The 288,358-nt window shown below is 35.1% G+C and overlaps 18 protein-coding genes, 1 long non-coding RNA gene and 2 other non-coding genes across 40 annotated transcripts in view; 17 read left to right on the forward strand and 4 right to left on the reverse strand.

Moving 5' to 3' along the window:
* The first annotated feature begins 13,830 nt into the window (after positions 1–13,830).
* On the forward strand, positions 13,831–55,201 carry LOC129791812 (glutamate receptor 1-like). Of its 2 annotated transcripts, XM_055830349.1 has the most exons (13): positions 13,831–14,565; positions 17,051–17,203; positions 31,064–31,191; positions 36,518–36,647; positions 37,047–37,300; positions 38,651–38,815; positions 40,899–41,156; positions 47,043–47,654; positions 49,704–49,797; positions 50,247–50,581; positions 51,887–52,131; positions 54,204–54,516; positions 54,753–55,201. In XM_055830349.1, exons 1-13 carry the CDS (start codon positions 14,466–14,468, stop codon positions 54,831–54,833), a joined length of 2,868 nt encoding a protein of 955 aa, XP_055686324.1. In that variant the 5' UTR covers positions 13,831–14,465; the 3' UTR covers positions 54,834–55,201. The 2 variants fall into 2 exon arrangements, with proteins under 2 accessions (XP_055686324.1, XP_055686325.1); XM_055830350.1 differs by lacking the exon at positions 17,051–17,203 and having other exon boundaries at positions 13,967–14,565.
* A 2,154-nt stretch (positions 55,202–57,355) lies between these two features.
* LOC129791860 (uncharacterized) lies at positions 57,356–62,596 on the forward strand. The gene is made up of 2 exons (XM_055830448.1): positions 57,356–57,999; positions 58,060–62,596. Exons 1-2 carry the CDS (start codon positions 57,852–57,854, stop codon positions 59,694–59,696), a joined length of 1,785 nt encoding a protein of 594 aa, XP_055686423.1. The 5' UTR covers positions 57,356–57,851; the 3' UTR covers positions 59,697–62,596.
* Positions 59,813–62,170, forward strand: LOC129794319 (uncharacterized protein K02A2.6-like). Its single transcript, XM_055835117.1, has one exon. The coding sequence runs from the start codon at positions 59,813–59,815 to the stop codon at positions 62,168–62,170; it is 2,358 nt and encodes a 785-aa protein (XP_055691092.1).
* A 3,752-nt stretch (positions 62,597–66,348) lies between the features above and the next one.
* LOC129791869 (gamma-aminobutyric acid receptor subunit beta) lies at positions 66,349–108,251 on the forward strand. 7 transcript variants are annotated; one of them, XM_055830470.1, is made up of 11 exons: positions 66,349–66,881; positions 68,167–69,157; positions 72,913–73,010; positions 76,790–76,857; positions 87,187–87,413; positions 87,533–87,615; positions 94,095–94,232; positions 96,446–96,730; positions 99,263–99,480; positions 99,565–99,762; positions 100,647–108,251. In XM_055830470.1, the coding sequence occupies exons 2-11, from the start codon at positions 69,042–69,044 to the stop codon at positions 100,809–100,811; spliced, it is 1,596 nt and encodes a 531-aa protein (XP_055686445.1). In that variant the 5' UTR covers positions 66,349–66,881; positions 68,167–69,041; the 3' UTR covers positions 100,812–108,251. The 7 variants fall into 7 exon arrangements, with proteins under 7 accessions (XP_055686445.1, XP_055686446.1, XP_055686447.1 ...); XM_055830471.1 differs by having other exon boundaries at positions 99,568–99,762; XM_055830472.1 differs by lacking the exon at positions 76,790–76,857 and adding an exon at positions 79,104–79,171 and having other exon boundaries at positions 66,349–69,157; positions 99,568–99,762.
* Positions 108,252–112,174: 3,923 nt separating this feature from the next.
* LOC129791788 (BTB/POZ domain-containing protein 8) lies at positions 112,175–121,102 on the forward strand. The gene is made up of 6 exons (XM_055830285.1): positions 112,175–112,455; positions 112,565–113,569; positions 115,726–116,616; positions 116,762–116,887; positions 116,951–117,543; positions 118,803–121,102. The coding sequence occupies exons 2-6, from the start codon at positions 112,573–112,575 to the stop codon at positions 120,342–120,344; spliced, it is 4,149 nt and encodes a 1,382-aa protein (XP_055686260.1). The 5' UTR covers positions 112,175–112,455; positions 112,565–112,572; the 3' UTR covers positions 120,345–121,102.
* A 2,325-nt stretch (positions 121,103–123,427) lies between these two features.
* On the forward strand, positions 123,428–137,606 carry LOC129791856 (protein SCAI). 2 transcript variants are annotated; one of them, XM_055830443.1, is made up of 10 exons: positions 123,428–124,253; positions 126,691–126,815; positions 126,889–127,071; positions 127,137–127,227; positions 127,289–127,551; positions 134,244–134,512; positions 135,278–135,662; positions 135,730–135,791; positions 136,345–136,545; positions 136,632–137,606. In XM_055830443.1, the coding sequence occupies exons 2-10, from the start codon at positions 126,718–126,720 to the stop codon at positions 136,874–136,876; spliced, it is 1,797 nt and encodes a 598-aa protein (XP_055686418.1). In that variant the 5' UTR covers positions 123,428–124,253; positions 126,691–126,717; the 3' UTR covers positions 136,877–137,606. The 2 variants fall into 2 exon arrangements, with proteins under 2 accessions (XP_055686418.1, XP_055686419.1); XM_055830444.1 differs by having other exon boundaries at positions 123,447–124,253; positions 134,259–134,512.
* LOC129791787 (uncharacterized protein K02A2.6-like) lies at positions 128,106–132,888 on the forward strand. The gene is made up of 2 exons (XM_055830284.1): positions 128,106–128,340; positions 128,405–132,888. Exon 2 carries the CDS (start codon positions 128,533–128,535, stop codon positions 132,742–132,744), a length of 4,212 nt encoding a protein of 1,403 aa, XP_055686259.1. The 5' UTR covers positions 128,106–128,340; positions 128,405–128,532; the 3' UTR covers positions 132,745–132,888.
* Positions 137,607–140,832: 3,226 nt separating the features above from the next.
* On the forward strand, positions 140,833–142,652 carry LOC129792037 (uncharacterized). Its single transcript, XR_008750768.1, has 2 exons — positions 140,833–140,931; positions 142,569–142,652. It is a non-coding gene; the product is annotated as an uncharacterized LOC129792037 (long non-coding RNA).
* Positions 142,653–146,751: 4,099 nt separating this feature from the next.
* On the forward strand, positions 146,752–180,893 carry LOC129791918 (DNA-binding protein D-ETS-3). Of its 4 annotated transcripts, XM_055830546.1 has the most exons (9): positions 146,752–147,657; positions 147,733–147,929; positions 153,261–153,323; positions 161,236–161,286; positions 166,494–166,571; positions 172,094–172,141; positions 173,952–174,141; positions 176,389–176,597; positions 178,781–180,893. In XM_055830546.1, the coding sequence occupies exons 1-9, from the start codon at positions 147,446–147,448 to the stop codon at positions 178,915–178,917; spliced, it is 1,185 nt and encodes a 394-aa protein (XP_055686521.1). In that variant the 5' UTR covers positions 146,752–147,445; the 3' UTR covers positions 178,918–180,893. The 4 variants fall into 4 exon arrangements, with proteins under 4 accessions (XP_055686521.1, XP_055686522.1, XP_055686523.1 ...); XM_055830547.1 differs by lacking the exon at positions 166,494–166,571; XM_055830548.1 differs by lacking the exons at positions 146,752–147,657; positions 147,733–147,929; positions 153,261–153,323 and adding an exon at positions 160,045–160,935.
* Trnag-ccc (transfer RNA glycine (anticodon CCC)) lies at positions 161,041–161,111 on the forward strand. The gene has a single exon. It is a non-coding gene; the product is annotated as a tRNA-Gly (tRNA).
* A 3,008-nt stretch (positions 180,894–183,901) lies between the features above and the next one.
* Positions 183,902–184,858, reverse strand: LOC129791993 (protein SGT1 homolog). Its single transcript, XM_055830704.1, has 2 exons — positions 184,436–184,858; positions 183,902–184,356 (listed from the first exon to the last, which is right to left on the reverse strand). Exons 1-2 carry the CDS (start codon positions 184,775–184,777, stop codon positions 184,165–184,167), a joined length of 534 nt encoding a protein of 177 aa, XP_055686679.1. The 5' UTR covers positions 184,778–184,858; the 3' UTR covers positions 183,902–184,164.
* A 111-nt stretch (positions 184,859–184,969) lies between these two features.
* LOC129791831 (ribosome biogenesis protein BOP1 homolog) lies at positions 184,970–193,285 on the forward strand. Its single transcript, XM_055830384.1, has 3 exons — positions 184,970–185,308; positions 185,371–187,376; positions 193,099–193,285. The coding sequence occupies exons 1-3, from the start codon at positions 185,216–185,218 to the stop codon at positions 193,250–193,252; spliced, it is 2,253 nt and encodes a 750-aa protein (XP_055686359.1). The 5' UTR covers positions 184,970–185,215; the 3' UTR covers positions 193,253–193,285.
* Positions 193,286–193,605: 320 nt separating this feature from the next.
* On the forward strand, positions 193,606–213,877 carry LOC129791965 (regulator of G-protein signaling 17). 2 transcript variants are annotated; one of them, XM_055830653.1, is made up of 9 exons: positions 193,612–194,403; positions 199,024–199,173; positions 199,258–199,455; positions 200,159–200,167; positions 205,616–205,696; positions 205,815–205,876; positions 206,475–206,641; positions 208,101–208,222; positions 208,309–213,877. In XM_055830653.1, exons 3-9 carry the CDS (start codon positions 199,259–199,261, stop codon positions 208,394–208,396), a joined length of 726 nt encoding a protein of 241 aa, XP_055686628.1. In that variant the 5' UTR covers positions 193,612–194,403; positions 199,024–199,173; position 199,258; the 3' UTR covers positions 208,397–213,877. The 2 variants fall into 2 exon arrangements, with proteins under 2 accessions (XP_055686627.1, XP_055686628.1); XM_055830652.1 differs by lacking the exon at positions 200,159–200,167 and having other exon boundaries at positions 193,606–194,403.
* A 1,821-nt stretch (positions 213,878–215,698) lies between these two features.
* Positions 215,699–237,264, forward strand: LOC129791964 (ubiquitin-conjugating enzyme E2 R2). Its single transcript, XM_055830651.1, has 6 exons — positions 215,699–216,342; positions 220,531–220,617; positions 227,982–228,214; positions 228,375–228,489; positions 234,994–235,183; positions 235,291–237,264. The coding sequence occupies exons 1-5, from the start codon at positions 216,160–216,162 to the stop codon at positions 235,111–235,113; spliced, it is 738 nt and encodes a 245-aa protein (XP_055686626.1). The 5' UTR covers positions 215,699–216,159; the 3' UTR covers positions 235,114–235,183; positions 235,291–237,264.
* A 5,448-nt stretch (positions 237,265–242,712) lies between these two features.
* LOC129791791 (RING finger protein nhl-1) lies at positions 242,713–260,925 on the forward strand. 4 transcript variants are annotated; one of them, XM_055830293.1, is made up of 11 exons: positions 242,715–243,042; positions 243,686–243,836; positions 251,479–251,797; positions 251,883–252,025; positions 252,093–253,325; positions 253,684–254,402; positions 256,111–256,365; positions 256,583–256,689; positions 256,759–257,462; positions 260,035–260,252; positions 260,326–260,925. In XM_055830293.1, the coding sequence occupies exons 3-11, from the start codon at positions 251,527–251,529 to the stop codon at positions 260,537–260,539; spliced, it is 3,864 nt and encodes a 1,287-aa protein (XP_055686268.1). In that variant the 5' UTR covers positions 242,715–243,042; positions 243,686–243,836; positions 251,479–251,526; the 3' UTR covers positions 260,540–260,925. The 4 variants fall into 4 exon arrangements, with proteins under 4 accessions (XP_055686270.1, XP_055686268.1, XP_055686269.1 ...); XM_055830295.1 differs by lacking the exon at positions 256,111–256,365 and having other exon boundaries at positions 242,713–243,042; XM_055830294.1 differs by lacking the exons at positions 242,715–243,042; positions 243,686–243,836 and adding an exon at positions 249,030–249,371 and having other exon boundaries at positions 251,481–251,797.
* Positions 260,821–265,342, reverse strand: LOC129791820 (origin recognition complex subunit 1). The gene is made up of 3 exons (XM_055830362.1): positions 265,108–265,342; positions 263,585–265,030; positions 260,821–261,964 (listed from the first exon to the last, which is right to left on the reverse strand). The coding sequence occupies exons 1-3, from the start codon at positions 265,206–265,208 to the stop codon at positions 260,974–260,976; spliced, it is 2,538 nt and encodes an 845-aa protein (XP_055686337.1). The 5' UTR covers positions 265,209–265,342; the 3' UTR covers positions 260,821–260,973.
* Positions 265,343–266,777: 1,435 nt separating this feature from the next.
* On the reverse strand, positions 266,778–270,359 carry LOC129791878 (probable cytochrome P450 12b2, mitochondrial). The gene is made up of 7 exons (XM_055830484.1): positions 270,227–270,359; positions 269,794–270,158; positions 269,441–269,714; positions 269,262–269,377; positions 268,799–268,952; positions 267,280–267,528; positions 266,778–267,214 (listed from the first exon to the last, which is right to left on the reverse strand). The coding sequence occupies exons 1-7, from the start codon at positions 270,293–270,295 to the stop codon at positions 266,876–266,878; spliced, it is 1,566 nt and encodes a 521-aa protein (XP_055686459.1). The 5' UTR covers positions 270,296–270,359; the 3' UTR covers positions 266,778–266,875.
* Positions 270,360–271,863: 1,504 nt separating this feature from the next.
* Trnaa-ugc (transfer RNA alanine (anticodon UGC)) lies at positions 271,864–271,936 on the reverse strand. Its single transcript has one exon. It is a non-coding gene; the product is annotated as a tRNA-Ala (tRNA).
* A 250-nt stretch (positions 271,937–272,186) lies between these two features.
* LOC129791952 (syndecan) lies at positions 272,187–282,474 on the forward strand. Of its 4 annotated transcripts, none has more exons than XR_008750750.1 (6): positions 272,187–272,759; positions 275,650–275,760; positions 277,087–277,357; positions 278,918–279,121; positions 279,215–280,080; positions 280,141–282,474. XR_008750750.1 is itself a non-coding variant. In XM_055830634.1 (5 exons), the coding sequence occupies exons 1-5, from the start codon at positions 272,667–272,669 to the stop codon at positions 279,385–279,387; spliced, it is 852 nt and encodes a 283-aa protein (XP_055686609.1). In that variant the 5' UTR covers positions 272,214–272,666; the 3' UTR covers positions 279,388–282,474. The 4 variants fall into 4 exon arrangements, 1 of the variants encoding a protein (XP_055686609.1); XR_008750751.1 differs by having other exon boundaries at positions 272,211–272,759; positions 277,087–277,249; XR_008750752.1 differs by lacking the exon at positions 272,187–272,759 and adding an exon at positions 273,173–275,097.
* A 1,380-nt stretch (positions 282,475–283,854) lies between these two features.
* Positions 283,855–286,040, forward strand: LOC129791884 (medium-chain specific acyl-CoA dehydrogenase, mitochondrial). Its single transcript, XM_055830496.1, has 4 exons — positions 283,855–284,133; positions 284,585–285,250; positions 285,328–285,658; positions 285,725–286,040. Exons 1-4 carry the CDS (start codon positions 284,113–284,115, stop codon positions 285,952–285,954), a joined length of 1,248 nt encoding a protein of 415 aa, XP_055686471.1. The 5' UTR covers positions 283,855–284,112; the 3' UTR covers positions 285,955–286,040.
* A 1,947-nt stretch (positions 286,041–287,987) lies between these two features.
* LOC129791844 (nuclear hormone receptor FTZ-F1) overlaps positions 287,988–288,358 on the forward strand; it is an 82,972-nt gene continuing 82,601 nt past the window's right edge. Inside the window, exon 1 of one of the 2 annotated variants that reach the window (XM_055830424.1) lies at positions 287,988–288,358. This exon is cut by the window's right edge and continues 846 nt beyond it. The gene's annotated coding sequence lies outside the window, so the exon portion shown is untranslated. The other variant, XM_055830423.1, reaches the window with a different exon arrangement.

A 288,358-nucleotide genomic window follows, 5' to 3' on the forward strand; every position in this document is an offset into this window, starting at 1 on the left:
CGCTGAGTGATCTTTATATGAAAAGCTTTTTTTTTAATGATTAAGCTGATTATATGGAATTTTGCATATATAATTTGTAAAGTTATATAGGTATCATTTTTTACCCCCAACCACCCCACATCCCTTTTGAAAATGATTTCAATGCATTTTGCATTATGGAAATGCAATTGAAATGAGAATTAATGAAGGTACAGCATCCCAATGGGACCGTCCCCGGGATTTCCTATCTGTTTTGCATATAAATCAATTAAATCTTTGCAAATGACCCAACATGTTGCTTAAATCTATTTAGTTTAATCACACTTGTGTACTGTAAATTGCAGTTTTGTAATTAGCCGTTAATATGAGCCTCTGTGTGGGGACCCCACTAACCCATTCTATGCTAGTTCATTTATATTAACATAGCACACACATGCCACTGTTTGGGGATGTGATGTGTAAACATAATTCTTTTTTTTTTAGTTAGTCATGCATCTAAAGCATGAGGGGTGGAATATGTAATTAAAACGAGGGTTGATTTACAAAAAAAAAAAATGTTTTCTCATTTTAAGATTCATATAAAATCTCATTAAATTTATTTAACGTATAATAGCATAAAAAATTACCCAACTTTTCATGTTATTTATAAATATAGTTTTTGCACAATTTTATGCTCAATATTTAACACAATACAAGTAGAAAATTAATTTTCACAAATTCCGAGTGAGGAGAAAATTCTTTAAATGGCTTTAATTTTTTGTTCCTTTCTATCGCATTATTACACACATTTTAATTTGAAAAGTTTTCTCATTCAAATTTATTTAAATATAATTAGGTGTTTTCCGTTGAATGGGGCTAATTTGAGGAGTGATTTGAAAGAGAAAGGTCAAAGGTTCAAAATATTGGAGAGTGCGAAACACAAAACGTCTTTTATTATTTTTCTATTTTTTATTCATCGAAGCTTCATACCCCAGAAAACAGATAAATCTGTACGAAAAAATATCTTAAAAAAACCATTCAAATAATCAACTCACTTTGAAAAAGTTTTTCATGAGATTTTCCTTCTTTTTCTTGCATCAGAAAGGAAACACATATAGGAAAATTTTTCCAAATAAATGGCACAACATACAAATCCCCGGAAGATCATACAAATAACAAAGCAGATGTAGCTTCACAACTGCATGTTGTACGCCGAGGAATCGATTATGAAGTTGTTTGTCAGTCCGATTGTTATTGTGGAAGAAAATGTGCAACAAAGTTATATTTTCCAAAACAAGATATTGCTCCCGGAGGAGTTATGAAAGGCTCCTTCTCTTCGTTTCATAAATGGAGAAAATATAAACTACAATATAGCTTCAGGTATGGACAATTCAAGTTTTAGCAGGGAGAGACAATAAATCTGACTCATCTGACTAGATATTGATGGATGTCCAGCTGGTACTAACTTCTGTGTGTAGAAGTTTGTGATACACAGAAGATACAGGGGGTGGTTTTTGGGTATGGTCTTTCTCTATAAGATTTTCCGAATAAACTTTATTCGGTTTGTGGGGCCCAATCGAAGGAAGGAGTTGATGAACACTTGAGGGCAAAAGCCGAAAACTCTCCAAATCCGAATTTGGCTTCTTAATAATCCTCATAGCAGGATGGTTATTTAAACTTACTCCGGGAAAGTTGATTAAATTTTCTCACGATTGAACACAAATGCACACGCTGGGATGCCTGTGATAGAGCAGACGCCATTGCAATTAAAATTCTTATCGGACTCTTCATAAGCAGACCAATACGGGGGTGGGTACGAAAGCTACGGAGGAATGCTTCAAGCTATCGTCTTCATTGCGAAAAGTAGCTGAGGGTGCGGACAAACCACTACAAAAATTAATGTTTTGACGGAGGGTGGTTTGTGGAGAAGGAGGGAGAGACTAACATAGAACAGAGGGTGGAGCATTTCAAGTGGGATACGAAACTGCATTGCAGATGATGCCCAATTATATGGGGTGTGGATTCAAAGGGAAGGGCCGATTAAACTTGCAACATAATATTCGTGTGTGGTAAATGTAGATTGTAACCAACAATGGTTATGCAAAGAGTTCGTAGGGAGCTCTAGAAAAGAATTTTTCTTTTTATTATCCTTTAGAGCTTTATTATTTTAGGAAATTTATTGGGAAATTGGTAATTAGGTCAAAATCATCAACAAGTCTGATTTTATTCATTTTTTTTTAAACCAAGGTCAGACTTTTAAGGTTTTAGAGTTTATGTAAGGCTAAATAAGGACTGAATCTATTATTGAATTATTTTTACGAACTGCAATATCCGATGAATTAACCAAAAATACAGTTAGCTCCAATTCAGTCTTACTTCAAGTCAGTACCTTAAAAATCTGAACTTAAAGGAAACAAAAGTCTAGTTCAAAAAAACTTGGGCCTGACTTAAAAAGCTAAACTGAAAGAAAATTAGGTCTGATTCGAGAAAATTTAAGCCTAGTCTAAAAAGCTTGGGCCTAGTCTAAAAAACTTAGACCTAGCTTTAAAGTTTATGTCTGACATAAGACAATTTGGGTCAATCTTTAAAAGCTTAAGCCTTTTACTTTATCTTATCTCAATGAACTTTATCCTATACTAAAGCACTTACACCTAGCCTAAGCAGCTTAGACATAGCCGAATAATGTTTTTGTTGCTGTTCACATTAGAATCCAACCACCGATTCTCTCTAGAAAATTTATTTTCTAATTCAAAATTTCATCAACCAATTTAGACTTTATGGGACGATTTAGTTCCTCTATGAAGCGCTTAAATTAAATGAAAAATGTACTGGTAAGCTGACCAAGCTTACGAGAGCTGTGTTTCTTTCAGTGTACCAATTTTGTGAGAGCAAACTATAACGCAAATTCATTTAAATACGCGCAAAGTCCGAAAAAGTTGAAAAGTCATCCCCCAAGAAATCTTTAAAACGTCATATCTCGGGAACGGCTCCATAGATTTTCGAGTTTGAGCTATCGTTGGAAAGGTCTTAACCTCAACTATAATATATTAAAATATGAAGTAAATCGATAATGGCATTTTCGAAATATTCGAGTTCGAAATTTTCGAAAATTTTGATTTTGACTTTAGCGCCTCTCGCGGTCATTTTTCGAAGTTGCAATGTTCTAGACATTTGTAGGGCTTCACGAAACCTTTCATTTGCACTTGAGTTGATCAAAATCAGACTTGTAGAACCCGAGATATGACATGCCAACTTTGGAAGGCTATATCTCGAGAACGGCGACATAGATTTTCTTCATTTTTGGCATGGAGCTAGATAATATGGTCAGCTATAACATATCAAAATGTACTGGTAAGCTGACCAAGCTTACGGGAGCTGTGTTTCTTTCAGTGTACCAATTTTGTGAGAGCAAACTAGAACGCGAATTCATTTAAATACGCGCAAAGTCGGGAAAAGTTGAAAAGTCATACCCTAAGAAATCTTTAGAAGGCCATATCTCGAGAACGGATCCATAGATTTTCATAAATTTTTTTTTGTTTGAAAGGTCTTGAAGTCAGCTATAACATATCGAAAAATGAATAAAATTTATGTCGCCATTTTCGAAAAATTCGAGTTCGAAATTTTCGAAAACTTTGTTTTCGATTTTAGCGCCTCTTGCGGTCATTTCTCGAAGTCGAAATGTTCTAGACATTTGTAGGGTTTCACGAAACCTTTTATTTGCGCTTGAGTTGATCAAGATCGGACTTGTAGAACCCGAGATATGACATGCCAACTTTGGAAGGCTATATCTCGAGAACGGATCCATAGATTTTCTTCATTTTTGGCATGGAGCTAGATAATATGGTCAGCTATAAGATATCAAAAAATGAAAAAAATTTATGTCGCCGTTTTCGAGATATTCATCGAAAACTAATCGAAAATTTTGTTTTCGATTTTTGGCCCCCTAGCGGTCACTTTTGGAACTTCGGATGTTTTAGAGAGTTGTAGGGTTTCTTAAGGTCTTTCATTTGACCCCGGGTTGATCAAAATCGGTCAAGCCGTTTTCGAGTTATGGTCGATTTTCGATGAAAAATTGTGGCGGCCATATTGACTAAACGGATTGACCGATTTTCGAAAATGAGGTATCGTTGGAAAGGTATTGATGTCCCCTACAACATATAAAAATTTCAGATTTTTAGCTAATACAGGGGCTGAGATATAGCGAAAACAAAATTTTGAGGTTATTCAAAATGGCGGACGGGGGGGTGGGGGGGTGGATTTGACCTCATAATCGGATTTCTTCAGGTCGATATTTAAACTTTGCCGTTTACCGCAAGTCTCTATCTATCACCGTTCTCTTGCAATTTAAGTTTGGAATCCGGACGGCCGGACGGCCGGACGGCCGGCCGGAAAAAACTTATTTTTGGCGCATACGTTTTTTGGAATGTGGGGACCCTAATTCGTGCTCATCCCAAGTTTGAGCCCGATCTGACGACTTTCGATTTTGCTCGGTACACAAAAGCTGTGTCTGAAAGAAACACAGCTAAAATGAAGCAAATCGATAATGGCTTTTTCGAGATATTAATCGAAAACTCATCGAAAATTTTGTTTTTGATTTTTGGCCCCCTAGCGGTCACTTTTGAAACTTCGGATGTTCTAGAGAGTTGTAGGGTTTGTTGAGATCTTTTATTTGACCCCGGGTTGATCAAAATCGGTCAAGCCGTTTTCGAGTTATGGTCGATTTTCAATGAAAAATTGTGGCAGCCATATTGGCTAAACGGCTTGACCGATTTTCGAAAATGAGATATCGTTGGAAAGCTCTTGATGGCCCCTACAACATATCAAAATTTCAGATTTTTAGCTATTACAGGGGCTGAGATATAGCGAAAACAAAATTTTGAGGTTATTCAAAATGGCGGACGGGGGGGTGGGGGGGTGGATTTGACCTCATAATCGGATTTCTTCCGGTCGATATTTAAACTTTGCCGTTTACCGCAAGTTTCTATCTATTACCGTTCTCTTGCAATTTAAGTTTATAATCCGGACGGCCGGCCGGCCGGACAATTTTTTTTTTGGCGCATACGTTTTTTGGAATGTAGGGACCCTAATTCGTGCTCATCCCAAGTTTGAGCCCGATCTGACGACTTTCGATTTTGCTCGGTACACAAAAGCTGTGTCTGAAAGAAACACAGCTAACATTCACACGAATTTTCTGATCCACCAATGTACAAAATGCGCGTATTTGTTGATGCTATGACACTTTTGTGCAATGTATCCCAATGAAATTAATGATGTTCAAATAATACAATATGAATGCACTCAATTTTGCAATTTGTTTATATTATTCAACAGAAAATACAAACCTCTGTTTTACATACTCCACGTTTTATTCATATGGAAGATTACCATTTTCAGGGGGGAGTTGTAACAAAAATGTTTTTAATCAAATAAATGTGGCGCACTCTGAAAAATGGGGAAGAGGGTGAAGCATTTGAAAAATTTCTGTGGGAGGTGAGGTGGAAAATTTGGTGTTAAGAATTACAATAAAAGCAAAAGGGGTGGGTAAATGGTAAAACAATAGGATGGTACAAATAGCAGCGCTAGGTCCCTAGATAGAAGAGTGTACAGAGCTCTGGTTGGAGCGAATGAATGTGCGGTGGGATAATAGCACGCTCTCGTGTTAAAAGTGCGGGGGTGGTGTATTATTGAATTTAATCTGTGAGAAAGTTGCTCACTCATCGTTGGGAGGAAAAAAAAAGGCGATGAAATGAAAATTCAATGGGTGAGCTGGTTTTTCCTCCCATCCAACGTCGTCAGGCTGAGTATAGGAAAAAACAAAAGGGAACCCCGTCAAAGTCTTCGACACATTCATACATAGAATTCAGTTCTCTCCTGAAGGAACTTTTCCATTCGCTGAATTACAATGTTGAGTTTGTTTCAAAGTTTTCATCTTTCACAAAAGTTTCACACACACACATTCACCCCCATATTTACCGTCACTGCGGGATAGGAGGAGGGAGGGCAGGGTAGGTTGTGCGAGAATTGAGAAGACGAAGACAGAATATAGCCAGGGAAGCCACCCTTATTTACCAGATTACAGGCAGAGAGACTTTCTATCTGCAGCATGATTGTTATGATACTCACTACTTTATACTCTTGTGTGTGCAGAATGATAGAAGAGATAAAGTTCAGCTTGACTGACATACAGAGAATATACAAAAGCTATATGTTATATATACATATTATATACAGGGAAGGGACGAGAGAGAGTGCGAAGTGAGTGAGAACCTCAGGCGGGGAATGTATAAGAAATTCATCATATAAAACCCTCGCCCAAATAGATTTTATATCCCATGGAAGGCATCCTGAGTGAGTATACCCCCCCGCATCCACCCCAAAAGCACATTATTGCTTTTATTGCTATCAAATTGGCAGCCTCTCCATGATTTAATTGATTTTCTTCTTAATTTTTCCACGCCAGAATGCTTCTTCATTTCCTCGCATCATCGAGGCGACCCTATTTCGTACATAGCATCATCCCCCAAATGCCCTTGTGTGGCTTCCCCAATTTTATATGTCCTCCTCCTCTTACAATCTCACGCCAATCTCTCACCCCTCCCCCATCTTGGAGGCTGTATGGTCCTCTCGGCAAAATCTCCATTATCGTGAAATTTATTCTCTTGTTAAACAAATAAAAATCAAATTTCACCTTCCAAGAGCACCATTTCACGATATGACTTCACGACAACCTCTTAAAGTTTGCTCAAGTGGAAATTCTTTTTCACCCAATCTTATACCCCAATTTTTTTCCACAACACCCCCACAGCTACAGCCTCCTCCACCCCAAACCATATAAATGGAAAAGATATAAGCGGGAGAATGGAAAAGGTCACAAAATTTTCCTCGTGACAAAATAAGAAGTAATGTGCTTTTCAAGTTCCTCGACTTTGGCAATATTCGCCACCAGTAAGTTGTAAAAGTCTAGGTGAAAACTTGCCCCCCCAGTATGAGCATTTGTGGGTGGAATGGTGGATTTTGTCACAGAGAGATGAGTCGACAGGGCAAAATATAAAAGTTAGTTTCTAAATAAAAGTTCCCACCAACAACTATCATCCAATAGTTAATACAGAAAATATATATCAATGTACTAAAGTTGGCGAGAACAATACAAGAATAACCTTTGTACTTTATGTGAACAACATTGGGGGTAGGTTGGGGGTTGATTGGGGGTGGTTATTGCTACAGAAGAAATTAGAAAAATGATTGACTTTTTCATGACGATATGTTAGTTTTCTTGAAAAATAAAAATATTGAAAATTTAAAGGCAAGAAGTTCGAATATTTAGGAAAATTTCTTTGGCAGGATTCTCATATGAAAATAAATTTTTCTCTACCATTTTTTTTTTTACAAATTCTTTAATTGTATAATTGTGAACACTCCCGGACGCAAACTCAAACAAAACGCATAATAGTGCTTTCAAAAAGGTACAAAAATGTAGAGATTTTCTCACTAAAATTGTAAAGAAATGTTGAGTTGCACATTGGAATTTAACCACTTACATTTTGTTTAATGAATTTTGCATATATTCGTAAAATCAGAAAATATTGAGATTATTCATTTAATTTTTATTTGCTATTTCTCAAATTATTTAAAGAAAATCAATGAAAGTCAAAGAAAGAAAAGCTCCCGTCTGAGCTTTCTCGTATATTTACCTACGCATATATATTTTCTTACAATGTTTCCCCTTCTGTTATTAATTACACACCAAAATGAAGGTACTTAAATGCAGCTGATGATTTAATAAATCATTTACAATGCTAAATGGCTAAATTCCTTTCTCTCTCTATTTTATTTACCTATTAGTTTCTCTCTGCAATCAACCCAGCTAGCCTCTTGTGGCTGTGGCTCCTGTGGCTGCTACGGGGATCCACAGTAGCGCCACCAGACAGTCCCAATTCGTGGCTCTTTCAGTTTTTGCCGTGACCGAAATTGGCGGCCACAGGGGACCCACGAATGGTTGCAAATTGTGACCATGCAGAATTCAATGAATCTTGAAAATCGTATTTCACGTATTTAACACCAATTTAATGTAACAGAAACTTTATAATTTCAAATAGAGATTACTTAAAAATCGATATCAATCGGAAAAGTATAGAATTTTAAGAGAATTAAACATTTTTGTAAAAACGGCCACGAGAGGGTCCCAGAGCAGCCACAGCGGGGACGAGACGTTTACAATTTATGTGGAATATTAGCAGTTTTTTAGCTTTTTCTTGAAAATAAAATATCTGGGCATCTTTAGTATGTTGATAACAACTGATAAATATCATTTTATCTAAAATATAAAGAAAAAAATTTTTTTTTAATCAGCCACAAATGTATAGTCACAGGGGGTCCCCTTTTTTTTGGTTCGTGGCCGCCCTGTGGCTCCTACTTTGGGAAATTTCCCAAAATAATTTTTTGAGCCACCACCGCGGCGCTAGTTATGTTGAGATATTTCTGTGTGAAAGAGAAGCACGTAAACGTCATATTCCTATACTCTTCTTACACATTAGAGAAGATTACTTGGTGACAGACCCAAAACGCATTAGGGAGACAAGGATAGAAAAGTGAAAGAAATATATATCCGCAAGCGGTGCGCGACCCACGTGGACGGCCACTACGCGGTCACCACACGGCCACAGCGATCCTAAGAAGTGCATGACGTCACAGCGATGCTTCTCACTCACAAGATCAATGATTCTCCGGGAGATCAATGCCAAATGAGTTTAAAATAAAAATATTAGAAATAAAATATTTTTATATTTTTGAATAAAAATATGCTTTTACATTAATTTAAATAATTAAAAATTATCCGAAGATACTTTATTAAATTTTTCGCGTTTTTAATTCCATTTTATCAATGCTCTCACTAATTACTAATTATATTTTTTGTGATCGTTCAAACCAAAAATCATAGTTATTCATTTTTTTGTCAGAAAATAAATTATTTTTAAAAAATATAAACCACTATATCGATATTTGAGTACGTTCAAGAGAGAAAATAATGTTTTACCGCACCTGCTAAATATCACGTTAAACAGAATTTTCAATCTTAATCTTAGGTATGAATTTAGGTAAAAATTTTGACACAAATATTACTGTAAGTATTTTCCTTTAGTTGAGACAATTGCAGGTAATAAATGGGGTTTTTATGGTATTGTACTGCCGAAAGGCTTAGTAAGGAAAACTAAAAGATAATGCTCCAGGTAGCAATTCGAGCAGCACTTGGGCATCAATGCATATGTTAATATTGGAAATACCCAAATGTTTTGCAAAAAAACTCTTAAACTTTCCAGACGCACAGTAAAATATATGAATTCATTTTGTTTGCAGGAAATTCATATTATTTAAAGTCTCGAAAACAGCGTATTTTCAGTTTTTAGTCTTTGCAATAGCTATCTATTTTACGTAAGCCTACGAGAATAATGTTTGCAATGGTTCCCTATTTAGCCCATATGAAGCACGTGGAAAAATATCATTACAAATAATCTCATTTTCTTTATAATCCTGGACATTTATTGGCATAAAACAATGTCAGGACCCTTCAAAAAGGGTTTAGTTTAGGTTTTGATCAATTTTTTGCAATTTTATTATTTTACCCCAAAAATCATCAATTTTAATTCATTTAATTAATAAAATTACATTTAGGACCCGCATTTTGAGATTATTCATTAAATTTCAAGACGTAAAGTGGATATCGCATTTATTTCTGAATGGTTGATACCCCGAAAATCTGATTACAAAGTTATGATAATTCTTTGACATATTATTGTATATTTCATGAGGGAATATACCATCGCCATGCCCTCTATGTATGTTGTAGAAATATATTTTGAAAGAATATTTTTGGGATATTTTTGTGGGAAATTTTTCTGGATGCTTGCGCCGTAGCCACGAGCCATCCACAGAGGGGACGTCACAGTGACCGGTCACGATTTATTCCCCATTTGTATGTCACCTGACCGTGTGGTGGCTGTCTGGTGGCGCCAAAGGGGCCACCCATGACCGCCACGGACCGCGTGGTGGCTGCTGAAGGTGTGCTGGGAAATTAAAAGAATAGGTGAATTGAATTCTCAGCTGATTATTGTGTGTATACTGAGATATTATTCTTGCACAATACGACAATCATTAATGCTGTATGCGGTTGCTTTTATTGAATGAAGTCTGAGCAAAATGGCCATAAAAGTCGTACAGCGCGTGCCTTTGGAATTGCAAAGAAACGTGCAATTCCAACGTAAATTGCGAAGCATCCTGCTTTGGTCTCCATTTGCTGTGCATGCACAGAGCACACGATATATGTCGCATTGGCATGCAAGGGAAAGGGGTTTATCAGTCGTGGGTGGAAGGATGGGGATTTTTTCTACCATTAAAAATTCATAGAGTCCCCACCAATCAATTCAGAGGAATGGAGGATTTTTTTTTTGGTTTTTCTTTTGAATTTTGAATTTTCTAAGAAAACTCAGTGTTTTTGCATTTTGGGTAAAGAATAAAAGATTGAGGCATGTGCGGGGTGGCGTAGGGAGGGATGAAGTCTGTGAAAGTTTAATTGCGGAACTTTTGGGACAAAATCAACAAACCCCTCTCGCAGTGTGATTAAGTCGATGAATCTCTATGGAGCGGGGGAGGGTTGTGGGTGAAACCCTCACCCAATCATCTTTCCGGGTGAATAGATTCGATGGTTGGGGAGGGGGGGGGGCGGGAAGCAGGATGGGAATGTGCTGAAGAGGGATGGATTCCTCAATTAGATGCACCTGCAACCTTTCACATCGACTTACAACTGCTCTTTCAGCTATATAGTCTGTCCACCCCCCCACCTTATTGAGACATATTGGGTTCGTGGCGCAACCCCTTCATGCCCATAAAATCATCCAATGGAGCATACAGAGCATTAGATTGTGTGACCCGCAAACGTGATGGTGCGAACTAAATGATGTGCTCAAATTGTGTCAACGTTGGGGGAGATACAAAAGCTCCGGAAGAAGGATTACTTGTGCGCTCCGAAATTAGTATATAATCACACAATGGCTATATTCTTTGACATAGGAAAACGAACTCACACACACACACAGCCCGCCAAACATCTGCCCATAAATTGATTGATTATCCAAATGATTGCGCAAATAGTCTGAACGGTCTTTCCACAGCCTTCAATTCACTCTGCGGAAGGGTGGAAAGGGGTATGGAATCAATAATTTTTCTCCCTGATGGAAATGAGAATTTTATTTGTTTTGAACCTCCCTCCCTGGTGTTCCCAGGAAGTTGCGGGGGTGGGTGGTAAACATTCACACAGATGAAAATAATTTATGGAGAAAAAAATTGTACAAAAAAAAACTCCACCATAATTGAGTGAGTTCAACAAAGGGATATTGCCACCACAGCGAGCTTCCCCTCCATTTAATTCTGTATAGAAGTGGTGTGAAAATTTTCCAATAACATTTTTCCACGGTGCTTTTACAGCCACATATCAGTGTATGATAAATACGATTGGGTAGTTTGAATCGCAACGAGAGAGATTATAAAACTGTTGATAAAAGTAATTAAAAGGAAAATCGCAGCTAAAAATGCATCTAAAATTCAATTTGTTAAACAATTATAATTAAAAGTTCCATAAAGCATAAAATGAAAATTTCTAATGAATAAAATTGGGAATAGGTGAATTTTTGCAAAGCTTAACAGGAAGATGAGGTAAAGTCCGTAAAGTTTGATTAAACATAATTGTATTACTCTAATTATCTCAATGAGGAAATATTCAATTTTGAATTTTTCGATAAGAAATTAATTTCTTTTCCTAATGGAATAAATTCTTATTGGAATTAAATTAATTCCTCTTGAAAAGTTCTTGCTGAAAGATTTATTTCTCAATTATCAACTATCCTTAATTTTCATAAAACTTAAGAACTTTTATATTTAACTTGTTCAAAGAATAGTTTAAAATTTTGCATTTACACTTTTTAAAGTTTTAAATACAATCCATAATTGATTATTTTAAAATAATTCAAAGAATATGCAGAAGAACTCTCGAAAAGAGAGGAAAAAAACTTTAAGAAAAGTACTTAAAGATTAATATTAGTTTCAACAGAAAAATTTTTCAAAAAGAAAAAGCTTTCAAAGTTTGAAAGTTATCTTGGAAATAATTATCTTTAAAATGTTCTTACTCAATTTAAGATGATTTCTATTATAAATGTTGAAAAGTTGGCAGAAATAGTTGAAAATATAAAATCTTAAATTGCTTTCTACAACCACAACTTCTGCCATCAACCCCACCAACACCTTTCCAACCAACTAAAACCAACAAAACACCTTTTCTTCCAAACATCAAAGAAGAAACCCACAAAAAGGTTAAACTTTTGACTTTATGTAAGACCTTTAAACTTGAACCCCTGAAATAGCTTTGAAATCAATTATTATACAAGTTATAGAACTTTTAAGGGTGTATGTGAAAAAGGAATCACGTATATGGATTTCACAAAGAATCCTTAAAATCTCACAACCAATAATTCTCACTTTATAACCCCCTCAAGGGTATTACGTATGGAAATTTGATTTCTACATGTGAGGATGGGGTGCTCCTGTGCCTTTTCAAAGCCAACGGGGCGAGTTGCAAAAGTTTAATTTACGAACATATTCTCTGTGAAGCCCAAACCCCGGTTGTGCATGAGTTGAGAGCTAAAAGTGGGAGTCAGAGTTTTCGGGAGGGTGTTTGAGAAAAGTTTCAAGAATTTTTCAGCATTATTTGTGCCATGAGTTTCCGGGGGGGAAAGTCATGTGGCAGGAGTGGAATGGAACTGCTGATGGCGATTAGCTGCCAAAAACTTGTTGTATGTGAAGAATGTGTTTATCACGATAATTGGGGGAAACTATTAGTGGTCAGGAAAAAAATCTTAAGGGTCCAAAATTGAGTGGAATTTGATGAATAAGTATTCAATGGGATAGCAGATGGTGAAGAAACGATTAAGGGTGGATATTTCTTAGGGCTTTCAACGTCTTTTACGAGATTTCCTTGGTGCGGTTGAGTTTATTTTATACGGTTAATGGTTACATCCGCATAATCCCTTTAAATCTTACATACAGCGGATGATGTTTCATTTTATTCTTTTTCTGGTGGAAAAGGAGGAAATTCAATTAAAATAGGTTAATTTTGCTGATGGACTACAAACAGTTGCAGCAGCTTCCACACACTCCAACACCATTTATTTTCTCAACCCGTGGATATAAGGGCTAGAGCATGGTTAAAATAGGGCTTACCATTGAGATAATTTGAGCAATATTTCGTGTAATTCCATACACGAGGAATGCGCTCTATGTAGCGAGTTCCGGGGGTGCGATATGAATAAATTATGGGTGAGGGAGAATAGTTAAATGATAGAGCATTATTGCGAATAATTTTGCACTTTTGGGGGATGCAACGGGTGTATACCAGTGAGGGTAAAATTCTCATTTGATTTGTGTGAATTTTCTCTTAATAACAATTTAATACCCCTCTCTTGTAAATCCACTGCGCGATCTTCTCCCTCACTCTCTCTCTCACACATCTCTGTGTGCCCTCCGTAACTTCTTATCAATTGTCCTTATATTCTCTTCCCTATGGGGAGGAGAGCTTCGAGAGCAGGGAGCTTTTGGTCCACACTAGATGGGGAAATAAAACCCAGGGAGCAACAAAAGTGAGAGACTGCGCATCTGCTGAAGGAGAGAATTTGTGGATTTTCGCACGAAAATGAGCGAGATGTGTCTGGGGTGAAAATTTCTCCAACAGCATTTTCAAGCTGGGGTTGATATTGGTACATATAGTCAAAAAGAGACTAAAGGGCTCCAACGCGGGGATTGCAAATCTTTTTAGTACTCTGGAGCATCTCGTTCGGTTCGGTCATGCTACGTGGCTGTGCGCGAAAGTCTGTGTCGTCCGTAAACGCATACTGCCGTGAATACCTTACAAGGATTAATCTTGAGGAAAATTCACCAATTTATCACCCTCAAACAAGTCATTCTGAGTGGATTTAGAGATGTTTCCATTCGGGGTGGGAGTGCAAGTGATTTGATTGATTTACCTTCCACAAATGTGAATGAGAAAAAAAGAATCCCCTTTAACCACTGTTCGTTCAAGCTACTCTATACCTACCAAGAAAAAAAAACATTTTGTGTATGTGCTTCTAAAGTTCTCAAGTTGTGGGAGGGTTGAAAGAAAACCAATAACAAAAAAACAGGGGTAAAATAGAAGAAAAGTAAAAGGGAAAAGAAGAAAAAAAATTTAATACCCAAATTCTGATGGATTTCCCACCATCGAACTGCGATTGATGAGATCTATGGTGTGGCAAGGCAGTTGAGGCTGGAAGAAAAATGTGTGACACGACAAGGATTTCCTCGTTGCAACGAGGAAATTTGTGAAATTCCCACCAACCCAGAGAAATACAACACACAGCGAGGAAGAAGGGATTAATAAATCATTTTGGGGGAAGACGGCATTTTTGTCTGAACCACACAACGTAAAAATGACTCTCACCGCAAGAGCATCAATCTCACTAATCATTGTGGCTATAGCCGCAATGGGTAGTGGATTAGCACAGATATCTACGGAAAAAATACCCCTTGGTTAGTTTTTTTTTTGTCTTACCACAAAACTCATTCCAAATTGTATCCCTTTTGCCAATTCTCACGAGGGTGCTTTTCCCGCCAAGCTGGAAATCATTTTGCCCACTCAAAAGTAAACACACAGCCAACAAACCGTCAGGATCGGAGAACTCACACAGAGTCCCCGATCCTTCTCCGAAAAATCCCCAACATCCCGAAGCCATTAATTACGAAAACATCAACATGACTAATAAATCTGTGAGTTTGAACTTTTTCACATCTCCCCTTGACACGCCTACGAGGCAAAAGCAAAGTTCCCATCACTCGGAAAATGCCTTCCTCTCTGCCCTCCCTTTTGGCATGATGGCGCGGAGAAAAGGAGTCAAATGGCAGCCTCGGGCTTCTTCTTTGATATCTCACCTCAAACTCCGCGTGACAAGCTTATTTGCGACAAAGGGAACTCGCGGGATATTTCTATTTCATAAAGCTAGAAGATATATTCACAACAAATACACAGATAAGACATTCAAAGAAATTGGCTTCTGATCTCACAACCTTACAAGTTGCCCAGGAAAATTATAGAAAAAGAAATTTTCTTCTAGTTTTCAAATAAAATAATTTTGCAGTGAGAAATTTTCCTCAAAGAAATGTAAAAAAATAAATAACTACATTATATATAATTTGTATTATATAGAATACAAATTAACTGTTAAACTATACAAAGAAGAGTTAGATGGATAGCCAAAAAACCCAAACCCAGAGTGAAAAAGTAGATTTTAAAGTGGAGTTTTCATGAAGAAGAAAAGCAATAAATTATGTTGAAATTAACTGTAAAATTTATCTAACAGACATACAACCTCTTGAGCTTTTATAGTCAACATATGTATGGGGGTGGTATACACATTAAGAACATTAAGCCATTAAAGACTTATATACTTTGTATTGCTTACATATCTTATATTGTGTTGGCTTTTCTTGGTGGGTAGTACTTATTTTATTTAAATCAGCTCTAAAGCTTTGTCTTGAGGACAACCAGCAGAGGATGAAAGTAAATATTAGAGCTTTTCAAAAGCTTTCATTTCACAATGGATTTTCATTTGTGAATTATTCTATTTCTTTTATTTACAAACTTTTAAGCTTAATATATGCAGTAAAAATATAGAAGAGCTAGAGCAGAAGATTTTATGCTGTGAAATTTTATAGAAAAAAAACACTACTTCTCTGCCAAATAGCGACGTTTTGACATTTTTTAGTGTCTTTTACAGCTTGTCTTAATTGGTAAATGACTTAAATGGCAAATTTTATTTATAAAAAAAAAGCCAAAATTATTCAGAAAATGTATTGAAATGATTTTTTTTAAAATTATTCATTCATTCATTTTAACTACATTTAATCATTTCAAGAATGATTCAAAATCGGTTTTTTTTGCAAATGAATTTGCTTTAATAAATCAATAAATTCGAGATTGAAAGATTTTTTTTTTCATAAGAAAGGCCTAAAAGTTTATAAATAGATAAATATTTCCAATCAAAAAAATCTCTCCTCCCTCTTGAAAATTTTTTTCTGTGAAATAAAAAGCGCCTAAAAGGTCTAATTTAGGTCATATACCCCTACTCATTTCTAAATTTAAAATGTCTCAATCAAACGATCCCAAATCACAGCACGAAAACATGAAAACATACCATCATGAATGAAAATCTCTTTGGGAAACTGGGATAAGTTCACAGTCAAACTCTCATTTGAGTTTTGGACGTCTGTAGCAAGCAATACATACATATAATGCTATATATAATGAACAAACAACTTTGCATACCGGCGATGAGACGCTTTAAGCAGTGCCAGTGTCGGTAATTAAACTTTTTGGTATAGGAAAAGCTCCCGCAGTGTTCTACTCACAGAATGTGTCCCCCAAACTCTCTGGCCCATCCATCCGGAGAGACTTTTCAATCTAAATCCACCCCGGCAGTGCGGTGTAACCCCCCTTCCTCGCAGCTTCCAGGTCCAATGAGAATGATAAATGAAAATAGTAATTATCAAATAATTAACAAGTACTTCGGCAAGACACGACGTCTACCACCCGTACCCACATTGACACCCTAAAATCATCAACTCCCTGAGTCCGTAGATCCTGAATGGTGGTTGCAATGGGACTGCGGGGGTGGGTTGGTATGAAAATTAAAGGGTGAAGGAAAATGGTAAAAAAAGAACCCTCTGGCGACACTTTTTCTACTCAAAGAGTGTGAGGGTACTTCCACTCACAGTAGCGGCTAAATTGGGGCAATTGAGGGGCATTTTTGCCCATTCTCAATCAATTAAGCAACCTCGTGGTACACGGAAAAGCACCCCCTCCTCCCTCTGTGTTCTCTACATCCTCTTGAATAAAAAAAAAGATTTCATGGGATGAGAGAAAATTACATTTTCACTTTATTGGGAAATCAAACGAAAGTGTGTGTATGTGTGTTTAAGGGGGTTTAACACTGTGCTTAAATTGATGGTGCATTTTCAGGTGCAATTTTCGAACAGGGAACGGACGAAGTGCAGAGTGCTTTCAAATTTGCAGTCCTCAACCACAATTTGAACATTTCAGCCCGGAGATTTGAGCTGCAAGCTTATGTGGATGTTATAAATACAGCGGATGCATTTAAACTTTCCCGCCTCAGTGAGTAACTTGTATAGTAAATTTCTGTTGCATTACATGTAAAAAGCATAGTACACCCCCCTCCCTTATACACCCCTCCCCACCCGCAATACTCCCTGATGGTACATAATAAAACGATAAATCACAAAACACCACCACTGGCATTACACAGTGAAATATGTCCGGATTGTGTCGACTTTGGTACGTGAGACTTTCCAGTTGGGGAAACTTCCCACCACACTACCTCCCCCCCAGGAAAATACTCACGTTGACCACACTCAAAAGCTCTCGTCACGGAGAATGAGTGCTCAGACTATAAACTTAATGTATCGTTGATTCGAAAGATTAGAGAGTTGAAGTGTATGGTATTTTGTACCATGATTCCGCAAAAACCACAAAGTTATTTTTTTCTTCTTCTGAATTTTGCCTGAAAGAAGCTTTTATTTTTTACTCCGTTCATTTAATTATAATTTTGTGAAAGCTCTCGCAAATGACAATATTCACAAAATTAGGAGAATAAATCGCATGATATTAAAAGTATTTTTAATTAAAAGCCACATAATATTATTTCTCAAAAAAAACTAATTTTTAATTAAATATGTCAAAGAAAATGAAATTTCAATTATTATTTTATTCAAAAATCGTCGTTTTTTAAATGAAATTTAATTGAACTTTTTGTAGAAATGTTTAATCAGAGAGCTTATTTATATACCTATTTAATACTATGTAGGGGAGACCGGGGTTAAAAAAGTCACTTAAGGGTTTAAAAAAAGATGAAAATATCATATTTCCCAAATAGATAAAGTGAAATGTATATCTCATTTCTTTAGGAAATTTTCTGCCCTAAAACTCTTTCTCAGATCATTTTGTTCTATCTAGCTAGGAAATATAATATTTTAGCCTTTTTCCAAATCCTTAAGTGACTTTATTAGCCCCGCCCTCCCCTACATTATATAAATATATTTTTTTCTTTGAGGAAGAAATTAATAGTCTTTCTGAATTAAGAGATATAGTCAAAAGAAAATTAATAGTCATAGAAAATAGAGCATGTTTCAGCACAATATTTTCATGCTTTTATATATTTGTTTTCCATCTATTTATACTGAAAATTATTAAGTTCAAAATAGAAAAAAAAAAACTGAGAAAAATTCAAAAGTGATAAATTAGAAAAAAAAACTTTGAAGCGTAAAAAATTGCTTGCTTGTTCTTCTTTTTAATCATTCCTTTTTAATCAATATTTTTCTCATAAAATTCCTTCACTGCATGAGAAAATATTTACGGCGATAATAATTGCGAAATAGTTTATTAGTTTACAAATATTTACACAAGAAAAATTAATAAAGAAAAATTTTCCAAGGAAGGAAATCGTGATGAAAAATATTATGAAAATTATGAAAATCATCATCGCCTAGATATTTTTTTAATCAAACAAATTGTTTATTTATCTTAAAAGGAAAATCAGGAATACATAGAAAAACTTAATAGGAAACATGATATAATCAGTCAAATTTATTCATAAAAAAAATATTAGAAAAAATAGTAAAAGTTTCTCAACATATTTTCCATAAAATAATTCAATAAAAAAAATCTATGGAACAAGAAGAAAATAAAAATGGAACTTGTTTGCATTTAACATAAAATTTCTCTCAAATTCTGCTTTACATTTGTGCACCAATTCTCCTTGTTCCACAAAGCGGAAACTTCGGGGAAGAATATATGTATACATAAAAATGCCAAAAGCTCTCTTAATTTTTGTTATTTTCTTTCTACAATCGTAAATAACATTTATATACGATTTTAGTTTAATTTGAAAATGAAAAAAAATCCAAAAAGAAAATCTCTTTAATTCTTTTATTTTTTTAAATTCTCTTTTATCGTTTTGCCTTGTCGAGAAAAGTTTTATGAAATAAACTCTCGTTTTTCTTGCCAAAAGCGACAATTTTGCAAAGCAATTCATTGAAAATGTCGTATATGTATATTTATTTGGAAGATATGGGTATGGGAAAATAAACAGAAAATTGTACATTCTGCTCGATAAATATTTTTCTTTTGTACTTCCTCGGCCCGAAAAAAATCGGTGTGTGTACGTTGAAATATTTTTCAGGCGCGTAATACCCGTAAGCGGGAGGCACAAGGGGCCGAGGAAAAAAAAAGCATGAATTTGCCACTTTAGGGGGTACACGGAATGTAATTTGATATCAATTGAGATAAAGCTGCATGAAAAATTGAATTGAAATACCCGAGAATTTTCCATCATGAGTGAAATTGATATTTAATTTTGTCATGACTGAAATAAAACACCCCGTCGGGATTTTTTGCTGTTGTCCTGTCCCTCTCACACATGTGAGCGAGAAGCTTGCATTCCCCAGGGAAATGCTGTGTATAAAGAATTTAATAAGCTCCACATGGCACCCCCTATCCATCCCCTACATCTTCCGGAAGTTCATTGAAAATAATTCTCCAAATAGTTCTTTTGCTGTGTAAGTTTTTTTCCTCCCAAGAACACACACCTTCCATGCAACACTATCAAATTACACTCAATTGCTTAAGGGCTGCTGGTGTGAAGGGGCTGGGGATGGGAGAATACCTCTCTGATACCTTTCTGCATTGGTTGAAAGTTTCATCAATAGCATTGCGCAATTTAACGCAGGAGGTGAGCTAAGAAGAGGAGAAAAAAAGCTAAGCTCCTGTTGAAAATACTTCGTCTGTTCTATATTGGCGATAACTTTTTAGATATAAACATTCCTTCTACCTCTTTAAAAAGCTATAAATTTTCACTGTGCAGTGAGGAAGAGTGAAATTACGAGGAAAAAGCGATAAATCATTTTTCTGATAATATTGAATTGAGCGAGTTTGGATGAAGAAGTGGTACACCGTGCTGTGGTTTTGGTGTCCCTCCTTGCTTGGATGCTGCAATGGGGGCTTTTACTAGGCCTGACTTTAAATTCTTTAAGAAAAATTATCAAGCAAAAGATTATTTCAATGAAAGAAAAATTAAAACAAAACAACAAATTCTTTTAAGAAAATTAACTAGAAAAATTTAATTCTTTTCAAAGCTTAATTTTCCTCAATATGAATTTATTATCAACCAATTATCCACCTTAATTTTGAATACTCTCAAAGAAAATTCCCCAATTTATATTTTATGCACCTAAATTGACGCACCCTGTGTAGGAATGAAATTCCTTAAATCAAAAATATTACCCAATTTTATTTATTCACCATTCTTGTGTGTAGTTTTTTTTGGGTGGGTGGGGGTGGATTTTTGAATTCCATTTTATGTGTATTTTTCCCTCCCCCCCCCAAACTACCCTAACCTTTGTTGGAAAAACATTTTCTTCACTGGTGAGCAAACAAAATTGAAAAATTCCTCGCAATATTTGCATTTTTTAAATGGAACAGATATTTTATTTCCAACTGAATTGAAGCTTTTCATCCCTCCCCATCGTGGTGCCCTCTTGACATATTCGGTGCTCGTGTAAAAGCTCCAGCACGAAAGTCTTGTGTAATTAGAGCGACATTTGTGGAGTAATTTGTATAAATTTTGTATGTATTTTGGGTTGAAAGGTATTTATGTATGTTGGAGCAAAAGTGAAACATCGAAAACAAACTTTTGAGGAATTTTGCACAACTGTAACATACATAACTAATTCGAGAGCTTTTCACAAAATAACGTTTAGCGACATGTAATTAAGCAATAGATGACCAAACAATTTGTTGTAATTTTCCACATGAAATTCACGAGAACTCGTTGGATCTTTGCGTGCAGGAAGAAAAAATCCATCGTAGGGATAGTAAATCAAATAAAATTCCCATTGGGACAAAAATGTAGAAATAACAATGAGAGATATATCTGTGAAAGAGGAAGAAATATATCATGTTGAGGCGAATGGAAAAAAAGCCAGCATGTATCCAATATTAAAGATTCCCGATATGTCGTGCTGTGTTGCAGATACACCAAGTCGATAAGTAAAGAAAGAAATTTCACGTCAAGACGTGAAACTAGGAGGGATGAGGGTTGTGTGTGTAAAAAGTGAAAGCTCATAAAAATTCTCGCATAAAAATTGTGGATGCAAAAACGGAAGAAGTGGAGGCGGCATCAAAGTGAAAAAAAAGTCTCAATTGTTGTGGAGGGAAGAAGAACTTTTAGCATTTCCTCGCAAGTCTTTTTGCTATTGCATTCGAAGAGTTTTCCTCCCTTTCATACACACCATATAACCTATTGCAAGAGACAAGTACCCCTAAAGGGCAGACGTGCTCTAATATTTTGTACATTCCTCTACTGATGTTGCATTTCCTCCTCCTCCACTGCCCGGGGGCTTACATCTTTCTACATAAACAAGGAGAATCTGTAAAGGAAAATTTGTTAGAATAATTTTTGGCTTGACAGACAATCTTCTTGAGGAAGAGAGCTTTTTGTTTAGAGCTTTTTATTACGAATATGTACTTTTATTCTATCCTCTCTTGAATTATTTAATTCCAGCAATGAATCTTCTGTACAAAAATTAATATATCAAAAAGAGCCTGAAAGGTTAATCAAAACGTATGATTTTCAATGAATAATAATGATGTTATGCAAATTAGTACCTATGCCTATATCAATTGAAAATTATGTACCATATCACACTTTTCAATCGCAATTAAATGAATTTATCACCGAATTTGTGACACAGTTAGCTCACAATAAAACATGAGAGTTATGAACATAATCCATAAAAGCTCCACCCTTGCAAAATACAATAAAGAACATAGAGATTACGACATAATAGTAAGTAGAGACAATTTTCTCGAAATCATTGCGATTTCCTCACAATATGCGCCAATTCTTCTCCCAAAGGGAACTTCCGAATGTGCTGGGGAGAGAATTAAAAAATTTATTGCAAAAACGCGTCACGGCGACAGTCGACGCTGAAGTGACATTTAATGATCACGAGAATATTTTGCGGCCGATAAAAATTCACCCCCTCTAAGGGAGGCAAAAAAAAGAAGTACCCGTCACTTCCAACCTCCCGCCCCGCAAATTGGGGGCACGCGAGGATTTGGTGAAATTTCTATTTGATATTCACCCCTTGTTCTTTCTCCACTCACCAAATAAAGTGTGGAGCATAATATCAGATATATCGATTACGGATGTGTTTGCATATGTGGTGTATTAAGCATTGTAAAATACCCCCGTTTCACCCCACACTCATCATATATAGGTACACCATACTAGGAAGCCTGGGGGTTGCGCAATGGGCGGCAGAGGGTGGATCCTTTATACATATCGAGGGCTGCATTGTAAAACCGGCTAAGTCGGTTCGGATCTCATACCGACTTAGCCGGTTTTACAATGCAGCCCTCGATATATTTCGTACACAACCCGCACACCTTTTGACGCTCCGGTGGTACATATAGCCCAGGAGATGGCATCATCAAAAAGGGATCGAAATCCATTTCCCTCTTTGCCCTGAATAGAAATCGTGTTTTTATTCCTCTCCCCTGCGGTTATAGATCAATCGTTTTGTGCGATGAAGACGACGTCGGAGTATAATCATATACCTATATATAAGACGGGGTGAGTTTGGAAGTTCACAGGAGAAAAAAAAATCTCGCAAAAGGGGCTGACAAGGGGTTGCCATTCCGTGGAAATTTGTACCAATATGGGAAAGAAAAAAGTCTAGAAACTTGGAAACAAAGATAATCTGAGAAAAAAAAGAAGGAATAGAGAGTAAATCATGAGGAAAAAAAAAATCACCAATTTTTGTACGAGAAAAAATCTAAATAAAATTTGCATTTCAAATTATATATAAAGTTCTATCTGAGAAAAGGGGGGATATTATTCAAATTGTAACTCAGCCAAGGTAGAGGAAGAAAAGAATCATTACTGGTTGACTACCGAGAAATCTTGTCATTTGACATTGCGGCGTAATTTTGGCGGTTGATGATGGATTTTAAACAACATAAAATGAGTTGAAAGGGACGAGATTCTAGCCAAGATTTAATTTTATTGCAAAGTATGGAATTCATTATGTATGTAGGTAATTAATTTATGCAAAATATTATAAACATTATTTAGTATCTTAACAAGTGTTGGAAAAGCTTCAAAATAATTGGGACAAATACGTTCTATTTGTGGAACAAGATATTGATGAGATTCATCTTCAATTTATAAAGTAAAATATCTTAACAATTGATAATTTTGAAGGAATTTTATTTTTATTTCTTTATATTAAAAGCTTTCTTTTATAAAGTCTCAGGAGTTATATATGTATATGAGAAAGAAAAGCTTAAAAAGCTTTTAGCATTTGAAGGTAGTGCAATAATCCCGTGAAATACTTAAAATTGTGAACATTCAGACTCCATAACATTGAATTACTCTCTGATTTATCTTTCAATTTCTTACAAATTTTACTTTATCTGAAAGCTCATTGTAAGCTTAAAAGTTTTGCATAAAATTTAATTAAAAATTTACAACATATTTTCATTAAACGCCCTTCACAAAAGTTTTTCCATTACAATATAAATTCCAACTATATCCCTTTTAGCTACTATATTTAATAGTAGTTCTAGATTTAATCCAAAATGATACACATACCTGCTCTGAAATTTAATATTTCATTCACCTGGAATGTTTTTCGTTTAATTCAACTTCTCGAAAATCCTGATAAGAGAAATGGTGCATAACAATTAAACTTGTATTTGTAGATAAGCGCGAGAGAGAAATATATTTGTAAAATAGTTCTATGAAACTTTTTCTTTCGCGGAGAGGGAAATTTTATGCTTCGATGGGAAAAATTCAATATATTTATACATTTCGAAACATGTTGGAAATTCTGAAGGGGAAAAAAGGAAATCTTTCTTTTATTTCAAAGCTTTTGATTTCAAAAAGTGTCTAAAGAGTTTCTAAATGAATTTTGGAAAAATATTTTTGTGACTAAACAAAGAAACGTTCTGTCAAAATCTTGCAATATTTTTCAAGAACCCTAAAATCTCATAACACAAAAATTGTAAGAAAATAAAAGATTTCCTATAGAATCGACCCCTCTTGTTGGCAATTAGATCATAATCTTATATAAAATACTTTAGTAAGATGAGTGTTTATGGATTTATTCCTTACCACTAACCAATTTTCCGCTCAATTAGTTGCCCCTCGTTTGTGTATGTGGTGTGGTTTTCTTCACTCTACACCATCACATTGGATTGTGAAAGCTTTCGTCTGATTGATAACTAGCTGGCATTTCAATCAGCCATCATCGTCACTTCAAAGCTCTCCGCATCCACCCCAAACCAACCGCCCCCGCCTCGCTCTCCCGGTGGGACTTACACCTTGTCAAAAGCAGCCCCTGAGGGCTAAAGGAATGATGAAGGCACATGAAGAAGAAGAAAAAGGCAAGAAACACTGAAGAATTGCGCTTTGGCACACGGACGCGGGGGGTGGGTGGAGGAAGAGGGTTCTTGGAAAAAAATTGACTCTTGTCAGTGTGCTGGAAAGTCTCTACGGGAATTTATGGGCTAATGGAGGGGATGAGGGGCAGAGGTGGGTGGTGGCAAAAGTTGCAGAAATAAATCGTCCCCGGGTGAGGCAATTTGAGCACACACCATTTACACAACTATCAAGAATTCATTTGTTGGGGATTAAGATGGGAGAATTGAGGAAATGGCTCAGGAAGAAGTGGAATACAAATTTTCTAAGATACTCTCCATGCCTTGGGAGAATTAACAGCAATATTTCCATTACTTGTTGGAAAACAAAATACACTTCCACCCCCCTTCCCAGCTACACATACACTTGAGCCTGGAAGTTTTGAGCACAACGCGCGCGTACTCTTGGTAAAAGTCTTATTACGTCTCCACTTATTTATGGAATAAATTCTAATTATCTTGTTAAGGAGTGGAGTCTATTAAAAGCTATATATCACCAAAGGTACATACATATATTTGTGTGTATTTTGCACCAAAAAGCTCAGAGAAAGCTCAACCTAGACTATTTTGTATGCGAAACATTTAACATACCCTGCGCTTCTCAAGATACCCATGAGAAGAACTTTTTGGTATAGAAACTTTATGCAACACCTCCTCCTCCCCCCATCTCCCTAGTGGGACACTGTCAGATACGCCGTGAGCATTTTAGTTTACTTACCGAAAATGTTTAAAAAAAAAAAAAAGACGAGAAAGGCTACAAACTGCAATATATTTACATCAGAATACAGCATGTAAAACACATCATGGGGGCTTGTGTTGGGTAGTGAAGAAGAAGGAAAAAACTACCGCCCACGTGGAATTTTTCTATTCTGTGAATATTTCCATAATTCATTAAATGCATCGTGTTTGTTCAACCTCCTTTTCATGTCCATCCTCATTGCGCCCGAGAGATATTTCCGCCGTACAGTCTGGGGGGAAGTTGTCGAAGCTCAGGAATCGCTTAATCGGATTAGCGTGTGTAGTGGATTTGCTGCTATATGTGCACACGAATACAACTGAGGGATACACTCTTCAGCATTCAATTGAGGATTTGTTTATTTATTTCATTTGTATTCATTTTTAAATTCCAATACAAACCCTCTGTGAGTATCGACGTGACGTGTTAATTTAAAAAAACCCTTTTCTGGGATTTTTTTTGTTGATTTTTAGTGATTTATCAAAAGGAAATTTTACTGGAAGGAGTTTATTCTGTTCTGTTTGAGAAAATTCTGAAAAAACTCTTCTTTTCAAGAGGTAATCAGGCCACGTGTTTGCTTAATGTTAAAAGAAGTTAGAGCAAAATAACATTTTTGTGACGTCCTTGTTGGCATTTTCAAACAAAAGCTTTATCGATATATTTCTGTTTTCAGCCAGTAGATTCCTCAGAGGAAAATTCGGATTCTCTTTTCGAATATTTTTCGATACTCTGAAGAATTACACGCTTGTTTCGATTTTTTTTCTCGAATTATGGATGTTTTTAATACAAAACGAATAAAATCCTTTCTGTTTGGTTTCAATTTCAATACGATTCATCTATTAAGTAATTTCTCCACCTTTGGCTTTTAAATAGATTTGTGATGATCCTACAATATTTAAGAACTTTCGTGACTTATGAGAGCTTTATCAGAAGCTTTTATTCCCAAAAATATTTCAAAAGAATTCATTCTTCGAATTCAAATCCGTTTAGTGTGTTTAGAAATGTAAAATTCGAACAATTTTCGACCTTCCGCCCACTGCTGTGAGAATATTCTCCACACACAGCAAAGAGCACAAGAGAATGTTGGAATATTAATTAAAATGCAAAATTATAGTAAATAATTCAAGCACAAAAGGGGGTGGCAGAAAACAAAATTTCATGCTGCTTATTTTGTATTATATTTGCTGCTGCTACCCCCACAGTGCGAGTGTGTCCATGACACAACGAATGCCACCCAGTCTGGCGATGCAATTTAGTATATCTCGCTTTTTGTGTGTCACAAAATGTTCGATTTTACTCCAATTAATGCCATTTTTCATGTTCCAACATGAAATCTTTCAGGAGTTGGTGAATTTTAATTCCCACTATGCCAATTTTTTCGATGGACACATTAATCATTTTGCGGCGGAGGGGGTTTGAGGGGAAATTGCATTAAAATATACCAAAATTTGATAAAATGCACAAAATGTTGATTTTTGCTGAAACAAAGCGCAGTGAATTGGCGTAAAATTATTGTAATTGAGAGTGACAAATTAATTAGGGGAAATTCGGTCAAAATTCTAATGAGGGAAACAAATACAAAATGTATATAGGTAATTTGGCATTTAAAATTAAATGAACTTTCGTCAATCACAGGTGGTGTACAAAATGTACTACTTCCAATATAAAATTGATTTATTGGTATATTTTGTGTTTACGCAACAACAATGCTACTCAATCACGTCTTAAATATCCAATTAAGCTCGCGTTTCATGCAATAAAGTGAAATCTATCTCATGTTCCAGCGCGGAGCTTTTATTTATTAAATGTACATAGCATACCCTCTGTGAAATTTTATTATTTATGAAAATACGAAACAGGGTGGAAACGTATTTTTTCACTCGAATTTTTGTTGTTGGCTTTAATTGGGAATTTCCCGGAAATTCGAGGATTGTGTGAAGATTACAAGGAATTTATTTTATTCTATAATATTTAATATTTAAAATATTGATTGTTTGAATTTCTTGGAAAATTTCAATAAGGATTTTTTGTTTTCTTGAGCTTTTAAATCGAATATCCAGCTTCCTTGATGAAAAAGATTAATCAACAGTAGATCCTCAACATAATATCCTTTTAATTAAAAATGTAAAAGAATTACATCCACTTTTTGTTGGATGCCTGCAAATAAAGCGCATATCAAAGAGCTTGAAGCATTGCTCCCTTAAGAAATTCACTTTGTACACGACGACAAAGCCCCCCGAGGATACGTTCCATAAAACTGTTTGACTTACACACAGTGTGTGATAGTTGCAAAGAGAAGATTCACAGAATGGAAGAGAATAATTCATCTTTTGCCTTTTCTCCCCACCACCGACGTCATCTCTGGATGCCATTTCTTTGGGATAACCATAAGTACCCCCCGCCCTCCCCACTCTGGTGATATGTACTTTATACAATTTTATTGTATAGTTCGTTTATACATATAAAGAGAGTGCTTGAAAGCTGACCCATTTACATTAAAGAAAATTTCACCCATCCGCCGAAGCAAACGAGCATAAAAAGTGCCACGAAAGTTGCCAAAAAAGCTCAGCGACAGAAATTAAATACAATGGGAGCTGACATAATTTAATCACTTAAATAAATCGACGCTCCCGAAGATTATGAACCATACTCCTGTGTTAAAAGATAGGAATATGGTTCATAATCTTCGGGCACGTCGAAATATAAACGCAACAAATTCCCAAAAATGTTCCCTTCGAAATTACCAACAATTAGACGAGGTCAATTTTACTGGGGTGTAGGGGGTGGAAAAATCATACTCCCTACTCACTCACAGCATGAAAGAGGGAGTAGAAAGTTTTAATTTCCAAAGAAGCACTCTCGCGGAAAAAATCACCCCCTTGTTGCTCTTGCTTTTGTTCCAATTTCCACTCTTGTGGGACAAATAAATCATAAAATTGATTAACAATTTCTCAATGCTTATTTCTTCATTTCCCGCGCGTTGTTTTTGTTGCGGGAATCCAATTAAAAACTCTATTTCGCATTTCAGTATACACAAACTTTTGAATGTTACTCTTTTGCAAATTTCCGCAGAGCTTTTGTGCTTTCGGGATCCATCTTTTTTGCAATATAAGTTTTAAATAAAATCTTCTATAAACTACACACAAAAAAGCACATTGATCAATACTTTCAATCACTTGCTATGTAGTATAGCTCATATATAATTTCACAAGATAAACTTTGGAGAAAATTTAAATTTCAAATGACTTTTCTTTCATGTTTCTGAGAAATTTTGACTTGATGCGGTACAATTTTATCAAAAAATGTGTGTCAAGATATTCAGGATTTTTTTTTGTTTTCAATGGAAGCTCTATCGAATTTAACAAACTCCATAAAAATCCCCACACCGCAGACTTTTTAGCATGAGAGGAAAATGTTTTTGAGCTTTTTTGGTGAAGTTTCTTCTGGGAAAATTTGGGAATAAAAATCTCAGTTTTTTTTTATCGCAATTTAACATTTTTTCCAAAGTTCAAAAGAAATATTTTCATTCATTTTTCTTCTTTAAAATGCGATCCTTTTGTATGCTAAACTATCGTTAAATTATCAATGAAAATGGTGAAGTTTTTTTGAAGATTTTCTCAGAGAGCTTTTTCTTCAAACAATTTGACCTGAAACGAGAATTTGAGGGGCTTTCATGCATTTCTTCATCATTTTGATGTACCCATCATTTGGGTAGACTGTTAAATTTCTTCGTCACCAATCTAACATGTAACATATTGTACCATGAAGACTTCCGAGGCCAAATCTTCCTTTAATTATTCAGACAACGCCTACAAAGTTTGCCTTTCCCGTCAAATAAGCTCCCAGAGTGAGCTTCTTGTAACATTCCTCCGAAGCTTTTCTCCTTTTCCGTACACGAAGACAATCCGTATGATGGGGAAAGACGATAAAAAGTCTTCCTCTGTGCAAGTACTCTGTGTGACTTTGTTGGTCAAAATAGATGAAGAAGAGAAATTTCAGTTGGGAGATAATACTCAAACTTTCCCCGTCATAGAATACCCATACCAAGTATGTATGTAATTGATTTTCTTATATCAATACAACCCCCATTTGCAACTACCAGTCTTTTTCACGTAGATTTCCGGTATATAGGGGCGGATGAAAAAAAAGTTAGAATTTTGTCCCAAATGAGTTGCATTTTCCTATTGAAAAAGATTTTCTATTTATCCATTAGTTGCAACTGGAATCCACCATGTAAATTCATTAAGGATTCAAATGCATTGAGAACAAAAGTAGCGGAAATGAAAGCAATTAAAAGTACAAATGGGAAAAATAGGGGAGGACATTGCAAAATTTCTTCCTTTCGAAGCTCCTTTTAACCATCTTCACATACACAAAGAACCCGGGAGAGAGAGAGAGAGCTTTTTTTTCCCTTCAATTGCAATTTTCCTGCGGAGATGGAGAATAATGATGGGAACACGTTTGCTAGAGGATTTAAAAGGAGTTTGAGGAGGAGTGGTGAAAAAAATGTATATGTGCAGAAAAAGTTCTCAAACAAATTCCCCATGGGACGTTTGGAAGAGAAAGAACCATGCGGATGAGAAGGATCGCGCGCAATCATTTTAAGTATTCTAATTTATTTCACAGCTTTCATTTCTTCATGAAGTTAAAATGAGGAATTTCCCTTTTTAAGACGCGAGTGGTATGCGCCATTCAATATTAATACATTCAGCATATATATATTTAACGGATACACGTGAAAGCACAAAAAGCTCCATACAAATATTGATTTTTAAACATGAATGTTATTGGGAGCTCGTTAAGAATTTCATGGAATTTTTGTGTATAAAAATCATAAAATGAAATATTTCCCTCCTCCCGTCTTTCTTGCCAAAAGATGCTGTGGATGGATAATCTCCAAACCAAACCACGCATATAATACCATTTTATTTATTCTCTCTCTTGTTTGTCGGGCTTCTTTTCTTTCCTTAATCTGTTTTAGTTATGGGAAAGAATTGAAAAATTGATCTCTTTGGGGTTCTTTTGGTGCTTTGAAGTTGATTATTTTTGCCTTAAAGGAGCTTTCAAAGGGAAAGCTTTCTCTATTTATTTAATTTAAATTTATGTATAGAATGAGATAGCTGAATTGCTTGTAAAGAGATAGCTTTGTTTAATTTTTCCATCGACGTTTCGATTTCAAGAAACTTAATTCTCAAGGAAATTGAATAAATTCATAACAAGACTATACATTATCTTTCTCTTTGATTTCAATTACAAACACTAAGCTGCAATTTAGAACTTTTTAAGTATCAAATTTAAGTTTTAAACTACAAAAGTAAATAATTTTGAGCACTTAATAACTGAATAACTGAATTCTCAAGCAAGGAATAAAATCTTTCATGAAGTTCTCATTAAAAATTGCAGTTTACTGAAGAGAAGTTTTGCACATTAAAAAAAAAGGAAAATTCAAAAAGTTTTATTGTGCACAAAAACCATCACACTGCAACGTTCGCGCACTGCATGATAAATTATTCTCAATTTAAAGCAAAACTGTTGGGTGACACTGAGATAACGAATTGCTATGCTTAATGGGAAAGAATTTTTAAGGGGCGAGAGAGATCTTTTGGGGTGATGTGCCAAAAAAAAGGGAAAAGGAAGGAAGGAGTCATGATTTTGAAAGACCTCCTGCCTTTTGTCTCTGTGTGACTGCAGCAAAAGGCAAATTAAATAACGATGAACTTTTCTTTTCTTTTTTTTTTCAGTCTGCAATCAATTCTCAAGGGGTGTCTTCTCAATGCTCGGTGCCGTGTCACCGGATTCCTTCGACACACTGCACTCCTACTGCAATACATTCCAGATGCCATTCATCACACCATGGTTCCCGGAAAAGGTAAAAGAAAACTCCCCACATCCCCCTATTTGATTTCATTTTATCTCATGCTGCGGGAAGGGGGAAATGTGAATTTTCATTATAACACCGTTTTTTTTTTTTGTTCTTACTTCCTCATCTCAACTCACAGCCTCACACCGCGTCAATTTAATAACGTCATTTATCATACAACTTTTCTGATATTTCACTTTTTTTCTGCACCCATTTCGATGCCTCCTCCACCCACGCGTAGGATGGTGGTGTCCAAATGGGGAAGGGGGTTCTTGATGCTCTTGCTGAGGAGGGTTGGGGGTTTATATTTAATGTTTTGTGGATATAAAGACGAAGAAGGTGGAAAGGGGCATAGAGCGAGGAGCAAAAGTTCCACCAAAGTGGTTGAAGGGTGTTGATAATGAAAATTTAATGAGTCAGATACGTTGGATGGTTCATTGAAAAAAGAACTTTCCACCATAAAGGTCTCGAGAATGGATCTTCAAACCACCCCCCACCGCTTTTCCATCAGACTGTACAACACACTTTATATTTTTGGACAAAACATGATGTGATTATTCGTGGAAACAAATTAATAATGGGCTCAAGATTGATGATGTTGTTATGTTTCGGATGAGTTGCCATCGAGATTGTGTGTGTGTATGGCTTAAAAAGAAAGTTGAATGTTATTTTAATGGATAGAATTTTCCATCAAATACCCACAATGTTGGGAGATTGTGAGAAAAGTCCCCCATTTCGATGTATTTTATAGAAAATCAGTGAGACGATGCGTACAGAAGGGGGTGGATTGGTGCGGAGGTACTCAATAGAAGGAGATTTTATGATGAAAATCATCTTCGGGGGCTTTTATTCGATGAATATATACATCAATAGGGGTGTGAGGTATGCGTAAAGAGCTTCCCTCACTGTGTATGGTAATAGAATTATGCCATCGAGTACTTCACACAACTCCTCAACATTACGCAGCCCCTTCTTCTCCCCTTGGTGGCTGCGATATGGCAGAGAAGAGACCGAAAAACCTCCCGGAAATATCAACCCCTAATAATTTTGTCACATTTTCCACACCTTCGCACGCTTTAGCTTCATCACACACCTCCACCCCCCGCCCCAGAAAAGCTCTCACCTTGGCAATAAAAATGAATTCCCACAGCAACAATTAAACCACCCTCCCCTCAATGTCGCCAGGAGAGAAATCTTACCGGCACAGCAGTACTTCCGTCGTATGGAGTGTCATAAATTTTTCTTGTTTGTCAAACTCACTTCATGCAATCGTGGCAGAAATGTAATCATTCCGCAATCAATTCCTGTCGGATGTATCTATCACACTTTCTGTCGCTTTTAGCACACTTTCACCGCATGAAAAGGAGCTTTTCTAACTAATATATATCCACTCTGACTGCTCCAAATAGCTCCCGAGTTCCTCTGCACACAAACACACACACACACCTCGTATAAACTTGACTATATTTTGAGAGTTTTCACCCCCATTTTGAAGGGGGTAGAGAAGCTTTACAAGTAATAAACCCATAAATGCAACCTGCTTAATTTCAAATTCAAATTCACATGTACATATGGTTTAAGCTTTCAAGCAATCAGTGCCCGCAAGAGAGCACAAAAGAGCTTACGATGCCTTGATAGTTTCTCTATTTAGTGTGAATCATGATTATGTTCATTAAAATTCAAAATAGTACGTACTCATGTGAATATTGAATTAATGGAAAAGTTTGAGAGGATATATATTCCTTAAGAAGGTTGCATGAAAAAAGGATTTTAGGTGGAATATATTTAGAAACTTGAGGAATTTTCTGATCTATTTTTGAGTCATTTTTTACATTAAAATAAGCTAAAAGTTTAGAAATTATTTAATGGGAAGCAAATGGGTTAAATGTGTGTTATATATTGAAAATTTTAGCTGTGTTGAATACATAATATAATTGAATAAATAATTGAAGGAGCGAAGAAGAGAAAAGTGAATGATGCCAAGTAGAGCTTTCGATATTTTCTTTAATATTTAAACAATAAATAAGCAAATAGTTTGAATCTTAACGAATTTGATATTTAATTCAATAAAGTAATTTACTAAAGAGAGATATTTTCGACATTTTAATGAAAACTAAAAGAAAAAATCAAGATTTTCTTAACAAATTATTTCCTTTTTATATGAATTTTATTTGGTTTTCCTTAATATGAAATTATTGAAATAAATTCATTTAATTTTATTTCATTTAGTTGGTATCTCTTTTTATTTTAATTAAAAGGATTTCCATGGAATTATATTCGATGAAAATGCATTTGGAAAATGGAAAACAAATGAGTGTAATAAATTTAACCCATATGTTAGTCTGCGTGTAAAAACCCCCATAATCCTGCAGATATCAATTTTTATAAATAAATTCAACAATTGTAATGCAAAAAATACAAATATATGGGAAACAAAGAGAGAGGATACATCATTTTGCCTCTCTATTTACGGTAGAAGTTTTGGCATTTCCATTTTAATTACAATGCAACACTTTAGCCAATATATTATTGGCAAAATTGCAAATATCATCCCTTTGCATTATAAGGGAATCCTTATGGTAGAATAAACTTATCACACCCAATATAAGCTCATTCATCAAATTTTATCGCATATTAAATTTATTGCTCTTGACTTGGAGGAGATATCATCATCAAATCTTTGTGAAAATTTCCAAATCTCAACGCATTACTCCCTTAATAATGAGCACAAGCAATAAATTTTGCAAGATAATTGAGAGGTCTTATATGGAATAAACCGCATGTGAGATTTTCCATGCAGCTCACACGAAACAGAATATATTTCCCATGAGACATGAAGATTTATCCGCCCCTTTTTCATTCGACCCTCCGCACAAAAAGCTCCTGCAAAAGGAGCTTCCGCGAATGAGCGCATTTCCTCCATTTTCCAACTGATTTGCCCCAAATTGGCAATTTTCATTCGTGAGAGATCCTCTTCTGCGCCAGAAACGAACCAGAAAGCATCAGTGGTTGGGAATTAAGTACATCAATTTTTACCGTGAAAAAAATCTTATTAAAGTCATAAAATTAAATGTCGGGAGATATCCGCGATAAAGAAAGCAACTTATATTCTTTACCATAAAATTAATGAGCAAAACGAACATGGGGTGTTAAAATGAGGTTAAAAGCTGTTGGTTTTGCTACACCCCCATCCACCCCGCCTTATGTCTCGCTATGAACCCACCATCTGATATTAATGCTAAGAAGCGTGTTTCATCTTTAAAGTTGAACGAGTTTTGTGGTATTTTTTCATCCTGCCGAGGGGTTGAGGGGTTGCTATTTTAAGTATGATTTCTTACACAAGTGCACTCACTGGATTTTCTCTCGGTTCTCTTTATAAAATTAATAAACTAACCTACGGCGTAAGGAAGGTCCTTCTGTGGGGTTTATTTGTGTTGTAAGAAAAAAAACTGCGGAACATTAAGTATTAAAGTTGCTGTAATAAAATTCACCCCCTAAATACCTCATTAGAGAGCCCCCTTTCAATATTACATAGACATAGAGGGAGTGAAAGGAGAGATGTCTTGTGTAAATAAATAATAGCAGCATAGGAAAAGTAAAACCTCTTACACTGTGTAGTTAAACATTAAAATTTCATTGGAAAATATTTAACAAGGCGATATAATATTTACTTAGCTACAGGGGAGACTTATATACATTCCAAAATGAGCGTCAAGTAGAAATCTTTTGTGTGTTAAAAAATCTTTTTGTTATATAATGTTCCACGCGAAAGATGGTGAAATGTGGATGAGAAAAATGTCCGGGAGTTTTTCATTGTTGGAATTAATTCAGCTTTCCGTGGGATGGAAAAATTTTGGGCTTTTGTCATACAAGTCAAGTGTTTATTGTTCTATCATCTCTGCTTGAGGAAATTCTACACGCAGAGAAATGAGAATTTAATAAATATACGCTGAGATTATGTACCGTACAAATAATTCTGAATATTTCCACAAAACATTTTCATTTTGTTGCAATGGGAGATAATAATGAAAAAGAGATTTATACGTAAAAGATAAATTTTGGAAAATTCTCTCAAAAGGAAGGAAATACAAAATATATGTACATTGAGACATTTGAAGTACCTATTTAAATTCAAATCCGATATAAATTTTTGATGTTTGTGTGCCAATCAATGAAGATGGAAAGGAGTCCCACTTAATACTTCATTTTTGTCTTTTGTATTGCAAAATTGATGAATAATTAAGAATTTCAAAATGGGTTCAGAGGCGTGTTCGGAAGCTTTTGTATTATAATTCCTTTCTCATGGAGCAAATACCGTAAAATGGGGTGAATTGGAAAAGATCAGGTTAAAATGTTTTGTGTGTGAGAAGGCTTTTCTTTTTAATAAAAAGCTCAAAAAGTTTAAAATAAGAAAGAAAATATCAATCAAATTTTATATAATATTTTTACTAAAAAGTTCTATTTGAAAATTTATTCAAAATATTTTTTTCTTAAATATTCTGAACTCATCACAACTTTTGCAATATTTTCAGAATTCTTTATTGAACCTATAAATATCAAACTTGTAGACGAAATAATGTGTAGAATCTTCTTTGATTTTAAATATATTTTAATTATTCATCGCCAATAAAAACATCTAATACTTCTTCTTTTGATAAACTTTTTTCCTTCTTTATTTTTGCTTTGAAAAAAGTTCTTTCTCTTATTTTTTTCAAATACAAACTTAAAGAACTTTCCACAAAACGAGGTCAATTTAGTGAGACAAAATTCCTTCGTGTGAAAAGTTTTTAGTGGCAAAAGCTGAAAGTTTTGATAATATTCATCGCGAACAACAAGCAACTTTTTACTTTTTACCATGCGAGTATTTCTTTAATGAATCTACGACTTTGACGTACATTTTCTTCGCCACAAATTACTACCAAGAAGAAAGGTTCATTGCCATGGTTATGAATACCTTCTTTTTGGGACGTGGAGGTGGGTAGAATAAGAGAGAAAATTGAGTTAATGTGGGAAGCAAAATAACCCTTATATAGGTACCTTATAAAATCCATGTGGCCAATATGAGAGGAGCTTTTTGCGTAGGAGAGAAATTAAGGGTCCAAAAATCTCATCAACGTCTCATATTGCGCCATTCTTTGAACATTCACGACTCGCGAGTGATTTTGGCTTTTAATGAAAACTCATCATTCCTCCCGTTTTTTTTGATGTCATATCAGCTTTCCAAGAGCTGCTAAAAATTGAATTTTTGCACCCCTCGTTCATTTTTCGGTGGGACATTTTTTGTGTGTGTGAATTCTCCGTGATGAAAAATTGCCTATTCGTCGTATAATTCTAGGTGCAGAGTCCATCATCGGGCTTCCTGGATTTTGCCATCAGCATGCGCCCCAATTACCATGAAGCCATAATCGACACAATCCGCTTCTATGGATGGAAAAAAATTATCTACGTGTACGATTCGCACGATGGTAAGAAAATCAAATTAAATATTCTAACAAAATTTTTCCGAGGCTAATCAATTTTATTTTAATGCAATAAATGTTTATTTTACGGAGAGAATTTTCACAACCGCAAAATCTCTTGCGGATACCCTGTAGATACACATTTAGGATTATAATGCTAACACGCATAATAATCTCTCCCATAATATGACTTTTTCTCTGTGTGTAAATGCGAGAAAATATGCGTGTATGGGGCGTGTACGGTGGGGCAGAAAGGAAGGGGCGCATATTATGTGTATTGTGAAAAAGCTCTGGGGGTTTGGGAAAAGGACAAAATCCCAACGACGACGACCTTTTTCCCACTCCCCTCACAAAGGAAAAAAAATATCTATATGGTATGTGTGTGGCTTCCTTCCCTCCCCGCAGGACTTTTACGACTCCAACAAATATACCAAGGCCTCCAGCCGGGCAATCAAACATTTCAAGTGGAAACTGTAAAACGCATATCGAACGCCTCGGAAGCGATAGAATTCCTGCGAGTGCTGGAGAACGTGGACCGCTGGTCCAGGAAGTACATCGTGCTCGATTGCTCAACTGATATGGCTAAGGAGATTATCGTGAATCACGTTAGAGACATTTCTCTTGGCCGTAGAACTTATCACTACTTGCTGAGTGGTCTTGTAAGTATTTTATTTTCCATCCGTCATAAATTGTGTGCCTTTTATATCCAATCCCCACCCCTGTACACAACACACCCTTTTCTCATCCATGGCTTTCTTCAGCTTGTTCTTCAACCACCCACCCACCCTCCCTCCCTTTGGCATCTTTCAATGTTGCGCGAGGAATGGGGGGAGGGCAATACCCGACCCTCGTGGACGTTGGAGGAGAAGGAGATGAAAAAAAATCATGTTACAAGTCCTTCGAGCTTCGGCAGGCACCCCCAAGGGTACATAAATCCTTCTCCTTAGGGCTCACACACACAGGACGGGAAATCTCGTGAACTTTTGGGAGATTTTCGCCTTTTGTCGATGGAGGAAATTCCAAGAATTAATGATCTCCTTTTTTTCTCCATGGATCCTCTAAATTCTTTTGACGGTCGCTCCTTCTTTGAATAATCCTCAATCTTTCACGCTCTCACTGACACCATGCCCGTACATTCCCTCAATTCAATTGATATTCACTGAGTTATATGCTCTTTCGGGTACAGAAGAGATCTTTTTCCATCAGTTTAAGACTTTTTAGCGCTTCTTCTTGGTCCTCGTTAAAATTGAAAAGTTCAAAGAGGAATTTGTGAAAAATTTGTGGTTTTTGTGTTATTTAAATTGTAATTTGATCAAGATTTATCCAAGGGAAAAACTCTTTTTATCGACTTTCTTTTTGTTTAAGGGGTAAACAAATAAATAAGCTTTTTTGTTTTAGTTATTTGGTCTAAAATTGAAACAAATATTGTGAATTTTTCTGCAAAATTTGCAGTTTTTTCTTGCCAATTTGAGGCTCTATTTCAGCATGTTTTTCTCTTTCAAAATATTTGCCAATTTCCGTGCTATTTTCATTCCTACTTTCGGTAATTTTTATCAAGGGGTTTTATTTAACTTTTAACAAATTCTTCTCTTAAATTTATTTTAAAGAAAAATCAAAAGAATTAGAAGCGTCCTAAACAAAAGAAGTAAAAAAAGAATGAAAATATATCATTTGCTCGATGTATTTTTAAGTCCCTTCGTGTTGTTGAATTTAAAAAGAATCAACCCCCTCCCACCCCGCACGTCTTTCCATGAGCAAGGAGCTTTACAGCGTCGGTATATATCCTAAATTTGGGAGATAGGAATCAAGTGAAATTGGACTCTTGGGGGTATATGTATAGCATAGAGAGGAAGGGATATGGAAATGGGGTAGTAGCGCACACAAACCCCCAAATTGTCACACTAAAACCCTCCGCAAAAAGAAAATGTCTCGTCCTGCAGGAGGGTGTGTGTGTGTGCATGCCTGAGGAGCGGATATTTAAGAAAATTGTAATTTATTGTAATTCACAGATCATGGATGATAGATGGGAGACCGAAGTGATAGAATATGGTGCCATCAACATAACTGGCTTCCGAATTGTGGACACGACGAGGCGCTATGTGAGGGACTTCCTCGAGGGATGGAAGAAACTCGACCCAGCCACGTCTCAAGGGGCAGGCAAAGAATCAATATCGGTAAATTACTTTTCTCGTCTTCTCTCTCATTTTTTTTCATCCTCGATGCCTTTGCAATCTCCCTCCTTCCTTCTTTTTTTTATCCATCGCCCAGATCGCTTCTTGGCAAATAAACTTTTACCACCTCCCCCAACTCCAACATAAAAGGGGACACGGATTGTGCAGAGAGGGAGCATTTTTCATATTTTATCACTCCACCAATTCACAAAACTTGATCCCTCCAACACATTGTGTTCAATACTTAATACACTTCGTCTCATACTGTGAAAACTATTTGTGATGGAGCGTGGAATGAATGATAGAGAGAGAAAAAAAAGTAGAAAAATGTGTGACGATAGTTGAGCTTTTTTTTCTCCCATTCTTCATTGTATATAATTTTCATTTATGCTCCACGAGGACATCAACAAATAAAACAGGACGCAAAAAAAGCGTGCAAAGGCGTTAGCATTTAATAGAGATGGAAGAGGGAATTAATTGCAAATTGAGTGAAACGAGGAAGAAGATTTGCACCAGGCAGCATAAACATACAACATACATACACTTCCCATAGTCATTCACGGAGGCATATTGCGGATTGAGACCAAAAATGCAATCAATCATTTCAAATTAATGGGATTTCACGGGAAATGGATTACACGTAAACAAGCCCCAGTGCTTTATTGTTATTCAGCTCAACTACCCACATTCAACCCCAAAAACCACCCCCAAACAATCCCTCTCGCATTGTAATCTCTTTCTTCGACAAACCCCATAAATTGACGCCGATGAGTTCGTTATGACAACATTATTTTCCAAAATGTACTGCAAATGCCTCCCCCAAACCCATCTCATCCCCAAATCTCTCATCCCCATCTAATTAGGGCACATTGCACGTAAAACGTACACGAAGGAGCTTTTTTCCTATCATGGCATGAAGAAAAGATATTAGAGAAAGAAAAAATATCCTTAAAGATCCTTTTTCTTTTCTTTCGGCATTTAATTCCACGTGAAAAAACATTTTTCATCTATTATAAATTCGATTGGCTAGCAAAAAAAAACACACATAACATCGAGACTTTTATTGATGGAGATTTATATTAATATTTTTCTTCTCATACAAATGCAGAGGTGGGTATGGGCTGCAAGATGGGGCTGTGGGTGGGAAATGTGAATTTATATTTGTGAAGAAATGTGAAGCTCTATGGAGTTCATGAGGATTTAGCGCTGAAAAGATGTTTTCCTTAAAATATTTTGTGAAAAGATGAAGATCACATAACAGCTTCATTGAAATTTTATATTCACGGACGCACAAATATTTTCAAGCTAAAAGAGCAAAATAGAGAAAAAAACGCAGAAGTATTTCTGGGGAATGTGAAAGGTTCTATGAGGAAGAATAAATATACGGGAAATCAAATAAATAATTATTTATTTTTAATATAGAATTGATTTTCTCTTGAAAAAGAAAATTCCTTGTTGAGATTTTTCCTGGAAATTACATAATTGTCTAATTTGTTGGAGAGAAAAGAAACTCCTCAATGGGTTTTACGGACTTGTAAGAAGGCATAATTCCCATTTAATTGAATCATACATTTTTTCATTGGAATGAAAGCAATAAAAAATCGCATATATAATTTTTTTTTCATTGCCATCAGGAAAATATGTCTTCCTCCCTAAACTTTTCCTGCAAATCTTTCTCCGAGGAAAATTTTTCCTGATAAATTCCTCTGAGAAAATTTCCCGCATGGTTCATTAAAGTCATACAGGGTGGGCTCTGGGGGGAGGGAGAGGGAGAAAATCAAGAAGTGGGAACATTGCAAAATTTCCTCGCCCTTCCACTATGCTGGTGTTCGTTTTTTTTTTCACAATTTCGGTGCATTGTAGATTAATTGAAGTGGAAAATATTTCATCTCACCCACTTTTGTACATTTACTCCATACAACCACCACACAAGCCCACCCAATATAAAGAGCGCCATGTACATCTCATCACGCCCTCGAGTAGGGTCACGAATGATGGAGAGAGAGAGAGAGAGCGAGTGCGGGGGTTATAGGGCGCGCATAGTGTTGAGTATCGCATGTATGATTTTGCTTTTGGTATTCCACAGGCACAAGCTGCACTCATGTACGATGCTGTGTTCGTTCTCGTGGAAGCTTTCAATAAGCTCCTGCAGAAAAAACCTGACCAATTCCGCAGCTACACCACAAGACGTAGTCAACCGTTTAACACCTCCTCCTATTCCACCGCCATGGCAGCTGGTGGCTCAGTTGGTGCCACAAACAATAGGGGTTTGGATTGCAACACAGCCAAAGGTTGGGTCACCCCGTGGGAGCATGGTGATAAAATTTCTCGATATCTCAGAAAGGTGAGGGCAACAAAATCAACATATATTCAAATTTTTATACTACATAATAACACCATATACGTACAAAGAATATAATACCATCACCATAATATAAAAATGGGAAAAAGACCATTTCCATGGGTCATGAAAAGTTGGGAGAGAAAGAGAGACTTTTCACGCAAATTTATTGCTGTCCCCTGTGGTATAATACAAGAAGTTGCTGGGTAAGAGCGAAAGAAATGAAGAAGCTCTCAAAAACTATATTTTTCCAATGCAATAACCTGGGGGCTTACATCTCACTTTTTATCTTAAATAAAACAATCCTTCAATTGAGTTAAGTTAGGTATGCAACTTTTCCTGAAATTTTGATTAAAAGAATTTTATTTTGAAATTGTGCCTAATTAGGGAATTCACCTAATCACGTAAAGAATGCATAAAGAATGAGTAAACAAATTAAGTAGAAGTTTTCTTAAGTAGAAAAAATAGGAAATTTAATAAAGCATAAATAATAGACGTAAGAATAAGAACAGAGAAGAATCAAAATCGAAAAAGTTTCGATTTTTCGATTCCATAACATGAGAAGCAAGAATCCACGGTATCAGCAAAATATAATTTTCTTGCTCTCGTGAACCCAGAATAAATTCCCCATGACGTAAACTCTGCGAGAAGTTTAGCAAAACTCTAAAAAAAAAATTCGCAGAATGTAAACTAAAAATTCGAAATAATTTCCATGGAAATTCGAGTATAAATTCAGCAGAATGTTAAAACTTCTGCAAAAATAGTTTCTGATCATTTTGCATTCAGCGGAATTTTTGTTCTTGAATTTCGCAAAGCATTAATTTCAATATTTTGTGAACATTTTTCTACTTTAACGAGAACGTTGAACTTTTTTTTTATTACTCGTGAAACTAAAATCCTTTTTCTTTGAAAATGGAATTCTAGAAGATTTGTTTTGAATAATGAAAAATCTAAACTTATTTGTCCTATAAATCCTATCCCTAATCTTACATATGAAGAAAATTTTCAAAGGAAATTAATACAACAAAGAAGAAGCTTCAATAATTAAAAAATACAATTTCTCAAATAAAAATGCAAATGAATTTTTCCAAGTTAATTTTCGGGGAAAGTTCTAAACCCCCGGGGTGTGCAATGTGGGTGGGCAGAGAAGTGTGAAGTGGCAAGTCACGGACGTTCACAGAATGTCCACGAGAAGGGAGGAAATGGAAGTCGAAGGACTTTTTTAGCTGTGATTCTTTCTTGAAAGAAGTTAGCTGTGATTCTTTCTTGAAAGAAGCACAGCTTCTGTGTACACTCAAAAATGCAAAGTCGTCAGATCGGGCTCAAACTTAGGATGAGCACGAATTAGGGTCCCTACATTCCAAAAAACGTATGCGCCAAAAATCTTTCCGGCCGGCCGGCCGGCCGTCCGTCCGGCCGGAATATAACACTATATTGCAAGAGAACGGTAATAGATAGAGACTTGCGGTCAACGGCAAAGTTCATATATCGGGTGGAAGACATCCGATTATGAAGTCAAATCCAACCCCCCACCCCCGCGTCCGCCATTTTGAATAACTGTCAAATTTTGTTTTCGCTATATCTCAGCCCCTATTTTAGCTAGAGGTCTGAAATTTTGATATGTTGTAGGGGCCATCAAGACCTTTCCAACGATACCTCATTTTTGAAAATCGGTCAAGCCGTTTAGTCAATATGGCCGCCACAATTTTTCATCGAAAATCGACCATAACTCGAGAACGGCTTGACCGATTTTGATCAACTCGGGCTCAAATGAAAGATATTAACGAGCCCTACAACTGCTCGGAACATCGCAAGTTCAAAAAATGACCGCAAGTGGCGCTAAAATCGAAAACAAAATTTTCGATGAGTTTTCGATGAATATCTCGAGCACCGCTTTATAGAATTGCTTCATATTTTGATATGTTATAATTGGCTATAATATCTTTCATCATGCCAAAAATGAAGAAAATCTATGTAGCCGTTCCGGAGATATCGCGTTTTAAAGTTAACATGTCATATCTTGAGTTACATAAGTCCAACGCCCCGCGCAGCGGGGCGTTTTATATATACACATATAAAATTAAATAAAATATATATAAATGCATAGATATATACATTGTATATACATATAAAAATACAAAGATAAATATATATAAACTGCAAAGATAAATATTAAATATAGCATGGATGGAACAGTATAAAGCGAAAGAACGGTAAGTAAAACTTACGGGCTGTGATTCTTTCTTTGTCAGTGAAATGTGAAATTGACTGAAAATTGAGGATGGGCAAATTTTGAGGAAGGATTTCTCGCGTACCGAATCACAGCCAACGCCCATGATTAAGGCTTTTCACAAAATTTCTGAGCGTTGGCTGTGATTCGGTGCGCGAGAAATCCTTCCTCAAAATTTGCCCATCCTCAATTTTCAGTCAATTTCACATTTCACTGACAAAGAAAGAATCACAGCCCGTAAGTTTTACTTACCGTTCTTTCGCTTTATACTGTTCCATCCATGCTATATTTAATATTTATCTTTGCAGTTTATATTTTCTGTACGGTGTGGTGTCCACCCTCAACTTAGTCGGTAGCACTTCCACCCTCCACCCGGCTGGGACTTTTGCTTTTGGGATTTCCGTCTGCAAAACCCCAAAAAGTCTCACCATTATTGTTAGCAATATTTCTCTGTCCCATCCTCTCATTTTCTTTCACTCAATCCTATGATGGAATATTCAATCAAAATGTGCGACTTTTTTATGTATTTCAGCCATTTGCATAAAGATATTTCCAAAATAGGACTTTTTCTCATTTAAACTTTCTTCTTCTTTTTTTTTCGGGGGTTAGGAGGGCCGAAGGGTGGTTATATTCCAATGATATTTGACTTTTATCTCACCCCTTGGCAAATTTTATTGAATAATTTCCAATCTTGCCCCACATAATGATTCTTTCATACTGATTTTTCTTGAGATCAGCAAAGAAGTTTCTCGCTCGGGAGAAGAATGAGAGCTTTTTCACAATATTTGATTTTTATTGCTCTATTTGTTTTATTTGTTTCAAATTCTTTTTGAAAGTTTGTTCTTTTACGAGGGTAGAAGAAAAGAATGTAAAGAGAGTGATTGATAGTAAAAGTTATTAAAGAATTTTCCGGGAAATTTATTTAAAAAGATATTTTTTTGCGTCTTCTTTATATTTAGTCAAAAAAAAGAAAGCTTTTAGAAGCTTTCAAGAAAAGCTTCTTTTATCTGTCTCTTTATTTTTATTTATTTCAAAATTAGTAATAAATATAGGAAAAACCCCAGGAAAATAACTGAAATCAAATAAAATAAATTAATGAACAACCCAAAAAGATTTTTCTCTCAATCTCGCATGTTTCAAAAATTTATTTTGTATATAATTTATGAAGAGAGATTGTCAATTATGCGGCAGCAGATGCAACGACAAGACAATTAAGCAATAATAAATTCAAATTGAAACAGTATTTTCCTCAAATTCAAGATAATTTCTTCAATATTAGTTTCTCTATTCATTTTCACCAAGCACAATGTTCCATGTTTCCCGAAATATCAATTAATCCACACAGATATATACCCCCCACAATATATATTGAATTTCATTTTGCAAATTTGTACCACATTTTGGAGATTGAATTTAGTTTTTTTACTGTCTTGTTTTTATTTCATTTCAACTCGCTTGACTAAACTAGCATATGTGTGTGTGGTTTTTGCACTATATATTACATTGGTGCACTTTGTCAATTAAAATCCACAATTGTCCATCATTGGAGAGGTGTTAGAGCTCGTCCTGTTTTTATATGAGACAATGTTTTTTTGTTGTTGTTGCTGCTATGTAGATACATAAATAAATAATGTAGGTAGCAAATATACGTCATATAGTGTAGTTATTTGACAGTTAATCGATATTGTTGCAGGACTAACTAACTGCCTCTGTATTGTGAAAGATGTAAAGGAAATGAAAATCACTGAGTGTCCGCAAACACACAGTACAATGCAAATCAGAAAAACTTTTTGATGCACAATAAACTCAATTATTTGACACATTTTCCATTGATCCAATTTCATGAGTGGCAGCTTGTTTTGCGATTAAATTCCTTCAGGATAAAAGGAATGGGTTCCTGCAAAAGGAAGAATCCTTTTCAGAGCACAAAAGATCAAAAGATATGCAAGGGGTATCACCGCATTGAGTCCGTGGCGAGAGAGAAAGCTTCATATAATGTCTCAATCTGATTATTTTAATGGTTAAACTTGGTGATTTCCATCGCAAAATTTAAGCTAGTCAAAAGACACGGAGAGAGAGTAAAATGCGGAGAGAGATTTTATTATCTGTAATTCATTTCAAGTGGTGGGACAATTTTATCACTTGACTTGTAATCACAAACGGATGGGGTAATGTTGAATCAGTCTTCTCTTGTCTTTCAGACACATTTTCTTTGGAGTATTAAATGGAATTTATTTAGAAAGAAAACAAAATATTTGATATCTCAACTGAAACTATTTAATATCCTGCTCGTACATTGAACAAAGCGTATGGAGCTTTAAATGAAAGCAAATGAAAAATTAATTCATATTAGCTTTCAAAAATATTTCCCCTAACAGCATGTTTAATGAAAAATTTCTCTCTCGTGAATGCATAATGTTCTATTTAATTTAAATTTTGCCGTAACGATGGAGGAGAGTTTTGTAGTGCAGCAGTATTCATGTGGTATGCTGTCTATGCTGTACGTTGTCTCTCACTTCCTCCAATATATATTTTTATTTACATTATATAGGTACATATGTATTTAATGGTTAACTTTTAATATAAAAATCATTTCCTGATTGCAAAAGAAAATTTAATTTTATTCATTTCCATATGAAGGGATAAATTTTCATTAGCCCACCCACACATTTTCCCACCCCCCATTTTTATTCAACCCCTTGTTAATAATTATAACCATATTTTAGGGGTTAATAGTTTGGGGTAATTTGTGGTTGGTGCAATATACAAAATGGAAATGGAGGTAAAATTTGGCAAATAAATGAACGAAATATTATTTTTTTTTGTGTTAGATTAATTTGTAACAGTGTGCATTTGATAGATGTATTTAATTGATAGGATTATTTGCTTTTATTGCTTCCATTAAATCATTTGCAATAAAAGGCAATAAATATTCTGAAAAAAAATATAAATCAATGCCTAATTAACCTGAAGGTGTTTGTAGATAAAAAAATATCAATTTTTTTATTTAATCTTAATGGTAAAATTAAATAGATAAAAAGCTGATTATTTTTGCACTTAAAAAAATAGTTGGTAACGTTGGTAAGGTTTGTATGTATGTGGTTATGCAATTTTTACCACACAGGTAAGTTTAATCATTTTAGTAAATTGGTAAAGTGAAGGATAAGCCTTTATCAGTTATTTATTTAATTTTCAAATCAACACAATTTAAAACACGATTAGTTTACCAACAATTACCAATTAATTCATATTTTTATCACTAATTTATTGATTAAATTACAGCGAAATTATAGAATTTATTTTTCATATTTTTCAACATTTTTTATTATAGATTCCAAAATCTCTACTAAAACATATAAAATCTGGTTTAATGCTATGTGTGTTTAATACATATTCAAAGTGATTTGTAAGCCCCTTTGCAAATTGCAATTTAAATTTAAAATAGTGCAGGATATACTCGTAAACATGTTTAATGCATTTTATCATCAAAGCACCAATTAAACCGGAAATACTCCACTCAAACCATAAATTAGTTATTTGTAGGAGGAAATATATGTGTATTGCATATGCTGTTAATGGGATTACAATATAATTTTCATTTTTAATATTTGTTAATTGATTTCTACTTGCCACACTCTCTTTTTGTGCTGCAATCAAAGGTGGAAATTGAAGGTTTAACTGGACAAATTCGCTTTGCATCCGATGGGCTGGCATCGAGGAAGAACTATACGTTGCATGTGGTGGAGATGACGGTGAATAGTGCAATGGTTAAGGTGGCTGAATGGTCTGATGTATTGAGATTCACACCCATTGCGGCAAAGTACATCCGCCTTCGACCACATACAGACATTGAGCACAACAGGACGTACATTGTGACCACAATTGTGGAGGAACCATATATAATGGAGAGAACAGCTGAACCTGGACAGGTGCTTGAAGGGAATGATCGTTTTGAGGGCTACTGCAAGGATCTGGCGGATATTGTGGCGAAGAAGTTGGGTATTCGCTATGAGCTGCGTGTGGTGAAGGATGGGAACTACGGGGCGGAGAATCCCGAAGTTCCTGGTGGTTGGGACGGTATGGTGGGTGAGTTGGTGCGACGAGAAGCTGACGTGGCAATAGCATCCATGACGATAACGTCGGAGCGGGAGAGAGTCATTGATTTCAGCAAACCATTCATGACGCTCGGAATTTCCATCATGATAAAGAAGCCCATGAAGCAGAAACCTGGAGTGTTCAGCTTCCTCGATCCACTATCCAAGGAGATTTGGGTAATTTTCTACTCCAAAACCACTTCAGCCAAAATTATATTTTCTCATTTTCCTTCCCACCCCACACCCCCTATACCGCATACAATCGGAGTTGAATATCTTCCGAGCGAGCAATTCGCCTCAATGGAAAATTGCTCCAGAGGATATGTCTTCTACTTTTCTCAATGCTTGTAGAGTAGCACAAGGACGAAAAAGAAACAATCGTTTTAACAATAAAAATGCTTTTTTGGAAACAAAAAAAAAGCTCGAGAATACTGATAGAAATCACGAGTTTTGGGTAGTACAAGATAGTAGTTCGATAGTTTGTGAAAAGTTAGCAAAATTCCTTCTTTAATCCTCCCCCACATTGAAAGAAGCTAAAGCAGCTGTGTTAAATTGAAGTCCTTCGGTGTGAATTTAAACGAATAATCAGCATATCGAGGGCTGCATTGTAAAACCGGCTAAGTCGGTTCGAAGCTCATACCGACTTAGCCGGTTTTACAATGCAGCCCTCGATATTCCAATACCGACTTTAAGAGCTTTGAGTTATTCAATTCTTTTTCATATAAAAAAATAAGAAATTGAGGATATTTAATTCAAATCAAACAATTACTAGCAGTGTAAAGTAACTCCATTGATTTTCCATCACACGTTTCACGTGTGTGTGATAAAGTAAGGGTGGAAGGAAAAGTTCGTCGTAGCTTGGGATTTATAAACTGTTGAATTAGCATGTAAAATGCTACAAGATCAAAATGCATTCACACACAATCCTTCCTTCCTTCCGCACATGAATTTCAAGTTACAAATTCAACCCCTTCATCAACACAGTTTTTTCGTGTGCTAACTCCTCATTCGCACCTTGCTCTTTCACATCTTTTCACACTCATTTAGCAACTCTATGTAACACCCTGTGCACTTGAGAGTAATCTTGAATTTTGAGTGCAAAAAGACTTTTCAGCGTGAAGGGAGGTGCGGGGAAATAAATGTAGAGTAAGTTTTGCAGCTTTAGTTGTAAATCAAAAGGATGCTGACACGTAGGAGCTTTTACAAAAAAAAAATTATCCTTTTAGAGATTCCGTCGTCAACAAGCTCCTTTTCAGGTCACTTAACTTCAAGAATTCCTCTTTGGAGAATTTTTAATTTGTGTTGAAAATGCACAAATATTTGTTCGAAAGGAGTTTTTCCACAAGAGATGCTCACAAGATGGAAAATTCTCTTTTTTTTTATCACAATGAAGAAAAGAAGAAGAATGGCATTCAATTTACTACTTAAGGAGAAAGTTCATTTTAATTGTTTATAGTTGAAAAAAAAATTAGCTGTGAGAGTTAATTTTAATTGTTTGTCAATTATGTTAATTAGTTAAAAGTTCTTTTTTTTCTAGAAGGCAGAAAAAAGTCTTCCGACAAATTCATCTTATACTTAAATTGAACGATTCAATTGTGAAAAAAAAATGAAAAATCATAAAATCAAAGCGTCGGAAATTTAAAAAGGAAATAAGAAAGTTGTAAAGCAAAATTTCCAACAAACAGGAAAAGTTCTAAATTTTATTCTTTTACTCTCCATATCATCCTTAATATTTCTTTATATTTTTTATGGGGATTTTTTTTTCAAAAAGAGCTGCGTTTACAGCATATAAAAAAAATGGTTATGTTCCTTTAAAATTTTCCTATGAAGAATTTTTGTTAATCAAGGGTGAAATTGAAGCATATAAAGGGGAGGAAGAATTATATCATTCGTCGAATATTAAATGGATAAATATACAATCTTTTATCGTGGTGCACGCGCTATAAAAGAAGTCACTTGTGAGTACCTACCTATATAGTCTCTCTGTGTGTGACTCCCACATCCTCTCATATCCTTTTTTTGTGGAGCAGCTATCGTTGCTATATAGCTCACGGGGGTGCGGTACTTACGTTGCACTCGAGTGAGAATGAAAATGAGAAAGTGAACAATCAGGGTGAAATGTTTTTCGGAGAATGATACGTGAAAAGCTCACAATTTTACCCCATATTACATGTAAAGCTTCACAATTTTCTCACCTGTGCGTTTTATTTATTACAAAATCCACAGGTTTGCGTGCTACTCAGCTATTTCGGTGTGAGCATTGTACTCTTTATTGTGTCCAGATTCTCTCCGTATGAATGGCGATTATTCAGTTCTACAGGTAAGTGAGAGAATGAAGAAATTTGATAAAAATGATAACCCAACATGTGCCTCATTACATCCATTTCCTTTCCTTTTTTGCATTTCATTTACCTCCCCCTCCCTTCTCATTTGTAATTGTTCCTGAAGCCCCACGCGCGATGAAAGTTTTTCCTTTTTCACGAGGGTATGAGGGTGGTGGCTCTGCGAAAGCCCGCGGGTCGAAAGAATTCTAAATGATCTCCACAACTCTCAGTCATCGTTCACGAAGAGGGGGGAGAACAAAAAATTCAATTTCTTTCCTTTGTCCCTTTCCGTGCTTTTTTTTCACGAAAGCTCTTTTTTTAAGAATAGATATATAACGTATAAAACACTTATATTCTTCGTGCTATGTGTCTCCCACACTCCACCCCCTTTTTTATACATTTTTTTCTTACCTTTTGAACATTGTGTGTGTGTGACTTTCCACAGGAGAGGAATCCCACCACCTTGAACAAATTTCCGGGGGCCAAACGTCGCACACGGTCGTAAATGAATTTAGTATTCTCAATTCATTCTGGTTCGCCTTGGGAGCTTTCATGCAGCAAGGATGTGACATATCTCCGCGCTCCATATCTGGTCGCATTGTTGGATCCGTGTGGTGGTTCTTTACTCTCATTTTAATATCATCCTACACTGCTAATTTGGCGGCGTTCCTTACGCTCGAAAGGATGGCGTCGCCCATTAATTCGCCCGAAGATTTAGCTTCGCAAACTGACATACAATATGGTACGGTCTACCATGGTGCCACGTGGGATTTCTTCAGGGTGAGTATGCTGCTATGTACATATTAGAGCATATATAGTGTCCTTTTTCAATCACATCCTATCCACACAAACAATATATGATGACGGGATGCTATGGGGGTGAAAGGAAACAGACACATGTGGTGAGAGAAGCTTTAAAAGCTCGGGGAGTGTGTTAACAATTTACTAAAGAAGATTGGAAAAACATGATGTACCTGAAAAATAATGATAAATATTGTGGAAAAATAAATTAATTGGTAAAGGGATGACCGTAAGTGATGAAAAGATTTTTTTAAAAGACGGATTTTCGGTCTCACGCTCGGCTAATTAATTTTTATTTCTGGCCAACGTTTCGGACTATTTAAGTCCTTCCTCAGGGCAATCAATTTGATTATTTCTTGACGTGGTTAATTTTGTCTATTGATTGCCCTGAGGAAGGACTTAAATAGTCCGAAATGTTGGCCAGAAATAAAAATGAATTAGCCGAGATTGAGACAGAAAATCCGTCTTTTAAAAAATAAATTAATTTATCTTCATCCACAATTGAGCTTTTATCAAGAGCTTTTTGGGAATAATTTTTTTAGACAAAATTTTCTCAATATTAAGTCAACATAATTGCTCAATTATTGGGCAATCAGATTTGAGCAAAAATTGATGAAATCCTTGGTCAATTATTGATCGATATATGTTCAATTTAACCATCCACGATTAAGCGCTCGTTGGCTCAATAAAAATATTTACTAGGATAAAATTGAGAAAACTTAAAGTTCTAACATTAAAATAAAGAATTAAAGCTCCCTGCTCTTGTAAATGAGAGTGGCAACAACAGCTCAAGCAAAAGCTCTGCAATGAATGTTTTATTAACAAAAACATGGTGATAAGAAAACATTTAATTCTCACACTATGCTTTCTTTTTTTACAACAAGGAGCATTTTCATTAATAGCTCAAATTGTAGAGAAATTCCTTTGTGCTTCTGAAAGCATTTCTTGCACACTATACATACATATGTATGTAACAGATGTTACAAAGAAGTGAATTACATTTTGTATGAAGAAAACCATTGCAAAATGAGCTTATTACTCATCTTGTGCGTCAACAAATCCAAAATCTCTGGTTCTTTGGCAAAGAAAACTCATCTCCCCTCGCGCGCATTGTCTCCCGCACACGTCCATAGTGGGGATGGAAGCACCACGCTTCTCTTTGGCATCCATCTTCAATCTTTCGTGGAATTTAACTCATTTCGCAAACATCCCCCACACTTACCACCTCAGTTAACAGCTGAAAATTCACAAGTATTATACGTTATATATACTTTATCATTCCAGAGATCCCAAATAACTCTCTACACAAAAATGTGGGAGTACATGAACTCCCGGAAGCAGGTCTTCGTGCGCTCATACGACGAGGGTGTACGACGTGTGAGAACATCCAAAGGGAAATACGCCCTTCTAATTGAATCACCCAAGAATGATTATATTAATGAACGAGAACCGTGCGACACAATGAAGGTTGGCCGTAATCTCGATGCCAAAGGCTTTGGTATTGCTACACCACTCGGATCCCCATTGAGGTGAGGCACAGATTAAGATATACATCTCTTTTGCCACCCCCTGTCCTCCCCCAACTCCAGCCCCATTTTACCAGATCAAGAACTTATAGTCCTCCCCCTCGCACGATATTTCAATTGAGGTCCCGCAATTTTAATGGGATTTACCCAAACTCAGCCATAAATTCACATGAAAATTTCATTTCAAGCGCGTGTGGATGCTTTTGGCATAAGATTGCTGAATATTAGATTTTATTGCGGAGCCACAATGCAATTTATGCAAGAGAATACCGGAAGAAATAAAGGTTTATTGCACACAATGGAAAATTCTCCTATTATATTGGAAAATAATAATCTCTTTTATCTCTGGAGATTTTTTAATTTCTAAACTTTAAAGTTTGAGAGAAAAGGAAATATTAATTCAGCATCATTTTGTAATAAAATAAAAAATTAAATTCACTTTTTCAATGCCCAAAACTTCTTGGGGAGTTAACTCAAAAATTTCTCCACGTGAAAATTCCAACAAATTGGACTTTGTGCTGAAAATGATTCGTATACGTTTTAATTAAATTCACAAAATACCTCTCATGCGAATAAATTTTCCAGGGGGTTTAATGTTTGGAAGAAAAACTTTTTGTAGCTTAAGAGAATTTACGAAAATAATTTCAGACACTCTGGCTCTTTGGAGAGGATTATATTTCAATACAATCCACCCCCACTTTATGGTGCTCTTTCTCAATTCAATTGACCACTTTTCACTGGAAATGAAATTGGCAAAGTGGCATAAATGGTCCAGTGGAGAGGAAGAAGAAGCAAATGGATGAGAATTTTACATAAATAAATTAATTGATGCTAAGCTCCTTGAATCCCTACTTACTTCACATTTCGGGTCGATTAATCTAAATTCTTGCTTTTGGGTTTTACTCTCAATGCAAAAACAAAAACCTTCCTCGAGGCATTTTCTTGCGGGACCATCTCTACATAGTAGATTAATTTCCATGTAGATTAATTGCTTCTATATAGATGAAAAATCTGTATGTTATCCTGCAGTTTATTCAATGCAAAATCATTCAGTTTTTTTCAAAGCTCACACACATGTAATCCATTTTGCCGTCAATCAAAAATAGTTATCGAAAAGTCACAAATTTGAACCAATTAATCATTTTTATGTTCCCATAGAATGCTCTTTTTTCCTGCAATCCGATGTGAATTTGATAGAGAAGTTTGGTTGTGGGAAATATGACCCAAAAATCTCTATCAAAATTTACTGAAAGAGACAGGGAAAAGGGAGGCAAAGCTCCCCAAAGAGGCTAATCATTTGCCAAAGCAATGTTTTATTTGTTTAAATTTTTACTCATGTAAAAATATTATTTAAGAAAATCTTTTTCTTTAATAAATCTTATAAAGAAGAAAGATTTGCAAGATTCTCAAAGTCTGACTTCAAAATAAATTGCATAAAGAAGTTAATTCTGAACCGAAATTCTTAAAATTTCATTCAAGAAGTTCAAAAGCTCTTCGTTTAATAGAATTCATTCTAATTTTGTGTAAAAAAATTTTTTTTTTCCATTTTAAGGTGTTCAGTCAGCAAAAAAAATTCCAGGACAACTAAATATAGAAAAGGGGCAAATCTGGGTTAAAAAATAGGGAAAGAATTAAGAAATTTACAAGGATGGTTCTAAATGAAAGTAAAAAAAATCTATTTATCTTTAAAAAATCAATTTTTAATTGATTTTTTGAGAAAATACAAATGAAATTTTTCTAACCAATAATTTTCAAAAGAATGTATCAATTCCATTTTTATGATAAACCCCTTGCAAAAGCTCTCTCAGTGTGAAAATTTGCAAGACTACAAAAGCTCCCTTCCAGTATGTATGGGGAGAAATTGTCGTACCGACATCTGTGCAAAAGCTCCCGAAACTTCCACATCGAGCTTGAAACTTTTAAGAAGCTTTCGCAAATATATAGCAAAGATTCCACATGCGAAAAAGCTCGCAAAAGTTCATTTTTTTCGCGCAGAAACTGAATTATCATGCAAAATGTAAAACATTGAATGCAGAAGACTTGATTGATGTGTTTGTGTGAATATTTCTTTGTAGGGACCCCATAAACTTGGCCGTGCTGTCGCTGAAGGAAACCGGCGAATTGACCAAGTTGATGAATAAATGGTGGTACGATCGAACAGAGTGTCGACACGATAAATTCGATACGACCCGCAATGAGTTATCACTCAGCAATGTTGCTGGCATCTTCTACATACTAATTGGGGGTCTCTTGCTGGCACTGGTTGTAGCTCTCGTTGAGTTTTGCTTCAAGAGTCGCTCGGCAAACAATCAAATGGATGCAGTGAAAACAAAGCCCAAATTAACAATTCAAATGACCGGCCGAGAGTATGACAATGGGCGTGTTGGGGTGAGTTTTCCTTTTCCCTGTTAAAGCTTCACGAGAAAATGCGGGGTGGGTGCTTGTGGGGGTGGGTTTTGTTGTTGAGGGAAGTTTTAGTTTGAATTTTGGCAGGGTGGCAAACAATACATGTATGTAGTATGTTGGGCCCTCTTTTGTGGGCAACAATTGTGGTGCCATTTCACGCTACAGCGGAACCCTTTTCTTCTTTTGCACACCAAAAAAAAATAAAACCTCAATTTCAGTACTACACACCATCGAGTCAAATGCCAGGGCATGTTGAACCACCGGACCAGATGCATGGGAACCCCCACGTACAGGTTTGACGGGAACTTGCGCAGGAGTCTCGACTATGACGACCACCCTGCGCCCCGTCAATACGCCGGATATTGGCCAACAGCCGTCAAGAAACGGAGAAAATGCTAGGCCATGACACCCTCAATCGACACCCTGTCGGGTCATCGTCATCTCCCTACCTCGAGACCTGAGCAATGGGGACCCAAACTGACGCATCGTCAGCGGGTGAAGGTGGGCCCAACGCCCACATTTCTAAATCAAATCCACTACTGAAAGTTCGTGCCGTGAACTCACTGTGTAGCTATCACTCGTGAGAGCCATACCTATATAACTTTTAGACAGAGAGAACGAGAAAATGAGAAAAGAAGAAAATCACAATAATTTATAGCCACAAAAATTCTTAAAGGTGAAGTTGAGAAAAAAAATATGAAGAAGAAGCTATCCAACTGGCAGATGGATGCTATATTGGGGTGAGATTATCTCTCATGAGTATTCTACCCCATACTATTACCCCATGAGAATACAGGAGATTTTTTGTGAGAAGAATTCCCTTTTTGTATAGAAAAAAAAGAGAAATTACTTATTTTCTAACACTTAAAAATAATCCATTTAATTCATCCGAAAAAAAAAGATTAAGCTCCTCATACAAATCTCCATTGAGATTCATCCCCATTCCACTTAATGAAGAAAAAAAGAAATTAAATCTGATTGAAAAATAAAATCAAGAATTTAAAGTCCATCCCCTCCCCTTAACTGTCTCACACACACACATTTATTAAAGAGAAAAAAACCATTAATGAAAATTCCTAGTAGTTACATAAAATGCTGTCATAGATAGTTGTTATAATCATATCCAAATTGAAATTTATTACTGTGGTACTAAAACGACGATGAACTTTAAAGAATCTTTGTACATAAAGTCTTCATTTTTGCCGGAAGAATCACATTGTCGAGTCATGGTCAGTCATGGACTTTATATTATATATATGATGATGAAAAAAATTAATCTAAATATAATATTATATATACAATAAATAAATCTCCCATGAGATACGCTTAAATTTTGAGGTGAGTTTGTAAATATTTTTTCATAATTGTTATTGAACCATTTTTAATATAAATAAATAAAAATAATTAAGTCCTTTTATGGTGAGGAAATATAATGGAATGGCGAATGAGTTGAAAAATAAAAATAAATAAATAATTAAAAGGAAAGATTCCCTTTGAAATATTTAGTCAAATGTGGGTGACATGGAAGGTTTTCTTTTGAATCTTGTAAAATAATTTTATTTTTATTGATTTCTTTGAGAAACTTTTTAAAGTAATTTTAGAGTTATTCGAATATTTTAATTTTATTCAAAATAATTATTCGAAATAATCAATAATTATTTGATTAATCGAATTATTCGGGTTAATTTATCTTTTATCCAAAGATATCTTAATTAATTTTCTGTTAATCAAACACTTCAGAAGTAATTCAAATTCAATTCAAATTGATCGAAAAAAATTGCCATTTGTTCTGATTTATTAAAAATTAAATAATACCTACATATGGATCGTTGCAGAATAATTCTCAATTATTCATTTTATTCTGGATTTATTCCTTACTTAAGAAAACTAACAAATATTCCAAAAATTGGTTTAATTTTCAGCCAAAAATTTAATTTTTCGTATAACTAAAATTAATTTTAATGGAGAGCTGAGCAATGAAGTTCTAAATATCATATTTTCTAGCTAAGTAGACAGGATAAATTGATCTGAGAAAGTGTTTTAGGACAAAAAATACCCTAAAGAAATGAGTTATTAAATATTTCGCTTTATCTGTTTGGGAAATATGATTTTTGAGCTTTTAAGCTTAAGTAACTTTTTGTCTCGTTCTCCCCTATTCTATTTATGTATAATTTTTAAAGAATTTATCCTAAATATTTCCACACGCTTTTTAATTATTTAATCAATATAATTTAACTCCGATTTTCTCATTAAGCTATATTTAGTAGGCTCGGAAAATTTGATTTGTTGACTTTGAGTGCATAAAAATAGCATAAAAAGTTTTTCCCCTACAAAATTCAAAAGAATTTGGATAAAGGAAGAGTTTTTGAATTTTTTACAAGAAATTTCTAATATTTTAGTTTCGAATTGACTTTTCTGGACAAATTCAAACTTGAAGTGAATTTCAAAAAAAAAATCCTGGACATATTAAGAGCTTTTGAAATGGTTTAAGTAATATAATTTTATTTTGAAAGAGTAAATACAGAAAGACTTGTGTGGTGATGCACCCTGTGGGGATGGACCCGAAGAGGTTCGGTATGTTTCGGAAGAGATGTCAGATGAGAGATGTGATGTGTAAAGGTGAGATGGTGGAATAAAGAGTGTTAAAAATCCAAGTGATCTTTTATTAAATAGCACACCTGGCGACAGAGGAAAATCAGAAAAAAGGTAAGGATTAGGAAAATTAAGAATTACAGTGAGAAAATAAGAAAGAGAAGGAAATTTTGCAACCATGTGCGGAAAAGTGAGGTTAGGTTATTCAACCAGCATGAAAAATTAATTTTAGTGGTATTTTTAATGTAAATTCTGACTTCTGACCCCCTAGAAGAGGATCAGGAGTGATAATTAATTGTGAATTAGAGAAATGAATACATGAATATAAAAATTTTGACAATTTTGTGCACCACGGAAAGTTTCCGGAAAGCTTGTAAGAACACAAGCTGGGCAAACAGAATGCACAAAATTGGCAGGGTTCTGTGGGAATGAACTAAAACGATACTGCCAGAGAGAGAGAAAGATTAAAAAGGCAGGATTCATTAGAAAAATGAATGAAAATGAGACTGCCAGAAGTTAAGAAAATTTAGCAACAGGATTCATGAAAGAATGAATGGAAATGAGACTGTTGGTAGAGAAATTAAGTGATAGGATTCATGAAAGAATGAATGAAATGAGACTATCAAGATTAAGAAAACGAATTGAAAGAAAAAAAAAAAGCAAAAAGTAGGGAAGAAATTAATGATTTTCTTCTCTTCTTTTACAGAAATTGACAAAGAAAAACCATGGATCATGGGAATCAATACAATGTACCGCCATTCAAACGGTCATTGTTGTCCCCAAATGAGAATCGGAAGAATTGGGAGACGTTCAAGAGGGGATTCCTCAGTGTTGCACTGGCAACAGCAGAGACAGATAAGAAGAAACTAAAAGGTGAGTTTAAAGAAAGGCCTATGAGCCGAACAAATGTTATAAGAATGACTATTATTTAAGGGATGCTGCTTGCGTATGGTGGTCCAGACCTACGAGAGGTATTCTACCAAATCCCGGGTGCAGATATACCCGGAGATGACGATAATGATCCGTACAAAATTGCGATGAAAAAGCTGGATGAGCATTTTGCACCAAAGAGACACGATTCCTATGAGAGGCAAATGTTTTGGTCTCTCATGCCAGAACCAGAAGAATCATTGGAACAGGTGATTCTGAGGGCAATGCATCAAGCCGAGAAGTGTGTCTTTGAATCGGAGAAATGCGACGCAAAAACCAGCGCAAAGATAGACAAGATCATAATGTTGTGTCCGGAAGAGTTGAAGCAGAAGATCATGGCTAAACCGAATTATGATTTGGATGTGTTGCTTCAGTATATACACGCATACCAAGCAGCTAAAGCTCAAGCAAAGGAAATGAGCAAACAGTCGAGTACGATTGGTGAAGGTTCAGGCTCGAATCTGGAGAAGAGTGACCTCAATGCGGTACAAGAGAAGAAACAGAAGTATGGAGGGAGACCGAAAGCTCAGGCAGGGCATTTCAACACAAAAGATGAATGTTCTCGTTGTGGTAGATCCGGGCATACGGCGAAAGATCCAAATTGCCCAGCCATGGAGAAAACTTGTGCCAAATGTAACATCAAAGGGCATTTTGCAAGGAAATGTCGCACTCGACGAGCACAAAATCTCAAACGGTCAAATGCAGAAGACGCATCAACTCCCAAATCGAAGATTGCAAAAGTGAATCATGTGAGTGAAGAGAATGATTCAGAAGAGGAGGAAGGAAACGATGGATTTATATTCAATGTGGGAGATGGTGATGAATACATCTGGTGCAAAGTTGGTGGCATTTTGATTGAGATGCTAATTGATTCCGGTTCCACTCACAACATTATTGGAGAGAACACGTGGAAGTACTTGAAGAAGAGTGGGATATTTGCCCAGAATATGACGAAATCTGTCACCAAACAGCTGAAGGCATATGCACAGTCGAGTCCATTGGAAATTCTGGGATCGTTTGAAGCAGAAGTGGTGATTCAGGACGTTAATCGGGAGTTGAAAAGCACAGCGACATTTTATGTCGTTAAAGGGGGATCTCAGCCACTCTTGGGCAAGGCAACAGCCAAGGCCTTGGGAGTTTTGATGTTGGGATTGCCAAGTAAGCAACATAGTGGTATTTGCGCTGTGCAAGCTCAACAGGGATCCAAACCATTTCCCAAAATCCGTGGAATTAGTCTGATGATTCCCATTGATGAAAATGTCACGCCAGTAAATCAACATGCAAGACGGCCACCCATCGCTCTTCTCAGCAAAGTTGAGGAGAAGTTAGATGAATTGCTGAAGGCGGATATAATTGAGCCAGTGGAGGGTCCCAGTGATTGGGTGTCTCCTGTGGTGGTACTCCCCAAGGATAATGGCGACATTCGATTGTGCATCGACATGAGAAAAGCCAACAAAGCTGTGAGGCGCGAGAACCACATCATGCCGACATTTGAGGATTTTTTGCCTCAATTGACGAAGGCAAAATTTTTCTCTAGGCTTGATGTGAAGAATGCATTCCATCAGATAGAGTTGAATCCTGCTTGCAGAAAGATTACAACATTCATCACCCACAAGGGAATGTTCAGGTATGAAGAGTAATATTAAATAATGGACAAGAGATTGAGGAATATTTATGAGTTGTTATTTATTTGTGAGACAGGTACAAAAGATTGATGTTTGGCATATCTTGTGCCCCGGAGATCTTCCAAAAGACGATGGAGCAAATATTGTCAGGATGTAGTAACACCCTGAATTATATTGATGACATCGTTGTCTTTGGGTCGTCGGAGGAGGAACATGATAAATCCCTACAGGAGGTTCTAAAAACACTAAAGGAACATGGAGTACTGTTGAATCAGGAGAAATGTGTTTTTAAGGTGTGCCAGTTGGAATTTTTGGGACACCAATTGTCTGAGAAGGGGATAAATCCTACTGAGAGCAAAGTTGAGGCGATTCGGAAGTTTCGATCTCCAAAGTCCAAGGAAGAACTGCGAAGCTTTCTCAGGTTGGTAACATATGTGAGTCGGTTCCTACCAGATTGCTCTACTGTCACACACACTCTGAGATTATTGCTCAATAAGGATACCTTATTTGAGTGGAAGGAGATCCACGAGAAGGCATTTCAAGCTGTGAAGGAGATGATGAGCAATGCGGAAACTCTCAGTTACTTTGACAATACATTGCTCACCAGGGTTATCGCGGACGCTTCTCCAGTTGCTCTTGGTGCTGTTTTAGTACAAATTGACAGCAGAAATGAGGATAAAATACACATTATTGCATACGCTAGCAAAAGTTTGTCGGATACAGAGCGGCGATATTGTCAGACTGAGCGTGAAGCATTGGCATTAGTATGGGCAGTTGAAAAATTCAGTGTCTATTTGATTGGACGAGTGTTTGAACTTGTAACAGATCACAAACCACTTGAGATTATTTTCAAACCGACCACCAAACCCTGCGCGAGAATTGAAAGGTGGCTTCTAAGGCTGCAATCCGTCAGGTTTAAAGTAATCTACAAGAAAGGATCCATGAACATTGCTGATTCTCTTTCACGGTTGACGGAAAGCAGGGATTCGAAAGGGTTTGATAAGGAGAATAAATTCTTTATCAGAGCAGTCATTGAATCAGCAGCCATTGACATTTCGGAGATTGAGGAAGCTTCCAGGAATGACACGGAGTTCCATGTGGTACGTCAGTGTTTGGAAACGGATCAATGGCACGCGCCTGAAGTGAAATTGTACCAACATTTCAAGATGGAACTCAGCTGCATCGGAGATATTCTCATCAGAGGAACAAAAGTTGTGGTACCTACCTCTTTGAGGCAACGTATGCTGCAACTTGCTCACGAAGGACATCCAGGAGAAACCACGATGAAACGCCGATTGAGAGATAGAGTGTGGTGGCCTGGAATGGACACAGAGGTAACTAAGTTTGTGAGGAGCTGCAAAGGATGTCTGGTGTCTACTCCGTCCAAACCGGAACCGATGGTACGCAGGCAGCTTCCACAAGGACCCTGGATTGATATAGCAGTAGATTTCATGGGACCTCTACCTACTGGAGAATATCTGTTCGTCATTGTCGACTACTTCAGTCGTTATAAAGAAGTAGAAGTTATGATGAAGATTACTGCTAAGGAAACAATCAGGCGGTTGGAGAGAATTTTCGTGAGAATGGGTTACCCTAGAACAATAACGCTGGACAATGCCAAACAATTCCTCAGTGAAGAGTTTGAGACCTTCTGCAAACAGCGAGCTATCACCGTGAACAGAACGATACCTTACTGGCCACAGCAGAATGGGGAAGTGGAACGCCAAAATAGATCGTTGGTGAAGCGCTTAAAAATCAGTCAGGCATTGAAACGTGATTGGAAGAGTGATTTGCAAGAATATCTTCTAATGTATTATACGACGCCTCATGCTACAACCGGAAAAACCCCAACAGAACTCTGTTTTGGACGTAACATTCGGGGTAAGATTCCTGCATTGAGTGATGTCTCTACGATGCCTCCCAGCTCTGACTTCAGAGACCAAGATCGAATTTCAAAAGGAAAAGGAAAGGAAAGGGAGGACAAAAAGAGAGGTGCGAGGCCAGCGGAGCTTGAGTTGGGAGATCGCGTACTCATGAGAAACCTGCTTCCCGGAAACAAACTGAGTACCACGTTTGACCCCACGGAATTCGTCGTTCTAGAAAAGAAGGGATCTGCGGTGGTCATCGAGGACCCGGAATCCGGACGGCGTCTCCAGCGAAACGTGGCACACTTGAAGAGGGTTACACCACCTGAGGAGGATGACACTGACGGAGCTGAGTCTGGATCTGTGGGGACTGGGACTCCGACATCGGTGGAATGCCATGGCAACGCCGACCAGGAGATCCCCGCTCCACAAACCCAAACAGCAACACGCAACAGACCCACCAGGAAGAAGAAGAAGCCCCAGAGATTGGAATACCGGGAGCTGGGGGGATCGCATCCCAAACATGGAAAAAAGGAGGGATGTGGTGATGCACCCTGTGGGGATGGACCCGAAGAGGTTCGGTATGTTTCGGAAGAGATGTCAGATGAGAGATGTGATGTGTAAAGGTGAGATGGTGGAATAAAGAGTGTTAAAAATCCAAGTGATCTTTTATTAAATAGCACAACTTGAATTTTGTGTTTAGAAAGTTCCTCCAAATGGAGAATTCTAAATATATATTCGTGCAAGAACTTTAACAATTTATCTCTGTACACAAAGCACCTACCTACATATATTAAGTAAATTGCCATATATGAGTGACAAGAAGTTTGGTGTCAACGGCGCAGACTTATCGCATCTCAATCATTTGCTGTGAATGGAAAACATTGCGCGTCTTTTAGTCTCTCTCCCTTATAGTTACAACTAAATGTTTCAAAGGAGAAACTTTCCTTGTTTTTCAATGAGGTGTTTTGTGAAGAAAACGGAACAACACTTCTCAACAATCAAGTCCACAATTTCTCATAAACTCTTAGCGGGTGTTTAAATGGCAAAAAGGCACAAGAAGAAAATATGGCGCGGGGGAAAAAAAGAGCAAAAGAGGTATGAGAATGAGGAAGTAGAGAAAAAAAAAGTGAAATGAAAAATAAAGAGCAAATGTTAGATGAAAATAATGTATCTTCAGCTTTACTTTTCTTTATCATTTGTATATCCACCCCCCACCCACATCCCTTCCCCAGCAGTATTTATACATATCCCCCCATACCCTAAATGAAAAAAAAAATCCTCATCCCACGCAAAAGCAGCCCCATACAGAACAGCGAGTCATTATCGCCAGTGAAATAAAACACAATAATAACCCTCGTAAAATTATTCGCATCAGCAAACATTAATATTCTCTCCTTTTGCACCAGGGAGTATTGTTTACACTTGAAATCTCATCCTCTTGTATTCCCTTGGAAAATATTTATACTGCCATAATTGCGAGTGTGAAAAAGGTGAAAAATATTGTATTTTATTAGATCAAAATTATAACAGAAAAAACTGATTTTCTATACAGATAAAGAGAGTCTTCTTGTGGACTTTTTTTTTAATGTATGTATGTTTGTAAGTTGAATGAATTTATATTAGGTAAAAAGAAAACGGAACAAAAATAAAAGAAAAATTGTTTCCCATTTTGTTGTGGATGAAGGAAAAAGGAGAAAATATGATGAAAAAAAAAAGAATATTTATGATATTTAATTGGACTGACTGGTGTACATAGAAGTTTTATTAAAATAACAACAACAACAAAAATGTATGTTTCTCAAAAGTAAATGGTGGGGAGAGGAAAATTTCGGGAGACTCACACAAGTAAAAAGAAAAAATAAAGAAAAAAAATGAATTATGTTACAGAAGAATGTCAATTTTTGCTTGTTTCTCTGTCTCCGCCCCATTTTTTTTGGAAATTTCATCCCGCAGCATCGATGGGGACGCCAGGTTGAAAAACCAGGCGTCTCCATCGTCAACTTTGACATTTTCCACCGAGCGGAGACTCCAGAATAAATAAATAAAAGCAGCCGGGAATGCTTAGCGGGTAAGCACGAGGGGGTTGTACGGGGGAACGAGTGAGGGAAAATCACCCGGGGATGGATGCCCCTTTTATAGCTTGTGTACTCATCTCATCTCATCCTCCTGCGAAACTACATCACGCTGAAAATATGCTTCTTGTCGCTAGAGCAAGAAATTGAGAAAAAGTCTTTATTCATGGACATTTTTTACGCGTATTTTGAGAGCTTTTTTTTACATTACAAGAGAATGCAGAATTTGTGAGGAAAATTTAATTAAATGTTTTTTTTTATGTTTTAAATAAATAGTCAAGTGGAGGAGAAATTTCGTTCAATAGAGATATTCTGAAAAAAATCTAATTTTTGATCCATATTCCCGTAGGTCGTGAAAGGGTTAATAGCAAACAATGTGAATACACGTAAAAGCTAAAAAAAATGTTTAAGAATAAATCTCAACCAAACATAAATTTCTGATTCTTCTTCTTATTCATGGAGATTTCAACAAAACACTTTACCTGCAATTTCATTGGGTAAGCTACTAAGCTCACGGGAAGCTTTATAAAACTATGTTGAGCTCCTTTGAGCTTTAGCGTAAAGCTCCTTTGAATAGTAGGCCAAATAGGAGTATAAATAAGGTAATTTAAATATTTTAATACCTCCAATATAACATACATATATACGTAGGGGAAACTGGGGTAATTCGGTGAATTTTTGGGAGATAATTTTTCCTGAGTTCCATGGAAATATTTGAGATTTCCCATGAGAACTATCTTATAGGAAATTTTCCGGGCTACAACTTTGTCTCAGACGATTTTCCTCTATCTCAATGGGAAAATGCTTTTTCAGGCCATTTCCCAAACCCTTCCAAATTTGCCTGTTCCAAAAATCCTGGGGTAAAACGGTTAATTGCGTTTTTTGTTCGCTAATCTTAATTTAATGAAATTATTTTAGCAAGGCACTATAACACCTACTGAGAATGAGAGATTTATGTACCAATTAAAACTTTTTTTTAATAAAAAAATACAAAAAATTAAAAAAACGTTAAATTTAAGAAATTGCCTTTTTTATTTTATTTAGTTTATAAAAATTGGTAATAGTAAGTGATTAAACATCCCAAATTGTTTATAATAGTTATACTAATTAAGGGAAATTATTTTTTCAAAAATTTAAAAAGTTATTTTAAAAAAACACCAAATTCACCATTTTGCCCCAAGCGGTACTTTTTACTATCAGTGTTTTACGGGAAAACTCGGAAAATTTTTTCGGAAAATTCAGTTTAGATTCGTGTTTAGCAATAGTTACTCTATCTAAAAATGCATTTGGATCAAAAATATTGCAGAGAATTTCGCCAAAACTGAATTTGTAGTTGAGTGGTCAGAGTATCCTTGAGGTTCGAAAAATTTGTTTTTCAAATAAAAGCCAAAATATTGGATCAATTATTATGAAACTTTCTAGGCTTAGGCAGGGGTAGGAAGTGTAACTACTGACAAAATTAGACAGATTAGCTCTCACTGCTTCTTGAGTTATTAATTTTTATTTTTTTTCAAATTCACCATTTTACCCCAGTTACCCCTATATATGTAGGTATATACCTACGTTTATTAAATACTTAATTCCAACATATATATGCGTTGATCCACTCTCCGTGTTTGCTATCAATAAATTCAAAAGTTGCAATAAAATTAAATCGAAGCGGTATACAATTTAATTTAATAGGGAAATTCAACCCCATTCCTAATCATTTGGCAAATTGCTTCTTAAGTTAGATTTATCTGAAAATGACGGCTTTTGCTAAATGAGATCCATTACTGCGGGAGACAGTGGAATGAAATTGAAGCACTATACAGGTAGCTACAGCTTTTTTTTGCCAAATAAAAAGGAAGGTGAGTAAAATCAATACGCACAGCGATTCTTGATTTATTGCTCAATGGAGACGTCAGGTGGCACCAGGCGTCCCCACTGCTGCTATTTTCTACGGTACCAAAAAATACATATGTATGGGCTGCAGCAATTTCGCGTATTTCGGCACTTTGCTCATCTACTAAGGCTCTTTGTTGCGATAAATGTGGGGGCTCAGGTAAATAAAAGAAGTGAAGAGGATGGCAAAAAAAATTCCTAGAGTTCTCTGGGTGAATTTTTGTGAAATATGTCTCTTCATCTTCTTCTCTTGTGCTGAGGAGACGCACGATGGGCTTTTTTTCCCCTCATTCTCGGTGCTGTTGGTAGCAAGAGAGAGCTCCCGGACTGGCAGGAGCTTTTTTTGTTGCCCCGATGGTGCGTGGCAGATTGAATTCTTCAATTTACCTGACCGTGGGGGTCGCCTACATTTTCTGCTGGCTCGTTGGTTTTTTTTTTGCTCTCACATTTAGGGGAGTGTGTGTGTATGGTGGGAAATGTGTGGTAGTGTATTGACGCGCACGGGGGGTAATTTTACACGACGTCACAACCACATCCATGGCGGATCCCCCGCTTTTTTTGGGGGTGCAAAAAGTCTTTTGCTCTCGCAGTTTTAGTGTGTAAATATTGCCCCACTGCCGCCCTCGAAAATATGGTTGGAGAAATCACAACTTGGGCGCGCACAAATCAATATCCCAAATACAGAGCTTTCCACAGAGATTCCCGGGGAAAACGCTTGCGCTCAGGCGGTATCCTTAGACTCTTGCACACCCAAATGCCGCCCCCGTGGCCCGTGGGAGCAGTCTAAGGGGTGCCAGAGTGAACGCAATCCTTATGACGTATGTGAGAAATTCAATTCAAGAAGTACGTTCGCGAATTTTGCTCCGTGCTGGTGCTTCGTCCAACGACGGGGTTTGTAGATCGAATTGAACTTTCATACCTTACACAACTCGGACATTTTCGCGGGTTTTCAGAGGCCAAGCCTTTTAATTTTTTGAAAAAGAACCTGTAAAAAGAAAGGCTTTTGGGACTCACCGGGGGGTGTGTGCTTTCCCAGTAGTGCGTGGACTGAAAGGAAGAAGCGAAAAAGCTCAGGCCATCCTGTTGGGCCAAAAGAAAATCGGTGAAAAGTGCGGACATTTGGTTAAGAATGTGACCCCGAAAGAGTGACTTGGTCGGACCATTTTGCCAACTGAGAGCACCATCTTCGCTTAAAAAAATGAATTTCATGTGAAATAAAAAGCTCTGCGAACTTGCAAAGCATACATAATATTCCTTCTTATTCGTATAACTACAAAAAAAAAGAAATAATTGATAGTTTTTAAATGCAAAAAAAAACCGTGCTCAATAGCTGTGATTAAAAATTTCTAAAGAAAATAAGAGAAAAAAAAGAAAAGGTGAAAAGCGACGTTACACACCCTTAAAATAAAATCCCCCATTGCATCCATTTGAGGGTATTTTCGCAAAAGAGTGTGTGAAAAGTCTCTCTCGGCATACTATATATGTGGAAAACGGGCTGTGAACGAAAAGTCGATTTGTGGAAGCATTTGTCGTTCTTTTTTTTTCGGGGGGAGATTCTGCAGGGATTTTTTTCGGCCAGGGGGTGTATGGCACGGGAAGGCGAAAAGGCGTTTTCGCTCTGTCTGCTGCTGACCCACCCAGCCATCCCCCCAATAGCACACCATTTAATTATTAAGACTCCACCGAGAGAAAGAGAGAGGGAGACACAGAGAGCGCGCGCGAGAGAATCAAGTTGAGCTTCCAAAAAGCCACCCCTGTAGGCGCACAAGAGTGAGGGGTAGTGATGGGACATTTTGAGACTTGAGAAGCAAAGAAAGCACTTTAATTGCACACGAATGTGTACCAAAAAAATCGAAAAAAAAGTCCTCGCAAATTATTTGTGTGCTTTCCTTCCCCAAGCTCTGAAAAAGCTCACACAGAGAGAATTTATATTTTTCTATGTGTTGTGTATACATATTTCTTGTAAATTTTTCGGTGTATATAGCGGTGTGGTGGTAAAAAAAAATAGTTGGGTGAAAATCTGAAGCCGGGTGCGCAGGCGTTAAATTTTCAAAACTTTACCCGATAATAGCGAGAGGATCTCCCCCCAAAATGAGCTTACACGGAGAAATTGCACGGTGGTGTGTGTGTGCTCCCCCTAAGAATTTTGTGCCTGTGTGCGTGGCAAAATTTTGCTTTTCCGTGTCCCGCCCAACATTTTTGCTAGTGCAAGGCGGAAAATTGTCTGTTACGGCTGTCGTGTTGTTCCGTGGTTTTAGAAGAAGAATTTTTATTTTAAATTCCACATCACTACCTTTTTTATTTATTTATATTTTAAAAATTCTCTCTCTCGTCGTATTTTTCCACCAAAATCCCTGAATAAAAAATGGGGTGAAAGACCACAATTCCCGTCTAAATTCAATCCTAAAAAATCAGCAGCAGTGTTAGAAAAAATGGCCATCTGGGTGGTAGAACGTCAAAAAGTGGAGCATTGGATGGAAAATATATCGTGAAAATTCTATATAATTCCGTCAGTGAAAAGCTCTTCATTCCTCAGCCCCTTTTTCACAACATAACCCTTTAAAAAATACATTTCTGTGTGCAAGAAAAATAATAAACTTATTGAGATTAAGTCAAAAGGCAAAGACAAAAAAAAACAGAAAATATTTTTAATTTTTACAGCCCACCCCGCCCCATTGTGGATTTGTGCAGAAAGTTCGGAATTAAGTCACAAAAGGAATAAAAGAGAAAAATAATCAAAAGAAAAACAAACGTAAAAGTATTTAGTGTGGGGAGATAGGAATTTTTGTACATAATATTCCTTATAATTTTGTTGTTGTAAAAACGCAAAAGAGAAAGAAAGAAAAGAGAAAAGTGAAGTACATCTCAAATGGATGCCAGTGAGGGCCATGTTGCAATGCAATTTGTGAGACTGTACCATTGAGAAGAGAAGATTTTGAGGCAAAAAATGCGGAGAAAGGGCCATTTGGTGCACCTCTGAGTCCGCCAGAGAGTGTTTTTTATTATGTGATTTTCTTGCCAAAAAAAAACGAAGGAAAACGCCCTCGACAAGAGACTGTGGTGGTTGTGTGATGATCTGGATTTGAACGGTGTGTGGGAGAGAGACCCCAAAAGCAAAAAAAAAAAAGAAAATCGAAGAAAAATGGAGTACCCGATTGACCCGTGTGCAGATCAATATATGATGCTGAACACTAATTGGGAGAAGTGTGTTCGGTGAGATGAGCTTCTCTATGAAACAATTGGGGTGACAAGAGTGCATTCAGGGGGGGCACAAGTATATATACCACCAAGGCGGGCACTTTGTCGTCATCACTGTGATTTCGAGGAGGTGGCGGCGGCAACTACAAAAAGCAAACTACAAAACTTGTAGCACCGTGTACACAGCAAAACGTCTTGTGCTAATACAAAACGCGAGCGCGGGGGCTGTTGCGAAATTTCATCCCCCAAACACGGAGACAAAAGTGGGTATCAGGAAGGAAGGCTGCTGAAGTGGATAAAGCGACATTCACACGGGAGGAGACAAGTGATTCAACATCATGCACCTATTGAAGGATACACTTCTGTCGAAAGCCCAATTCGGAGCACTATGGGTGGTTCTCACCTTTGTCATATTTGTACCCCCATCGAAAAAGTTGGCGCTTGTCGATGCCGCGTGAGTATTTTTTTCAATTTTTTTTAATTTTATTTTTAAATAATTTTTGTTGTCTTAAATATTTTTTTACTAACACAATATTTAAAAAAAAAAGTTATTTAACTATTCCAATTTAAAAAAAAAGAAGTCTTGTTTTTAATCTAGAATGTTTTTAAAAGGACTATTTTCCCGAACCTAGAATAAGGCCTAGAAAAATTCGGAGACTATGTTATACCAGAATATTTTGTGAAAATAAATTTAACAATTAATTTGTTGAACCTAATAATTTAATATTTTACAGTACCTATAATAAATTTTAATTTTTAAGACTCAATGTCAGATTCTAAAAATAAAAAAAAACTTTTAAAACTGATCCTGATTCTTTTTAAACCAAAAATATAAAATCCAGAAACTAAAAATTAAAATTTCAAAATGGAAAATTCAGATTAGGGTTTTATAATGTTTTTGATCTCTGAAAAATTCAATAAAGAACCAGATTTATTCGGAACTCAAAATCTTTAGTTGAGACATAGGTTCAGACTCTTAACCATAATTTTGAGACACTAACTGGTTTTCGATTTTAATTCAGATAAAGGTTTTGAACATAATTTTCTTGTTTAACAATAAAAAAAAAACATTTTGCAATTTATAATACCCCGAAGCTTTAAAATTAGACTTCAAAACTAAAAGTGTTGATACAGAAAACTAGGGTTTTGGAGGTTTTTTTTGGCTAAACCAATCGAAGAAAAAAATCATTTCTGATTCAACACGTTAGGATTCTTAGACCTAAACAGGAACAGAAAATTGTTTGAACAAAATTTTATTAAAAAAATACTTTTAAGATTATCGAGATTATTCTGAATTCAGAACTTATGTACAGTTTTCAAAATTTAGAATTTACCATCTAAAAGATAACGTTCTTCGTCCTGAAAATTAAGATTTCAAAAAGAAAAATGTTGGTTTTAAATATTTTTTAGCAGCAAAATTAAAAAATAACCTTATTATATTCCTAAATTGTATTTTAGGTTCATTCACAAAAAAAAAAATGTAAAGAAATTTAATAAACTAACTTAATCGACTTAAGGGAATACAAATCCTTAATTTTTATTCTTTTCTTAATTTTATTTTTCAATCTATAAATGTGTGAGCATAACCTCTTGACACGTCTCTTTCAAGTTAGAGCTTTTCAAGCAAGATATATTTCACTTCTAACCCTTCTAACAGGCCATCGTGTACTCTAAACGAAAGAAGAAAAACGAAGAATATAGATATGAGTTAGAATCTTTGCATAAGACGTGAGACATCACGTATAGGTATATGGCTCGAAAATTGCAAACATTCCTTTCAATTTTTAACAAGACCGTAAAGGTACGTTTGCTATACAAGGGTGTGGGGGGGGGGGGGTTGGGGGATGAAAATGTAACACGATACCTCCTTGGGTACACATAATCCAAAAAGTCCCGCAGAAGAACATTCTCGTCAGTGTACACAAGAACGGCAGAGAGTGCTCAAAATGTATGCATTCCCGTACGATATGGCGCACCACTTTACACCCAATATGGAACGTTGGGAGCGTGCACAAGTTGGGTTTGGGGGGTGTACGCCCCATCCCCATGGCACGGCCACCCGTCCGGAGGATAAAATCGATACGTGAGCGACACACACAGGGCAAACATTGCCATGATAAGCCAAACTGGCTGCTGGAGGAGTCTTCTGGGATAATAAGTACACTCAATGGCACCCCCGGCTGAGGCCTCCACCCCCCTCCCCCGTGTGCGGGGGTTTTTGGCGTCACAGGGCGCCAAACTCAGAAGGGATTGAGTTTGGGGGGGAGGTTTGGTGAACTAGGGGTGGCAAAAGTGCCTCTTAGTGTGTCTTATGTGAAGTGGGAAACAATTCAATTAAGAGAACAATCTTAACGAGTGCCGCACTTGTTGTTTTATTGATCCCACACAGCCTCTTCTTTTTTTTCCTCCCCTTTTGCACACTTCAAACCAACCTATTGTGTGTATGTCTACCACCCTCAGTCACCCACCTCCCTGCATATTGAATAAGAGAAGAAGCAGCAGCAACACAAAAAAAGAAAAGCTCACCCCCATCATATTGAGAACTTTTATCCATCGCACGCACATAATGCGCAAATTCATGCCAACTTGAGGTGCTTTTGAGAAGAAAACTTCTTTCATATGCTACAACACCGTATAAACACCTATTTGCAAAGAATTATTTCCAAATTCATCATACAATTCTACTATTCTCTAACACATAGAATGTTGCAATACGGCGGAACTTTCTTTAGTGTTTTGTTGAAAATCTTTGAGGATATAATGAGAAACAAATTGAAACTTTTCCTGTGGAAATACAAGAATTATTGGAAAAATTAAAAGACTAGAAATTAATTTATTTCTATATATTTCAAATTATTAAAGATTCTTGATGGGTATTATAAAGGTTTCCTAAAAGTTTACATCAATTTCCAAAATTTAGAAAAATAGAGAAAGAGAATTTATAAGTTTCAATGGAGACGCCTGGTATTCACTACTAAATACCACACTGCAAAATAAGCTAAGAAAGCTACATAGGATTAAATGATTAGCTTTATTACTTTAATTTAAGTAACTGAGCTCTATTAGAATTATGTATTTAAATCTTATTTGCTCCCTAAAAGTAAAGATTATTTATTAAATAAAATCTAATCTAATTTATTAAATTATTATCAATTAAGTACATTATATTAGTTTAAAATCTTTATCAATTGAAAATATCCTTTGATTCTGCAACTTGCTGAAAAAATATTAATCCACTTTAATAAAAACTCCTAGAATGTAGGCAGTGATCTACGTTGAAAGCCTGAGAATGACTTTAATTCTGCTAAATCCAAGGCTAAAGCTAGATTGAGGCATTATGTCAGAAAATCTTAAAGAAATGTTTTCTTTTCAATTTTTAATTTAAACTGTTCTTTAAAATAGAAAATTTAATTTAATAAATAAATAAAATAAGTAAGTAGGATCAATTGCTTCGTCGCACCATTTAGTATAGCTGATCTCTTCAGTGCTCGTTATGTGTGCGGAATTGGAAGGAGAAACTCCACAATAGGGAGCTTTTTTCCATAACACCCCACCCCGTGCCGTGCTTCGGCGTATTTTAATACGGATATTAATCATAAGTTCAAGATGGCACAGTCGCAACGTGAATGAATGCCTCGACGGTGCCACATAAATCGGAAGTGGGATGGGCCCACATTGAGGGGTGGGAGTGAAAGCTCAGGAGCGCAGCGGGGCTCTCAATGTTGTATATATGTATAAATTGTGTGGTATTTAGTTGAAAAAGGTATATAGTGTGCAAAATGAGAGGCGCGGTCGAGCTTTATTGAGGAGGGTATGGTGGATGGTCTTTTGCCTTGCATTTCTTCCCTGCGAAAGCTCCCCCACTTTTGGCTGTCAATTTATATTCTGCTGATACAGTAATTTCTCCACTTTTTGGCCAAAATTTATTACACTCGATCGACTGTATTTATCTCACGGGCCAAGGGTGGCTTTCCCACACACACTGTCGTTTTGCTAAAAAAAAATATGTATGTGGTAAAAAAGCTCACAGAGAAAGCTCTGCAGGGGAATATCTCAATTTTCCACTCTCCGCTTTCTCTGAGCAGTTTTTTTTCTTTTTCGTCTTATTCTGTATACTCACGGATACCATCTTTTCTCTTTACACGCCCGTTTCCTCCGCTTCTGCTGTGGATTTTGATTGAATGGCTGTCCTGGGCGACCCGAAAGCAGCACTGGGGGTGGAAGTATGCTAGGCGACGTCAACATATCGGCTATTCTGGATTCCTTCAGTGTTAGCTACGACAAAAGAGTAAGACCAAACTATGGAGGTAAGAATTGTCGTTTTTTTTTTTCATTCTAAACATTCAACCATTACACACCTCCTCACCACTAACCCGAGATTTGGACTCTTGCGAAATGGGGATGCTTTTGCAGATACATCTTCGCGGTTCATCGTGGGGTAGTGGTGCGGGATCTATAATGTTCACACAGAGATTCTCTTACGTAAGAGTGTCACAGTGTTTTGTGCAGAATCATGGCTAGAGTTTGGGAATCAGGGTATACATTATATACATACCTACCTACATAAATGTGTATAGGTACATATACATAATATATCTAATAAGGGTAGGAAAACCAAGCTCTCAACCACCCAATAATGCCGGGAATGGCGTTTCAATATATATTTCTGCAGAATCATCCCTCCCGCGGCGCAGGGTTGTGAATTATTATATACATAGCAGTGCGGGATTCGATGGGGGCGCCTAGTTCCCTCGTTTGTTCTATTTTTGTTGTGCAACACACAAAACACACATAAATAGCTCACAGGATATTTTACAAACACACACAAGGTATTACTTACGGATGAGAGAACATCTCTCTTTTCTCCTTTGGCGGCCCGCGGCTGCGGCAGCGGCGTCATTTGGGATTCTGTGTGTTGGAGCTGGGGAGAAGAACGTATACATTATATGTATAAGTACATTTTATGTATATATAATGAAAAATTTGCTGATGTGCGAAAATATATAATTCGCTATATAGATAAAGCTTCCCCTGACTCCGTCTTTTTGCCACACCAGACGCAATATTCCCAAAGACTCGAACTCCATTCGCCTGGCAGTATGCTTTTTTTTTTGGGAGAAATGTGTCAGTAACAAGGGCGGATCCTTTGTGCAGTATATGTATGTATAATGGAGAAAGCGAGGAGATTGTTGTATATAATGTACTAAAAGAGCTTCGGAACATTTACAATTCCTTTTTCCATATATATGGTAGACATGAGAAGAGAGTGAGAGAGAGGAATGGTTTATATATAGCATTGGGTTGATACCAAAACTCCCAGAGCTTTTGCTGGGGCTTTTGCCTCTCGTCGACATCTCACCGATCGATTTATGTTACCATGCCGACCTTTCTAGGCAACATCCCGCTGGTGTCCGTCATTTATATTCTCTTTTCAACAACACACAAGTCGCTTCATTTTCCCTGATTTCCTCCACACGTTTTCACATCTTTTTTTTTCCTTTTTTTTCTTTCTTTTCCTTACCTCCCCTTGCCACTACGCGTCATGCTCCCACTCCCGTACACACAGTCGACCCCTTTTCATTTTTATCCCCACGCGGGTACCTCATCCTCCTCCCTAGGAATCCACACCAAACTCCCCCCCCCCTCCCTTCCCCACTGTCACACTGTCTTTCCATTCACCCTGTGAGAAAAACATCCCCATCCCGATGCTATGGGGAAGATTAATTAATCAAAAGGAAGTCAGTGCGGACGAAGAAAAAATATATTCTTTTACCATTGAAGAGGAAAACATCGAAGCCACGGCAGAATGATAAATTCGTGGGTTTCTCGTGAGGTGAGATGATACGATGAGATCCATCCTGTGTAGTGCACGGCTAGGAGAAAAAAAAAGACGTGATATAGTCCCTAAAATAAATTTCAAATATAAGGGTTGGCTTCATTTTTTTTTCACATAGCTTCGAGCTATTATTCGAGAGAATTCTCTTTGAAAAAAATTGAGATGTGTTTGTGGTGAAGGGGATTTTTTTATCCTTTACAAAAACCACAATTTCCACAAATCTATAGCACTGCTGCATCAGTTAAATGCCTCCACATAAATCCCTAGGAGTGACATATGACAATTAAATAGACTACAAATGCGGTTTATTTCAAAGTTTTTTTCCACCCAAAAATACGCCAATTAAGGCATTGTTTTTAAGGGTATTTTATGGGTAAATTGTTCGTGTTAAGGGGACCTGCATATGGGGCTTGAAGGAATTGAAAGAAAGTCTTTCTTGATTACTCTCAGAAATTCTCAATGAAAAAACAGAAATTACCATTTAATTCTACAACCAACAAGATAAAAGTGAATAAACTCCTTTCTGGGAGACACTTTACTCACCCCTAATGCCCCATAATTTATTGACATCTATTAAATCAAATTTATTGTGTTTAGATAATAGGATTTTGGAAAGACGTAAACATAAAATGCATAAATTGCTTTATAATATGTTGTGTTGAAACTCAAATGGATAATTTTCATTGATTTGTTATTCAATATAGAGAGCCCTTTAAAGGCTTCGTTTAACTCAACTACCCCCAGAAGAATATATATTGGAAGAAGTTCCAGGCAATTTGAGACATTGCCAGAATTGTTTTCTTCAACTGTGACAGTTTAAATGTCTTTCAAAGTATAAAGGAAAATTATTTTCTCCCCAAAAGCTCTCTTCTATGATTTTCTTCATCAAAATATGGATTTTCTTTCTTTCCAATACTTTGTCTAAAATAAATTGGAGAAGATTTGAGATTTTTCCTAGAATGTCTATCTATTTTATTGTGAGAGAATTTCTTCAATTTTTCTTTTAATTTATTTTATAGAAAAGAAAAACCCATTGTGAATTGCATGGAATGTAGAATATATTGTATAAAGGGTGTGTCGTGAAGGTTGAAAACATACCCACAATATGGGAAGCGAATAGAGGTTACTTCAAGCCCAAATCCTTCAAAGTATTTGACGCCTGACATGTTTCCATTTAAATCGATTAATTTTATTCCTTTGAAGGCACATTCCTGACCACTTTTCACAGCACTTCTTGTTGAGCAAGGTGAAACCTCGTTGGCCATCACGTGCTTCACAAAAATCCCTTCACTCAAGCCCCCGTTTACAAGGGTCAGTTCCCCAAATGCAGTGAATGGGAATCACGTCTCTCTCTCTCTCTCTCTCTCGCCCTCCTAGATTTTCCAGCCGTGCATTACTTGTGGCACATTTATAGGGGGAGGAAGGGTGTAGAAAAAAAATCAATTATTACCTTTCCATTGAGAATCGTGTTCAATGATACTGGCAATCTCATTAAAAATCCTTCACAAGCGTCGGCAGGGGGTCAATATAAACATACATGGAGGTGTACTACTGCAAAAGGATGAGGAGAGGCTATAATTAAAATAGTTTCATGTGTGCAATTTCAAGAGAGACGTACAGGAGGGAGGTTGAAAAAAAAAAGAATGAAAGGGTGCCATATGTGAGCATATGCCAACCCCCCACCTTCTTTCAAACTAATTATAAAACTCAATTGATGTGAGATTAGAGCAGAACGCGATTAATTAGTTGTGTGTGTGTTATATACATTTTTGCAAGAAGAAAAAAGCTCATGAACCTGGAAAGCTCTTCGCGAACGAGTTTTACATGTTAATTTCCACTTAATTCTCTCTCTATAATCCCTCTATTTGTTGGATTTTTCTTTTACGTTGCTGTTATTGCTGGAAAATGATCCTCAAACCTCCCCCACCTTGAGAATGAATATATATTAATCTTTTTGAACGGCACAAAAGCTGCTCTTGCTGCGCAGTGACAAAAGCTTGGTACAAAGTAGATAGTAATATTTTTTTCTTTCAACCTTTTGACTCCTTTTCTGCCTTCACACTCTCCCCAGAAACATACACTTAGAAAGTGATTTGGGAGAGTTTTAATACGTGAAAGAAAAACATTTTTAGTGCGTAAAATGCAGAAAATTCATAATTTAAAATAGAGAAAAAAAAAGTCATTAAAAAAATTTATGCAAAAAGAAAGAGAACAATAGTTGAGTGTTTTTCCTACTAATCCGTATTTCAGGACCTCCGGTAGAAGTTGGAGTCACCATGTATGTGCTGTCCATAAGTTCGCTGTCTGAAGTCAAAATGGTACATGAAGACTTTGTACCTTTTCTTTATCTTTCTCGTTCTTTTTTTTTCTTTTCTCTTTTAAACTTCTGTTCCCTTTTCATTCCATTTTTTTGCCATTTTATACCGAGAGATATTTATTTCATTTTCTTTTCTCATCCAGAGTGATAAATTTTCCTGTGTTATTTTATTATTTAATAAGTTTTAAAAATGAAAAGCATTATACCGTTTTTTTTTTCTTCTTCTTAGAAGCTTTTCCTCCCCCATATATTGTACAAGAGAAAGCTCTTAATTTTCAATGCTCCATCCTAATTTTCTTTTCTTCTCCATTCTGCTGGTCATTTCCTTTCAACGCAATTATTTTGCAATTTTCCACGCAATTTTCTTCACTTTTCTTATTTATTATTTCTCTCAGATTATTTTTAAAGTTTTCACTCTATTTTCCAATATTTTTTATTCTTCCAAAAAGCTCCATTTAACTTTTTTTTTGCGAAATATTTATTTTCTTTCTCACCAAGTTCATCCTAAAAGTTTATCCAAACTTCTTTAGAACTAATTTGCAAAATAGAACATTATAGTTTTCTAAGTTCTTAGTTTCATCTCTCACGTTTAATTTTAAATAACAAAATAATAAGAAAAAATTTAAATAAAAACTTTTTAAATAGTCTTTTGAAAAGCTGTATATTTGAAAGTTTCTTGTCTTCGTGGTTGAATTTTTTTTGCCAATGAACTCTTGAACTTTTTGCGTGTTAATGACGTTTATTTAGAGACAAATTCATATTTTTCTTCTCTCCCTTTTTGAACTTTTTTCTACCTATACTATTTTTGTGTTTTTTGTACCCTCTTGAATCCTCTCTAACACTATACTTTTTTGTTGGTTGCTGATATGCTTCACATTTTGATTACGTTGTGTTATTTTTCGTGGAGAGAAAAGTAGTAGTAACACAAAAAAGGGCAAAAACGTAGTACAGGGTGCGCTATTTATTGCAAGCATGACGGTTTTTCTTCTCGGCAAGAGTTTCAAAGGACAATCTGGAAAATATTACATAAATCTTTCCCACCATGTAGCAAGAAAATTCGAGCAAAACAGCTTGAAAATCGGTTCTGTTTTCTATGAGAGAGACTGTAAAATACTTTTTGGACACATACGGCGCAATACATATATTTTACACAGAAATATATATAGAGAAACACTAAAAGCTCACAAAATTATCACATTCCTAAAGCATAAAGTCCAAAAGGATTTTATACTCTCACAAAGTGAATGCAATCGATATTACGTAGAGAGCATAATTCTCAACTGAATGCAGTCGAAAGCTTGCCTTTGATATGCTCTGTTTCATTCAGCAGCTGCACTATATATATTTTTCAGAATCCACTATGCGCTATAGTTGCCTGTATAGCTTTCATTCTCACTGGAAAAGCTTTCTGGAAAGGCTAATTACTTCCCTTTAAAAATAATTTTGCCATAATTTTCTCCGAAGAAAAAGCTCCCGAAGAAGAGTTTCTCAGAAAACTCTCTCGAAGTTCAAGTAAAAAGGAAAAGTAATTTTTTTATTAATAAATAAATTCATCTTGCTATAGCGCACCCTGTATAAATTGGGGGACAAAGGATGGGCGTAATTGTGATAAGAGACACCAAAATATGTTTTTGTGGTGTTCCTCCCCGAATGACCAAGAGAAAAAAAGCTCCAACTGAGAGATAAAAGTTTGATTATTAGTGAAATTAGAAAACTCACAGTCACACAACCACATACTACACACGCATTTATGTATCTAACATAATATATATATTATATTATATACCTTTTAATATATGTATAAGAGAAAATGAGTGGAATTTAATCGTATTAGGACATACACTGCGCAGGCGATGGGGACACATTGAACAAATATGTTGCAAAAAGCATATTGCAATGAGCAAAATTGAGGAAAGCGAAAATCATATAATACCACATTCTCTAAACGATCCGCTTTTTTTCCTCTTCACACATAACACACAAAAATTAGATTTTTTGTGTATATGGTGTGATTTTTTTTAAAACATCCAGCGTCTGTTGATTTGGTTTTCATTCTGTCTCCGGAGTTTTGTAAAATGTATTGAAGAGATTCACATGAAATTCTTACTTAATGTAAGAATTGGTAATGTTTTAAGCAATATGCTTATGGAAAAGAAAATTACATGAAAAATCAACTTTTTTTTAATAAGGCTTTTATCGATAAATGCAAATTATACTAGAGCTGAAGTGTCTAACCACATATTTCAGGTCCCCCCGTGGAAGTCGGCGTCACCATGTATGTCTTGAGTATCAGTTCAGTTTCGGAAGTTCTCATGGTACACAACTAAACTTCTTTTTTATATACCTCTTTGCAACTTTTTTTTTTAATTTAAATCCTTAAAGAAAGAAAATTGTATTTAAGCAAAAAAAAAAGAAAAGTTGTTTGAACCATTGCTTTTATTTTGATTTTCTCAAAATTATCTTTATTATCCAAAAGAAATTTTTTGATTTTTTTTACGTTGCCTCTACTCTTTGGTACACCCCTCCCCCCATCTGTATTTTCCTCTTTGAAGCGCTATAAAACATATTATTAGTTTTCTATTCAAAAGTATAAATCAATCAGACTTTCTACATAATACACGAGAAATCACACAGATAAACCAATTCATTTTGGCATCAGTGAGAAACAACGCATTTCAAGACAAACAATCTTTTTAGTTTTTTCAAAATTTCTTTCAGTTTAAAAACAATTTGATGACCTAAAATTTTATTTGACCTAATTTCTTCGTCTCTGTGCGCAAGAAAAATCCATAATTATGATGCTCAGATATGATATTTGAAAAAAAAAGAAACAGCATCTCTGTCTCTGTTTTATGTTGTCAGTGTCTTCCTGTCTGTATCTCTATAAATATTATTAAATTGAAATTTATTTTCCCACCGTAATTATTGTTTATTATTTTCTTTTCAAAATTCACTACTTCACATCATTAATGTGTATTTTTTTTGTTATTTTTAATTGGAATAAGAAAATATATAAAGTATATAATCATTATATTTATTTATTCTTAAATAAATAAATCCGCTGTGGCTTCAATCACTTTTACTAACACATTTCTTTATTTATTTTTACCTCAAAAAGGGGATTTTTTTTCTTTTCAAAAAAATATTTAAAATAATATTTGTTTATCAATGAGAACGAAAAACAAACTTAGAATGTCTTTTGAAATATTCTTTTTTTGTTCTTTTATGTTTTCTATTCGCTTTATCACACATTGATGTTGCATTTAAATTGGAAATATATATTTTATGTTTAATTAAAGTCACTGCCCCCACTTCAAATCCCAATTGGAGAGAATTTATATACATTATACAAATCGCCATATAATGTGAATTGATAGTCTCATACCCATATATTGAATTTTAATATTTAAAATTTATAACATTTATCAGAATTTAGGTCAACTTCTGATGGTTCATATATTTTGTTAATGCTTAGAATTATATAATTGATTGGTAATTTAGTGAGAACAGAAGAGAGATAGTATATTTTTGCTACATACACCCCCCATTTTATCCCAAAATTCCTCCCATTTATAAATCGTTGCAATGTTGTGTTCCAGAACGCACGCTGTGTGGACTATATGCCATCGTGCGTGATCCAGTCATTTCATTTTATCTTTCTTTAAAATGCTAAATAATTAATAAATCTTTTTTCCCCCCATATATAGCGAAATTCTTTCAACTGCATGGCATAGAGCGATTGCAATTTCACATATATACTTCTGGAAAGGGAAGGGGAGGGAATAAATCCACTCATTTTCACAAGGATTATCAGGGGAAAGTCTTGAAAGTAATTAACAAATCGGCTTACGATTTAATTTGTATTGGACTTGCTGGTTAAATGACATTTTTTTCCTGCTTTCTCTTAATTTTTATTTCCATTTACCCGCGAAGAACTTAATGAAAGGTTCAAGAAGAAAAAATAGCTCCCTTCCTCGTTAGAGAATTTAAGAGAAAAAAACTTAATTGAGTTCTTTTTCTCTTTTTTTTCTCTTCTTATTCTTGAATAGAGAACTCTGACGTCAAATGCACTTTGAATGCTTAGTTGGAAAGGAAGGAATACTTGTATTTAATTTAAATTTCATCCAATTATCAATTTCATGATTATCCTTCCGATGGAAGAGATGAGAGAAAATCCTCACAGATGTGTGCAAATATGCAACATCATGGCGTAGAATAACATTTAATGGTGAAACCAATAAAATTTGATTGGTAACTTGTGTATTTTCGAGCTCTATTTAATACTTTATGCTCTTCACATTGCTTGTGAAAATGTTGAATTTTTTCCTGAGGGGTGGGTGGGTAGGGGAGTGGATTTATATTAATTTCCGGAAGTGTATATGGCTTCATTCCCCGCATATATATTGCATCGCTATACGGGATGACAATTTACTGTAAAAATTTTGCAATAAAAACCCGTGTTATTGCAAAATTGGCGAGAGACGCCATAAATCCCTGCCCCTAAGTGTGACTCAATGAATACAACATGAGTTTTCTTCTCATTTACAAAAGAACATTCTCATTCTCGATGTGCTTTGATCACTCAAGGGAACATGAAAGTCATCTTTTTTGCCTCTTTCTTTTTTTTTTTTTAGAAATTCCTCTCATCACATCTTTGCGTAATATTTTTGATGTTTTATGCCCCACCCTGCCCCCTCTCTCGTCTCATTTCCAGACATGGTAAATTTTTCTTTTTCTTTTTTGGGAATGATGATGCGGGAGGAAACATTCCAAGAAAAAAAGCAAAAACTTCTTATATTATGACCATTTGAAGAATTCCAATGGCCGTTTCATAAATCATATTAATTGCATTATGTTGTATGTGGGCGATTGTGGCGAGTGGAAACCAAATCAAGATGGCAAATATGTAAAAGAAAAAAAAGAGAACAAAAAATTGTCAAAAGAAACGGATAAAAGTGAGACCATATTTGACAAAATCAAAGTCACTACAAAACGTGACCCATTGCCCGCCTGTATTCGTGTAAATATATTTATTATATATACAATACTATATATATCAGAGATTACATTATTATTAATCATGAGAGTGTTGCTATATATAGTCTCCTATACTTGGCACTGCATCCTATTCAGCGAGAGAGATATTATGTTTTTTTTTAATCTAAAGAAAAATTCAAAAAATAATATTAAATGTTAAGAAACTTTTAAAAAAGCATTCCTGTAAAAATGTAAAGCATCTTAAAATTTTTAAATTAGTAAATTCTCAAAAAATTGTTAGAATTACGTGAGCTGTAATAACCTAAAAAATATTTCTAAAATTCAACTCTCTCACTGAATGAAATATTTTTCTATAAAATCATTTTGCAGATTCACCTTCTTATGCTAATCTCTCTTCATCTTTTCTTCCTTCATTCACCCACCTTCTTCTTTCTCATATTTCACATTCAAAGGATTGAGGGAAAATTTATTTCCTAAATTGGAATATTTGAGAATTTCAAATATTTCTCTTCTATTGAATGAACTTTATAGAAGTTTATTGTTAGTTTTTTGGTTAACAAAGAATTTCTTGAAATTTATCTTCTTTGTTGAGACTTTTAAACTTTCCAAAAAATATATAGAGTTTCAATGAAATTCTCAAATGTTTCAACATTATTCATCTGCTGTATATTTCCTCTCTCTCTTTAACATCATTGATATCATTAGAAAACTAATGATTATCACGTGCAAATGAGGAATTTTCATTAATGAAAAAGCTCCTCTAACTGAGAAAGAAATCTCAAAAAATGAAAAGAATTTTTTCAAAATATTAATATGAATTCCTTACCATTTTCTTTATACATTTTGTTCTACTATATATAATGCTTTGGCTGTTGTAGGCTGCGAGGTGTAGATTTTATTCTTTCACAAAAACAACACAAAGTCAAGACATTGTTGTCATCAAAACACATTTTCACGACACTGTGTAAAATTGCATTGTCCCCATGAAAATATTTTTATCACCTGCATCACTTTTCCGTGTGCCTACACCTGCAATGGAGTGCATATAAAATGAGTATTGTACATTAAATGTTTACGTGGAGGCGAGAGATGAGCAAAGAAAAAAACTCCAATGAAAAGACATAATGGGAAAGAAAGTGCAAAATGTTACGAAAAACATTACAAAGAGGTTTATTTTCAGGAACAATGAATTGTCTATTCTTGAAATGCTTTCTTATTGTGACTTTTAATTTATTAAAAATCTAACACAGCATGACTTTTTTTTGGCATCTCAATGTTTCTGCCATTTCACCATGCTTTTCTCACACAACTATGTACAAAAAAGAGCTCTCTATATGGAAAAAAATGCTTTAGCTCTGATTACAAGAAAATGCAAAACCTTGCATGATTTTTTTTGTTTGAATGAATGATGCTTCTAAAAGCACAAACCTACGCCATTTATGTAAAACTTTCAAAAGCACCAATACGCTGAAGCTTTCTTGCATCTGTTTTTCTTTTCTAATTTTATCCCAAAGAATGGGGGAAATTTTGCAAAGAAGAAGGAAAATCTTTAAGTAAAATCTTCCACCAAAGATGCCAATTAAGACGGGGATGCAATTTAGCCTTCAAACGTGATTGGTGGAGGTGCCTGAAGGTTTTTCATGTGTGTTTGTGGTTTTAAAGTATAAAGCTCCAAAAACCCCTCAATGATGTGAGCTTATCGGGGGTTTTCCTTTGACGAAAAACAACCCACTTTTCCATTCAACCAACCTCTCATACCGCAAAATCCATTTGTTCAATTATAAAACCCAAAAAACCACCCTCGGAGGAGAAGTAAGAAAAAAAATGGGGCAAAATTGTTTTGTAGGAGAAGAGAAAATTGCTGTGTGAGAGAGTACCCTTGGAAAGTGGTGAGACTTTTCTTGAAAAACCATATTCTGGGTCAATGTTTCAAATTCAGCCTTCGAGTTATTGAAAATGGAGGTTTCGTGGCACACAAGAGAACACCCCTCAAGGGAAAATATTTGAGAGTATGACGATGAAGAAAGGCTGTGAACAAGGGGTAGAAAAAAATGCTTAAGAAATCCCATTTCTAATTTCGTTTTTCTTCACTCAAGAATAAAACAAGAAAAAAAATTGTGAATTTTCTCCATCCGGCAAACAATTTCTCCGATCCTTTTTTATCTTTTCGCCTCTATACACCACCCAAAATGGCTCTGTTCCACTTTTTTTTTTCACAGCTAAACAATTAAATAAAACGAAATTTTCATCGTGAGAACGAATCTATGCCACATGGGAGAAAAAAAAACAAAGGGAGAAACAAAAAAATAGGAGGGGCTTATCAATTATATTTAAGAAGGATATATTACTTCTTTTTTACTGCTTGGAGAAAATTTCACAAGAGAGAGAGAAAAAATATCTCTCACTCAACTAATAATAAGAAAAGTTTGTAAATGAATAAAAGTTTTCCCACAGCGGAGATCCACACAATATGTCATCGTTTATTCAATTAAATAAACTTTTAGTTTACTCTTAATGCTTCTCATTTTGTGGATAAAAAATATACAAACATTAGATCACCATTTTCTCTCTAATTTTCTCCTTATGTATAATTTCCATCAGGGAACTTTGACTTGAGTGGTTTGCCATCAGTATATGTATGTATGGTAATAGGGAGCTATGCATATTTTTGAACTTTCTATCAACCCAGATTTTCCTCAGGATTGAACTTTACGATGGGTTTGGGAGGAAAAAAAAAGGATTTGCAAAACATGAATAAAATTCAAATCTTGGGTGATTGAAGCCCGAGTAATGGCTTAGAAAATAAGGAAGCAATATATAGCTATAGGAAGAAGGGCTGAAGTGAATGCTTCTTGATTTATTGTCTTGTAGCAAGAGAGAAAATTCTTCTGGTGAAAGTAGAACAATCTAGGGAAATTTTGAAGAAAATATTCATCACAAAAATAAATTATTTTTAAAGACGTAGAATTAATTAATTGTAATATTTAGCCTCTTAGGAAAATATAAAAATCCATAAAATTTGGAAAGAATAAAAATAATTTAATGTCCATGGGTTTGTGTATTGCGGTGCCCTTTGGGAAAAATGAATGAAAAACATACGGAGAAATCATTTTCCTCAATTTCACCACTTTTGACTCTTTCAGCGTACACATGAAAAGCGTGGAGACACATTTTGCCACGAACAAACACAAATATAGCACCCTCATACTCCCCTATATATATAGTCAAGTGGGGGGTGGGAAACACTTTGCACATTAGAATATTTTCCATTCGTAAGATACACACAATTTTCTGCCTCGACATTTTTTCCCCATTCCTTTTAACCTCGCGAGTGGGTTGTGGGTTTTCCCTTCCCTCCTCCACCCCGCCACACATCCATCCGCAATTCCCCTGTAAAATTCGTTTCGGGAAAATTTACATTTTTCCAATTTTAATATTCGAATCCTGCAAAAGAGTAATATTTTATCCGACTCATAAATGTTGTTGCATGCTACCGGGGCATTGCATGTAGACATTTTTTTTAGTTCTACGAATTACATACTAGACACATATACTTGTGTAATTTTTTCCTGTACCAACCCCAGCTATATATGTAGGTAATACACTATGGGGTTGTTGGGAGAAAAATGCACAAAATAGTATTACTGCACTGTAAGTTGTTGATTTTTTTTTTGTGCTGTATGTTAATAAATAATATTCGAGAACAAAATATCCACTTCCACACACACTCTGACAAATTACAATTTGCATTAATTGGTTTCTTTTTTTTCTTTCTCCCTGATAACACGCGTGACACAGTCGAGAAAGAAATCCTTACATGAGTCATTTGGTAGAAATTGCTGCATATTTTGAATTTCTCGAGCTTTAGAATTTTCCTTCAAGAAAGAACTTTTACTTTAATAATTTTCACTAAACATAATTCAGCAATTAACACAGCTCCACTTAACATATATTACACAGAATTTTTGACCCACATTCCGTGTGTAACTAACCCCACACAATCACTCTCAACTTTTACTCACCATCCACCAAAAGAGGCAGCAGTGATGGGATTTTAAAGAGACATTATATCGCCATTTGCGGGCATTTGCAGAGAAATGTGTCTGAAAGTTCGCACTCACATAGACAGGATATTGGGCAATTCTATTTTTAAAATGGCCAGAGTTTTTTTTTTCTCTCTCTCCTATTGGCAAACTTTGCAAAGAAAAAAGAACTCATTCAAGTCTTTCTTATTTTTAACTCTGCTGGCTCTTTTCTGAACTTCCATGTTCTACCCACTTTAATCCTTCTCTGGAATTTATTGATGATTCACCTGCGAGGAATGCATTTATGCAGTATTACAGTAATGCTGGGATATTAACCCATTTATGTCCAAGTTCTCTGCAAAAGAATAAAAGAACAAAGCTTTAGAATTTTTTTTTAGAACTTTTCTTCAAAACCTTTTTTAAATGTAATTTCAGATCTTAATCTCTGTGTAAAAACGTTAGAAAATTAATCAGATTTAAGCTAGAAGAGGATGTTTAGGATGCTATGTCCTTCTGGAGGCATCTAGCCAAGAATCAGCAGTAGTGGGTCAATCTAAGCGAATCCTTACAAATATTGCCAGAGCTGTAGGAGCTTCTGTCAAAAGCTCTGGTCAAAATTGTGTAGGTTCGTTTGGGCTGATCGTTGTGATCCTCTATAGTGAAGCTTTAGGAAGAACGTAGCGTCCTATACATCCTCTCTGCAACCCTTTAATCCATTCAATGCCAGGACAACTTAAATCTTAAATCCTCTTACTATTTATTACCTTTTTCTCCTCTTATTCCTTTAAATTTCTCTAAGAAACATGTGAGTATCCTAAACTTTCTCACTAGAAAGCCCCTAAAAGTGCCCAAAAAACATTTTAAAAAGCTCCGAAAAACAATGTCCTCTCATCACTTCTCTTTGGGTTGGATTTTGCAAAAAGAAACCTATTTTGCATTTGTAAATATAAAATTAGCTTAAATGCCTTGCAAAGTAATTTTGTTATGAAGTAAAATAAATAAAATATATAAATCTCTAATGAAAATAAAGCAACTTTAAAAATTTCCCATTTTAGTTTTCCCACTTCTTTAAAAATTTTTCTCTTAAATGACCAAATGAATCCCTTTATTTTTTTCTTAAAGCTCTCTCTTCATTATTTATTACTAAAGTTTTTCTTTTTTATATAAAATTTTAAAGTGTATTTTTCTTTTAAGTTGTATTTGTGTGTGAGAAAGTTTTTATTTGTTGGAATACTGCACTGATTATATCTTCTCTTCTTTCCGCGCCAAACACGACAATTTGATGCAAATATAATGCAAAAATTTAGGACTTTACACTGGATTTCTACTTTCGCCAATTTTGGACGGATCCACGGTTGGCGTACAGAAAGCGACCCGGTGTTGAAACACTATCCGTCGGCTCCGAATTCATCAAAAATATATGGGTACCTGATACATTTTTTGTAAATGAAAAACAGTCGTACTTCCATATCGCAACAACAAGCAATGAATTTATAAGAATTCATCATTCAGGTTCCATAACTAGAAGTATTCGGTATGCTAAATAAATTCCTCTATTCTCTATATTCTTATATACAAAATTCATTTAATGTTTTTATTTATTTAAAAAAATATATTTAAAATTAAAATAATTCGTATTTCTGTAACTTGCAGTCTCACAATCACAGCATCCTGTCCAATGAATCTTCAGTATTTCCCAATGGATCGACAGCTATGTCACATAGAGATAGAGAGCTGTAAGTATCAAAATTTTCAATATTTTCCGTTTTATCTTCAATTATATTACTAAAGATAAAAACCTTGATTAGGAAAGAACGAAGAATATAATAAAAATTTCTTTCTTTGACAAGAAAATATTTAAATTTTTCTTACAAAAAAAGTAGATAAAAAAAGGAGAAAAGTGGAAGTGAAAAATTATATAATATATTGCAAAATTTTATACAAATTATATATTTTCAGGGGGTTTATTATTCGGAAAGAAAAACCCTTTAAAAAATCTGTTTTTTCTCTAAACAGATAATTCGCACAATTGATTTTTAACCAAATTCCAATTCACTTTGATGTCTAAATGTTCTTTTTGCAGAGAATTAGCATGAAAACATTATGTCTCTTGACATAGATAATTTTGCATAAATAGAAAATATTGCCCAAATTTTGAGAAATATTTTAAAAAAAAAAGTTTTTATTTTAATTCTTTAAAATTGAACAACATAATTAAACAGCCCCTGTTTGTGTTAAACGGTTATATATATTTCAATATGTATATTCACATATACAGAATAATATTTACTATTTATTTTATCTAACAATTGTGTATATTATGAGTAAATAAATATTGTTTGATATTTATTGGTTGGTTTTCGGTCGCCTTCTCTCTTATACAGCAACCGCAGAAGGTTGACTTGTTACTCTATATATAAAACATTGACTAAATAGACTACAAAATAGTCTCTCAGTGTCACCCATCCAGGTGGAAAATATTGCACTATGACGTGACAAACATATAAGAAGTTCCAATATTTGCCAATAAAACGTTCAACCCACATATAAACAAAAAAGAAAAAAAACGAAGCCAAGAGCTCAGTGAGGTAGAACACTTTTGCGGTTTTAGAAGCCAAAAGGTAGTTGATTAACAACTATTGCTGTCGTTGTTTTTTTTCGTTTATAAGAAGAGAACAAGAAAAAAAAAGATACAGAACAATAAAGAAAGGAATGTAAGCACCAAGGCTCGAGGCATTTGAATCTTCTTTTACTCTCTATCTTACCATCCTATCTCTATCTTCATTTTTTTTACATACATAAATGTCTTCTAACCTCAAGAAAAATACACATATAAATGCATTTATTATTTAGAAAGAAAAAGGAAAGACATTGTATTGGAAATATGAGAGTATATAGAAGGACATAGAAAACTCTTAAGAAGAAAATAAAAGAAGAGTCGACCCTTTTCCTTTTGCTAATGTCTCTCTCTCTCACTTTTTAATGTAATTGCTCTGTAATTTCATTTCTTTTTCCTTCTCTTCGTATTGTTTTCTACTTGTTTATTTTATCACATATTCCTCCAATACAACCCGATCGAGGATATAACGTTGTAAGAAAAATTCTTTCCCTGGAGGATCCGATTTAGAACTCCAGGAAAGCTTCGCCAGACACACTATGTCTATTCCCAAGGAGAATTCAAATGGCTTTTTTTCGCAGTAAATTTTATTACAAAAAAGAATAAAAATCTTAATAATAAACCTTATTAATAAAGAACAAAACTTTTTAACTAAACTTAATAAATAACTTTAAACGAATAATTTTTTGAAGAATAAATTAAGAAAAAAACACAAAACCTTAATGAGAAAGAAAATTGAAGGAAGTTGCATAGAATTGCCGGAAATCTCGTAATTGGTACACCGAGTCCGATTTTCTTATCATTAACTTTTTTACATAATCGCATATTTTATTATATCCATTGAATATTTTTATCCACCATGTTAATAAGAGAATACATAAATTACATTAGTAATATTTCTCTGCATGATAAAAGCTTTTTTTTTATTTTTTAGTTTTGTAATTAAGGAACCTTTGCCTTTTTCTTCCAATTTAAAAAAAGGACATTATGCACAAACTACAGAGCAATGGATTTAAATTGAAACATATTTTTTTGAGTTTAATTAAAGACTTGAGGAAAACATTTTTTTCTTCTTGAGCATTTAATCATGCTCTTACCAATGATTAAATCAATAAGTTTGTTACAATTTTTCTGAATTTGTTCTATAGTATTTTGCATAACATCCTTTTAAGTCATTTTATCAAAGTATAATTCATCAAGTTTTTTTTTAATAAAGTTTCCCAAGAATGGATCTAAAATCCTTTTAAAAACTCATCCATTTCTTAATATTTTTTGATTTCCTAAGAGAACATTCTTCATCAAAAAAACATTTTTTCACTAGTTCTCATTCGAAAAATAAAAAAAACACTATCTAGGGGTGGTTTTGCTGAATTCTGTAAAAGCTTTAAAGCTCAAATTCAATTTTTTAAACGAAAAGAGAAAGCATGAATGACGTTGTATAGTTTTTTATGATTCAGACAAACAATAAAAAAAAATATTTATCCAATTCTTAAGACATTTTTATTTATTTAAAAATTGAACATAGAAAAGATCCCACGTTGAATGAAATTTCTCAGCAAAACTTCCCTAGAATTAATTTTCTACATAGGAAACACTACATTATAGCGATTTTTGTGTATATGGTATTAGTAGCCAAAAATAAAAGAGAAAAAAATAACCAATAAGACTCTGTGGCAAAGATATAAACATATTTTTTCACATCAAAAACTTAGAGGAAAAGAAAATAAGAAAATCATTTGCATGTTTATCCGCAATCTGCATGACTTGGGTGACATTCGATTGTTAGTTCTTTACTTATATATTTTTGTCTTATTTCATGTCCTTTTTGTATTCAATTTTCAGTGTTATTTATTTTCAAAAAAAAACTGTAGTTTCTTCTCTTTTTCTTCAATCTATACTTTTCATTTTGAGTTTTCTTACGGTGTCTCTCTCTAAGTTTCTTTTTTCCTTCACCATAAGTTTTTTCGTTGTATATTTATGTTTTTTAGTTTCACATCGATTTATAATCAAACAGGAGCGCTTTAATTAAACAACATATTGTATTACTTTACTGATTAAAAAAAACGAAATGATTTTTTGAAATATTCTAAACATTTTAGAAAAATTAATTAATAGAAGCTTCATTTGAATTTTAAAACAAAGTATCTTTTTAAATATTTTTTTCATGATTTTGATCAATCGTGATCATTGAGTTGCAGAATTTCCAATTTACGTCATTTTGTCAGATTGAAGATGAATCAAAATGAATAATTTTCAAGCAAGAACAAAAGGTATGCATGAAGGAAAATCATGTATGATCCTTTTATTTAAGTGAATAACATAAATTATTGATTTTTTTTTAAATTGTATTCCGTTTGCTCGAATTATTTTATTGTAAATTCCTTAATTTTCCTGTTCATAATGAGCATTGCAAATTTTCCTTTAAATGGAAAATATGCAAATTATCCAATATTTCTTTTTTTTTTTAAAGAAAAAATAGAATTTTTTGTGGAGCAAACTGGATAGAAGTTTAGCTTGGCTATTTGTAAATTTTTATATATTTTACAAAACAGAAAAAATAATAATTTTGAGCCGAGAAGATTTTTTTCAATGATTTAAAGAACTCCAAAAGAAAGATTTTTTTTAATCATTAGAAAATGCCAAAAACAAACCTATTTAGCAGCAGCTGTAAAAGATAAAAATTATCCTTTTTACTTCTCCCATTGTTTGTTTTTATAATTGTTTCTTATTTCTAAATTTGATTTTTTGGAAGAAGAATTTATTTTTGAAAAAGAAAATCCATTTTTTTTTCAATTAAAAACTACCTATTCTCATAAATGGCTGACATGACATTGTATTTGGTGAATGATGGCATTATTTGTGTATTGTTATGGCTCTGGAGTCGGTTACACAATGCGAGATATCCGATACTTCTGGAGAGATGGCCTAAGTAGTGTTGGAATGAGCAGCGAAGTCGAACTTCCGCAATTTCGAGTTTTAGGACACAGGCAGAGGGCGACCGAAATTAACCTAACCACAGGTACCCAAAAAAACAACACGCTCTCTCAAATTTTTTTTCTTTTACAAACCCATACCTAATTTAAATTTTTTGTTTTAAATTTTTATTTCTTTCATTTCGTTCAACATCTCAGTTTTTGTCTTTTTGTCCCGGTCTCTCTCACTCTCAAACAGCAGAGAAGTGTGACAGGAACTACTTAAAACCACCTGAATGGAGTGTTGAAAACTGTGTTGTTTTAATTTTTCTTTTCTTTTTACAATTTTTTCTTTCTTTTAAAGAAAAATCACAAGTTTGTTTTATTCTTGTGTTTGCTTAACTTTGTTTCTGACTTTTTGTCTCCCTGTGTTGGACTTGCAATTGTCTTAGTCCACGTTCCTCGTAACAGACATTCTCCCATGCAGAATAATGCAAGATTGTGTTTCACGGCTTCGTGTTGAATTTATTTTAAACGCACTTTCCCGCCAACATTGAAAGCTGGTAAATTCAACATCCGTACTTGAGATGAAGAAAAAAAAGATTAAATCACCGACCCTTTAGTCTTGATTAAAGACAATTTAGTATGATTAAATTTCCGTCCAACGCATCATTAACGTACTTGGTTAGTAGTTTCCGTAGTTGGGCAAATATTGAAAATAATGTAAAGAATTATATGACAAAAAAAGAAGAAAATCTTTTAATCCTTTGAGTACTATGTTAAGCTTTTTCTAAATGATCCTTAAAATACTTTCCATGTCTAGTTTGGATCGTGCAAAAATTACTACGAGAGCTCTAAAATGAACAAACTCCTTTGGTTAAACAAAATAATTTACGAATATGGTATACAGGGTTAGATATTCTTCAACTAAAAATCCCCAATTAGGAACGTAATAAAATACGTTAGTCAATTTTTTGTTTTAAATATTTTATGAGTGGTTTTTGCAAGAGTCCCTTTTTGAGGAAGTACAAAGTCGTTAAAATGCACTAAACACATTTTAACTACATATAAAACCATTAAACTTTTTCTGCTACTACGGACTACCCTGTGGTGAACCGACCACCCCCAGTTTTTATGCCAATTTGTATCTAATTCCTTCGTGACAAGAAAATGTCCAACAGCGGAGAAAAGGCATTTCCCCTTGACTTAGTTTTCTCAATTACAAATTAATTTTAATGAACATTTAAGTACAATTTAATAAACCCAAACCCTCACACGCACGAAACACACAACACTGCATTAACTTGGAAAATAAAATTAGCATTTAATATCCTTCGATGTTTTAGAGCAATGACACATACACACACATTACACTTTAGTAAGAAGAAAAGTTTTATTTTTCTTTAACAAAAAATAAATTTTAGGAATTCTTTAGAACGTTATTAAATTTCTCTTATCAATTTTATTTCTTTTTTTTTCAATGCGACTTCCAATGAATATACATATGAGAGTAAATAATTTACCAACAATAAATTCATTTTAAAAAAATGTACATCAACTGCACCATTGAGTACTAAAGTGCAGAAAGCAAGAAGAACTTAGAATTTTATACATATTTTTATTCCTTTCAAACTAATCTCTTATCTTAATTAAAAAAAAAAAACAAAGAAAATCTCTTACTCGAAAGAGAATCAAAAAGCCAAAAGAAATACTAAGAAATGGCGCTAAATAGTAATTACATAAGTAAGAGAAAAAATAATTTGAATGGAAAATTGCCTGAGCGAATGCCCTAATGTGATAAAATGCAAGTACACTGCAAGAAAAAAATGTGGTACACTGCGCAGTGTTCGCAATGTTTTCTCAGTCTTCCATCCGTGCCACCCGCCTCCACATAGAATTCTTAAGTATACGTGAAATTACCCGAAATTTCCGTGAGAGTGGAGAAAATTGTGGCAATTACATGTATATAATACATATATTAAATATATTATATAATTTAACATGTGAAACTCCTAATGGGACCGCACAGTTCGTTGAGTATTATTGCTGCACCATTGTGTACCTATTTCTAACATTAGTACATATTGGTGCTGAATAAAATTATGCACAATTAGGCTGAAGTTGCTGATTATATTTTGGGACTCATCAAAATCACATTTGAATTAATTCTCTTGCTGGACATAAATAAAAATAGTCACGATGAGCCCATACACGCAAGTGCAAGAAAATAGCAGAATAATAACGAAAAAAATTCTGCAGTGGTGCGTGTCTTGGGTAAATTTAACGAAAGATGTCAATTTTGCAAAGAAAATCTTTTTAAAAAAAATAATTTTTCTTCCACATGTGCAAATGTGCGGGAATTGATTGAAATGATGTTCAAGTGTCCCTTTAGGAATTTCCACGAAGAGAAAATGTAGAAGCAAAATGTAGAAAAGTCACTTAACGAAAGTTCAGTAGTTGACAAAAAAAAAGAAAATTCAAAAAGATGAAAAAAGCGAATTTGTCAAGAAGATTAAAAGAAAAAATCATTGAAAGTTAATTTGTTTTGTGAAGATAGAAACAAGCGATATCACGCCGGGTATTTTTTATTTGTGTATGCTTGCATTTTTCTATCCATTATCAACTTGCGCGACCACCATCGTGTGTGCTTAAACCAACCCACCAAACCCTGCCAACCACGCTCCAGTCGGATACACAATGAGAGATATCCGATATAAGTGGAACGAAGGTCCCAATTCGGTTGGTGTCTCGAGCGAAGTGTCTCTACCCCAATTTAAGGTTTTAGGACACCGACAGAGGGCAATGGAGATCAGTCTTACCACAGGTACCTGTAGACGGTCACCGATTACAACTTTATTTTCTCAATTTTCTTTTAATTCTATTTTTAAATTAAATTCCAAACTTCTTAAAACTTTAGATTACAAATTCCATCATTTTTTGAAATTTCGTTCAATTTTTTTTTATCATTATTTTACCGAAAAAAATCTTTATTTTAATTTTTCAAAAAAACCGCCGTTTGAATATTTTATTTAGAAAAAATATTTTTTAATTTTGTTTGGCTCAATATCAGTGGACATTTTTCTGAAGATTTTTCATTTTTTTTTTTGAAAAATACAACATTTTAAATGATTAAATTTAAAAGAAATCATACTTCTTTTTTTCCCCGAAAAAAATATAGTAAAACCTATTGCTGAGATGCTATAAAAAATATTTCAAAAGAGTGATAAAAGTTTTATTAACAAAAAAATTATGAAGCAAAAAAAAGTATTTTTGAATGGCAATTAAAAGCTTTTTTGATTGAATTTTGACAAATTAGGAGTTTTTGAAGAACTTTGTGCTTGGATATTTTTTTAAACCAAAAAAATAGATTTTTGACATTTTTATTAATCAAAATAAAATATATATGCAAATTAATGGATATTTTACTGAAGACAAAGAATATCAAATTAAATTTAATTGATAGAATATATACGAATACGTTAATAAATTATTTAAAAAAAAAAAGACCAAACAAATTAATTATTGAAATTGCAATTAAAAGTCTACAGTAAAATGCGCAAAAAATTATAGATTTCTATCGCTGCAAGATTTTTTTTATTTTTGATTGATAAATAAATAAAATATATGGATGCATTTCAGAAATTTATTTTTTTTTTGAATAATTCATAAATGCTAATGGAGCTTGTCATGAAAGTTTATATATTTTGAAATTTACTTTAAATCACATTCATTTCTATATATACTTTTTTTTTAAATAATTATACTTATATATAAATACTTAATAAAGCATATAGTGTTTTGTTTTGAAATTCATTATATAAATCTAATCTCATTCTTTGCAAATATTTATCGTAGTTTATCGAAAGCATTTTGTAGATTAATATAATCAATAAGTAAATAATGTATGACCTTCATTGCTATTCTTCTTTATCTCTCCAGCTGAATTTTTTAACAATAATTTCTTGCCATATTTTATTAAAAAATATATACATAATATTAGCAATACATAAACATACATATAGTTTATCTCTTGTGTATTCCCCCTTTTTCCAATAAATTATCCCACCCGTGAGGTAGAGTTGTGCCCAGGACAAACATGAAGAAAATTATACAAAAAAATTGATAAATAATTTTAAATTTTCAATCACAAAATTCTACATACCTACTTACAAAACAAAGAAAAAATATCAGAAAAGATATGGTGCAAAAAATTGCAGTTAGTTCTTTTCCAAAATTTAATTTATGCATGAAGATAGTTTAAATATATTTTGTTTAAATAATTTATTTTTTTGAGGGTCTATAAGGTGAAAAATTAGTTTTTTTTGTTAAAAATAAATTCTCTTAAACACATTAGTACGGATTACACATTAATAAACATAATCACATTGCGCAAATTTAATTAAGAAATTTCTTTTTATTATTATTCTCTGAAGAATCAAGATAAGAAAGACACAGAACGTATTTTTTTGTATTATGTACAAAATGCCACACATTTCGTCATATATAGTTTATTGTTTTTTTTTTTTCACTTAATTTTAGTACAGACTCCCCCCGACAGATGTCCTTTTGTGTTACGCTCGTCTAAGACGGTTATTTTTCATAATTTTTTGCTTTCAACGAAAGCGCTTTATCACCTTATCTGTTTTTTCGTTTTGTGTACTCCTACGTGTGTAAGCAAAATGTTACATGTTTCTCTTTTTATTTTGAAAAAAAAAAAATATTTTTAATTTTTTTTTATTAGATTTTATGAACAAATAATCAAACCCAAAAATATTTTGTTTTAAAATATTTTACAAAAAAAAGATATCTTTGTGTACAACTTATTCCCTTTAACCCGAAAACAAATCCATTTTTTTTTACATCTCAAAATCCCAATCCTTGAAACAGCCTTTAATAAAAAAAAGGGCAAAACCCTTAAATTCCGCATCCCTTACAGCTAAAATGGAAAACCTCTTTGCATTTGAAATTTGAATGTCTTTTTTAATCTAAGAAAAAAACAAAAAACAATTCTTTTATCGCTTCTGTTGTATCTTCTAGGAAACTACTCACGACTCGCATGCGAAATCCAATTCGTACGATCGATGGGATACTATCTAATTCAGATTTACATCCCATCGGGATTAATTGTGATCATATCGTGGGTATCGTTCTGGCTCAACAGGAATGCAACGCCAGCCCGAGTTGCCCTCGGCGTAACCACTGTGTTGACAATGACAACACTCATGTCGTCTACAAATGCAGCTCTGCCGAAAATATCCTACGTTAAATCAATTGATGTTTATTTAGGAACGTGTTTCGTCATGGTTTTCGCTAGTTTATTGGGTAAAAAATAATGAATTACAAACACAAATTTAAATTTTTTAACAAAAAAAAAGCACTCTCCTTAGGGTGACCAGACGTCCATTTTATGACAGGACGCCCAATTTTATTTTTAAAAACACCCTACTACACTATTTTTTTTTTTTTTATTGCAGCTTTCTTTCTTTATTTATTTTTTTTTAATTATTCTCTTATATTTTTTGTTTATTTCTTTACGCCGCTGGTAGATCTTAGATTTGGGGAACACACGTTTGGAAAATGTAAGAGAAAGACGCAAAAAAGTTTATTCACATTGAGACTTCTTTTAGGATTAAAAATAAACAAAGCCCCTTGAAGGCAAAAATTTTGTCAAACTTTACAAAATATTTCTCTTCCTTTCAATCGCTCTTTACCTACACTCTTTACGTCTTTCATTTACATTTCTTAAGTGAGTTCCGTAACTGTGTATTTTAGACCCTGCGCTACCCTGTATATAATAAGATTATTTATAAATATATATTTTATTAGTTAGATAGGAATCTAATTTTTCAAGTAAATAGAAATTAATCTTTTTAATTTAAAAGCAGTTTAAGATCTTTTACAATCAAAGTTTTTTGTTGTAAAAATTTCATTCAAATATTCTTTTTGAGAAACAAAAACTATTAAAAATCATTTTATAAGATTTGTTAAAACTTCTAAGAATATTTCCACTATCTTGGTAAAAAAACTAGAATTTCATATTGTTTCCAAGGTTCTAACGTGAACAACTTTTGCATAATCTTCCCAATTTGGAATAACCGGCAAGAAATCCTTTTTAGACTTTTAAAAGCCTTCATTTCAATAAATTCAATATTATTTCCAAAGAATCTTCTAGAAATTACAAAATGAAAGCATTAGACTCTGTATGAGAGCTTTAAATTAAAGCTCTGATAGACAGATCCTAACTTGAATTCTTGCCTAATCCTTAACCACGTAACTTCAACTCGAAAGTCTTAGATAATTAATTTTTGTTTCAATTATTTTATTCTTCTCAAGCTTCAAAGGCTTCAAAAGCTTTCTCTCTAAAGCTTTATTTTTCTTTGAAATTATTTAGTTAGTTCCCAATTTGTTTATTTGACTGATATGAGTGATTTGTAGGAATGCTATATCGCTGTAGCGTGTAAATGCATTAACGATTCCGCAGACATGACTAAAAATTGGCACCGAAACGTCTTTGAGAACCCCTTAAAAGAAAGTCTATAGATTCTTTCAATTGCGCCCATGTGGCGTTGACAATTTATTTTCTTTTATTTTTTATTTTCTTTTCAAAATCGAGTCTTAGATTCTGATCATTTTACGTTCTTGAACGTAACATGAACAGAATGAAGGCTTCAATTTGCATGATTTATCGTCATTTTTTTATGTTTTATTTTGAATTCTTTGAGCTTTTTTTTTAAGATTGTCCCATATTATTTTGATTTTTGAAAAATATGGGCCAATCCAATACAATATTTTGTGAATAGACTCAAATTTTAGTTTAAAAAAAATTGTGAAAAAATATACGCAACAGCTTTTATAAATATTTTTAAAGAAAAGAAATTTTTTTAAGAAAAACCGACTGATGTACAAATTTTTGCGATGAAGCTGATAAAAAAAAATAAATTAATATGCACAGTCGGATGTTCTTTGCAGACTTTTTGAATACCTATATCTATTTTTTTTCTACAGAAATATACTCTAAACATTAAAAAGTCTTTTGTAAACTATTTTTTAAAGCTTTTCATTTCAACAGTCGGGTTTTATTTTTATTTATTTATTTTTTAATTATTATTTTTATTTATTTTTTGTTTCAACTGGTCACCTTAAGGGGTAAAAAGCTCTAAAATATCTATCTGTATTTGGTGTTCGCTGTCATTTTGCATTCTGTGGCGTCTGTAATCACTTTCAACGGATGTAATAATTGTGGATGGATCAAACTTTCGTTACCAGCAGCTTTTGAAAAACAATTTCCTAAAGGGAATGTCTGTATGTATGCGTGTGTGTGGTGTGTCCTTCTTTTTTAAGTTTGCCAATAATTTCTATAAAATATTTTTTAGTTTAAAAAATTTTCTTTTTTGGTCGTGGAGCGTTAGAGGAAAAGTTGGAGAATGTTTTTTTTAGAAAGTTGATGGTAACGAAAGTTTTTTCACCACATCCCAGGGCAGAAATGTAATTCTGTGTAGGAGCATGGTGTGTAAAAAACAAAAAGAACCAAAAAGAAAAAAAAAAGAATCAAAGCAAGAATTCGTATTAATTTGTGTGGTTTGGCTGAAGATCAACAGAAAAAAAGTCGAGCCCTTCGAGGCTCCTTCTGCCCAAATCCACAGGACGTCTCTCTCCAATTTTCCACTCGAAAACTTTTCGTTTTTTTTTATTAATTGTGGTATAAAAGTGCAATGTTTTCTCGTGCAAGAAATTCGCCTTTCTTTGTCACAGCCTCTGTGTTTTTTGATAAATTGCACAAAAAAAAAGACGTTCGGTACCCCCCCTGAAGAGAGGCGTACTAATGTTTGAATTTATCTGTGTGAATGTTTGCAGAATATGCCACGGTGGGCTACATGGCGAAGCGAATTCAAATGCGTAAACAACGATTTATGGCAATCCAGAAGATTGCTGAACAAAAGAAGCTGCAAGTAGACGGCGGCCAGCCGCCACCGGGCGGCGGTGGCGGCGGTGGCGGTGGCGTTGGTGGTGATCATGGACATGGCCATGGCCATGGGCATAGCCATGGGCACATCCATGCACCAAAGCAAACAGTGAGTAGCCGCCCAGCTGGTTTTTCAAGTGTGCAACCGAACGTTGGATCGCGCGGTTGCTCGATAGTGGGACCCTTGTTCCAGGAGGTGCGCTTCAAAGTCAACGATCCCAAGGCTCACTCGAAGGGTGGCACCCTCGAGAATACAATCAATGGTGGCCGCGGCGGCGGAGCTGGGCCAGGGGCCGGAGACCGCGGCGGGGGCGGTGGCGGCGGTAGCGGTAGTGGACCCGATGAGGAGGCCGGCGGGCCATCACCTCCTCATCTCATTCACCCGGGAAAGGTACAATTTTATCCTTTCACCATTGGCATATACGGAGCACTCAAAATTTTCTCTTTTTATTTTTTTGAAGAAATCTTCACAAAATCTCTATTCCGAATTATCCTTTTTTTAAAGAAAAATTCCCTCAATTTCAAGTTTTTTTTTCTTCAATAAAATTCCGCTGAAAATCTTCAAGATCAAGCCCAATTTTGGTACAAAGTACTGCAGAAGATTGCAGTGGAGGCGCCTGGTACAACTCTCTTTCGTTTATACAAAGAATTTTACTGAAATTCGTCAAAAAATTGCGATGGAGGCGCCTGGTAGAATGTTTTTATTCCCCATAAGTAGTAGATTGCAGTGGAGGCGCCTAGTTTCATCGTCATTTTATATGTCATTTTATGTACGACAGTGGGGACGCCGGGTATTAACCAATTCCTTCCCTATCGGTGCTGGAAAAGACTTCCTTGCAAATAAAGCTTTGGCAGCAATAGAGACTTCTCCTTGGGGTAAAAACTGAAAATTTCTTCTGATGCTAAAAGTTGGTTAATCAAAGCTTCAATTCATTTAAAAAATCCGAATTTTCCACGTTGATTTATTCCTTTAAAAAAATCAATTATTCAAGTCTCCGTTTTCTATTTATTTTTTGGGTTTATCCGAATTCTACATAATTCATCGGAAAGTTGTGATGGGAAAAAATATTCTAATCCACAGCATAAAATGGATTTTCCTCAACAATACCAAAACTACACACACTGCAGAATATAATCCAACATTTAGCATTTAACCTTTCCAATTTTCTACATCCACCTACCTACCTACCTATATAGTTTAAATGTGAAAATTCAGTGGGAAGGAGCAATCAATTAATTCCTGTCTCTTCCTACTTCTCTCTCTTTTTTTTGCAGGATATAAATAAGCTTCTAGGAATTACACCGTCAGATATTGACAAATACTCTCGAATAGTCTTTCCCGTGTGTTTTGTGTGCTTCAATCTTATGTACTGGATAATTTATCTGCATGTCAGCGATGTAGTGGCCGATGACTTGGTGCTCCTGGGTGAAGATAAATAGATAAGATGTAGCAAAAGAACATACCTCCACCCGCATAAACTGAAGCTCTCATCCTACACAAATAGAATTATTATTAAAAAAAAATAATGAAGAAATCAAGCAAAAAAGTCACACACACTCACACACTTTTTTATAACAAAAAAATCCATTAATGTGTCATCCCGATGTGCTTTTCAGTTAAGACTTGTACCGAATTCAAAAAAGAAAAAAAAAAACGAAGATAAGATAATGTTGAGAAGAAACATTTATCAAGTGCTCCGCTCTAAACATACAGTAGGGTTAAAGAAAAAAAATTACTTTATAATTTTGTGAACGTGTAAAAGTCTTTTAAAAAATGCGAATTAAGATATAAATGAAAAATTTTACTTTGTGTGGTGTATAAGAATTTGCTTCCAACTAAGATGCCAAAGATATTAAAAAAATGAGATTTTTTCTTAAAAATACCAAAAAAAAAATGGAACTTAATGAGAACAAACCAATGGATTTGTGTTCATTGAAAGAGTTATGCTCTTTGCGTGTAAAATTCTTAGCATTTATTGTTCTATTTAAATTAATTTTAAGTGAGCAACAATTTAAAAAAAAAAAATTAATGAAACCCGCACCAACTCGAGAATTCCGCAGCATTTTTCTTAAGGTATTTAGTCATGTAGGAGATTCTCTCTCAAATATCTATATCCTCTTATATATAGCACAGGATATATAGCACATTTCATCGCATCGGGATGTGAAAGATATATAATATCTTGCCAATATCCTTGCGGAAGGATACTCTTTTTTTGTTGTTCCTAGAGCACATTTTTAACGTTTAAATATCCAATTAAGAAAATAAATAGCAAAAAAAATGCATTGAGAGTGGTCCAACATTAAAGAATTTAATGATTTTTTAAAATGCAAATTTCATCGGAGCATAACTCGTGTGCCCTTGCTATAGATCATCATCTCTTTTCTCTAGACGCACACCTTGCCTAGCCTACAAAAGTCATGTTTTCTTAACAAAATTTATTCAACTATTTCCACTTAATTTAGAATTTTCACTTTGAAAGATTCTGAGCTATAAATTACTTTTCTGAAATGCTCCATACTTCTTCCTCTTCTATCTATGTTCTTTCTATTATAGCAAATTTCCTTTCCTCAAACCACATTTAAAAATTTTTTGAATAGAACAAATATTTTACTGTTAAACTTTGTGTATGAAAAACACTTTTCCACTTTAAAAACTTTCAATTTTCTTTCACCAAAATTATTCTTATTTTTTATTAAGCAAAAATAAACCTTCTTCTTATTTTTTTTTTATGGTGTGTGCGTGTGTGTCTAGGATTTCGCGCCAAAGTAAAAATTTCAAAAATAATGAAATTTTGCAAAGTATTTTTTTTCTATTCAATCACACCACAATATCCTCCCATTTTTTTCTTTTAAAATAGAGAGAAAAAAATCAATAAAAAATCGCGAAGAGTTTTGGGGATGATAGTAATGGTCCATGATGAAAAAAAAATCGATTGCAGGGATAAATCTCGCGAATGAGAATGAAGCAAATGGGTGGATTTTTCATCGAGTTGCACACTTTGTGATTGAATATCCAGTAAACGCTTTACCCGACGATGAAGAAATTGATGATAACATTTAAGCAAAGCTAAAATAAATAAAAAATCATAACAAGGAATCAAAAATTTTAATCAGAATAAACAAAACTAACACAGAGAGAAACTAAAAAAGAATATGTGGGCGATTAGGTATGGCATATAGATGGAGGGACATAAAATACACGGTGATAAAAAAAAGTATGTGAGGCAGCGCTTTATGGATATAGATACTCGAATACAGTCAGATTTTCACAGCCAACATAGCTATGAATTACTGGTAGATGGAACGTCCAAGAGAAAAATATTCCACATTGACACCTCATCCATTTAAGTAAAAAAAAAAATACACGTGTTTCGTTAGAGACAGTTCGTAACACAGAAAGATATATAATTCAAAAAATCCCAACCACCATCAATCAAAATATGAATATCATTGACATTTTTGCGAAATTCTTCTTTAACATTCCTCTTCTGGCACACGCGCCTTCGGACTGCAGAACCTCCATTCTGGGTTTGCTCAATTTAACACAATCATTCTTACTAATGGACTTTTTTTCTTTGGCAATATTATATTTTAGAATCATTCTCTATATGTGAGATACATACTTCCAAACTAAAAGCCAATTTCGATGGTGTTTAAAGGAAGAAAAAATGTCTTTTCTTGAGAAAAAGAAACCTGTGAGGCAGCATAAAAATGCGTTTAATAAAAATTTCCAAAAATAGAGAGAAAAAAATGATTGAAAATTGGAAATTGGTTTCATGAAAACTTTACGTGATGGTATGAAAATTAGTAGAATGTGGTAAAAGATATTGAGAAAAAAAATCCAATTAATTTTTCTTATAGGTAATGTCGTCTAATATGAGGTCGTTCATTGTTTTCTTAGTTTACTCTAAAATGGAAAATAGCCAGAAAAATTAATAGAAATTCATTTTCAAATAGTTTTTTCCCCTAAAAGTAGTTCAGTTTAAAAGTGGAACGTCTAGTTTGAAAAAAAAATAGTTTCTATATATTAGTGGACCTGACGAAGGGGGCATACGTCTCCGAGATGTTATGCTAATGAAAAGACATGAATTTCTGAAGGTTAATCCAGGATCAATCTCCTGTTCTACTCCCCCAAAATGACATAAGAGGATTGTTTCATAATGAACTTCAGACTTCAATTTTCATTCATTTCCATTCTGTGGAAAAATGGATTTTTTCTCAATATACACATAAAAAAACGAAAATAAGGTTTTGCATCTAAAAAAAAAGAACTTTTCTTTTATATATAAAGCTAAATTAGCTCAATATTCTTGTCAATTATTCTATTTCAAAAAAAATTATTTCAATGCAAAATTGTTCTCTTGCAAAATTTGGCTATAAAACTAAATTGTTTTCTTAATAAAAAAACATTTTTTTCTTATTATATGTATAATGTAAATCTATATATTTGGGGTGAGCGCAAAATAAATCGAGGGTATAAAAAATAGGAAAAAAAATTAGGCTAAAATTTTAAAAGTCAGGGTATAGAAAGAGTTGAAAATGATTTTTCAAAATCACCCGAAGATTCATCCATACTATTTTCATCACTAAAACACACAAATCAAGATTGAGCACTTGAATTTTTTTCACACAATAAATGTCTTAATTAAAAAAGAAAAAAAAAGATGATTAAAAGGAAATCTAGCGAATTCACCTCATATTAAGATCAAAACAAAAACAACACTGGTTTTAGGGTATATATGACCATCCGGTTAAAAGGAGAAAAAAGAAAAAAAAATCGAAGAAAAATAAATCCAAAAGAGTGATTAAATGCCAGAGTTAGTGCTATCTATATAAATAGTAGAAAACACATTAATTAAAAAGAAAAAAAAAGAGAAAACAATTGATAAATAAATTAAATGCACCCTAAAACACACATTACACACAGTTTATGTAAAGTTACATTGCAAGAAAAACATGTATATTACATATATAGCGATTTATTATTATTAGTAAATTTACAACACACGAAATCACACGAAAGTGACAAAAAAAAGTACTATTAAAGAACCATAAAATGCTAAAAAACACTAAATATTATATATAAAAAAGGTAAAAAGGAAGACACCTAATATGTAATCGTATATATACATTTATGTAAAAAAAAAAACAGAAAATAAACGGAATTCCATGTAGTTAAAGAAGAAAATTTTCAAAAACACGTAGCATATTGTATTCACGTTAATTTTTCAACAAAAAAGAAAACAACAAAAAACATATAAAATATGTAATATTTTTTTCCAAAAAAAATTTCAATATATCTCAGTTTCAATAACAAAAAATCATTCTTAAAAAAACTGCACACATTCATCGTAGAATTATATATAAAAATTTAAAAAGAAAATCACGCGACAACAAAACCCGAATCCTAACTAGAAAATCCAAAAAAAAATCATAAAACTCATCAAAATGTATAAATTTTATATAGATATTAAAAAAAAAGAAAAAACAGTAAAATGAAGATGAGGAAATACATTTTATCAAGTCCTTTGAATCAATGTGCAAGTTAGGGAAAAATTATTAATTACTAAAAAAAATGATGAGGAAAATATGACAGAAAAAGATATATTTAAAAGTTTAAGCAATATCTTTTCATACATAAAAAAGTGAAGAATAAGTAATTATTGAAATATGAATAATTAAAAGTAATATAAAAAAGTATTTAATGATTACTATTAAAAGTAAAAAAAAAATAATTAAGAAGGAAAGAAAAAATTAATAAGGCACGTTGATTCTGAAGCCACTTTATATTAAAAAAAAAAAAGAAAGTATTGGATATAAGCATTTTGAGGGATCTCTAACTCGGTACCTAACTTTAAGAAGAAAACATCACGTTCGGAGACAGAAACACCGCGAGCCGAAAGGAAGCGTTATTGCCTGCCTATAACCAAAAACGGATATCCGAATTTCTCCGTGTAAATGGGCGATAAAATCAACTCAACTCAGCATTTAATGAAGCGATTCAGCACCCCCTGCAACAGAAAACCAGCTGCGTGGCCGCCGGATGTTGGGACCTGAGCTAGAGATCGTTCGTTTATGTCTGCTACAAACGAAATTCTAAATTTAAATATAATATTAACATAAATATATATACATAGATATTACACACATGGAAATACACTTACAATATTGATTTACTAATTTATATATAACAAATACGGATGAGGAGGAGGAGGAGGAAAAGATGAGAGACAATTACTGAGAAAAAAAAAACTAATCTTGAATTAAATGAAAATTGTGTTATCGACGAAATGAAAAACCTTAACCACTTCCCTCCTTTAAAAAAAAACACTTCAAAGCTAGAGCGAGTAACTTGAACTGATAGCGAATTGTGACGCCGAATGGAATTTAAGAGGATTCTCACAGCTTATTTCAAATCCATTTGCTATATTTTTTCTCTTGGTAGCTTTTTTGCGTGATTTTCGGTTAAAGAAATCGCTGATTAACGTTGCTGAATATCATGTAAGAAAATTCACAAAAGAAAATTGAGTAGGTACATTGGATTCAGGTCATGCCTGGGAATTCCTCAAATCTCCATAAATTTCAAGCAAAATAATTCTTTTTTATTCATTAAAAAAAATTCTTTTACAAAGAAAATCCAAAACGAAACATCATCAAATTCACACCCATAAACCGAATCATCTTCGAATGATGACAAAAAATCGGTATGGAGGTTAAATGGCAAAACCAACATAATTAGAATTGATAAAATGAAAAAGAAAACCAAAGAGACGAAAACAACAAAATACCTAAACGTGTTCTTTTAGTTGTTTTTGTATAAAACTTTTTAATATAAAAGATAAAAATCACGAAGAAATCACTCAAAAGGACAGTTAAAGAATTTGTAAATATTAGTAAAAACAAAAAAAAAGAAATTCTCAATATAAACTCTATACTAATTTCACCCCTCCATTGAAGAAAAAAAAGTGAGAAAAAATTGTACGAAGGCAAAAATGTCTTTTGCTTTGATTTTTTCGTTTGAACTGTTCGAGAAAGTCAATTTTAATGTACTTTTAATAATAAAGGATAAAAAAAATAATAATATAAAAATAAAAATGAAATAATGAATTATAGAAATAATTAAAAAAAAAAACAAAGAAAAAAAGTAAAATCTCTTGATAATTTGCACAATTTTCTATATAATAAATGACAAAATGAAAAAAATTAGGCACATTTATTGTTTCTGTTTTGGGTTTTTTTTATTCATTCATATAAAATAGTAAAACGACTTTAAAAGGAAAGAATGAAGATGAAGAAAAAACCTAACAATGTATTAAATACACACGTAATACCCGCAATTTGAGGGAAAAAAATGAGAAATAATAAGTTACTATTCTAAAATAGATATTATTGCATAAATAAATAAATGAAAAACAAGGAGAAAGTGAAAAAGTGAGTTTAAAAAAAAAACGGGATAAAAAGAAAAAGGTGTCATTTCCTACAAAGAAAATCCAACACTTGCGACCGATAAATGACCGATAAATAACCTTTAGAAGGTACCTATATTTTCCAATTATTTTCATTTCTCTTCGTAATATGTGAGGTATTTTCGATTGTTTTACATGATATAGAATAATAAAAGAAAATGAGAAAAAAATAAAATGAAATTTTTATATACAAAAAATACACACATCAGATAAATGCATTAATTTGATGAGATATGAAATGGAAAAAAAATTAAGGAAAAAAATGAAAACATATTGGTAAAATTTATAATTATCCATATTTAATATTAATTAGATTTGTTAACGTAATATATTTTTTGTATTGAAAAGTATAACAAAAAAAAATATTATTGGTTTTAGTAAAAGAAAAAAAAGGTGAAGATCATGAAATACACTGATAAAAAATTATTAAAAGAAAACTAAATAGTAACATGAACCGTTGGAATGGTGGAAAAAAACCTAGCTACTCTAGAATAAACAACACATATTAAAAAAAGATGAATATATTCTAAAGATATAAAAAAAATAGAAAGCATTTATGGTTACCAAGAAACAAATACGATAGTTATATTTTCAAAGAAAGAAAATAAGATGATAATACTAAAACAAAATATACAAAATAATAATTTTTATTTAAATTGCACACAACAAATTTCTATAACTCGTGTACTCGAAAATAGAAGAAATAAAATAATTAAAAGATTTTATTTTCATTCACATTTTTCTTTAACCTTTGTCCATCCTAATTTAAGTGAAAGATTCCTTTCTTTCTTTAAAAAACAATTAAATACACCAAAGAAAATACTATATATAATGGAAAGAAAAAAAAAACTTCCCCCAGTCCGTTGAAACATGTGAAAGAATAAAAAAAAAAGTGATGACCACTAGAATTTTTTTCTCCTTATTTTATTTGTTAATTAAATTCTCTATTTAACGTTGCAAAACACAAAGTAAAAAAAAGGATAAAAAAAATGAAGAAAAACTTATAACGTAAAACTATATTGAAGAAAAGTCGTAAAGCGAAATAAAAAGATGAGAAAAAAACAATTATTTCATATTTAAAACTCTATTTAAACAATGACACATTATTGTACTTATCTGATTATAAATTATGATTATTGTTACTGTTGAAAAAAAAATGAAGAAGAAAAATAACAATTTATGTTTATGAAAAAGGAAAAACTATGATATAAAAAATATAGGAAAATTTTAAATGGAAAATGATAATTTTTCTATTTGAAGTGACAAAAAAAGAACTTACTAAATGAAGAGTAAAAAAAAATCAGATGAATATGAGAGAGAAAATATTGGAAATATACGAGACATAGCGCAAAATAAAACCAAAATAATTTTGTTATACAAATAAAGAAGAAAAAAAATACAAATATTCCCATTTTTTGGACTTTTATTCTCGCATTCATTGAGAATTTTTTGTCTGTACGCCATTTGAATGAATTTTGGGCATCAGTTCTGTTCAGCTGGAAAAAAAAACTTTTTCTCTCTGAAAGCTGTTTCACAGAGCTTTGTGGCGAAAGTTTCTTTTGAGTAAAAATAAATTTGATTCACCTCTTGCTTAACGACTCAAACGTTCATTGCATTGGCTAAATTTTCTTAAGAATTCTTCTGAATTCTAGAGTAGGTATGTGAAAAGTTCTAAGTTATGCAGTCTTAAATGATTTTTTAAATATATAATTTATGTAGAATAGTTTATTAAATGGGTAAAGAGGTTGATGGTACATGAGGTGATTTTTCCTTCGTCACAATTTTTACGGCTTCTCTGCACTTGTCGTCTATTCTCTCTCTGATGTTCTAACACACTCTACTACGATTTTGCATCCAAATTCTAATATTCCCACATTCGGCCATCCTACACTAATCATCCGTCCTCGGATGATCCCATCACAGTCCAGTTACGTCGCCATGTCGTCATCTTTGTAGCTCAATCCGTCTTCCCATCATTTCGTCTTGATTTTGCTGTTGACCTCCCGATAGTCAAAATACAACACTCTCGGTCCACTGCTATTTTCTGGCATCTCCTTCATGATTTCTTCTAAGACTTCCAGCTCAACAATCTCAATTCTTCTCCTGCTCGTCTCAACAACAAATTGCAATTTTCCATGATCACTCACAGCTTCCTTGGCATCTTTGTCCTCGGTGATCGCCTCATCAAATTGATCTTCGTTCATCTTTTCATCCTGATCCTCGTTAATCACATCCTTCTCTGATAACTTCACAGGGCTTGTAATCTCTTCTCCAGTCTTCTCAACACTTTCCTCCGATTCTTCTTGTTCAACTGTTTCATCAACAAATTCTTCAACTCCTTCGAGCACTTGATCATCGAACTCCTCTTTAATTTCCTCAAATTGCTCAACCTTTTCTTCACAATCATCATTTTCACCAACTTCTTCGAAGGCTTCATCATCATCATCAGATTCTCCATCTTCACAATTATTTTGAATCTCCATAACGATCTCATCTACTTTCTCACATACCTCATCATCTGATTCTTCTTCAACGTCATCGTCTTCATCCACAGAACCTTCGTCTTCATCCTCATAATCTTCATCTTCTTCGCTCTCGGTCTCATCATCCTCTTCGTCAGAATCATCATACTCTTCTTCATCGTCACTAGGCACTGCACAACTTTCCTCGCGTTTAAACTCCTCCACAAGTCCTTTCCTCAAAGCTCTCCAGTTGGTGAGGCCTCTCGTGCAACTCAAAAACATCCTTGCCGTACTCTTCATCAACTTCCGGCAGTACACAAATTTCTGTATCTCGTCCCATCGCTGCTTCTTTGCCAAGTTCTCGAACTTCTGCAGCCACTCAACAAAATTCTCATGGCGTTCACCATTAAATCTTCCCACTGTGTCTTCAATATCTTCAAATGTTAACATTTTCACCATCTTGATGCGTCTTCGTCGCGCGTGTATCCTTGGAAATCTTTTTGGGGTACAATCTCTAGAACGTCGAGCGAGATTCTACACCCAACATCTTCAGCGTCTCAGCGTCTAAGCGTCTAAAATCCTCGGAGTCTCAGCGTCACAACTTCACAGCGTCACAGCGTCTAATTCACTCACATCACCTCTATCTACCACTCAGAGCCTCTTTCCCGGACGAGCCCCCAAAATTGTAGAATAGTTTATTAAATGGGTAAAGAGGTTGATGGTACATGAGGTGATTTTTCCTTCGTCACAATTTTTACGGCTTCTCTGCACTTGTCGTCTATTCTCTCTCTGATGTTCTAACACACTCTACTACGATTTTGCATCCAAATTCTAATATTCCCACATTTATTCTATTTTTTTCTTTGAATTTCATTAGGAAAAGTCAATCATAACGCGTCCAGTTATTAGAGTTGGTATACCACAACGCGGATGGTGTTGTAATTTAATTTGTAAGTAGGATTAGTAGGCAAAGTTGATTTTTTTTATGAAATTCATCAATATGAAAGATAAAAATGCTCATATCTGAAGTTCTATAAGACCTATAGAAAATTCTTGACTAGTTTTGGAAAGGTATTAAAATAGGCTATAAATTGACATAAATTTCAATAATTTTCAAAGTCACATCTAGAACAAAAATGGCGGTTTTTTGTTTCACCAAAACAGTTTTTTGCACTTTTTGTCCTCAAGAAATGGTTCTAGAGGTTTCTGATGTTCTAGAAAGTTGTAGAGAATTGCAAAACCTTTAATTTAATACCAAGATGAGCAAAATCGGGCAAGCGGTTCAGGAGATATGGCTCTTACAACTTTTCAAATTCAAGAATTTTTCAAATGGCTATATCTTCTAAACGGCGACATAGATTTTCTTCATTTTCGGACTGGTGAAAGATATTGACTTAGGCTACAACATATCAAAATTTAAAAGAAATCGATGATGGGGATTCAGAGATATTGCCCTTTAAAGTTAGGCAATTTTTGTTTTTGATTTTAGCGCCTCTTGCGGATATTTTTGGAACTAGGAATGTTTTAGACAGTTGTAGAGCTTCTTGAAACCTTTCATTTGATACCAAGACGGTCAAAATCGGTCAAGCCGTTCTCGAGTTATATCGAAAAAACACTTTTTGCTTTAGACCGCCATATTTGCTTAACCGCTTGACCGATTTTGAAGTATGAGTTATCGATGAAAACATCTCACTGAGCACTACAACATACTAAAGTTTCAGACCTCTAGCTATAAGGAAACTGGTTGACAGTATTTCAAAATGGCGGATGGCGGCCATCTTGGATTTTGAAAATGCAAAAAAATGAAATTTTACACCCACATTTCTATAGAAAACTTCAAACCTGAAGGCTCTATCTCTCACCGTTCTCGAGATATAAGGCAAAGTTTAGAGTCCCGGACGGCAGGACGGCAGGACGGCAGGCCGGCCGGATCAAAAATTTTCCACCACCATTTTTGGAATGTGGGTTGTCTGAAACGTGCTCATACCAAGTTTGAGCCCGATCTGAGGTAGTCGGTTTTTCCGACGATTACAATACTTGGTATGCCACGATTGTGGTATACCAACTAATTACGAGAATCCTTGTAAGAACCTCAGCAAAACTACTAGATATTAAGTCTAAATTATTCGTTCTACAAATTATCAAACATTCTTTAAGGTATCACTGTAAAGGTTGCAAATAAAGAATTTATTCAGATAACAGGTCAAATTTCGGCTCCACCTTCAAGAGGCGTAAGTATGCAATTCATTAGGTCAAAAAAAAAATCTTTAAGCTATAATTTGATTTTTTTGATAATTCAATTTAACCCTTTCAGGTCCGCGATCAATCCTATCCGATAGGGTTCCTTTGAGTTCAAATAAGTCATTTTAGCAAAAAATCCTAACTTTTCGTCCTTCCTGATCCTGTGAGTCCTTATGGATATCCTTTTGTGATCTGGGATTGTAAAGACATAGTCATGTATTATTAATTTGGACTCAATATTTAAAAAATAATTATACAAAATGGAACATTTTCAAAATCAAGCCTTTGGGTCAGCGTATGACCCAATGGACCTTAAAGGATTAAATTATTTTTTTTCTCATTTCATTTTCATTCCTTTCTCTCATCTCTAGCACATCTAAGCAACTCTACCGAAATTCTTTCTCTACTATCCACACTCTATTTGTTCTATGTTGTTGCTCTAACCAGACTCTACCTATACTCTATCTAGAGCTTTGTAGCACTCAACTGTGGGAAAATTCAAAAAGGTGCCTTCCCATAAAAGTATGGTAAGATTCGAGCAGTCTGCACAGTTCGCACACCAACTACACGCATTAGCAGCAGCAACATGACAGACTTTATTGTTTGATGCGAGCGAAAGAGAGGAGATGTTATGTACAAAACAAGTGCTATATAGCATTGTGAGAGACTTTTGTGAGTTTAATTCTCTCAGCCAGCAAAATTATATTTTTTTCCCTCAAATATCTATCCTTTGAGTGGGATCGAGTGTGTGAGAAGAGAAAAATTTACGCCTTGGAGTACGTCCAAAAAGTTTATCTATCAAATGAGAAATTTAGCCGTGATCTTGAGCTAAAAAAGCTGAACAATGTAATGTTTTGAGAAAAAAAGTTTCCTCATTGCGGTGTTGAAGATTTTGTGTGTGGAAGAAAGAAGGTAGGATGTGCTGTGAAATCTGGCAGAGTATCGATTTTTTCTTCTAATTGAGCCCACACGGCATTTGGATTATTAAATAAAAATTTGCACGCTAATTCCGGGGGTACAGTTGGGCAGATGAGCGATAGCTCAAGTGAGTCACGACGTGGTATGCGGGACGATGAGCGTCCAAAGGTGCCCAATACCAAGGAAGAGAAGCAACGACAAAATGAGGAAATTGTAACACTGGAGACGTCCTCTGTGTCCTCGGAGAGTGGCTCATGGGAAATCTTCCCAACACCCACCAAGAGCAACAATGCCAGCTCCAGTTCACTCATTAAACAGCCACTCTCTCTGCAGGCTACATGCCGACAATTTCTCGATCATCAGACCGATGAAAAGGCTGAAGTGGAGACTGGGAGGGATCCACCTGCCACGGCGTGCTTCATCGATGCCTCGAGCTTAATGGATGAGACAGAGGTGGCATTTGCATCACCAGCACGGGCAAAAGGGTACGACATCAAGGACCAATATAGCTCTGATTCCGATGGGAAATGCCCATCAGGATCGGATTTTTTCACATCAGACAATCCCCCGAAGCATCATCAGGATGATGCAAAGAAGGAGTGCGAGAAGAAGCAGGGTAGTGTCGTCTTCAGGGGCGCCATACGTCAGTACTCAGGACACTTTGTGGATCCTGTGCTCGTGGATCAGGCACTGAGTGAGTGCAGCACATCGAGCCCATCAGTCACAAAGAGTGATCACAATCATCACCATGATTCCGATGAGACACCCTCGCGGAAGAGCTCCACGTCGCCGCCCATAATGTCGGGTGGGGTGTCAGTTGAGGATTTTTCCCCAAAAGTCTTCAGTAGCCCACAGACAAAGAGGCGCACCGAGATGTGCCCCATTCTATCGGGTGGTGTAAGCCACGAGGATTTTGCCTCATCCTCAAAACCCGATCTCCTGAAGCATGCAACACTGAAGCAAGCTTCCTGGGTCATTGATATGTCTCTCTCACCCAAATCCCACGAACCAGACATCATAACGTCCGAATCCCTGGACACGGACTCACTCAAGTGCAAGAGTGCCCCCATTGTGGTCAGCTGTGATACACCGCTGAAGAAATCCACAGGTAAGTGTTCTCATACCTCTTACAACACTCCCAAAAATTCAATTCAGAGATAAGAAAATTCTCAGAAGGACAAACAAGGAAGGTTTCATTTCGTCCTTGCCCAATTCTCAGGCATAAATTCCACATTGGAGTGTTCGTACACCCCGGGAAAAAAATGTTCAACGTGGAATTTACACCTGAATTTATTTAGCAAGTAATCACGAGATTAACTTAATTAAAATGAATTACGGAGAATTCTCAGTCAGTGACTAAGCCAAGTGGGATCGTCTTCGTCATTCATCATAGTTATGTATTCATAGCCATATCTAGATGTGTTTTTTTCCTACAATACCAAAAAAACCAATCAGTGTTGCGACATTGTTCAATATTGTTGGGCTGAAGAATGTTTTATGTAAAAGGTTCGCGTTGGCGATTAAAATTCATCAACAAGAGTCTTTTATGGAAGTATGTAAAAGACTATTAGATACATATACGTACATATGTGCTGCAGTATGTATGATCTACTCAGCTTATGTACAGCAAAATATGCTATGATTTAACATAAAAATTTAGACAATTCTATTTAACGAAATTCGCGAGTAATTTAAAAGTTTTTTTTATATAACAAAAATTCCTTTTCAACTGAAGTCTTTCCATTGATTTATCTATGAATTACCTATATGAGAATTATCATCTGCTATCTATACAACATACTAAAATTTAATCATTTAGCAATTACAGAATTACAGAGATATTGGAAAAATTTATGACTCTGAGTCTTAATTAAAGAGAAATCAACTTCTATACAAAGATTAGGCTATTGGAAAAGTAAAATCAACATTTCAATTAAATCAAGATTAAAATGAAATGAAAAGAAAATTAATTATTGGTGCTATTCACAAATCTCATGTCAGGAAAAAATGATCATGATATTTTTTTTTCATTCCTTTTCACTCCCACTCATGTATTTCCTAATGTTTTATCTTATTCTGTCGCATGTTCACGACATTTTTTCTTCATGACATGCATTTTTTCTTGCGCACATGTTTTTTCCATGAATTTTCTCAGCATTTGGGGATATTTTCCTTAAAGAAAACAGTGAAAAGCGGAAAGTTAGGGTCATTTATTGGCCAAATATCTGAAAATGTGTTAAGTGAAAATCCAAAACATTGATTCCTGGCCAATTTTTTTGTGACATTCTTTTGATTTTTTCACCACACAAATCACTTCCTGCAGGCTTTTTGCACCTTCCTACAGGTCATCTGCATACGGAAGGTCTGCCTGAGTTCAGGGAATTGCTTCCTGGGTGGTAGAATTCCACCTGAACGCGGAAAAATTGGTCCAGAAATGAATGTTTTACTATCCACACTTTACAGTTTTCACTTATTTGGCCAAAAACTTCCACGATTTTCCACTTTTCACGGCCATTAAAACACTTCTACAAATCGATTTTCACTTTTCCGGGGGAGAAACAATCACCATTCTTAGAGAAAATTTCAGAAAACTAAAAACTAAGGCATGAAATGATGAAAATATTGGAAGCATACGTCAGGGAAAGACGAAAGATAGGGAAATACATTAGTGGGAGTGAGAGGGAATGACAAAAAATGTGAGGAAAAAATGTCATCATTTTTTTTACATGAGATTCGTGAATAGCACCATAAGTAATGAAAAGTATATTTAAATAAAGTTGAATGAAAATCTTAATATAATTTAAGTATTTTCTATTCAATCGAATTTAAATATTAATTTCTGTGGCAAGAATTTAAAATTTTAATCATTTTAATAATCAATTTCTTTGAATTTGATCTTTAATAATAAAAAATTAGAGCAATAATTTTCTTTTTAGAGAAATAGGGGTGAGTTCTACCCCAAAGCGGTGTACTTAAAATTCAATTGATTTCATCACAACACAATATTCAATAAGTTCTATATTTAATTTACATCCTCTGTGGTTAAATTAATTTATGTGAAGAAAGCATTTCTCTCTTTCTGTCTTCGGAGTGTTACAAAAATACCCCGTCAAATCACTTTAAGTTCAGGTGAAGAGCATTATTTAGTTTGTGCTGACTGCTGAGTGAAAGATAATCATCTTGAAATAGTCTGTCTGACCTCCAAAGTACTTGAGGTATTTTTTTTTCTTTTTAATCTTATTTCCTTCCTTTCCTTCTCTGCAGGATTCTACATTCCATTGGACACGGATGAGGTGAAGGAACCCACATCCCTACCTGATCTTGGCACATCCAAGAGTGGCAGCAGCAAAAATATCTTCTCGATGTTCATTGATATTGGCGAGAAGAAGCCCGTAGCAAAGAAGGGGCCAGTTAAGTCACGTCTCACCAAGAGTCTGGCACAGTCTAAGGAAGTCGAGCAAGTTGCAACGGAGGGAAGAAATTCCGCAGAGTCCAGCAAATGCATCATGAATATTTTTGAGAGTATCCCAATACTTTCGAGCTCTTCGTGCACATCAAATGACTTTACGGCATCCAATAAGGAATCCTCAGCTTCTGAGCGTGAGAGATCCGATCGTTCCATGACATCTGAGGAGAATATCCAAAGGGAGGAAGAAGCTAATGATGAACCTGCGAGGAGTAAGAATGATGAAACATTCGTCATGCAAGCGGTGCAGGAGGCAGGGAAGCTCTCAAATACCCTTTCCCTCACATCCTTGGCCACTGATGTGGATGATAATACGCTGCAGAATGGAGAAACATCGGGATGTTCAACAGATGATCAGGAAACTCCGGGGAAAATTGGGAAGAGCGTTAAGATATCATCGGAAAAGCACACAATGGAATCCCTCAGGGCAACCATTGAGAAGCAGAAGAAACTCCTGGACACCGTGGCTGAGGGTGGCAGTGAATCCGGTGGGTTTGTGAGACTCTCAGATCTCGATAAACCCGTGAAGGCATTCCATTTGAAGCAGTCACAACACAAGAGGGTCAAATCGTACGAGAAGTGCATTTGGAACATGTCCAAATCAACGGAATTTACAAATCGAATAAACTTGGCGTCATCCTTTGAGAATTCACGGAGCCTCAGTCGGCTCTTCCCACATCTGAATTCAGGTAACAAGCAAACCAAGCAGAGACTTACTGTAGTCACTCTGCTGGGGGGTTGTAAATCAATAACTTCTCTAGACAATTCTCTCTTGGAAAACTTCCAATAAGATTTTTACTGAAGAAAAAAAAATCATTTTCTCCTCTTTTGCAGTTTTCAGCCACAGTCTCCCAAATAATGTTGGCGAGGAGACTATCTCGGAGATTCAGGACATGTTCATTTCAGACATGTCTGGGGAGTCAAGTGCCACCAGTACGACGTACAGTCGCTCCGGTTTAGGTAAATTCAAGCAAAGTTTTCGTTTGATTTTTATTAAGATTAATTTGAATTTTCTTACGTTAGAATCCGTTGATGAATCTACAATATCCAGCCGTCAGCCGCGTCGCCTTGGGGAGGATTTACTGAAGCTCTTCCTGCAGGAACTCGGCACGGATGTCACGATAGACATTGATGGACGCAAAATTGGTGCCCACAAGTGCATCCTTCGGTCTCGATGCCAATACTTTGCTGCCATTCTAGCTGGTGATTGGATTGCAACAGCAGGCAATACAATTGCCCTCCCTGGCTATTCCTATGAATCTGTGCACTTTGCTCTCTGCCACATCTACTCTGGCGCCACTCACCCACCTGAAGGAATAAGTTTGATGGAACTGGCAGCTCTGGCTGATCTCCTGGGGCTCGAAGGGCTACGCGAAATTACAGCGTACGCCCTGAAAACCAACTACTGTCACAACTTCCACAAGCCCTGCTCAAGCTGCATTGATGGGGTACTCAAAGTACTCCCCGTGGCTCTAACTCATGGGCTCGATGATCTCTACAGGAAGTGCCTCAAGTGGTGCTGCAAGCACTACATGAAAATCTGGAGCACACGGGCTTTTAGCAATCTCTCATCTGATCTACGACTGAGGCTACAGCAGCAGATCATAAATCACATTGTAAGCTCTTATGATTTACTTATTAGTTGGTGTTCCACTTCGTGGCCAACACCAAGTATTGTAATCGTCGGAAAAACCGACCCCCTCAGATCGGGCTCAAACTACGTATAAGCATTTTTTAGACATTCCACATTACGAAAATGGTGGTGGAAAATTTTTGATCCGGCCGTCCCGCCGGCCGGTGCGCCAAACTTTGCCTTATAGCTAAAGAACGGTAAGAGATAGAGACTTCCAGTTTGAAGTTTTTTATAGAAATATGGGTGTAAAATTTCATTTTCTCGCATTTTCAAAATCCAAGATGGCCGCCATCCGCCATTTTGAGCTACTATCAACTACTTCCCTTATAGCTAGAGATCTGAAATTTTAGTATGTTATAAAGCTCAGTGAGACGTTTTCATAGATAATTCATACTTGAAAATCGGTCAAGCCGTTTAGCAAATATGGCGGCCTAAAGCAAAAAGTGTTTTTTAAATATTATTCGAAAACGGCTTAACCGATTTTGACCATCTTGGTATGAAATGAAAGGTATTGAGAAGCCCTACAACTGTTCAGAACATTCCAAGTACCAAAATTGACCGCAAGAGGCGCTAAAATCAAAAACAAAAATTGCCTAACTTTAAGGCGCAATATCTCCGAATCCCCATTATCGATTTCTTTAAAATTTTGATATGTTGTAACCTGAATCAATATCTTTCATCAGTCCGAAAATGAAGAAAATCTATGTCGCCATTTAGAAGATATGGCCATTTGAGAAATTCTTGAATTTGAAAAGTTCTAAGAGTCATATCTCCTGTTCTGCTTGTCCGATTTTGCTCAATTTAGTATCAAATTAAAGGTTTTGCGATTTTCTACAACTTTCTAGAACATGAGAAATCTATAGAACTATTCCTTCAGGATAAAAATGAGAAAAACTGTTTTTGTGAAACAAAAATTTGGCATTTTCTGTTTTAGAGGTGACCTTGAAAATCACTGAGATACATATCAAATTATAGATTGTTTCAAGACCTTTCGAAAAATAGTCAAGAAATTTCTGTAGGTCTTATAGAACCATAGATATGACCATTTTTATCCATCAGATTACTGAATTTCACAAAAAAATCAACTTCGCCTTAACTAATACTGCTTACAAATTAAGTTACAACGCATAAACAAACTTCTACACGTTGTGGGATACCAACTCTTATAACTGGATGCGTTATGATTGACTTTTCCTAATAATTTTACAAGAAAGATAAAATGTTTTCTTTTCGTCCTTGCAGACAAGTGAGACTGTCTTGAATCTACATCTTGAGAGTGAAGATCTTCTAACAGTTTTAGCTCCTTGTCGATGGGCCCTCCATATCGATCACACCATCCGCAACATCCTTGATGCAACAACAACCTATGTTTCTGAACATTTCTCATCTCTCCTAGCCAGTGATTCCTTCCTATCGCTTGGGCATGATCGTAGCAGTGATATTAGTCGCCTGGAGTCCTTCCTCCTCCGTAGTGCAGCCACACTTAGTCCTGAGCAAGCCTGCAGGACGTACCAGAGGATCAATCGACTCAATATCGTCCTGACAGAGAAGAGAAACATCGACGATGCGCCGGATTCAGTGGATTGGAGTACGGATTTTATACATTTGGTAGCAGCAATCTTGTCTGCAGTTGAGCAATGCCTTGTGAGGCAATGCTCCAAAGCCATGAGGACCAATACGTGGCACAGGATGGATATTGAATTGAAGAAAAAGATCCAGAAACTTTCACGAATCCCCGAATCGCATGCCGAGAGACGATCACGTCCAATTAACAGGGAACTCCACAATCAATCACCAAGCTACCACAATCGCAATCAGAGTTTGCATCAAATTCGCCTGGCTATTCAGGCGCACTCATCGGGACGCCACATTGTCCCACCAATTGTTGCCCCCATTGGCACATACAGACCAAGTATCCACACTCAAACATCCCACGCTGTGGACCATCATGTCCCAAATATCCATCAGAAGGTGGATAAGAGTGTTCAGGCCAATCGAGATTTGTCCAAGCCAAAAGTGGAGGAAGCTAAAAATCGCAAGGATGCACCAAAGACGACAAAAGCCCCAAAAGTGGCTTCCAATAATCCCAACAATGTTTTCAATCGCCTGAGCAATACCAATGCCTTCCCCAAACGACTAAAGCCCATTAAATCCGACGGGGGTGAGGGGCAGAAGCTGCATGATGGGCAGAAGTTGCATGAAGGGCAGAAACTTTCGCGCTCGAAGAAGGACTCATCAGGAACGAATTTATCCATTGATTCCCTCGCGGAATCCGTGAAGAGTAGCCACAAATCCCAGGAATCCCTCAAGCGATGCAACACGAAGTCTGTGCAGAGTTCCTACAGCGACTTCCCCTCAATCGTCTCAACGGTCAGCAACAATGCCCGGAATCGCCCAAAGAGTGGAAGCAAAATTCCCCTTTCCACAATGCCAACCACCAATCCACCGCTAGTCCGGAAGAGTTTCCTCTCTGAGAGGTCCAGGCAAATATTGGAACGAAAGAAGGCACAGCAGGAGAAATTCATTGGAAATGATTCGAAGGATTCAAAGAGTTCCACCCCAACGAAGAAAACACCCAGAACATCCACAAAGGACACGGCCCCGAAGAAGGTTGGGAAGACGAGCAAGAAGCCGGGGAAAGTGGTGGAAAAGGAAAAATCATTTGGAGATCAGAGTGAGGATAAAATCCTCAAGGAGAGCACTAGCAAGCTCGAGCGTTCGAGTACATTTTGCAAGGAAAAATCCGACATACCTGGCTTTGATTTAAATTTCGCTGCAGATTGAGAGGCTTCAGCAGAACCAAAGGCACTTCCGTAGAGCCCCCACAGGTCCCCCCACATAGCAAGACCCCCTATATAAGTATATATAGTACATATATCCAAAAGTAGTGTGCTTCAACCAAAATGAGAAATGCGTATTTATAAAGGAAAAAAATAGTTAGTTAGAAACTAAAAAAAAAAGATAATTCAGTAACTATGTGTACGTAGTTTGTAGACAGTTGTAGGATCTATATGCTTGCAGAAGAATCCTTAAGTTGAATCCCTCCTTTTTATTATTTATTTTTTTATTTAAAATTCTTTAAGTTTCCAAATCTCAAATGCCATTCCACCATGTGATGCATCTCTCGGTGTTTAACTTAATTTTTTTTATGTGAAGTCCTCACATAATTTTGGGAACTGTAGGGCAACATACCCAACATATATGTTTCCGCATGGATTTAAAAAAATTGGGAGATCACATCTCAGTGTTTTTTTTATAAACTGCTACACGTAACTCATAGTAGAAGTCTAGCTTTAAGGGAGAGCAAAAAAAAGGAAAAAAAAGAAAAGGAAAGAAAACTCAGTGTATTCCAACACGTAAAACACCAAAAGCTAGTCATGAACGTACAAAAAATGGTATTATATTAATCCTTTTTAAATTAAGATTAAACATTAATCGCTATGCAAGAGATAAAATATTCCAACATTATGCAATTTCTGTGTCTTTTCTTTGTGATTCTTTGACACACAAAATAAATCTCATTGTGTTTATTACAAATTTTATATTGTGTTGTTATTTATTCATTTTTTTTCTCTTTATTTTCTTGCATTTCCAGGAGGAATATTTTTGGAAGAAGGGTTTTCCTTGAATTAGTATAATTCTGGGAAAATATTTTTCTTAAAATTCTAATTTTATTTTTAATTTCAGGATGGATTTTTTTTTGCAAACTTGACAAACATATTTTGTAAAACAATTATTGAATTATTCGATATTTTTAGGTAAAGATATTCGTCTTTTCCTAAATGTTCCTTATAGAAGAGAGAATTCTAAGAAAAAGCACTTCTGTAAAATTGTTTCACTATTTTGAGCTTTTTTTTCTAAATCCTTTTCTGACTTTTTTATCCCCAGATTTCATTCAATAATATTTTCCATTAGAAAACAAAGATTTAGAGAACAATTAAAAGAATTCAGACAAAATTTAGGGATTGAGGGTAACTGGGGTAAAATGGTGAATCGGAAAAAAATTAAGATTAATATCTCAAAAAGTAGTGGCTACTAATCTGTCTAATTTTGTCAGAACTTGCACTTCATTCCCCTGCCTTAGTCTACAAAGTTTCATAATAATTGATCGAATATTTTAGCTTTTATTTGAAAAACAAATTTTTTTAACCTCAAAATTACTCTGACCTCTCAACTACAAAATCAGTTTTGGCGAAATTCTCTGCAATTTTTTTTTTTATCCAAATGCATTTTTAGATAGGGTAACTATTGCTAAACACGAATCTAATGTATATTTTCCAAAAAAAAATCCGAGTTTTTCCGTAGAACACTAATAGTAAAAAGTACAGTTTGGGGCGAAATGGTGAATTTGATGTTTTTTTTAAAATAGTAACTTTTTAAATTTTTGAAAAAAATATTTTTCTTAATCAGTATAACTATTACATACAATTTAGGATGTTTGATCACTCACTATTACCAATTTTTATAAACAAAGAAAAAGAAATAAAGAAAGGCAATTTTTTTTTAATTTTATGTTTTTTTATTTTTTTATATTTTTTTATTAATAGAAAAGTTTTAACTGGTGCACAAATCTCTCATTCTCAATAGATATTACAGTGCCTTGCTAAAATAATTCCATTAAATTAAGATTAGGGAACAAAAAACTGCAATTCACCATTTTATCCCAGGGTTGGGGCAAAATGGTGAAAGTGCAAGGGTATGAAAAATGGACTGAAAATGTAGTTTCCCGTTGAGATAGAGAGAAATTGTCTGAGACAAAGTTGTAGCCCGGGATTACTTTCTATAAGATAGTTGTCATGGGAAAACTCAAATATTTCCACGGAACTCAGGAAAAATTGTCTCCAAAAAATTCACCATTTTACCCCCGCTCTCATAAAAATTAGGAAATATTCAAAAAGTTTATTTGATAAATCATCAATTTTTCCAAAATTTACTCACCGAAAAATAAAGTTAAAAACTTCTAATTAAAGTTATGCTTCATATAGCATATTCATTAGGGAAACGTGGCCCAATTCCGATCTCCTTCGACCTATTTTCAATCAGCTATTACTTAAAATCGATAAAACTTTTAATGTAGTAAGTTATGGGAATATTGCTTTTTATTTTATACCATTTTATTCTCATTCTGCGCGGACCTTTGGAGGTCGGAATTGGGCAAAGTTCCCCTAATTATTATATTATTATCTTCAACTGAGTTCTTTTACTTTGAATATAGGGGAGAGCGGGGTTAAAAAAGTCACTTAAGGGTTTAGAAAAAGCTCACAATATCATATTTCCCAAACAGATAAAGCGAAATATATAGCTCAATTCTTTAGGACATGTCTTGCCCTACAACTGTTTCTCAGATCATTTTGTTCTATCTAGCTAGGAAATATGATATTTTAAGCTTTTTCCAAACCCTTAAGTGACTTTATTAGCCCCGCCCTCCCCTAATTAACAAAAATTCAGGATAAGAAAGGATTATTGAGGATAATTTGAGTTTCAGTGCAAGATTTTGGCTTAAATTAAATTGCAAAAAGAACATTTTCAGCGGGGAAAGGAAAACTTTCATCAGACAAGGTGTAAAAACGTAAATTATCGGGGTGAAGAAAAACGGTTTTCCGGGAAAATTTGGCACAAGGTGTCGCTAATGTACAACGATGGCGGGAAAAATCGATACTTAGAACAATATGCCGGATTTTCTCACCCAAACCACCCTCCGTTGGTAGAGAAATCGCGTGGGAAAAATCCCGTCGTCCACTTCTCTCGCATGCGGCATTGTATTTTCCCTCGCACTCGGTGCGCCCGTGCTGTACTAACACCCACCGCCTGTACTGCTGAGGGGTTGCGCGGGGTACACACATAGCCCATACGTACCAGAAGACGCCATTGTGATTCGGACTTTTTACACACCACACACACAATACTAAATCTCGTCTTTTTTAGGAAAGAAGAAAATATATACTGCTTTTGCCTTACTACCAAGTAAAAAAAATTATCTCGTATTTGATTACTCATAGTTGATGAAATTCCACATAAGACGTGAATGTGTGTCGTGATTAGAATTTTTTAAAAGCGAAAAATTAAGGTGGAAGAACAGCAAAAGAGTGGAGAGATAAAAAGGCATTCGGAAGTTGGTGAACCAATCAGTGAAACCACGATGGTGTGTCGACAATTTCTCAAGTTGTGATTTTCTTTTTGGGGGAGATCTCCCAAAAAATTCCGTGGTGGCTCTTGCACAAATTTTTCCAGGCAATTTTCTTGCTTCTCTTTTAAACTTAAAGTAAAAGAAGAAAAAAAAACATTCGCGTGTTCCAAGTAGACAAGACACAAAAAAAGCAAAAGAATATAATACAAATTTCATAAATAAATATTATAGGTAGTTACACGGGCAGAAGAGCTAACAAATTGAATTTTTTTCACGGTGTGTGGAAATTATTGTTTGAAGGAAGAAAAGTCTGTGGGAGTTTACCGCACAAGACTTTCCCATACATAGCAGTGAAGTTTTTCCCTTTTCGGGGGGTGACACAGATACGCAAGGGAAGAAAAGTTTTCTTCCCATTTGAACATAACAATTTTGTGTGGTTTTGTGGAGAAAAATTTTTTTTTACAAATTTTTAACAATTTTTTTTTGGCAAAGTGTAAATTAAAGAAAAAAAGTGACAATGGGTGGATATTCCGAAAGATGCTGAGTTACCGCGAAGGGTAGGTGAGGTATGTAGCCATTAATCAATTGAGCACCATATATGTAGTATGGGTAACATTTTCCCCTCCAATTTCTCTTGCCGTATTCACCGCGAGACTCGCTGTACAAATCAACTTTGGAATAAAATGTAAAATTGTTGGATTCAAAAATAGCACAACAATCCATCCACCCCTTAATGGGGGATCGCCACCGCCTCCCCCCCCCTCCTCCCCGAAAAACGCACTCACAACCCTCCCCGGAAGACCCCCAAAAACAGGCGGAAAATGGGCTCCCTCTGTGTGTGGAAAATACAATATATGTTGTATAGTAGATTCTGTGTGTGATTTCCACCATTTGAAACATACATAAAAATCAATATAAATACACATTTACTCACCCTTGCACAAACACACCTCCACTGAACCATTGTACCCCTCACCCCCACCCCCTCATACACCACCCGTCCTGTTGGGTGCATCTTCAGGGGCGAGATTGTTGTGGGTATCATCACACACCGAAAAAAAAACGGAGGAAGAAGAAAATTATGTGGGTGGAGAATTTTGCCACCATATATACATAGAAAACATGATACGATGAGTCCGGCAATTGCTGGATAATTTTAGCTTATGGGGGTGGGATTGCGAAAAAAACCCCACAGAGTAGAAAGTTAGCTGAAAATCAATTGTGCTCCACCCCCTCCCTCCATAATTGCAACATATATATCGTGCTATCTAATACATATATTGATGGGGATGCATCTTCAATCATCTCCCACATATGTTGTTGTTATACATAGTTAGAGGAGGAGGAAGCTGATGTGGGTGAATGGCTTATAAGTTCAGTTTCATACGTTAGGCTCGTAGATATGGTTTGATTTTATTTACATATTTTACATAAATTGTCTACGCGTAGGAGTGAGTTAATTAAATTAATTAAAGAATTTGCACATTAAAATGTACATGGATTCGTAAATGAACTTTTGAGCTATTGAGATTTTTTTAGGATTGATTTTTTATTGTTTTAACTGAACAATTAATCAATTAATTTAGGTAATTAATGAATTTTGAAATTTAAGAATATTTTCTATTAAAAATAATAATTTAAAATAGATTTTTTTCAATAGTAGGTAAATGATCACAAACCTCTCATCTTAAGCTTAAATTCGTAGAGAATTTCACCCAAAGTTAACCCTTTAAGGTCCATTGGGTCATACGCTGACCCATAGGTTCGATTTTGAAAATATTTCATTTTAGTTATTTATGAATATTGAATCCAAATTAGTACAAGACTAGGTTTTTACAATCCCTGATCATTTTATGATCACAAAAGGATATCCTCAAGAACTCACAGGATCAGAAAGAACGAAAAACCGTAAATTTTTGCCAAAAATGTCTTATTTGAGCTCAAAAGAACTCATAAAAATTATTTTTAGTTCAATCAACTCGCTAGATTGATCGCAGACCTTAAAGGGATAAGAGGAAAAATTAATAAATTTATCGTTAATTTAGGTATGGGAAAATGTCCTAAATTAAATGTTTAGTTAGATCCTTAAATAAATGTTAAGTTGGATCCTTAAAAAAAAGAAAATTCATTTGAAATTAATTTCAAAATATTAGTTTTCTTTAATAAAGACTTTTAAATAAAACAAAAAATTCAAGAAATTAAGAAGACGGATTTTAAGTCGTTTTAAGGCTAATTATATTTTTGTTCTTGCCGACGTTTCGGACTGTATGAGTCCTTCTTCTGGACCTACAACATTTAAAGAAATACCTATATAAGATTCAGAAATACACTACATGACAACAATTTCTTACATAAAGTCAATTGATTGATTGTGTTTCTGAATCTTATGTATTTTTTTTAAATGTTATAGGCCCTGAGGAAGGACTCATACAGTCCAAAACGTCGGCAGGAATAAAAAAAATAATTAGCCTCAAAACGACCAAAAATCCGTCTTCTTAATTTCTTGAATAATTATTTACGGTCCATCATGGGCCTTATTCAGCGACCAAGAAACCCTTGAAATTGGCTTGAAATCTTGAAATTTCAGTACAAAATTTAAAGATTTCAAGGGTTTCTTGGTCGCTGAATTAGGCCCCATATCACAATAAAACAAAAAAATCTTTCATAAATTAGATTTTGGTCCATTACTCAATAGATCAATCAGTGTGTGTGTGCGGAAAAATATACCCCATCATTGCGGAGCAAGAAATCACTCAAAATGCTCAAAATACTGCATCATATTTTTCATCAAACAATGTGGGCGCGTGTGGGGTGTATGAAATACATAAAATATATCCAAATTTAGAAAAAAAGAAGAAGAATTGGCACAGATCTTGTACTAAATTTAAAACCTCATTTCTCCTAAACTATGCTGACTCCGCACCACTCCCGTTGTGGAAAATGCGTGTGCAATACGCCTGGTGACCATTTGATGGGAAAATGGCACGTGTTGGTTTATTAAAGGATGATTCGTGCGATTGCCAAAGCGGAATGGTGAAAATGGAATCGAGCGAGGAGCAGGATAGAAAAATTGTCTTGGAATTCTGTCATCTACTCGAGAAGTCGAAGCAACTATTCAATGGACTCAGGTATGGACAGAGTTGGGCGTTTATGTGGGGAGATTTGTGGAGGAATAATTTCTGGATGATTTCTTCCCTGCAGAGATTTGCCCCAGTATGGCCATCGGCAGTGGCAGGCGTATTTCGGTCGCACCTTTGATGTTTATACGAAATTGTGGAAGTTTCAGCAGCAGCATCGGCTCATCCTTGACTCCAAGTACGGGCTCAAGAGGTGGCAGATTGGAGAGATTGCCAGCAAGATTGGGCAACTCTACTATCACTATTAGTTAGTATTTCCTTAAATTTTATTTCTTTGGGCGAAAAAACTAATTTTTTGCATTTGCATTGAAGCTTACGGACTAGCGAGACCAATTATCTCAATGAAGCGTATCAGTTTTACGCAGCCATCAGAGGACGGGCCTACTACTCACGTGCCATCAAGGTAAATTGTAATTCAAATAATTTCCTTAAAGAATTTTAATTAATTTTCCTTTTTTTAACAGGAGGACCGACCTGATCTTATGGTAAAGAAGCTTAGATACTATGCAAGATTCATTGTGGTTTGTCTCCTGTTGAAGAAGATGAAGTTGGTGCGTGAATTGGTCGTGGAATTGGATAAGCAGATAGCTGAGTACACGACAACGTATGAACCCGAAGATCAGCTAGAGTGGTCCCTTGTTCTCGAAGAGATTAAGGGTTTCATTAAGGCTGAAGCAGCCGTTGCTGTTCTCCATGCAGACACAAATCCCATCGTTCTCTCCCACAGGTGAGAGCTACGACTTTTCCACGTCCAACAAGCCGAAAACACTTTCTTTTTTCACCTTTTTTGTATTTTTATTTTTATATAAATTTTCTCTGTAATCTCTTTGGAAGTTCTTTCAAACAAGAATACCCAACTTTTTGAAGGAATCTCCCTTAAAGCAGTGTAGTGTAGTTGAGGCCCGTGCTTTCAACAAGTATTTTGCGTTCAATAATTATTTTATGTTTCAATAATTTATATTTTATGTTTTACATAAAAGACTGTGTTTATTTTTTATATTTGTATTTAAATTTTGTTCTGAAATCTCCCTTTTTGAAGCCTTGAGGTCATCATGTCCTGCAAAGCAAACAAAGAGAGATCTCAGGATGGAATTTAAAAATAAAATCCAAACACACCTTATTTAAAAAAAAAAACTTATTATTTATTTAATAAATAGATTTCTATCGCTATACACGTTACACGTATAGAATCAGCTTCTAAATTGTGAGTGTGTTTAGAATATTTTATTTGCTGTAAATTTTTGTGTATAAATACCTCAAATTGGATTCTGTTGGATGGTAACCTTATGGGACATCCTAATATTTTCTACCCGCCATTGTCACTCTTATATTGTTCGTTCACGTGTCAAGACATGAAATGTATTGAATTCTTTTTATAATAAATTAGCAGTGAATTAAAAGTATCGAGTGTGTAAAATCTATTCTTATCGAACATCTTGTTGATCTGGACATCTTTCGGCCACCCGTACCATCGGCGACGTTGAGGGATATTAACTAATTAAATCTCATCTCGCAGGTACGTCCAGATGCAACATCTGGCGACGTTGAGGGATATTAACTAATTAAATCTCATCTCGCAGGTACGTCCAGATGCAACATCTGGCGAACGAGGACCTGGACTGATCCCTCACACTCGCCCGGATACTTTTTTCGAGAAATTTTTGCCACGTGTCGCTTTCCCGGACGCACATAACCTCACTTTGCAAAAATGTTGGGCGACCCAACTCAAGTGCAGGCGCAAATGCTTCAAACTCTCTGTGTTCTCACGGAGGAGGTGAAAAATCTCAAGGCTGGGCAATCTCACACAGCCACACCTGAAGCTTTGGTGGACAGCCTTGCGCGTTCTATCACGCCATTCACATTCAATCCGGAAAGTGGCTCGACGTTCGAATCTTGGTACAACAGATATCGCGACACATTTCTTGAAGACGGAAAAGCACTGACAGACGCTGCCCGTGTACGATTGCTCATGCGACGCCTTGATGCTTCAGCTTATGACAGATACGCTAACAATGTCCTGCCGAAGAATCCAGGAGAGATTTCGTTTGAGAATACGGTGCGGAAACTCACAAAACTTTTCAGTCGCGGAGAATCTCTTTTTTGCCGCCGACGCAAGTGTTTGCAACTGGTGAAAAATGATCTCGACGATTTCACGACGCACGCTGGTATCGTCAACAAGCACTGTGAAGAATTTCAAGTCAGATCTTGCCCGTCAGATCACTTCAAGGCACTTATCTTTGTGCTGAGTCTACAGAGTGAGAAGGATGTGTACATTCGCGAACAACTTCTGACAAAACTCGAAACGCTCCCCGCGGAACAAATCAATCTCGAATTTCTCACTGATGAGGCGCGACGCCTGGCCAATGCAAAACAGGATTCTCGACAGGGTGTCTCTGGCGCCAAAGAGATAAAAGCCATCAAAAAGGATCCTCCTGCAGCAAAAGGGAATGTGTCCAAACCCAAAAGCAAAGCTTCTGGCCAACAAGGGAAGCCGCCTCGCCCATGTTTCAAGTGCGGTGACATGCACTTCGTAGCTGACTGTCCCCACAAAAACTCTCGCTGCGACGAATGCAATCAAGTGGGCCATAAAACGTCTTATTGTCCACCTACGCGAGACGATTCATCAAAGAAACCCAAGAAATTTCAGCAAAAGAAGAAGACTGGCAACGCAAACGCAGTTTACTCTATCAATGCTGCTTCCCTCGTGGACAGGAAATTTCTTACAGTGCGTGTCAACAACAACGCAATCCAATTCCAATTTGATACCGCTGCGGATGTGACGATCATCACACGCGATACATGGAAACAGATTGGCTCGCCTTCTTTGAAGAATACTCACATTGGTCTCAAGGACGCACAGACCAACCCGATGAACATTTCCGGTGAGTTATTTTGCAATGTTTCTTTCCGTGGTCAGGAAAAGCGTATTCGCGCATTTGTATCGGAAGCCGCAAATGCAAACCTATTTGGCATTGAGTGGATCAGCGCATTCAATTTGTGGGATGTTGCACCAATGGCATTCTGCAACGCTGTCAACGCGAATTTCGACAAGGATGCTGCTGTGAAAGAGTTGCAAAACTCTTTTCCCGCTGTCTTCAATGAGGAACTTGGGATGTGTACAAAGTTCACGGCTTCTATTCATCTCAAGGAGGGTGTCACTCCAATTTTTCGTCCGAAACGAGAAGTTGCTTTTCACGCGCGCGAGCTTGTGGATGAAGAACTCCAAAGACTTCAAGCGACTGGTGTCATTTCCCCAGTTGAGTACTCACCTTGGGCTACTCCAGTTCTCGCGACTCGCAAGCCAAATGGTCGCATTCGTATCTGTGGAGACTACTCTACAGGTGTGAATGAGTCAATTGAAACGCACAATTACCCCATTCCCGGCCCAGATGAACTTTTCGCAAAATTCTCTGATACTCGCGTTTTCTCCCACATCGATCTCTCAGACGCTTATTTGCAAGTACCTGTTGACGAAGAGTCAAGCAAAATTCTGACAATTCACACCACTCGTGGCTTGTTTAGATTCAACAGACTCCCACCTGGTATTCGATGCGCCCCAGGTATTTTTCAGGAACTTGTTGAGACCATGCTGGCGGGAATAAACAACGTGATCGTTTACTTCGATGATATTTGCGTAGCGACCCAAACTGAGCAAGAGAATCTTGTCGTTGTCAAGAAGGTTCTCCAACGACTCGAAAACTTTGGATTTCACGTCAGGATGGAGAAATGCAAATTTTTTTCCTCTGAAATCAAGTTCTTGGGCATCGTCGTAGATGAATCCGGACTGCATCCAGACCCAGAGAAAGTCGCTGCTATTCGCGACATGCCAGCACCAAAAAACGCGTCCGAAGTCAAGAGTTTTTTGGGTGCCATACAGTTTTGGGGAAAATTCATCAAATCGATGGGAGATCTTCGCGCCCCTCTGGATGCTCTGCTGAAGAAAAACACACCTTTCCGTTGGACTGCGGAATGTGAGAGCGCTTTTCAGAAATTTAAAGAAATCCTCACATCTCCAATGCTTCTCACTCACTACAATCCGAAGTTGCCAATCCTCATCGCTGCCGACGCATCGTCTCACGCAATTGGTGGCGTGGCTTATCATCAGTTCCCTGACGGATCAATGAAGGCTTTTTATCACGTTGCGAGGAAACTTACGGATGCTGAGAAAACGTACTCTCAGAGCGAGAAGGAAGGTTTGGCTCTGGTCCATGCTGTGAAGAAATTTCATAAATACATTTATGGCAGACAGTTTACACTGTACACCGACCACAAGCCATTGCTCACAATTTTCGGATCAAAGAAAGGCATACCCGTTCATACAGCCAATCGATTGCAACGCTGGGCATTGGTTCTTTTGGGATATCATTTCGACATCAAATATATCTCAACGGAGAACTTTGGACACGCTGACATCCTGTCCAGATTGATTGCAAATCATCCGAGGTCTGAAGACGAGTACATCATTGCCCAACTTAAACTCGAAGAGCACCTTGACTCAACGATCATCGATGACGTCGTATCTCATTTGCCAGTGAGCTACAAGATGATTCGTTCTGCAACGGAGAAATGTCCAACACTTCAGCAAGTCTCAAAATACATTGTTGGAGGATGGCCTAGCACACCGAAACCCATCACCAATGATGAACTCAAGCGCTACTACCAGATCAGAGACTCCTTGTCTTTGAACAACAACTGTGTGCTTTATCATGAAAGGATTGTGATTCCACAGCAATACCGCGCAAAAATCCTCAAGCAGTTGCATTCATCACACCCGGGAATCACCAAAATGAAATCGCTTGCAAGGAGCTACGTTTATTGGCCTGGATTGGATGCAGATGTGCAACATGTCGTGAAAACTTGTCAGGATTGTGCGATAGCAGCGAAATCACCAATCAAATCCGAGTTGTATTCATGGCCGCTTGCTACACGTCCATGGCAACGTGTTCATATTGATTACGCTGGACCTGTCAATGGAAGTTACTACCTCTTGGTCATCGACGCACTGACCAAGTGGCCAGAAATTTTTCGCACGACAACCACTACATCAAGCTACACGATCTCCATGCTCACGGAAACCTTCGCACGCTTTGGTTTGCCTGAAGTCATCGTCACAGACAATGGAACGCAATTCACTAGCGCTCAATTCAGTGAATTTTGCAAGTCCAATGGCATCAACCATATTCGTACATGCGTGTATTCTCCAAGCAGCAACGGACAGGCAGAGAGATTCGTGGACACTCTCAAGCGCGCTTTGAAGAAAATGGACAACGACCACTCTGCTGAAGTGGCTCTACAAAAGTTTCTCACAACCTATCGCATTACTCCTAACGAGAACGTTCCTCATGGAAAATCTCCGGCTGAGATCATGTTTGGACGTCGACCGAGGACAATCTTTGATCTCCTCGCACCACCTACTGAACCGACTGACCCTGTGCGCAATCAGAAGATGGAGGAACAGTACAATGCCAAACATGGAGCAAAGAGACGTACTTTCGAAAGGAAGGAGGGAGTGTATGTGAAGAAGTATTTTCCCGGAGGAAGATTCAAATGGGTTGAAGGAGAGATCATTGAGCGAAAGGGTAATGTTATCTACACCGTACGTTTGCCCAATGGTAGCATTATTCGCGCTCACGTCAATCAAATGAGACCACGCTACGAGGATTCGCACAACTCTTCTGATGCACAGTCTCCTCCAAATCAAACATCTCAGACTGCTGACCCAGAAAATTCTGAGAGTGATGACGATTTGCCATTGTGGTTGGTTCACCAGGATACAGCTCCAACACCAGCGCAACCGGATCCTACTCCTGCTACACCTGAATCACCACCGCTACAACGCCCACCATTCGAATCAGCTCGACGTCGTTATGGGCTACGCAACCGTGATACCCTCCGACGTCCACTGCGATATTCTCCTTAGGCGGGGGAGGTGTTGGATGGTAACCTTATGGGACATCCTAATATTTTCTACCCGCCATTGTCACTCTTATATTGTTCGTTCACGTGTCAAGACATGAAATGTATTGAATTCTTTTTATAATAAATTAGCAGTGAATTAAAAGTATCGAGTGTGTAAAATCTATTCTTATCGAACATCTTGTTGATCTGGACATCTTTCGGCCACCCGTACCATCGGCGACGTTGAGGGATATTAACTAATTAAATCTCATCTCGCAGGTACGTCCAGATGCAACAGATTCTATTCTTTATTTTATGTACAAGTGGTGTGTATTCTCTATGTATGTTTTTTTTGTGAAAATTTATTATTTTAAATTAGGTTGAAAAGAGAGTTCAATGTTCGCCAAAAATTATTCAAATGATTTTTTTTATCATAAAAAAATCCAAATGTGAAAAAATTCGATTAACTTTTCTTGCCAAGAACTCTCTTTCAATCTCATAAAGAATTCATGGACACGTGATGCGATTCTGAAGTGTAACCAAATGAGCTTTGGCAAGATTTTTCTATGCAGTGTGTGAAGGAAATATATATTGCTGAATTTATTCTATTAATTTCTTAAAGATCTATCACTAATATTTATTTTCTTTTAATAATTCTCATGGCACTAATAAATGTTTTACTAAAATTTATTTCACTTTTAAGGGGAAATAAGGAGATATTTATTACACTGCAAGAAATCACTGCACTTTTTTACCCGGATACGGGGCTTTATGTTTCAATGTGCAAAGATTTGAAAACATGAGCTAAAAATTGTTTAAAAAAAATCCAAAAAAAGTAAAATTTATTTTCTCTGTGCAAAATTTAAAGAAATTCTTAGCTTCTACACTGCGCGATCGCATCACAGCTATAAACACATATAGTTTATTACTTTTTGTTCACCAAATAGCTATCTATAAATTTCTTTTATTTAATTTCCCAATTAAATGTGCTATAAATGGTTATTTGTGTTTCTTTCAGGAAACTTTTTATGCAAAAAAATGTGATCATCATGTTTTATTTTTTTTTAATGAATAATTGTGAATGAGAATATGAAAAACAAATTGGCCCGTTTAGGATGCATCCATCTCGAAAAGTTCTCATCAAATTTATCACCATTCATTTTCCGAAGTTTTGCGTAGGAGTATATCACGTTTTACCCCATCATTCGAGTGCAGCAAGAGAAAGAAAAAAAAAAAGAAAATGCCATTTTAACCCCCATTTTCCTTTCAGCCCCCGAAAAGAAGGTAGTTAGAGAAGAGGAAGGTTTATGTATGACCGTAAGTAGCCACCATGTGCCATGTTCATTTTGTAGATGACTTTCTAGAGGAGACCTATACTACTCCTACGTCTGTCCATTTTCATTAAAAACTCATTTTGATCATACACATCATGACACACAAAACATCACATTTCTTTCGAAAGCACGGGCCATTTGTGTAGTACGTTTGGGGCTACTTGGCTACACCAATTAATGTGTAAAGTGGTTCTGGTTCTAGGCTGAGTCCACTGACGACTCCACCGTGCGAGAGATCACCCCATATGACGCTCACGCTGCAGGAGATCCTTATTGTTGGCTCAACGTGTGAACAAGCTAAATTCTCTGAGCTCACAATGGATATGTTCAGGATGCTGCAGACATTGGAACGAGAACCGCAGGAGTCAGCTGCTCATCATCCACATGCCAGTCATGTTGTTCACGACGCCAGCCCAGCCGGTGGACGGAGTTACGGATGTGTTCCTGGCTCAAAAGGTATACATCTTAAAGACCGACCTAAAGTCGGTTTCTAAGTCAGTCTTAAGGTTTTAGGTCAGTTTTTTTGAGTCAGACTTAAAAATTTTAAGTTTTAAGTTCCAAAAAATGCATCTGACAATCTCTAAACATCAAAATTTGTAAAATGTTAATCTGTCTTAAAAATTGAAAGACTGGCATTAAAAAAAACTGACCTTAAGACCGAACTTACAAATTTTAAGGCCGACTTAAAATTTTAAATCAGACTTTAAAAAACTGACTTCAAACCTTAAGACCGACTTCAAATTTTAAATCAGACTTTAAAAAAACTGACTTAAAAGCTTAAGACCGAACTTACAAATTTTAAAACCGACTTAAAATTTTAAGTCAGACTTAGAAAACTGACTTAAAACTGAGTTTTATTAAGACCAAATTTAAAAATTTTAAGACCGATTTAAAATTTCAAGTCTGACTTTTTTAAACTGACTTAAAACTGATTTTTATTAAGACCAAACTTAAAAATTTTAAGACCGACTCAAAGTTTTAAGTCAAACTTAAAAAAACTGTCTTAAAACCTTAAAACCGATTTAAAAATTATAAGACCGACTTAACTTTTTAAGTCAGACTTAAAAAGAAACTGAGTTAAAACCTTAAAACCGAACTTAGAAATTTTAAGACTGACTTAAATAACGACTTAATTTTTTAAGCCCAGCTAATTAGTGAATTCCACCCATAATATCCTCAATGTTATTCTTTAAAAAAATATTTTTTTCTGCAAACTTTTAGGGTTTATTGAAAATGGCGATCGTCGTCACTATCGAGACAATCCACACAAATATCTTCTCTACAAGCCTTCAATTAGTCAACTCTTAGTGTTCTTAGCTAGTGGATTGAAAGAATTGCCACCGGGCGGAGCTCTACTACTCTACATGTCTGCCGATGGATGCTTCTCCACCACCAAGCACCCTGAGGACTATGGGTATGAGCTTGGTGGTCTGGCGACGAGCATAAAACGCGATGGGACTGATGCTGGGCTCTCGAGTCGCAGCAAATCAACTGTGTTCAAGGAGCCTCATTGCCTCTACCCGGGTGACCTCTATCCCTTCACCCGACGCCCCATGTTCATCATCATTGACTCTGACAACTCATTCGTCTTTCAGCACATCCCAAGGTTTGCAAAATCATCTTTCTTTCACTTTATTTTTGTTAATATAAAATATTCTCTCTATTCATTGCAGATACTTTGGACAGCCTCTTGTTACCCTTATGTCGCCTCAGGATATTCCGATTGCTTTCCAAGGTATGTATTGTCCTACAGTGTGTACGTACATTATATAAAAATTCGAAAAAGAAGGATTTTCTTGGCACCCAGAAGAGTGAAAAATAAGAGCCGTATATATGCACATTTTGAGGAATATCCGATGCTGTATGTCCTTCATAGAGGCCACCTATGCGGAAGGATTCTTGTTTTCTTGGACAGACGCCATATATACCGTCCACAAAGCTGGCAATCTATCCTGTAGTTCATTCACATTAAGGGGCTTTCAATGACCTCCCCGCATGGTGCTCTTGCTGCGGGGAAAAACATCCCCCAAAAGTCACATATACATATACTAACGTGTATATAGTTGCAAATGTGAACTAAATTCATCCCTTGTGTGTTATGTATAAAATTTCAATGTGGGTTAAACCCCAAAGATTGATTGTATTACTCGGTTAAGAAGACATCCCATCATCGGACACTAAAGTGCTCCTGAATTTTTCATTTTCCGCTTTTCTGGGTGCAATCATCTCGTGAATGGGAATGAAAGGAATTTTTTTTTGTGAATTTTCTTGCTTTATCTTAAAACTAGATATGCAGCACCATGGATCCCTCTTTACACTCTTCCTCCACTCTCCCCTGACCGCTATTTGCTTCGTCTGCCACGTTGGCGATGTTCCAATTCATCACTGGGAGCGATGTCAGGGATACGTGGATCGCTTCGTGACGGAAGCCTCACGCCTCGTGACGCGATGCAGAATTGATGAGATTGAGCAAGGAATTGGATATATCGGTAAGGAAGAACTCATTCTTCTTCCTTCTCTTTTTCTTAACTTTTCAACGGAATAATTTTTGAATATTTTTTGTTCTTTCTCTTAGACTCCTCCTATGTCCAATTCTTTGGTGATGACTTTCTACGGACGCTCATTCTGCGATTTGTCTTCTGTGACGTGGTCCTTCGGCTCCATCGTGGCTTCCGGGGACGTCATCAGCGGCCAAGGTGCGAACCACCGCTACCGGCAGCGGAACTCCTTGAGCACCCATCGCTTTCGCACATTGTCCTGCAGCTGGCAAGTGCATTGGATGCCAGGGGTCACTTCTCGGAGGGCTCCGAGGGTGAATGATTGCGTCATGGTTGCATTGCTCAATGCACAAATCCACCCGCTTCCTTCTTCAGCAGCAAAACACACCAAATCAGACAAATATTTACCCTGCGGAGCTATTTGATCTTCATATAGGCGCATACTCCTTGGCACTCTCCTAAATCAGATTTAGGGATGGTGAGAAGCTGGACTAGATTAACCCTTTCAGGTCCATTGGGTCATACGCTGACCCAGACACAATTTTGAGAATATTTCATTTTGTAAAGTTTTTTTTTATGAATATTGAGTCCAAATTAGTACAAGACTCAGTTGGGCTTAAAAATTTACGTCGGTTTTAAAGTTAATATTAAGGTTTTAAGTCAGTTTTTTAAGTCTGACCTAAAATTTCAAGTCTGACTTAAAATTTTGAAGGCAGTCTTATGGTTTTGAGTCAGTTTTTTTAAGTCTGGCTTAAAATTTTAAGTCGGTCTTAAAATTTGTAAATCAGTCTTGAAATTCTTAAGGCAGATTAACATCTTACAAATGTCAGATGCTCTTTTTGGAACTTAAAACTTAAAATTTTTAAGTCAGACTTGAAAAACTGACTTAAAACCTTAAGACCGACTTTAATTTTTAAGCTCGATGAAAAATTTTGAGTTAGGATTTTTTGCTAAAAATGTCTTATTTGAGCTCAAATGAACCCATAAAAACCATTTTTAGTTCAATCAACTCGCTAGATTAGTCGCGGACCTTAAAGGGATAAACCAGAGAAGATTACTAATAATTTAAAAAAAAAAATAATTATTAAAATTTTTTATTATTATAAATATATTTATTTTTTAATTTTGTAATGAATCTAATTCAAATATTTATTATTTTTTCTTAACCCTTTGAGTACTGTATAAATTTCAGAGGGCTCAATGTCCTGAAAACAATTATTGGGAACATTGATTTGAGTTTAAATAAGACTCTTTAGGGTAATTGCCAGCATCTTATCATCTCAGATCTTGTCTTTTTCTAATATTTTAATATTTATTGCAAATGAAACAATTGTAGAATTCATTTCAATAGAATAAGTACCAAAGAAAGAAAAAAATAGAGAGATCGCATACAGGTGCCAAAAGAAATCTTCTTTTCCATTTTATATCATTACCTATACCTGTTAATTTCTCCTTTCTACCGTATTCTGTCCATTCATACTTTTAAAATTAAGTTTTATAGGTAAGATCAATTAACGTTCCCAATATAGAGATGTTAAGAACAAAAAGAAAAAGAAAGAAAATCAGTATTCGTTCTTCGAACCTCTCTCTTTTTTCTCAAATACTCGATGGCATATTTCCGTCCGTCTTTGTATAAGAATATTTGTGAGAAATAGTTGAAAAGAAAATGATTAAGGAGACAAGGGTGTGGACCCCCAAAAATGAGTCTCCATTAAAAAAAAATATTCTCGTGATTCCACAAGTGATGATTTCTCTTTTGAAATTTCCTTTGGAGAACCGAAAAACAAGAATTATTAAAAATTAATTCAGTTTAAAAAAAAACTTTGTATGTCTCTTCTCTTTCCAAGTTTTTCCAATACAAAAAGACAAAAAAAAACTTTGACTCTCTGTAATTAAATTCATAAACTAACAAAAAAATAATAAATTTAAATTGAAAAAAAGACAAAAATATTAAATGGGCTTTTCCATCGTGAAAAAAAATCGCGCGTATAAACTTAAGGATGAACACACAAGATTAATAACGTAAAAATAAATTACAAATTTATAAATGAAAAAAGAAAACAAAAAAAAACATTATCACTGCCCTAAAAGAAAAAGTATATTATATACAAAAAATGCAAAGGGGTTATGTACGCGTAAATTGTACATAATAAAAAGTAAATTATATACAAAAAATGTATTATACCAACAAAGAAGCAAAAAAAATACCTTCATGGTAAATATGACAAGAAAAATAATAGAATCAATAAAAAATGTAAATATAGAGATATTTAATGAAAAAAAAGTGAAACAAGAAACTAAATATAAAACAAAATATATAGTAACTTTTAATACCTTTTTGCCATTGAAAATCAGCTTTTTCATTTCCCCTCGAAAAATAAGAAAAAAAAATACAAAAAAAATATTATTAAAAAAAACGTTTTCCCTTCAAAACACGTGAACAAAATGAAAAAAAAAATCCATGAAGAAGTTTACTGTATTATCATTTTAGCTGTTAAAGGAACAAAACCAAGACATATGTAAACTTATATAATATTGGTGCTGATTTATGTAAAAAAAAAGATATTCTCATAAATGAACAAATGGAAAAATAATTTCAAAAGGAAAAAAAATCTTTATTGACAGACATGAACGCGATGAATTGTCGATACTCAAATAAAATGCTTATGGGAGATTACATGTCTTTTTAAATGCTTTTCTAATGTTGGAGAGATTTGCTCTAATCTGTGGGTGGATTCAGATGTGAAATGAAAATTTCTCAAGCGATTTTTCTTCAAGATATTCCATACATTTTCGTGTAACGAAAACTCCTGAAAAAGGCGGAAAACTCATAAAAATAAAAGAAAACACATTCACAAGAAAAAGAAAAAACTTGTAAAAAAAATGTATATGGAATGATTACGTTTCACATGATAATCCAGCCACTGAGTGAAATTCACTAGACAGACAGTCCTAAGTTTTCTTAGGTGTCTTAAATTTTTCTGAAGATTCTTTAAGCTTTCTGAGATTCTTTAAGCTTTCTAAAGATTCTTTAAGTTTTCTTAAAAATCTCTTAAGTTTTCTTAAATTTCTTTAAGAAAAAACTTAAAGTTTCTTAGGATAAATTTAAGATTCTCAAGCTTTTTTTAAGGGAAACTTCAGATTTCTTAAATAAGTCAAGAACAATGCATATTTGTGATGATTTTTACGAATTCCAATGTCGGAAAGCGATCAGAAAAAAATCATCGAAAAATGTCTATTTAGCCCGATTCAGCCTGACTGAAGATATCATAAGTTTTGCTTAAGAAAACTTAAAAATCTTAAATGTTTCTTAGAAAATCTTAAGTTTTTTCTTAAAGAATCTTAAGAAATATCATGAAAACTTAAGGCATCTTTAAGAAAACTTAAGTCGTTCTTAAGGAATCTTAAGTCTGTCTGAATAGTGAATTTCAGCCACTGACTCTGAAAGATTTTCAAAAGAATCTCAAAATTTCTTAATAAAAAAAAAACTTATTAACGGATCTTCGAGCTTATAGAGTTTAAAAAATATGTATCTACGTTTTATGCCTAAAAAGGAAAGTTCGCAAAGCTCTAAGCATAGAGCGAGGACACCAACCCCTAAAATATACAAACATCGAAAAGCAACCCTTAAATGCCTACCTAACCTACCCTGTGAGTTTTCCTCTATGTTGCTTCTGGGATTCTTTTTTAGCAATTCGTGTCCTCAATGGGGTCTTTTTGAAATTCAGCACCCCTGAAGAAATACATATATTCATATTTCACCCCCTCTACAAGTTTGAAGTGCATGAATAATCTGCCTTCAAGAGTCCCCTATTTTTTCACCTACAACCCCATGGACTTGCAATATCCACCTAATTTATTATACCCACAATCCAACTAAGTTGACCGTCGGTCTCTCTGGCTAGATTGAATTTCTAAGATTGCTGATAAGATTGAAAATTTCAATGAAGGGGACTCTTTTTTTTTTTTCATTCCATACCAACTTAACTCCTTTTTCCACAAAACCTCGCATGCTATATATGATCTAACCACCCCCCTCCCCCCTACCCACGTGCAATTAACATACAACGAAATATTTTGTCGTTTATGTGGGACATGCTGAACATAATTGCCCCAATATTAAGTCCTCGAAAACCATTGACATTTTGCTATCGCGTAATTGTCTTTACGCAAGAGAAATCAAAAAGATTTTGTAACACTCGCCGAGGGTTCCGTGACGTCCTCCATTGTTGGTGTCTTGTTGGGCGGACAATGAGACCACCCTTCTCTTCCTACACACAGAAAAATTTTTCGCATTTTGTGTATGCGAGTGAAATGGTTCGCAGTTTCAATTGGCGAGTCTTAGGTAGACTCGCACATTACTTTTACGAATCTATGGTATATAGTTTCTTTCTCACTAACATTTGAAAGGTTTTTTTTTGACAAATTCCTTGTTTATTTTAAATTTGTCCGTTACCGTAATGTCTGATCTAAAGAACACTGGCATACGATTTTTGGAGACGTGTTATGAGACATTAAGTCCAGAAAACGTTTTTTTCTGGTTTTCCTGCAACATAAAAGCATTTTCTCACACGTATGATTTACATATAAAATATTGCGTCATTTCATATGGGATGTTACACCCTCGAATGATTAATTTCTGAAAAAAGATTTCGTGACGACATGTCATAGGATAATCCATACCTTTTCCGCTTTTCATTATTGAATAAATTCTTAATATATTTAATCATTTACAAAGTTTTTATAACTAAAAGAAAAACTCAAAATTTATTTATAGAAAATTAAATTAAGCTGTTTTACGAAATCTTACGTGGCAAAAGTTCTATTTTAAGATAATTCCAGCTACTTTTGAAGGGATTATAAAACGTTCTTTCAGAAAATTGAGCTTAGGTCTTAGGATTGTTACTTTCAGAGAATAGTCGGGGAAAAAATAATCGGAATTTCGCCCTCAAATTCTTTCGACCGCCATCTTGGATACCAAACTATTATTGACTTTTTTAATTCATATCTTTGATTCTACAAATAGGGCTATATATAACGTTTAATAAGATATATATTTTCCCAAATTGAAACAAATAAATTAATAATTAAAATAAAAAAAATTAATATTCTCATGGAAAACAAGTTTATGGTTATGGGAAATATGAGAAACATCATCCAAAAAGCGTGGTTGTAAAATAAAATATTTATTTTACATTACATTTGTTGGGAAGGGGTTCTGATAAAATGGCGGTCATTTTTTTAATTGCTTAAAAATTTTTAACGTAACCATCTTCATATTTTACCATTAGGCTTATAATACGCTTTATTATTTATGATCGGATATTTCGGAATAGGATTGTTCGTCCGATTGACTTAAATTTTATTTTATAAAGTTAGGTTAATGCCTTATGAAACATTAAGTTAAATAAGTTTTTTACGATATTTTTTTTTTTTAAATTCTTTCTAATGTAGCTCGAGTTATCTTTAAGTAACCCTGCGACGTAAGATTTTGTAACACATGTAACATAGCCTAATTTAAGGGTCTATTAATTATTTTTTGTTTTTTTTTAATTAAAAAAATACTTCAAACTTTAAAAGTCGTTATGAAATTATTCAATGACGAAAAAAACAAAAAGTATGGATTATACTACGATATGTCGTCACGAAATCCTTTTGCAGAAATTATTTTTTCTATGGTTGTGACGGTTATGACATCCTTTATAAAATATGCGAAAATTTATGTTTTTGAGAAGAAATTTTGTTCTTGTGGACCTTTACAAGAGATCAGATAATGATTTTTGGTGCTTTAATAGTTTTTCCAGATAAAAAATTAACAAAATAAAAATCATGTGTAAAATTGGTGATTCCGCACAATTTCCGCGCGGCGCTAGTGTTTGTGAAAGAAACCTTTCAAATGATTTTTTCTGCTAAAACATTTGCTTTTCTTCTCGTCAATTTTATCAATTATATTGCATTTTTTTAAATCTATTTTGGGCAAATAATGCTATTTATGGAAGAAATATTGCTTTTAGATTGGTGTAAGTGTTTGAGCAAATCAGTATTTATAGAATTCAATGTTTAATTTCGGTCCAATAAATGTGAAAATTTTCGAGAAATAGTGCGAATGAGTGCGAGTGAAATATTCGTATTTTGGCCATGCGAGTGGCCCACTCGCAAAAATTGACGATTTGACTGCCACTTCTTGTCATTTTTTTTCTGTGTGTAAATAACTTTCAAAGTGTGGCAAATCTCAGACGAAGTACAAAGGAGATACAAGAAAAGCCATCAAAAGGCGTTCCATTCAATAAACGTGGCAATGTTCTTTTATATTGTATGCGGGGATGTCGTTCTGCGTCTTAACTTCAAATTAAATGCCACAATTTTCCTATATATAATGTAGGGTGATGTTGTCTCCTATATAGGAAAATTGTTTTTTCTTTTTGTTGTATATTTTTTAATGAAAACTTAATACAGTTCAGCATAATTAATATTTCATGCTGAAAAAGTTGAAAATGAGATAAAATTCAGAACGCAAATTAAGGTTTTTAATTTATTTTGAATTTTATGCTGTTTTTTTTTTATTTTTGAAATATTTGCTTCTTCAGAAGTCGGCGAAGGACGTTAAGAAAAAAATAAAACAGAGTTTATTGAATTTTATTAGATGAATAAAATTTCACGAAAATTAAATTTCTGAGAATAAGAAAAAGCTTTTCAATTTTTCGATATTTGAAATTTAAAATTCAAGCATTACAAAATTAAAGAAAAAATCATTTAGTTTTAAAAATAAGAGAAAAATATATTTACCAAACGCTGTATGAAATGAAGAGAGAACATTTTAATGAGAATTCCCCCGCACCCGCGGCTCCTTTTAATTTATTTTATTAAACATGATTACAAATGAGATTACGCCTTCCTAACGACAATCTGACAACGTATGTTACATTTTAATGACTTCTCTATATAAATAAAAATATAAAAGCTAAAAAAAATGAAGCCAAATGACTGTTGAAAAAACGAATCAACAATGCCAGAAAATTCCATTAAAAATTCCCGTCATTTTGCATCCAGCACAGCAGAAAATGTCTCGCAAAAGACGGGGGTTGGAGGGTGTAGTTTTCACCCCTTTCTCGCATTAATTGCCACAGAGAAAATATTTGCATGTGGTAATTGTTTTTCTCCTCCCCAATAAGCGACGTGGTTTTTTTCTCTGCTTGCAACATGCCTCCCGACCGGAAAGAAGTTTGGGTATCCGGGAATGATTTATCCCATCTTAGCACTACTACATAGCTATCAAATCTGGAATCCCATCCGGAAGACACGTGACACTGTCACTTCCTACTTATAGACTGAATTCGCATGCACGCGCATCATTAAAAGAAATCCATACACGAAATATTCACATTTTTATTTATTATGGCTTCATGAATGAACAATTCTTGTTTGAATTTGTAGCCTTTTTTTCGGAGGGGGGAGGACACATCGGGGACATTTTTATGAGCATCGTTAGTTCAATGTTCCAGATTCACGATGATGATTAAAATGTCAACATTTTCTTCAATGTAAAGCTCTTTTTTCCTATATATGTAAAAAAATAAATTTTCCTGAGCACGAAAAAGGATTTTGCTGGTACAAGTGTTTCATGTTTGTGGCATTAGTGGGTGCTAATTGAACAACTACCGGGCCGGATGTCTGAATAGGCACGCAATGGCAAAACCTTATGGCCATAAGGAGCATATATGGAGGTCGCATTTTCTGTGTGACACGCTTGATTTGTGAATTTAAATATTTTACTGTCAATTTATGTCCTAACTGATGCCTATCACGAAGATCTAACATGCTGATTGTAACTCCCATGACTCAATTAACCCATCTAAATTATTACCACAAACCATGCGGAAGATTGTAGACAAGTCCTCTCACTCTCTCACCGGGAAAAGGCATGTCAAGAAGGTGGATTTTGTGGTGAGGATTTATGAGATTTTGATAAAGATATTGCAGCAGCTATGAATTATCAGTTTTCTCTCATTAAATCTTCCTCTCTAATGACTCATTGTTATAAACTTTGATTAACTTCTAGGGACACTTTAGATTTAGAAGCTAGAAGTTTTTTTTTGTCAATTTAAAGTTATTAGAAAACTTATTAAAAACACAAATTTATCTTTGAAAAAAATCTTGAAAGCTCTCATTCAAAAAAAAATAATAAAATAAAAAAATTAAATAAAGAAATAAAATAAAATAAATTAAATTAAATTAAAAAATATAAAATAAAATAAAATACAATAAAAATATTATAACGAAGTCATAGACTTATTTTTTATAAATTTCTTGCTCCCTATTGAATGCAATTTAAGGGGGGTCTCTTTAGAGAGCTGGCGAAATTAAATAATTTTATTTTTCTTGGGGTTTTTCTTAAACTTGGTTTTCCAATATTGGTTACATTTGTAGCCTAATTAATGAAGAGTCAGAAAATCACTTTCCGCCATCTTAGGTGCGACGCCATCTTGAGATATTCCTCAAAACACAAAGGTAGGTTTTTCTCAGGATCTACTGGATGGATTTTGATGGGGTAAAAAGCAAATGAAAGAGGAAATACCAATGCAGATTTTGATGTACCAGAATTTTGAATTTCTACTCTGGGGCTGAGAAAAGTGAAAAAATGTGACTTTTGTTCACAAGTTTTTGACATTTTTGCACTTTTCTCAGCCCCAGAATGGAAATTCAAAATTCTGGTACATCAAAATCTGCATTGGTATTTCCTCTTTCATTTGCTTTTTACCCCATCAAAATCCATCCAGTAGATCCTGAGAAAAACCTACCTTTGTGTTTTAGGGCAGTTCTGCGGAAAAGTCGGAGAATCACAAGATGGCGTCGCACTTAAAATGGCGAAAAGTGATTTTCTTACACTTCAATAATTAGGCTTCAAATGTAACCAACATCGGAAAACCATGTTTAAGAAAAACCCCCAAAAATGACAATATTAATAATGTGTAAATTTTAACAGTTTTCACAAGAGACCCCCCTTAAGACTTATTTTTAATCAAATCCAAGTTCTTTAATTAGAAAATCTTACAAATTTTCCTGGACAACTAAGGAAAATCCAAGTTCGACTTAAAAATTTAAAGTCAGACTTAAAAAACCTGACTTAAAATCTTAAGACCAACTTAAAAACCGACTTAAAATTTTAATCCTGACCGAGTAGTGAATTCCGCCCTTTATCCCCGGATGTGGTTAACCGATTTTCAAAAATCTACCAGTATTTAAAGCTACATTTCTCAGCTTTCCATATCTGGTAAATTTTTGAAAATCCGTTCAACGGTTACTCTTTTTAGCAGCCATTTTGGTGAACCTATGCGAAAAAGTTTTAAAGCTTTTAATGAATTATTAATTTCTGAATAAAAACGTTTTCATTAATTTTAAGAAAATGTAATTTCTTGCTCCAATACAAGACTAGGCTGACACAAAGTTTACAAATTAAATGTTTCAAAGATCTTCTTTAATCTCATTTCAAGTCTCATTCTAAATTTCCAGTCAAAAATTCTAAAACTATTCAAATAAAAGACACGCATAGTTCCATTCTAAAAATTCAAAATGGTGCCTCGTTGCAGAATTGTGTCGTTGGATGATTTGATTTAGTGTTTGTTCTTGAATTTGCACAATAATTTTTCCCTCTTCTGCATGATTTATACGGAGGAAAATTCAGTTGGAAATCACATCTCTTGGAGGGTTGGTGTGCGGGGGTGTAAATATGCGGGAGCTTCTGCATGAATAATGAATGGCAAAGGTATGAAAATTATGTTTGAATCTCGCGGTATATGGGCAAAATTCTACCATTCGGGGCTGTGATGTCCCCACCCTTTCGCTGCTGTACCTCAAACCCTCCGCACACAGGAGCTATGTACGTAATGCCATGTTTCCAATCATTTCCTACCCTCAACATCATCATCATCGCGCTCCTCGCTGTGTGTCATCATTTTATGCTGTGGCTCCGCCTTCGTGTATTGCCAACATTGTTGCCAGAAGTTCATCATCGGTCCTTGTCGCACTTAGCCTGGCAAATGGCTCTCAAATGGCAGAGAAGCCACCCCATGGTGACGCTGAGGGGTAGTGGCAAATACCCTGGCGTGTCCTGGGACCCCCTTCGTATGTTGGAGAGGTAAATAAGGCGTCTCAGATGGTGAAGAGACAAGAGCGGCCAGCATATCTTCTTCCTAGCCATTTTCCCACAAAGGGATGATCGTATTTTGCTAGTAGCGGTCGCTTTTGCAATTTTCAAGCGGATACCCAAGAACGCGTCCAAGGTTAATTTTTCGCAAGTTGACGAATCAACCTCCCTTCCGGGTCTCTCTTTCTCCAACCAAGTGTCCGCACGGGGTTCTTGCAACAGCGTGCATCGCCAACAAGTGAAGTGTACCCGCAACAGCAGTGTTTGTGATCCCATTTTCCGCTGTAAAAAGAAAAATGTTCGCACTTATAGTGAAATGAGCTATAAATTATCTCACTCAATTCACACCACTTGCCAAGAAGAAGTCAATGCAAAGTTCGGACGTTGTTGTGAGAACAAACGCTGTGTCTTTCAGCACTTTCACCCCCTCCTTTTAGGATTAAATTTATAGAGGTTTTTTTAAGGCCCATATATCCTTCACACCCCCCTGAGAGACACACGAAAATTGACCCACCGGCGTGAGTGCAAAAAAGAACGAGAGAAAAAGGAGCTAACCTACCGGATCCCATTTTTTGCTTAACATGCACATAAATTTGTACGCATTTATCGTGGAGAAAAAAGTGTCCGTTTGAAGGAAGAAAAAAAAAGAAAACAGAGCTCCCCCGCATTTGCAGGAGTTTAATTACCCGTGCTATCGTGCTTCACACGTTTGGAAGCAATTATCCCCGCCAAAGGACTCCGGCCATCATGTACGAGAGCTCGTGCTCATACCAGACAGCCCTGGATCTCAAGAGGCCCCAAGTGAAGTCCGAAGATTGCCTTGGGGTGCCACAGTGTTCACCCGATTGGGCATCCTATCGTTTCCACCAATCCACATTCGAGCAACTAAAACAGAGTGTGGAAAAGGCCAAGGCAGCCCTACAGGATCGTACCTTCCTCGGCACAACGGGAGCTTTCAGGTAAAATTTTTTTTTTTAAATTAATAAAGTGTAAAAATCCTTAAAGTGAATTCCCTACGCCGAATCTCTCTGTAGCGATATCTACGCCTCACCCAGACTTGCTGAATCCCTAGAGACGGTGGTATCTCTGGGAAATGCCGCCGGATGTAATGTCGTGGGCGTAATCAATGGCCACCGGAATGACTTAATCTCTTCCAGTACAACTACAGCTTCCTCAACATCAATGGTGGATTCCCTTAATGATGTGTCCGAAATCAGCAAGATTAGATTAGGTGAGTTTCAGTAGATCAAAAAAAAATATTAGATTTTTCCCGAATTTCTTTTTCTAAATAATTTAAATTTATTTTTCAATTTTGAAATATTGTTTTTTTTTCTTTGGTGAGAGAATAAATTAAATTCTGATTTAGAACTAAGAGCATCCATAAAAAATAAAACTTAAAAATTCAGAAGTTATTTTAAATAAGAATATTTTTGAGGATTAATTAAAATAAAGCGATGGACATTGTAAAACCGGATAACTTTGTATGAGCTCCGAACCGACTTAGCCGTTTTTACAATGTAACCCTTGATGGGACGAAATTAACTATCAATTACAGCTTAAATTTTTAACCCCGGTCCAGTTTTTCAGGCTATGTTTAAGTTTTCTTGAACAAGGCTTATATTTTTCAAACTAATCCAAAATCTTCCAAGCTAAGTCTAAATTTTTTAAGCTATACCTAAATTATTTAAGATAGGCCTAACTTCGTTAGGTTATACCTAACTTTTTTTTTTAAATTTATGGTTTTCTAAGCTAGAAATTCGACCACGATTCAATCTAGCTAACATTTAGACCTTATAAAAGCCTATAACGTAAAATCAGTTTAAGAAAATTTCAGCCTAACTTAAGAAATAGACTAAGCCTGACTTCGTTAATTTCAAGCACATTTTAGGAATATTAAACAAAAAATCTTTGAACTCTTTTTTCTTTTTCTTTTAAAAATCAGTATCAAAATATACGAAGACGAATATTAAACTGGGAGCTTTTTTCTAATTTTCTTTCCATTTTTCTAACCCACAAAATTATTATTTCTAGTAATTAAAACAATTAACAATTCCAGATAATTTTTAATATTATTCTTACAGACAATTTATTAATTTTCTTTTAATATTCTTTATATTATTTCAATTCAATTTCACCCCAATTGACGGTACATAAATTTCTATTTACTTACATTCATGTTTATCAATATAAAGTCGGTTAAAAATTTTCCCTTTAACGGACTTACAAGAGAGCATAGATAATAGCGTAGTATGTGAAGCAAACTTTAAGAATATCAATGAAAAACATAAAATTTATATGATACATCCCACCAGCTTTCAAGCCAAATGGTCTCGAGGCCATCGTCATCATGAGTAGAAGAGTTTTCTGCGTATTTAGGGGCTTTTCGTACCACTTGGTAAGGTAGAGATTAATTTGAATTCCCTCCGTTTCGGACAGAATAAACTGCCCAAAGCCACAGTAGATGAAAACTTGAAAGCACATGACGGAGAAACTGTAGTAGAAGACATAGAGTCCCGGGAAGAGGTGTATGATAAGGAGAACAATTATCATTGCACCCCCATGGAGGGTCATGTCAAAGAATAAGCAGTACGAGAAGATTTTCTCGTAAATTACGAATTTTTCATGAATCTCGAGGTGTAGTTTGTACAGAAGGAGTACTGATTCATTCTCAGGGACGTCGGTATTCTCAAACTTCTCAACGCACTCATTGAAGAGCCTGAGGATACCAATGAAGATTAATCCTGTACTGGTGAAGCAGAGAATTGGGATGCCGTAGAAGAAAATGTAGCCAAAGTGAATTGCTTGTTGCATGAATACGGTGGCTCCTTTCGAGGCGTAGGGCACCCTCATGACAAGGATGTCATTGATGGTGTACGAGATAATTGCGTAGATGAAGAAACCACACACAAAAACGATGCACATCCTGAAATGGGAGAAATACATTTCTATGCTATTTCCGTTTGAGAGAAATAAACGAGGAGGAGGTGGTGGGGGAAGAAGAAAAATTTATATACTTTATGTAAAGTTTGAGATATGGCAGAGTTCTCGCGAGATATTTGCTTTTAAATTCCGCCAAGAGTGTTGCCGAATAATCAAGGTAGAAGTTCTCAATCCAATAGAAAAGTTCCTCAATGTCTTCCTCAAAGTACGACACTGTGACGAGTTTGCAGAAAACATTTGTAACTGCTGCAATTGTTAGCATTCCAATGAAAAAGTTGAGAAGTTCATTTGCCTTCGATGTAGCTACAAGTTGATTTAAAATAAAGATAATATTGATGAAGATAATTAAGGGAGAAATTGTCCTTCGGATTATCTTATATTTAGCCGTAATTGGTGTCTTGAACGTAATTAGATGCATTGTGAAGAAAATTAATTTTGTTATATTCAGAAGACCTTCCTTCAAATGCAGCTCCACCATTTTTTTTCTTCCTTATCAATCACTTCTTCTCCCCTGAGATAATGAAATATCTGATAGCACTGAAAAACAGACTGAGGATTCTAATAGGTGGAAATTGTTAATTTATACAAAATTCTTCGCACGAGTTATAAAACTTTTCTCAAATGTTTTCTGTTGAACTTTCTAAAGTGGATGCTAATTACAGCTTAGAACTTTTAATTAGACACCCCGAGAGCTTGTTTATGCCCCAACATATTTTAGAATTAATCATATCGATTGATTTAAGGGGAAATATTTTCGTTTCTATTTACTCAAAACAACATGGTTGGGATAAAAAGTTTTTAATATGAAACAAAAAAGAATTTTTAATGATAGATGTTGAAACTTAAAGATAAAGATAATCAATTTTTAAAGATTGATTAAATTAATATTATACAGAACTTCGGGATAAAAGAAAATAATTTACAGAGAAAGAATCTAAAATAAGATCTTTTGAGAAGTAATTTTAAAACTTTTAAATTGAATGTTATTTAAATGAAAACAATTAGGGGAATTTTTCGCACATTATTCCTTAAATATCTCTTAAAAATTAATTTCTTTTTTGGTTTTTAATAACAATAATAATTCTTTATTTCATTCCTACTTCATTTTACATTATTTTCACAATTTCTATTCGCTTTAGAATTGAATTGAGTTGATTTTTTATTGCGCGTTAGTTAATGCAGCTTTTTATATTTCCTTTAATTTGCCTTAAAATCTATTATTTAGATCTAAACAAGATTAAGAAATTTAATAAAACTGTTTATTAAATTTTTTCACTATCAAATCAAATAATTCATTTCTAAAATTATTGAATTAATTAAAAAATATATTTTAAAAAATATCTCTAAGAAAGCTTTCTAAATTAAAGCATTTTGATTTTTTTTTAATTTTACCTCAATTAAAATTTCAAATCAAGAACAAAAGTACTGAATATAGCAAACATTTTGCTTTATTAAACATATTAAACGCGGTTATTTTTTATGGAAAAAGCTCTAGGGGAGACCGGGGTAAAAAAAGTCAATTTGCATAAATCCTTATCTGCAGGATTCCCCAAGGACAAGAAAATTTCCTCGATAGGTCATTCTTATAGGAAATTTCCTGGCCTACAACTTTGTCTCAGACCATTTTTCTCTATCTCCACGGGAAATATGAGTTTTCGAGCTTTTCCTAAACTCTTCCGCTTCTGACTTTTTTTAAACGCGGCGGGTAAATATAGTCACCAGTTGGCTAAATAAAGTCGGTCGAATTTTCCGACATTTCCAATGATTTTCCACCTGAGAGATTGATAGTAGTTTATAGCTAAACTTCTCACCTTTTGATCCGCGACAAGGAATTTCACTTTTATACGCACTAAAACAAAGAATTTTGCGATTTTCTCAATTTTGCAACAAATGGATAGAAAATATGTCGAAAATTTCGAACTCCCATATGATTTACATGGGTTGACCCGATCTACCCCAAGGGGTATGTTTTGATTCAAATAATTGTTCAGAAAAATCATTAAAAGTTATTGAAAAATACACCTTGGCAACGTTTTCTGCACTAACCCAGCTAGTGAGAAAAATTATCAGTCTGGAAAATTACTAAGGGAAAAGTATCGGAAAACGCGTTTTTCCCAATACGCAAAAGTTTGGGAAATGGGCCAAAAATTTATTTTCTTTTTTAACTCCCAAAGTACTGATCACATAACCTCAAAATTACTGTCAAAAATTATAGGTTGGTAGGGCTTTCCACCAGAATTTTTTCCGATTTTTCCGATTAATAACTTCGGAGAAATTGGCATTTGAAAATTCGAAAATGACTTTTTTTTACCCCGGTCTCCCCTATATATTTCCTTATGCTGCAGGTATCCCCTAAAAGCTTTCCTATATATTTTACCAGTCTTCACCGTTAATGTTGTACGAAAAGTTCTACGTGTGGGGGAGGTAGGGAATGCTAGTCTGTGAGCATAGCTCATTGCGCAAAACACCCTTCTTTGGCCCGGGAAGGGTAATTCGCATGGGGGATGGATTCAAAGATGGAGTTTCCATGGTTACAGGTGGCAATGATTTTTCAGCCACAACTCCATCATCGACCTCCTTTGCACCCCCCAGCGAATCATCATTAACATCACACATTATCTCTCGTTGTCGTTCGTTTGGCATTAACTTTTTTAAAGGATCTTCAAGGATGTTTAAGGTTCTTTGTAAGGTGCTAATTTTATTTCTAATTTTACCTCAAATTTATTTTTTGCTTTCTAAGATACATGTTCTAAGGAGAAAAAGAAGAAAAAATTGAAAAGAAAACTAATCGAATTAAATGATAAATTAACTTTGAATCACAATTTATGCTGCCAAGTCCTTAAAATAATGTTTAAGGAGATACAAAGAGTTAACATAAATCCTTTTCTAATTGAGTGCTTTTTTCAAGGACTAAATTGCCCTTTTTTTACGAGAGCTACCATTCACAGTAGATTACTGAATCATCCACTTAATTAGAGACTTTACGGTGGCACGCTTATGGGATTCGTCACACCACTCGAACGGCAAGGGAATCAGCAGCATCTCCATTAGATGCGAAATTATGTGGGAAAGAAGTACAAACATGGCATTGCTGGGATAACAATAAATAATAAATACAAAGTATCATCAGCACGAACGTTGGCTCACTCTCTCAATGGCCATACCGTCGATTGTTCTCCCGAAAAATGCTCAACCGTGCGCCACCTCGCTCACAACAATAATTTATAACGTAATCGTACACCAAACTATCAATTGCGAGGACGACGGGTTCAATGGGAATGGCGCATAGGATGAAAAGGGAGGAAGAAAATGGGAAATAAAAACTCAACCATAGCCTGGTATTGTTCGTCGGGGGTAGCGAGCAAGTAGAGAGGGAAGGGGATGAGAGAAGAGGTTTCCACTGCAATGCGCGATATATCGATGGGGTGGTGACCTTTTCAAATTGCTTAATTGGCGTGAATTGTGTACATAAATATTGGCCTTTAGTTTCCAATCTCTCTCTCTTTTTTTTCCGCACTGTCATCAACTATTCTCAATGCCTCTCAATAGGGCCAATTTTTCCAACTCTCTGCCCAAATAGATAATTTTATCTTGTTTTTCTCTCTTTCTTCCCATCTTTCAGGGCATGAGAAAAGTCTAAACCTCCCAACACAGGATGATGTGAGAAATGTTAAATGCAATACAGGTAAATTACTCTATGTATACATTATATTGATTGCTATATAACAATTTCCATAGCCGCCACCCTTTTTTCCCTCTTACCTTTAGAGTTTCAACCTTAAATCGCATTTTAATCCCTTTTCATGGGAAATTTTACTCTACGGCGGTTTATACATACTTTCACCCCTCGCTGTGAACCAAAAATTCAAAGTCAAAGAGCTATAAATCATTGCCGTGCGTGGCAATAATTATAATAAATGATTTTCCTCCAAACATTAAGAAAGTGTTTGATGAACATTAAGATGAATGATTTGAGAGTGTTCAAAATTTGATGAACTGTAATTACTCTAATTACTTTTACTTCAAAATATGTTATTTATTTGTCATTTAATATGAATGAGTTTCAATCGGAAAATTATTTGAATTTGACTTTCTATAAAATAGAGAAAATATCTTTTAAAAGAAAAGTCTGAATTTTCACAATTTTAAACGTTTTCTTCATGGCATGAGTTTTTTATTTAAAATTTATTCGTAAAAATTCATTCCTTATCACAGAATTTTTACCAAGGGGTGTTTATCTGAATAAAATTATTCGTATCTTTGGAAATATTCGGATTATTCGTTAATATTCGAATGATTTGCCAAAGAAATCAAAATATTGGTTTTTAGCCTCAAAATGGCTTAGGAGCAGAAGTCTGAAAAATATTAAATTTAAGCATTTAAAGGACTAAATTTAAACCGAGTAGTAAATTTAACCCGAAACATGCTAAATTCAAGCCTAAAAAAGGCTAAATTTAAGGATAAAAATGTTTATTTCAGACCTAAAGCGGCACAGATTGAGGAACAAAAGCTTAAAAAATATTTAATTCATGTCTAGAAAGGACAAAAAGCTGTGAATTCAAACCGATAGAGGACAAAAGGTAGTAAATTTAAGCCGAAAAGTAGTAAATTTAACCCAAAACCGTGTACATTCACCGAAAACGTGGGAAATTAAAATCTAAAAGTATTATTTGGTTTACAGCCCTAAAAAGCAGAGTCTTCAGCCTCAAAAAGCTTAAAAAACTATTCAATTAAAGCCTAAAAAGGACTAAAATTAAAGACTAGAAAGTAGTAAATTCAAGCCGAAAAGGGTTAAGTTTTTTTTATTTGGTTTTGTGTTATTTGGCTTTTATCAAAGGAATTTTATGGTGAATTAGAATATTCAGATCTTCTTAAATATTCTATTGATTCGCCATAATTACCAAAATATTCGTCAGGTAAACACCCCTTGATTTTTACGCAATACACCCCCTATTTGTATCCAAAACCGATAGGACATAATTTGATTTTTTAACAATGCCCAATCCTTGTTGAAATGAGGGTGGATTTTGTTGGAAAATACCAAAGCAGAGACACATTTTCTGCATTATCGATGACAATGCGGGGAAAAGCTTGCTAGAGGGAAGAAAATTCATGCGGAAAATTCTCATTGTACTGAAAGCTTACGCAAGAGGGCACCATCTGTGTGTAATCCCATGTGAAAATCAACCCTCCAAAAATTTTCCCTCCTCTGTTGCGCTTTTATGACTCCATTTCGGGGGATTAACAGTGCCGGCCCCTCTTCCAAATGCAAAATGCCCAATTACCGTGTTTTCCGTTCGCATTTTAGCAAAAACACACAAAAGCTCCCCTATAAGCCTCCATTAAAATGAGAAAGGGATTGTGGGTGGCTAGCCCTTCTGAAAAAGCTTCAACCCCGTGTATTTTGTAGTACTTCTGCACACAAACCCCCAAAAATCGATAAATATTCTCTCTTATCCAACAACTTCCGCCTCGCTGGTTTCGGCAATCGATATGGTAGTCATGGTAGCAACTTCGCAAGTACTTCCGGTACTGATACATACATCATATATACCCCAGTTGCAAGGAGAATGCGCGAGTCATTCCTCATAATATTCCATTTGTAAATTCCATGCCACTATGGCTACATATATGATATCAATCCCACCCACCTCTAAGTTGGGGGATACACCTCGAAAATCTTTATTGCACTGCCTCCGGCATACAATAATCCACAAATCTGACGCCTCCCCATCTCCACCCACATACATTATGACTTAGCACACAGGGGGATTAAGGCTTCATTTTTACAAATGAAAATTTCCCAGAGCTGGAAAATTTCTTTCCCTCCCAGTAAGGTGATATTTTGCCAAAATAGTATTGCAACATGAACATGCAATTTATTTTCCTCTTGTTATGCCTTCACTCGCGATTAAACAATCAAATACTTTAAAAAACAAAAACTTAATATTTTTTCACACGTGGCGACTGCACGCGTGCAGTCATTCATACGTCATTATGGGTCACGTGCAGCGACAGCAACAATATGCACATACTGCGCTCCCTGTTCTAGCAATGTAGGGGGTGCAGTGTTGATTGTCAGTATTGCACCCTCTTCCAGCCCTACCAATATATATAATTTTGCATGTTGGACCTCGTGGAAGTCACAGAGGGTCCCCTTTTAGTGGCATAGAAGTGAATAAGGCATAAATTGGCGTACGCCTGAAACCATTGAGATGTGTTGATATGAATTGCGAGGAGTGTAAAAAGTCTTGCTCACTTTTTTTTCAACATTATTCGTGCTAAAAGAACACTCAAATATTTCAAAATGGGTTTTTGGGAAATTTTGAAAATTTCAGAATTTTTCGAAAATTTCATTTCATAAAATAATTATTAGTGTGTAAAACTGAGAGAGTAAAATATGTAAAGACGTGGATAGGGGGTGAATTTGGGGGGAGAAGAAATTGAAGGAATTGAAAATTGAAAATAAAGTCTTCATGCACACCTTCATCAGGTACAGGGTTAAGGATAAACTTAACCCTTTCGCGTTTTTTGGGTCATACGCTAACCCAAACGTGAAACATTTTATTTTTCCAATTATTAATGAATTAGATTGTTTTTCCAAGTTACAAATGCATCAAATTCACGCAAAAGAGGCCGAAGAAGACGTTCTGACTGAGATAAGTCCTCTGCAGGCATCTAGACAATAAATATCGTGATAAAAAGAGCTCATGTTTCAATGTTTCACGTGGGCATTTAACAATTAATTTAACATTAATTTAATTGAAACTTTCACTGCAATAAACTTCAAAATAAATTTCATGCAAACTTCAACCCTTCACCGAGACTTTAACTGCAATCTCGGAAAGACTATGAAGTGAAACGAAAATGAATTTATTAATTTTTCTCTGTCTCAGTTGTAATTTATGCTCCCTCACCCTTAAACTTTTTTTTTAGTTTGACTCAAACACTACCTCCCTCCCTCCCTTTTTTTCTGGGAAACTACCCTCAATGGTATGATAATTTCTCTGAATAGTTATTCATATAGTGATTTTTATTGATTGTTCAATGACTCTTTTTCCGACACAATAAATATCTCGGAGGTGCAATATTTGTCACACAATTTTTTTTCTCACATCCACACCCCTTCGATAAATCAAAAAAAGCAAATTCTAGCGCAGCAACTAGTAGCAATTTTTTTTTGCTCAATGTATTTGGTTGTCCATGGGATTCTCACGGGATGGCGAGGACGCACAGTCGGGAGCCTATATAGGACCACCCATTGTCATCGATTTAGTGCCTCAATTGTTGTGCAATCGGTGCACAGAAATGGGTTGAAGCGGAGTCTGCACCGCACCCTCGCACAGAACGCGCGCAAAGGATATGCCACACACTTGAAATGCTAAAAGTTAATCCTATTTGCAATTGCTTAATATCCCAAATGTGTGTACACAGACGGATTGCGTCAGTTGGTCGTACAACCAGTCAATTGGCTTCCATCAACAAGTGTGTCTATATCGCTTGAATGTAATGCGGGATTAAGTGCGAATAATTCCACAACCCTCCTCCAGGGCTAAAAGGAAGATTCATCTCCTTTCTCTCTCTACACACAGGAGAAGAATCAAATACAAATCAGACACTCGACATATTCTATCTGTCTACGGGAAACTCACTAACGGAGAAAAATTATCAGCAGCACCCTCCGTGGTTCACTTCATTGAATATTGCTGGGAAGAAATACATACATACATATATAGTTTTCTTCGAGGGGTTCATCAATTTTATTTGAAAAATATTTTCTGTTAATTTTTTTATAGAGAAAATAAATAAATTTTGAGGGATTACCAGGCGCCTCCATTGCTGTATACTTACAGTTAAATACTAACATTTATTTTAACCAGGCGCCACTGTAATCTCAATAATAAAGTTTTTTATTCAAAAAGCTCAGACTTTCACGTATAATCCTTTGACAACCAGGCGCCTCCATCTTAATGAATATTATTTGAATGAAGAAACAAATAGGTCTTTGCACTAGAAATCCCATAAACCCCTCTCGGAATATTTTTCCTGGTTGTCCTCTTCAGCGGCCATTCATCAATTTGCCACGCGATCAGCATTAGAGGACAGAGAGAGAATACTCTCACCCTAAGCGATCAATTTTTGGCGAGGGGTTGTGAAGGCAATGATCATTTTGCAGGGAGAATAATTAAGTGTCGGCAAACGTAGAGAGATTCCATTTCTCACCCACGGGGTTCACTTACTCAAATGCACATCATGTGAAAGTGCTTGAAATAAATCACGACCATTCTTCTGGTCGACACGGCTCGGTGCCTGTACTTCCTCCACCCCATGACCCCGAAAAAAAAGGCCAAAAGTCACCATCTAGGGTGGATGGACGAAGAGCGGGCCTCAATGCGAAGATACAATAAAAGCTCAAACTGTGGGAATATGCGAACACCCAAAATATTTATATTTATTGACTTCATCCCCTCTCATTCGCACACATCGTGTATCTCCTCCAAAAATGCCAAAAGTCACCCTCGCAATTTTACACAACATTTAATTTCAGCATTTTTTGCCTCCCCAAACAACCCTCCACAGCACATCTTATTTTGCCATTTTTATACAAAATACATATAAATTCAGTGGGAGGATTTTTCTACAATAATTTGCAATTGCAAAAATAGGACCATTTCTTTCGGGATTTGCCATTGAGTTTGGAAAAATGCCTTCCAAATTGCCATCTTACATAACACAACGAACCACCCTCTTGCCGTAGAAGAAATTTTCTCAAATGGCTCAAACTTTGAATATTTTCTTCAACAATCTCCAACCCCAATCTCTGCTGTCCTTCTTTGGGGGTTTTTAGGTGGAAAGTTTGGATGTTTTTTATGGGGTTGTACTCTAACACAATGTTTTGTCAATTCCCTGCACATACATAAATAGAAGGACATGCTGAATAGGACATGCTAAAACCAAATTTTGCCTCTTTTTACGTAATTCTGAGAAATTATGAGCATTTTTGAATTTATAAATGGAAAGCTTAAGTATTTAGTGAAAAAGCTCTTAAATGTTCGAAATAAACCAAAATTCTATACGAAAGAATTTTTGGAGATTCCTCATAATTTTTACCGCAACGTCTTTAGTTATTTATGTGAAAAATTTGAACTACAAAGATTTTTTTTTATTTTTAGATGTTTTTATTCTTGACTATCCAATGACGACTTTGTAAATTGTGGAGAAAAAGTTGAAAATTATTTGAAAATTTAAATTTAAAAAAGGCCTAAACCGCATTGAAGAGAATTATTTAAAAGTTCCTCAATTGTTTTTGATAATATTCTTGATTTTCTAAGCTTGCGATTACCTTGAAAATTTTCTTTAACGATGAGCCATTTTCCCACAGATAAAGACACGCAACCTATTCTTGTGCAAGGTTCCGTGTATCCTTTTTAATTTTTTTTTAATTTGAAGAATTTATTAAATTAAAATAAATCTCAAAATTTTTAGAAAAGATTTTTTAAATAAACATTCATTGCTTAAATAATTGAGCTTTCTCGTTAAATTATGTCATTTTAATTAATAAATAAACAAATTTAGGCTTTTAATTGAAACCTTAATGAATTTATAATATTTTTCAACAACAATTGACAACGATTTTCCATTCTCTTTGCAATTTATTTTAATTTCTCATTCTCTCCCATTCTCCTCGTAATCAATTACTTCGCAGAAGACGGGGCAACAAAGTAGTTCTCTCTAACAACAAAATAATACCTACTACTCGTATTTCAAACACGAAATGTGTATCAAGATTTTCCACGGTTGTACTCAAACAAACTATTTATAAAAGAATTATCCACTCGACTTTAGAGCTTTTTGAGCCATTTGTCTCCCCCATCGACCCTTAGCTTGGTAAATAAGCAACGACACGACTCCATGTAATGCATAGAAATCCCCTAAATTGTGCTTATATCGCGCGCGGGTGGAGTGTGGAAAATATTTCAATAAATGTGTTGTACACATAGCACTGATACACAGTCGTGCAAAAAATGGAACCCTCCTGTTCAGTGGTAAAAGCTCTTCATTGCCGTTTGGGGGAGCTTTTTAACCCCCACCCCGTGGAGCCCCCTTTTGATTCTCGATACGGCACATAAGGGCAAACCCCTCGATGGGTTTTATGTATAATGTATTATACATAATACGGTATGTTGGTGCGAGAAAGGATCAGGAAATCGTGTCAAAGATATCATGCTTTGTCTATCTCTTCGAGCTCAGGGGGTGCTTTGGGAGTATCGCAACCCCCGGTTTATAACACATAAGCATCTAGAGAGCATAATGTTCCCACCTTGTATGCCGAATCCGATTGGTGGTTTGTGCAACCCTCGATTTACAGACCTCGCCCCCTTATGAGCATTTCTGACGCCCTCGACACTCTCGCGAGGACTCCACCGCAGGAAGGACGGTAGTACTTTTTTGCCAGCAGCCCTCGTACAGTCGGTGTGCTCTTGCTCGTGAACAGTGTACGCCGTCGTTTGTGGTGTATTCTTCAACACCATCAGTTTGACAAAAAATAAAAACTAACAAAAAAAATTAAGAAAATTCCAACAAAATAAATCAATTTGCTTCCAAGAAGAAAATCGAATTTGAAAAACTTGGCGAATTTTTTCTGTGAATTTTATGATAGAAAATCTCAAATCTTTGCAAAAGAAATAAATTGAAAAAGAAGAAGTTAATGAGAAAGTGAAGAAAAAAACAATAAAATAATAATAAGTGTTGCTCCCTTTGATAAAAAAAAAAAGAAAAACAAGTGGCAGCCAATAATTCCGAAGAAAAGCACGCGGAACAGGCAAACATCGTACCACATTTATTCCTCCGGAAGTTGAAGTGTCCGGTAACGGTAACCGGTTCCTATCGTCATCAGTCCTTCCCGTTCCTCTTCCTGTTCCATTCAGACTACGTGTGACCCTCTTTAAAACCCCAACACCGTCCACCATTCAGTATTTTGTGATGTTTTCTCCGCAAGTGAAAGATATTTATTAATTTAACGTTTTTTTTTTTTTTTTAATTTATAATTGTTCTGTGTCTTGAGATTTTTTCTTGTTGTTCGCAAAGAATTGGTCTTGGCCTCCGTCGGGGTAGCTTTCTTACACGAGAGGGAAGCAATTAAGTGCAATTTTTCACGCAAGAAAATAAGAGACGTTTGAAAAGGGGTGAAAGTTGAAGAAATTAAAAAAAAATTGAAATGTTGGACATCAAAAGCTCTGCCGACTATCTCAGTCGATCAGCTGGAACATTTAGCAATTTCTCCATGCTCTTTGCTGGTAATTATCGTTGAGATTTCTTTTTTTTTTTGTTTTGAAAAAAACCGTTGTCCCTATCGTTGCCCCCATTATGATAAGGTTGCGAGAGTCCGGATGTGAGACCCAGCACTGCTAGTGTAGTGGTATCACGCAAGATTCCCATTCTTGCAACCCGGGTTCGATTCCCGGGCAGTGCAACTATCCTTTTTGCACAATATTAGGACATTTTGAATCCTTAAAAATACATTCTGATCTTTAAAAAATATTTTCTTCATTAATTTATTGCTAATTTATTATTCTTTCTTCTCAATTCTCACGCAGATTCATCCTACAAATCATCATGGAGTTCCCACAGCACAACACAATCACAAGGTAAAGATTCTTTCTTATGTTTTTCTATATAAGTACATCATTTTATTTATATTTAATTATTTTGTAGAAGGGGTTAGAGGAACATTTTTTATTTAATTACTCTTAAAAGTTCTTGACTTCTTCTCAGGCAAACTGATCAAACATCAATTTTGAACACGCGAAGTAATTAGAAAAAAAACCTTTAAGGACTTTACGCGTAATATATACAATAAATAACTCCATAAAACATTTACCAGTTATTTTTTTTAAATCTATTTCTGACCAAAATAAATTTATTTAAATAATCGGATTAATTGGGATAAATTCTGCATCGTGTAGGGACGATGATTTCAAGTTCGTGTCAAGAAAATTTGAAGAAAAAAAAACGTTTTCTTTTTAAAGGAAAATTTTATAAAATTATAAAAAATTTTAAATAAAATTGTTAAGGTTTGAGGTTTTAAAGGGACAAAAAACAATCTTTAGATATTTTTTGAAAGAAATTCCGTTAGCAAGTGAAAACAATTTTCTTCAAATTAAATTCTCTAAAAAATACAAAATTGAAGATTATCAATTTTAAGTGCAAGTTCCTTCTTATAAAATTATTGTTAGTTTATTTTCTTGACTGGAAAGTCAGAGAAAATATTGAATTTTTCACAGATCTATTTCAAATGAAATAACTTAAATTTTGCAAGAAAAAATAGTCACAAAAAGCTTTTTAATTATTCACCTTTTTATTCTTAATTATTTGAAACAGATTGTATTTGTAAGCCCTTCAGTATGTTCTTAGAAATAAAAAATAAAAAATTGAAAGATATTCAATCAGAAAGGTCCATATTATATGAATTTTTCATCTATTTTTTCTAGATCATACATATTGCAAAAAGAAACTTATTAGAAAACAATTTCCCAATACTTTCATTCTAAAGGGGAAAAAAAACATTTTTCTCTGACAAAGAAAGTCTAATCCAATAGAAAGAAAATGAGAAAAAATCCCACTTTGCACCACAATAAATTGCCACCCCCTTTTTTCGAGAGACAGAGAAGATCTCATTACGAATCTGTGGCGATTTCTCTGTGCCTTTTGGTGCAGGAGAAAAAGTTTTCATTTTGGGGCGACTTTGTGTGATGATTTCGATGTCATCCTCCATGCAATATTTCGCCTTTGATTCTCCAGTTTGTTGCACAACAAAAGAACCAGCGCCCGTTGGGAAAACTAATTAAATCTTGTGGGTGAAATAATCACAAACTCTTGGATGATGGCAATCTAACTAAAAAATCGCCTCGGGCGTATACTTTAAAATGTCAGGAGTTGGTGCTACAAATTACACCCCCGAGCGTTTACGGCGACTTTTACCAAACTCACACCAACCCCTCTGACACTCTGCATGGTTGCTCCCAACACTCGGCTATATTGTGCTTCGTTGCTGCTGCTGCTGTTGGGAGTTCAAAAGCAAAATCTCTCTCATGTATTTTGTGTTACAACTGCCTCAGGCTTGGTGGCAATTTTTGTTTGCTCTTTTCACCGAAACACCAACCCCTGGATTTTTTTCTGTATGTATGTGCGGGTTGAGAGTGGGTGGTGGAATGACATGAAAAATGGGGATGGGAAGCCTGGGACAAAGAGAGGCTGAGCAGGAGAAATTTTCCCAACTTATACATTTTTACCCCCTTGATGTGTTTCTCCCGCAGACTCTTCTGTTCACCAGTTATTTTCGCACCCTCCCCATCGTCTGCAAAATCCACTCCCCCCATGTCATAGAGCTCCATCGCAACACACATGAATATGGTGCTGATGAAAATGTGCGATGACAAGAGATTTCTCAATTTTCACTTCAGTAAACTGGCGAGGAGACTGGGATAAATTCGAGTTGATTGTGATGCTTTTAGCAGCCACTGAAAACATCCCCCACATACACCCCCCCACTCAATTCAACACCAACCTCCCCTATAGTTGAGGATTTATCCAAAAACCACCCACCGAATATTGCCACAAATATGCACAACATACCCCTCCCTCTCCCCCGTACACCCTATAGAAAATCATTCTTGATGTCTGGATGGGAAAAATACCCAAGATATTCACTTGGTGACAAGATTCGCTCCATTGGATGATTTTCCATAATGTCCAATTCATACCCATCTTGTGGAAAATGCTGTAAAGGGGGCTGCGAAGATGTGGAATTGATTTGAAAATTGAAAGACACCCTTTTTTCGGAGAAGGGGTGGCACACCCACACACACATACATTGTACACCAAAAAGGCTCTTTTCCAGCAATTTTCCAGAGGACAATGGGTTTTCACTGTGAAAAGGACAAGTGCCAACTTGAAACTTTTCGATGACATTTTGTATCCAAAAAAGGGTTCACTTTTGCCATTATCCTCGACTATTTTAGGCGCTATTTTTCTTTTTTTCTCTTGTTGGAAAACAATGAAGTATTAGAAAGAAAATTTAGGAGATTTTTTAAGGTTTTAGTTGAGAAAAGGAGTTTGTTCTGTTAAAAAACCTTTTTTACAATTTATTTTTGATATTCTATGAAAAATTCTATAATATTTTGACAGTTTATTTCTTTCTTTAGGGGAGACCGGGGTAAAAATAGTCAATTTGCATAAATCCTTATCTGCAGGATTCCCCAAGGGCAAGAAAATTTCCTCGATAGGTCATTCTTATAGGAAATTTTCTGGCCTACAACTTCGTCTCAGGCCACTTTTTTCTATCTCCACGGAAAATATGAGTTTTCGAGGTTTTTCTGAACCCTTCCGCTTGTGACTTTTTTTTAAACGCGGCGGGTAAATACAGTCACCAGTAGGCTAAATAAAGTCGGTCGAATTTTCCAACATTTCCAAAGATTTTCCGCCTGAGAGATTGATAGTAGTTGATAGCTAAACTTCTCACCTTTTGATTCACGACAAGGAATTTCACTTTTATACGCACTAAAACAGAGAATTTTGCGATTTTCTCAAACACGCCATTTTGCACCAAATGAATAGAAAATATGCCAAAAATTTCGATCTCCCATATGATTTACATGGGATGACCCGATCTACCCCAAGGGGTATGTTTTGATTCAAAAAATTGTAGAGAAAAATCATTAAAAGTTAATGAAAAATACACCTTGGCAACGTTTTCTAAAGTAACCCAGCTAGTGAGAAAAATTATCAGATTGGAAAATTGCTGAAGGAAAACTTCGGAAAACGCGTTTTTCTCAATACGCAAAAGTTTGGGGAATGGGCCAAAAATCTATTTTTATTTTTAACTCCTAAAGTACTGATCGGATAACCTCCAAATTACTGTCAAAAATTATAGGTTGGTAAGGCTTTGCACCCTAATTTTTTCCGATTTTTCCGATTTATTTTTTGGGAGAAATTGGCATTTGAAAATTCGAAAATGACTATTTTTACCCCGGTCTCCCCTAATCGTATTTTTACAGGAAAATCAATTTTCCGGGGCTCTTTAATGATCTTACTGATTGTTTTCTAGAACAATAAATTGATGAATTTTAAAATATTAACTGTCAAAATCTTGCAGTCTTTTTAAAAATAAGATTTTTAACAGAATCAACCCTAAGAATTACTTTTAATATTAAGTATTTCGTTTCTTTTCCACGGCTTGGCTATTTATTGACAGTTTTCTTTAAATAAATACGATTTTGATTATTTTTAAAATATTCCAAAGGAATTTACATAGAAAGTAAATTAAATATATTTTTAATTTTTCTGGAGGGAATCTAAAATTTACAATGAAGCTAAAATTAAGCAGAAGAATCTCAATTATTAGTTTTAAAGCTTTGTAAGTTTAAACACTTACTTCCGGTATACCTATAAATTTTGACCTTTATCTTGCCTCAAAAAGCTCCCTTGTTTTAATATAAATTTCATCAAAAATATCCTTTTATAAATTCCCTGTTTCTAAGGATTTTTGCATATAAGAAAACATTGCAATATTTTTTCAACAAAATGTATCCTCTAACTTTTCAACAAACGCTTCCAAGGCTCCATAAAAATCTTTCTAATTTACATAAACTCATTGCTATGTGGAGCGTCCTTTGAAAGTTTCTCTTGTGCTTTTGCGACTCCGGTGGACTCAAGTTGTTCAAGCGTCAAAAATCATTATAAATTGCAATAAAATTCACTGACTGTGACGATGGATCTCTAGAATATAATTTGCTTTTGCAAGATATCTCAAACACAAGAGCTTAAAATGAATAATATGAAATAAAACAAAGGCAAAATAAATTAATAAAAAAATATGGTGAATTTGTAAAATGGATGCGAGACATCTTGAATTCAGAGTTAGGGGCGGAAACAACCCCTACATATATATGTACATATTTGTAGAAAGCCTTTTTGGGAAAAATCCCCAAAATAAAATGTAAATAGCTCGTACGTGTTTGGATTATCTTGTGCGCCAAGAGAGCATTAATTTTGCTAATTTCTGCGAGAGATGAAATTCATGTGAAATATAAAATAGGGAATATGAAATTAATATGTATGACATCCCTCCTAGTTTTTTGCAGGGGGTAATGTACTGAGAATAAAGTAAAAGAAATAAAAAGGCACAGATATTGTTGGGCAAACAGAAAAAACGAGAGAAAGAGACGCGAGTTAATAAGCTAAATTCGATGTTGGTTTAGGAGGGTAATTTGCGCAATTCTCTTTTGCGGGCTCGAACTTCAATCACTCTTTTATTGTTGATATTGCGAAATCGTCGCAATATATATTGGGTACAATTGGCGAGTACCAAAAAAAATCCAATTCTTTTTTTTATTTCACTATACAAAATATATTTGCACAGACAGCTCAATCAGAGCCAATTTGCGAAATCACGGAAAAAAAAGGACGCGCTCACACACTATATATACAATTCCATGCGATTGTGCCTGTTTGATCCATTAGATTTTCCAGTGTTTTTGTGTATTTTCCGCTTGGTTTCACTTACACAAATTGTCACTTTGGCTCACACAAGACACAGTGCGAGAGATCAAAGTGGTTGAAGTTTTTGGGGCGACGATGACGATGGATTCAATGTGGGAGATTTCGAGGATGTGCCAATGTGTGGGCGGGGGGGGAGTTGGGAATTTATTCTGTACGCATGAAGTAGCACGAAAACATGGTTTTACGCCACAATCTATTATGTATACATTTTCCTTTTCTCTATTGTTTGAGTAAAATTTCTAATAAGATTCTCCTCTTGTTCTCGGGCAACCCTTCGGCACGTCACCCCCGCCAGGGTACAGTTCCAACGCTCTAAGTAGCGTAGGTGTTGGAAAAACCACCATTGATCCACATTCCCACCTGCGACAACCAGGTAAAGAATTTTCCATTGTTTGCAACAAATTTTCTTATACCTTTCCCACATCCAAGCCCACCCACCCCACCATGACACCCCCACAATCACCCAACCCCTGTATGTGCTGGAGATAAAGAAATCGATTGGTGTGATTAAGAGGAATCGTGTGTTTGCGCCCAAAATGAAGGAGCGAACGACAGAAAAGGCAATCTCGAAGGATATTGGATGCTTTCCCAATACAAAACCACCATCAATCGCCACGGAAAGTGCTAAAAGCCATACCTTATTTGCTAAGACAGAGGTGGAGTTCGTCGTGTAAGAAATTTTCGCACCCCTACCCCAAACTTAATTCTCACCGCACAAAGAAGGGAGCTCCAACAATGGATGACGCAAGCAAAATTGAATTTAATCCACTATTAAAATCAAAATCAAGTAAAATCCCCCACACCCCATTAATTAAATGGCCAAAAAGGAAGTGAACGAACTACAAATTGCGGAAAGTCAGAGTCCTCCTCTGTGTGTGTATGGCATTTAATAAAATGCCATCCACTAAATATTTGGTGCAAGCAAACAAATTAAAACGCGATACCCATATGACATTGTTTTAGCGTTATAGAGGAGAGTTAAATGGACAGAGAGGACCCCCTAAGGGATATTTAATATATTACAACTATGTGCAATCAGTGGCATACGCATCAGTGATTTGCAGCCTTTGGTTTGCGGACATTTTGGCAAATAATTTTAGCTTTTTTTTTTAAATTTTTACATAGTGAGGAAATTAAAATTTTCCGAATGATTTTAAAGAAAACAAGGAATTGTTCCTCAATTTTCAATTACTTAATTCAAAGTCAGGAAAATTGTGAGAGATTTCTTTAAATTTTTACATAAAATACTAAAAGATTCTTTTTATTTTGTTTAAGAACTATTCCTCATTTGAACTTCTTAAAAGCTTCTTGTACAGTAAAAGCTTTAAAAGCCGAAAAGCTTCCAAAAATATTTCTTAAAAATCTTCCTCAATAAATCTAATATTAGATTAGATTAGATCCCAGCTAACACATAATAACTTTGACTTTACTTACTATTTATTAACGTTATAATAACGTTAGATTATCGTCAAAAATGGTCAGAATTTAGTCATTAGCTTACTAAATTCTAACGTCAGAATAACGTTATTATTTGGTAAGTAAAGTCAGTAAAAATTGAGGCATTTTTAGTCATTTTGCAGAAATCAAAGTTTTAGTCATTAAAACATTACAAATCTATTTGTAGATGATCAAAAAGCTATTAAAAGACGTTTTTGCTTTATTTACTTCATTTTTTTTGCATAAATTCAATTTTTGTGTAAACGTTGGAATATCGTCAGAAATAAGTTATTAAAGGTCAGTAAGATGAAAAATCAATCATTTTTTCTATCATCAAAAACTAATTAAAATGGCATATAAATGCATTAAAATGATTAAAATGATTGTTTGAAAGAGAGCAAATAGTTTTAGAAGCTTTTTTGGGCAGAAAAATCTCATTTATTATAAGAAAATATACTTTCAATTTCTGTATTAATGTCCAAAGAAAAATACATTTTCATTAAATAGAACTCAGGTTTTTTTTAATAAATTCTAGGTGCAATCAAGCTACTAAATAACAATTGTGGCATTTTTTTAATTTGACAATTTTTTTATAAACAATTAGTTTTCTCTTTATTTATTAATTAATTTTCCATTTTTTTTGCAATTTATCCACTTAGATTCAAAACAAAGAGCAAGAAGATGCGGAACAGAATATAAACCATAAGAGCATGCCTTCTATACAATAATTTGCTTTTTAGATAATTTTGTTATCAATTTTTCATAATTTTTTGAAAGTCATTTTCGTGTTTAACTTGAATTACTTTGTTGCCTTCTTTTTTCCTCATAAAAAGCTACCGTCTTTGATCCAAACGAACTCCACTACCCCCTTCCTCTTTAGAGTATAGTCCTCTATAAATATAGTTCTATTCTTAATAATTCTTAGAAAGAAATTTTCAAAGGACATTCTACGGATAAAACTTTATTTCTTGAAGATTCTTACGCGTTATTTTAGATGAGTCTCTTAAAGACTTTATTAGCAAACAACAATAATTTTCCGGGTTTTTTGTTGGTCAAATAGGGGTTCTCTCCCAGAAAAACTCACGTTTTCCAGAGTTTTCGGCTCCATTCGACGCCTTCTTCAGTGGCTACAGAGAGAAGGAATTTATTTACAAACATTTTCTACAAAAAAAAAAACAAGACAATTTTCCACAAACTCAAGCGTGGGGAAATTTTCCGTATCTCTGGGCGCATCTCAATTTGGCAGAACGACAAGGCATCTATAAATTAACAAAAACAGAATTTCCAAACATTTAAAACAAGAAAATACAGGAAAAAATTGTGTAAAAGCCTCCTGGACGGAGCTCCACTATAGAAAGCTCTGTAGCCCCTGAAGAAGGTTCCGAACAGAGCCGAAAGCTGGTGAGAACCCTCATTTAACCGACGAAAAACCTGGAAAATTATTGTTGTTACTGTACGTCGAAAAATCACTTCTTATTAAGTAAAGTGAGTAAAGTATAGTCATCAAGAAGAAATCCTGTAAATTATAAAATGAGAATGATGTACCTACTCAATGGACTTTTAAATGCCTTCCCTCCTTCACAGTATTTCGACCATTAAATGAGGAAATCGACTGGGTGGTACGCCTGAAAGAAAAAAACACAAAAAATGACTAAGAAGGACAAGAAAGAAAGAAAAGAAAACATGAAGAAAATGGTGGAAAAATTGTTAGTGCTCAGTGCGAGCAAAAGAGGCGCCAATAATTCTGATTCCGACATTTATCATCATTAGAAGGGATGGAGTATTTTCTTCTCATTTTTCTGGTATAAATTTAGGGTAAAACTTGCAAAAGCTCCGGCACTTAAAGTTCCACCGAGTTGCTTTCTTTGCCCATTTTCTTTCATTTCTTGTTTTTCTCACACAGTCTTCGGCATCAAGATTGAGGCATTCGTGGTCTCTTTCACACTTCCTTGGGGCTGCTGCCTCCCCGTTCTCCTCCCCCTTTATTTTGGAGTCACGCTATTTTTGTGAGTTCTTTCACATTTTCTATTTTCTATTTTTCCAAACCCACATCTTACACCCCCACCCCCTTATTGCTTGTACAGAGGTGTGTGTTTGGCTTTCTGATTCACGATGTTATATACAAGGGACCACAACACTTCGATCCACCCCGTCTCAGCGGGGGGAATGGGGAGAGCTATGCTGTGTCTCGAGGGGGTGGTGGACAGAGTGAAAGTTTTATTTAGATTTTTTTTCTCTTCATTTTCCCCGAAAAAACCAGCAGCGCCCCGCATGGCCACGACAACAGTGGCGTGGTGTATTGATTTTGTGCCCCCACAGTCCCGAAGAAAAGAAAAAAAAAATAAGAGAAAGGTTGATGGAAAGACGAGAAGTCATCGTGTAAATTTGCAGTGTGATCAGGCGAGGAATTGCTGATTGCCCATTGCATTACGAAGAGAAAGTTGACCAAAGTGTGTAAATATTGAGGGTTGACCTGCACCCAGATTCATTTTAAGCGCCTTCGACCTTCGGCCCTGGGGTTTGCCAGCAATGAGGCGTGTGCTATGCAAACACACAAAGATTTTTCACCACCTCACTGCACCAACACCCATGCCCATGAAAAAGAAATCAGTGATTTACAACCTTTATCTGCGTACGAAATCAATCCAATTTGCAGGCGGCGAATTTGCTTTTTCCACACTCAACTTGGCTTTTCTTCTTCCCACCAATTGCTAAATCTTGCGCAAATTATCGTGTATTACTCGCGTGAGCCTCACCTAGGTTTTTTTTTTAACAAAATGTAGGTATATAAGGTGCCTATATAACCTTCTGATTGATGAAGATTAATGTAATGTTTATCGGGGATTGTGGTGGAAGAAAATTTGATGTGCAAAAAGGTGGGACAAAAATAATAAAATTTTGTAATTAGGAAATTGGAAAGCAAGAGAACGTATTTTTGACGGAATTAGGTTGATTTTGATAGATTATATAGTCTTGTTTTTTAGATAGGAAAATATAAGAACTATAATCTTTATTTAATTCTTTATAGTCATAAATTACAAGATGGGGCCATTTTTTGGTTATCCATTTTTTTTTAAAGAAAATATTGTTTTTTTAAGTTATAAGCCTTTAAACTTTACCCAAGTAAATTCAAATAAACATTTAAAAAAAAATAAAAATTTGCAAAAATTTGTTATGAAAATTTGTGTAAATCAGGAAGCATTTTCACCCTTAAATTATTGAAATAGGACCACTCACAAAAACCCGTCTAACTTTTTTTCTGAGTGTTTGATTTTCAAAATTTCAAAAAACTCTGAAAGCTACATTCTTCCCCTGTCCAAAACTGTCGGGTTGATCAAAATCGGTTGAGGGGCTGATTTTTGACAGTCGTTCAAGTAGACCCATATCAAAAATGCCACTTTCTGTTCAATCTTCTACCAAAACTAAACGGATGGGCCAATTTTCGAAAATCTACCATCGTTGGAAAGGGGATGAATGTAGCTTTCCGAATCTATGCCACTTTTCAAAATCTGTCCCCCACAGCCTGAGATATTGACGATTGAAGTCAGGGGTACATTTAAAACCTATATTGGTGGTCCTATTATTTTTCTCGACACTGTATATACAAATTTTTCTGCTTATGACCCGGCGTCTCCACTGTACCCAAACTCCTAAAGAAAATTAAAGAAGTTTGAAGTACTCATTACGTGTGATTCTGATTTCATTTCTCTTCTTTGTAGTCAAAAAAATGTTTAGAAAATACCAGGCGCCTCCATCGAAAAAAGGGTTTTGGAGTAAACTATAAAAAAGAAATCCTACAAAAGTATTTCCATTGAGCCTTTTTTATAGTCTTCCATCATGTAATGATTAACAATTAAATTATTTTCTTGCATAACACAACCCCCTAAATTTTGTAACTATTACTTTCGAAAAACATAATCATCCCTAATCTAAACTATAAAAATATATACAACCCTCATTCGCTCCTTGTTCTCGTATATAAATATCAAATTATATTCCCAATAAAAACTCTTGTGGACATTTCAACTACATATTTATTGAATTGTTTTGAAGTTTTCATCGTGCAAAAGAAGGGGTTGTTGTATCCCTTCGTTGAAGTCTCCTCTCAAGCATTCATTACCACATTTAAATCACACTCAAAGAAGTATTTATTGTCCCATATAGCGCTGAAAAGAGCGAGACTTTTTGTGTCAATAGCAATGGTTCGGTGGAGGAATGATTGAGGACTCTTTGGGTGCAAACACTCCAACTATATAACACACAAAAGTTTAAAATTTTCAAGTGGTTAGGATATTGAAACATTTCAGTGGGTGCACACGCGCCCCTAAAAGCCACTTAAATGCCATGAATTGTGTGTGTATTAAATGAAAAAAATAAAAGAAGAAAAAGTGTGCGCAATAGGGTGGTAAGGAGCGCAAATTAATGTGCACATTTTGCCTTTTTCTCCCTTTTTTGCAGATCCATATCAAATGTTTGGACCAACCAGCAGTAGGTTAGCGAGTTCAGGTGAGTTTTGTCTTTATCTTCCATTTCCATCTTGCATTGGTTTATGCCGGGAAGGGAGAGTGGGGGTTGTGCGTTTTGATTCACTAAATTCCACGCAATCGCTTCTTAATTATTTGAAAAAATAAGCCACGTTTCTGCGAGGGTGTCTCCTAAATTGACCAGGTGTTCCTAATCCAGGTGTTTTGACCCCGTACTAATTAATGCTTGTTTTCACAAATACCATCAAGGGGATTAAACGGTCTATGTGGTGTGGTTGTGGAATAAAATAGGGTTAAACCTTTCATTCACAGTTCCATCGAAAAATTGAGAAAAATTCACACCCGCGCGAGGGGAAGTTCACAAATAGAAGGGAATATTTGTAAACTTGTGAGGAGAGATTCTAATCACCAACGCATTAAAAAATATATTACTTAAAGCCTAAAAGAAAATATAATAATAAAAAAAGAAGAATAGAATTACAAATCACTCCGCAATCTCCCTTTTTTTTGAACTTCTCACATAATGTGGCCATAAGTTCAATCAACTAGTAGAAAATATCCATTTAGCCACCCACTGATGCAATGCGTGTGTGGGGAAAAACATCAATCATCATCAATAATGAAATTATCGTAATTTTAATAGGCAAATCACAACATAGAGGGTTCCCTTGCTAAGGGTTTATGATGTGGCTCTCGCGCCATACATTTCCAGTTCAATCGACTGAATAATATTAGTTCACTCCCCAGGGTTTCTCAGTGCTGTAGAACTCACAATAGTTTTTATTTTCTCTTTGAAATAAAAAAATATTCTATTCTGATAGTTAAATTAATATTTTTAAATGTTAAATTCTTCCACAAGAAATTATTTCAATTTTTTTAAGAAAAAAAAATAGAATTAATCTGAATTAGAATTTATTTTTATCATCATATCAAAGTAATATTTTTATTTTTTTTTATATTTCAGAACAATTTTTACTTTGAAATTCCTATTTATTTAGGCTATGTTTAAAAATAAAAAAAAAAACTGTGGAACTTTTTTAAAAAATGACAGGAGACAATTTGACATTTGTTGAAGTTTGACGTTTATTATTCCTGTCATTTAACTGTCATTAAACTTTTTATTCAATTCCACGATAAATATTCTGAATATTTAATCCAATAAAACATTCTATCAAATAAACTTTTTAAAAAATATTAAATCCTGAAAAAATCATATTTAAAATAAAAGAAACAGTGAAACTTTAAAAAAAACTGACACGAGCATTTGACATTTGTTGAATTTTGACGTTTCTTATCTGTTTCATTTAACTGTCATAAAACATTTTATTCAATTCTACGATAAATATTCTGAATATTTAATCTAATAAGAAATTTTAGCAAATAAACTTTTAAAAGAATATTAAATCCTGAAAAAAATCATACTGACAGAATTTTATAAAAAATTTAAAAGATTCTGTGAAAAAAAAAGATTTCCCAAAATTTATCACTTTCTTTACTAAAATGATTTCAAAGAACTTCTGATAAGTACTTTCTTTGGGCGCGCGATAACCCACAACCGTCAATATATATTTTCATCCCTCATCATAACACATATTACTCAATATTTCATCATAGTTGTGTGGCAAAATGCGTTACATATGTACATAAAATCAGTTAGCGCGTAAATTCATCAAGGAGCATTTTTCATGGTATTTTGCTGACTGAACGATGAATAATAATGATGATGACGCTACTTTATTCGCAGCATAATTTTGCCCATAATTGACATTCAATTTACATACTATTCTCTTTTTCGGTCCTACAACGCATTTTGCTGTCTGCCCTACTCACAGGATCAGGACAAATTCAGCTGTGGCAATTCCTACTGGAACTCCTTAGTGATTCGGCAAATGCAGGCTGTATCACGTGGGAAGGTACCAATGGTGAATTCAAATTAACAGATCCCGATGAAGTGGCCCGAAGGTGGGGTGAGCGTAAATCGAAGCCCAACATGAACTACGATAAGCTAAGTCGAGCTTTAAGGTGAGAACGCAAAAAAATCCGTCTTTCTTCCTCTTAAATTATGTATAGGAGTCCTTTGAGAAATTTAGGCGCTTAATGAGAGAGAAATTGCTAATTGGGATGCTGGGTGAAGGAAATTGCTGCAGCATTAACAAATTGAGCATTGTTTTTATCCCCCTTTAGGCACTACATGTAACACAAATCCCCCGGCTGAAATCTCTTGCGAGAAATCACATTGAACGGGCAATCAAGGGGGAATGATGCGTTGAAATGCAGCAACGCCTTCAGACACTTAATTTCTATTCATTATTCCATTATATGGGCGATGATTTATCGATGTACCTTTTATCTCGTAGTGTTAGTCACGAGTCCACCCTCCTTTCTAGTTAACTTACTTATTATCAATGTTCACTGCACCGTAAAAAAATACAAAAAAACGAATCACAGCTAAAAGGGTAAGAGTAGCAGAAGAAATTTTAAATTATGTGTATAGATTGAATGGGATTTTTTTAAATAATAAACTAGGATTTATAATGCGCATTTTAAGTTTAAAAAAAAACATTGAAACTTTTAAATGTTTTTTTTTTTCAGTTTTGCAATTATATTTCTAAAACGTTTTTAATATTCCTGCGCTTAAATTCTCAGTCAAATAAATAGGAATATTGCTTAAATTCTAACCAGAACGTAGCTCAGTTGTTAGCACATTTAACTCTCAACGCAATTGACTTGAGTTCGAATCACAAGCTGATTTTTCGATCAATATCTTTTCCTATTTTCTTCTTTTTTTTTCTGACGTATTGATTTTATTGTTAGAGGCTTCCAGTCTTCGTCAGAAGAAAATTCCCGCTCACCCAAGGAAAAGTAGCAATTTATGCCAAAGCTTTCGAGCCTAATAGTGGCTCTTCTTCAGTGGAAGAAAAGACATATTTATTCAAAACATTGAACATAAGTTTTTTACATAAATTACATGATTTTTCCCAACAATTTTCAGAACAATAAATCTTTAAGACAACTCTCTTCCAATCACTTTTCCTTTCATTTTTTTTTAAAATTATTTTTAAATTTTATTAAATCTTCTCAAAATCGAAGACTAAGAAATATTTTTTCCCTTTCTTGCCTCTTCTTCTTTTCCTAAAAAATAAGGAAAAAAACATTGAGAGAAAAACCTCCCTCTGGGAAGCAATAAAAATTCATATGTAGGGATCACACCCTTTTCTTTTTGTGGAAAAGTTACATGTGTAAGGCAAATGCAATCTCAAATATACATCAAATTCCGGTTTGTCTGGGAGTGCAGCAGGCCCAAGTTCTTTCATTTTACGCACCACCCACCCCCAAGGAAAAATCACAAAAAAAACGATAGCATGGGGATGATTGGGAGTGAAAGGAGAAGAAGAAAAAAAAAAGCAAGTCGAACCCCTATTTCTCCTATACAACCCATATCTTACGCACGAGTGGAAATGTCGCTGATTTCGCATTGAAATTGGGATCTGTCTTTTTTTTCTCTTCATCTTCATGTGGCTCCTGGAGCCCTCATGCGCTATGGGTAGAAGATATGTGTGTTGTATGCCATTGTTGGCGTGCGTTGTACTGTATCCCGCACCATATCGTGAATTACACTTGTTACAGACACACATAATGGTTGAGGCTGCGTGGAGAGAGGGGTGAGAGCCACCCCCACGTTGGCCCATTCAATTTGAAGCCACTCTCCCGAGCATCGCATAAAATTCACAACGCCGACAATAATGGTCGCGATTAACAATGCCATTCTATGGGCTAAATTCAATGATAAGTGAGTATAATTGAAATGTACATTTTCCTCAACAATAAACGGGGCGCTCAATTCTCTCTGTGCCGCCGTCCACCCACAAATCGCGATCTGGAGTGCATTGAGAAGGAAAAAAGGGAACACATCACAGAGAATCCGCCACTTATTGACTTATGTTGCCTCATTTTCCCAACTAATTGTCCTTCTGTGTGTGTACCTTCTTTCACTGATTTTTCCTTTTTACTTCTTCGCCCTGACTGTGAGGTCTCTGTGTGCAATGAAAACTTCACCAAAAGACCAAGAGAATTGAGGGAGATAAATTGGATGAAATTGAATTTTTCCCAATGCCCAAAACCCATAAGCAATTTCTTTCTCAACCAATCTCACATTGAATTGAATTTCATCCAGTAGAGCTAAATATTTGACCCATTTGGACATTCAATCAATGTTAAATATTCTCAATTTTCTTTCCCATTTTTTTGTGTGTGGGAAAATTCTTACAGATATTACTATGATAAGAACATAATGACAAAAGTTCATGGGAAACGATATGCGTACAAGTTTGACTTCCAAGGGCTAGCAGCTGCCACGCAACCTGCAACGAGTGATCCCACGTACAAGTACCAGAGTGATTTGTTCATGGCACCATATCACCATGGAGCGAAGCTTAGTTCCTTCATGAGTCCCCACCATGGAATGACTTCCACCTCAGGTGAGTTTTATGCAACTCAACCGGATTTATTTGGTAAGATGCTACCCCCAGTTTTTCACCCATTTTGCCCTCTAAACAAATCCTTTTTGCCAATAAAAAATTCATTGAGAAGAAAAATTGATTTTTCATGAATTTTTAATTGTAAGGATTATAAAGCTTTTGGAGCTTTTATTTTATTGCTCAAAAATGTGGGTTAATGTCTTCTTTTATGATGATATTTTATGCAAAATCTATGTGAAAACTTTAATAAATTGTAGAGGGTGTGAGAAAATTACACAATACAGTCATGGAAAAAAGAATAGGACAGTTAGAATTTTTCTAAGGGGCCTTTGCTATTTTTGTGATTTTTCTATAATAATTCTTGTCCGATTTTGTTAAATATTTTTTATTCTGAAAGCTACATTCATCTTCTATGCAATAATGTCAAATTTATCAAAATCGGTTAGGGGAGAGCGGTGCTAATAAAGTCACTTAAGGGTTTGGAAAAAGCCTAAAATATCATATTTCCAAGCTAGATAGAACAAAATGATCTTAGAAAGAGTTGTAGGGCAAGAAATATCCTAAAGAATTAGACTATACATTTCGCTTTATCTGTTTGGGAAATATTATATTTTGAGCTTTTTCTAAACCCTTTAGTGACTTTTTTAACCCCGCTCTCCCCTAAACAGTTTGTTTAATAGAGCCATTCTTGTAAACTTAGTGTCATATTCAGCGTAAAAAATTTCTTTATGGTAAAAGGTCATTTTGGTATTCAGTGTAAAACATAAAAGAATTTTGTTATTCAACATAAAAAACTAGTCTCTAAACTTTTATAAGTCTCCAAAAATAAAAAAAAAATAGAATTGGTTTTTAGGGTAAAAGTTTTTATCGATTTTTTTCTTTTACGATAAAAGTGAGTTTTGGAGGTCTTTCTATGAGCATTTTAAAATATTTTTATGGTATTTGATGATGTGAAAAAATTATAAATCTGACAGTAATTGATCTCATACTCAAATTATAATAGTAAAATTTAATTTAATAATGGGTCTTATTCAGCGACCAAAAAACCCTTGAAATTCGTTTGAAATTTTGAAATTTCAGTACAAAATTCAAAAATTTCAATGGTTTCTTGGTCGCTGAATTAGGCTCAATGTTTCTGCTTAGTTTTTGCTGATTATTAACTAAAAAATTTATTTATTAAAAAATTAATTTAAAAAAATCTACCCAGCATTCGATAAATTCATCACAATTTGTGGAATAGTTTGTAACGACCATTTCTAAGATTTTACCCATTACTGATAATTTTTTTTAATTTTTTATAAAAAAATCTGTATTATGCGTAAAATTTATTTTTATGTGATAAAATATTCTTTTGACGAGTTTTCCAATAAAAGTTCATGAAATAAAAGTAAAATAGTTTTTTGGCCCTTAGGCACAAAGTCCGACTCAATTGCATGCTAAAACTTCACTGCTTTTCCGATGTTTTTAAAATCTGCTATCGATAGAAAGAGGATGAGTGTACCTTTCAGGAAAAGAAGATTTACTAAAATCGAACAAGAATTACTTTAGAAAAAAATATCACAAAAGACTTCAAATTCACAACTGTCCTATTTTTCTTTCCATGACTGTATTCCGATTTATTCTGGATTATTTTTTTGAGAAATAAATACAAAGAAAATTAATTATTCTTCTACAAATGAATTTTTAGAAAATAAATTTATCCTTAACCCTTTAATGACTTTTGAATTAATAAAATATAAAATATTTTTTCGATTGCTCAAAAAACAATTAAAGACTTTTCCTTTGATCTTTGTGTAAGCCCAAAAGCTAAGCATCTTTCCTCATTTTGCCAAAACGTACATAAACTCAAATATCCAATTGAATTGCAAAATTGAAAATTAATTGAATTGCAAAACTTTCACATTTGCGCATCACGCGATGAAAATGAGGACAAAACTCAATTTACTTATAACACATCTCTTGTACCAAATCATTTTCCATCTATGTTGATTTATGTATATCTAAATTAATTTGTGAACCTTCTACCGACACACCGGGTCCCGAATTCCAATATGAAATCAATGCTATATAAATACATACATATATGGAATTGTTATAAATGTTTAATTTTGAAAATATGTATGTGAATGTACGATGAGATTGCATTTAATAAATAATTTCATGCAACCTTCTCCCTCACGCAGCATCAATCTTCCCATCGGCGGCTTCGTGGAGCAATTGGGGCGGCCCTACGACAAATCTGTATCCCCCCCACTCGATGAGCCATGTGACGCCACCCCATGTCACCCCCCATCTGGGTACCTATCCGCACTACGCATGACCATCCCCCACCACTGGTGGATTCTAATTCACGTAGACAGTGGCGCCATTGCCAGTGGCAGTCGCACCGAAAGGATAATGGGCAGGATACCTATATTTTTTCGAATGAATCTCATACGGACGGGAGAGATAAGCAGATTAAAAACAATAAGGAATGATTTTAAAAATTTAACGAAAATTTAACGATTCGTTCAATTTTTCGTTCAGTTCCTCATTCTCTTGTCTTCTTGGTTTATTTTACGAAAGAACCATTTATGTCTCTTAAAAATATGAAATTGACCACATTATCCATTATCTTAACGAAAGAAAAAGTTTCGTTAAGTTCAAAAAAAATTCTAAAGAGATTTATCTAATTAAATTCATCATCGAAATTTTCTTTTTCCTATTCCCTCTAAACATTTTCAGATTTCGTTAAGTGTGTTTTTTGGTAATTGGACGAATTTTCAACGAAAGAATATTTTTATTTTCGTCTCGTAGAAAAAATCATTTTCAAAGTATTTTATTGGTCTTGAATGTGTTAATGAAGACTATTATTTTTTGTTTTAAATATTTAATTGAAGAATTAATATTTTTTTGTGACAACTGCATTCTAGTCCAGCTTCCTTAATTAGCTAGACGATTCTAAGTCATTCTAATTACCTTTTTTTATTATTTAATTCAAAGACGAGATTTCTTTACCAGATTATTTCCAAATTCAATAAAATTGCAAAGTAAAAAAAATATTTTCTACAATGAAAATAAATGGAAAATATATCGGAGAAGAGAAGTTAAAGAAAAACCACAAAATTTTCTAATAAATGTCCAATTTTTACAACACAAGAAACAGTCATATTTTTTTGCTCTGTATAAAAGAAACCTCAAATGGAGTCATCCAGCGAGAAGAATATTAGGTGTGTAATCAACATTTAAAGAAAAAAAATAAATATCCGTGTTAACAATTAAGGGCATAAATAAAATTGAAGAAAAAAATGAAAGCCGTATCATAAATATAAGCGCAAAAGGCTAAATTGAAGGGTTTTCTGTGTCAATTTATGTTCCTCCTATACTACAAAAAAAAGAAAGAAAAGTATGAGAATGGAAAGGTAAACAAAGTAAAACAAACCACCAAAAAATATACTGAATAAACATTTTTAAAATCATTTAAAAACATTTTTAAATCAACATTTTTTCTTCTTTAAATTCTTCTTTAAATGAGAAAAAAAACTCCTTAAGTTGTATCTCTTCAAATTGAGAGTGCCAAATGATTTTTTTGGTTTAAAAATTTATATTATTATTAAAAAAAATTATATATAAAGGAAAATAAAGAAAAAAAATGATAAAGAAAAACTTTCTAGTCCCAAAAGCAGATGCAATGTTTGTTGAAGTGAAAAAAAACTTATTAAAGAGAGAATAAATAAAAGAAAATAAATAAAACATATGAGAATCTGTGATAGTTGTAAAAAAAAAAGATAAATATAATTTAATGAAAAGAGAAACATTTTGTAAATGACTATAAAATGTGAGAGAAAAATGGTTATCTAAAAAATATTATATAGTTGCGTGTAATATAAATGTACATAAAACTAGATGACCCCGCTATGAGAATACCAAGTGGATTGTATGTAGTGATTGATTAATAAAGGTTTAGATTGTAAGAAATTTGCGGCTAAGAATAATCCAAAAGAAATCCAGCGAATTCCTAAATAAAAAAAACGCGACATTTAAAAAAAAATGTGATGGAAAAAATCTTGCAAAAGAATGAATGTTAGAAATGCCAAAACATTTTTAATTAAAATCTTTATAAAAAAATCTCTTAATTTACAAAAGAATATTTTCCCGAAAAGTTTATTTCTCACTTTTTTTTCTTTCATAAATGGGTGCAGCTCAATATTGTCACAGAAAAAGAAAATCGCTGGAAATTATTGAATAAATGTATGTAGAAATGTAATAATAAATTATTATATCAATGTATACAAATAAATGTCAGTTCAATGTATATTTTCTTTCGAGTTTATCTTCTTTTGTATCTTTTGCATAATTGAAATGTTTCTTAATTCCCATCAATTTGAAAAATTAATTAAAATTGCACTAAAGAAACGATCAGTTCTGATGATAATCAAAGATAATCGATTTAACTTTAAAGGTTTTGAAAATTTTATTCCCTAAATTTTGAGTCAAATTTTATCAAAATCGGATAAGTAGAACCAGAGTTATGCTCTGTTTTGCAATGAAAAAAAAAACAAAATGGCGCCTGGACAACCGTTATTCTTTTAAACGTCGCCCTAATTAACTCTTTCTTCTTAATTTTCAAGCGCTAAGCGTCAAAGAAATGAATATGATTCATTTTGTCTCTGGATTGTAACTCAATCTCTAAAAGAGTACCAAAAACAGGTAGAAATTGTAGCCATCTTGAAAAACATACCGCCATGTTGGAAAAAGTTAGCATCCTTGCAATTTTTTGTAGCTTATTACGGTAAAATGGGGTGTATAGCATAAACTGAGGTTAATAGAATCAGCAATCTAGGAAAATCTTTGATCTTTGAGTTTTGGGAACTCCTTTGAGCTCAAATAAAACATTCCTAACCGAAAATCTCAACTTTGAAATTTTCGGTTTTTCATCCTTTTTGATCCTTTGAGTCCTTGGGGATGTCCTTTTGTGATCTCAAAATGCGCAATGGCCATTAAGACATAGTTCTGCATTATTTCTAGCTGAATAAATAATTAACTTACCAAAATTAGGCATTTTCGAAAACGAACTATAGGACAAAAACGTTTTATCGGTCTTTAAGTGGTTAAGGGTCATCAATTTACTCAGGACCTGGCTAAACTAGTTAAAAATACATTGAATTTAACTAAAAATGAATTTTCCTACAATAATCAGTGATTTTCTTTGCAGAAATTTCAAATAACATAGGTGATACCATTCACCCCAGGGTTGGGGTGAATAGAATCAAGACTATTTTTTAAATTTAACGAAAAGGAGCAGAATGAAAAAGTAAAATATTGTCCTTAAAGTAGAAGGGAAGACCCATAATTTCGTTTTTATTTCATAGGTCTAGCTGAAACAGGTTTTTAGTTATAGCCATTCAAAGTTGAAAAATGATTCTATTTACCCGATTTTACGGTATCAAAATTGGTTTAACCGTCCGTATACTGTGACCAAAACACTTACGCGTATTACTATTGGGGTAGGTGACCGACCCCATAGAATTTTTCGCAAAAAAGCTAATTCTTTCGGTAAAATGAGCTTTAATAGACTCCTTGGTACTCCCTAAGAAGTCTTTTGTTCATTTTAGAACAAAAAATAAATTTTAGATGATTTTTTTGATGATTTTTGCAATGGTTTTATGAGGTTAGAATTGTCAAGAAAGAGACAAAGAGTGATAATGGAAGAAAACTGGAATAAATTTGACCGTTACACCAATTTTTGAATTCCCTCTTCTTACATTTTTGTTAATAACTTTTTTTCTGGTGATCGCATTGATCTCAAATTTTTACATAATCTCCTACATTAACCAAGGAACTTATTTCCAAAAAGCTTGGTTCTATACCTCTAAGAATTAAAACGCAATAATTCGAAATATAGCTCTGGGGTCGGTCACCTACCCCTCACAGTATACGGAGGGTTAAAAATTGTCTAAAGGTCTTTAAACTTTGTTTTCCTTATATTGGTTATATTTTATTTGCTAATTTATACATATTTCCCCTAAAGTAAAATCTTTTCTTCAAACTTACCCCACTGCCCCTAATTCCTCCTTTCGAATTGTTCTCAAAGGCTCTCTAGAGAGAACATTTTTTCAAGCAAAACTTTCCAAATTTAAAGTCAATCATAACGCGTCCAGTTATTAGAGTTGGTATACCACAACGCGGATGGGTCAGTCTATGCGTTGTAATTTAATTTTTAAGTAGTATTAGTAGGCAAAGTTGATTTTTTTTATGAAATTCATCAATTCGAAAGACAAAAATGGTTATATCTCAAGTTCTATTGCACATACAGAAATTTCTTGACTAGTTCTGGAAAGGTATTGAAATAAGCTATAATCTGACATATATTTCGATACATTTCAAGGTCACCTCCAGAACACAAAATGGCGGATTTTTGTTCTACCAAAACAGTTTTTTGCACTTTTTGCCCTCAAGGAATAGTTCTAGAGGTTTCTGATGTATTAGAAAGTTGTAGAGAATTGTAAAACCTTTAATTTGATACCAAGTTGAGTAAAATCGGACAATCCGTTCAAGAGATATGGCTCTTAGAACTTTTCAAATTCAAGAATTTTTCAAATGGCCATATCTTCTAAAAGGCAACATAGATTTTCTTCATTTTTGGACTGGTGAAAGATATTGAGTCAGGCGCTACAACATATCAAAATTTAAAAGATTTGCCTAATGGGGATTCGGAGATATTTCCCCTTAAAGTTAGGCAATTTTTGGTTTTGATTTTAGCGCCTCTTGCGGACATTTTTTGAACTTGGAATGTTACAGTTGTAGGGCTCGTCAATACCTTTCATTTGATACCAAGATGGTCAAAATCGGTCAAACCGTTCTCTAGATATATGAAAAAACACTTTTTGCTTTAGGCCGCCATATTTGCCAAACCGCTTGACCGATTTTCAAGTATGAATTATCGATGAAAATGTCTCACTGAGCTCTACAACATACTAAAATTTCAGACCTCTAACTATAAGGGAAGTGGTTGACAGTAGTTCAAAATGGCGGATGGCGGCCATCTTGGATTTTGAAAATGCGAAAAAATGAAATTTTACACCCACATTTCTATATAAAACTTCAAACCGGAAGTCTCTATCTGTTACCGTTCTCGAGTTATAAGGCAAAATGTGGAGTCCAGGCCGGCCGGATCAAAAATTTTCCACCACCATTTTTGGAATGTGGGTAGTCTAAAACGTGCTCATACCAAGTTTGAGCCCGATCTGAGGTGGTCGGTTTTTCCGACGATTACAATACTTGGTATGCCACGATTGTGGTATACCAACTAATAAAAATTCAGATTTTTTCAGTCAACTAATTTCTTTATTTTCTTCAAAGACTTCAAAGAAAAAAAAATGAAAATAAAATTCACACGAGAAGTATGTTTAAAATGCAAAATGAAAGGCACCTGGCATAGGATATTTTACACGTTTTTAAACATTAATTAAGTTAAGTTAGGAGCGAAAGAAATTAATTCATTCATAAAACGATAAAATCTCATGAAAAGTGCATGAAAGGATTAAAGTTGAGAGAGAATCTCTAAAGGAGATGAGAGTTCGTCAATCTACTCGTCCCATTTCTTGAATTCCGTACCATCCGGAGGCTTAACACCCACCTTCGTAGCCCCAACTTCTGTCCAATTTGTACTCAAAACGGTGCCACTGGACTCAGAGAAGGATTTATTCATTGCCTTCCGGACTTCATCGCTACTGTCCCCGTAGATTTTCTCAAAGAGTTTCTGCAGCCCCTCCTCACCCTGTGGCAGAGAGAGAAAGAAAAACATGAAGATTATTGTGGAACGTTGCATGGCAGTAAAGTCAACCGGAAGTACTCACCTTGGCCTCTTCGCTATTCTCATTTTCCTTGCAAAACTTGTCCCAGTTGGGCTTTTGTTTCACCGCCACGGGCTTCGGGGGTTCTGTCCTCTGCAAATTCTCCCATCGTTCTCCCGTGACTTTCTTCAGGGTAATTTCAATCTTACTCGGAGTGACTCTGTGACTGGACTGGTCCGGATTGATATGTTTAGCGAGGTTCAGGTGCAATTCGTAGCCATCAGCTGTAACATCCACTGTTTCTGCATCAATTTTAACACTGTAATTCTTCTCCTTGGCATTCTTTATCATCACAGACACCACCACACTTGTCTCCGATTGATACCAATCGTGACGAACGGACATTTTTGTGCAGGAAGTTCTGGATTGTCCGGGGATGCGTTTTGAATTTTCTAGAAATCACTCCTCAATGAAATTACTCGTCTAACCCTCATCGTCTAAAAATTCGACGACTTTCGATTCTCCGGAATTTTCCGAGTGTACTGTCATGAGATGCAAGATACAATTTTGTATTTGCGAAAAAGAGATGGAAACTCCATAGTGCTCTCACTCTTGCAAATATAAAATTGTTATTTTGGTTTTTTCACGAAGATTTGTTTACATTTTTCTTTACTCTAATTTTCACAATTTAAGAGTATTTAGGAGTGAAATTTCCTTAAAATTTGGTATCTTAAGTGTGCCCAAGTTCTTTCTGAAGAAACTTTTATCCTTATCGAGGGAATTCCAACGAGTTGATTGTATTTTTCATTCTAACCTCAAAGTGGTCACATCACGTGGAGCAACATGCCTCCACTAAAAAATAAATTTAAACGACATTTCGAGGAGCTCTCACTGGGAAATAGTAGAGGGAATGATGAGGAGAAACCAGAGGATGAGGTAAAGTGGAAAATTTGCTGAAATTTTGGGTAATTCATTGAAAATTTGCGTTTGTTTTGTAGATCCCCGATGAGATTCGCGTGGCTGAGGAGTCAGAATCCGAAGAAGAGGGTGAGGAGAATAACTCCTCATCTGATGATGAATCAGTGCTGAGTTTTGCTGATATGGATGGAGGTGAGAGTTCACAGGATGATACGGAAAGTCCAGGAGAGGAAGAAGAAGGAACTTCCGAAGAGGAAGAGAGTGATGAAGAAGAAGAGAAAGTTGTGAAGGATGTGGGAAAACAGGCAGCGCCACAGGTGGATGAGTATCAGGAGGATACATCAGATGAGGAGGATATTAGGAATACCGTTGGGAACATTCCAATGCATTGGTACGATGAATACAAACACATTGGCTACAATTGGGATGCCGAGAAGATCGGCAAACCCATCAAGGGTGATCAACTGGATGACTTCCTCAAGCGCATGGAGGACCCGGACTTCTGGAAGACAGTCAAGGATCCCCAGACGGGTCAGAATATCATTCTCAGCGATGAAGATATTGATTTGATTAAGAAAATTGCCCAGCAGAGAATCCCGGATGGGGAATTTGATGAATTCGCTCCATGGGTGGATTGGTTCACGTCCGAAGTGGAGAAGATGCCCATTCGGAATATTCCTGAGCACAAGCGCTCCTTCCTCCCGTCGCGGACGGAGAAGAAGAAGATCTCCCGGTATGTGCACGCCCTGAAAATGGGCTGGATGAAGACACGGGAGGAGCGTGAACGTGAAGCGGCAGAACAGCAAAAGGGCCCCAAGTTCTACATGCTCTGGGAATCGGATACAACAAAGGAGAACATGCGGAGGATTCATGATCACGTGACTGCCCCCAAGAGGCCCCTTCCTGGCCATGCGGAATCCTACAATCCTCCGCCGGAGTATCTGTTTGACAAGAAGGAAATGCGCGAGTGGAAGCGACAGGAGCAGGAGCCCCACAAGAGGAAGCTTCACTTTGTCCCGCAGAAGTTTAAGAGCTTGCGGGAAGTCCCGGCGTATGCGCGGTATGTGCATGAACGCTTCCTGCGCTGCCTGGATCTCTATCTCTGCCCACGCGCCAATAGGATGAAGTTGACAATTGAACCGGAATATCTCATCCCGAAGCTGCCATCCCCGCGAGACCTGCAGCCCTTCCCGACGCACGAAACCCTCATCTACGTCGGGCACAGCGACATTGTCCGGACAATGAGTGTTGAGCCACAAGGGGAGTTCATCGTTACGGGGTCTGATGACACCTCCATAAAGATTTGGGAAGTCTGCACGGCACGATGCATTAAAACAATTCAAATGAAGGACATTGTTCGCTACGTAGCCTGGTGCCCCAATTCCAAACTATCCCTCATTGCCGTGGCCAGTGGGCAGCGGTTGCTTCTTGTCAATCCCGAGACGGGAGATAAGTTGATTGTTGCTAAAACCGATGAACTTCTCGCAGAAGCCCCGGAGAGTGATTTGCTGGATCAGGATCGTCTCAAAACGGCCGTTCAGTGGACAGAACCCGAAGGTTTCGAGCACAAAACCGGCATCCGGGTGATCATTAATCACTTCAAGCAGATCAAACAGGTCACGTGGCATGGGAGGGGTGACTACTTGGCCACTGTAATGCCCGACGGAGCACACAGATCCGTCATCATTCATCAGCTCTCAAAGAGACGCTCGCAGTTTCCCTTCAGCAAGAGCAAAGGGCTCGTTGAGTGCGTCATCTTCCATCCGGTGAAGCCCCTTCTCTTCGTGGCCACGCAAAAGAGTATCCGGATGTACGATTTGGTGAAGCAGGAGCTCGTGAAGAAGCTAATGTCCAACAGCAATTGGATTAGCGACATTGCCGTTCATCCCAAGGGGGACAATCTCATTGTGTCGACGTACGACAAGAAGATTCTCTGGTTCGACTTGGATCTCTCCACAAAACCCTACCAGACGATGCGCCTGCACAAGGGGGCCGTCCGTGGGGTGGCTTTCCACAGGAAGTACCCACTTTTTGCTTCCGGAAGTGACGATGCGAGCGTCATTGTGTCTCACGGGATGGTCTACAAGTGAGTATCCACTAAGCAAAATTCTTTTTGAATTTTAGCTGTGTTTCTTTCAGACACAGCTTTTGTGTACCGAGCAAAATCGAAAGTCGTCAGATCGGGCTCAAACTTGGGATGAGCACGAATTAGGGTCCCCACATTCCAAAAAACGTATACGCCAAAATTTTTTTTTCCGGCCGTCCGTCCGGAGTATAACGCTAAATTACAAGAGAACGGTAATAGATAGACACTTGCGGTAAACGGCAAAGTTTAAAAGTTGACTGAAAGACGTCAGATTATGACGTCAAATTTTACCCCCCACCCCCGCGTCCGCCATTTTGAATAACCTCAAAATTTTGTTTTCGCTATATCTCAGCCGCTATTATAGCTAGAGGGCTGAAATTTTGATATGTTGTAGGGGCCATCAAGACCTTTCCAACGATACCTCATTTTCGAAAATCGGTTAAGCCGTTTAGTCAATATGGCCGCCACAATTTTTCATCGAAAATCGACCATAACTCGAAAACGGCTTAACCGATTTTGATCAACCCAAGCTCAAATGAAAGCTCTCAACAAACCCTACAACTCTCTAAAACATACGAAGTTTCAAAAGTGACCGCTAGGGGGCCAAAAATCAAAAACAAAATTTTCGATTAGTTTTCGATGAATATCTCGAAAACGGCGACATAAATTTTTTTCATTTTTTGATATGTTATAGCTGACCATATTATCTAGCTCCATGCCAAAAATGAAGAAAATCTATGGATCCGTTCTCGAGATATAGCCTTCCAAAGTTGGCATGTCATATCTCGGGTTCTACAAGTCCGATTTCGATCAACTCAAGCGCAAATGAAAGGTTTCGTGAAACCCTACAAATGTCTAGGACATTGCAACTTCGAGCAATGACCGCAAGAGGCGCTAAAGTCAAAAACAAAGTTTTCGAAAATTTCGAACTCGAATTTTTCGAAAATGGCGACATAAATTTTTTTCATTTTTCGATATGTTACTTCAAGACCTTTCAAACAAAAAAAAAATTATGAAAATCTATGGATCCGTTCTCGAGATATGGCCTTCCAAACATTTCTTAGGGTATGACTGTTCTAATTTTCCCGACTTTGCGCGTATTTGAATTAATTCGCGTTCTAGTTTGCTCTCACAAAATTGGTATACTGAAAGAAACACAGCTCCCGTAAGCTTGGTCAGCTTACCAGTACATTTTTTTTGGTAATTTATGCAAATTTCTTTATCAAGAATTCCATTTAAAAGTTCTTCTGCAAAATAACTTTGAATTCTTGAACTTTTCAATAGAAATTCTTTTTGAAAGTTTTTTTTTTCTAGAGCGTATTGAGGATCAATGAAAAAATAGAATAAGAATTTTTAAAAATTTAAGAACTAGTCAGAATTTTCAGGAGCTAGAAATTCTAGAATAGAGGGTGGCATTCACTATTCAGCTAGGCTTAAAAATTTAAGTCCGTTTTTAAGTCTATCTTAAGGTTTTAAGTCAGTTTTTTTTAAGTCTGACTTAATATTTGTAAGTTCGGTCTTAAGATTTCGAGTAAGCTTTTTTAAGTCTGACTTAAAATTTGTAAGTTCGATCTTAAGGTTTCAAGTCAGTTTTTTTTAAGTCTGACTTAAAATTTGTAAGTCAGACTAAAAAAAAACTGACTTAAAACCTTAAGACCGACTTATAAACCGACTTTAATTTTTAAGCTCAACTGAGTAGTGAATTCCGCCCATAATCTAGAAAGAGAAAAAACATTTTTAAGTTTTTAGAATGAAAATTTTCTTATAATTAAAAATAAATTTTAAATGAATTTGATTTGAAAATCTAGGAAATATTTTTGAAATATTAAAATATTCTCATGTTAAAAATAAAAATTCTTGTTAAGAATTTTGCCAAGAGAAAAAATCTTAATAAACTTAAGGTTAAAAGGTTTCGAATTAGAATTTTTTAACTAAAAGATTCTCTTAAAGATGAAATTCTGGAATTTCTGCTCATAACTTATTCAAATTCTAGCTCGATTATCCTTAAAAATTCTATTGAAGAATAATTCAAATATCTAGGCAAAAATTCTTGAACCTTTTCCCCAGAAAATCTTAAAATTAAGAATTCTGTAAATTTTGCCTTAGAAATTGTTTAAATTCTAGGTAAAAATTCATGAATCTTTTGCAAAAATTCTGCAAATTGTAGTCAGAAAATAATTCTTATTTATTTAATTTATTTAATTTTATTTCATTAGGTGCTTTTTTTCATTTCACACCGTATAATTCTTGGTCAGTTCACTGGTTGAGTTTTTTTTAATAGAGAAAGAGAATTATATACATAGAGAAATGATAATATTGTAGGGTGCCTGAAGGGCCCCCTACGCACCGAACAGCCGGAGAGCCCATTGCCAGCCTCACTCTCTTAGCCAGCCAGCAACGTGCCACTCCGTGCTGCTCATTCAACGGTCTGTCATCGACTGACTAGCTTTCGCTCGTACTGACAGCAGCACTCTCTCTTGGCACCCTGGCAATGCTAACGCCACCTAGCGGCCGATAGCCGCAGCGCCATCTAGCGGGCAATAGCCTCACCCCTCGCTCTACTGAGACTTCTGGCAATGGTGCACGTGTGGTGCTCTTACGCACCAACGAACCCCTTCCGGCTTGAACGGCAACTACGAGTTTCCCCGCAGTTCTTTGCTAACCCTCTTTTGTCTGCCTACAATATGTACAAAAAAAAATAGATTTCTTCAATAAGTTCTAGAAAAATAATTCTTAAAATTCAGTCTTTTCAAAAATTCTTTAAGTTCTAGTCTTAGGGTTACTACCTTACCTCACCTGAAATTTTTTTTTATTTAAAAAAAGTTTAAGTCGGTTTTTCTTTGTAAATTTCATTTTTTTCCCCAAACTTTTTTAGCATTAGGGATTGACTTGAGTTTTTTAAGCCAGGCTTAAGTTTACTTAAACCAGATTTCAGTTTTAATCTCAAGTTTTTTAATCGAGATCCTGCTGAGGTATTATTAAGTGCATCCTAGACCTGACCTGACTATTAGACCTAGCCTAACTAATAAAACTATAAAGCTTCAACTTAAACAATTGTAAGGTAAATTTTGTAACACCTTAGAAATGTTAGTTTTGACTTAAAACCTATGGTTTAACTTAAGAAACCAAACTAAGCCGTTTCTAAGGCCGGGTCTATTTTTCTTAGGCCAAACCTTAGCTCCTTTAGGTTAGACTTTTAGAACGCATTCAGATTCAGTTCAGCCTGATCTAACTTTGAAACCTTAAAAGCCTGACCCTAAAAAAAAAGTTTAGTCTAATCTACAACAAAAACTTTGGTTAAAAATATTAGGACTGACTTTAAAAACTTAAACTTAATTTGAAGAAAACTGTAGTCTAGCTTAAAGAAGCCTATTCTGGTTTAGAAAAACTCAGATCTGACTTAAGACGATTTTCCTTTAGCTAAAATAAATCTTAACTTATTAAATTTCAGAGTATATTCCAATTTTCGATTTTTAGCTTTCTTGTACTGCCGAATATAGAAGAAAAAAAATCAAAACCGTGACCCAGAGAAATTCATCCTAAACCCGCAGATCATACCCCAAAACTCGAAATCCGAGTGAAACCCCTAGAGGTGATAACCCCGATCTAGTCTTCAAAAAATCTTAAAGTTCTCTTGCCAGAAGTTCTTAATATTCTTCTTAAGAATTCCTCAAACTCAAAGAGAAAATCCTTGAATATATTCATTATTTCAAATCCTAGATATTTTTATTTATTTATTTCAATTATCTGATCTGAAATTCTAAAAATTTAAACCTAAATTCTTTTCAGAAATTATTCATTAAATTCTAATGAAATGTTTTTGATATTTTTTTTAAAGAAATTCTTTCATTTCTATCTCAAAAAAAATTACATAAATTCTTTCCCGAAGTCTTTGAAATTCAACTGATCTAATCAGATCTGAAGATCTGAAAATTTATTTTCAATTCTTTAAGATTTTCGAAGCTTCAAACAAATCCAAAAATACTAAATTTTGGCCTTATTCACTGACCAATAAACTCTGGAAATCTTGGAATTTTCTTAGCGAGAATTCTTCAAATTCTGTCCCAGTTATGATTAAAAAAAAAAACTTCAGAGTTTCTTCTAAGAAATTATTCAGAATTCTAGTTCCAAGTCTAGGAAATTCCTTAATTTTTTCTCAATGATTCTTTATGTTCTATTTTAAAAGATTTTCTAAAATTCTAGATTAGAATTCTTCGCAATAATTCCTCAAATTCTACTTTGAATAATTCTTTCACATTTTCTTCTAAGAAATTATTCAAAATTCTAGTTCCAAGTCTAGGAAATCCCTTAAATTTTTTCTCAATGATTATTCTATAATTTCTTCAAATAAATTATTCAAAATTCTAGTTCCAAGTCTAGGAAATTCCTTAAATTTTTTCTCAATGATTATTCTATAATTTCTTCAAATAAATTATTCAAAATTCTAGTTCCAAGTCTAGGAAATTCCTTAAATTTTTTCTCAATGATTATTCTATAATTTCTTCAAATAAATTATTCAAAATTCTAGTTCCAAGTCTAGGAAATTCCTTAAATTTTTTCTCAATGATTATTCTATAATTTCTTCAAATAAATTATTCAAAATTCTAGTTCCAAGTCTAGGAAATTCCTTAAATTTTTTCTCAATGATTATTCTATAATTTCTTCAAATAAATTATTCAAAATTCTAGTTCCAAGTCTAGGAAATTCCTTAAATTTTTTCTCAATGATTATTCTATAATTTCTTCAAATAAATTATTCAAAATTCTAGTTCCAAGTCTAGGAAATTCCTTAATTTTTTCTCAATGATTATTCTATAATTTCTTCTAAGAAATTATTGAAAATTCTAGTTCCAAGTCTAGGAAATTCCTTAAATTTTTTCTCAATGATTATTCTATAATTTCTTCAAATAAATTATTCAAAATTCTAGTTCCAAGTCTAGGAAATTCCTTAAATTTTTTCTCAATGATTATTCTATAATTTCTTCAAATAAATTATTCAAAATTCTAGTTCCAAGTCTAGGAAATTCCTTAAATTTTTTCTCAATGATTATTCTATAATTTCTTCAAATAAATTATTCAAAATTCTAGTTCCAAGTCTAGGAAATTCCTTAAATTTTTTCTCAATGATTATTCTATAATTTCTTCAAATAAATTATTCAAAATTCTAGTTCCAAGTCTAGGAAATTCCTTAAATTTTTTCTCAATGATTATTCTATAATTTCTTCAAATAAATTATTCAAAATTCTAGTTCCAAGTCTAGGAAATTCCTTAAATTTTTTCTCAATGATTATTCTATAATTTCTTCAAATAAATTATTCAAAATTCTAGTTCCAAGTCTAGGAAATTCCTTAAATTTTTTCTCAATGATTATTCTATAATTTCTTCAAATAAATTATTCAAAATTCTAGTTCCAAGTCTAGGAAATTCCTTAAATTTTTTCTCAATGATTATTCTATAATTTCTTCAAATAAATTATTCAAAATTCTAGTTCCAAGTCTAGGAAATTCCTTAAATTTATTTTTCTCTGTGATTCTTCATGTTTTATTTTAAAAGAATTTCTAATATTCTAGATTAGAATTCTTTACAATAATTCCTCAAATTGTACTTTAAAAAATTCTTCAGTTTCTTCTAAGAAATAGAGACATTCTAGAACCAAAAATTCTTAGCAAAGCTCCTAGAAATTCTAGGAATGATTTTTTTTTCATTTAAATTCTCTTTCCCAGTGATTTGCTCCAGAACCCCCTGATTGTACCCCTGAAGAAGCTCGAGACGCACGAGAAGGTGAATGATTTCGGGGTGTTTAGCGTTGTGTGGCATCCCTCGCAGCCATGGGTCTTCTCAACTGGTGGTGATAAGACAATTCGTCTCTACACGTGAGCCGCGGTGAGATAATAAAAAGAAAAAAAGAAATGAACAGAAGAATTTTTCTCTTGGGCGGGAAATTTTCCGGACATTTGCGATGTTTCTCCGGGAGGGAGGGGGGGAAACGATGATTTTCCGCAGGGAAAGTGGGATGAGATGTGAATGGAGGGGAAAACGCACACGCACTGTGGGGCCATGGCACGCAGTATCAAAGGGGAAATTCTCTACAAAGAATTTTCCGTGTGTGTCGGAAAATTGTTCTCTCTCTCTCGTGTGTGGTGGGCTCTCTTCGTTCTCCGGGAGAGCATGATAGACCTATGTACGGGATGGAGCTTATGTACTTTGGCGCCTGTGTGTTTTTCCACGACCCGCCATATTGGATTGGAATCGCCCTTATGTGGATCACCAGAGACTGTGTGAGCACGTAAGCTGTGGGTGCTCCCGGAGAATCTCAGTGCGAGGTGCGGGAAACACGGTGTGGTGTTCAGGTGCACACAGGTGCTGGGTCAGGTGCGTGGAGTGACGGTACAGCATAGAGACACACACACGGTTTGCTCTTCTTTAACCAGGCAGGACTCACAGAGAGTGCCCCCCTTTTGTCCTGGGGGAGAAAGGAAGTTTTCCACAGTGAGGGAAGGAAGAAATTTTCAGCATCGCTTTGTGCAGCCCAACGGGGGCTCCACACGAATTTCCTCCCCACCCAGCTGCCCCAAATATTGCATGAAGTGTTCTGTGGAAGAAAATTTGGGTCACGGTGTGCGTGAAAAAGTGTGAAAGCGCGGGCTCAGCTGGTGCAAAAGGGAAGTGTTGGGGGGAGAGAGAGGAAAAAAAACGGGGGCGACGTACCCGAATTTTTTTTCCTTTTCGCGTGGACTTCCTGCCGGATTTTGTGTCCTCCATTTGTGCGGATTTTCCCAGCGACGAGTGGAAAATTCGTGCGTGAGTGTGTTGGCTTTTTTTTCTGTTGGGGGCCATAATGAGCATAGTGTGGGGGTGCAAGTGAGAAGGGGCTTCGTGTGTCATACAGAAGGCATCCCCCCCCGTAAAAAAAAAGAAATTCAATCAAGGATTAAATCGTCGTGAGACTCCCTGAAAAATTGGTGCTGCAGCGAAGTTTTTTTTTCCGGGAGAGAGAGAGGATTAGAACAACACAAAAGGCAAAACAGGTGAGTCTCTCCCACCCACCTGACCATCTCCAGGGCAATCCAGCCCGTTTTTTTTTTCAAACCCATTTTTCGCCACCAAAAAAAAATCGATAAACTTTTAGCGCTCCGCTGGAGGTTCTCTTCTCTTTTTTTTTCTTTTATTTTTTGTGTGTGTTGCCTGCCCCCCATCATGTCCTGAGCTAGTGGAGCTCCTTGGCTGGAAAACTCCCCATTTGCCCACCCACTTGAAATGATGATAAAAATGTTTGTAAATCCTCGTCAATTCCCGTGCCTCTGCCACCCCCCTGCCCGTGTGTAGGGGGACGTCTTATCGGGACAGAAAGAGCTCATTTAAGTACATCCCGCAGCCAGCTGATAAGTCCCCCAAATATTTATTCAGCTTCGAGGGGCCCCATCGGAGCTTTTCCCCCTTTTTTTCTTTCTTTTCATTTCTCGTTTTTTTTGTGTTATTTTTTTCCAAATACGACCACCCTCATCCCCCGCGCACACACCAAGAAATCCTCATCCATCTTTTCTTTTCACCTCTCGCATGCTCATTTGGGCTCCCCGCCCCCGCAGCGCGTGAAAAATTCCACCCCGCCATGCGTATGTGTGTGGGAGCTTTTCCCAACCGAGGGGTGTTCCGCTCACAATTTTACTTAATACATATATAGGTATATTTTGCAGAGAGAATGAGCCCCCATCCCCCCCCCATTTAATGCGGGGGAGAGAAACCGCTGAAATTGATTTTCCGCGCGATTTTCCGATAAATGGGACATTTAGGTGGGTCCTCCATGGGAAGCGAGGTGGATGGGCGGTGGGTGATTTTGGTGAAAGTTGGCGGCTTTACAATGCAAATCCATTGAGGGGGTGGTGGAAGAGGTGTTGCAGGGAAGTGATGCAGGTCGTGAATGTTTAATTCACCACCCAAAATCCCAAAAGGGACATTCAGCGAAAGGATTTTAGTGTCCTTTTCACAAAAAATAAATAAATAAAATTATTTTTCTGTGGAAAAGTTAATTACATCCAGAATGAATTTTTAAATTATTAATTTTCAAGAAAATAAGATAAATGAAAAAAAAAAGTTTATTAAAAGGCTTGAAAATCGCAATGAAAAGCTTCCAAATGTTTAAATAGAACTTTTAATGGAAAAGCTATTAGATTTTGGAACACTATATTGACTCGAAATGAAGTTTCAGGAAAAGTTTTGGAATAGCGAATTGTTTAGTTATGTTACGTTCCTTTGCAATTAATTTCCAGGAGGATTTGCACATTCGCCAAAATACCATAGATGTATATAGCTCATCATCAGGGGGTGATTATCTGTGTCAAAACTTGTAATTTTTATTCGGAATTTATTGGGAAAATTAAAATAGGTTTTCTATTAAAAGTCAATCATAACGCGTCCAGTTATAAGAGTTGGTATACCACAACGCGGATGGGTCAGTCTATGCGTTGTAATTTAATTTTTAAGTAGTATTAGTAGGCAAAGTCGATTTTTTTGTAAAATTTAGCAATTTGACAGATTAAAATGCTTATATCTTAAGTTCTATTAGACTTACAGAAATTTCGTGATTAGTTATAGAAAGGTATTGAAATAAACTATAATCTGACATATATTTCGATACATTTCAAGGTCACCTCCAGAACACAAAATGGCGGATTTTTGTTTGACCAAAACAGTTTTTTGCACTTTTTGTCTTTAAGGAATAGTTCTAGAGGTTTCTGATGTTCCTGAAAGTTGTAGAGAATTGCAAAACCTTTAATTTGATACCAAGTTGAGCAAAATCGGACAAGCCGTTCAAGAGATATGGCTCTTAGAACTTTTCAAATTCAAGAATTTTTCAAATGGCCATATCTTCTAAACGGCGACATAGATTTTCTTCATTTTCGGACTGGTGACAGATATTGAGTCAGGCTACAACATATCAAAATTTAAAAGAAATCTATGATGGGGATTCGGAGATATTGCCCCTTAAAGTTAGGCAATTTTTGTTTTTGATTTTAGCGCCTCTTTCGGATGTTTTTGGAACTTGCAATGTTCTAGACAGCTGTAGGGCTTCTTGAAACCTTTCATTTGAACCTAAGATGGTCAAAATCGGTCAAGCCGTTCTCGAGTTATATTAAAAAAACAATTTTTGCTTTAGGCCGCCATATTTGCTAAACCGCTTGACCGATTTTCAAGTATGAATTATCGATGAAAATGTCTCACTGAGCTCTACAACATACTAAAATTTCAGACCTCTAACTATAAGGGAAGTGGTTGACGGTATTTCAAAATGGCGGATGGCGGCCATCTTGAATTTTGAAAATGCGAAAAAATGAAAATTTACACCCATATTTCTATAGAAAACTTCAAACCCGAAGTCTCTATCTGTTACCATTCTCGAGATATAAAGTAAAGTTTGGACCACCGGAAGGCCGGCCGGCCGGAGGGCCGGCCGGATCAAAATTTTTCCACCACCGTTTTCGTAATGTGGGAAGTCTAAAACGTGCTCATACCAAGTTTCAGCTCGCTCTGAGGTGGTCGGTTTTTCCGACGATTACAATACTTGGTATGCCACGATTGTGGTATACCAACTAATAAAATCAATTATCAAATAATTTCAAATATTTAGAAAACACATTGGGATTTAGTGGGGGAGAGTAGCTTGATTAGGACCTTATAAAAAGTTTTTTAATTGACTACTTTTCAAAAAAAAAACAAAGACAAAATTATATTTGTTAGCTAATCTTCTTCTCAGTATATGTATTTATCTATCCATGAAAAGGAATTTTATCCATTTTTATTAAAAGATTTTTTTCGAAAGCATTTAAATCAATATTATACGACTGATTAATATTTCTATTAATTGTATAAAATTTACTGGATTGATTTAGATGTAAATTTGTGGAAATCATCTTTAAAGAATAAAGAAAATATATAAAGTTTATTCGAATTGCATTAATTTCTTTCCATTCTTAAGCAAATTTTTTGACTTACACAGAAAAAAAAAGTTCGTTGAATTGTCCGTCAAATTTTGTGAAAGGTTCGTAAAAGGAGGTTAACCCCGTTTTACAAACCAGGAGGTGAATTTTCTCATATACATAAAAGCATTGCAGTTACGAACCTTTCACGTTTGACGAACAAATGCTACGAACTTTTTTTCTGTATAACTTAAAATTCAATCATCGATTCTTAAATATTTATTTAATCAAAGACTATGATTCCTAAAAGTTTCATTCCAATCAGTCGACACGACATGGTTCTATGAGTCTCCAAGCATGGGTTAAATGAGCATTAAACTTAAGTAAATAAAATAAAAATGAATTTTATAGTATCTCATTTTTCATTTTTTTTTTCAAATTATTCAAGATCCAATTAAATCCATTCTCCCCTAAAAATTTCAATACATTGAAAAGGAATTTACTCAAAATTAGGTGTTCTCTTAATTCCTTTAAAATTAAAAAGAATATTAAAATTATTCCGCATAAATGTTATAAATTTTCAACAGATAAATGCCCCCTACTTGCAGAATCCTTACATATACAACATAGTTGCTTTTGAGAAAACTAAATATTTATTAATCCGGCTTATCTTGGGGGTATTCTGCATGTTTTTTTTATCTCCATCGTGCACTTCTCCGTATATTTTTGACTCTTTTGTACAATCAAATAAAAATGTGGCAAACTATTTTTCTCTATTTCATGGAATTCTTTTGTTATAAATTTTTTTGAATATGTTAAAGTTTTGCCCAATATGGGCAACAATCCTTTTCATATTAAATTCTGATTTGGGAAGTTATATTTAAAGGTTTAAATTTTCTACAAAAAAAAAAACAAATAATATTTTTTTGAAGTGTTCAATTGTTTTTTTCCTTGTTTGGAAAGAAGTTAAATTATTGCGAATTTAAATTCAGTTTTTAAAATATTTCACGAAGCTTTCGAAGGCCTGATGATAGAGAAAATCTTTGCCCTCTAAATGTCACATTAAAGTACTACAGAACAAAAATTATTATGGAGAAAACAATCCTTTTTATGCTTCTCCAATGATTTCTGAAAAATTCTATTTATTTTAAATCAAACAAAGACTCAATTTACAACAACAAATTCAATAAATTCTTTATGAGATATGATAAAAATTCATCTTTATTCTAAAGTAAAATAGAAAGAAAAATTAAAATCAATTCAAAGATCATATTTAATTTTTTTATGCTGTGCAGAGTAACAAACTTTCAGCACAACCTGCTACTCTCGGTTCTTTTAGTTAAAACTCCCAACTGCAATGAAAGAATTTTATCTGTGAGATATTGCATTCTAAATTCATCTTTTGAAGACTTTTTTTTCTTCAAATAGATTGAATGCATGAATATTTTCCTCCAAGCATTCCTTTTATATGTTTTTTTTTCGAGGAAATGAGAGGAATGATGTGATTTCAAGTGGATCATTAGGAAATCATTGCAATTTAACTTTCATAACTTTTCATTGCGAATGGAGAAAAATGTGTTATTTCTATACATGAAAAATGCACTCAGAAGTTTCTCTGGGAATTGATTAAAATCTCTCGCGACTTTTGGTGGAGGGAGAAAACTTTTTTATACACAAACTGTCGCAAAAAGTTTAGCGAAGGAGCTTAATGTTGAATTTTTCTTGTCTTGTTAGGATCTCAGCGTTAGGGCTTCCCAGTGGCCAAGGTGGTGCACAGTGAGGGGCATGGCGTTTGAGGTCCATCACTGGAAGGCGACAGAGACGCCAATTGCGAAAAGACTGGATTTCTAAAAGGAGTTCCTACCCCGACAACTAAATTCTTTTGTAAGGAGAAAAATCTTTATTTTTTTTTTGGAGGGATGATTGAAACACTAATGCATACCCACACCTCATCCCTTCGCATTTTAGCATGTCCTGCAGCGTTTCAGAGCTGCCAGTGGGGTGTCGACTCCGTGGCATGGGCTCTGCAGCAACACAAGGAGGAGGAGCTCCGCTAAATTCCACACTGAGTGGGCCCCAGGAGGCACCAAATGTGGGTCCATTGCGACGGCAACCGTCACAGAAGCCGTGCTGTTTCTGTTGGTGCTGCTGCTGTTCCTGCTCCTGGTAAGGAATTTTTCCTTCTATGTACCTCCTAAATATTTTTTTTTTAATTGATCTAAAAATTACCCAAAGCCCAGGAAAAAAAATCACGTGCTTGAGAAAGGAAATGCAGAAAAAAATTAAATGGAGAAAGGAAAGTTTTGCATAGGGGTGAAAAAAAATTAAATATTCTTTTTTTAGTAAATAAATTGGCAATCAAATGAGGTAAAATTTCAACAAATCCCCCACAAAATGCTATGAAAATCCCCAAGAGCATAAAATGGTTAAATTTATGCACCACACACAACAAATCCCAAATGACATTTTAGCGAAATTTCAATGAAAATTTTAATCTATCAATAAACACAATTGTTGTGAATTAATTAAATTTACAAAATGAAGAGATAATATGAAATATTTTGCAGAGAAGTTTTCTAAATATTTTATGAGTTTTGCTACCATAATTAGTGAAGCTTTTGTGAGGCTTTGGTTTAAGAAGGGATTAAAGGCTGCGGGTAAAGTTGCATAAAATCTCAAGCAAGTGTTAGTTTGGTTATCCAATGGCTTTCTCGTGTTTCCCACCCACAATTAATGCCTCTCATGTCTCTGCACGGTCTCTCTTTTTGAATGTCAACCCTTGGCTGTGAACCACCCCCTACTGTGTCTTCCTTCTGTGTGACTTTCCATGGATATGTGGTATCCCATTCCACACACGAAAAAAAACCAGGGCCAAGTGGTGAGTCTTCTTTTATCTTAACTGTGAGAAACCTTTTTATTTAATTTTCCATTCTTCAGAGGGCTTTTATCTGCAGGCAAAAGTTCACCAAAACTCCCAGAAATTTAGCTCTCACAAATTTATTTCAATGGCTTCAATTTGAAAGAAAATTAATTACAGGATTATATTTTAATGATATTTAGGGGTTTTTAATTAATATAAAAACGTATTATGATTAATTTAAATATAAAAATGAGTTTAAAATTAATTTTTGATGAAAGAATTTGTGGAATTTATCGAATTTGTGATTTTTTTCATTCTGAGAAAAAAAAGGGAGTAGGCCAAATTAATTTTCTTTCTTTGTGATTCTTATGTTGACCATAACCTCTAAAAGGGGAATGTTATAACCAGAAAGTCAATCATAACGCGTCCAGTTATAAGAGTTGGTGTCCCACAACGTATAGAAGTTAGTTTATGCGTTATAATACGATTTGTGATCAGTATTAGTAGGCAAAGTTGATTTTTTTTTGTAAAATTCAGTAATTTGATGCATAAAAATGGTCATATCTCAAGTTCTATAAAACCTACAGAAATTTCTTGACTAGTTATGGAAAGGTATTGAAATAAGCTATAATCTGACATATGTTTCGATACATTTCAAGGTCACCACTAGAACACAAAATGGCGGATTTTTGTTTCACCAAAACAGTTTTTGGCATTTTTTATCCTGAAGGAATAGTTCTAGAGGTTTCTGATGTTCTAGAAATTTGTAGAGTTTTGCAAAACCTTTAATTTGATACCAAGTTGAGCAAAATCGGACAAGCAGTTCAGGAGATATGGCTCTTAGAACTTTTCAAATTCAAGAATTTTTCAAATGGCCATATCTTCTAAACGGCGACATAGATTTTCTTCATTTTCGGACTGGTGAAAGATATTGAGTCAGGCTACAACATATCAAAATTTAAAAGATTTGCCTAATGGGGATTCGGAGATATTGCCCCTTAAAGTTAGGCAATTTTTGTTTTTGTTTTTTGGGCCTCTTGCGGACGTTTTTGGAACTTGAAATGTTCTAGACAGTTGTAGGGCTTCGCAATACCTTTCATTTGATACCAAGATGATCAAAATCGGTCAAGCCGTTCTCGAGTTATATTGAAAAAACACTTTTTGCTTTAGGCCGCCATATTTGCTAAACCGCTTGACCGATTTTCAAGTATGAATTGTCGATGAAAACGTCTCACTGAGCTCTACAACATACTAAAATTTCAGACCCCTAGCTACAAGGGAAGTGGTTGATGGTAGTTCAAAATGGCGGATGGCGGCCATCTTGGATTTTGAAAATGCGAAAAAATGAAATTTTACACCCACATTTCTATAGAAAACTTCAAACCGGAAGTCTCTATCTGTTACCGTTCTTGAGCTATAAGGCAAAGTTTGGACCACCGGCCGGCAGGCCGGCCGGATCAAAAATTTTCCACCACCATTTTCGTAATGTGGGATGTCTAAAACGTGCTCATACCAAGTTTGAGCCCGATCTGAGGTGGTCGGTTTTTCCGACGATTACAATACTTGGTGTTGGCCACGAAGTGGAACACCAACTAATTATGTGAAGCATTTTCACTTTTCGTTTAGCAAAATGTACTTAACTTCCTATAAGACAAAAAGCCACGGAGAAGCTAATAAAGTAAATTAAAATCTCCTTAATAATTCTCTATTAATAATCAATAATAATAATCGATAATAGTCGCTTACAAATCAATTTAATAATAATAATAATAAAAATCGATTATAGTCGCTTACAAATCAATTTAATAATAATAATAATAATTAATAATTAATAATTGTCTATTAGGCGAAAGTGCTGGAAAATCACAAATTATAAATGTTAGGTTAGGAATAATAAATCACATAGCATCCATTTTTTTACACAAATTTCTGGTTTTATTTGCATTCAGCTCTTGAAGTAATCTAATTTCTTCCCTTGTCTTAATCACTTATTTGAGAAGATCATTTTAACAATAATGTTTTCAATTTAAATTGAAAAAATGATGAAATTTAATCAATAAAAAAAATCAAAAATAAATCATTTCGGCATATTGTTTAATGAACACAGAGCAATTTTGGGATTTATGAACTTTTGCATGAATTTCGAGTCAGTGTGTGTGTGTGTCCTCATTTTATATTCTCTTTTTTCCTAATCACACCTTTGCGTGCCCTCCATAAATGTTCCTTATGGTTCTGTCCCCATTCGCTTTCCCTTTTTATTTTCTTCACATGTAAAGAAGAGAAAGAAAGAAAGAAAAAAACAACAAACTTTGTATATCTTTTCGCCACCACTTTCGTCCTTCAGCGATGCTTCATTTTTTTTGCAACCAAGAGAAAGGAAAGGGGGGGAGAAAGAAGAAATGATGGGATGGAGGGTAGAGTAAAATATTTTTGGGGTGTTAGGGGGTACCCATAGAGAAATTTTGTCACCACATTTCTCCATTCGTTGAGGCAATTCACGCAAGTATGCGAGGAAAGAAAGAAACATGACGAGTCCATTCATTTCTTGACTGTGTGGCGCACACAATTGGGGGGCTATGCGAATTGTGCGAAAAACACAAATGGGGGCGCATGCGTTCAGACGAGGGGGGGAACGTTTTTGTGAAAATTCTCACAAACGAGCAATTTTCCGTCATATGCGAGGGAGAAAAGGCAAAAGAGAAGAGAGCTTTGGTTGGATTTTCTCATGGCAGGAATTGTGAGAGAATGAGAGTGGATTGTGTGCGATGAAGGTGCTATGAATTGAGATTGTGGGGCACATACATTTTAGCCCCCCCGTGTAAACAAAATCGCACATTTCGTGCTATTCCGGCCGCCGCGTGAGGCACGAACGTTCCGCAATCGTACACGGACAGTAAGCGCTAACCCGCGGTGTCCATGGGAAGTCATTCATTGTATTGGCAATTTAAAGAGTAGTCCATCTCCAGGCTAATCCATCCACAGTACTGCTGGACATTTCATTGTGACTACCCCGCGGGTGTGTGTGTGTGATACGATCACGCTAAATGCATTAGCTGCCAACGTTGTGACGATCGTACGAGCAAGAAAAAAGCCGTTTCGCGCGCGCGATTTTCATATAATTTTAAATTCTTCCTCGGAAGATTATTGCGTGCAAATTCCTCTATATGTGACTCATCTGGATCACTGGAGATTCTTTGGGGCCAAAAATTTAGCGCGTGGGCCTCGCAAGTGTTTACGTTTAGAGATGAAATTATTTGGTGCGTTTGCACCATTTATTATACAAAAGAATAAATTTCTTGAGCGTTGTGATTAATTTTGTGAAAAGCACGTATTAGTGGGGAGAGCGCAAAAAAAATTCTAAAGCCAAATTTCTCATAAAATATATTATATGGGCCACAATCTCGTATAGCCCTGATGAGGCGACAGCCTGATCCCTCCATCAGCACCTGAGCTCTGTAAATTTTGTATAGTTTTCCGCGCTTACGTCAGTAAGGCGCGCACTTTTTATCTGGAAAATATCGATCAACAAAGTGCCGCGGAGGGAACTTCAAGGGGTCCACGGGGGGAGTCCTGGTACATTTTACTTGGTGTGTAATCCAATCATTTGGGCAGGGTGAGAGACGGAGTGTATGTGTGCTCGATGGGACGGCATGGAAGTGCAAATACCGCGATGGGCATCGTCGTATGAGGAGTCAGCAAAGAACGGAGAATGGCTGAGAGATGGAGGAGTGTTGTGGCAAGGCTACGACTTGGGTAAATGCGGCTGACATTGTGATGGGGAGGGGGGGGTGGAAAAAAGCATATACACGCAGAAGAAATTCAATTCTCTTCCCCCAACTTCCCGCCCAGAATCCCACACCCCCACAATTTTCTCCCCGTAAGACACACAACCTCGACAGACAACTCCACTGTTAATTTTTCATACTGGTTTGACCATCAGAGTTGATACATAATCACCTATATTTATTAAAGATTCTTGAGATTTTTCAGAGATTGAGAAGACTTTCTAAGAGCTTCTGAATTATTCTTTTTAGAAATCTTAAGAATTGTTTTCTGTTTTGTGTAAGAACAAAGTTATTAAAATCATTCCCTTAATTGTTTTTTAAATCCTTCATTTGTGCAGTTTTAGATAATTAACCGTGTGATGATTTAATGATGATTTTATTGCTGATGCTTCGAATAAAGCCTTAATGAATTTTTTAAATGTAATTCAGGAGTCGATTCTGATAAAAATCTTTTCTTTCTTTTTTTAACAACTTAAAAGATGTTATAAGATTTTGACAGTTGAAGTTTTTTTTTTAATTGTTCTAATGTCGTTCTATAAAGGGAAAATAAAGAATTTGTTATTCGAGGAAACAAAAAGATCTCAAAAAAGCCCTGGAAAATTAATTTTACCTAAAATACCCGATTAAAAAAAAAAGAGATAAAGAAATAAAGAGTTAGATTCTGTTAAAAATCTTTTCTTTCTTTTTTAACAACTTAAAAGATGTTATATAAGATTTTAACAGTTGATGTTTTTAAATCCTTCTATTGTCATTCTATAAAATGAAAATAATGAATTTATTGTTTGAGAAACATTCCGAAATATCTTTGAAGAGGCCTAGAAAAGTAATTTTCCTTCATAAACACGATTAACCATCTGTACGCCATGACTGAAATATTCACGCCTATTGTCATGGGGTAGGTGACCGACCACATAGAATTTTTCGCAAAATAAGCAAATTCTTTCGGTCAAAGTATTTGTTTATTTTAGAGCACAAAAATAATTTTAAAATGGATTTTTTGATGATTTTTGCAATGAGTTTTTTGATGAGTGACAAAGTGAAGAGAAAAAAGAATAAATTTGACCGTTACACCAATTTTTGAATTCCCTCTTCGTACATTTTTGTTAATTACTATTTTTCTAGTGGTCGGATTGACCTGAAATTTTTACACAATCTCCTCAAATAACCAAGGAACTTATTTCCAAAAGATTGGTTCTATACCTCTAAGAACTAAAACGCAATAATTCGAAATATAGCTCTGGGGTCGGTCACCTACCCTTCATAGTATACGAAGGGTTAAAAACTCCAATTTAAAAAAAAAGAACAGAAAGAAATAAAATGTCAAAATCAAGAAAATCAAGATATCAAGATAAGATTTTGACATTTTATTTCTTTAAAGATCTTTCTAACTGCTTTCTGAAACAACAAATTCTCGATTTTTCTTGATTTCCCAGAATACCAAAAATCTTACATCTGACAAATTATATGAAATGAAAAGATTTTTTACAGAATCTACCCCTCAACCCTCGTAACATACGGTCTCTCCTATTTTCTTTCTATGAAAATGAAAAGCAAAATCTTTAATCTATAAAACACTGAATAACATTTAATCAACTCTAATGGGAAAAATTCGGGAAATTAGTGATTATCGGGAGATCTCGAATTAATATTGTACGTACATCCTCTTTGCTTTCTTTGGCAGTTTGGCAATTAAAAATGCTGAAGACAATGGACCTACGAAGAAGGATCCAGCCGGTTCAGATCTTCTATGTGATGGTGAACAGTAAGTAGTGCCATTTAAAGCTTTTTCAATAAATATCCCATCGAAATGATGGCGAAAAAATAAAACGATAAAGATTCCCAACATTTCTCACACTGTGCTACTAACCCTTCTCTTGTAGGCCAACCCTCGAGGAAATAAGAAGTTGGGGTAAAAGCTTTGATAAATTAATGAGGAGTCCCGGTAAGTGTGGGAATCATGTGGATGGGGTGTATGTGTTTGTATATAGTATACCTACCATTGAGCGCCCCATTGTCATGCATTTTTAATCCTCAGAAAATACTCACAATCGCTCAATAATCGTTTGGATATGGGCAAAAGTTTTAGCCAGGGGGTGACGAGAGCTTTCTTGCGAAGCTTTTTCTCTCCACTTTTGCTCAATATACCTGTGTGTACGCCCAATCAATTAACATTTTCCACGCGCGGGGGTGATATACTCAAGTGGATCCCATTTATTATTTCACCGGAAAAGCCACCCCCCCCCCACAAAGAAAATTCTCTCGCAAAGTGGATAAAGGCAAAATTTTAATTTAATTTTTAACACTCTTCACCACGAAGCGTTTTTCTTGTTTTATCCTCTCAAGAGAAAAAAAATCGAGAAAATTTCATAACTCTCTCTCTCTCTGCAAAATCACTTATAAAACGCGTTTTTTCTATAATGAATTTCCCAACGATCTACCCCCTGCTTCTCCGTAGTATATAGTTCATTGATTTTCCTTTCTTGTCAACGCACAAAAAGTCATGTTAATTCTCCACTTTCTTTTGTTATTTTCCTCCTCAGGTGGGCGAAAAGTATTTCGTGATTTCCTCCGATGTGAATATAGTGAAGAAAATATCCTTTTCTGGCTCGCATGCGAAGAGTTGAAGAAGGAAACCAACCCAGAAGCCATCGAAGAAAAGGCTAGATTCATATATGAAGACTATATTTCAATTTTGTCTCCAAAAGAGGTGAGTTGGAAGGCACAAAAAAATCTTTTTCTTTGTCCAAAATCTTCATTTTTGTTTTTTTTTAATAAATTTTTAATAAATTCTCCCAAAAATAGTTTTATAAAACTGACCTTTGAGGATGACGTGTGAAACGTCGAGCCGAACCCCCCCCTCCTGAAAGCGCCAGGTCAATTTTGCACCTCAAGTTCAACCCACACCCCTCCCAATATCTCGTTCCGTGTAAAACTTCCTCACGTGGAGGAATTTTCTCATTAAGATAATTTGTAATTCAAAATGATTTAATCAGAAGCTCATAAAAAGGATATTACAAGCACGACATAGTTACGATTATGGGCAATTTGTGAGGAATATATTTTCACTTTTTCCCCTCTATTGTAACCTTTAGCCTCGCAGCAAATGAAGATTATTGTTAATTTGTTTCATTTTATTATTATTAAAAGTATTATTTATTTATTTCTGCAAAATATTTGAGCTATTTGAGGCTTTTAAATGCCCGGTGTTTAGTAAATTATTGAGAAGTATGGAGTGGGTGTTTCATGGGGAATTTATGAAATAACCTGCTGACCTTTGGCATTTAGTACTTGTCGACTTTACTGAGATATTATTTACAAAAATATGTACACTACCCTCAAAAAGTTTCCTGGCAAGGATAAATGGGGTATTTTTCAAGGCACATTTCAAGTGGTTATATCTCAGGCTGTGATTACCCGATTTTCAAAAATTTATTAGTTTTGAAAAGGTACATTTCTCACCTTTCCAAATCTGGTAAATTTTTGAAAATCGCTCAACCCGTTATTTCTTGGCAGCCATTTTGGTAAACCTAGGCGAAAGTATGTTTTTCACAATTTCACAAAATTTGACTTTGACCTCTTCTATCTAGGCCTCTAGTGCACCGATTTTGACGAATATAGTATTGTTGGAAAGGTAATTTAATTCTCTTTCCAAATCCGGTAAATTTTCGAAAATCGGTAGAGCGGTTCGGTTGTGACAGTCATTGTAGTGAACCATTGTGAAAAAATACACTTTAGACTATATCTCAGCCTGTGGTTGACCGATTTGAACAAACTCGGATTCAAATTGTAGCTAATCATGTCCTCTACCTTTAAAAAAAAAATTCACATAAATTCATTAATGGGTTTTCTTGTAATGTTTTTTTTTTTGTGAATATATGCGCGATTTTTGTTTCTCAACCGTTCTATTCCCACCAATATAGTCCGAAGAAAGTGAAGAAGTTAATTTCTCGTGAATTTTTCACTTAATTCAGAGTTTTCTTTCTCTGTTGATGTTTTTTGTCTCAATTCATGACTTCCCAGGGTCAAGAAAACCCGGCGTCTCCACTGTAAATTGAAGCTTTTAACCGCAATAAAATGGAATTGAAAGATTTATTGTAAAAATTTCCAGAGAACTGATAAAACTTTTACTGAAATTCATCCTTTTCTCTAATTTTTTTGTCTTTTAGGTGTCTTTAGATTCTCGAGTACGTGAAATAGTTAATAGGAATATGGTGGAACCCACGCCTCACACTTTCGATGAAGCTCAACTACAAATCTACACATTAATGCACCGAGACTCGTATCCCAGGTATACATATATAGTAGCAATGAGAAAGCTCTTTAAATTCACAAATTGGATACTTAAAGGTCATTTATTTTGCAATTTCTTTGCAGATTTATAAATTCACCTTTATTCAAAACATTAGCGCAGATACCGGAAGGTGTTTCGGCATCGGGATCACAAACGGAGAGCCCTACTTAGGTGCAGTGCGTGTGTGGGTGGAATCGCATAAACAAGTAAGGAACCATATATATATAAATTAAAAGGTGGTGAGAGTAAATAAAAAATTTAAAAAAAAATGAAAATAAAATAGAAAATAATAGAGATAACGAAAGAATAAAATAAAATACTTCAAGAATTTTAAGAAAAGAATAAAAAAAACATCAAATTTTCAAGCACAAATTTTCCATGATTATTTTTTTGTTGTTGAAAAATTCTTACGCGAGGAAAGCTTTCCTCCCTGGTTGCTGGTTAAATTTTTTTGACTATGTTTGTTTTATTACTCGAAATGATTGAAGTACAATTACATAATTATTATTATTATTTGTTTTTTATTTAGAACACTTTTTTTTGGAGAAAAGTATGGTGAAGAAGTTGCCCCATACGAAGGCACTTTGTTTTGCCATTCCCAAATAACTAAAAAAATATGCATTTAAAACAATTTTATCGAGTAAAGAAAAATTTAAAAGCAAATAATGAAACAATGACTTTTTATATTAGAATTTTAAACGAGATTACACCTGTGTATAAAACATTATTTTAAGTGATAATAAAAAACATTTTTAAATGTTACTGATGATGAATCCAAAAAAAAAAGTTATCCCAAAGATAACTCAAACAGAAGAAAAAAATATTTAAAAAAAAAATAAACATGCGGCGTTGATAGGAAATGCAACAGATTGCGCAGAATGGGTTAAAAGAATTTTGTTGATTTTTTTTGTGCGTGGAGTGCGTGTGCGAAATGTCTCTGAGTCCGTGATTGAGCGGAAAAATAGGCCATCAATTTCATTCTCGTTACATTTAAAAAAGAAAAAAAGAAAAAATAGATAAGAGCAATAAAATGTAATTAATAGAAAGGAGAACATACACACGGCATAATACATGAAACATTGTGGGGGAAAATGCCATCAAGGCCAATTCTAACAAAGTCTTACACCGCATATGAGGGTGGTTTTACCAAGCAATGCTGGGCGTCTCTTCGTTCTTTTTTCATGTTCATTTTTAATGCAATTTTCCGTGGACTTTTCAATGCTATTTTCAAGGCAAATCCTAAATGGAAAGGATGTTTTTTTTTTTTTTTAAATTAAGATCAACTCTTTAACCCTTTCGCGTCCATTAGCTCATAGGTAGACTCAAACGAGAAACATTTTATTTTCCAAAATTTTACTTAATTTAATTGTTATTTCTTAATTTAAAAGACGTTCTAACTGAGAAGTATTTTCTGAGAGCATTCATTGAATAAATATTGCGATAAAAGGAGCGCGTTTCAATGTTTCTATGTTTCACGTGAAACATTTTATTTTCCAAAATTCAACTTAATTTAATTGTTTTTCCAACTTAGAAATGCGTTAATTTCGCGTTAATTTAGACCACAAAAGACGTTTTAACTGAGAAATGTTCTCTGAGAAAATTCATTGAATAAATATTGCGATAAAAGGAGCGCATGTTTCAATCTTTCTATGTTTCACGTGAAACAGGACACGAAAGGGTTAATGCAGGTTATTTCTTAGAAAAGAGGTTAACGAAGGGGGTTCTCAACAACAACGACATGGGTTCGATTCAGGGGAAAATCTTTATTTTTCACTTTGAATTTTACATTGAAATTTCGACTAAATAGCTCCACGAATTGTATTCCTTAAAAAAAAACTTTTTAATAAGTTAATTTTGAATAACAAGTTCTTGAAAAAAAAATATTTTTAGGATTCCTTTTCATTAAATTTTAATGTAAGAGAAAAGCCAGCAATAATATTTCTTTATGGTGTGGGAGGGCAAAGTTCACGACCTTTAGCAATTGGCTTTATTTCTTCCTCATAGCGCAGGTGAATTGAGTAGGAAAACTTTGCCCACAAAATATATTTAAACTGAATGCCAGAATGGAAAGATTAAACGATCTTTAAAGCGCATCTGACGCGACCCTAAAGATCGTTTCAAAGAACGCTTAAATATCGTTTATTTTGTCCATTCTGCATTCAGTTTAATTGTTTTTTTTTTTCAGGGCAAAGTTTTCCCGCTCAATTTACATGCCTGATGAAGAAGGAATAGAGCCTTCGAAACGTCGCATCAGACATTGTTTGTTTTTGAGGAATTGTTTAAGGTAGTGAACTGTGTCCTCCCACATATCCACAACCAGATCGAAATTCATACAAAAAAAAATTGTTTTCTAAATTCACCCTCAAAACACATTTAAAAAAAAATCTTTAAATATATTTTTAAAAAAAAAGTGAAAACAACAAGAAAGAAATGCACAAAATATTACTGTTATAGTGAACGTTAGACCTTAAAAAAAAGAAAGATGAATATGATTAAATGAAAGAGAAAAAAAACTATTTAAATATTTTAGTTAGTCAAACCGAAGTTTTTATAAAGCTTATGACTCTTTAAAGTTTTAAAACTTTACCATAACACTAATAAGTTCAATATAAAATAATTTTTATACTGAAATCATGTGGTTATTAAATGAAAAAAATATTAGAGAAAGAAAAATAATGGAAATGTGGTGGATGGAAATATTTTAAACTGTTAAGCTTTGTTTTAAATGAAAAAAAAAACGACGGTGAAATAAAATAGTAAAAAAAAGAGAATTATATTGAAAAGAAATAAAGGAAAAAAAAAGAAAAGCTAGAAAACATACAACGTACTCGAGTTAAATAAGAAAATAAATGCAACGTTATAAAAAAGTAAATATTTTTAAAAGGGCCTATTGAATTAAAACAAAAAGAAAACACATTTAAAATCGAATAAAAATGATAATAACAATTGGGTCTACATTTAAATAATATTTATTGATGAATGGCAATCGCATTATTCTCTTTAAGTTTCCTATTACCTTTTTAGCTTCTGTTTAGGAGTCAAAGAAATAATTATTTTTCTCTCTGTTTTTACAAAAGGATAAATAATATAGGTACGTTATGTTGACACTTTACTGTGTTTTATGTAATTTTTAAGATAACAAAAAATGGGGGAGTTTTATTAGAAATTATCATGTGACGACCTCGTAAAAGGACGTTAGTCAGTGACCATGTGTAATGTATTATTAGATTTGTGAACGTAGGTTTGGGATATGAGGGCACATTGAGAGCCTTTATGAGATAAAAAATTCCATTGATAGTTGAAATCTAAACCTCTCGTCGTATTTATTTTTTTCCTTAAAAAAAACTTTCCTTAATCTTTCGTTGAAAAGAAATATTAATTCAAATGAAAACTTGTGCATTTATTTACGTGACAATTTTTAAGCATTATTTTCACTTATTTTTTTTATACCTATACATCCTTACAATTTTTTATAATATAAAGAATCCTTCGTATTCTAGCTTAATTGAAGAAAAAAATCTTTTTACAAAATCCACACCAACCTTTAAGAAAAGAGAAAAAGTATAAGAAAAAAATCATTCAAAATATAGCGATTTATCTAAATAAAAAGAATAGAGGAGAATAGATAAAATTTAGACAAATTTCTTTTAATGACTTCAAAAAAAAACAAGAAATTTAGAAGTTGAGAAAATAATGAAAAATAAATTTAAAAAAAAATGGAACGTATTAATAAAAAAAATTGAGAAAAAATATAAAAATGATGAAAGATGCACCAAAAAATTAAATTTAACTTTAACTGTAAAGTCTTAAGGTTAGAAAACTGTGGGAGAAGTAACACAATTTTAAATAATGACATACAAAAAAGTAATTTAAAAAAATACGCACTAAACCAAATACACAAAGAATATTAGAAAAAAAATAATTCTTCTTTCAGTGGAATTTTGTAGTTTAGCTCTTTGACTTTTTTTGTTATTTGCTTAATTAGTTTCTAATTTGGGGCGATTTTAAGTTTTTTTTTTAATTTCTAAATACGTTTTCTTTGCAAATACGGAAGAATTTTTCTTAATTAATTCCTCTCGCTATTAATAGAAAACCCTAAAGTAATTTTTCTTACATTTTCTGTAAATTTCTGTTACCTTTTATGTTAAACTAATATTTTTTTTTATAAAAATAAATAAAATTAATTAAAAATGGTAATCAATTCCGGACACGTCAAATAGACCGAAAGCTAAACTACAAAAAAAAACACAAAAAGAAAAATATTAATGGCGAAAAGAAATTTAAGAGAATTGTTTAACGGAAATAACCAAAATAAAGAAAGATTCTTCGATGGCAAACAATTCAATTCGTAGTGAATTGTTTCGATATCTTCTCTTTTAGAATCCTTAAGAAAACTTTAAGAAAAAAAAAGGCAGCGACCATCACCCAAAAGAAGATAAAGAAAAAAATGAAAAAAAATAAAGAAAACACTTTTAGGAAGTAAGAAAATAAAAAAAAACAAAAATAAATAAAAGAGATAAAAAACGTTGTATAATTAAATGTGACGTGTGAATATAAAAATTATATAAAAGTGTGTAAAAAAAATCAGCTAAAAAGCAAATTCGGATAAACTTTCGGTTTTACATTTCTATCGATTCATTATTATTAATTTTTTCTTCCTTTTCTTTGTGAATCACGACTTTGAAGTTGAAAATTACCCTCGCTTTTGAACACATCACAAATGAAAAATCTTTTATCAAAAACCAAAAAAAAAATAAGAAACCAAAAACCAGCAGAAAATAAGAGAAAAAACAATTTAGATATAGACTAAAGGAAATGCAACTAGTTGATGAATTTAAATGTGCACAGAAATCATATTTTAAGGAAAAGAAATCAGATGGATAATCGCAAATATTTTCTAGTCACTGCACTCTCAAAGAGTGCAAAGTTTTTATTTATTTTTAGTTATACCTCGTAGTTGAACGTGTAAAAGATTAATTAAAAGAAATCCCACCTTTTCAGGCAAAAAAGCGCAAACAATTTTACCAAAACCAACCAACTAGAAGAAAAAAACATATTAAAAAAATCCACAATAAAATTTAATAAATAAAAAAATGGAATCAGTACCAAACAGTATAAAATATCAGCCACAATAAGTTTCAGCGAAACAGGAAAATAAAAATAATATACAAGAATTTTCTTCAATGCAGAACAATTTCTCAAATAAAAACCGTCTCATTATTTTCTAAGAAAAATAAATTGAAAGAAATAAAAATAGATTACAAAATGGAAATAGAAATAAAAGAGAAATAAGAAAATATCACAACAAAGAAGAAGAATTTCAGTGAAATTATTTTATGGATACGTGAAATGTCCACAAATAAAACAAATAATGTCTTTAAACGCATAATTTACTAGCAATGTTACAAAAAATCAGATTTCTGTTTTAAATTAATAAATCATTTTATTTCATAGAGAAGAAACATTATAAAAAATCTTTTGGGAGAAGAGATAAAATTTCTACTAAACTTTATAAATGAAAAAAAAATTACTTAGGCACCGAATGGTAAACAACAAGATAAAAATTTTAGAATAATAAAATATGAAATACAAATTAAATAATTCTACGAATATGATTAACAAATAAATTGCCATTTATTATACAAAAAAAAATTGTTTTCTTTTAACTCGCTGATGATGGCTTCATAAACCACTTGTTGCGCAAAATACCTTTAATTAATTACAATGAATTTTCTTTTTTCTTTCCTGTATTTTTAATAAATCAACAAAGAACATCAGAGAAGAAGAAATCGCGAAAAAATGTTAAAATTTCACCCACAAAACAGCTAAAAGAAAAATCCTCCTGTAAAAGAAAAACTTTATCTTTACGGAACTTTTGCATCGTCATTTCACCCCATCCCCCCACCAAAAAATTCCCCCAAGGGGTGAAAAAGTTCACGCAATGCTGGATGGGGGTGAAAAGTGTCTGCGGGAAAAGGGCAAAAATCTCCAGAGATTCGATGGCCTTTTCAACTGGAGAAACCCATTGATTTCAATCAAGAATTGCGCGCTCGGATGTTGTTCAACTTCCAAGTCTTTTCACGCGATGCTCCACTTTTGCAAAATAAGAAGACATCCTGCTGCATTTCAGGATGTTCCCATCTCCACTCCCGTGAGAGAGATTTCTTTGTGCCACGCTCTTTCGCACAAAAGCTCCCCATTCGCTGGGGGGTTGATGAGGGTGGCGCGAGAAAAAAATAATCAATTGTGGAATAGAAGGGCAAATACTGAAAAATTCATCATTGTTAGGTGAGTCAACTGATCGATCCAAACTCTCAATATCTCAATTAATCAATCTGAAAGGTTTCCGTGAGGCAGCTCGCGCTTTTGACCTGTTAAACCACCCCAATTCCTCGTCTGAAGCTCCATTAGCCTCATGTGGTGGATAATTGGATTTATTGAATAAGAAAATTCAGGAGAAATCACCGTAAATGCTGACAAAATGATTAACATTTGGAAATTTTGTCAAGAAACGATTCAATCTTCATATAATAAAGATCGACCAATTATTGATCAATTTTTGACCAACTATTGATCAATCGATGATCAATCAATATTGATTGAGCTTTTATTGACTCAATCATTTGTTTACGAGTATCTATTCCTACACCGTTGATCCGATCGCGATGAAATTTTATATTCATTTTTCTTTTTGAATTTGGCGCCCTTTTTGGCACTGTTTTCTCAAGAGAAAATGAGATAGATGTATTTCACCGCTATCCGGCTCCCTCACACATTCAGTTTTTAGCAATTTTCTCGCATTTTCCACCGAATTTTCCGGGAATATTGTGTTTTTTCTGACCAGGGCATGAATTCTCTAAAAGAGAAAAACTCCCGTGATAAACTCCTGAAGGCTTTAACGCTTAGAAAGATACGTGAAAACCGGGAAAATCTTACGGGAGTTTATCACGGATTTATTTTATTTCTTAGAGGATCAAGCTCACGTGAAGTTTTCCTTACTTTTTCCCTGCAAAAAGCCTTCGGGAGTTTATCACGAGAGTTTTTCACTCTTAGAAAATACAGGCCCAGGGAAAAACATTTGAATTTTTGGCATCAAAAATTCCAAGTCACGAAAATTTATTTCCGCAAAAAAAAGGATGTGTAAAATCTCCAACCGTCAAAATTACGAATTTGTATTACCAACCGTTATAAGTCATACAAAATGTTTTTTTTAATCCCGTGAATTTCACGCCCAAATTTTTACTGAAGTTCCCCGGGGCCTCCGTAAGCATTTCTCGCGAGGCCTAAGTTCCAAAAATGAGTTTTTCGCGGAAAAAAAATATTTTAAAATTTTTCCGCACAACAAACAAACATCTTATAAACTGCAAACAAGTATACAATACCGTAAGACATTACTCGTGAATACCCCTTACAATGTTTTTGCGCTATATCGTTTTCCACCGGGTTTTTTATGAAATCTCTACAGCGCTCCTTCAAAGGCACGCGGTGACTTTTGTAAGCTTCATTTGACAGCTGTTTTGTCAAAATTTAATTTTCAGTGTTGCACTTTTGCAGAAAACACGAAAAAAGCCACATCTGGGGTGGAAATAAATGTATTTGCTGTGTGAAATAATGAATTGTGATTGAATCTTGGTGCGGGGGATGCTGTGAAAAGTTCGTGCGGGAAAAGGTGGAAAGTTGGCAGACAACAAAGACTTTTCATTAAAGAATCTCTCCGCCATTGCTTACAAGAAAAACAATTATACTCTTTGTGTGGCTCTCTGGGGCACTTCCTGGGTACCTTTCCTGGATACAGTGTCTGTGTGTGCGTGTGTTTTGACCACTTGTGGCAATCCCGGAAGGGTTTTACGGCGTGAAAAAGGGGATAATTGAGCGTAGGGGGGCGTCGTCACAGCGAGTTTCCGGACGCTTTTTGTTGGATTTTGGTTTTTGCAATGGGCACGATGTCCGCCCCAACGAGTTCAGCTGTTAGGGCACTGGCGTTGGAGTACAAGAGCCTCCAGGAGGAGCCCGTGGAGGGTTTCCGCGTAAAGCTGCTCAATGAGGATAATCTCTTTGAATGGGAAGTGGCAATCTTTGGGCCCCCGGATACACTCTACCAGGGGGGCTACTTCAAAGTAAGTTGTTTTGTGTATTAGTTGGTATTGTTGTGTATTTTTGGGCATTCACGAAAATAGACCTCGATGTGGTGCCCTTGAGGAAGCTTGAAAAAAGCATATTTGTTGCAAATTAGGAAAATCCTCTCAAGCACAAGAGACCCATGCCAAATGAGACCCCGCAGCAACGTACAGAGAGAGAGTGAAAAACAACGTCGAAGCAGCTGTTCGGGCAGAAGGGGGGCGACGTGTCATTGGGGGGAGGGAGGGGGGTGGAATTGTGTTGCTAAATCACCATAAAAGTGTATTAAAAATGCTTTTGTAGGAGAGATGTAGGAAATAGTTTAATGCTGTGTGTATGGAGTGGACATCCTTCAGCAGAAATCTCAGTGGTGAGTGAGAAGGCACGACTGTTCCGTCTCTGCTGGTGTGGCCGAGAGAGAGAGGGGTCAAGGCCGGACTAATGAGGCTGCTACTACCGCCGCCGTCGTCTCAATTGAGCCTCCATCCACACACCAACAATACTTCACCTCAAAGACTATTTCCTCTACCTTCTTCTTCATCCTCCTCCTTCAAACTCTCTTTTATTCTTAACTCAATTTTAAAAGGAAAAGCTTCACAATCATTGATTTCCCGGACCCACCATAATCAATAAAATGGCTTAAAGTTGAATTTTAATTGCTGCAAAACTTGCAAATCCTATCGTGCTATCTTCTCCCAATCTCTGACATCACGATCTTGCGTTATTTTCCATTCAGAAGAATCACAACAGAGCAGCCAATGAGAGCTTAAACATTTATTTTATATTCTCTGTAATTTATACAGAAATAAATTCATAAGAAAATTTAACTTTAAAAGCTTTTCTTTTGCCCTTGATCACCTCAAAGAAAAAACTAAAAGTTCTTTCAGAAAGTTTTTTAAAAGAAATCTGATTTTGATTTTCTCTCAACATGTTTTCAATGAGATTTTACATTTGAATAAAATTAATTTAAATTGAAAATAAGAGCATAGTATTTTGCAATAACATCCGCACTATCTCTTATTCTCCTCATGCAGAGATGGTCTATTGTGTGGAGAGAGAGGGAGAAGAATTTGCGGTTCACGAGACGATTCAATTGCGTCTCTTGTTGCCTCTCAATTTTCTTGAAGCAATTTAATTTGCTCCCACAACATCACCCCCAAGTTCATGATGGGGGATGAGGAGGTGACATTCGCAATTTTGCTCTCACACATCAATATACATAAGTTTCTTAGCTATGATGGAAAGTCAGAAAGAGATAAGGAAGAATTTTTTGAGTATGTACAATACCCGTCAAAAGTTTCCGAGCAAGCAAAAATGGCGTATTTTTGAAGGTAAATTTCAAACGGTTCTATCTCCGGCTGCGGCTAACCGATTTTAATAAATCGACGAGATTTGGGAAGGGAATTAAATTACCTTTCCAACGATAGTCTATTTGTCAAAATCGGTACACTAGCAGCCGAGATGCAAGAGGTTAAATTGAAAATTAATGAAATTGGGAAAAAAAATACTCGTCTAGGTTTACCAAAATTGCTACCAAAAATCAAAGAATTGACTGATTTCCAAAAATTTACCAGCTTTGGAAAGGTGGGAAATGTACCTTTCCAAAACTGGTCGATTTTTTAAAATCGGTTAACCACAGCCGGAGATACAACTATTTAAAATTTGCCTTCAAAAATACCCAATTTTTGCTTGCCCGGAAACTGTTGACGGGTAGTGTATATTCTTCACACAAATACACGAGTTCTCTTCTTGAGCAGCAGTGTGGGGTAATTTCACAATTTCATCCCAGAAACCTCCCCAAAAAAAATCTTCCTTTTCGGAAAGAATAAAAAAAAAGCAGCATTTCGTGTAAACTTTAAATTCTATTTTCTATCAGCCAAAAAGGAAAACTTGTAAATTCTCTTTCGCGAAGAGTTATGTTGGGAAATCATGCTCAATTCCACAAGAATGCCTTCAAAGCATCAAAAGAGAGATTTTTAACAACTTTTTTCTTGGGCTCTTTTGGGGAATTTATACCCAAAAAATTCAAGAAGTAAAATGAAATGCTTGCAAGTTGTTTATTAGATTTTATCGCGATATACTTTCACTGACTTTCGTGCTATAATTTGGAAAGTAAAACTATAGGTATCTCTTCAAAAAATAACATTTTTTATATAATTTTTTATAAAAAAAAATTTTCTTGAAATTTTTATTCATTTGTAGCTTTAAAAAAAAACGAATTTAAATGCTATTCTTAGTTTGTTTAAATTTTCAAAAATTAGTAAATTTTTAAAGAGTTATGTAAGAAATTAATTTTTACAGTTAGAAATATAATGGGTGAAATTCACTAGTCAGATAGACTTAAGTTTTCTTAAGAAAGACTTTTGTCATATCGTTCATAATAATTAATAATTCATATTAATTATTAAAAAATATTTCAGTGTTAGAAAATTGTAAAAATGCAAAAATATTGTCCATAATGTAATTGCAGGCCTGATGAAGGAGAAATAAAGCTCCGAAACGTAGCAAAAATAATAAACGAGGAATTTCAAAAAAGGTCAGATCCTGCGTTTGACTCCCACAACATTGAAAATTGACCGAATCTCCAATATGACTTAAGTTTCCTTAAAATTTCTTGAGATTCCTAAAGAAAAACCTTAAGGTTCCTTAAGAAAAAATTAAGAATTATACGTTTTCTTCAGCGAAACTTAAGATTTCTTCAGTCAGGCTGAATTGGGTTAAGTGCACGTTTTTTGTTGATTTTTTCTGATCGCTTTCGGATAAAGAAATTTGTAAAAATCATTTTAAAAAATGCATTTTGCTCGATTTACTTAAGAATTAAGGGAAACTTCTTAAGTTTCCCTTAAGAAAACTTAAGAATCTCAAATTTTTCTTAAGAAATTTAAAGTTTTTTCTTCAGGAATCTTAAGAAAAATTAAGATATTCTTAAGAAAACTTTAAGAATCTTAAGAAAATTTAAGTCTTTTTCATGGAATCTTAAGTCTATCTGACTAATAAATTTCATAAAATGTTGAGATCTTCCTGTATAGTTGTGAAAAGACATTAACTTTTTTTTATTATTTATTTCTAAGTAAAGACCTTAATTTTTTTTCATTACGTCTTACTTAGAGGAATTAATCTCTCACCTGGCGATCACAGGTGAAAAGTTCATCACACAGACAATTCTAGGAATTGACAAAAATATAAAAATTGTCGAGATGAACAACGAGACGAAATTAAGAAATTTATTACACTTGGCGTAAAAAAAATTCTCAAAGACTGCAGGAGACGCAAGGACAGTTAAAGACAATGTTTAAATGAACAAATAAAATGAATAAATAACTATACTTAAAGAGTTACATCTGGGGTCACTCAGTGACCTCATAAACTCTAATGGGAAGGTTATTGAGAGTTCGTGTAATAAATCTTTTAATTGTGAGAATCATTTTACTGTTTAATATATCATTGAATTTTATTAAATTCTTTTTAAGGTAAACCTTTAAGCTCATTTCCCTCTCTTTCCACAAAAGGATAATAAATTAAAAGTAACATCATGAAGTGAAGGAATATAGTTAGGGGAACGTAGCCCAATTCGGACCTAAGATTTTAAATGTAGAAAGTCTAGAAAGTTATGGGAGTAAAAAGAGCATAAAAAGGGGTTTAAAATGGTACCAAATCTAAGAATATTGCTTTTTATTTTATACCATTTTTTCCCATTCTGCGTGGACCTTTAGAGGTCCGAATAAGGCTGCGTTTCTCTTATATTTTACGCGAAAATAAAACAAACCAAAAACACTGAAAAGTTCTGAAAAAAAAAATATTCCAAAGATCGAGTTTTATTGCCCAAAAACATGTCTTTTTTGGCATTAAAAAATTTCATTAAAAAATGCTTAAAATGTAAATTGTGTAGCATGTTTTAATTTATGTTAGGACTGTTAGAAGGATCAATTCTATATACAACCAACATGTTACTTAGCTTCCGTATTTGTTACACATTCTATAAATAGCAGCGCATTTTATTTGAGGACTTGAAATGTTCTTGAAGGGGGAAATCATTACACAATGTTCTCCTCCCAAAAAAAAAAAAGAAAGAGAAATATTAATCAATGGAAATATTTTTATTGACTGGATAATGGTCTTTTCTTGTCTTGACGTATTTAATAAATTTTTTACCTGCAAATAACATTCATTTCTCTCTCTATTTTCAGGCTCACATGAAATTTCCACCCGATTACCCGTACTCACCACCGTCTATTAGATTTTTAACTAAAGTCTGGCATCCAAATGTTTATGAGGTAAGTTTTTCTTTCTATTTTGTATGATTTTGCATTTTTTTCACCTTCATTGGGGGAAATGTTTTTGTTGCTCCTTCTAAATGCAAAATGAGAGCGTTGGCATTTTTCTTTTCTTTTCGCGGGGCAAACACAGGGTGAGACAGAAAGTACTAGGTGGGATAGAATTTAAAAAAAAATAATCAGCCAGCGACATTTCAACACTTATGTATATAGAAATATTTATTAATAGTTTGGAATGGATGTTACAAAAGCACAACATATCAAGAACGTCAGGAGAGAAGAAAAACATTTTGCGTTGTTTTATTTCTCACAAAAAAAAAAACGCACACGGAGAGAGCTTTGTTATTTTATCATCTTGAACGTCACTTTGAGAGGAGATTTCTCACTTTTAAGAGTGAAGAAAAAGACATTTTTTGTTGAACATTTTAGTGAGACTATTGCTGAGGGGGTTGGTGTGGGTGGAGGGGTTCCTTGACCTCTACTAGAGTAAATGTGATGAAAATTGATGATGGTTTGTGGAATGAGATTTCTTTTGGCGGAATGCAGAGGAGTAATTTTCTAAAGAATTTAAGGCTTGTGTTCTAAAAGAAAATTTTCCTTAATTTTCTTTTAAATAAAAAAGGAGATTCAACATGAAAAGAGACAAAATTAAAATTATAAATCTTCAATTTAATCCCATTGTTTGAAAAATTGCACCAAATATTGCATTTTCCCCACATTTCCTTATTCACCATTGAAATTCACCATCTTTCCTATCCTGTCTCGAATACGCGCCAAATTCAAATTATTTTTTTTTAAAATAATTTCTGTAACACCCATTAAATCAATTAAATCATTAGAATAATAAATCATAATTAAAATGATGTGATAAAATTCAGAGATGTGGCATAAAGTGTCAGAAATTTATTGCATTAAAAATGAATTATGAGAAGTGAAAATTTTCATTTTGGAAGAAAATGAATTTTCCTCACATTTGGATAACTCTTCTGGTGCTTTTCACTTTCATTCACTAATTTATTTATATATTTCTCAATAAACTATATATTTCTCTCGCACACGTCGTACCTCGATGCTCACAGTCGGGAGAAGGTTTGCTGTTGTGGTGAATAAAAAACGCAACAGTGTGCTATAATAAGTATGTCATCATACTGCTGTAGAATGAAGAAATCTAGTCAAGGCTAGAATGCATTTTTTTTATTTAATTTTTTTTTGCAATTAAGTAGTGAAACTCCACATTAAAGCAAAGGTGTTGGATTGTGTGGAATAGAAGCATTTTTTTGTTAAATTGAAAATAATTCCCCGACGAATAAACATGCCAGTTTAACCCTTTAAGGTCCGCGCCTAAACTGCTGGGCCGATTTTGGAAATTTTGCTATTTTCCAACTCTTTGGGCCTAATTATATGAATTTCAGTTGAAAAAAAAATTTTCCAACTTACGGATTTTCCGGAAAAGCTTTGGGTCAGCATATGACCCAATGGACCGCAAGGGATACAAAACACGGATTTTTGATATTCACAATTAAGAACACTCTGTGTCCGTGGCCGGTAATGTTACCCCCAAGACGCCTCGGAAGCACCCTGGGATGAACTACAATGAGAATCAGACCGACCAGAAGTGGTTTGGTCAGGATTTTCAGTGTCATCCCAGGTGAAGGTTCCTCTAAACACGCACCTTGCCACAGTTTTACGGTCAATTTACCACTTATTTGCCACATATTTGGATAAAACTTAACGGAACACTAAAGGGGGATACACATTCCTCCATCAGAACACATCCCAGCTAGAGATTCTGGCCAGGAAATCGCTCAAATCACCGAAATTCGTGGCTCATCCAGCCGCTTCTCCACACTGAAAACACGTACCTTGCCACGGTTTTGCGTTAAATTAACCACTTATTTACCACAAAATTGCATTAAACTTAACACAACACTAAAGGAGGATACCCATCCCTCCATCAGAACACATCCTGGCCAGAGATTCTGGCCAGGAAATCACTCAAATCACTGAAAATCCTGGCTCATCCAGCCACTTCACCGCACTGTTTATGTATGGGAAATGAGTTGTCAAAAATTCCGCGTTTTGTATCCCTTCCCGTCCATTGGGTCATATGCTGACCCAAAAAGTTTGGAAAAGCTTTTTGGAAAATTGGTTCAACTTTCAAGGTTCCCATAAAGCAAATTTTTCTTGTTATTTAGTCTATTTATAAGATTCAAGTCGATTTAGACTATCGGAAAACTATAAAATAGGAAAAAATGCCGATTTTCAAAGTGCTGAAAATTGAGCAATTTTCCCCAAGTTTGATGCAAAAAATCGACTATAAAGGAATTAATTGGACGAATCAAAAAAATATGTCTTGAAAGGTTGATCCTTTAGCTTTATACTGGCGAAGAAACCATCCAAAAATATTAACTAGAAGTATATCTAAAAAATCATTTTCGTTTTGGGTCAGGGTATGACCCAAAAAACGTTAAAGGGTTAAGCACCAATACATATTAAAGAAAATTGATTGATTGATAAATGTTGAATCGGTTGAATCTCTTAAATTGGAGGTAGTTATCACAGTGCTGTACCATAAATATTGTCTCTCTCTGTCCCTTCTCCAATACATATCTTTATTTATCTCACATATATTTTACAAATTGCAGCATTTAATGGTGAAGTAAATCGCTGAGGCTTGCCGTCTCCATATAAATCACAATAATTAGGCAATTTGTGTTATTAATTAAATGATTAAATTTATCACTAACAAGCAATGCAATGGTGATACATAGTTCGGGAATTTATTGCACAAATTAAACTCTTTTTAATTTGATCGAGCTTTCATTAAAATTTATTCAAGTTTACATATTTGCAACAAGAAGATTAAATTTTTCAATGAGCTCATACTTTTTTAGCAATGAAAACAAAGGGGGATGTATCTGCCGAATATTTTGATTTTGACTGTTTTAGCGTCTAATCACAATATTTCCAAAGTTCTGAATATTCTCATTTTCAGCTAGATTTTAATACTTCTTCAGTTTGAATTTACTACTTTTACGGTTAGAATTTACTGTTCTTTTTAAGTAGTTTTCAGGATTGAATATAGTACTTCTTAGGCTTAAATTTAGAACTTTTTCCGATTGAATACAAAACTTTTTCAGTTATTATTTACTTCATTTATGGCAAGAATTTATTATGTTTTCAACTAGATTTTAGTAGGTACTTTTATTTATTGAATTTAATTCTTAATTCTTATAACGACGCTTCCGGGTGAAAGTAAGTTTAAAAATTCAAAAAGTTAATTCTTGAGATTGAATTTTCAAAAAATACCAAAATCTCGCCGAATTTATAAATTCAAGCCGAAAAAGTACTAAATTCTAGCAGAAAACATATTAAATTTAGCCAAAAACATAGTAAATTTTGGCTAGAAAAGTATACTGAAAAAACAATGAGAAAAGTACGAAATTGAATTTCACTTCTTTGGCTAGAATTTAGTTACTCTTTAGGCTTTTCCTCTTCAGTCTCTACCAATTTAAGACTAAAAAAAACCGAAATGTTCGTCTGTTGAATATTTTTGTTTCTTTGGTGAATCATCCGAATATTTTTATTCAGATAAACACCCTTGAATGAAAGGCATTGAATTGAAGAAAAAAATGTTATCAAAAGTCTTATCACTTTTTGTATAGAAGAAATCGTGATTGATGTTGAGGTTATTGCCTTGTTGGAAATAATTCTCTTAAATTTGACAAATTATCTTTTTTCTAATTTTACAGATAAGGTGAGCAATAGTTTTATCACTTTAAAAGTAAAAAATGAAATAATGAAATGTTTTGTCAATGACCACATAAAGTTGATAATAATCACCTTGTTTGTTCATATTAATTTCCATTCAGTTCAAAATGTCTTTGTTTTAAAAGAAATAAAAGTGAATTAATATAGAAAATATTAATTAATTATGCTTTATTCGTTGTAAGAATAGGGGAAGATGGGGTAATTTAGTCATTTTGGCTCATCTTACGGTATATTAAACACACGAGAAAAATTTCTTTAGCATTGTTTTGTAGGAAATTTACTGGCCTACAACTTATCCGTGGAAAAAAATTTTATTCCTCCCCTAGAACCCATAGGTCTTCGAAAAACGATTTCATCGTAAAAATTTTTTCTATCTCGAAGTGAAATGGGTCAATTTTCCATTTTTTAAGACCCTTGCAGTAGTGACCAAATTACCCCATTTTCCCTTACACCGTATATACTTTCTCAGATATCCAAATTTTGAATTTTGTACTGAAATTTCAAGATTTCAAGCGAATTTCAAGGGTTTCTTGGTCGCTGAATAAGGCCCAATGTTGAATAGAATTCGTTATATTTTCCTTTTAACAAAATCCGGGATTTTCCAAAGCTTTCGGCCGTGTTAGGGGTATTCGTCAAAGTCTATAATGAGAGGAAAATTAAAAGAAAATTTTTAACAAAAAGAAAGAGAGATTGGTAAATAATTTCCACACGATTGAGTGCGTAGAAAATTTTCATTCTTTCTCTTTGTAAAAATTTTCTTTTTATAATTTCCCCAAGAATTCCTCTTTCTGTAGATAACTGACGGATGCTCTGAACTGCACTAAAAGTTAGGGGAAAACATTAGTTTTTCTCTGTGAGAATTTTCAGCCACGAAGAAAAAATTCAGATGTTGTAAAATAAAAGCAATACGTTGTGAAAATGAATATAGTACCTAAAGATTTAAAACATTATTTAAATTCTTTGTTCGTTTCTTTTTCAATTTTACCATAAAGACGACACTGAAAATGGAACAATAAACTGAGGAAAATCTTTAGAAGAAAATGCCAACTTTATGGGAAATTTTCATTGAGTTATTTCTGAAAATGTAACACCATGTTAAATTGAACATCCGTTTGCATTAAAATGTACTTGAAAATTCATTGTAAATTCTTCTCTGTAAGTTTACTTTTTTCGGGTGAAAAAGACACAACTTTTCTATTTTATTTTTCTTGTTTTACATACTTGTGAATTTATTATTATTACATTCCTTTCTCTTTGTTAGCCGGATATTGAGAGTGAAAAAAAAATTGTCGAGAAAAAGAGAATGAATGAGGAGAGAGAGAAAAAAACAAGTATTTCATTTTTATTTTAAAAGAAGAAAAAGAGGAGATATCTTTACTTTTTTTTACAAAGACAACGAGAAATTTTCTTGCTCACTGACATCGACAAACATAATGATGTTATGGTTTTTGAGCGACAATGCATTTAAGAATAGATGCTTGATGAATGTTTCAATATTCATTCTGTCTTTCACACTGAATGGGATTTTGAAGGAGAGATGGATAAAATGAGACAAAGTGATTTGTTTGTTTATTTTTTCCATTTTGATTATAAATAAAAGAATTTATTGGAGATTTTTTACAATGTTTGCATTTTATTTGCAATCAATTGACAACGATAGGTTGGACCTTGACCATTTCCTCATTTATATGTTTCTTTCTTGAGTAGATGTGAGTTTTAGGAAGTTTTCCTCCTTTAAATGAAAGATGATTTAACAATAAGATTAATTCTCTTGGACAAAATAATTATAAGGGACGTTTAACGATGAAATTATATCCTTAATTGGGACAATTTAAATAGAAGAAGATTAGAGGGAAAAAAAGGAAAATTTGCTGCTGTACTTGTTCGGTGTTTTCTACCAGGGATGTAGCCAGAAATTCATTCAAGAGGGTGCTGTGATATCTTTTTTATTCTAACGTTTGATGTTAATTTTTGGTGTTCGATATTCTTTTCTTGACATTTTTTACGTTTCTCATGTTTTTTAACGCTTCGTTTTCTTAACCTTTTCGCTTTTTTTGGGTCATACGCCGACCCAAAGGTGAAACATTTTCTTTTTCCAATTATTTATGAATTTAATTGTTTTTCAAAGTAACAAATGCTTCAAATTCATGCAAAAGAGGCCAAAGAAGACGTTCTGGCTGAGAAAAATCCTCTGAAAACATCTAGACAATAAATATTGTGAGAAAAAAAGCTCATGTTTCAATGTTTCACGTGGACGCGAAAGGGTAAAACACTTCGCGTCCAACGTGAAACATAAAAACATTGAAACACGCGCTCTTTTATCCCGATATCTATTCTATAATCGAACTCAGAGAGCATTTTCAGGCAAATAAATTGTTCGACTTGTTCTGTGTGAATTTCATGTATTTCTTACTAGGAAAAACAATTTAATTCATGAAAAAATAGGAAAATAAAATGTTTCATATTTGTGTCAACGTATGACCCAAAAAACGCGAAAAGTTTTGACGTTTGATATTTCTTTTCAAAGTTTGTCGTTTCTTTTCTGACACTTGACATTTTTTTTTAACGTTTGACATAGTACTTTTCAACGTGACATTTGTTTTTTTTTATGTTTGATATTTTGTTTCTATATGTTTCACGTTTCTTTTCTGACACTTGACGTTTGTTTTAACGTCTGACGCACTTTTGCTATCATTTGATATAGTATTTTTTAACGTTTGATGTTTTGTTTTCCATGTTTGATATTTCTTTTCTATATGTTTGACGTTTCTTTTATAAATGTTTGTCGTTTTTTTTCTAACGTTTAATTTTATTTTTTTACGTTTGAAAATTCTCTTTCTAAATTGTTTCAATGTAATTTTTAGCATGAAAATAACTTCTTTCACCTACTGCGGGGAAAACCATGAATTTCCTGAAATTTTAAGGGATATTTAGAGACTAAGAAAACATCCTCCCTGACTACGCCTCTGTCTTCTACACAGAGAGCAACAAGCGCGAACAGAGTCGAATATTCTGTAAATATTTTCCTCACATTATTGTTACTCCAAAAGGCGGGAGATGGGTCTGTTAACAATATAATGTTCATATAGTATGTAAATGTACTTTAGCAAATTAATATATATCCGGAGAAAATTGATGGTTGAAGAAAGAAAAGAGCGTAATCATCTGCGGAAGGAAAATCATGTTTTATGTTACAATTTACTCTATTTCTGTGTACGCAACATTTAATACTTTTTTCTTCTATTGTTTATACAATGTTGAGGAAAATAAATAACAATTTAATATAATTTTAGCATTGCATCTTTTCTCTCTCTGTTTTTTTTATGTCATCTTCATTCGTCTAAAATTAGAAAATAAAGTGTGGCAAATTGTGTGAAAAGTTGTGTTTCAAGAAGAAGAAAAAAGAGTATATAAAACAAGAGCAACGATGAAGAAAGGTCAAGTTTATAGCGTCAAAAAGCCACTTTCGAATCGATTGATTTTTATGTGAATCACCACTGCCTTCACTCTCATTTTTTGCTTTTATTATTAAAGTTGTGGAATCAAAACATTTTTTTTTCTTATTCTTTATTTATTTATTTATTTTTCGACAGAATGGAGATTTGTGTATTTCAATCCTCCATCCACCGGTAGATGATCCACAGAGTGGTGAATTGCCATGCGAAAGGTGGAATCCAACACAGAATGTCAGGACAATTTTACTGTCGGTGATTTCACTGCTTAATGAGCCAAACACATTTTCACCTGCAAATGTCGATGCGTCCGTCATGTATAGGCGATGGCGTGATTCTCAGGGGAAAGACAATGAGTACCCAAATATTATCAGGTGAGAGATTTTCCATTTCTTCTCTGGCTCATCTGCTTCAGTTCTTCCCCTTTCAAAAATTAAATTTTTTTTTCTTCGAAGTTTTTTCTCTCTCAGAAAAATTTGCATTTCATTTGCGGATTGATTAAACATTAAAATTCTTTTGTAAATTTTTCTACAGGCGACAAGCTCTAGCTGCGAAAGCTGAAGCTGAAAAGGAGGGCATTGTAGTTCCTTTAACGTTAGAGGATTACTGTATTAAGCCGAAGTTTAAACCAACAAATCCAGAACCTCAGGTGAGTTCACAAATTCATTCAAAAATCGATTTAAAAAGGATTTTTTTTAATCTTCGTTTGAACACCTTTTCTTTCATTTTCATTCTCTCCGAACATTGAAAATGAATTTTGATTTTATTCTTTATTATTTCTTCCTTTAAAAAACGTCTCAAATATATAGAATAATTTGTTGAATAAATTAAGGGAATGAAAAGGGCATTTAAGCTCTCTTTTTGGGTACCCAACCTAATCACGAAATTCCAAAACAAATCACAATTATCATTAAGAATTTCTTCTTCCCATAAGAGCAATTAAACAAACACGGTCAATTTTGCTATGTAATTGAGAAATATCTAATCACAACGTATTTTAGTTATCTCTTCTCGTGGTAATTTAAGTGATAATTGCTGCAAAAATATAAATTACGTTATAACACATACTTGCAAAAATGATTCAATTCAAGGAAAAGTTTTTTTTTTTGGTTTTAATCGTGCACTTTGAAGCATTTAATTGAGGAAGTTTATCATGAAAAGGGGGGTGACTAATACGATTTATTTCAAGGAAAATGTTTAATGTGAATTTTCTTGGAAATGTTTTGTTTTTTTTTCTTTTTAATTTGGTTTTTAGGTGTTATTTGGGTTAATTAGAACTTTTATTTGTAATATTCAGTGTGAAAGGAGTTTATGCACGGGCTAGGTAAAAACTTCCTCTATTGCAGAACAATTTCGACCAATTTCATCTTGTAGAGAATAAAAAAAAATAGAAAAATCCCGAGAAAAACTCCTTAATATCCACTAGGATCACATAGAAAAATGCAAAAAAAAAGATTGCCAGAAATTCAAAAAAAAATGTTTCAAAACTTTTTTGTAGACTTGTCGCGTATTTTCCGCAGAGGTTTTTCTTTTTTTTTTTCAAAATAATTTTAAATAATACTGTCGTCGAAGGACTTTTGTAGGTATGGCCCAGGAGTGGAGAGGGGCGCTTTAGCAACCCTAATGAGAACACGACAGGTCTTTTACTTCACAATTCACTTATTTATTTCCTTTCTACTTCAAATACACGCGCTCTCTATATGACGGTAGATGGCGTGATGGGGTCTTTCCGCGACTCGCCGTGAGCCGAAAGGGATCTCTATGGCACGGCGCTTATAGCTGCCTGGCGCCTACGAGATTGGCCTGAGAGAGGCAGCGTTGGGATCGCGCTCTTCTCAGGTGCGGCGGGGAGGTTGCATCACGGCTAGCGCTTAAAGCAGCTATTCTTCCTCTCTAATAATTCCTATTTCAGCCTCCTTCTACACGTCTGTAAATGTTGTGTTACCGAAGTTAATGGGAAACGTGTAAATTCCCACAACTATCGATTGATGCTCCCGCAGTAGTTCCGCGGAGCTATGCTTGAGACTTAGGCGTCTAGTTCGTCGGCAACAATACATAAAAGTGTCAATTTTCTTTTAATAAATGTTTATAAAATGTTTTAAATGTTTATTAATACTTTAATATGTTTTGAAACATTTTTTAGAGGACAAAAACTGCAAATGGCGTCGCAATATTTGGATTTTTTTGTAATCTTTTTTTTTTGCATTTTTCTATGTGATCCTAGTGGATATTGGGGAGTTTTCCTCGCGATTTTTCTATTTTTTCTCATTCTCTACAAGGACAAAAGGGTCAAAATTGTTCTGCGATAGAGGAAGTTTTTACATATTCCGTGCATAAACTCCTTTATTTAATTTTTACTCAAAGGAATAATTTAAAACCTCTTTCTTGAGGGATATTTTGAAATATTTCTTTGTGTTCTTTAAAAGAATTTTATGTTTTCTTATTTTCTTTTACTGTCTTGTTAAATTGTCAAAGAAGCCACCAAAGAAATAGATAATAAAATGTGTAGAGAACAATGAATTTTAACTCTAAATTACCTGTCTTAGGTTACAAAGCAATTAAGAGACGATAAAAACCAGAAGAGAACTTAAAAAAAAAGAGAACAAAACATGTTCAAAATGCTTCAAATATCTCCAACAAAATGTAGGAGAGAACGGGGTTAAAAAAGTCACTTAAGGGTTTAGAAAAAGCTCAAAATATCATATTTCCCAAACAGATAAAGCGTAATGTATAGCTCAATTCTTTAAGATATTTCTTGCCCTACAACTCTTTCTCAGATCATTTTGTTCTATCTGACTAGGAATTATGATATTTTAAGCTTTTTCCAAACCCTTAAGTGACTTTATTAACCCCGCTCTCCCGTGCTCAAAATTAGAATTAGGTGCAAAAAGAAGGTGAATTTTGCACGCCAACATAAAGATTTAACAGTAAATGGGCTTCATGGAAATTCCTTGTAGACTTGAAGAGCTTTTTTTCTTGCTGAAATACGTTAATTCTAGGTCAGAATTAGTTGGAATTTCAAGTACTTCCCCATCATTGAAGCCTTCTTTTCCACTTAAAGAAAATTTATTTATTTATTTCATATGCATTGCAAAAGGAATAAAAGAAGAGAACGGAAATACAGAAGCTTTTTGAGCTTGAAAGCTTTGGGGAGGATTGAGGGGAGAAAATAGGGCGTAACCTAGATTTTTGCAACACATCCCCACGAGGAATTGGGTCATGATGTCAAGGGTATAGTTCATCCCTGTTTATCTCTCTCTCTCGTCTCTCTCCGTGAAAATTCTCCAGAATTCCCAGGAATCTATTTATTTAAAATGATTCCCTTTTTTCTTGCTCTAAATTCACAAAAAAAAATAGAAAACTTTTCCAACCCAGATTGAATGAGAAGGGAAAGCAATGAGAGAGAGTGAGAGAAAATGGGGGATTATAGATGAATAAAAGCAACGAAAAGGGGTGGAATTGATGGGAAATTTGCTGACAAACCCTCGACAATATTATTGTGAGGGGATAATGTGACTGTTGGGAATGAGTTAATGTGCTATGTATGTATATAAATTGTCGTGATTGACGTTATATTCCTTACTTACGCAATAAATGACGATTGATGGGAGGAAATGAGTTTAGGAAATAAAATATGTTTAAAAGACAAATAAAAATAAATTAAAACATGAAAAATTCAAGCATAAAATTTTATAAAAGGTTAAAAACAATTTTTATTAGAAATCAGTATTTCAAAACTTTCAAAAAAAAATTCAGTCAAAGAGACCAATCGTTCAAACAAATATTTTCAATCACAGTATACTTCAGTCAAACTTTGGTTGTTTTTTAACCAATTTAATTAGTGAAAAATTTAGCAGAATGTAAATGTATCTTATGAATTTGACCAATTAATTTTGTGGAAGATATTTGAAAGTTTTATTGAACGAGAGAGTATTTTTCACTAATTTAATTGGTGAAATAACTTTTGCGAAAGATTAATTTGACTGAATTTAATTAATAAATTCTTGACGGAACTTTTGCAGAATGTTTTTGTAGGAGTATTTTTTTTCCTTCCAGGGGCGTCAATATATTGAATACGGGTTTAAGAGAAATGAATCTTTTCCCAAAGCTTTCGGCGTTTTACCACGCCTTCCTCAGTGGTTAGTTTGTCAATTATTTAAACCCCTGTCAACAATCCCCTTTGCTTGAAAAGGTCTAGTAAAATGCCAAGACAAGCAGAGGAGATTGTTGATAAGTGTTTAAATAGTTGACAAACTTACCACTGAGGAAGGCGTGGTGAAACGCCGAAAGCTTTGGGAAATGATTCGTTTCTTTCAAACCTGTATTCAATATATTGACGCCCCCAGAAGGAGAAAAATTGTTCTACAAAAACATAATTTGACTGAATAATTTTATTATATATCTTCCACTAATGAACTTCGATGTTTTTGACCAATTCAAACGTTCGAAGTTTTACTGTAGCCATTTCAATCTTCTATATTTTCTTTTCACTTAATAACTTTTGTGCTTTTGACTATTTGATCTTGTTATTTTAACTGAAACATTTTTGGAAAATCGACTGTTTCATACCTTTAACACTTGAAGGACAAAACTGGTACTTGCTGCCAATTTGACCTTTTTAAACCGTCATAGATTAAAATCTATCCAAGTTATCTTTATAAATTCTACATGTAAACGGATTCAAATGCTGGAAGTTCGTGAAAAGAAAATCTGGAAAAACGTTTTTTTTTTTTATAATAGAAAACGAGGTAAATTGTCGCTTCGCTCCAATTTACCTCGCCCCGCTTCGCGGGGATTTGTTGCGCTTCGCGCAAATTTTAGAGAGAAAATAAAATGTGATGGTTTAAAGGCAGATTTGGGCCACTTATCGATCCCAAAAGAAAAAATTTCCAAAGAGAAGAAATCATTTTCATACAACACTTTAGGCGCCAAATTCAAAAATTTGCAAAAACTGCATGAAATCTCTATGGGGGCTACCTGAAGGGGGACTTTGAGGGAAAAATGGATACGGCCATCTGAAACGGCCTGTTATTAGGGGCCTCTGTACCAAATTTCATCGCGATCGGACAAACGGTGTGGATTTGTATAGAAAAGTCGGAACGACGATTACCAACAAACAGGCCTTTCTTTATTATATAGATGGGAAGCTCTCATCGAACGAAAAAGAAAAAAATTGCGAAGAGAAGAAATCAATTTCATACAACACTTTAGGCGCCAAATTCAAAAATTTGCAGAAACTGCATGAAATCTCTATGGGGGCTACCTGAAGGGGGACTTTGAGGGAAAAATGGATACGGCCATCTGAAACGGCCTGTTATTAGGGGCCTCTGTACCAAATTTCATCGCGATCGGATAAACGGTGTGGATTTGTATAGAAAAGTCGGAACGACGATTACCAACAAACAGGCCTTTCTTTATTATATAGATGGGAAGCTCTCATCGAACGAAAAAGAAAAAAATTGCGAAGAGAAGAAATCAATTTCATACAACACTTTAGGCGCCAAATTCAAAAATTTGCAGAAACTGCATGAAATCTCTATGGGGGCTACCTGAAGGGGGACTTTGAGGGAAAAATGGATACGGCCATCTGAAACGGCCTGTTATTAGGGGCCTCTGTACCAAATTTCATCGCGATCGGACAAACGGTGTGGATTTGTATAGAAAAGTCGGAACGACGATTACCAACAAACAGGCCTTTCTTTATTATATAGATGGGAAGCTCTCATCGAACGAAAAAGAAAAAAATTGCGAAGAGAAGAAATCAATTTCATACAACACTTTAGGCGCCAAATTCAAAAATTTGCAGAAACTGCATGAAATCTCTATGGGGGCTACCTGAAGGGGGACTTTGAGGGAAAAATGGATACGGCCATCTGAAACGGCCTGTTATTAGGGGCCTCTGTACCAAATTTCATCGCGATCGGACAAACGGTGTGGATTTGTATAGAAAAGTCGGAACGACGATTACCAACAAACAGGCCTTTCTTTATTATATAGATGGGAAGCTCTCATCGAACGAAAAAGAAAAAAATTGCGAAGAGAAGAAATCAATTTCATACAACACTTTAGGCGCCAAATTCAAAAATTTGCAGAAACTGCATGAAATCTCTATGGGGGCTACCTGAAGGGGGACTTTGAGGGAAAAATGGATACGGCCATCTGAAACGGCCTGTTATTAGGGGCCTCTGTACCAAATTTCATCGCGATCGGATAAACGGTGTGGATTTGTATAGAAAAGTCGGAACGACGATTACCAACAAACAGGCCTTTCTTTATTATATAGATGGGAAGCTCTCATCGAACGAAAAAGAAAAAAATTGCGAAGAGAAGAAATCATTTTCATACAACACTTTAGGCGCCAAATTCAAAAATTTGCAGAAACTGCATGAAATCTCTATGGGGGCTACCTGAAGGGGGACTTTGAGGGAAAAATGGATACGGCCATCTGAAACGGCCTGTTATTAGGGGCCTCTGTACCAAATTTCATCGCGATCGGATAAACGGTGTGGATTTGTATAGAAAAGTCGGAACGACGATTACCAACAAACAGGCCTTTCTTTATTATATAGATGGGAAGCTCTCATCGAACGAAAAAGAAAAAAATTGCGAAGAGAAGAAATCATTTTCATACAACACTTTAGGCGCCAAATTCAAAAATTTGCAGAAACTGCATGAAATCTCTATGGGGGCTACCTGAAGGGGGACTTTGAGGGAAAAATGGATACGGCCATCTGAAACGGCCTGTTATAAGGAGCCTCTGTACCAAATTTCATCGCGATCGGACAAACGGTGTGGATTTGTATAGAAAAGTCGGAACGACGATTACCAACAAACAGGCCTTTCTTTATTATATAGATGAAGCTTAAATTTTGAGGTTAGAAATCCGAGAAAACCTTCGGAGTTTTTCACCAAATTAATTGACCTTTACATCTTTTCATTGAATATTCCTGTTATTTTCATCAATAAAATCGGTTATGGTTAGGTATATTAACTGATTTATTCAGTTAAAATGTCTCTTAGCTGATTAATTCAGCGATTTTAACTAAAGTATTTTTAAGAGTGTTAATAGCTCTTAAAATTCATTAGAAAAAAATATTTTTCGATAAAATTTGAAGATTTTTTTTAAGTATTTAATTTATATTTATATTTTCAGCTGGATATGACGGATTTCTACGATGATGACTACGACTTGGAGGACACGGAGGACGATGAGCAGCAATCGGGTGAATCAGACTACGCCGATGGGGACGACAGTGGCAATGGGGAGTCGTAACACAATTGGATTATTCACAGAGATGAGAGACTTGAGGCGATAAAACTCCGTCACAACGTCCACTTTTACTGTATTTTTTTTGTTTGTTAAACTTTTGAAATTTCTTTTTTATTCTTTAAAATTATCTTTGAAAATTTATTTTCTAACGGACTTTTTTGTTTTTTTGTTTCATTCCAGGACCTTTGGTCTTATCCTGAATCCCCCACTCTTAAGAGAAATATGGAAACAGCTTTTCTTCTCAGCTAATGTAAGAAAGTATATATAATCCAGAACAAGTAAGAGAGAAATAAAATTGCTAACTTTTGCTAAATTTTCCCCATGAAAAATTTCCCCCAAAAGCTCCTTTACAAAAAAATTAAGAAAAAGAAAAGAAATCAGAAAATTAAATTTGCTGAGATGAGTTTTAGGTGAAAAAAAAAAACAAGGGAGTTACATAAAAAATATACATATATAAAGAGGTAAATAAAAATAACCATGTGTGAATAGTAGCTACATATATAATATATTTTAAATAAGTAATTTACATTAAAAATTTTATTTTATGGAGGTAAAAAAAATTCAAAAATACGCGATAGAATTTAGAATAAGAGAAGAAAAAAAACAAGTTAGCTAAAAAAAATGAAATTAAAAGTCAAAATCAATTAAGGAAAATATTGTGGAAAGAAATGGCATTATATAGGTATATATTTGTTCTGAAGAGAATCCAAAAAAAAGAAGTCCTAACAAAAAAAAACATTCTCACATAAAGTATATTTAAAAAAAAAAGAAAGAATATATTGAAAACAGAAAAAGTAACTAAGAAAAATGAAATATATAAAAAAATAGAATATAAAAAAAGAGAAAATAATAAGAATTATGTGAAAACTTATTAAGCTTAAAGGTAGAACCTCTGCACTGTGCAAAGAACAATTCGAATATTTCCAATTTTTTATTAAAATTATTTTGTTTTTTTTTTTCTTTAAAATTTTTATGACTTCTGTTAGATTTTTTTAAAACTATCCTTTGTTTTTTCTTTCTTTTTTAATTAAATCTAAATTTTCTTTTAAAAGCTTTTGGAACAAACTACAAATATATGTAATTTAGGTTTAAATTAAGAGGTAATAAAAAATGTCAATTTATGTGGTAAAAATTGGATTTTTATTTTCAAATCCTGACCAAAATTTGCAAGATTAAGAAAGATTTTAAAAAATGAATAAATGATATTAGGACAGTCTAATCGTGCCAATTTATTTAATTAAAAAAGAGCTTTTTGTGGCTCTGAAATGGAATGTTTTTCAAAGCTATTTAATTCCCAGAATTGTTTTAAAAGAATTTTTTTTTACATTTTAAACATTGAAATAATAATTGAAAAATTTTCCTTAAATTAGAAGCTTTGCCATTTCTCTTTTCACGAACAAATAGAAGAGAATTTTTAACAAAAGAAAAAAAAACATTTTGAAAATTTCTTTAAAAAAAAGTTTAAAAAAAAAACCTTTGAAAAAAAAAAGTTTGGCAGGATTTTTACGTAAAGCAGTAATTTTGTAAAATAAAGGAAATAATTAATAGAAAATAAAAAAAAATAGTTCGATTTAATTTTTAGATTTAAAAGATGAAAAATATGAAGTAATTGTGAGAATGATTTAATTTGAAAAGATTTATTAATTAAATTAAAAAAAAATATTTGTGATTTTATTTTTGTAATGTGGAATCTTTTAAAGTATAATGCGTAATTTCCTCTTTTTATTTTTGTTAACAAAGTTTAGTAAATGAAATTTTTGTAGGTAGAATATTTTTCTTTTAATCGTGTTCTCAATGTAGATGCAGTATGTGAAAATATTAGGAAAAAAAAAACAAAAAAAAAGTTATTTAAGAAGTAAATTAAGGAGTAAGAAAAAAATCCACAAAGAAATGGATAAAAGAACATCATTCGTGTGTCTCTTTATTGATATAAAAGAAAACCCTAAACATTGTAATGCTTGCAATTTTCCCATCTTTTTTTTCTTTTAAAATACAGAAAGAAAGAGAGAGAGGGAGACAGAGAGAGTATATATACTAAAAATATATAATTAATTAATTTACTACCGACGTGAGCAAAGAACTTTATGGAAAGCAGTATGATGTAAATAATTTTTTTAACAGATAAGATTATATGTGGTTTCGAAAGAATAACAAGATGTTTGTTTCTTTTCTTTTCTCCTTCCTTTGAGGGTTTGATGAATTTCTTCTTTCCAGCTCCAGAAGCCTGAGGAAAGTACTAAATATCATCGAAATATTAGACTAAATAACGCGAGAAAAATCTAAGAAAAAAATTTAAAATTCATATTTTAGAATTTTCATTCTTCAAAAAAAAAAATTCTCAAACAACAAAAAATTGCAAATGGATTAATTTCCTTACATTCATCCTTAAATAATTTTCTAAACTATAAAGAAAATACTTCTTGGGGGTTGGGCCACCTACCAAGCGCGTCCCCGGGTGGTGGATAGGGGAACGGCTGCGTTGGGTTAATACCGTCCGCAGTTAGCATTAGGTATAGCTAGTAGTACGTGTTGGTGAAGTGCTCTTCACGCCCACGATAAACCTATGGTCAAACCTATGCCGCGAACCAGCCCATTTCCGTCCACGCCGGATAATGCAGGTTTAGCTTGGGGCTACCTTCCCCTTCTTGTAAAAAAACCCCTGGTGAGAATGAATTAAGGAGCCTCGGATCTGGACTGATACACCGACGACGACCAAAGCCTAGTAAACCGGACAATGATTTACGCATTTTCTCATGGAACGTGCGCTCCCTGTATAGAGCTCGCGCGGCAGCGCAACTGGCCGATACCCTGTCCCAATATAAGGCTGACATTACCGCCATCCAAGAAATGCGCTGGACAGGACAAGGTGTTCTGGAGAAGCGTGACTATAATATCTATTATAGTTGCCATCCTAAACATCATATGCTCGGCGTGGGCTTCCTGGTCAGCCGTAAAGTGAAGCCCGCGGTAATCGGCTTTAAACCGATAAGTGAGAGGCTGTGCACTCTGCGCGTGCGAGGCAAATTCCAGAACATCAGCCTCATAAATGTTCATGCCCCTACGGAGGATTCCAGCGAGTCGAAAAGGATAACCTCTACGATTTGGTGGAACAAGCCCTCAACGCCTGCCCAAGATATGATGTCAAAATCGTTCTTGGGGACATGAATGCAAAGATAGGGAGGGAACCAGTCCACAGGCGGTATACTGGTGACCATAGCTTGCATGAGAACTCCAATGACAATGGACAACGCATCATCAATCTCGCCGCTGCACACAACCTGGTGGTTGGGAGTACCCGGTTCGCGCGGAAAAACATCTACAAAGCCACTTGGGCTTCACCGGATGGAATAACCTTCAACCAGATTGACCACGTGCTGATCGACCGCCGACATCAAACGTCCCTACTGAACGTGAGAACGTTCCGTGGAGCAAACGTCGATTCTGACCACTTCCTCGTTGGGGCTGTGTTCAGAGCTCGGGTGGCCACCTTCAAAGGGGTGGCAGCAACAAAGTCGGTGAAGATCAACATAGAAGCACTGAAAAATGAGCAGCTTCGTGCAAAATATGCAGAGGAAGTTGATGCCGCCCTTGCAAATAATGCAAGTGGACCTGGAGACGGGATGCCCATCAACGACATGTGGGAGCATGTTAAGAGCGTCGTCATTGGGAAGGCCTCCACCACCCTTGGCCTCGGTCGGAAAGCAGATCGGAACGACTGGTTCGACGATGAATGCAAGCTAGCCACTGAGCAAAAGAATGCAGCATACCGAGCTATGCTGAGTTCAAGAACACGATCACGCGTGGAGTCTTATCGGGATCTCAGAAGAAAGGAGAAAAAAGTTCACCGACGGAAAAAAGAAGCTTGGGAAAAAGAACTAGTCTGTGAACTAGAAGGATACAGGAAGCAGCCGCACCAGGCGCGGAGATTTTACCAGCGTGTTCGCGGGATGAAACCGTATACACCGAAGTGTTCATCTTGCAGGGACAAACAGGGAAACCTGGTCTCCGATCAGGAGGGCATCCTGGAGCGTTGGGCTGAGCATTTTGATGAACTACTGAATGGGCAGCTCGAGGACGAGGTGACGATTCCACACCTTCAAGCCAACAATGACATGCTGGATCCACCGAGCATGGATGAGACTATGGCTGCGATTCGGCGGCTCAAGCACAATAGAGCGCCGGGGCCTGACGGAATCGCATCAGAGCTGCTCCAATGTGGGGGGGACCGTTTGCACTCAGGTCTCCATCAATTGGTGCTCAGAGTGTGGGACGAGGAGGTGATGCCAGCGGATTGGAAAATAGGCGTCATCTGTCCCATATTCAAGAAAGGAGATATCACCAAGTGCAGCCAATATAGAGGTATCACGCTGTTGAGTACCGCCTATAAGATATTCTCCTCTATCCTACTTGGTCGGATAGCCCCATACGCCCAAGCCGCAATTGGAAACTATCAGTGCGGCTTCACCCCAGGAAAATCAACAGCCGACCAAATCTTTTCCCTGAGGCAATGCATGGAGAAGATGAGAGAGTATGACCAAGTTCTCCACCATCTCTTTATCGACTTCAAGGCGGCCTACGACAGCATAGCCAGGGTGAAACTCTACGTTGCCATGAGGGAATTAGGCATCCCTGAAAAGTTGATAAGACTGACCAGAATGACCATGACCGATGTGAGGAGCAGAGTAAAGGTGGACGGATCGCTTTCAAGGGAGTTCCACGTCAAAAATGGACTCAGACAGGGGGACGGACTCTCGTGCGTTCTCTTCAACCTGGCACTTGAGAAAGCGATTCGAGACTCCGGCGTGCGCATGAGGGGGACCATACTCAATAAGTCCACGCAGCTTCTCGCGTATGCTGACGATATAGACATCATGGGGCGCAATTCCCGTGATGTCAAAGAGTCCTTCACCCAGATTGAACGCTCTGCGCAAGATTTGGGGCTGCACATCAACGAGGACAAAACAAAATATATGGTGGCATCGTCAGCAAAAACGCCAACTACGACTCCAACTTCATCTACGGAGAACATTGGTCAAGTAGAAGTCGGAAACTACAGATTTGAGGTCGTAGAATCCTTCGTCTACCTTGGGTCCACAATAACAGCCGACAACAACACCACCACCGAAGTCCGCGCGCGGCTGTTAAAAGCAAACAAGGCCTACTTCAGTCTATCAAGACTCTTCAGATCCAAACACCTGTCCATCAAGACAAAGCTCCTGCTGTACAAGGTCATGATCTTGCCAGTACTCACATACTCATCCGAGACCTGGCCACTTAGCAAAAGTGAATGCGAACTCCTGTCCGTATTCGAAAGAAGGATCCTGCGAAGGATTTTTGGCCCAGTATGTGAGGGAGGACAATTCCGCAGTCTATACAACCACGAGGTGTACGAGCGCTACCGAGAGGTAAATGTCGTCAAGCAAATACGCCTTAATAGACTGCGGTGGGCTGGTCATCTAGCACGTATGGATGAAGACGACCCAGCTCGGAAAGTCCTCTGGGGTAGAGTCTAATAGGGGTGCCGAACTGGCGGACAGTGGCGCGGGATAGGGACAGATGGAGGAGGATCCTCGATCAGGCCAAGGCTGGAGACCAGCTGTAGTGCCGGTTAAGTAAGTAAGTAGTAAAGAAAATACTTCAGAGTTTCCATTTTTCCACACAAAATAAATCAACGTAAGACAGGATGTTAGCAGAACAACAAATTCATTGATTAATGACTCTCAAAATCTATTAATAGTTTGCAAAAATTTCCATTTGCTGGCTGGTTTCAGTCATTTTTTTTCTTTGAAGATTTCACGTGAAGAAGTTCAATGAAGTTGTGTATAGGGAAGACTAGGACAGAAGTAGTCATAAAAAAGATTTAGGAGAAATTCGAAAAATTCTCTTTTAAAAATTATTTTAGGCCTATTTTTTTCAAGCTGTTCCCTAACTTTTTATTAGACTTTAGTTCTAAAAGTCACTGCTTTAGTATAAAATTCACTGCTAAGTACGGCTTAGTCCGTTTCGTTAGTCAGACTTAGGTTTTCAAAGGTTAGATCCCGGTTTTCACAACAGATCTAAATTTTTAACCTAGGCCTAAGTTTTTAAGCAATTCCTAAGTTTTATAAGTTAGACTTTAGTTTATTTAAGCTAGACTTAAGTTGTTACTCTTAAAATCCTAAAAGCTTAACCCTAAAAAACTCAGGCTTGCCTAAAATTTAAACCTGATTTAGGCCCTATGGACATGAAATTCGCGGCCGTAAAATACTAGAATTTAATAAAAAAATCTGATTTAAGAAAACTGAAACTTAAGCAAACTTAGACAGATATAAAAAAAAATTAAACCGAACTTAGAGAATTTCACCCATAATTATTAAAATCTGGGGATCAGAATGTAATGTCAGATGGATTAACCATACTTGGCCTATGTGCTGAAAGATTTGAAAGCTAGACTTAAGGTTTTTTAAGGACTAACTAAATTTAGGCCAGCGGAGATGTAAAATAACCTAAAATAAATACTGATAAAGCCAAATTTTGCACGATTTGATTCATAAAATTCTAAGCAAATTCTCATTTCAGAAGATGAGTTTTAATATTTCCATACATTTTTCACATAAGAATCCATTTTTTGAACAGGTGGCGCCGCGAGTAACCAGGATCTCAACCAAGCGTTTCGGTGGGCAATGACAATCTCACAGACGCACTTGAGACTGCTTGCCCGCCCAAAGCGTGGGGCACCACCGAAAACACACGTATTCTGGACGTACAGAGCAGATGCCAATACAAAAATAAAAAAGGTAAATATTTACTTTGCCTTAAATGTTAAATTGAACTTCTTCGTTGAACTACTCGCGGCGCCACCTGTTCAAAAAATGGATTCTTATGTGAAAAATGTATGGAAATATTAAAACTCATCTTCTGAAATGAGCACACGTTTTAGAGTATGCTTATGAACATAAAAAATGTTGCTTAGAATTTTATGAATCAAATCGTGCAAAATTTGGCTTTATCAGTATTTATTTTAGGTTTTGGGTCATTTTCCGCTAATTCTACTGACCTAATTCGGACTGAATGCAATTTTGGTTGAACGAAATTCACGAAAATTACCCAAAAAATCGATTCAGTAAGCCTGACTTTGAAAAGAACGGACAAGAATCGGACTAACCAGACATTCAATTTTCACCTACTTCCCGTCAAAAGTTCTAATGCTGAATATTCCTTCCAACGTTGATCGATGGAAAATCTATTATGTTCCTTCTTTCTAAATTAAAAAATCACAAAATACTTTATTAAAAAAACACTTCAGTGTCTTGAAAAAATCAAAATGGCTTCCTTGGCGTCCTATCACACCAACTAGCGCCACCTCTCGACCATTCCCTCTAAGATTGAAAGAATTTAAATTAGAATTCAGTGCAAAATAAAAAGAAAAACCTTCCACTGACTCATACTGATGAAAATCAACAAGATTTTTTTTTATTCAACCCACAGAGACAGACTAAAATGTAATAATCATGCGTCTTTCATCTAAGAAGATCACGCAAAACTCACGAATCCTTTCTCTCATGAGAGCCCCCCTCATGCGGTGTCTCTGTGTGGTGGTGTAATGTGTATAAAAAAAAAGCAAATGAAGAAAAGAAAATTAATGTCAGAAGCTCATCGTCTCTAAATTAACGCCACACAGAGTACGTACGGAGAGCGAGAGATTCCACCATCACACTTTGGCACCCCAGATAATATCAGCCACATTCTAACGACTTTGCCATCTCAGTACCTTAGAGGCCTTCGGGCCTTGATGACCGTCTCCGGATTAAAAGAAAGAAGAAAAAAAAAGCATTTATGTGTGAAAAGTTTCAAGGAAAAAAGAAAATTTCCCCCTTCCTTTTGTATTCTTTATGAAGGAAAATTTATGTGAGAAATTTGATTTTTGCGAAAAATTAAAAACGTTCTATAGATGTAAGTAAAGAAAAATTAAATAAAAAAAAGGAATTTTCTTCTAGTGCTCTTGTGTGTGCCTTAGTGAAAATTTATCGTGTGGGTGGTGATTGTATAATTTCCGTGTGTGTGATTAAAATGGAAAATTTGTGATAAAGTTTCCATACAAAAAAAAAGACAAGTTATAGATCTTTTAAAAAATTTCCAAATGGGCTCTCGTGAGAGAAGAAAATCATTATTGAGGAATTTTTCTTATCCTTGCTTGCCATAAATATTCCACGCGTATTTTTTTGCGCTATTTTTACGTGTGATCACTTAAATTTATGACATGACACATGCTCAAAAATTACATAATTACCCACAATATTCCTTCAGCTGCAAATTATCCATGATTTTCGGGAGAGAACTGAGCTAAACGAAATTGAGAAGAAAATTATCAACTTTTCACACACAATTTTAACTAATAATAATCATTTAATGGTGGCATTAAGAAGAAAGATCCTTGTGCGTGAAAATTTATTTGAGTGCTAATTTTCTTCAACTTTCACTCACTATGTGATCCCCTTGAAAAAAAAAACGTTATTTACCTCTTAGTGTGTGAATTTCTAATTTTCTCAAGACGTGTGTGTGTGATTAATGCTATTTTTATCGGGTTTTTTTGTAGATAGGAAGAAATAAAGTGCCAAAGGGAGCCCCTTCGGGGTGCCTCGGAGTCCAACACAAAGACAGAAAGAAACACACAGGAAGAGGCAGAAAAGAGGATCCCTTTTATTCTTCTCCCAAAGGATTAATTAAGTGAATTTTTTCCCCTCAAGGTGAGTCAAATTAAAATTCTTTCCTTCCCCTCCTTCTAATTATTATTATTTATTTCTAAAATGAGAAGAAAAATGCAAAGAAATGCGCGAGTTTCAGCGCTGAAATGTAGGCACAAATTCCCGCCAAAAATACCAAGTCAGATGAAAAGTGAGAGAAAAAGCTCTTTGTGAATTTTCCATGATCACCACATGAGTCCACCTCTGATTTTTTAGAACTTCTCGTAGTATAATAGAAGAAGAAGAAAAAAACGTACAGACGCAAGCATGTGCCAAAAATCTTGGACCTAGTCAATAGGTGCGGAGAAAATGCGCGAGATGATCGCCGCACGCGCAAAAGTTTAAAATTTTCTTCTCTCGCAAAAGAGCATGATAGAGGGGACAGAAATAGCCACGCAGCACACGGTGTCCCATTGAAATTACAAAGACACAAGAGAGAGAAAAAGGTGTATAGAATTACAAAATGAGTGTGAAAAGGAATCAATGGAAATGCGACAATTTACAATTTAACGCGTGTGGCGCTTTGTACTGCAAGAATTACATTAAATATAGAAGAAAGCTCTCCACCCACCAGGCGCCTCCACTTGCATACGATCAATGATAGATGAATGATTGAATGAAGATCAATAATTGGGAATGAAATGTGATTTGAGCTGATTAACGATTTTAGTGATCTTTGATATCTTTTGATGAGCTTAACTTTCAATTCAGCAAAAGCTGAGAATAAGAATAAGAATATTCAAATAGAGATCATTCTGTGTTATAGAAGTTTTTTCAATTAACTTTTTCTTCATCTTTTTGCAATTTCTTTTTTCAATTAATCTGTAAATCTTTAAAAATTTTTATTTAGCTGTTGAAAAGTTCCCTTACTGATACACAATTAAACGAAATGATTGTAAACTTCCAGTTAAAAAATAAATTAATTTAAATTTATTCAAATAGAGGTAGAATAGATTTTTTTTAATTTTCTAATTGGCTGAAAATTGAACTAAAAACTCTCAAAGTTTGATTAATTCAGGTAAAACTAAAATTAGACCATAAATGATCACTAAATCAAACATTTTATTCCGGATCGTACGCAAGTGGAGGCGCCTGGTGGGTGGAGAGCTTTCTTCTACTTCTTGTACTACAATATAGCCACGTGATATAACCCAATAAATATTTTGATTGGGGCAACAAGTGCTCAATCATGATTGTTCAAAGATTGATTAATAATTAATAAATAAATTGAGTTGATTAATCGATTGATCAATTAATCCATTAGTTTTCGGCCCAAGATCCCCTTGTAATTTTTGTAAATATTTTTAGATAGTTAAAGAGGATTCTTTTCCAAGATCTCAGAACTATTTTAGTAGAATTTTTTGGACTTGTCGTTCTTGAGATATTCTTTGTAGAAATTATTTAAAAATTTTCATAATTTTCCATAATTTCACTCCCGTAATTTACCACAAAAGCTCTCGGACATAAAATTTATCCAAAAAAGTGAAGAGGTTATGAAATTGCGGAAAAACGTATCCTTTTTACAAGATATCCTATTTTTTCATGATTGAATGTGAATCTAGGATAACTACATAGAATCTAAAAAGTCACACCCGGCTAGAATTTGAAAAGAATTTTATTCAGGAAAATTCAAGAAAAACTATCAATTTTTTGCTTAGAAAACTACGCCTGGGTCATTAATGGGTTAATGAGTAATTGGATTGATCAATCTCAAATCAAATGTAATTGCTCAATAATTGATTGTTTTTATGCGAACATTACATTGACTCAATGTTGACACCATTAATTTTGAGGCAATTTTTAATCAACTAATTTTTGATCAGGGATTAAATGACAAAATATTCTTCAAAATCTTCAGAATCATTGACAATTCAAAAAAAAAAAAAGCTCAATTTTTACTGAATCTCCTGTCGATCAGTTTCCATACTCAACACTATTTTTTGTCAATAGATTGATCAATAATTGACTCAATATTTAGTAAATTTTAAGGAAGAACAAAGTTCTCAGTTCCTTTGATTTCTTCACAGTCTCATAACTTTTTTTTCTCTAATTTGGATCGTAGACAAGTGGAGGCGCCTGGTTCATGGAATGTATTCTCTCAATGTTTAATAGAATAATTTATTTTCTTGAATTTCACAGAAGAATTTAAAGAATATTCAACGATAAATTCCATAGAAGAAAAAACTCTGAAGAAAGAGAAAATAAGGAAGTTTGAGATACTTTTTCAGTTAATTTTTTACTTTTGTTCAATTTTCCGTAAAATTAAGCTCGAAAACGACATGAAATGACTGTTTAGCCGGAAGTTTTGTTTAGTTTTCAAGACAAAATTGCCAAAGTTATATATTTGTTCATGCAAAAGACAGACATTTGATGATTTTATTGGTATCTACCATGAAGAAATAATTGCTGCAGTAAAGCGTTTGATGGATATATTTTGCTTAAATAAATTTACACCCACTTCAATCATAAAGACACGCATTAAAAGGACGTTATTTACAATGTATGGAGCATAATGAAACTTTTTAAAAAGTATAATATTCAACCTTATTCGATTGTTCTCTTTCTTTTTTCAAATTTCAACTGCTGATTGTAAAGGAGGCAACCCTATCAGGGAAATAAAGCAATAATTAATTTAATTTAATAAAAAAATTCTCTTTATTTTCAATCCCAGAAATTTTTTTCCTATATTCTCGATTTTAATGCTTTGGGTAGGATATAAAAATTAATCTTGAAAATCTCTTGTTTAAAAATTTCCTAATAAAAAAAATAGGGAAGACTGGTACAATATACATTCAACCAGTAAATTGGAAAAGCTCATAACAACGCATTTTCTCAGAAAATTGATCATAAAAAAGTTTGAGAGAATTTTGAAAGTCAGAAAGGATTCTAAAAATTGAAAACTTACATTTGAATTACAATTTTTATTTGCAAAATTAATCATTCAACCCCCATTTTTCCCCTTCTAAAAACAAAAAAAAATCTCTTTAAAATTCACCTTCATTTTCTAAAAAACACTGAGAACCAAATTAAGTGTTTTTCCTCTCTCTCTCTAACACAGAAAAATTAAATCATATGAATTAATTTTAATCATTGATATCATTCAGAACATTTTGCTACATCATCTCCGCATTTTTTAATAAACTTCGAGGGGACATAACATTTTAGTCAGAGTGGAGAAAATAAATATTTCCCATTGTGAATGTATTTTTCTCACGGCCATGACGACAGGGACTATTTCCGTGGCATTGACGCAAAATTTTATTGGGGAAAAATTTGTGGCTTCCACAGAGCGTGTGGGATTATGCCACGACGACGAGAGTTTGGTCTCATTGCGTTTGATCACTTCCGGTTCATCATACTCTGTGAGCTTTTCATTGAGCTTTCTTCGTAGATTTTTAGGGGGATTAGAGGGTGTTTATCTGCCGAATAATTTGATTTTTTTGAGACGAATTAGAATGTTTTCTTGCTTAACTCTTTTGCGTCTAACTTGAAATATAAAAACATCGAAACATGCGCTCTTTTATCATGATATTTATTCTGTGGATGTTTTCAGAAGATTTTTTTCAGTCATAACGTTTTCTTTGGCTTCTTTTGTGTGAATTTGATGCATTTATAACTGGGTTAAATGCATAAAAATTTGGAAAAATAAAATGTTTCACATTTGGGTCTACGTATGACTCAAAAAACGCGAAAGGGTTAAGGACCAAAGAGCTTTTTTCCTCTTAAATTTAGAGTATTTAATACGCTTAAATTAAGCACCTATTAAGCTTGAATTTAGTAGTTCTTTTTTAGTTTTAAATTAGAAACTTTCCATTCTTGAATTAAGTCCATTTTCAGTATTGAATTAGGAACCTTTACGGGGCTATCACACTTAAGCTCCAAGTGCTTGAGCATCATAACCTCTATGTGAGTACGAGAGAGACAACAATGCTGTTTTTTCTCGTTTTGTCACATGTAAAATCTTAAGCATCAAGCGCTTAGAGCTTAGGTGTGATAACTCCCTAAGACTTGAATTAACTACTTCTTAGTCTTGAATCAAGAACTTTTCAGGCTTGAATCTAGAACTTTTAGGCTTGAATTAGGCGCTTTTTAGTCTTGAATTGAGAATCTTTTAGACTCTTTCTCCTAAATCTGTGTCTAGATGAATAAAAATAAGGCGAATCATCTAAAGATTTCCAAAGCTGCGAATATTTTCATTCAGATAAACACCCCTTGAGGAAAATTGTCCGAAGAATTAGATTTTCCTTCTTATTATTAAAGACATAACAATTTGATGAGAAATAGAAGATAAAGATCCCCTTAGTCTAGATAAAGTGTCTAGAGAAGACAAAGCAAATGACTCACAATGGACGATCTTGAGTCTTGAGAATTCCTTAAATTTTCATCTATTTCAGTGAAGATTCCCTCCCCTTCTCCTCCCGTTTTTCACGCCATAAGGTGAAGAGTTCAAATGATTCTGCTATAGAGCCTAAGAATGGGAATTTATTTCTGTCCAGAGAATTTCAAGTTTAGCCGGCTTGTGTGCAATACATCCTCCTCTCAAGCAGATCGATTGACGATCACGATCGTATTCTAATTCAACTATTTTCTCTCATTTTCTTCTCCACACTAAATTTATTTTTGTGAAGTTGTTCTAAATTTGGGTGAATTTCATACATGAAGCTTCGTTGATGTTGGTTAAAATTCAATGTAAATATTTATCTGTTCAGTGATCGTGTTTTTTTCCCTCATACGCACCTTATCTATCAGGCAAAAATTTTCCTCAGAGGAAATCTTCCACGGAAAGTCCATTAATTTTCTTTTAAAGAAAAAAAGAATTGCTCAAGACTTCTCCAAAAAAAAGAAAAGAAGAAGAGCGGAGTTAATAAAAATAAAACCACTTAACTATGTCAGATATTTCTGAAGATGATGGAGTGCCATAGTGCTGAGCATTGGGGATTTCAATCACACGTCAATCACAAGATGCTCCATAAATACATAATTGTGAATTTCCCGCGTGCATTTTCCACTCAGAAGGAAGAGAGAAGCATTGAGAGAAAGTTCTTGGGGGCTTTTGTGATTCACCCTGTTGTCGTGGTGGCTTTCTTGTTGGATTTCGTTGTAAAATTTAAATTTAGAGATTGCGATTCGATGAGCTATTTCTGGTAGCGCCGGAGATATTCTCCCCAAAATGCGAAACAACCATGAAGAAGTTTTAGTCAGTCGCAAGAAGTGCTGAGTGTACGAACGTTCATTATTTTAGAACAATTTTTTTTTCTTAAGGAGAAAGAAGCTTTTTTTTTTCTACTCAACATCGTGTTTTTTCATTCTTTGTGCATTTTTTCCACCACCAAAGAAAGACATTGTGCGCGGCGTTCTTTGTGAGAGCTTCTGCGTGATCATGATCTTTGTCTTGTGATTGCTCATAATCGAGTTCAAGGAGACTTCGTATCCTTTTGTGGTGAACAAAGAGAAATTGAAGATCATCCTCCAACAAGAAAATTTACCCATTTTAGAGGAAAAGAAGGAAAAACAAGAGAAAAAAAACGGGAAAATCGTGTAAGTAAAAGCGGAAAAGAAAGCCCCGCATGTTGCGTCAATTGACGCCACTTAACCGTCGCGGCGGGTTAAAATTAAAAGCAAAAAGGAAATGTGTGGCAAAATGATAATTTTATGAAAATACCTCCTCGAACAAGTACTTGGCACACAAATTTTACAAACCAATTCACTTTTTTTTTCATCTCTCTCAACAATTTCTGCATATTTATTCGCACATTTTTAACCCAATTATGCAGAAAGCTTTTAACAAAGAGAAAGCATTTTTTTGCAACAAAATAAAATTTCCCAAAATTCCTCATTCGCACAACCAAATTGCCCCCGATCTTGATGCGGGGAAAATCGCACGAATGGGATAATTGGTAAAAAGTTCAATGTCGAGTGTTGGGAAATTCTTTTTTTTTTTCTTTTGGGAAAATCACACATGAAAGCTTAGAAATTGGCTGTGAGCCTGAGACACGATCAACACATTGTCGCGATTATTTCCTCCTTTCATACACGCAATAAATTAATTAAATAAATAATTTTTGGGGGAGAGCTCTCTTCTCTAGAATTTTACATAAAATCTTCCTCTTTTTTGCGTTAAATTACAGTGAGGTTTCGCATTGAATTCGTTATTCGTTGTATGGATTTCTTTCTCTTTTCTTTTTAAAAAAAAACTACTTTTTTAAACTATTGAAGAAATTATTTCTGTTTGAGATAACAAAAAAATCAATTTATTTCTTTAAGCCAGGAGAATTTTGCTGGCCACCGTGGCCAATTCAACATTTTCTTTTAAATCGTAAAAAAATAAAATCTATTAATTATTTCATAAAATAATTTCTATGTGTAGGAAAATTCAATTAGATCAAGTTTATGGAAAGAAAATTCAAAAAACATTTTCTTTTTGAGAGAAAATTGAGGTGAAAGATCTTATAGGTGAGAAACATCGATCCTATAATGGTTAAAAGAATTCTGAAAACCCGAGAAGGTAATGATTATCACCGAAACGTTTTTCAAATATTAATAAAAAGAAAAATGATAGATTAAAGATCAAATACGTAACATTACGTATTTAGAGAACTCTATTTAAGAATTTATTTAAAGAAAATTAAAGATTTTCTTTAATTTTTTAAAATTATATTATAATTAAAATTTAGTAAAACTCATAAAAATCCGAACATTTTGGTTTTTTTAAACCTTTTTTTTCAAATTATTTTTAAACATTTTTAAAGAAAATCAAATTTTTGGTAGTTAAACCCTTTTTGGATGTTAACGTTCTTTTTTAATCATAAAATACACAGATTAAGGAGCAAATTTCATGCCTAAACAGAATAAATTCTGTCTTAAAAAATACTAAATCAAAACGAAAAAATTATTCGGATTAAAGTCTTAAAAAGAGTCAGATTAAGAAAGGAGAGAAAGCTTAAAAACAACTAAATTCAAGCCAGAGAGTTTATCTGAAGGAAATATCCGTATTTGCTAATATTCGGATGATTTACTAAAAAATCTAAATATTCCGGAGATAAAAACTCCTTTGAAAATTTATTTACTTTCCTTAACTTTCAATTTATTAGTAAAAATAATTTTCCTAATATCAAATTCAATTTTAAATCCATTTCTGATTGTATTTAAGATGTTAAGACGTTAAATTAAAACGTTAAGTGAATTGAATCACTTTAATGCGGGGCATCACTGTAAAACCTTTTTAAGAATTTTTCCTTAATTTCCCTATTTCAATTTAATTTAATCTCTAATTTTCTAATTCTTATCGCAAATTCTGTACAAACCTTCACTATTCTTCTGGGAGCTTTGACTACAAAAAGAGCTTTTCAAACAACAAAATATATAATTAGGGAAATAATTTAAAAAATTCCTCAAAAGAAAACTTTCTTCAGTGTTAAAATTGTGCAAAAAAAATGAGAATTCTGTAAAACAGAGCGATGAGTTTCGCATGATCTTGTGTCTCTCTGTAAAAATAAATTATATTGCGATCTCCGCACCTCCCCTTTCGTCATGAGAATGGCCTCTATGGCTAGAAATAAGCATAACATTCGAGGGTCACAGACACGCAATTTTCATTTGAAATTTTCTCTCTCTCTCTCGTGAATTTTTCTTCATCTGGTACCAGAGAGATCGCAGAATCCGGCGAGAGTAAGAAAAATCCCAACACATAGAAATGGAACAATTTGAGCAACTTCTCACGTGCTGCGTGTGCCTGGATCGATATAGAAATCCCAAACTCCTGCCATGTCAGCACAGCTTCTGCATGGAGCCCTGTATGGAGGGGCTCGTGGACTACGTGAGGCGTCAGGTGAAATGCCCGGAATGTCGAGCAGAGCACCGAATACCCTATCAGGGTGTTCAGGCATTTCCCACCAATGTCACCCTTCAGCGTTTCCTGGAGCTTCACATTGAGATCACGGGAGAGCTTCCGGATCCCACATCAGGTAAACTTCCTTCTTGCGCTTAAAGATACGACGAAGGATCATTGAGAGAATTTATTCTTTTTTTTTTACTCCCATTTTCCTGCAGGACAAGTTATGGAGAGATGCAACGTGTGCTCGGAGAAGGCATACTGTGCCCCCTGTGCGCATTGCGACAAGAAGATCTGTGAAGATTGCAAGAGTGCCCACATGGATATCCTCCGGAGGGAAATTCTCAGAATAAATAGCCAGGTTAGCAAGAGAAGAAGATTTCTAAGAATAAAGAATAATTAAAAAAATAAAATGTCTTCACTTCCAGGTTCGTCGTGGTATCAACAGACTCCAAGATGCTCTGTCCATTGTGGAGAAAAATACATTGAGCCTCCAGTCAAATTGCGTTAGTGTCTCGGAGGAGGTGGATGAGATCTATAGGCGTCTCAATAAGGCCCTAAAAGATCGCTCTGATCACCTCCGGACGGAAATTGATCGATACTTGAGCACAGAGCTGAGGAACTTGACGAATCTCAAGGAGAATCTGGACATGGAGATTGGGAATATTCAAAGTAATTGCGATCTAGCTGATAAGTACATCACGGAGTCCGTGGAATGGGATGATAGTGAGCTAATGGACACAAAGGAGATCTTCCTGAAGACTGTGGAATTCCTGAGGAATTTTGAGTATGAGAACGCCGACTATAGTCGTCGCGTGCGCTTCATAATGGCCATTGATCCCAACCAGTTGGTCATCAATGTGTCCACTTTTGGGGATTTGAACATCTTCCAGCCAGCCACATCGAGTCCCAGCGGGATGCTGCAACCACCGAATGCGGGTCCGGGATTGATGCGAAGTAAATCCGATCATCGTCTCGCCACGCAATTCCGGCAGCAGGAGGAGCAACGTGGCCATGGGTATGACGATGAGCCACCACTGAGTGGCCGGAAGTTCGGTGAACGTCCACCTGGTCGCAATGCCGATCGCTATGGGGATCGCTACGGGCGTGACTACGGTGGTGACTATGAGTACGATGAACCATCCTCACGTCCGGGGAAATCTCGCTTCCGCTCACGCTTCGTACGCAGCCATCAGGGTGACAATGATTCAGACACAGAACCCAGCCGAAGTGTACGTTTCCACGAGAAGGAGAAGGAAAAGGAGCGTGATCGTGTCATCGACACCGAGGACGTTGCACGTGGTCAACTGAGTGGCATCATCCGCCTCACAGACTCACCGCGTGTCATGAAGCGCATTCAGGAGCAGAGTCGGGGGAAGAAGGAGCCCACAGTGGTGGCACCCGTTGCCGTAGGGCAGCCAAAAAACCCAGTAGCTGTGAAGAAGACACCAGCAGCGCGTCAGATGTCTGAGGATGAAATTTCGCAGATAAAGCGACAAAATAAGGATACAGCGGCATCCGGAGCAACAGCCACGGAACCCGAACGTCCCGCTTCGGAACGTGTGATGGCACTCAAGAGGACAACGGGTGCTGGAACGGCATCCGATGACAGCGATAGCTCAAGGAATTCATCGGCGCGTAAGACGCCTCCGCAGGTTGAGGTGAGTTACGAATTCGAGTTCGATGACTAAGCCAAAAAAAAAAATGTTAAATCTTCCTCCCATCCCCAAATTAAACACCAACATTGAGTACAATAGCCCAAGGGTATCCGGCGGGATTCCCATTGGAGAATCCCACCAAAATGCGACAAAAGAGAATTTTTGTTCGCATATATAAATATATTTCTTGTTAGAGATTAAGGCTGATGTGCGATCGATGATTTCAAAATTTTCACCCACCGGTAGACTCCTAAATATCAAAAAATACTCAAAAGAAAATACCTGGACAGACACCTCCTGCAATACCAGAATTAAAGTGTTCAACACACACAAAAAAATAACCCCCGTTCTGTCCGTACAGTCGACAACAAACTCCAGCACCCCCAAGGCGGCAACACCCAAGAAGACCACCCGATCTGCCAGTAGTGACTCCAGCACATCAACAGATAGTAGCAGTAGTGCCCCAGCACGGAATACAGGGGCTGCCTTTACAACGGAAGAAGTGAAACAGAAGTATCTGCAGCGAAGTAGTATTGATGCCACAGCTGATGCAGCAACACCAACACCACCACCAAGACCACGTCCCACGGAAACAACATCAAGTCCATCTGCTGCTGCCACAACAACAACAACGGAAAAGAAGCCCTTTCAGAGTCGCTTCCTCCCCAACCATCAGTCTCCAAAGCCCAAAGAGGAGTCCGAGTCCAGTACAGAAGAAGAAACCAGCACAGAAGAGGAGACAGAGGAGGAGGAGGAAGAAGAAGAGGAAGTAAAACCATCCGCGGCTGCAGCTGCTCCCGTTGTACGGACTCCACCGCGTGATTCTGCCATGAAGACCGACATAGGGCCCCTTCTCACGAGAAGCTCTCAAGCTAGGGATACAGCTGAATCGCGTCGGACACGCGACGAGCCAAAAAGCTACACAAGCACAAGCAATAGCTACAGAAACTACGAAAGGGATACAAGTCCAAAGTATGGAAGTTCCACAAGTGGATCAGGTGTGAGATCGAGAGCAAGTGCAGCTCATGTGGAGCCAGAAGATCACGGAAGGTACGGCAGTGGTGCCTCCAGTGGAAGCAGGTGGGTTTCTTTGTACTTGCTTGAAGAATTTTCCATTCTTTTGGTTAATTTTTTTTTAATTAGTAAAAGCTTCCTTGAGAAGGAGATCAGATGGTCTGTTCACAATTGATTTCTGTTTATTTTGCAAATGTTGCATCTGGACGTATCTGCGAGATTTTTTTGCCACCCTTCCACCCGAATTAGAAAGTCTGTAGTCAAAGGGAATTACTAGATTGCAGTCTTTAGGCAAGCCGGTTGCCTCATAGGAACATCCTGTTCCGTTTCAGGAAATCAGCGATTCCCATCAGCGGTCCCAATGTACCTGCGCGGCCTGCCGCGTGCCCGTTCACTTCGAAATCTCTGAGTGATCTGCCAAATCCCTTGACATTTTATGATGGCTTCCAGCCTATCTTCCATTGATATTTTGAAACTTTCCAGTGACCACCACTGGAAAGTTAAGGCCGTTAGAGCTAATAAATTGCGCCAATTTATTTGAACTTATTGAGACCGTTTGATATTATTTCAACGGAAACAGTTTATAATTATTCTAACATTAGTTATTTATCCCTCTATGTCGCCAATGGTACAGGTGGCCAATAAGATGTCCAGATCAACAAGGTGTACGATAGAATTGGTTTTACACACTCAAACATAGTTTATTTCACATGAAATTAATCTTCTTAATATATAAAGCTGAAAAGTCTGTCTGTTTGTGGCACATGAACTCCTCCTAAACGGCTGGGCCGATCTTGATGAAATTTGGTATGGGGGTAGAGGGGGTCAATACGAGTTGCAAGCGCTATATGGGATTCTGCCCCCTCCCCCCTTTATAGCGCCCCCACAGAAAAATTGATTTTTTCTATTTTCTACCTGCTGAAGGGTCAGATAACGGGAATTTTTTATTTTAAAAATTTTTCGGGGTACCGTATTATTCATCCCCCCTACTAATATACGCCCCCATTTTATAGTTTAAAATGGAGTTTGCTCACACGTGATTGGGGGCTCGGGTTGACTAGTATAAAAATAATTCACAAGATAATTCAATGCTGTCGCGAGAACGTATGACAATAGAATGAATATGGCGAGTAGAAATTATTAGGATGTCCCACAAGGTTAACATCCAACAGCAAATTATACTTATAACCTCAAATTATAATTTGGCGCGATTCATAGGCTTGGAACGCTTGGAATGTTCCAGTGTTGATCAGTGGAATATTCCAAATTTGAACTGGAAATATGACCAAAACAAACGATAAAACAGATAATATTCGAACACCATCTGTTCCCTTCCTCAGGGCTGATGCATGAGCAAGCTTTGCGCAGCTAAAACCTTAAAATCACCCCTTTTTAGTGTAACAGAATGCATTATTTTGGCTGCTCAGGCATGCCATTCATCCCTCCTGCTCTCCTTCCTTGAGCTTCTCTCCCAAAATAGGCATTTTGCTTGTGCTGCACACATTGAAGAACTAAAAACAAGCTGTATATTGGCAGGCAACAGTCGTGCATCCTCCTCTAAAGAGATCGCTTCCTGATTGTATGGGGGAAATCTCCCGAAAAATGCGTGTTTTGTGTTATTTTGCACCGCGGAGGAGCATCCACCCACACTGTAAATCCCATTTGATGGAATTGTTGAAGAATAAAGATTCCCCATCACATGTTGTTGTTCTTTCTCTCAATGTGTCTTTGTTTAAGTTTTCTTTATAACTGAAAAAAGCCCCCAACATTGCAGCTACACAAGCCGCTTTCTAAACAAGAGCAAAAGCACAGCCGTTGTGCCGCCGGATGAGGAGCGTGGTGATCTAAGTACAGCTGAGGATTCGGACAGTCGCTACGGGAGTGGACGCAGTCGCTATTTGGCACTGAAGGAGCGTCGTAATCGCCTGGCGAGGAGTCGATCATCGCACAATTTTGGCAATGATGACGACGAACTTGATGAGCCGCTTTCACCAACAACGGCATCCCCATCTGCTTATCTCGCTTCCAGGTGCGCCACATCCTCGACCCTTCTCTAACACCACTGTCTCACATATTTTCACCATCACGGGGGCCCCTTGGTGTACTCCCCACCCCCTCACGCCTTCTCAATTAACCCATGAAGAATTTTTCTTTGACTTGAAGTGCCAAAATTCACACGCTCACATGAAGATTGCTTGAAGATCATCCTTGTTTGTTGAAACTAATTCTCTTCCGGTGACTTTTAGATATGGAGCATCCTCATCACTGGCATCCCAGCCAACTGATTTGTCCCGAAGTCGTTCATCGCATGCCCTGAAGTCACGAGAAAATTCTCCAGACAGGAGTACTGGAGGTGAGAAGAAGATTCTCTTTAAATCTTTTCTTTTCTGAAACTTCTTCTTTCGATTCTTTTTTTTTGTAGGTGACAAAGACGGTGCAGCCCTGAGTTCTTGGGCACGCTACCTCAAGAATAAATACGGGAATCGCTCAACAGGCAAGGAAACCCGTGATCCCGGCCCTTCGTCCACATCAAGTGTGGGTTCATCGTCAGCATCGCGACGCCTCAGCTTGGGGTTGCCGCTGCGTCAGGCCAACGAACTGGCCAGTTCGGATGATGACTCAAAAAACGGGCTAGGCTCCCCTACCTCTCCTACGGTGGCAGCAGTCGGTATAACAGGAGCGGCAGGTATGTCCCCTAGGACGCAGTACCTGCAGAAACGCCGACAGCTCTTCCAATTGGGAGGCCGGGGGAGCGAACCCGGATGTTTTACATGGCCACGCGGTATTGCCGTCAGTCCCGACAATAATATCGTCGTGGCCGACTCCTCGAATCATCGTGTACAGATTTTCGATGCAAATGGGATCTTTATGAAGGAATTCGGGGAATATGGCAATGCTGAGGGTGAATTCGATTGCCTAGCTGGTGTGGCGGTCAATCGAATTGGGCAGTACATCATTGCCGATCGTTACAATCATCGTATTCAAGTACTCGATCCCGCCGGGCGCTTCCTACGTGCCTTTGGTAGCCAGGGAACGGCTGATGGGAAATTCAATTATCCCTGGGGCGTCACCACAGATGCCCTTGGCTTCATCTATGTGTGCGACAAGGAGAATCACAGAGTTCAGGTACGAAGGTGCTGATCGGTATTGTTAAGCTACCCGCGCCACACTTCAGACTTGAGATCAGATTTTCAATACCTTCAATCTTAATCAGCTCTGGGTCTCAAAATTTATTTATTCAATCATTTAATCTTCTTAGAATCTATTTTTCTGATATTTTTTTGCAAAGGACATTATGCACAAGACATGGACCAAGTACCTAATTCGGTAAAACGGAGATAACAATTTTTACCCACCCAGTCTTATAGGGATTCAAAAACTGATAAAGAATCGCTAAAAATATTCACCATTTTCCACTGGAGTCACAAAGAAAAATGCTAATAAAGTTTCGTATGAAATTCAAAGAAAATTGACGGCCATTTGCCGTTTTTCCTTTTCAATGCATCAATCATATGCTTCAATGCATAATATTGCATAATTACGGTACAGGGTGTGCCAAGCATATGCTTGACGCATTGAAAGGGACAAAATAGCAAATGGCCGCCAACTTTTTTCAATTTTTTACGAAACTTTTGGCTTTTTTCTTTGTCATCCTTGTATACAAGACTGGGTGGGTCAAAATTGTCATCTCCGTTTTCCCGAATTAGGTACTTGACCCATGTCTTGTGCATATTGTCCTTTACGTAGCGTCACCTCAAAGTGTTCTTCTAGCCTACTATTGGGTTGTCCAATATTTATTCGGATTTCTAACCTAACATTTTTTACATTTAATGGGGATGAATATGACAGAAAATCAAAATTGTACTGATTTTATGTAATACGAGGTAAATTGTCGCTTCGCTCCAAAGTTGTGATGGTTTAAATTTTTATTTGTATATAGTCCTATATTGTGATGTATCACAGGGATATTAAACCCAATAAAATTCAAATTCAAATGGGCCACTTATCAAACCCAAAAGAAAAAAATTGGCAAAGAGAAGAAATCATTTTCAAACAACATTCCTGGCGCGAAACATTTTCAGGCGTCAGCGTCACGGATGCATTTTTAATCGTCAAGGATACATTTTTTAGCATCACGGATTCATTTTTTGGCGTCACGGATTCATTTTTTAGCGTCACGGAAACATTTTTGTTATGTGAATATCTTAACACTCGGAGGACTTTACTGGTACTTGCTACCAATTGGAACTTAAAATCGTCACAGAATAAAATCTATTGGACTGATCTAGATGAATTTAGCATCTATGTGTAGGGAATTTTAATTACTTTAAGATAGCAGAAAGAAAATCTCGAGAAAAGTCTTTTCTTTGGAAGATAATTGAGGTCAAAGTCAGAATCCAACGTGGAGGATCAAATTGGTAATAACTACCAGTCAAAATCTCATACATTTTTGCCATAGTTTTGAGGTTATGTTTCCCCATATTTCCCAAATGAGAGTACTCTTGTTCACTTTTCCCCGGTGAAAATCATTAACGTGGACTAATTTTATTGCCGGAAATGACTAAAAAGGTACTTGAAGAATCAAAGTTTGTGATGATTTAGGCGCAATAATAAATTATGTGAAATTGTAGCTAAAAAAGTCGTTTGAATTGGAAATTTTGCATCGATTCTACGCAATTTTTTTCCAGTGACGATTTTCTAAATTAAATATTTAGTAATTCGGTGTAGGAATGCTTGAAGGAGATTAAGAATTAGTGAAACTTTCGATCCTCGTTCAATAAACTGATTAATAATTAATTATTGCGCATATTTTATCAGCTGGTACTTATTACCAATTTGATCCTCTGCGTTGTGCCAAATGTTGGGTCCTCCAAGTGTACTTTACTTTACGCTAAGTGGGGCCCGGAGACTTTCATCTCCTGTGCACTGCGGCCCATGTGGGCCTATTGTGCATCCCCTTTATTCCTACTCAATTACAATGTTTTTTGTTACAATGTAGATTTTGTAGGGGGAGAGTCCCGTCGGTGGCGACTGCACGGGAAGTTCCGCAATCATTCAGCACTAGACGCTGGGCACTGGTGTTCGTTCGGCAGGCCACACAGTGTAGATCGGTTTTTTACCAGCGTTGTCCCTCCGCCACCAGATTGCTCTGTTCATCTTTGGCTCCGTCCCATATATATAGGAAGTTCCGCAAACGCAGGCACTTACTGTATGCGGCTGCACATTATCGCTGATTGACCGGCACACGACTATGGGACTCTGTCTACTTGTTGCCCTTCCGTCTCGCAGATGGCGCTGATGCTGATGTTGGCTCCATCCCGTTGGGGGCAGCAGTCGTCCGAGCAGGAAAGGAATAGCTGTGGAGTAGAAAGGAAAGAAAGGGAAGGAAGCGCCAGGCCAGAAACGGCGAACCGCTGCGGGAATCGAACCCACAACCCCAGTGATGGGTGGTATTGAGTGGCGCTTTAGCTCTCTTTACCACTGGAGCTTCTCCTCCAAGTGTAATGGGGATGAATATGACAGAAAATCAAAATTATACTGATTTTGTGAATATCTTAAGTTAGAATTCCGTGTAAATATTGGACAAACCAATACGATGTCCCTTAATTTGAAACCGAACGAATTTAATGCAAAAGCCTACTCCGTTAACAATCAAATACGTTCAAAAAGTTAACCTTTAACGTTTCTTTCTGGGCAGGTTTTCCAATCTGATGGCACTTTTGTGGGCAAATTCGGAACATGTGGCAGCAAAGAGGGTCAACTGGAGCATCCCCACTACATTGCTGTATCCAATACCAACCGTGTGATTGTCTCAGACTCCAATAATCATCGAATTCAAATTTTTGACGTTAACGGACGCGTTCTGTCCGCATTTGGCAGTGAAGGCTGCGAAGAGGGACAATTCAAATTCCCCAGGTACGTCTTCCTTCCATTTATTTTTACGCTTTCACAGATTAAATAAGAAATCTCTCTCTGTCTTTCCCTGCAGGGGTGTTGCCGTTGACGATCAGGGATACATCTGTGTGGCAGATTCGGGAAACAATCGCATTCAGATCTTCACACCGGACGGAAGTTTTCTGCGTGCCTTCGGTTCCTGGGGATCGGCTGATTCGGAATTTAAGGGACTCGAGGGTGTTGCCATAATGTCCAATGGGAATATTCTGGTGTGCGATCGTGAAAATCACCGTGTCCAGGTGTTTTAGATACTCACCACAAGAGAGATCCCATTTTTAATCCACATTTTCATTTAATTCAAGAGGATCCTTCCCCTTGCAGCAAAACATTACTAATCCCCCCAAAAACCTTTAAATTATTTGATTTTCGCGTGTGTTTAAACAACTCATCTCTTTTTCATTTATATTCTATGAAGAATTCTCAATAAAAAAGAAAGAAATATTTTAGCTCATAACGAAGAAAATTTTTGCAAAGAGAACAATCAATTTCTTGAATGAAAAAAAATTTGATTTGTTATCTCGATCGCAAATTTAAGAGAAAATGTTATAATTTATTGTTGAAAAAAATGAATCCTACATCAATTTGTATAATTTCTTTGTAATAAATCATTTTTATCAAGTAAAAAACAAACAAACTTAAAAAGAATTAAGAATTAAGTTAAAAAAAATAAAATTCAGGCAGTTTAGGCTTTATCTTGGAGAGCGTAGTGAACATCATCGGGACTTACGTTGAGTAGGATCTTCTGGTAGATGTCGCTACTGCTATGTTGACTTATGATGAGACGACACGCCCCCAGGCGCGCACAGATCTCCAGACTCTTCGTAATTGTGGGCACAGTGTGTCCGGAAATGGATGAAAGTGTCTCAAATTGCGCATAAATTCCCATAAATGTTGTCTCCTCAACACCCGTTCGCAGGCTCTCCGCAATGACAGCCTGAAGGAAGACTTGCTCCATGCGGGAGCAAGCCCTAATGGCTTGAACCTTCGGATTTGCAATCATCTCCGCAAGGGCTTTCTCCACATGCCCCATTGAGACAGTTCCTTGCTTCTCAGCTTCGGCCACTTCCACGGCCCGGCGACAAATGTCAAGAGCCCTCCTGGCATCCCCAGACACAGCAGCAACCTTCCTCGACACCAACTGCACAGCATCCCCGTTGAAGCCGTCAAATCCCGCAAGGCGCGACGTTACAATCTCCTGCAGCTGACGAAAGGAGTATGGCTTGAATGTCAGCCGTGTAAGTCCCAGACGTGACGTCACCTTCCCCTTTAGCAGCCTCTCTGGCAGATCCATCGTATTGGCAATGGTTACAACGACCAAGCGGGCTGCCCTGTTTGCTGGCCAATCCAGGAGGTTGTACACAACATCCTGTCGTCGATTGCAGAGCATATCGAGCTCATCAACCACCAGCACTGTGACGCTCTTCTTGCCCCCCTCAGTGCGGAAGCGTCGTTCGAGGTAGTTGTAGGCCTGCTCCCATGGCACAGTCTTCCCCTGAAGTTGCCGGAAGATGTGCACATAGGCCTGACGGGGCTCCGTGAGGCGCATCCCATTGATTTCAATGTGCTGAAACTTTGGTAGCTTCAACTTTTCCGCATTAGCACGGAGATTTCGTATCACCTCCGTCACTGTGGCTGTTTTCCCCGTTCCTGGTACTCCCGAGATGTACATGCAGCTGTTTTGGAGGGGAAATTTCAACAGGTTAATAAGTACTTTGAAAATTTTTTTTGAAATTTTAAAAAATACTTAAAAAATTGCCAAAGAATTTTTAAATTAAAAGCTTTGGGAAAGAAACTCTTCCAAGGAAGCTAAATCCTTTCCGGAAACATCATAACGTGTCCAGTTATTAGAGTTGGTGTCCCACAACGTGAAAATGGTCATATTTTTTGTTCTATAAAACCTACAGAAAGGACATTATGAACTAGAAATAAATGAAGAAAACAATTTTGACCCACCCAGTCTGTTAGGGAATCAAAAACTGATAAAGAATCGCTAAAAATATTCACCATTTTCTACAAGAATGACAAAGAAAAAAGCCAATAGTTTCGTAAAAAATTCAAACAAAAAATGGCGGCCATTTACCATTTTGTCTCTTTCAATGCATGACGCATATGCATTATGATCGATTATTTTTGCCAAGCAAATGCTTGATGCATTGAAAGGGACAAAATGCCAAATGGCCGCTAATTTTTTACGAAACTATTGGCAAAAAAGAAAAAACTTTGTCATCCCTAGAAAATGGTGAATATTTTTAGCGATTATTTATCCTTTTTTTAATCCCCGGCAAGACTGGGTGAGTCAAAATTGTTTTCTTTGTTTTCTCGAATTAAGTACTTGGTCCATATCCATTGGTTTTGTAAAGGTCTCAGAATAAGCTATGATTTAAGATATATTTAGATAATTTCAAGGTCACCTTAAGAACACAAAATGGCGGATTTTTGTTTTATAAAAACAATTTTTCATATTTTTCATTCACAAGGAATGGGTTTACAACTTTCTGATGTCTTAGAAAGTTTTAGAGAATCGTAAAACCTTTAATTCGATACCAAAATGAACAAAATCGGTCAAGCCGTTCAGGAGATATGGCTCTTAGAACTTTTCAAATTCAATAATTTTTCAAATGGCTATATCTTCTAAACGGCGACATAGAATTTCTTCATTTTTGGACTGGTACAAGATTATTAGTCCTGCTACAACATATCAAAATTTAAAAGAAATCGATAATGGGGATTCGGAGATATTGTCCCTTAAAGTTAGGCAATTTTTGTTTTTGATTTTAGCGCCTCTTGTGGTCATTTTTAGAACTTGAAATGTTCTAGACAGTTGCAGGGCTTCTCAATACCTTTCATTTGATACCAAGATGGTCAAAATCGGTCAAGCCGTTCTCGAGTTATATCGCAAAAACCCTTTTTGCTTTAGGCCGCCACATTTGCTAAACGGCTTGACCGATTTTCAAGTATGAGTTATCGATGAAAACGTCTCACTGAGCCCTAGAACATACTAAAATTTCAGATCTCTAGCTACAAGGGAACTGATTGACAGTAGTTCAAAATGGCGGATGGCGGCCATATTGGATTTTTAAAATGCGAAAAAATGAAATTTTACACTCACATTTCTATAGAAAACTTTAAACCCGAAGTCTATCAGTTACCGTTCTCGAGCTATAAGGCAAAGTTTGGGCCATGTTTGTTTCCAAGTTTGTGGGATGTCTAAAACGTTCTCATACCAAGTTTGAGCCCGATCTGAGGTGGTCGGTTTTTCCGACGATTACAATACATTAACAAAATGAACTCACCCTCCGCATCCATCCTTAATTCTTCCCTCGAGAAATTGATAAATATCCCGAAATTCATTTTCCCTACAGGGTAGACTCGTGGGCACAGCAGACACGTGCAAATGATCCCTGGCGACCTCTAGGAGGGACTTTCTACCCTTTAGGGCTCCTTCGCGACTCCCCAGAGTTGGTGTGATTACCCCCTCGCGCAGGAGCTTCATCTTCTGACTCGGAGTCGTTGCCGCAGATTGCGCTTTGCCCGCGGATTTGGGTGTTGTGGGATTTCTGCCCACTCTGGCGCTTCGGGGAGTTTTGGGGATTTCCGGAGAATCATCTGCGGCATCGCAGTAAAATCCGAATGTTTGTCGTTTTGTGCAAATCCTCGAGGGACGACGTCCTGATGGGAATTCCTCAATAACATTGGACAACGTGATACTTTTCCGTGGTGTTGAGCTGTCGGCTAGCTTTGAAGCTGGCGTGCGGAGGATACTCTTCCGGACGGAAGATTTTCCCTGGGGCGTGAACAATTGACTGGCAGATGTACTCCTGCGAGTCTTTCGGGGGGATGTCTTCAATTCCTCGCCTGGAGAACGCTTCCTGGGCGATGTTGGTGTGGATTTCTTCCGTTGATTCTCCGATACACGCAGACGTACCCTCAGGGCATCACTCTCAACGTCCACAATGGAATAATTGAGCTGATCTGAATCCACGGATTGGTTGAGACTCTCATTGAGATTCCTCCTGACGGTGGAAGTGTTCAGGTTGGATTTTTTTCTGGGAGTTTGTCCTCCGGAAGTATCCTCGGAGTTCCTTCGTTTATTTGGCGACTCATTCTCTGCATCACTCGCATCACTAAGGAGGATTGGAGACTTCCTGACCGATGAGAGACGCACAACATTCCTCCCAACAATCTTTATGGGTGACACAGTGCGGATTCTCGATGTCCTTCGATTTGTATGTGGAGTTATGTGATCATTTCGTGGCTGTGGCCTTTCCTTTGACCTGGCAAGACCATCTGGATTGTCCAGAATTGGAACCAACCTGTACTGCCGCCCAATACTGCGTACAAGCTTGTAGCGACAAATGCATGTGAATGCCTCCATGAAAGCTGGATTGTTCTCCATCAATGTGGACAAGGACATGCCTTCCGGAATGTCCAAAATGCAGCACTTCCCGGAAATAGATCCCAGAGAAATATCATTCTCAAACGGACGATGATCTTCAATGACTTCTACATCACTCTCCGGCAGAGATATTCCCTTTGTGAAGAATCTCTGTGGTAGGACATCAGCCCAGGCGTACCACTGTACAATAGCGCGTGCCCTGTCGTGCTTGTACTCCTCCTCCGTCACATGGAAGATGTGAATGATCTTCGCAATGTCTCCCCTTCCGGGATTAGATTTATTCCAATTTGCCACAATCACGCACGCTTCCGGGGACAATTCGAGCTCTCCGCAAGTTGCTTTGCTACAAAAGAAGGGGATTGTGTGAGAAAATGCGAGGAATTCTGGGGAAAATTCAGAGAATTCTGAGAAAATGCTAACCTGTAAAAAGTGACCTTCCTGTTTTGAAGCTCCGGCACGTCTTTGCTTTTTAATTTGTGCCCCCATTTCACATTACTCGGACACCCATACATCTTACTCATCGTTTTGCGTGGCTTTCACACCAAATTGTCCAGGTGGGAGAGTATTTGCGGGCAGTTTTGCTGACCAAACACAATTCACAACAACACCAAAATATGTCAAGTGCACGCGTTTTGGCGCCAATATTCGTCGCATACCTTTGCGAATGTCGCATGATGCGTATGCTGCGTATGCTGCTTTGCCGATTTTCCTGAGACACTATTAGCTGTGATTCTTTCTTCAAAGAAGCACAGCTTCTGTGTACACTCCAAAATGCAAAGTCATCAGATCGGGCTCAAACTTGGGATGACCACGAATTAGGGTCCCTACATTCCAAAAAACGGTGGCGCCAAAAATCTTTCCGTCCGGCCGTCCGGCCGTCCGTCCGGCCGGCCGGCCGGAACCTTTTGCTAAATTACAAGAGAACGGTAGTAGATAGAGACTTGCGGTCAACGGCAAAGTTCATATATCGACTGGAAGACATCCGATTATGAAGTCAAATCCCACCCCCCACCCTGCCGTCCGCCATTTTGAATAACCTCAAAATTTTGTTTTCGCTATATCTCCGGTTCTATATTAGCTAGAGATCTGAAATTTTGATATGTTGTAGGAGCCATCAAGACCTTTCCAACGATACCTCATTTTCGAAAATCGGCCAAGCCGTTTAGCCAATATGGCCGTCACAACTTTTCATCGAAAATCGGCCATAATTCGAGAACGGCTTGACCGATTTTGATCAACTCGGGCTCAAATGAAAGATATTAACGAGCCCTACAACTGCTCGGAACATCGCAAGTTCAAAAAATGACCGCAAGTGGCGCTTAAATCGAAAACAAAATTTTCGATGAGTTTTCGAAGAATATCTCGAGCACCGCTTTATAGAATTGCTTCATATTTTGATATGTTATAGTTGGCTATAATATCTTTCATCATGCCAAAAATGAAGAAAATCTATGTAGCCGTTCCGGAGATATTGCGTTTTAAAGTTAACATGTTATATCTTGAGTTGCATAAGACTAATGCCCCGCGAAGCGGGGCGTTTTATATATATACATATAAAATAAAATAAAATATATATAAATGCATAGATATATACATTATATATACATATAAAAATGCAAAGATAAATATATATAAACTGTAAAGATAAAAATTAAATATAGCATGGATGGAACAGTATAAAGCGAAAGAACGGTAAGTAAAACTTACGGGCTGTGATTCTTTCTTTGTCAGTGAAATGTGAAATTGACGGAAAATTGGGGATGGGCAAATTTAGAGGAAGGCTTTCTCGCGTACCGAATCACAGCCAACGCCCACGATTAAGGCTTTTCACAAAATATCTGCGCGTTGGCTGTGATTCGGTGCGCGAGAAAGCCTTCCTCTAAATTTGCCCATCCCCAATTTTCCGTCAATTTCACATTTCACTGACAAAGAAAGAATCACAGCCCGTAAGTTTTACTTACCGTTCTTTCGCTTTATACTGTTCCATCCATGCTATATTTAATTTTTATCTTTACAGTTTATATATATTTATCTTTGCATTTTTATATGTATATTTTTTGAATTTAACGGCTTCAATGGCTTCAAACATGTTTATCAATTTTAATAAAAAATTATTTAATTAATAATTTTACATGAATAGAATAGAAAAATCATTGAAATTAAAAGAAAAGAAATCTCTCAAAAGTCCTTAAGCTCCAATTTCAGTGAAGCGGAACTTGAGCGGAGTCACCGGCATGTTAATGGCCAGGCAGGCAACTTTGGGATCCGGATGCTTCCACTCAATGTTGTAGTGTCGAACAAAACGCGACACAATGGACTCAATTTCCATTTCAGCAAAGCGTCTTCCAATGCACATCCTGGTCCCAAAGCCAAAGGGAAGATATGCAAAAGGATGCGACGAAGCATTCACAGGACATGTAATCTTGCTATTTTCCGGACGAATCCATCGCTCAGGCTGAAATTCCGATGCTCTTTGGAAATACTTTTCCTGCTGGTGGACAATCTGATTGCCCATCATGATGTCAGTCTTCAAAAGGAAAATTCTTTTAAAGCTCTTCATTTAAAAATTAAAAAAAAAAAAGAAAATCTTACGCCTTTTGGAATGTGATAGCCACTCAGGACGACATCCTGGCCAGTTGTACGGAAGTTCCCAAAGGTAACTGGCATTAAGCGGAAGGCCTCCTTAATGCAAGCCCTCAAATAGGGCAAATTGCTGGTATTTTCAACTGTAAACGGAGAATTTTTCTCAGGAAGGATCTTCAGCAATTCCTTCCTCAGTTTTTCCTGCTTTTCCGGATTCTTAGCCAAGAGGTACATGACGGAGAAGACTCCTGAGGAAGTCTGAAAAATATTAAAGGTAAGTGATATTCTTAAAGACAAAGGGATGGTTAACCGATTTTTTGTTAAGATTTTTCGGTTTAAATTAAGAAGTTTTTACTTTTTAAGCTTGAATTTTACTTTTAGGCATGAATTTAGCACGTTTAAGGCTTGAATTAAGCACTTTTCAAGCCTATATCAATCATTTTTTTAGGCTTATTGTACTTTAGTACTTTTACTAATTTAGTACTTACTAATAACTACTAATATTTGTTAATTTAGTAATTTTACTATTTCAATACTTTTCAGAATTTAAATTAATATTTTTAGTCTTAAATTTAGTACTTTTTAAGTTTAAATTTAGTACTTTTAAGGCTTCAATTAAGCCCTTTTCAGACTTGAATTTAGTACATATTTGTAAGGTTTAACACTTGGAGGACTTTACTGGTAATCGCTGCCAATTCGACTTTTTTAAACCGCCATAGATTAAAATCTATCCACCTTATCTTGATAATTTCTACATCTATGTGTAGGCGGATTCAAATACAACAAGTTCGTCAAAAGAAAATCCGGAAAAACGTTTTCTTTATAATAGAAAATTAAGCTCAAAGTTTGAGGTTAGAAATTCGAGTCCTCCAAGTGTTAAATTAAGTTTTTTTTTTTTAATTTCCTTCTCAATCTGAGAGTTCATAGGTCTAAAATCCGAAAATTTTATAGGCTTGAATTTAGGCACTTTTTGGGCATAAACATAGCACTTTTTAGGCTTAGATTAAGCATTTTTAGGCTTGGTTTTAGTACCTTTTCATTTTTAATTTAGTACTTTTTAGGTTTTAATTAAACCTTTCTAGGCTTGAATTTAGTACTAAACTTAAGCTTTTTAATATTTTTTAGACTTAAGTTTAGTACCTACTCCGTAAACTTAAATTTAATACTATTATGCTTAAATTAAATCCTTTAAAAGCTTGAGATTAGTACATATAACGCTTAAATTAGGTTTTTTAATTAAATATTTCCCTTTCAATCTCAGATTTCATAAGACTAAAGCCGAAATATTTTTTCGGCTTGAATTAAGCTTCTTTTAAGTTAAAATTCAGTTCTTTCTAAACTTAAATTTGTTACTTTTTTTAGGATTCAATTTAGTACTTCTTTCGCCTTAGTTAAGATCCTTCAAAATTTAATTCCAACAAAGATTTATTAAAAACAATTTTTAAATATTAAAATAATTAAAATAAAATAATAAAATTGCAAATTAATTTGTTTGTTTAATATTAAATTAATTACAGAGCTCACTTACCGTATCAACTCCAGCAAATAACGAATCCATCACCATAATTGTTGCCACTTTTGGATCGATTTCCAGGAGTTTCTTCAGGACTCCTTCATTTTCTATATCATCGGAATTTTCTTTGACCTTCTTGATTCCAATATTAACGTAACCTTGAATGGTACTATGGGAAAAAATTAAAAGGAACAAATTGTCTCACATTCTAACTATTCTTAAGCTTCACTTCAATTCATTCGGCATTGCAGTCGAGAGGAAAATAAAATTTTATGCTTCAGCAACGTTTCGCTAAATATATTGGCATCATCAGGCTCTAATGTACAAAGAAATTAATTTGGATATGTTTGGCGAAACGTTGCTGAAGCATAAAAGTCGCATTTTCATTTTCCTCTCGACTGCAATTCCGAATGAATTGAAGTTCAACATTATCCACAGTCGTTAAATCGAAATTCTTAAGCTTAGTTTTATAGCTTACTTTAGAAGATTATCAGTGCTTTTTGTAAGACGTCGATAGTCAGATGTTGGGAAATATTTCCAAAGAGAAGGCAAGAAGTTGAGCCTAAAACTCAGTTCGAAGAATACCTTCAGATCCTGTAAAAAATATTTCTTAATTCTGAAATCTTTGAGTTTAAATGTAAGATAAATTTCCTTTACCTTCATGACTGAATGCATATTCTCATCGGAGGTATTATCAAAAATTCCCAGCCTTGTGTCCATTGTGATGTAGGCAATGGACTCCAGGGCCCACATGTTGAGTTCATGATAAAAATCATCTGGTGCCTCATTGTTGGCATCCCTGAGACTGTGCTGCCTTTTCACAAAATCCTGCACCACCTCATCAATGGCTGAGACGTATTTTCTCGTAATTTGTGGCTTCATCATTGCTGCATTCACCTTATGCCGGAAATCCCACCAGCTTTGTCCTTGGCTGCTCATAGAAAAAAATTATAAAAATTAAATTTTGAATAAAAACGGAATTTTCCATTAAAAGAAATTTTTCAGCTCACTCAACAGCTATACCCAAAACTCCTTGATAGAAATCCTTACGAGTCTCCTGTCGATATTGAAGCATTGTATCGAATCCCCTCCTTATTGGAAAGGCACCCTGAGTCTGGAAGACTGTCTTAAAATCCTCAGGATCGTACACTAAGACAATATCCCGTTTCCCCAAAACTCCGGGAATTTTTGAAATATTCCCATATTCATCCTTGAAGCCACTAAGAAAACTCACAAAGTCCTTCTTGTAGTAACTCCCACCAGGTAGGAAGCCTGTAATTAATTTAAATGGACTCGGTCCGGGAATTTCACTAAATTGCCGCGCAGTATCCACTTCAAAGGCAACCGCATGTTGATTTTCCGTTGCAGAGGAATGCTGCAAAAATTACCAAATCACACCTGAAGAGCTTCTTAATTAGGAAAAGAACTAAAAATTAAACGTACGACTTTCTGTATCCCCCTAAATTGGGAGAATTTATGGGCACGCAAGAGGATTCTCGAATTGGGCAGCATCGCACTGTGTGAGGCTTCAATTGAAACTGGAATCGCCAAAAATTTTCACAATCATAATGACAAAGCTCGACCTTCATGGCGTATCATTGTGTATGTAATCGCGGAATTGAACGCAAACAGTGGTTCATATGCGAATGTATATAAATCAAAATAAATGATTGATAACAATAAATTGTTCTTATCTTCTCAACTGCTGGCTGGAAGCATTACATAGGTTTGATTTTCACTGTCATGGGAAATCATTCACACTATATATAGATAAACATAACAATTTTATCACTAAAACATTTTTTTTGTAAGAATCTAAAATAAAAAAGTATAAAATCTTAAGAAATTAATAAATTTATTGAACTTCCCGCGCAATTTTTCAAATTTAGAATCATAGTAGGCTTTTGTTTTTTCGTCTAAAACTCGTCTAATCTTTTGTTTATTTTTTATCATTAAAAAAAATCTTCTGTCTTCAATTTTCCTTTAATTAAAGTAGTTTCTAGTAAGGGAAATTTGATCCTTTAAGCCGGAATAAGTATTTATTTGATTCAGTTCTTCTTCTATGATAAATTCAAGAAAAGATCCTTAAGGATAAGGACATTTCACGCCCATTGAAAGCGCAAAAGTTCTGACTTCTGCTGAGGCAGAATTGCTGGAAAAAAGCTTGCAGTGATGTCACGAACTGACAAAAATTGTATCGAAGGCCACGATGTGGTCATGATCAGCACCCAGAAATCTTAGCCGCAGCAAAAAACTCACATTAAGAAATATAAATATTGGCGAGACCAGTCTGAAATGCGTCCGCCAACACTCCAGCTCAGTTCTTCCGGAAAATCAAGTGAAACCTTTCGCATTACATAAATATGGCTTTTTATTCCTCAATACAATATTAACCCTTTAAGGTTTTTTGGGTCATACGCTGACCCAAACGTGAAACATTTTATTTTTTCAATTATTTATGAATGTAATTGTTTTTCCATGTTAGAAATGCATCAAATTCACGGATAAGGGGCCAAAGAAGATGTTCTGACTGAGAAAAGTCATCTAAAAAAATTCATAGAATAAAAATCGCGATAAAAGAGCGCATGTTTCAATGTTTTTATGTTTCACGTTGGACGTGAAAGGGTTAATCGTTTTCTACATTTCTTCCAGACTTTGTGCTCAATTCTCGCTATATTTTGGTCTTTCTGCGAAGGAAAATTCAATTTTTTCATCAATTTAACCCTCTAAAAATCAAAATTTTTGTCAGTTATCCACCAGAGCAAACGTAAAACATTTTATTTTCCCAAATTTTACTTCATTTAATTGATTTTCTAAATTAGAAATGCGTTAATTTTGCATAATTTGGGCCACAGAAGACGATCTGACTAAGAAAAATTTTCTAAGAGCATCCACAGAATAAATATCGCGATAAAGTAGCGCATGATGGTTAAGATCTCTGCTGAATTAACATAATTTCAATTAGATCATAGTACAAAATGCTACCAACAATACGTGCTGTAGTAATAAAAAAAATAATAATATTCCATGCAGTAAAAATTTCAACAAAAGGTAAAAAAAAAGAGAAACAAAAAAGGAATTGGAGATGCCGGGGATTGAACCCGGGACCTTTCACATGCAAAGCGAACGCTCTACCAGCTGAGCTACATCCCCTTTTTCTGATTCACTTCACAAATTCATTAACCTTTCGCAGGCCTCCTCTTTTCTACCATACATCATTATTTAAAACTATTAACTAAACTTTATGATAAATATTTTATTCTTTCCTGAAAATTAAGACAAATTAGAAAGTCTGGGCAAAAAAAGGGATTGTCTTTAGAAATTATATAGTAAAGAATTTATCAGTGGAGGTGCAACATATACATAAATATGTATATACGTGAAAGTACTGTACTCTGGCGGAAAGAACATGCAATGTAGGTACATATTTTGCAGCCATTTTGTTGATAAATGTCAAAATGAGAGTGTAAAGTTCTCTTGTGAAAAAATACTGGTGGAAATTGTGCTGATAAAAGTTAACTACTGCATGGAATGATGCAGAAATGAGTGTTAAATTTACATAAGTGGTAAAAAAGCAAAGAACACTCGTGAGAAAATTAGAGAGTAGCAGTGGAATTGCACTTTTATCGTGGCACTGCAAATGTCTCATCATTGAATGCCGTCATTTGTTATTTTATAGTACTGGAATCCTGTGCTGCCAGATATAATTTTCTTATTTATTTTTTTTTACAACATAAAATCCCCCCCATTTAGATAATCCCATTTAGTGTTTTGTAAGAAAAGAAAAGGAAAGGAAAAGTTTGTGTGTGTGGAATTGTAGGTGGTAAAAGGGTGGAAAAAAGGGACGTTTTGGTGTTTTAGTTTAAGGCAAAATAGCGTCTACATGCGGGGAGAAATGAGGCGAATAAATCAATGCTGGCTCATTCTAGCATTTCTATATGGCAGCACAATTTGTTTTGCTGCAGCAACAGAGAAGGTAAGAATTCTTTTGTTTTTTTCAATATGTATTCCCAACAATTTGTGCACGGCGGTGCATTAGAAATTTATCTTATATGTTTACTCGCTCCATGTCTTTGGAGCTCCCTGTGTGCTATCTCTCTTCACAAAAGAGTTTACTTTTGGCACCACTAACACATACTATATATGTGGGGATAGTCTCATATTGTCACTATAGTGTAATCGCTTTTGTATACTTTATGAATGATGAATCGCACCCAGAAGAATTTTCCCTGCATTGCATATTAATTGCGATAATGCTCAATTAGATAACAATTTAAACCCACACTCATATAGGGCACATGGGAGGAACCCTTTTGCCCCAACTTCTTTTTTCCCTCTTTAACCGATAAAGTCAATTTTCCATAAAGAAGAAGAAAAAATGCGTAGTAAGAGAGATATTAAAGATCTCTATAAATATAACTCCACATAGCATATTAAAGAGTAAAATGAAGAAGAAAAAAGAAAGAAATCTATTAACAGGAATACATATAAACAACCTATTTGAAACCATTTCAATCTACGTGCAAGGAATGGGATTTCCGTTTGTCGTCTGAAGTTTATTCTTATTGGAAATTCCTGGAAATTATTTTCCTTTTGTAACGAGAAAAAAAATTCTGCTGTTTAAAGCAAATTTGATAACACTTTAGAGCATGTGGCAATGTTGACCCAAAAGGTCAAACAGAAGTCTAATTAAAAACACTGCAGATGGGCACCAAAAAAACATTTCGGGTTAATTATGTTGTTAATTACATTTTTTTTTTGAAAACTATTTGAAAATTAGAAGAAATTTAAAGCCCTTTAAGTGATTTATATTTATTTGTTTATTTATTATTCATGTCTCTGTGCATAGACGGTGAGATAAAATGTTATAACCTCGGTTAGACAAGAGGTTAACCCTTTGGCGAAAGCAATAGTTTCACTGTGGCAAGTTGAATTGGAATTGAATAGGAACTTTCTTTCTTACAATAAGAATGAATTTTTCCGATTTAATGTGAATCTGTTTTAATGTCCTATTTATCCGAAAAGGGTTAATGGATTCCATTTTCTTTTTTAAATCTTTTCTTAAAATTTGTTACTTGTAAGATTTTTTATATTCTGTGTCAAAATTTTATAACAACTTCTAATTTATAAGAAAAAAAAAGATTTTTAACAAAATCGACCTCAATATTTCAAATAAAAAATTATCTTATTTACCATAAAAAATAAATTTTTTAGAGAATGAATTTTTATTTATTTTTTTTATGTATTTATGTTCACATATTTTTTAACCTTAAGATTTTTATCTAAATTAGCTGTAAATTAGACAGGTAAATTTTCCGATTGCTTTTTTGGTACCTACACGTCGCGTAAAAAAATCCCAACGTGTTAACATGTAATAAAATATAATAAAACGTTTTGTTGATTATTAATACATTAATTCTTCAAACAGATAAAACCTTCCATTGAGCACTATTATTATAATTTTATTGTGACAAAATTAAGCACAATAAAAATGAATAAAATGTAGATAAAAAGAATTTCTTTCAATTCAGCATGATCAATAAAGTTCTAAGAATATGAACCAATAAACTACCTACATTACCTACTTATTTTTCATTATCACCCTCTAGCAATGTGGATGATTGTTGATCGATTAAAATGCAATTATTTTCTCATTAGGTTGTGTGTATTTGATACCTCATAAATTTCCGGTATAAAATAAGATTTATATAGAGTATAAAGGTAAAATATAAATAGAGAATAAGAAATAACTTCTTTTTTCTGACAAAATTGAATTTCTTATAGTGAAATTCAAACATGGTATGAAATGAAGAAAAATTAAGAAACATTCAAATTGGATTACAAACTGTGTAAGGGCAGGTTTGCATGGGGAGGTGAAATATAAGGAGAAAATCTCACACGGAATAAATTACCTATTAGACTTCACTATATGTAATTTTTTACATAGATACCTACCTACCTATATAAAGGCATTAAGGGGAAAAGTAGTATAGATGAGAAATTTTGTTGTGAGTCAGCGCAGTGAATTCCTATTGATTTTTGTATCTTCCTGCAGTTTCTTGCACCTTTTGGCAAATTATTAAAAATAAAAATGTGAAATGTGACACACCAAATTGGCAAATTTTGCACATACATTAAAAAAATTAAATCCAAACGCTGCAGAAAAATATTAAATTGCTGAATATTATTGTGAAGAAAAAAAGTTTAGGAGTTTGTGTGTGATTTGTGTTTTGCCTCGGCAAGAGGAAAAACTTGGATTAAATTGAACTTTTCATTCAAGGAGAAAATTCTAGAGAGGCATCTCCTGGTTCTCGGTAAATTCCTCCACTGTGGATTTATTTGTTTTTCTTTATTTTTCAAATTATTTCTTGAAAAATATAAAAGTTCTTTGTGATTTTTTAAGTGAGAATGATTTCTTTTTAATTAAAATAAAAAAAATATTCTAAAGAAGAATAAAATAGGAAAAATTTTTCAAGGTTGATTGTTGAGAAAATCATACATAGAATAGCTACCTATGTATGTATCGATATGCGAAGAAGAAGAATCATTAAGACAAATGAAAACTGAAAAAAAGAGAAAAATATTTCGGAAATGGTTACTCTTGATAAGGAAACATGGGCGGTGTTTGCTTCATTAAGTATTCTTGTAGTGTTCTCGTTGCAAACTTTTGTGCATTTTATACATTTACACGCATGACGTAAATATGTATGTTGGGTCCATTATTTTTTGGCCTATATACTGACCTTCTGTGGCAGAGCGTCGAAAAGCGAATGACGTGCATCCTCGTTGCACATAAGGATACACCCTGTCTCAATGTGGCTGTGTGCAAGATAATAATGCAATATGAAATACTTTTATCGTTGTAGCCTGATGCACCGTCAGCTCTTACGAGCAGTACTGTAGGGAACAGTGGTACACCCAAGGATGAAATTTACATCGATGATGAGAGTCTCGAAGGATCTGGTGGACGAGGAGAGGTACCTAAATACATTATTTATTTAATTTTTCTATGTCCAGTAAATAAAATTTGCTAAAGATTAAATCAGTATAGGTCCGCATAGAGAATCAATTATTAATCAATCTGATTGAAACAATAAATAAGCAAATATTGTGCAATCTGATTGATAGACAATAATTGATCAATTATTGATTACATAATTACTAAAAATCAGTACTGCTTTAGGTATTTTTGTTAAAAATTTTGAGTTTTCATCGAAAAAGACTAAAATTTTGTTAAATTTTACTGAATTTCTATGTAATGATTAAAAAACTTAGAAAAAATTAACTATAACAACTTAAAAGACTAAGAAAAATATTTAATTTAACTATTCTTTAGGAAATTCTTTGGTTTTATGTTTAAAAAAGAGAAATTTTCCCGTAAATGTATATTTAGGGTGAATTTACCAGAGTTTGAGTAGAAATTGAGTAAAAATTAAGCATTTTTTAAGTAATAAAATAATAAAGTTTAATTTAACACAATTTACTCTTGCTCCTCTGTGGTTTAGAAGAGGGTATGGATTATGCTTGAAATGAGAGTGTCTCAGCTCTTGGAGGATTTTTCTGGCCAAAGTGGCCAATTCGACTTTTTTATCGTCATAGAATTAAAATTTATTTAACATTTCGTGATAAATTCTACATCTGTGTTTAGGGAAGTTTCATTACTTTAACATCATCAAAAGGAAAGTCGCAAAACTATTTTCTTTTGAGAAAAAATTAAGTTCAAACTTTTGCGGTTAGAAACCTCAATTGAGTGTGCAACAGTTGACAAAAATTCTGTGATTGACCGATAATTGAGCATAAATTGACCAATCAATTTATGAAGAAGTTTGCAGACCAATATTTTTACAATAGTTGATCAATCTTTGTTCAAAACTTGATTGAGATGATATTGACTAAAAATTGATAGTGTCAAGATTGATGATCAATTATTGAGCAATCGGAATTGATCTGCGATTGACCAATAATTGACCAATGATTGATCATTCGATTGACAGGCTCAGTGATTTATCATTTATTGATTAATCATTGGTCAATCTGATTGATTCAATCGTGATTGAGCCTTTATTGGCTCAATCATTTGTTTACTGGGAGTTGATCAATCTTTGTTCAAAAATTGATTGACTCAATATTGACTCAAAATTGATAGTGTCAATATTGAGTCAATGTAAGCCCGCATTGAGGATCAATTATATTGAGAAATCAAATTTAACCTGAAATTGATCAATTCTTGAGCACTTTTTGCCTCAATCAAAATGCTTGCTGTGTATTAAAATCTCCATCTTCACTAATTTTTTCTTTTGCAGATAAGAGACGATTTAGAGAAGGAACCCGATTATTCTGGATCTGGTCTTGGGCCGGACGATGAGGATTCAACAACAAATCGCCACCAGACACAATTGAATACAAATAGGAATAATAAAGATAGAGGACGTGGTGGTTCGTCTCTGGATGCGGAAAATGGATCAGGTGATGGGGATGATGATGATGATGATGTTGATGTGGAATTCGATAGACATGAGGAGAAGAAACCCAAACCACTCTACCCCAACACAAGTGACGACGAAGACATTGACAGTCAGTGCATGGCTTTGTTTTATTATTATTTATTTCATTCAATAATTTTTTATTCTTCATCTTATCACTAATTTTATTTATTTATTATTTTATGTTTGTCTTGATTTCGAGAGCAGAAGTTTTCTTAAGAAATCTACAAAATGGGCTGAACTGCAATTAACATGCCACATTGTCTGTATTTCTCATAATATTTCATAGATAATTTTCGTTTCATAAATAATTTTGACGAAATTGTTACATAATATTTTATTGAGCATTCATTCATCTCATTATATACATTTTTTTACATTTTTTTACAACGCCCAGATACTTGTGCCGAAGAAATTAAGAAAACAAGAGCATTTCAAATCAAACACATTGAACAAATTGATGGCTATATCGAAAAGAAAATATTTCTATTTTAATCATTTGTTGGATTCTCATATGAAGCATAAGCTTTCCATACGATTTTTCTACATATTTGTGAAAGCATAATTCCGCGTCTCATCTAAGCTTTTCTTTTAGGGTAGTTTTTCGTCATTTGTGGAAAAGAATGTTGGGAAATAAAATGAAAACAAAAATATTTGAATCCTGATCTCTGTAGAAAAAATTGTATAGAAAGGTTGCGTTACACATCAGAATCTAACCACATCTGTGACATTTAACACTTGGAGGACCGAACACTTTTTACCTACGCGGAGGATCAAAATGGTCACAGTGTCCATCATAATAAAAAGGTCAAATATTAAATGTTTTGTTAATTGTAGATCTGCTTATTGAATGAGGATCGAAAGTTTGATTAATTCGATTAATTCTTAATCTATTTCAAGTATTATTGCACTCAATTTCTAAATAATTTATCAAAAAAATAATAATGAAAAAAAGTTGCGTAGAATCAATACAAAACTGCCTATTTAAATCAATTTTTTGTTACAATTTTGCCGATTTTCTTAATACGCCTGAATAATCAATTCCTTTAGTTTTCTAAGTAACTATCTGACCACTTTCGGCATAAAAATGAGTTCACACTAATAATTTTCATCGTGGAAAAGTTAACAAGAGATCCTGATTTGGAATATACGGGGAAACATAACCTCAAAAAGCTGTCAAAAATGTATGAGAATTTGAATGGCCCCAGTGTCCATTTTCATCCTCCGCGTATAATTTCGACTTTGACCTTAATTATCTTTTAAAAAGAAAAATATTTTCCGGTTTTTCTTTCACCTAACTTAAAGTAATTGAAATTCTCTACGCATAGATGTAATAATTATCACGATAGATCCAATACATTTTAATCTATGACGATTTAAAAACTCTAAATGGCCACGGTATCCACATAAATCCTCTAAGTGTTAAACCAAATTCTTAATTCATGTTAAATTTGAATTTAAATTGCCTTTCCATAGTAATTTTCTCTAAGGAAAATAACGTAATTTTCATTTCGATAGCCGTTGATTAAAATTAGAAAGAAAAACATAAATGTGATAACAGAATTAAACAAAAAAATAGTTTACTGATAAAAAAGGGATATTTTTAACATTTTACTTTCTCCCTCCTTGAAAAAAAAAATTGTATGAGCAGTTGATGACCCAAGGACAAACAGAAAGGATAAAGTGAATACACATCATTCGGTTGAATCTGAAATTGATCTTCAGGAGATCGATCACAATCACAGTACTGATCCTCCACACTCGAGTAGTGAAAGCAATAACGAGGTATTCATCATGAATACAAAGGCGGAAGATAGGACAGCGTCCTTCTTTGCCCAACCAGGAATACTAGCAGGTATAAAAAAAATGCTCTTCCATTGCATTTTTTTTTAAATTTAATTTATAAATTTTTTTTAAAAATAAAATCATTACATTTTCTTCTGTTCAGCTGTTATTGGAGGAGCTGTCGTGGGACTTCTATGTGCAATTCTCGTAGTAATGTTCATTGTTTATCGAATGAGGAAAAAAGATGAAGGTTCTTATGCCCTCGATGAGCCAAAGAGATCGCCCGCAGTGAACTCTTATGCTAAAAATTCCAATAATCGCGAATTCTATGCATGAGACTACTAAAAAAAACAATCCCATCTTCTCCTCCTTTTCCCCTATTTCCCTTCTATTTTGAAGGGAAAAAGAACATTTTTTTGAATGTGAAAATATAATTCAGTTTAATCCTAAAAAAAAGAAGGAAAATCAGCAAATTTACGATTAAATCTGAATTTTGAGAGAACTCGCGTGTAGGGTAAGAAAAAAAATATTGTGGCGAAAGGAAAGTAATAAGAAAAAAAATATACCGATTTATGGAGCTTATTAAATTTTTTCAATTTTATTGTACACACATTTATATACAAAAAAAAACAAAACATATTATACAAAATGTTTTCTTTTCTTCGTTTTCTATTAACAATATACAATGATTAACATATTTTTATATATGAAAAGAAAAAAATCATGTCCAGCCATTTTTTTTGTGTCAATATTGTGAGAAAAAGTTTTTTTTTATTTTGATAAATTTGTAAAGAAAAAAAAACTATTGAATGGTGTCTATTTGCTGGCTCTCCAAGAAAGGATGGGATAGTTTCCTAAATACATTATACTATTTTTCTTTTAATATTCTTTGTTAAATAAATTTAAAAAAAAAATTGTCATACTCGAGCTCAGTGGCTGGAAGAACCATAAAAACCTTCTGGATTTATATAAAAAAAAACAATCTACACTGTTTTTCATTGAGCAACAAGAAAATCCTCTTGAGCACAGGTAAAAACTCTTTGTTTCTCAACACTGAAAAAAAATCTTAAATTGGTTTATTTTTTAAAGGATTAAATCACCTTTAAGACAACAAAGAGAAGAAAAAAACTCAATCACTTCAAGGCACCTGTCTACGAGATAATCTCATGCAACTCTATAACCACTTTCGATCCTACGATAAATTGTAGAATTTGTTTTAATTGTACAATTGCAAAAGAAAAAAATCTATTCAGTTTATCCTGCAAAGAAAAGGATAACTAGAGGGAAAATAAATGAAAAAAAAATAAAGATAGTGGGGCAATTTTTACTTTAAATGTGTCCAAGGACCAAAATGTCCTTAAAAACATAACTTTCTTGCGGTAGGAATTACTCAGAAAAAAAAACTGACTGGTAAAATGCTTCTATGGACAAAAAGATTTATGAAAAAAAATTATATACAATAACAAAAAATATCGCAATGTTTGTAAATTAGAAAATAAAGAATAAGTTATATTTATATTGTATAGTAATTGTACAATAGGAACACAATTCACGCACATGCTTCGAATATTCTTTTGTTAAATTCTTCATTTTCTTGTTTATTTTTAAACAATGAAACTGTTGCTTCAAGCTCCTGGCAGGATTCTTTATTTTTTTTTTTGCAAAATTAAATGTAAAAGAATGTTTTATGGAAGGAAAGTAGTTCAGATTTAAAGAAAAAAATAAAGTCATCGATTAATTCGGAAAATTTTATCAAAGAAGAAAAATATTAGAAAAGAAAATTTAATAAATTCTAAGAAAAAGGGAATATTCTAATTGTTTTTTTTTAATAAATAAATTGTCATTGATGTTTGGTGTTGTGTATGCTCACCCACATACTTCATAAATGACAATCGTAAAAAAAGAATAGATTTTATATTTAAAAAAAAAATCTCTTGAAAACAGCGAAATTTTGGCTCCAGCTAGACTAACTTATTTTGCCATTAATGGGCTCTGATGAACCCATTAAAACCTATTGGGACTGAGTTTTATTTAAGAAACATTTTTATTTTTCAAAAAGAAATTATTAGAAAATTGTTTTAAATACTTTATTTTATTGCTTGGGGCCACGAACTTTTCTTTCAACTTCGGTCTCTTTGAAGAAGACAAACAGAAGCATAACTCCAAAACTAATTAATTTACAAATGAATGAATGAAAAACGAGATCTTACTTTAAAGAATTATTTACAGCAAGAGAATCTCAGAAGAAATAGAGGAAATGTTTAATGTTTCAAAAGCTTAGACAGTTTAACGAAATTTTGGAGTTATGTGCAGGAGCATTAAAAGGAATTATTCCAAAATCTTTATGGTAGCTATTTCGTTTAAAATAATTCTATTTTCAATCATCGTCACATCAAGATATTTTTAAAAACTCATTTATTGAAAATTTCTATAAACATTGTAAATTTTACTTTTTTTATATAAATAAACTTCCCAGTAATAAATTCTACGTATAACGGGGATAACTCTTTCATAATTTTATATACAAGAAAAATTAAATTAAAAAAAAAGAAATCTAGAATGAATAAATAAGGAAAAAAATGAAAGATATAGGAAGAAAAAGTAGTAGAGATAAATCTATTGAGAATAAAAAAATAAATAAGGGAAAGAAAAAGAAATATATAAGTAAAGAAAAAAATATTTGAGCTTAGAGAGGAAACTATTATTTTTTGATTTATTAATAAAACTAATATTTTTTTTTATTTATAATGTACGCTCACACCCCTACATTACATATAACATGACATAGGTAACCCCTATTGCATCGTAGAGTCTAACATTGATTTATATAAACAAAATATATATTTTATTTTATTAAATAGAATTTAGAATTTGTGCCATGTTTTATACTGCTCCTAGTTATAGAAAGAAATCAAAAAAAAAATCTATATCTATGCCTTGACCCTTGAAAATGAAGCAAAAGGAGTCAGATTGTCCTTAAAAGAAATTCAATAAAATAATACATAGTCATGGCAGCAAAGGTCCTAAGTCTACCTAGAGAAAAAAACGAGTTCTTTGTTGATACTCAATATTATTGAAGAAGAAAAAGCAAGAAAAATTGCAAAAACAATTTAATAAAAAAAAAATACGAAAAATAGAGTATAATTGCTAAAGAAAAAAAAAGTGGATACTTATGATTTCAGAACCTTTTCTAAACAATTTATGTTTCTCCGCGTTCTTTTTATTATTATTTATATAGAAATCTTCAATATCACCTTCCATAAAAATTATTTAGAAAAGAAAAATGAAATTTAGAAGTAAATGAAAAAAGCATAATACATATTAATAAACGTACTAAATAATCTGGATAGATATAGATATTTAAGAACTGTATTGTGGGGACAAAATCAGATGTAAATAAAGATTCTGTCAAAAAGAAAAAAACATATTTTTATTGAAAAATATTTTAAAATTTTTTTTTAAAAGAATTAATTTCTGAATTCCAAAGGTTTGCCGTAAATTTCTAATCTTGACATACCTTTTTTCCTAGGCCATTGATTAAGCATTTTTATTAGTTCCTTTATTTTTTAAGAGGAAGAATTAATCAAATTATTAATTCCTTAAAATCTTTTTATTTCATAGGCACAGTTTCAATTAAAACTATAGGGCCATATATAGCGTAAAAAATTCTTTTATTTTTATGATAAATGGTCATTTTCGTATTCAGCGTAAAAGATAAAAGAATTTTGGTATTCTGCACAAAAAACTAGTCTCCAAACTTTTATAAGATAAAAAATAAAATTTGGTATTCAGGGTAAAAGCTTTTATCGAGTTTTTTTTTTATAAAAAAAGTGAGTTTTGGTGGTCCTTTTATAAGCGTTTTAAGCTATTTTATGCCGTTTGATGATGCGAAAAATTATGAATCTGACAGAAATTGATATCAACCTAAAATTATGAATGCAAAATCATATTTTTGTTTAGTTTTTGCTGATTATTAACTAATTTTTTTTATTAAATATAAATAATTAATTAAAAAAAAACAATTTTGCTCATCATGCATTTGATGAATTTTTCACGATTTTATGGAATAATTTGTAATGACCATGATGGATAAAAACCCATAGGGGAGAGCGGGGTTAAAAAAGTCACTTAAGGGTTTATAAAAAGCTCAAAATATCATATTTCCCAAATAGATAACGCGAAATGTATAGTTCATTTCTATAGGAAATTTACTGCTCTATAACTCTTTCTCAGATCATTTTGTTCTATCTAGCTAGGAAATATGATATTTTAAGCTTTTTCCAAACCCTTAAGTGACTTTATTAGCCCCGCCCTCCCCTACTGATAAAAAAATTTATTATAAAAAAACCGGTATTCTGCGTAAAATATTTTTTATCTTATAAAAGATTCTTTTGACGACTTTTACGATAAAAGTTCATAAAATGAAAGTAAAAGATTTTTTACGCTGAATATGGCCCTAATTTTAATTGAAAGATTTTCAAAGTTTTTTTTTCTTGAATATTTTTGTGTTTTATATTTTAATTTTTTTAGCTTCAGATTTTTAAGAATTTACTTCCTCTCATTTTTTAAAAATTCCTTAATTTTCATTTAATTAAAAACTCCAAGATTAAAAGAAAAATAATTTGCTTTATATTAGGATTTTTTTTTAATCCTCTTTTTTGTAGGAATTAAAAAAAATCCTAAAATTCTCTTTCTACTAAATGAATGGAGAATTTTGTAGCCCGCGCATGCGGATGATCCCAACTGATTCCCGGGAGATGTCTCTGACCATTCCCTGTGCTTCGTATGCTTCCGGATCAGTCGCATTGGAATGCCCAGAAGTCGCGCGAGAAGCCCCGGAATTCATGCAAAGCTGTGGGCAGAGTGCCAGCGAGGCCTTTATTTTGCAACAACCCAAAAACCTCCACGATCCCGCTAGCCGAGCTCAGTGTTTGTCACACTTCTGTCCAGGCAAGAGGGCACTCATTGCATCCACCAAAGGTTCCTGAGGGCAGAAAAGTAGTTCATCTCGTGCATTACCCAATTTATTCCCTTGAAGACACATCACAGCTGCCGGAAAAAATGGCTCAACTCCTTCGACAGGCAAGTATCCTCTACCGGAAGGCTCTTCTCCTTAATATCCCTGCGTGTGGTCAGGAAGTTGTGTGGAATTAATCACAAGAAAATAAAAAATTAACACTGTCTCCCCTTTTTTCCGTTCTCCTTCGTTTGTTATTCAACGCAAATGACTTGCTTCGAGGAGACGGGTTGTGGTCGTCGCGTCTGTGAACTTTGGACCAACTTTCTGTGAGGTCAAAATTCCTCCACCTTCGTGGGATTTATTTTGCGTGAAATTTCTTATCAAAACCATTTTTTTTCTTACCTCATGAGTGTGTAAATTTGTGATAAAAAAAACTCCGGGCTTTTTTTCTGTCTAAGCTCATTCGTGTTTTTTTTTGGGGGAATTTCTCACGTTCCACCTGACCACCCAAAAAAAGAACTCAAAGACGCAAAAAGAATTTCTCGATAAGCTAAATGGAAATTATCATTGCAGATTGTACGGTCAACAGCTCTCCCTGGTGCGCGATGTTTCAGCTCTCAGGCTGCAGAGAGCCTTGGACCGAGCTTCCAGCTGTCAGAGCTTCAGAATGATTTCCAACAAGCTGCCCGGAAGTTTGCAAGAGAAGAAATTATTCCAGTTGCTGCACATCACGACCGCACGGGTGAATACCCGTGGGATATCATCAAGAAAGCCCACAGTATGGGGCTGATGAACCTCCACATCCCAAAATCCGTCGGTGGCATGGAACTCAATACCCTCACGACGTGCATTGTGGCTGAGGAGCTGGCGTATGGGTGTACGGGGATTTTCACAGCTCTCGAAGCAAGTACCCTGGGGCAGACACCGGTACTCATTGCTGGGAATCCGGAGCAGAAGAAGAAGTACCTGGGACGTTTGTTGGAGGAACCCCTTGTGGCTGCTTATGCTGTCACCGAACCCGGAGCTGGGAGTGATGTAAACGGTGTGAAGACACGTGCTGAGCGCAAGGGGGATGAATACATTCTCAATGGGCAGAAGATGTGGATTACAAATGGTGGCGTAGCTAATTGGTACTTTGTCCTGGCACGCACAAATCCCGATCCAAAGGCTTCAGCTAGCAAAGCCTTCACGGGATTTATTGTTGAGAGAGATTTTCCGGGAGTTATTCCCGGGAGGAAGGTAAAGAAATTCTTTAAAAAATCAGCACAAAATCCCCTCCCAAATCAAAATCTTTGAATTTTTTGTTTTTTTTTTAGGAAATAAATATGGGCCAGAGGGCTTCAGATACACGTGGTATCACCTTTGAGGATGTGAGGATCCCAAAGGAGAATGTACTGATTGGCGAGGGAGCGGGATTCAAGGTAGCAATGGGAACTTTCGACAAAACACGCCCACCTGTGGCTTCTGGGGCAGTTGGGCTGGCTCAACGATGCCTCGATGAAGCCACCAAGTACTCACTAGAGAGAAAGACCTTCGGAGTACCCATTGCACATCACCAGGCTGTCTCCTTTATGCTAGCCGATATGGCAATTGGCGTGGAGACTGCTCGTTTGGCTTACTGGAGAGCCGCCTGGGAGGTTGATCAAGGTAAAAGAATTTAAAAACTTTTAACTGAAATTCTTCAACTTTTTTGTGATTCTCTCAACATTCCAGGACGTCGCAATACGTACTACGCATCAATTGCAAAAGCCCACGCTGCAGATTTAGCCAATAAAATTGCCGCTGATGCTGTTCAGATCTTCGGTGGCAACGGCTTCAATTCAGAGTACCCAGTGGAGAAGCTAATGCGTGATGCGAAAATCTACCAAATCTACGAGGGAACTTCTCAGGTGCAGAGACTGATTATCTCCAGGGAAATGCTGGCAAAGCAGGGCACACAATAAGGGAATTTTGTGAGATTTTCTTTTTCAAAATGAATTCCTTTCAAGTATTTTCTACCTGGCAATAAATTTTTTTGTGGTTTTTGTAATTAACTTTTTTCTTCATCTTCTAACTAATTCGTTTGTTTCTTGTGCTGGATTCTTTGTTGCATAATAGTCATACAGATGGTACATCATTGAAGAAGAAAAAAAGGTATTATCATGTTTATTGACCTTCTCGAGAGTTTATATTAAAAATTAGAACAACTAAAAACATTGAAATTAACTAAAGGTCGTTAATATCTCTTTCCAGACGAGCGGAATTAAATGATAAAGCCTTGTTTTTGGGAGACTTTCAAAGTTTATAATTCGTTGGTTTTTCTATTTAAAGAAATCAATTAAAAGTTTCGTTTTTGAATCAATTTTGATCAAAAACGCCCAAAAACTTCTAAATAGAATTACTTTATAAAGATTTTTCACTTTTGAACTATTCTTCGGACTTTTCCTTGTTAGTTTTCATTAAGAAAATTGATTTTTAGTGCTTTTCTAACGCGAAAAAGCACATTGAATCATTTCACCCCATATGGAGGGGTAAAAAGTTCCATTTTGGATTAAATTTTGATAAAAATCTTTTCTTTTTTTTCTACTTAAAAGTTTGATGTAAGATTTTGACAGATGGAGTATTTAAATCGTTCTATTGTGGTTCTATGAAAGAAAAACACAGAATTAGTTGTTTAAGAAACTTAGAAACGTAATTTTCTTTCTGAAACTCGTTTAAGGGGTAGATTCTGATAAAATCTTTTCTTTTCTTTTCTAACAACTGAAAAGTTGCTGTAAGATTTTGACAGATGGGTGTTTTTAAATTGTTCTATTGTCGTTCTAGAAAAGAAAAATAGAGAATTTGTTATTCAGGAAAATAGTCAGAAAGATCTCTGAAGAGGCCTGAAAAAGTAATTTTCCTTCAAAAATACGATTTAAGGTGAAACAAAATGTAAAAATCCTTTAACCCTTGGAATGCGGAGCGGGGTCGTTGAACGACCCCAGCGCTATATTTCGTGTTATATCTCCATAAATATAAAAGATACCATTCCCATCTTTTGGAAATAAGTTCTTTGGTTATCTGAGGAGGTTGTGTAAAAATTTCAGCTCAATCCGACTACCACAAGAAAAGTTATTAAGGAAAATGTAGAAGAAGGGAATTCAAAAATTGATGTAACGGCCATGCTGCGGAAATTTTTTTAGAATGAAGTTAGTCACATCATAAATCATATGGTTGAAGGGGGTTGAAGGGTTGTGTTTACTTTCTCACTGTGTCAGAATTATCGCGAATAAGTAACATAAACAACATAAAACATAATTAGAAGCATATAAATCTGCAAAACAATAAAGAATATTCGAGAAATATTGCCATTTATCACGGTGCGGGAAGTGAGGGGAATGTGGGGAAGTAGTGAAAAAAAATAGCAGTTGCGGTCAACTTCGTGGCAAATTTCTCACGAAGAAAGTGTGAAAAATGAGTGAAAAATGTTTTTCCCTAATATCTTCTTCTGCGTGTTTCCGGGTGGCGAATTTGTGATGCAAGGGGCAAGAGGACTATATAAGGAATCTATAGGCACTAACCCGACAACTCCAGGTTGTATAGTTTGGGAGAAAATTGGCCTTCTTTTTGGGGTCGCTCAACGACCCCACCTTCGCATTCTACGTAACTACCAAGGCCTCCGCATTCCAAAGGTTAAGATTTTTCCCGGAATACCAAAAATCTTATAACTGACGATTTGTAAGGAAAGAAAACAAAAGAGTTTTATCAGAATCTCTTTTTTATGCTTGTTGACGATCAATTCTTGCTTTTTGAGGGTTTCAAAGACTTCCTTGAAAAAAAAAAGAAGATAAAAATCTTTAAGGACATAAACAACAATCATTATTTTTTAGGAGTTTCTTAGGAAATTAATAAGAAAATGCAAATAAAATTAATTCAAGAAAGAAAAATGGAGGCAAATTGAATTTTCGCGCTGAATAAACAAAAGTCGTGCAAAGTTTCGCGATTTTGGTGTTTTCATGACAGAGGGCAGCAGCGCGAAAAGGGGAAGAAGAGAGAAAGACACACGAAGAGAATTTTGGTGGACAGCGGCAATTTTAAGGTCTTTCAATAATCGCGAAAAAGTACCTTTTCCGCATATTGTTATCCCGCAATTTCCGGTGCAATCGCAAGTGTGGCTACCCGTGGTGGCTGGCAGTGTACTCACGTGCAGGAAGTGATGTGATTTTGGGGAGAAAAAGACGCAATTCTTCGCGCGGGGGGAACCCAGCATCGCACACTCTTCCGTCGTCTCATCCACCACAGGCGCACACACACACACACACGCGCACGGGCACTCGGGTTCTGTGTCAATGTCACGAACGCTGGGTTAGTAGTGTGTGGCGCGAATGT

Source organism: Lutzomyia longipalpis, chromosome 3, assembly GCF_024334085.1.
Source record: "Lutzomyia longipalpis isolate SR_M1_2022 chromosome 3, ASM2433408v1".
NCBI lineage: Eukaryota > Metazoa > Arthropoda > Insecta > Diptera > Psychodidae > Lutzomyia > Lutzomyia longipalpis.

Coding starts and splice junctions, on each gene's coding strand:
- LOC129791812 (XM_055830349.1), top strand. CDS start 14,466: ATGACTCTCACCGCAAGAGCATCAATCTCACTAATCATTGTGGCTATA. Junction 14,566..17,050: donor TACGGAAAAAATACCCCTTG/GTTAGTTTTTTT, acceptor GTGCATTTTCAG/GTGCAATTTTCGAACAGGGA. Junction 50,582..51,886: donor CCACGTGGGATTTCTTCAGG/GTGAGTATGCTG, acceptor TTATCATTCCAG/AGATCCCAAATAACTCTCTA.
- LOC129791860 (XM_055830448.1), top strand. CDS start 57,852: ATGGATCATGGGAATCAATACAATGTACCGCCATTCAAACGGTCATTG. Junction 58,000..58,059: donor AGATAAGAAGAAACTAAAAG/GTGAGTTTAAAG, acceptor CTATTATTTAAG/GGATGCTGCTTGCGTATGGT.
- LOC129794319 (XM_055835117.1), top strand. CDS start 59,813: ATGGAGCAAATATTGTCAGGATGTAGTAACACCCTGAATTATATTGAT.
- LOC129791869 (XM_055830468.1), top strand. CDS start 69,042: ATGCACCTATTGAAGGATACACTTCTGTCGAAAGCCCAATTCGGAGCA. Junction 69,158..72,912: donor TTGGCGCTTGTCGATGCCGC/GTGAGTATTTTT, acceptor ACCCGAAAGCAG/CACTGGGGGTGGAAGTATGC. Junction 99,763..100,646: donor ATCTCATTCACCCGGGAAAG/GTACAATTTTAT, acceptor TTTTTTTTGCAG/GATATAAATAAGCTTCTAGG.
- LOC129791788 (XM_055830285.1), top strand. CDS start 112,573: ATGAGCGATAGCTCAAGTGAGTCACGACGTGGTATGCGGGACGATGAG. Junction 113,570..115,725: donor ACCGCTGAAGAAATCCACAG/GTAAGTGTTCTC, acceptor CCTTCTCTGCAG/GATTCTACATTCCATTGGAC. Junction 117,544..118,802: donor AGCAGATCATAAATCACATT/GTAAGCTCTTAT, acceptor TCGTCCTTGCAG/ACAAGTGAGACTGTCTTGAA.
- LOC129791856 (XM_055830443.1), top strand. CDS start 126,718: ATGGTGAAAATGGAATCGAGCGAGGAGCAGGATAGAAAAATTGTCTTG. Junction 126,816..126,888: donor CAACTATTCAATGGACTCAG/GTATGGACAGAG, acceptor TCTTCCCTGCAG/AGATTTGCCCCAGTATGGCC. Junction 135,792..136,344: donor TATTCCGATTGCTTTCCAAG/GTATGTATTGTC, acceptor TCTTAAAACTAG/ATATGCAGCACCATGGATCC.
- LOC129791787 (XM_055830284.1), top strand. CDS start 128,533: ATGTTGGGCGACCCAACTCAAGTGCAGGCGCAAATGCTTCAAACTCTC.
- LOC129791918 (XM_055830546.1), top strand. CDS start 147,446: ATGTACGAGAGCTCGTGCTCATACCAGACAGCCCTGGATCTCAAGAGG. Junction 174,142..176,388: donor AAGCTAAGTCGAGCTTTAAG/GTGAGAACGCAA, acceptor AAATTCTTACAG/ATATTACTATGATAAGAACA. Junction 176,598..178,780: donor TGGAATGACTTCCACCTCAG/GTGAGTTTTATG, acceptor TCCCTCACGCAG/CATCAATCTTCCCATCGGCG.
- LOC129791993 (XM_055830704.1), bottom strand. CDS start 184,777: ATGTCCGTTCGTCACGATTGGTATCAATCGGAGACAAGTGTGGTGGTG. Junction 184,357..184,435: donor AGAATAGCGAAGAGGCCAAG/GTGAGTACTTCC, acceptor TCTCTGCCACAG/GGTGAGGAGGGGCTGCAGAA.
- LOC129791831 (XM_055830384.1), top strand. CDS start 185,216: ATGCCTCCACTAAAAAATAAATTTAAACGACATTTCGAGGAGCTCTCA. Junction 185,309..185,370: donor AGGAGAAACCAGAGGATGAG/GTAAAGTGGAAA, acceptor TTTGTTTTGTAG/ATCCCCGATGAGATTCGCGT. Junction 187,377..193,098: donor TCTCACGGGATGGTCTACAA/GTGAGTATCCAC, acceptor TCTCTTTCCCAG/TGATTTGCTCCAGAACCCCC.
- LOC129791965 (XM_055830653.1), top strand. CDS start 199,259: ATGTCCTGCAGCGTTTCAGAGCTGCCAGTGGGGTGTCGACTCCGTGGC. Junction 205,697..205,814: donor CTTCTATGTGATGGTGAACA/GTAAGTAGTGCC, acceptor CTTCTCTTGTAG/GCCAACCCTCGAGGAAATAA. Junction 208,223..208,308: donor CACCGAGACTCGTATCCCAG/GTATACATATAT, acceptor ATTTCTTTGCAG/ATTTATAAATTCACCTTTAT.
- LOC129791964 (XM_055830651.1), top strand. CDS start 216,160: ATGGGCACGATGTCCGCCCCAACGAGTTCAGCTGTTAGGGCACTGGCG. Junction 216,343..220,530: donor ACCAGGGGGGCTACTTCAAA/GTAAGTTGTTTT, acceptor CTCTATTTTCAG/GCTCACATGAAATTTCCACC. Junction 228,215..228,374: donor GAGTACCCAAATATTATCAG/GTGAGAGATTTT, acceptor ATTTTTCTACAG/GCGACAAGCTCTAGCTGCGA.
- LOC129791791 (XM_055830293.1), top strand. CDS start 251,527: ATGGAACAATTTGAGCAACTTCTCACGTGCTGCGTGTGCCTGGATCGA. Junction 251,798..251,882: donor GCTTCCGGATCCCACATCAG/GTAAACTTCCTT, acceptor ATTTTCCTGCAG/GACAAGTTATGGAGAGATGC. Junction 252,026..252,092: donor TTCTCAGAATAAATAGCCAG/GTTAGCAAGAGA, acceptor CTTCACTTCCAG/GTTCGTCGTGGTATCAACAG.
- LOC129791820 (XM_055830362.1), bottom strand. CDS start 265,208: ATGAGTAAGATGTATGGGTGTCCGAGTAATGTGAAATGGGGGCACAAA. Junction 265,031..265,107: donor AGGAAGGTCACTTTTTACAG/GTTAGCATTTTC, acceptor CTTCTTTTGTAG/CAAAGCAACTTGCGGAGAGC. Junction 261,965..263,584: donor ATTAAGGATGGATGCGGAGG/GTGAGTTCATTT, acceptor CCTCCAAAACAG/CTGCATGTACATCTCGGGAG.
- LOC129791878 (XM_055830484.1), bottom strand. CDS start 270,295: ATGCTGCCCAATTCGAGAATCCTCTTGCGTGCCCATAAATTCTCCCAA. Junction 269,378..269,440: donor ATATGCATTCAGTCATGAAG/GTAAAGGAAATT, acceptor TATTTTTTACAG/GATCTGAAGGTATTCTTCGA. Junction 268,953..269,261: donor AGCACTGATAATCTTCTAAA/GTAAGCTATAAA, acceptor TTTTTCCCATAG/TACCATTCAAGGTTACGTTA.
- LOC129791952 (XM_055830634.1), top strand. CDS start 272,667: ATGCGGGGAGAAATGAGGCGAATAAATCAATGCTGGCTCATTCTAGCA. Junction 272,760..275,649: donor TTGCTGCAGCAACAGAGAAG/GTAAGAATTCTT, acceptor TTATCGTTGTAG/CCTGATGCACCGTCAGCTCT. Junction 277,358..278,917: donor TGACGACGAAGACATTGACA/GTCAGTGCATGG, acceptor TTGTATGAGCAG/TTGATGACCCAAGGACAAAC.
- LOC129791884 (XM_055830496.1), top strand. CDS start 284,113: ATGGCTCAACTCCTTCGACAG. Junction 285,251..285,327: donor GAGTTATTCCCGGGAGGAAG/GTAAAGAAATTC, acceptor TTTTTTTTTTAG/GAAATAAATATGGGCCAGAG. Junction 285,659..285,724: donor CGCCTGGGAGGTTGATCAAG/GTAAAAGAATTT, acceptor TCAACATTCCAG/GACGTCGCAATACGTACTAC.